This window comes from Tachyglossus aculeatus, chromosome X4 (assembly GCF_015852505.1).
Source record: "Tachyglossus aculeatus isolate mTacAcu1 chromosome X4, mTacAcu1.pri, whole genome shotgun sequence".
Lineage (NCBI taxonomy): Eukaryota > Metazoa > Chordata > Mammalia > Monotremata > Tachyglossidae > Tachyglossus > Tachyglossus aculeatus.
This window is the reverse complement of record NC_052098.1, coordinates 37330801-37616234: the sequence shown is the minus strand read 5'-3', so window position 1 is coordinate 37616234 and position 285434 is coordinate 37330801. Positions and strand designations below refer to the sequence as shown.

Genomic DNA, 285434 nt, shown 5'->3' with positions numbered 1-285434 from the left:
GGCTCACAGTCTTAATCCCCATTTTTACAGATGAGGGAACTGAGGCTCAGAGAAGTTAAGTGACTTGCCCAAGGTCACACAGCAGACTTGTGGTGGAGCCGGGATTCGAACCCTGACCTCTGACTCCAAAGCCCGTGCTCTTTCCACTGAGCCACGCTGCTTCTCTACCAGGAAATGAAGAGCGAAGTTGGGCATCATTTATCTTGGCGTCCCCAGTCTGGCACTAAGCTTCCTGTGCTTTGTTGGTTCCTTTATTTTTCCTACAGTGAAACACACTGTGGTCCGTGGATGTGATCCAGCCCCCTCACTGCAAAATGTCATTCTGGTCCAGAATTGAGTTGATATTTAGCTTACAGCTCAGACTGAAGTGAGTGAGAGTCACCAGCTCCCTGGAAAGGATGGCCTTAGCTCCCAACAAAATGAGGGAGCTCTTGGTTTCACCCCCTGATCCCAGGGGAAGCTTACTTTCAAGTACTGAGCAAATTGAAACCTGCTTTCTCAAGGAGAGGGTAGGCCATACCATAACTAACCAGTGAAGGAATGCACAAAACTCCTCTCCTCAGTCCCTTTCTTTTCGCCCAGGTAATGGATCGCCCTGGAAACTATGTTGAGCCAACAATTGTGACTGGTCTTGCTCATGATGCTGCCATTGTGCACACGGAGACTTTTGCACCAGTTCTGTATATCCTTAAATTCAAGGTAAAACCACACTGTTTCTCTTCTTATAATCAGTTGATCAATAGCATTTGTTGAGTGCCCTCTGTATGCAGAGCACTCTCCTTAAGCGTTTGGAAAACTATAATAGAAATGAGTATGCATAATTTGTGGCAGGAGAGATAATAATAATAATGATGGTATTTGTTAAGCGCTTACTATGTGCCAAGCACTCTTTTAAGCACGGGGGTAGATGCAAGGTAATCGGGTTGTCCCACATGGGGCTTACAGTCTTAATCCCCATTTTACAGATTTACAGATGAGGTAACTGAGGCACAGAGAAGTTAAGTGACTTGCCCAAAGTCACACAGCTAAGTGGCGGAGCCAGGATTAGAACCCATGACTTCTGACTCCCAAGCCTGTTCTCTTTCCACTGTCACACTGAGAAATAAGGAGGAGGATCAATGAGGCAGTGATCTTAAGAAATCAGAGTGCGAGTTTGCAGTGTAGTGGGAAAAGAGTGGATAAATAGCAGAAAGAGAAATGATTGAGTATCTTAAAGCCAACGGTCAGGGATTTTTGCTCAATGTGGATAGGAATAGGTAGCCACTGGAAATTTTTGGGTAGTGGGGAGGCTTGCAGAATGATGTTTTAGAGCAATAAACTCAGGCAAAAACTCTTCACCCTCGGCTTCAAGGCTGTCCATCACCTCGCCCCCTCCTACCTCACCTCCCTTCTCTCCTTCTGCAGCCTAGCCCGCACCCTCCGCTCCTCTGCCGCTAATCTCCTCACCGTGCCTCATTCTCGCCTGTCCCGCCGTCGACCCCCGGCCCACGTCATCCCCCTGGTCTGGAATGCCCTCCCTCCACACATCCACCAAGCTAGCTGTCTTCCTCCCTTCAAAGCCCTACTGAGAGCTCACCTCCTCCAAGAGGCCTTCCCAGACTGAGCCCCCTTTTTCCTCTCCTCCTCCCCATCCCCCTGGCCCTACCTCCTTCCCCTCCCCACAGGGAGGGAGGGAGGACATTCCAGGCTAGGGGGAGGACGTGGGCTGGGGGTCGACTGCGGGACAGGCGAGAACGAGGTATAGTGAGGAGGTTAGCGGCAGAGGAGCGGAGGGTGCGGGCTGCACTGTAGAAGGAGAGAAGGGAGGTGAGGTAGGGGGGGGCAAGGCGATGGAGAGCCTTGAAGCCGAGAGTGAGGAGTTTTTGCTTGATTCGTATGTTGACAGGCAGCCACTGGAGATTTTTGAGGAGGGGAGTAACATGCCCAGAGCGTGTTGTAGTGGGTTAAGAAGGGAAGTGGAAGCAGTGGATGTAGATAGCCTGTTTGAAGGGTTTGTACAGGAAAAGTAGGGAGAAGGGGTGATAGCCAGAGGGTGCAGTGGAGTCCAGAGAAGACTTTTGGATAGGGGTGGCATGGATGTATTTGAAGCCAGAGGGGAAGGAGCCATCAGAGGGAGCAGTTGATGTTAGTGGTCAGGAAGGGAAGAAGAGGGAGCCACAAGTGTTTTTAGGTGAGAAGAGGTGAAATTGGAGGGTCAGTGGGCATGGGAATTGATGAGATAGGAGAAGTAGCTTTGCTTAGTGGAAGAGCGGGCAGAATTACATAGCAGGAGAGGATGCCTTTTTGAAGGAACTTTCTGGTCGGAGGGTCCTTAAGTGACCTGGCTGAAACCTAAGACTTCAGGGTGAAATAGATGGTGGCACAAGGGGCTTCAGCTCTTTTTGGGTTACCATCAACCAATAATATGCATTTAGCATCCACTGGGTGCGGAGCATTATACTAAGCTTTTGGAAGAGTACGATAAAGGTAGGTGACATTTAGGTAGGCTGTCTTCAAGGTCCATTTTTTTTTTTTTTTTTTTTTTTTGTAGAGCAACCTGTATGCCCATTGGTGTGGTGGTACACTTTTAACTCTCCAGTTTGCTCTCTGCTTGTCCTGAGGTCACCAGTATGTGGAGAGACTGGTCTAACAATTTCCTATGTCTCTTCTTACAGGAAGAAGATGAGGTCTTTGCCTGGAATAATGGAGTAAAACAGGGCCTCTCTAGTAGTCTCTTTACCAAGGATTTGGGCAGAATCTTCCGCTGGCTTGGGTATGTTTTGTCTCTTACCAAAACGGTAGATACCAAACCATTTTTAAAGTAAGCTAACATAGTTGAGGAAGTTTCAGTAGGGAGAAGCTTTTCTTTGTAGCTCTTAGTTCTTTGGAGCATGAAGCTTTTGTCTCTTTCTATTCCTAGGCCTAAAGGATCAGACTGCGGTATTGTCAATGTCAACATTCCTACCAGCGGGGCAGAGATTGGAGGAGCTTTTGGTGAGGGGGTGATTGGTTTCTATTTCCCACCTTGAGAGGAGGGGGAAGTGATGTTGGAGTTGTTTTATCCCCTTTCTTCCTTGGCTGAAGACCCTCACATTTAAGGTTCAGTTCTCCAACTGAGCCTCCTTGCCTGACTTAAACCAGGCATGGCTTTAAGTTAACCCATCAGCAGGGGTCCAGGGCTCTAGGTCTTGCTGAGATTGGGCCTACCCCTCAGGGGTATAAAACTGATTTGGTTGTTTTTAGGAGGTGAGAAGCACACTGGTGGGGGAAGAGAATCTGGCAGTGATGCATGGAAACAATATATGAGACGATCCACTTGGTGAGCATACAGTTTGGGACGAAAAGGCTGGGAAGCCCTTTCATTCATTTGTATTGAGCGCTTACTGTGTGCGGAGCACTGTACTAAGCGCTTGCAAAGTACAAGTCGGCAACATATAGAGATGGTCCCTACCCAACAATGGGCTGACAGTCTAGAAGAGGGAGACAGACAACAAAACAAGTAGACAGGTTTACGTATTGAGAACGCTGAAATCTCTGCCCTTTGTGTTCGTGTTGTCATTCTTGTCTCTGCTCCTCTTCTGAAACCCTCCCCCTTTTTTTATCCTTACTCCTGTGAGTATGCTTCCACAGTCCAACTGCTATTGCTGCTAGTGGCAGAAGGGAAGCCCACGTTCAGGCCTGTGGGGAGGGTGGATTTGGGCTCCTGGAAATGTGTGGATTTGTGGGCTAGCCGGCTCAGTTACCTCGAAGGGAGTGGGAGAGGGAAGGGAGAGTGACTTGTCTCTGCCAGAGAAGACATTTACTGGAATGTGGCTGGAAGGGGCTTGAGGGGAGCTTTGTGAAATCATGTTTGCTTTTTTCCCCAGCACCATCAACTACAGCAAGGATCTGCCTCTAGCCCAAGGAATCAAGTTTCAGTAACTGGGTGTCTAATTGCACGCACTCAAGCTCTTTTACCCCTATTCTCTTGAGAGCTAAAAGAGAGGGGAGAGTTTGTGCTGCTTTTGCTCTGGAAGGGTAACATTTCTAGAGTGGCAGCAGAACTCAAACCCCAGAAATGAAACATCTTGTCCTTGACTTTGTAAGTGAAAATAAAATTTCCAGAAAGTACTGGGTTTTCTTTATTAATGTTAACCAAGTGTGCAGTGTGCACAGCATTATAGTAAGTACTGAGAGAGTATACAAGTAAACAGAATTAGGTTGGATTGGGGCACAGGCTAACTTCAACCTGGTTATTAAACTGAGTTCCAGCAAACTTTGAGTGGAAAGGGTGGGGCAACTATTAGGTGTAGATGGAAAGATGTAGTTGTGTAGTTGATATTTTACATCAAGCAGCTGGTGGCGGGGGGGGGGTGTTTGGGGGAGAGAGTGTGTGTGTTCCTCCATCCAGCTGGGAGCTGAGAGAAGGGGGGGGGGGGGGGTTGAGTTTGTGTGTGTGTGTGTGTGTGTGTGTGTGTGTGTGAGAGAGAGAGAGAGAGAGAGAGAGAAACTTGGCAGGGTGGGTTAGCAACAGCAAACTGAACATAGTTCTTCACTACACTGGAACTACGCTACACTACAGGCCTGGCCCCATGCCCTCTGACCGTGCGGCTGTGGGAGAGACAGGCAGGGTGGGCAGAGGAGCCGGGCAGGGAACAGAGTCACCTGCTGTGGGACAAGGTGTGATAGAAAACAAGCCACAAAGAGAAGGTTTGGTTTCTGGAGGCGGCTCTAGAGCCACAAAAATGAGAGATTGCTGGAGTCTATCAACTCTGTTGTAGTGTACTTTCACAAGCGCTTAGTATAGGGCCCTGCACACAGTAAGTGTTCAATGAATACCATTGATTAAGTGCTTAAAGGAGGGGAGGGAGAGCAGAGAGAAGCCTAGTGTGTAAAGAAAAGGCAATAGGCTGAGCCAGGGGCATCACCTGGATGAATTCCACCAGCCTTCCCTGTGGACAGCATGTGAAGGATGCCCAACTATCATGGAACTGGCACAGCTCCTCCCCTCCTGAAGTAATTGATGATTGAACAGCCTGGGCTGACTGCCTGGAGAGAACTACGGAAAGTCAGGATTGCACATGGTAGCCTCAGCAGAACCAGATTCTTGTGGTGAACCAGGCCCGGAACACCAGCACCCTCTCCAGGGAATGGGTTAGGAGTGAGAAAGTAAATCTCTGTCTGGAAGGAGGAAGAGGTGGCTCCAGGAGTAACACTTGGCCCTACACTTGCCCAGTCCTGACCCGTTGGGTGAATACAGCTGCCTGGGCCCAGGACAATCAAGTACCCAGAGGTGGGGTTCCACCCTAGATTGCCCCTGTCCTGTGGGAGAGGACTGGGTGAACCAGCAGGGTGGGGGCTCCCCCTCTCCTTCCCTGTTGCTTCCTACACCTGTTGGCCCTCGTTCCTGCGGATGGTCCAAACCTCTGCCTCCCCCTACCCACCCACCCTCCCTGCACTCCTCTACCTCCTTGAGGGCAGCCATCACACCTCCCTACTCTATTGTCCTCTCCCAAGCAGTCTGCCGGCACTGAGCACTCAATAAATGCCGTTGTTACTACTGTCACTACTATGTGCTGGCACCCCCTGGTTGGAGGAACTTGGAGAAGAGCAGGAGGGGTGAAACATTATACATTAAACATCGTACCTTACAGGATGGTTGTCACTCAAGTGAATAGGATCTTTAGGCTCCTTCCAGTCCACCCTCGGAGGCCCAGGCTGCCGGAGTTGATTGGGTTGAAGTTCTGATGCTGTGGCTCAGTAGTGCAATGGAAAAGGCAGCCCGAAGAAACACTGAAGAATGCCCTCAAATACACACATACAAATCTCAAGCCATTTCCAACAGAAAACTCCCTCTGGTGTTTCTGTTGATAGGACCAGTTTTAGAGTTTATTTTGGAAAAAAGGAAAAAGGGCCAGCTGGAAATTGTTTGCACTAAACATTTCTCATCCTATCCCGTCTGGACTACTGCACTAGCCTTCTCTCTGATCTCCCATCCTCGTGTCTCTCTCCACTTCAATCCATACTTCATGCTGCTGCCCGGATTATCTTTGTCCAGAAACGCTCTGGACATATTACTCCCCTCCTCAAAAACCTCCAATGGCTACCGATCAATCTGCGCATCAGGCAGAAACTCCTCACCCTGGGCTTCAAGGCTCTCCATCACCTCGCCCCCTCCTACCTCACCTCCCTTCTCTCCTTCTACTGCCCAGCCCGCACCCTCCGCTCCTCCACCACTAATCTCCTCACTGTACCTCGCTCTCGCCTGTCCCGCCATCGACCCCCGACCCATGTCATCCCCCGGGCCTGGAATGCCCTCCCTCTGCCCATCCGCCAAGCTAGCTCTCTTCCTCCCTTCAAGGCCCTGCTGAGAGCTCACCTCCTCCAGGAGGCCTTCCCAGACTGAGCCCCTTCTTTCCTCTCCCCCTCGTCCCCCTCTCCATCCCCCCGTCTTACCTCCTTCCCTTCCCCACAGCACCTGTATATATGTATATATGGTTGTACATATTTATTACTCTATTTATTTATTTATTTATTTATTTATTTTACTTGTACATTTCTATCCTACTTATTTTATTTTGTTGGTATGTTTGGTTCTGTTCTCTGTCTCCCCCTTTTAGACTGTGAGCCCGCTGTTGGGTAGGGACTGTCTCTATGTGATGCCAATTTGTACTTCCCAAGCGCTTAGTACAGTGTTCTGCACATAGTAAGTGCTCAATAAATACAATTGATTGATTGATTGATTGATTTCTTGAAAGCCATGGATGGAGCAGAAACTGCCTAGTGCACTTAAATAATGTAACCAATTTATGTACTTCACTAGCTTATTGGATTAAATGTAAGTGCGTGACAAAAATGATTCTAAAATGCACTAACAGAAATTGAATATATTTAAAGGTGCTGAAGAATCCTAATTAAAGTACCAACCAAAAAACTTGAATGGTGAATGAAAATCACAAAACACTATTAACCTGAGGCTGCAAGGAGAAAAATGTCAGTTGAGTGTTGACATGAACTTGTGTGTTCATAGACTTCTATATGAAAAGGCTTCAAACTATAAATTTCAACATCTCATTTTTAATTTGCCAACAAGTTGCCTACGAAGATTGTGGGAGAATTTGGAAGGATGGGAACTGCCAAACCCAGCAGGTTATAATCTGATCCTTCTTCCTGATGCCTTACTCAGCCCATGTCTCTCCCTGCTCCTCAAAACCCTTCACTGGCTTCCTGCGTGACTGCATCAAACAAAAACTCCTCACAGTTGACTTCAAGACTCTCCATCTGGCCCCACCTTACCCTTCTGTTCTTTTTACCTGCTAGTCCCCAATTTGCTGTACTTCTGAGCCAACCTCCTTGCTGTACCTCGTTCTTGACTTTCTCACCTCCATCCCCTTGCTCATGCTGCTATCCTAGATGGAAACTCCCCCCTCTCCCCACATTTAAATCCTGCTTAATAGCCCACCAACAACAAGCCTTTTCCAATTATTTTCCAGTCCCTGAGCTACATAATCCCTTCCAACCACTCTAGCACTTGTGAACATACATCCTCCTTAGCACCCCTTCAATTTATTCATGATTTTTCTAATTGTAAACGTTTATATGTTTGTCTTCCCCATCGAATTGTAAGCAGTGTGGCCTAGTGGAAAGAGCCCAGGCCTGGGAGTCAGAGGACCTGGGTTCTTATTTCAGTTCTACCGTCTGTCTGCTGTGTGACCTTGGGCAAGTCACTTAACTTCTCTGCATCTTGGTTATCTCATTTGGAAAATGGGGATTAAGACTGTGAGCCCCACATGGGACATGGACTATGTGTCCAACCTGACTAGTTTTTATCTGCCCCAGTGCTTGGTACAGTGCCCGGCACATAGTAAGCGCTTAATAAATACCATCAGAGATAGGTGCTTAATGGGTTCTAATCCTGGCTCCGCCACTTATCAGCTGTGTGACTTTGGGCATGTCACTTCACTTCTCTGTGCCTCAGTTACCTCATCTGCCAAATGGGGATTAATCAATCAATCAATCAATCGTATTTATTAAGCACTTACTGTGTGCAGAGCAGTGTACTAAGCACTTGGGAAGTCCAAGTTGGCAACATCTAGAGACGGTCCCCACCCAACAGCGGGCTCACACTCTAGAAGGGGGAGACAGAGAACAAAACAAAACATATTAACAAAATAAAATAAATAGGATATGTACAAGTAAAATAAATAGAGTAAACAGAGTAATAAATACGAACAAATATATACATATATATATATGGAGGAGGTGAGCTCTCAGGAGGGCTTTGAAGGGAGGAAGAGAGCTGGCTTGGTGAGGGTGAGGAGGGAGGGCATCCAGCACTTAGAACAGTGCTTTGCACATAGTAATAATAGTAATGATAATAATTGGCATTTGTTAAGCGCTTACTATGTGCAAAGCACTGTTCTAAGCGATGGGGAGGATACAGGGTGATCAGGTTGTCCCATATGGGGCTCACAGTCTTCATCCCCATTTTTTACAGATGAGGTAACTGAGGCCCAGAGAAGTTAAGTGACTTGCCCAAGATCACACAGCAGACATGTGGTGGAGCGGGATTCAAACCCATGACCTCTGACTCCAAAGGCTCTTTCCACTGAGCCATGCTGCTTGGCGCTTAAGAAATGCCATCCTTTTTATTAAGACTCTGAGCCCCACGTGGGACAACCCGATTACCTTAGAACAGTGCTTGGCACATAGTAAGAGCTTAACAAATACCATCATTAATGAATTCATTAATATCAATCAATATTTATTATGTGCTTACTCTGTACAGAGCGCTGTACTAAGTGCTTGAGAGAGGGCAATAGAGATCATTGCTGCTACTACAAGTGCAATCCTGTGAGTTACCTCAGTATTCACACATTTATCTGCAAATTAGTTATTCACTAATGTCATTTGTGTTTATTTCCTCACGATTAACTAGGGAACATTTATCAATTTGTGCTCGTTTTTCCTCTTATTAGATTTGAAGCTTTTCAGGAGCAGGCGCTGCACCTTTTACATCTATTTCATGTTCCTCAAGCACCCAGGACATTTCTCTGAACACTTAAGCACTCAGTACAGTGCCCTGTACACAGGAGGAGCTCAAATGCCAGTGATGATTATAATAATCAATCAATCATATTTATTGAGTGCTTACTGTGTGCAGAGTACTATACTAAGCACTGGGGAAGTACAAGTTGGCAACATATAGAGACGGTCCCTACCCAACAGTGGACTCACAGTCTAGAAGGGGGAGACAAAGAACAAAAGAAAACATATTAACAAAATAAAATAAATAGAATAGATATGTACAAGTAAAATAAATGAATAAATAGAGTAATAAGCCAACAAGGAACAGGAATCCCTCCTTCTTGAAAGATGTTTTCTGTCCATTTAGCAAGAAGTGGCTTAATTTCCCTCGGCTTGGCTGGAGCCTCCCGTATAACTCTGCTTTCTTCTCCCACTACACCCAAACTAAGGCTAAACGTATCTTGTCACACCTTTCCCATTGCGTCCACCTTCCCTCCATCCAGAAACACTCCCCTCCTTCAGCTTCACAATGCAATATCTCACTTGGATTTACCTTTGGCCTCTATTCTCTCAGTCCTTTACCTATTTCATTTTAACTGATTTTGGTCTACTGTTTCTCCCTTTAGCCTGAAAAGGTGTGACTCCCGTGCTTCTCTTCTTCTGGGGGTCCCCCACATACCTGCTTAATTTGTAGCACCATGCCAGAGCATCTCGGCGAGTTTACAAGAAAAAGTGCTCACACAAAATGGTTTTGAGCCAAAAGAAACACTTTGGAATACAGACAAATTTACACATACAAATCTCAAACTGTTTCTAGTAGAAAACACTCTCCCTTCTGTGTCTCCTGGAAAGGGCCAATTTGGGGGCTTATTTTGAAACAAAAGAAAGAGCTGACTGAAAATTATTTGCACTAAACATTTATTAAAAGCCATGGATGGAACAGGAACTGCCTAGTGCACTTAAAAAAACAAATAATATAACCAGTTTACCTACTTCACTAGCTTACTGGATTAAACATAAGCACATGACAAAACTAATGATAAAACACTATAACAGAAATTGAATATATTTAAAGCTGCTAAAGAATCCTAAACAATTAAGGGAACCAGCCCCAAAATCCCAAATGGTAAATGAAATTAGCAAATGACTAAGTATTTCTAAATCTGAGGCAGCAAGGAGAAAAACATCAGATAGTTGAGTGTTGACATGGACTTGTGTGCTCCCTACATAGACTCCTCTTTGGAAAGGTTTTGAACACAGCCAAACTGTAAATTTCAACATCTAATTTTTAATTCGCCACCACACTGCCTGTGAAGGTTGTGGGGGGATTTGGAAGGATGGGAATCACCAAATCCGATCCTTCTGCCTCATGTCTCCAAACTCCTGTAACTAGAACATTGTCTACAAACACCTACCGACCTTAGCCAAAAACAAAACTCAAACTAAAGAGGTTTAGCCTACATTGTTTCCTACGATTTTCAAGCCCACTCTGAGCACAGTAAAGCCTGCAGGTTACTTCACGGGGAGACGAACAGTAGTACAAAGCCACCACACAGGAGACCCGCTTGTCGGAACGGATCCACCATGTGGTTTGGTAGGGCTGTGATGCCTGCCTTTTTCGGGGACCAGGCCACAGACTTGGCAGAGCCTGGATTTTTGAGTTGGGAGCCGGGGCACTAAAGGCCAAAGACAGGGGAAGGAAACAGGAGATTGAGGGGGTGCCGTTCTGCAGGAACAGAAGACATCCAGTTCCAGGGCGGTCCTGCAGAATCCTTCCTTCTCCAGAGACAGGATCAGCTCTCTTCAGGAGAGGCGTTGAAACACACTCCTCAGAGCATCACGTTTAACTCGGGTTGCCCGAGAACCCTCTTTCTTGCACTTTGGATTCGGTGCTGATGGTGTCTCCGTCGGCTGGGTTCCTTCCTGGGGCTCAGAGTGGGCTTGCTAAAGTGGGAATTGTAGGCATCAGGTTGACCCGGAAGGGCCGGGTCAGTCAGTTGTCATTCTTGAGCAGCTTCTGCAGGTTGTCTTGTACCTTGAAACGACAGCAGAGAAGCCCCGTTACCAACCATCCCTGTACAACTGAGACACTCCCCAAGTCCAGAAGCTTGGAAAGGTTTTTCAGGGCTCTTCAAAGCCCGAACTGACAGGTCAGAATCATTGCCAACCTGGGTCAATGGCCAAGAGGTCGGAGTCACGGACAAGCGGGAAGTGCCCACCGCTCGGCCCCCTGCGGGTCCCAAACGAGGCTGTGGTGGGAATGAACTCCCCCTCGAGTTAACAAGCCTCTGTCTTCGGGGTCAAACTGTTTGCCGGAGTGCCCATGGGCAACGAGAGGCTTCGCTGGGCAACAAAAGGCAGGCGGGGGCCCAGCACATCAGGCAGCGGAAGTGGTCGGTGAGGATGCTCAGCCGGACGGTTTAGGGCTAAGGTGACAGGGCAGAGTGGTCCCCCTTCACGTTTTCAGCGCGGCTGCTTGGATACTGAGCTGGGGTGCAGACTGATTTGCCGACCAACACCACCCCCACCACGACCACTTCGTTCTGAACCTGGGGACATGATCGTGGCTGCCAGATACCACCCATCTTGGGGCCCGGCCCCTCGAAGGGCTGACCCGGTCGGCAAAGTCAGGGTTCTCCTGATGGACAGCTTTGACCGTCATTTGGTTTTCCAAAGAACGCAAAAAGAGACAGAAAAAGACAAAATGCCCAAAGAATATCATGGGGCAAACCCAAATGGGCTTTCCCCTCTTGTTTCTCCTTCTTCACCCGTCCTCTTTCAGCCAGGACTCTGGCTGAACTAAACCGGCCTTCCGGTCTAAATTTGCACCCCCTCCCACAGCGAGCGTTGTCCTGAGAGGAATCGTGCAATGCCATTCTGCCCTATTTTGCAGGGTTTTACAGGAAGGGGAAAAGGAAAGGAAGGGACGAATATGAGGAAGAGGGAGGGAGAAGGCTAGAAGAAGAAGTTATTTGGGCCGAGTGGTTATAAAGTCACTATGCTACACATAAGCAATGAAGTACTTTTTAAATAACTTCCAAACACTCGCCAGCTCACATGAGGTTTCAGTTTATAATTTCAAAACCAAACTTGTCACTCTCCCCGGGAAGTGGGGATGGGCGGGGAGGGGGGGTGGTCCTGTGTTACAGAAAGCCGAGTACTGTTAATGATCATCATAATAATTTGAGGGTATTTATCCAAGAACCTAGCATGCGCCGAGCACCGTGCTAAGCGGTGGGGTAGATACCAGATAATCGTTCCAACCGGAAGCTTCATGTGGGACACGGGGTGTGTCCCAGGTGGGGAGAGAACACATATTCCCTCTCCATCTCACCGATTAAGAAACGGCGGCACAAAGAGGTTTGCCTGACAGACCCCGGTCGACCCAGCCAGCGAGTGTCCGAACCGGGATTAGAACCCGGGTCTCCAGACGCCTCGTCCCATGCTTCCCATTAGGCCATGCTGCTGCCTTATGGAAATACATAAGCGCTTCTCAAAATACAAAGAAACCCCCTCAGCCCAGAAGAAGTGGACGTGGGTAATTTAGACAGTTTCGACTACGTGAGCCGGAGGTCTGTTTCCTCTTGCCTCTCCCAGAACTGATGGGAGCCCTAGCCCAAGGTGAGCACTAAGGTATTTGCCCGGTGACCCATGGGGCGGGGGAGAGCTCCGACCCCTTCTGTCTGGCTGTGACCACCATAACGACGATCCCCAGAAGTTGTTGCATTCAGAGGCCTGGCATCCAGGGCATTTCCACAGACAGACGGCTGGGTGGCGGCCACCTGCCTACGGTGAACCCTGCTGGCGCAGCTGACTTTCCTGAAGGGATGAACTCGTGAAGAGAGCAAAAGCCAGAGAACAATTCAGGGGTCCGGGGACCTGCCAACATTCAGCTCGGCCCAAGTCTGCTGTCGCTGCGGGGGTGGGGCTGAACTCAGGGTGGATGGAAGCCACTCCTCCCTCCCCCCTCCTTCAACCTCTCCCGCCTCCAGTCACGGGAGCAAATGGAGAAAAGAAAAGGTACCTTTTCCAATTTCAGGACGTTAGCCGTCAGCTTCTCGCAGACGACGCTCATGTTGGCAAGCATCCAGGATCCCATTTCTGACATCTTCCTTCTGTAGGGAGAAAATAGAGCAAGGAGGTGGGTGACCCAGGCCCGGAAGAAGACAGGGACACGGGCATCGCCCGACCCCCCGGGACCCTTTCCCGGCATTGTCTCTGGGGGAAAGGTCAGCAAACAGAGGGGCTTGATTCTGTTCCCCTTCACTGCCGGCTATTTTCTTGCAGCCCAAGAGGTGCAAGGGCTTGGCTTTATTCTAACGCCCCGTCCTTCCCCCCTTCCACTCCCCATTGGGCAGCCAAGAGACCAGTCTAGTGATGGTATTTATCGAGCACTTATTCTGCTGCAACACAGCTTTTTCATGTACCGGACTGGATTCCTTTCTCCTTCCGCCTTCACACGGTTTCAGGCGTAATGCTCGTGTGTCTTACTTTAAGACTACAAAAAGGTTGCCCCTTTGGCCTTTGGGGTGGCCAAGAGGCTTCCAAAAGAGCAACGGCACTTGGCCCTGAGAAAGAGGAAGCGTGCTCTTTTGCCTCATCGGTGGCCTATCAGTGTAGCCACTCAAGAACGCGAGCCCGGACCCGCCGGTGCCCAGACAGAAGCTGAAAATCTTACTCGGCATCGTAGGATTCAAGGAAGGAGGCCAGGGACTCAATTCTCTTCTCCAGAACATAAGTTTTGCATCTCAGGTAGAAGATACAGACGATAACTGCCCAGAAACTAGGGGGAAAGAAAACACCACCACGTATGTTCTCTCGCTATGGTTCGCACCCCACGAGAGACAGTCCATCCAATTAGAGAAAGGATTCAGCTGGGGTAAGGACAGAGTGACCGACTCACTGGGGGGCCGCCGAGGACGGGCTCTTTCGGCCCGGCTCCGCCAGGGGTTCCGGCTCAGCTCCCCAGCTGCTTTGGCGGCTCCCTCGGGGCTCGGGCCACTGAGGGGACGTGGCTTTGCCAGCACCCAGAGGGCTGCCCCCGGCCCCCTCATCCACCCCGCGCCCCCCCACCGGCTGAAAGCGGTCACGGAGCGGGACGAAACGCCCGCTCCGTGTCCCGAGGAAGAGGGCGGTACGGCCTAGTGGGAGGGGACTGGGAATCAGGAGCCCCAGCTTCGGGTCCCCACTCTGATACTGATCTACTGTGTGACCGGCGGCAAGTCACTTAAGCAGCATGCGTGGCTCAATGAAAAGAGCACGGGCTTTGGAGTCGGAGGTCATGGGTTCAAATCCCAGCTCTACCAACTGTCAGCTGTGTGACTTTGGGCAAGTCACTTAACTTCTCTGGGCCTCAGTTACCTCAACTGTAAAATGGGGATGAAGACCGCGAGCCCCACGTGGGACAACCTGATCGCCTTGTAACCTCCCCAGCGCTTAGAACAGTGCTTTGCACATAGTAAGCGCTTAATTAATGCCATTATTATTATTATTATTGTTAGGCCCCGGGGGCCTCAAGTCTCCTCTTGGTGTCACTCACAGAACTGCGTAGAAAATGAGAAGGCGGTGAAAATTCAGAGATTTCCGAGACTCGCGGAAGTGCTCACGGGTTCCAGAGGATGCATCTTGGGGCAAGAGGATAAACAACTCTCTGAACACGGCTACAACATGGTGGTTCTCCCACCCCCACCCCGCCCCCCACCCACTGCCCTCTGCCCTGCTCTCCTCCCTCCCCGCTCCCCACCCCCCCTTCAGGTCGAAGATACAGTCACTCTGTCCCCTGAGGTGTGGTTTTGCCAGGAGAGCTGCACAGAGAACAGCGGGAGGCCGGAAGAAACGGCGGTGAGATCACCTGCACCGTCATCGAGGCGGCTGTACTATAGCGCGAGGTCCATCCAGAACGTAGCCCCGGGGTCAGACGGGGACTGACTCTTTGAGAAATATCATATTGTCTTCTCCCAAGCACTTAGTACATTCCTTTGCACACAGTCAGTGATGGAATGAAATAAGCAACAGAGGGACAGGACAGGATGCAGAAATGAAGCCTGGGGCGGGGGTTGGGGGTGGGGGTGGTGGTAATCTAAAAACCCTATTTCGGCCGGTGGTTTCGGCCCGGCCTAGGGGACCGAGCGCACCCTCAGCGGTCAGAAGGACCTTCGTCTCGATCCCTCCGCTGCGCCTCAGTCACTTCACCCGTCAAATAGGGATTCGAGAAAACCGCACTTTTCGTTACCCTGTCTGAAGAAAGTCTTGGGTCTCCCCTCGGGCCCCTGGCTCTGATCCATCCGTACTGGCTTTACCTCCCTTTTGATGACTTTCAAAGTCGCGTGAGACTCCGTCACGTGGAAATCTGTCAACAGAAGAGGACCAGATGTGGCGTCTCCCCGGGGCTTTTAAAAGATGGGCCCAACTAGAAGCCAAGCTAAAGCCAGGATGAGCAAGGCAGGGACAGCTATCCCGTGGCCCGAGTAGAGTCCCGGAGCTCACGGACCTGGAAAATTTTCGAATTCCGGGGCTCTGGACTCGGAATTGCTGAATTCTTCCATCTCCGGCCTTTTCCGCGGCGCTGCACCGCTCCGATCCGAGAACCCTTCGCTGAACTCCTGAAGGAAAGAATGAAGCGAGTCAATCGATCCACCAATAGATCGATCGTCAGTATTCATTGGGCACCTACTGCGAGCGGTGCACCGTCCTACGTCGACCGACGGGATCCCTACCCCCGAGGAGCTAACGATTTCTCCTCCTCAGACCGCGAGCCCCACGTGGGACGGGGTGGGGACTGCATCCGACCTGATTACCTTGGCTCTCCCCCAGTGTGGAGCGTGGTGCCGGGCACAGAGCAACTTCCTAACAGATACCCCGATTATCACCATCTAGCAGGCACCACGAACTGGTCTGAAATCTAAAGGCCATTTCTCCTTTATCAGATTGGACCGACCACAGCTACTTTTCTCGTTCCCGCTTGCATCTATGGTTTCCCACCATACGTGCCCTGATGGGACCTGCCTTTCCTCCCAAACCAGGTTCGGTCTGATGGGCTCGACCAGTCCCGTGAGGCTGGCGTCCACGAGCCAGGCCCGTCAGCTCCGTGTGCGGCGCCGGCAACAACCGCCATCTCTTTCCCACCACCCTCGGCAGTGGCCCAGGTGACGTTCATGCGAGATAAGATCCTGGGTGTCAGTGGCTCCAAGGGGGTCAAGGCGGACAGGGCAAGAGGAGGAGGAGGAAGAGGAGGAGGAGGGGAAGGAGAGGAGGAGGATACAAGGGCAATGGGGCTCCACAAGACTCGGGGTCTTGGGATCTCTGTGCCCGACTCACTGTACACCAGGATGAATCATCCCACGTCATCCCGGGGTTCACGTCGCAATAAGGTATTTGAGGCCCATTGATGACTTCTTGTAAAGTTCATTCAATCGTATTCATTTAATGCTTACTGTGTGCAGAGCACTGTACTAAGCACTTGGAAAGTACAATTCAGCGTTAAAGAGAGACAATCCTTGATTCAGCCATTCATTCATTTGATCGGGTTTATCGAGCGTTTACTGTGTGCAGAGCACTGTACTAAGTGCTTGGAAAGTACAATTTGGCAACAGATAGAGACAATCCCTGCACAACAACGGGCTCACAGTCTAGAAGAGGGAAGACAGACAACAAGAGAAGCAACGTGGCTCAGTGGAAAGAGCACGGGTTCTGGAGTCAGAGGTCAGGGGTTCTAATCCCGGCTCTGCCAATTTTCGGCTGTGTGACCTTGGGCAAGTCACTTAACTTCTCTATGCGTCAGTTACCTCATCTGTAATATGGGGATTAAGACTGTGAGCCCCCCTCCCCCTCCCCGTGGGACAATCTGATCACCATGTAACCTCCCTAGTGCTTAGAACAGTGCTTTGCACATAGTGAGCACTTAATAAATGCCATCATTATTAGTATTATCATTATTAACAAAACAAAGCAAAACAAGTAGATGGGCATCAATACCACCAATATGAATAAACACAATTATAGATACATATCATTAATGAAATAAATAGAATAATAAACATGCACATATATGTATATATACACAAGTACTGTGGGGTGGGGGGGGGGCTGTAGGGCAGAGGGAGGGAGTTGGGGCGATGGCGAGGGGAGGAGGAGGACAGGAAAAGGGGGGCTCAGTCTGGGATCCCTGATCACGCTGGGCTTACAGTCTAGAGGGGAAGACGACGGGCATCAAAACAGGCATTGATATAAATAAATGGAATTCCGTACACCTACATACATAAGTGCTGCGGGGCAGGGAGTGGGGGAAGAGCAAAGGGAGAGAGTCGAGGTGACGCAGAAGGGAGGGGGAGCTGAGGAAAAGGGGGGCTTAGTCTGGGAAGGCCCCTTGGAGGAGGTGCGCCTTCAGGAGGGCCCTGAAGGTGGGCGGGAGGGAAGAGTGATGGTTTGGCGGATTTTGAGGAGGGAGGGCGTTCCGGGCCAGAGGCAGGACGGGGGCCAGGGGCCGACGGCGGGACAGGCGAGATCGAGGCCCAGTGAGGTTAGCACCAGAGGAGCGGCGTGTGCGGACTGGGATGTACAAGGAGAGAAGGGGGGTCAGGTAAGAAGGTGCAAGGTGATGGACAGCTCTCAAGCCAAGAGTGAGGGGTTTCTGTTCGATACGGAGGTCACTAGGCAACCACCGGTGATTTTTGAGAAGCGGCTGACGTGCCCCGAACGTTTCTGTAGAAAGATAATCCGGGCAACAGAGTGAAGTACGGACTGAAGTGGCGAGAGGCAGGAGGTTGGGAGGTCAGAAAGGAGGCTGACGCAGTCATCCAGTCGGGATAGGAACAGCGAGCGTACTGAGGTGGTAGCGGTCTGGATGGAGGGGAAAGGATGGATCTTGTCGACATGGTGAAGGTGAGACGTGGTGGGATTTGGTGACGGATCGGATACGTGGGGTGAATGAGAGGGCGGAGTCAAGGATGTCCTTTAGGCCACTGACAAAGGAAGAGTGGAAAGAGGGACCTGCGGTCAGGGAAGGTGTCTTGGGGAGGGACTGCTTGGGAGGTGGGAAGAAGAAGAAGGAAGAACGGGGACGTGGTGGAAGGAAGGAAAGGGAAGGAAGGAGAAGACAGGGCCAGACCTTCAGCTGGAGGATCTTCCTCCCGCACGACGCGCTGCTCGGCCACCGCTATCAGCTGTAGGATCTTCCTTCCGCACAACGCGCGGCTCAGCCACCAACCGTCACCGTGGCCTCACTGACTTTCTAACAGCTCTCGCCAGAGCACTGCGATAGAGTCCAACAGAGGGCGAGTAAGGCACGGTGCCTGGCTCACGTTCCAAAAGTGGTCCAGGGAGACTGGTGACAGGCTGCTCAGAAAAGATTTAAACGAGAGAGGCAAGATGACATTGGAGTTCAGGGGCGACTATCGCGTAGGCACACCTAGTCGATCGCACGGGGACTCGGGCTCATTTCCGGATCCTCATCATCGCGATCGGCACCGTTGTCGTCGTTACAGTTGTTTAGCACCGACTACGTGGCGATCGCTCTTCCCAGCGCAGGGACGGGTTCCCGGTAAATCGGGTAGGACCCAGTGCCCGTCCCGCGGTCTAAGGAGGAGGTCCGGTAGCCTCGTCCCCCTTTTATCCCCATTTTACAGTTGAGGAAACTGAGGCAGAGAGAAGTTAGGGGACTTGCCCAAGGTCACACACAGCAAGCGATCGGCAGAGGTGGGATTAGAACCCAGATCCTCTGCCTCCCAGGCCCGGGCTCCTTCCGCCGGACCATGCCGCTCATTAATCCTTTGACATCCGTTCCCCCAATAGAGTGTAAGCTCCTTGTGGCTAGGGAAGTTGTCCTGGGGTTCCGCTGACTTTCCCCAGCTCTGAAAATCACTGCTTGAGTCAACCGATCCATCCATCTGTGTCCGACCTGACTGCCCAGTGTCCACCCCAGGGCTTGGAAGAGTGTCGGCCACATAGTGAGCGCATCACAAACGGCATGGTAATAACAACAACAATAACGGTTATAGTAATAATAATAATACCGGAATGAAAATAAGTTCATTCACTCGATCATTCACTCAGTTGAATTTATTGAGCACTTACCTGCATATATATTGAGCGCTTACCGTGCGCAGGGCACTGTACTAAGCGCACGAACGTACAACAGTAAAGAGAGATGGTGAGTCACCATGCGATTGAACATGCGTGCCTACCGAACGGTCACCCTGGACCTCTCATGTTATTTCGTCTTTATTACCGTTTCAGTCTTTCTGCGTGAGCCTGAGTGATCGATCGATCGATCGATTGACAAGGCTAACTGCGGCACTTTGTGGAATGCAGACCATGTGCCAGCCACCGGATCAAGCGCCGGGAGAGCTACGGGAAAATCCGATCCCACAGAGTCCCTGGCCCACCCGGGACAAGTGGCCAAGTGACTCGGCCGGTATAGGGTGGCCGTCTGGAGGCAGGAGAAGGGGCGTGACCTTTCTGTCTGTGATCGGTGGTCGCCCTGGGTACCAGAGGGCCCGAGGGGGGGTGGGCGGGGCCCCACGGTGCGAGAGAGGCCCATCTCAGGTACAGGAGCCTCTCAGGCAACGGTGCCCAGGCCCAGAGGCATTTGCACGGGAGGCAGCAGGTGCCCGGCAAAGGTATGGGGCGGAGGCATGACTGCCGCCCCTACCCGCGATGGGATGGATGAGGCCATCAAGAGGCGGGGGAGCGGAGAGAAGCCGAGGGAGCGGACGAGGCGAGGGCGGCGGGAAGCCGAAGGAGTGGACGAGGCGAAGGCGGTGGGACCGAGCTGCGGGAAAGGACTAGGTGAGAGCGGAGGGAAGGAGCTGAGGAGAGCAGACGAGGTGAGGGTGGCGGGAAAGAGCCGAGGAGAGCAGACGAGGAGCGGGTGGCGGGAAAGATCTGAGGTGAGCAGACACGGTGAGGGTGGCGGGAAGCCGAGGGAGCGGACGAGGTGAGGGCGGCGGGAAGCCGAGGGAGTGGACGAGGTGAGGGCGGCGGGAAGCCGAGGGAGCGGACGAGGTGAGGGCGGCGGGAAGCCGAGGGAGCGGACGAGGCGAAGGCGGCGGGACCGAGCTGCGGGAAAGGACTAGGTGAGGGCGGAGGGAAGGAGCTGAGGAGAGCAGACGAGGTGAGGGTGGCGGGAAAGAGCTGAGGAGAGCAGACGAGGAGAGGGTGGTGGGAAAGATCTGAGGTGAGCAGACGCGGTGAGGGTGGCGGGAAGCCGAGGGAGCGGACGAGGACAAGGCAGCGGGAAGGAGCCGAGGGAGCGGATGAGGAGAAGGCAACTGGAAGGAGCTGAGGGAGCGGACGAGGAGAAGGCAGCGGGAAGGAGCCGAGGGAGCGGACGAGGAGAAGGCAGCGGGAAGGAGCCGAGGGAGCGGACGAAGTAAGGGCTGCGAGGTCTCGGGTCCTAGCGACTGGATTATCACCAACAGAGTGGATCTCGTGCCAGACTGAAGAATATGGGAGTTGAAACAGAGGGTGGGGTCAAGGATGCCCCGTTCCTGGGCTTCAGGGAGAGAAGGGAGGAGGTTTCACCAAGCGGGATAGGAGAGCTCGGTGTTGGCCAGGATTTAAGAGGAAAGACGGGGAGGTGCCGTAAGGGAGGCGCTTTCACAGCGGGCCAAGGCGGGTCCCGCGGCCTCGGTAACAGGTCAGCCGAGCACCGGGCATCGGCCGTCAGCCGGACGCGCTCCCGGCTCAAAAGGCTTCACGATGAATTGGCTTTCTGGTTCACAAAACCCAACTGTGCCTCCTCCCTCCCTTCCCCGACCCGCTCCCCGCCCCCCATAAGAAACCCCACTTCTGACCCCTGGAAAGAGTACAATCCCGGGAGTCAGAAGACCAGAGTTCTAATCCTGCCTCCGCCACCTCGGAACTTGTCTGGCCACTCCGGTGAAGTGTACTCTCCCGAGTGCTTAGTTAGTGCTCCACACTCAGTAAGCGCTCGCGAAACACCATCGATTGACTGATCAACCGACAGCTGGATGGTTTCGTGACCTTGGGTGAGTCACTGAACTTGTCTGCGCCCGAGTTCCCTAAATCTGTAAAACGGGGATTCGCTCCGCGTCCTCCCTCCTGCTCGGCCCGCGAGCCCCAGGCGGGGCAGGGAGCGCGCCCGACCCGACCGTCTCGGGTCGGCCCCCGCCTCGAATACCGTGCTGGGCGATCGGCGCTTCACCATAATACTCCTACTTTTCTGTTCAGGGCCCCTGTCGTGGGTTCAGATCCCGGCTCCGCCCCTTGTCGGCCGTGTGACGTCACTTCCCTTCTCTGGGCCTCAGTGACCTCCTCTGTGGTAATGGGGACTAGGCCCGTGAGCCCCACGTGGGACCCCCTGATCACCTCGTGTCCTCCTCAGTGCTTAGAACGGTGCTTTGCACATAGTAAGCGCTTATCAAATGCCGTCATTAATTATGATGATGATGATGATTTCTTATTAAGCGCTTACTAGGCAGCGAGCACCCTTCTAAGCGCTTAAGAGAGGCCATCGGCCCTGAGGGGAGCTTTGCGGCCGCTGGGCCGGCAGCCCTTTGCGGGCAGGGGGCGCGCCTACCTGGCCGGTCCCAGCGTCCCCCGCTTGGCGCTCAGCACGGCGCTCAGCACGGCGCTCAGCACGGCGCCCGTCCCGGCGCCATTGGCCCCGAGGCCCTCAGTGACGGGGGGGCGCGGGGGGGGGGGCGCGCGCAGGGCGGGGCCCGGTGGCGCCACAGAGGGCCGGCGCGGGGCCGGAAGTGGCGGGCGGGAGCGCCCAGACCCACAAGCCTCTGCGCCGGAGGCAGCAGGCGCGCGCCGGCCTCGACGCCGCCCACCGCCCTCACCACGACGACGGCGACGACGACGACGACGAGGATGAGGGCGGCGGCCTGTCAGGGCGTGGCCATGGGCGCCACCGCCCCCAACTGCGATGGGCCGGGCGGGCCCGGCCCGGGGAGGCGCGGCCGACCGGGCAAGTGGGAGAGGTGAGGCGGCGGGCGGAGAGGCCCACGCCGCGGCCGGGAAGGAGGCGGCGGAGCGGCCGGGGCGAGGGCGGCGGGAGCCGCTGAGGGAAAGAACCCGCGGAGGGCGGACGGGAGGAACTGAGGGAACGAGAGAGGGCCGGGGCAAAGAGTCGAGACGGGCGGGAAGGAGCCGAGGGAAGAGGGAAACTGCTGAGGGAAGAGGGCGGCCGGAAAGAGCCGAGGGAGGAGGGAAAGAGCCGAGGGAGGAGGGAAAGAGCTGAGGGAGGAGGGAAAGAGCCGAGGGAGGAGGGCGGCGGGAAAGAGCCGAGGGAGGAGGGAAAGAGCTGAGGGAAGAGGGCGGCGGGAAAGAGCCGAGGGAGGAGGGAAAGAGCTGAGGGAGGAGGGAAAGAGCCGAGGGAAGAGGGCGGCGGGAAAGAGCCGAGGAAGGAGGGAAAGAGCTGAGGGAAGAGGGCGACGGGAAAGAGCCGAGGGAGGAGGGAAAGAGCCGAGGGAGGAGGGAAAGAGCCGAGGGAGGAGGGTGGCGGGAAAGAGCCGAGGGAGGAGGGAAAGAGCTGAGGGAGGAGGATGGCGGGAAAGAGCTGAGCGAAAGGGGAAGGTTGAGCGCGGCGGCGGGGCGGCCGCCTTAGACGACGGAGCAGCCGAGGGAGCGGCCCGGGCGCGGGCGGAGGCCCAAGAAGACGGGGCGGCCGAGACGAGGGCGGCGCCGAGGGAAACGTTGCCGGCGACGGAGGGAGGGGAGAAGGGGGCGCCCCCCCCCCCGCCGTGTCCCCGCCCGGGCCCGACGCCGCCGTGTCCCCCTTCTGCCCCTTAGGACCCCCAGGAGCCAGTCGTGCTTCACTCGGAGGCAGGCGGGTCTGGTCCCGCGCTGCTACGTGCGGCCCTGGAAGGAGGAGGTGTTTTCCGGCCGGCAGGCAAGCAAGGTAAGTTAGCGCGCCGACCTTCGGCCCACCAACCGAGGGGGAGAAGAACCCGGGGGACTCGGCGGAGCCGGCCCTTCGCTTACAGTCGCCTCTCCGGAGACCGGAGGTCCGTGGGGACGTGACGGCGCGTGGAGCAGGAGGGAAATACCCCGAGCCAAGCGGGCCCAGAGCCCTGGGCCGGAAAGCAAGAGGGAGCGAGGGAGGGACGGAGGGAGACAGACAGACGCGGAGGTTTATTCGGGGAGCAAGCGGAAGGTGAAGGCCATGCGGGAAAGAGGGCCAGGTCCCTCCCGGGTATTTTACCTCGAGCGCCCTTAGGTTCCGCAGCCCCGCGCCGTTGGGAGGGAGGGCGGGTTGGGGGAGTGTCTGAGAATGGAGAAGAAGTAAAAGGTGACAGAGGGACGTCAGTCGGCGGCGAGCGAGAGAAGAGGAGAGAACGCTTGAGGCAGGTGAGGAGAGAGGGGCTGGTACCCCAGGCGCGGACACGTTCCCGGCGATGGTCACCCGCGTATCTTCGGCCCGGGGAAGCAGGTTACGGACACGGCGGCAGTCGGTCGTAGAAAACCGAACAACCGCCGCCACGTGTTCCACCCTGCCGCCATGATCATCGCTACTGCCTCTGATGCTGGTTGTCCAAACGGACGAAAGGCCCTCTGGCGGATTCGCTTCCCACCGCCGTCCCTCCCCTCCCCTCCCCTCCGCGCCACCGTTCCCGGGAGCGACCGTACCCGCTGGGGCCAGGTCCTCCGGGGACCCTGCGGGCCGCGAGGCAGGCTAGGGGACCGGAGGTCGGGAATTCCACCGCGGTCGGGGGCCGGGGAAGGGAGGGGACGCTGGCCAGGCAGTCCGAACCCTCCACCCCCTTCCCGACGCTCCTCGCGGTGCCCAGAGAGAAACAAGCCAGGGATCGGGCCGGGGTAGCGAAGAGCACTCTGCGTCTCCCACGGGCCGCTCGGATGCAGCCCTCTGCTGGGGCATGTGAAGAAACCTGTCCCCCTCCGCCCCGCAAGATCCACCTCCTCATTCATTCATTCATTCCGCCGTATTTACTGAGCGCTTACTGTGTGGGGGGCACTGTAACTGAGCGCTTTGGAAGTACAAGTTGGTGACATATAGAGGCGGTCCCTACCCAACAACGGGCTTGCAGTCTAGAAGGGGGAGACAGACAACAAGACAAAACACGTGGACAGGTGTCAAGTCATCAGAATAAATAGAAATAAAACTTGGTGCGCATCGTTAACAAAATAAAGAGAATAGTAAATAGGTACAGGTAAAATAAATAGAGTAAGAAATCTGTACAAACATATATCCAGGTGCTGTGGGGAGGGGAAGGAGGTAGGGCGGGGGGCAGGAGGGGGGATGGGGAGGAGGAGAGGGTAAAGAGGGTTCAGTTTGGGAAGGCCTCCTGGAGGAGGTGAGCCCTCAGGTTCTCATCCGACCTCCCCATGGTTGGGGAACGGCGCAGTCTGGGGGCCGGCGTGCTGCGGGGCGGGGCAGGGCGGAGGGGGAGACGGAAGGCTGAGGCATCTGGGCCCTCCTTCCCTCTTCGGAGACGGGAGAAGCCGGTGGCAGCTGCGAGGTCGTGGCGCCCGTATCTCCTGGGTTAACTTGAGTCCGTAGATCGCCCAGCTTAAGGACGGACCATTCCTGATTAATCGAAACCTGGACAGGTTTCCCCTCTTTTTTTTTTTTGGGTATGCGTTAAACCCCTACTATGTGCCAAGCACTGTACCAGATACTAGAATAGACCCAAGATAATCAGGTCCCACGTGGGGCTCACGGGCTAAGTAGGAGGGAAGGTAGGCATCGCTTCTCAATAAGGCCCCTCGATGGGTTTCGCTTTTCTGTACCTCGGGAGCTCATGTTGGCAGATCACCAGGGCGGGCGGGCTGGATGGGAGGGACGGAGGGAGGGAGGGAGGGCCAGGCCGGCGGCATCTGACCCGGCTCGGCCCCGGGGCAGCACCCGTCCAGAGAACGTCTAGAAGGGCCGCCTTAAAGGCTCAGACCTGCCCCAGAAGGGGTCTGGTTTGGAAGGCGGCGTGGCCTAGCGGAAAGAGCACGGGCCCGGGAGTCAGACCTGAGTTCCGGCCCCAGCTCCGCCGCCTGTCTCCTGGGTGACCCCGGGCCACTCACTTCATTTTCCCGTACCTCGGGTCCCTCGTCGGTGAGACGGGGATGCATCCCGGGAGTTAGGGTTTGACAGACACCGCGAGAAGAAATAACATAGGCCCGGCCTCCCCCTCCCCCCACCCCCCACCCCCCACCCCCCAATCGTTCTGTTTTAATCTCTTCAACGGGATTCGAAAGGTTTTCTTCTGGAAACGTTGTTCTCTTTTGTTCCCGTACAGCTGTCGTATGGGAAAATCTCATCTGGGACCCGGTCCGGTAGCACCGCGGCCCATCCCTCGACGGTGAAAGAAGAGGCCTCCTCCGAAGGCAGCTCTTCCGAATCGGATGAGTTCAGCTCGGTACCGAAACGAAAGCGGAAGAGTCGTTTCGACGCCGCAGCCGGCCACGGCCACTGGGCCGTCCCGTCCTCTCGGAGCCTACCCTTCCGGGGAGGGAAGAGAGTCAATAACATCTGGGCCAGAGTGATTGAGGAGCAGAACCACGACGCTTTAGCCGCTAAGCTCTTCCTGATGGACATCCAGGATAATATCGATCACAGCAGAGAATCGGAAACCTACAACTATCTGCAAGCCAGAAGGCTCAGGCGGCTCCGGGAGAAGCAGAAGTTAGACGAAGAGCTGGACGAATACATGCGGGGCGTCAACCGGATGGAAGTAGAAGAGGAGGGCGATGGACAGAGCCATCAGCTACCCAGGCTGCCCGTCCGAGAGAGGCTGGGGCCCGGGGAAGAACACGGTAGACGCCGTGCAGTGGCCGGAGAGAAATCGGAGGAGGAGGCTGCGGAAGACATATTCTCCAGGTGAGAACTAGATTTCACCGACCACCGTTTTCAACCGGCGCGGCAGATCAGCGGGAAACCCCGACGGCCGGGAATCCAAGAGAAGCCCAGAAGGGAACCTCAAATGGGCGGGACAGGACGGGGCCCCGACCCACAGCCGGTGGCCTTCACCGGGGGTAGGATTCAAGGGCCCTCGGGCATCCGTGGCTCCTCTGGCAGCAGGCGGCGGCCCGGGCCCGCGAGGTCTCCCTGCTTCTAGGGTGGCCCCCGCCCTCCCCCGGCCAACCCGGCATTGAAAGTGAGTAGCGCTCCCGCGGGAGGGCACCGAGAGGTGGGCAACGTCCCGGGAGGGGGCCGTACCCCGTTTGCCACCATCCGCCGTGCCTGTCTCTCGTACTCTGCGCTGGACTCCCAAGGGCCTAGCTCACTGCCCCGCGCACCGTGGGTGCTCGGGAGAGACCCGTGAACGACGCGCGAGTCTGCCCTCTGATGTGGTTAGGATCGTCACGACGACCGTAATCGTCATCGTGGGATCTGCTAAGCGCTCACTGCGGGCCAGGCACCTCACTGAGCCCGGGATCGATGCAGGCGAATCGGGTTGGACGTGGTCCCGGTCCCCCGCGGGGCTCACGGTCCCAATCCCCGTTTTACCGACGTGGTAACCGAGGCCCGGAGAAGTGCAGAGACTCGCCAGGGTCACCCGGCTGACAAGCAGCAGAGCCGGGATTAGAACCCACCCCCTTCCGACTCGCGGGCCCGTGTCCCGATGGGATTTTGATGGTTTTCCGCTGGTCTGGCGCCGTGGCCGCTTAACGCCTGCGTTTTATCTATGCAGGCTGGGAGCAGATGAAGACGACTTGGAGGAGTTTATCTGAAAAGCACTCCTAGCACGTGTGACGAATGAATGGAGGTAAAAGTTCGTTGCGAAGCTACGACGAAAAGGTCGTGACACGTTTGCTTTCCTCTCGTAGCAGGTCAAGTCCTCCCCTCCGCTCCCCTTCACCTCTCCCGTTCTCCTCCGTACCCCCTCTCCCCCCCCCCCCCCGTCTTCCTTCCACCCGCTCTGGGGAGGTGTTGGTCAGACATCAGTGAAGAGCGTGTCGGTCTCCTTCGCTCACGTAGAACACGTAAGGGCAGTCTTGGGACCCAACGCCACCATCAGTATCTGAAAACCGCACGTCAGAGTCAGAGCGTTGGCAGCCGGGACCAGTTTTCTCCCAGGAACCGTGTTGTAGGTGGGGGGGTAGGTTCCTGAACCGAGGTCCTGTGCCCCAGTGTTGCCCAGATTGCCCTGTTTTAAAATTATTTTCCTATTTCCCTATAGTTCCCACGTGCATACCCCACCTTCCCACTGCCCACACCCCTGGATCGGTGCCATCGAGGAGGCTCCCGCGGTCAAGGCATGAGATGGATGTGTTGCCGAGATGAGAGGGGGTTGCGAAATAAATAGAGGACTTCCTCCACGTATGTGGTGTCCTTCTCTTTCTGGATTTGACACCGAAGGTGAGATCCCAGTGGGGCACGTGGGCCTGGCCGAGAAGACCCGACGGGTGACCGACACTCCCGTCCGCCCCACGTGCCCAGATAGATCGTTCCTCGCCGTCCCGACATGATCGGTCCCTTAAGGGAGATCTCTCTGATCTCACTACCAACCTAAAATCCTCTCTGCTCCAGGAGGCCACCCCTGACCAACGTCTCATCTCCCCACCCTATTTATCCTATCTCGCCCCTATTCGTTTCCGCCCTCTCCCGCCCCCGGCCACTCCACCCCCTCCTCCGGCATCACTTGCTCGCTCGTGTCCAGACCGCCTCGGCACCTCGATGCGCACCCCGCCCCGAGCCCCCAGCCCCCGCAAGCACTTACGTACAGATCCTACTACACTGTCGCTACCTGTAATTTACGTTAATGTCTGTCACCCCCAACTAAATGGTAAGCTCCTCCAGGGCAGGGATGGTATCGCCCCAATCTATTACACCGTAAGCCCTCGAGATACCGATTGATTATCCGATTAAGGGCCAGTCTGTGTTTTCCAGTCTGCCTCTCGGTATCCCGACTTTCACAGGGGCCTTGCTCAAAGACAGCAGCCTCTCTCCCGATTCTTTTTCTCTTCCTCCCTTTCTGTCAAATCTGTGACATGGCACTCTCTCCAGATGCTCAGTACCCATGCTCTGCACCCAGGAAGTACTCAATTCTATTGGTTGAGTCTCTCTCTCTCTCTCTCTCTCTCTCTCTCTCTCTCTCTCTCTCTCTTTCTCTCTCCCTCCCTCTGCCCCCCACCCCCACCAGCTTCTCGCTGTCTCCCAGTGTTCGGTAAGATAGTATCCCCGCCATGGGCAGAACTGGAATTTCTGACTAAACTTAACACATCTGTCTCTTTAGAATATTTATTAAGAAGGGCTCGTTATTTCAGTTGATGCCCTTTTATAAGGAAGTTGTCCGTGTTGACCCCACACCGAGTCTAGAAGCGAAATGAGAGATTAAGAACAGAAAGCTCCAAGTAGGCAGGGAACGGAGGAAGCAGGCTTGAAAATTCACCTCTTCTTCCAAAAGATGGTGTTCTTTCTGGGGGAACTCTGACTTGCAACACAAAAGTGAGGCTTTGACCTCTCCGGGAGATTCCAAGGCAGGAAGAGGCAAAACAAATGAGACGCCTTGAAAGCGATCGAGGCCGATCCTTCTCAAGATTTGGAGATGGTTTTAAAGGTAGCCTGAGTATTAAAAAACCCCAACCCTCCGAAAAAACCTGCGATTCAATCCCTCACGGGGAGTCGCTTGGTCATTCGGTTTAGGCTAGGTCGACTCCTTCTGTCGGCAACGTGGTAAAGAAAAGTTCCGGGCCGGGAAAGGCAACGCTCTACCTCATATTTGCGGACTTCAATAAACTTGTGTTTTGTTCATTCACACTGTCGGGCGTATGTCTTTGCATCAGTTTCTGCGACCTCCCGGAGACCCTTCTTCAAATGTACGGACTCTCTGTCCGATTGAAAGGGAAACCAGGGCACGTCTAGTTAGGAAAGGCCACAACTATGTTGGGGTTCAGTCGAATCCGAATTCAATAGTCACCGAGTCACACGATCAATGGTATTTATTCGAGCGCTTATTGCGTGTGGGAGACTTTGAAGAGCGCCCGGGACAGTAGGCAACGACGGAGTTTGTAGGCAGGGCTTACAGCGGGCGTCTCTGGGAACGGCGCTGGGTGGGGCTGAGCTGGCCTTGGGCATTGCGCTAGGCCCGAGCATTGCTGGGGGTTGGGCGGGGCCAGGGGGCGCTGCGCATTGGTTGGGGCCAAAGTGACGTTGGGCGGGGCCAGAGGGGCGCTGTGCATTGGGCGGGGCCTAAGTGTCGTTGGGCGGGGCCAGAGGGGGAGTGCACATTGGGCGGGGCCAAAGTGACGTTGGGCGGGGCCAGAGGGGCGCTGCGCATTGGGCGGGGCCTAAGTGACGTTGGGCGGGGCCAGAGGGGGGCTGCGCATTGGGCGGGGCCAAAGTGACGTTGGGCGGGGCCAGAGGGGCGCTGCGCATTGGGCGGGGCCTAAGTGACGTTGGGCGGGGCCAGAGGGGGGCTGCGCATTGGGCGGGGCCTAAGTGACGTTGGGCGGGGCCGGGGGGGGGGCTGGGAATTGGGCGAGGCCAAGGTGACGCGAGGGGGGGGGTTGTCGGGCGGGACCAAGGTATCCCTGGGGGAGGGGGGGCCGTAGGCGTGCGGCTCCGGCCCAGGTGTCTGCGGCGACCGGCCCGAGGCCCAGAAGCCTTTGCGCGAGCAGCGGAAGGTGCCTCGCTGAGGTGTCAGGGCGGAGACATGGCTACCGCTCCTGCCCGCGATGGACCGGACCAGGACGTCCAGGCCAAAGGGGCTGGACGGGAGACGATGGAACAGATGGGGTAAGGGCCGCGGGAAAATGCTGAGGGAAAGGATGAGGCGAGGGCCGAGGGAAGAAGATGAAGGAGCAGACGAGTTGAGGGAGGCGGGCAAATGCTGAGGGAAAGGACGAGGCGAGGGCCGACGGAAGATGACGAAGGAGCGGATGAGGTGAGGGCGACGGGAAAACGCTGAGGTAAAGGACGAGGCGAGGGCCGACGGAAGAAGATGAAGAAGCAGACGAGGCAAGGGAGGAGGGAAAAAGCTGAGGGAAAGGACGAGGCGAGGGCCGAGGGAAGAAGATGAAGGAGCGGACCAGGTGAGGGAGGCGGGCAAATGCTGAGGGAAAGGACGAGGCGAGGGCCGACGAAAGGTGACGAAGGAGCGGGTGTGGTGAGGGCGGCGGGAAAACGCTGAGGTAAACGATGAGGCGAGGGTCCGACGGAAGAAGATGAAGGAGCGGACGAGGTGAGGGAGGCGGGAAAATACTGAGGTAAAGAACGAGGCGAGGGCCGACGGAAGAAGATGACGGAGCGGATGAGGTGAAGGAGGCGGGAAAAAGGTGAGGGAAAGACGAGGCGGGGGCCAACGGAAGGAGATGAAGGAGCGGACGACGTGAGGGAGGCGGGAAGGTGCTGAGGTAAACGACGGGGCGAGGGCCGAGGAAAGCCCGTTGTTGGGTAGGGACTGCTTCTATATGTTGACGATTTGGACTTCCCAAGCGCTCAGTACAGTGCTGTGCGCACAGCAAGCGCTCAATAAATACGATTGGATGAATGAATGAATGAATGAATGAATGAATGGAACGGAAGAGGTGAGGGAGGTGGGAAAAAGCTGACGTAAAGGACGAGGTGGGGGGCCGAGGGAAGGAGCTGAGGGAAAGGATGAAGTGAGGGCAGCGGGAGGAGCTGAGGCAAAGGACGAGGCGAGGGCCGAGGGAAGAAGATGAAGGAACAGACGAGGGGAGGGAGGCGGGAGGATGCTGAGGTAAAGGACGGGGCGAGGGCCGACGGAAGAAGATGAAGGGGCGGACGAGGTGAGGGAGGCGGGAAAATGCTGAGGTAAAGGACGAGGCGAGGGCGGAGGGAAGAAGACTGAAGAAGCGGACGGGGTGAGAGAGGCGGGAAAATGCTGAGGGAAAGGACGAGCTGAGGGCGGCGGGAAAGAGCTGAGGGAAAGGACGAGGTGAGGGCACAGGGAAGGAAGGATCTGACGTGAAGGATGAGGTGAGGGCGGCGGGAAGGAGCTGAGGGAGCGGCCGAGGACGGGGCGGCGGGAAGGAGCCCAGGGAAAGGACTTGGTGAGGGAGTTGGGAAAAAGCGGAGGAAAAGGACGAAGTGAGAGCGGCCGGAAGAAGTCGAGGGGGCGGGCGAGGTGAGGGGGGGCCGCCAAGAAGCTGACAAAAACCACCAAGTGAGGGCGGCGGGAAGAAGACGATGGAGAGGATGAGGCGAGGGCGGCGGGAGGGAACCGAGGGGGCGATGGAGGGGGCGGGGCGGGCGGCGGGAGGAGCCGAGGGAGACGGTGCCCAAGATGGAGGGCGGGGGGGGCGGGGGCGGCGGGCGGGAGGAGCCGAGGGAGACGGTGGCCGCCATGGGGGGCGTGGGGGGGGCGTGGGGGGGCCGGGGCGGGGGGGGCGGGAGGAGCCGAGGGAGACGGTGCCCGCCATGGAGGGCGTGGGGGGCCGGGGCGGGCGGGAGGAGCCGAGGAAGACGGTGCCCGCCATGGAGGGCGTGGGGGGGTGTGGGCGGCCGGGCGGAGCCGAGGGAGACGGTGCCCGCCATGGGGGGCGTGGGGGGGTGTGGGCGGCCGGGCGGAGCCGAGGGAGACGGTGCCCGCCATGGGGGGCGTGGGGGGGGCGTGGGCGGCCGGGCGGAGCCGAGGGAGACGGTGCCCGCCATGGGGGGCGTGGGGGCGCCGGGGCGGGCGGGCGGAGGAGAGTGGGATGGACGGTCTGGAGGGGCGGGCGGGATTAGGGGGAGCCCCGGGGCCCGGGCCCGACGGCTTCGGCCTCCCCCCGCCCCCAGGACCCCAAAGCTCCCGCCGGCCCCGGGCCCTCACGGAGCCGCGCGGACCACCAAGGAGAAGACCCCGCCCAGGGCGGCGCCCAAGGTAAGCGCCCCGTGGGCTCGCCGCGCCCGATGCGCCGCAGCGCAAATGACCGGCAATGGGCGGGAAGGAAAAGGCGGCAGGGGGGTGGCAAGCGGCGAGAGAGGTGGGGGAGGCTCTGTAGGGCGTGGGGGGGTCGGGAGCGGGAGGCTTCAGAAGGACGGACAGAGAGGAGGGACGCGCCCCCACACCCAAACACCTACCGGGAAACCTTCACCTACGTCTGTGCAGCCCTCGGGGGAGCAGGCGAATTAGCCGCGTGTGCATCACCCGGGGGAGCAGGCCTCACAGCCGCGTGTGCAGCCCCGGGGGAGCAGGCCTCACAGCCGCGTGTGCAGCCCCGGGGGAGCAGGCTTCACAGCCGCGTGTGCATCACCCGGGGAGCAGGCCTCACAGCCGCGTGTGCAGCCCCGGGGGAGCAGGCTTCACAGCCGCGTGTGCATCACCCGGGGGAGCAGGCCTCACAGCCGCGTGTGCAGCCCCGGGGGAGCAGGCTTCACAGCCGCGTGTGCAGCCCCGGGGGAGCAGGCTTCACAGCCGCGTGTGCATCACCCGGGGAGCAGGCTTCACAGCCGCGTGTGCAGCCCCGGGGGAGCAGGCTTCACAGCCGCGTGTGCATCACCCGGGGAGCAGGCTTCACAGCCGTGTGTGCAGCCCCGGGGGAGCAGGCTTCACAGCCGTGGGTGCAGCCCCGGGGGAGCAGGCTTCACAGCCGTGGGTGCCGCCCCCGGGGAGCAAGCTTCACAGCCGTGTGTGCATCACCGGAAGGGCAGGCTTCGTAGCCCCGTGTGCCGCCCCGGGGAGCAGGCTTCACGGCCGTGTGTGCAGCCCGGAGGAGCAGGCTTCATAGCAGCAGCAGCCTAAGCCCCCCCGCCACCCTTGCCCACGCTTCTGGGCCTGGCCGGGAGGTGCCACCAAAGACGGCCCTGGGTGTGAGTTTGGGGCCGTGCCCCCTTCCCCGCCCTGGTCTGCTCGCCGTTTGGGATGAAGGCTTTCCGTGTGGACCATCGGCTCCCGGGAAAGACTCCCCGCCCCGCGACTGGCCCCGGCTCCCTTTCCCGCGGGCCTCCGCCGCCCCCGCCCGAGGTCCGGCCCGGGATGCGGGGCTCGCCCCGGGCGGGGGGCGGGGGGGGAGGCGGCGGCGGGCTCAGGCTGATGGGGAAGGCCACGGCGGACCCCCAGCCCGGGGGCGCCCCCCGGCCGCTCGGCAGGCGGCGGAGCCCGGGGGGAGGCGGTCACCGCCGTCGCCGCGCAGACCCATGGCGTCGAGGTCGGGCCCGCGGAGCGGCACCGGCCGGCTTCACTGCCCGACCCTCTCCCCCTCTGCGCGCCGTCGGGGCGGGGAACCCGTCCGCCGACTCGGGCGTAGGGTAATCTCCCGAGGCCCGACTGCGGTGCTCCGCGCAGAGTAAATGCTCAATAAGTACCACCGATCGATCGATTGGCCGATCCAGCGTAGAGCCGAGCAGCCGCGTACCGGTGAGCAGGCGGACGCAGGAGGTGAGCCGGGCGGAGATTCGACGAGTGCCCGGACCGGGGCCGTGGACGTTTGGAGGGAGAGGAAAGGGAAGAACCCTCTCCTACCCCGGCCCGATTCCCCCCCCCCCTTTTTTTTTAAAGCGGGCAGCCGTCGGGGGAAGGTCGGGCACAAGCCCCCGCCCACCCCTGCCGCTTTGGCCCCACAGTAGTAAACCCTAATGCTCTTGATGAGAAGATGATGATGTTGCCGACTTGTACTTCCCCAGCGCCTAGTGCAGTGCTCTGCACACAGTAAGCGCTCAATAAACACGATTGATTGAATGGATGGATGGATGGATGGATGAATGAATGAAGGAAGGAAGGAAGGAAGGAAGGAAGAAGTCCACTGACGACGATTGCGGTCTTCTTGAGGCGCTTACTAGGTGCCGAGCACCGTATCGAGCACTGGGGCGGTTCCAAAGCTTTTTCCCGTGCCATTCATTGTGTGTCGTTCCTTCATAGAGGGCGTCGGCTGGAGGCGGCCCCTCCAGGCCGAGTCGCACCGCTGCCCTTAAACGTAAATGGGCGATGAAACACGAGAAAGCTAGAGATGACGGTTCCTCCGGTTTGGATGCCGACGACCTCCCGTGGAAAGTCAAGCGGGAGAAACGTTGCGGCCCTTCACCCATCCCGTTTGTCCCGCGCAGTCAGAAGGTGCCAGCCCGGGGCTGGGGGGAGGCCGGCGACGACGGGGCCAGCGGAGTGCTCCTGGACTGGAGTCTGGATGAGTTAGTCGCCCAGTTCAAGAAGCTGAAAATCACGGGTAGTGCTACTGAGAGCAGAAAGGCAGGGGCCAAGAATCACTTGGTGGCCGGCAAGCTCCCGAGAGTTTGGGAGGAAGACGAAGGACAGCAAGAGCCAGCCGAACGCGGGCAGGGTGCCTCCCTCATCGGAACGAGAGAAGAGAATGTAGGAATGCGCCGTCCCAAACGCAAACGGCCCTTCGAAGGAAATCCGGAGGAGGGACGAGAAGCGAATTGCAAAAGATACTATGATATTCCTGAGGCGGGTTCGGAGGAAATAGTGGCAAGGGAAATTTCCCACAGGTGAGAACTCGAATTTTTTTATTTACGTCTCTATTTTCTTTGCACGGTCTGGGTTAAAACACACGGGAAGCAGCATGGTGGAGCGGATAATAGGGCACGGGCCTGGGAATCAGAAAGGCGTGGGGTCCGATCCCCACTCCGCCACTTGTCTGCTGCGTGGCTTTGGGCAAGTCACTTCGCTTCTTTGGGCCTCAGTCACTCCCCCATCTGTAAAATGGGGATTGAGGCTGGGAGCTCCGCGTGGGACGGTGACCACGTCCAACCCGATTTGCCTGTACGTTCACCCCAACGCTTAGTATGTTGCCTGAGGGAGAGTGAGCGCTTAACAAATACCACAGCCATTATCGTTGTCTTTATGACTATCGCTGCGTGCCAGGCGCTGTGCTGAGCGCTGGGGTAGACACAAGCCAATCCAGGTGGACGCGGTCCGTGGTCCTCATGAGGCTCATGGTCTTAATCCCCATTTTACAGATGGGAGTAAGTGGGGCACAGCGAAGGGAAGTGACTCGCCCAGGGTCACACAGCAGGCAGGTGGGCGAGTCAGGATTCGAACCCAGGTCCTCCCGGACTCCCAGGCCAGTGTCCTGTCCGCGAGGCTTCGCTCCTTCTCGCCATTTAAACCAGCCTCATGGTTTAGCGGGAAACCCCGTGCCCAGGCACGCGGGAGAAACCGAGGAGTCGACCTGAAAGAAATTCACTAAGCCGCTTCTCTCTTTGCTGTCGTCTTCGCTTCTGCCGGTAGACGATTCGATTCTGAGGTGTGAAGGCCGTGAGCAATACTTGCGCTCTCTTGTCTCAGTCACCAGGGTGCCAAGTTCCAGGACGTAGGAGTGGCTAGGAGAGGGGAGGGCAGCCTTGACACAGACACGAATTGGTCTCCTGGAAGATGTTTGCAGCGCTTTAGTATTTTTGCCCTCAGAAAGATTAATAGGCTCATCCCGTTCCTGAGGAAGAGATGATTCGAAATTGTCTGGATGGATCAGAGATGCCAGTTCCTGTACGGCGTATCGTTTTCGATTTTATTATTTTCAGTTGGCCAGGGCTCGAAGGTGAGGTAGAATTTCTGGTTGTTGTTTTTTGGGGGGGAAATTCGGCCAGAACCAGACCCGCCTGGAGAATCCAGCCAAATCCAGTGGTTGTTCTGCGATTTGCTGCTTTCCTTTTGAGGTGTTTCTGGCTGGAGGCAGGTGACCCGGGGTCTTGGCTTTTGTGGTTGTTGGTTCTTTCGCTTTCTCAAACAACAACAGCAAATAAATACGATTGATAAACAACAGCGGAGCAGAGTCGGCCTCGGCGTTTTAGTTTTCCATAATTTTCTAATGTATCTTGGACTCCCGCTTGGGTCGTCTTGTCTTGTCTTATGTCGTCGAGTCATTTCCGACCCACAGCGACACCACTGACGCATCTCTCCCAGAACACCCCGCTCTCCATCTGCAGTTGTTTCGGTAGTGTATCCATAGAGTTTTCTTGGTTTACCATTGCCGCCTTCCACACAGTAAACTTTAGCCTCCGCCCTCGACTCTCTCCCTTGCCGCGGCTGCCCGGCATGGGTGAGTGTCGACTTGTAGCAGAATGCCTTCCGCTCGCTAGCCACTGCCCAAGCTAGGAATGGAATGGATAGGCCTCTGCTTGACTCTCCGACCCGTAGCCGAGACTGGTGGAGTCCTGGAAACTCTTGGGGTGTGACCCTGAGAGGGGATGGGTCTTCTTAGAAGTCACAGAGCACCTTGTCTTTGGGACCCGCTCGTTCATCTGAGCACCAGCCAAAACAGGTCAGCGGTCCGTCAGGGAGACTTCCTGGGCAGCATGAAGTGTGAATCCTGTCGTGAGGATTCCCAGTCAGGTAGGAGGGGAAATATCACTTGAGGTTTGTCTGGCCGGGTTGTTTCTTGGAGCAGAGAAGGACCTCGAGTGGAGAGTGAATAGCTACTTCAGTGGTGTCTTGTTTCTGGACTAATGTGATAACTTTTCCGCGGGTATAGAAAATCCGTCTTAGTACGTGGAGACTTGGAAAACGTAATCTTCCGCTAAAAACTTTGTGTGTTTGGTTTGAAACGAGGACAGTTCCCCAGTTCGTAGGTGGCTGGACAGATTCCAGGTAATTCATACTACCGGCAAAATGATTTCCAAGGTGTCTCTCATCACTGCAAATGATAACAACCGAGAGTGAGTGCAGAATTTACTTTTCGTGACTTTCCGTGTAGGCTACGGGTACCGCAGAAAGAGCTGATAGCCCGAGCAGTGAGAATAATTGGGACCAAAAAAGCAATTGAACTGCTGATAGAAACTGCCGAAGTGGAACAAAGTGGTGGAATCCTTAAACCGGTGAGGAAGAACTGCCCTCCTTTATGCTTTTCCATAGCAAGGCATGCCTATTGGATAGCTTCCAGACGATCAATTTTTTTTTTATGCCTCGTGGTTGGGACTTTCTTTTTTTCCTTTTTTTTCACGAATCATTCTGCGTGGCCTAGTGGATAAAGCCCGGGCCTGGGAGTCACTTGCTGTCTGTGTGACCTTGGGAGAGTCAATTAACTTCTCTGGCCCTCAGTTTCCTGCCCTGTAAAGTGGGGATTTAATTCCTGTTCCCCCTCCTACTTGATTAGGTCCCATCTGATCAGCTTGTATCTACTCCAGCTAAACCCCGGTTCTTTTCACCGACAACTCTAGTAAGTTGTCCAAAATTGGAATTCCCAGGAAGCGGAATTTTTCCTTCTCTCTCATGCGGCCCAGGCAGCTGAAAGAGCAATAAGGCTCAGGGTCGGCTTCAGACGGTAAGGAAGGGAAGCCATTGCTTCAGGGTACAGGCCAGGGGGTAGAGGAATAGCCCTGGCACCCGGCAGCAGCAGTGGCCCTATCAGGTCTCCCCACCCTGGGGCACCCTGGCAGGGAGAAAGCGAAGATACGATTGATTGAATAGATCCCCGCTCTCTCCAGCCAACCTGCCCTGGGGCAGAGGTGGTGCTGAGAAGCTTCCCAGTCAGTTGATCAGTCATATTTATTTAGTGCTTCCTGCGTGCACAACACTGTATTAAGCTCTTGGGAGAGTACAACAGAACAGTATAACAGAAACAGTCCCTGCCCATAGTGAGCTTAGACTTAGACTGGTGCATTCCTGGTCATATCGAGTGTATCTCTGTTCCCAGCAGGCTGCTACTGTCCTGCACTACTGGAGATTGGCCTTGAAATCATGGTGTAATGTATTGTATCCACTCGAGGGGTCGCTTCAGTGCAGGGGGTTAACTTGTATCCACTCTGGAACTTAGTGTTTGACGCATAGTAATCGTGTAACAGATACCATAAAAAAAACACACAGCAGCTGGTCAGGGCCCATGTCTGTCACTCTCACTACGTCCTTCCAAGTGCCTGGTGCAGTGCTCTGTGCACCGGGGGACCTCAGTAAATACAGATGAGTCTGACGTCTAATTGATGTAGTGGGCTTTTAAGAGTCTGGCTGATGGTCTGTCAGGTGGGTGAATATAAATGATGCTTGTATTCATTTACGTAGGATGGAAGTGGAAGAGAAACACCCGGAGAAGTCTATCTGAATGTCTTGAGAAACACTAAAAGCCTAACCGCCGAGCAAATTGAGGTAAAAATCGTGTTGGCGCCGTGCCGCTCAGGGAACAGGAGGTTTGGTAGCTATTACTCAGGGAACCACGCACAAGGCTGAGACGGCCAACGATCAATCAAGGGCATCTATTGAGCGCTGCCTGTGTGCCGAGCACTGTACTAGGAGCTTGGGAGAGAGCAAGACAGTCTCTGGGTACTTTCACGTGTGGGCTTCCTTTCAGGTAATGGGTGTGGTTCAGCGAGGCTGACCAAGTTGTCCTTGGCCCCTTCGATTTGGGCCTTGTGCCCTATCAGGCTGCTCGTCCATCTTCTGAGAGGTCCTTCTTTATTCCGCAGCTGGCCCAGCATGGGCCCAGTGGACCCCTGGACCACTGCTGAGATGTGGGAAAGCTTTGATAAAATCATATCATGAAATCATTGCCTTCATAGGAAGTCCAGTCCTGCCTCCCCTTTGCCTTCACATTTCCCATCCTCTGTAGACCCCATTCTCCCCTCCCTCCATCCCTGCTCCGTTCTTCCATCCATCTTTGGGAGATTTGGGTGAAACCCTGGTGGCAACATTATGAGAGATAGTGACATGCATATATGCATGCTGGAAGTCCCGGGACGTATGGCGCAATTGGGTCAAGAAGTCTGCACATCAAGTCAAAAGGATGTAACCTCAAACCAGTTTTGTCACAGGAACAATGCTGAACCTTCCTGAACCAAGGTCAGATCCTCTAATGCTACCAAAAATTGCCCAGAATTGGGTACTCAGCCAACTCTCGATGAATGTTACGGCTACAATAATGTATTTATAGCCAAATCAGGGAGGTTCTGAGATAGGGTAGGCAACTTTTACTTAGTGAGATCCTGTTGGGTTTTGTGGGAGTGGCCGCTCCCTTCTGCACTGTGTACACCTAAGGAGAATTCCTGGCTGCGTGGATGGGATCAGTCCACTGAGAGTCAATCTCTTTTTGCAAAGCTGTTTTGTGATTTTTGCTAAGCCCTTGCTTGAGGAAAGCAATCTCTCCCCTGATATTTTTTCTCTGTCTTGCTTTCTCTCTCTCTCTCTCTCTCTCTCTCTCTCTCTCTCTCTCCCTCCCTCCCTCCCTCCCTCCCCCCTCTCCCTGTCTCCCCCCCATCCCTTCCAATAGTCAGTTGAATAAAATTCCCAGCCTGGGCAGAACTGAAATTTCTATCTAATCACATAAATCTTTCTGTATAGAATATTTATTAGCAAGGTCTCATTACTTGGTAGTTAATTAAGTTGATGTCTTTTTTAAGGAAATTTTCTGTGAGGAACAAAAATGCAAAAATATACATCAAGAGGATGCTGAGAAGAGAAGCCTTCATATCTGGAGGGGAAAATTGAAATATCGCAATTTTAAAGAAGATTGTGACCCTTCAAGCAAAGCATTGCCCCCCCCAGAAGATTCAAAGGAAGAAGGCAGTGAAACAAAGTTAGGTTCAGAGGAAGCAGTCAAGGTTGTTCCTCCTCATGATTGAGAGGTCTCTTAATGGTACCCTGAATCTGTTTTTTTACACAAAAATTGTTTAAAAACCTTAAAGTTAGTCATTATGTTGTTTAATTAGGACCATGTTGGTGGTTTTTGTGTGCAACATGGTCAAGAAAAGTTCTGGGCTGGGGAAGGAATCGGTTCCTTTCATATTTGGGGAATTAATCTAATATGGGTTTACGGTTTTCTTTCTATTTCCTCTAATTTCAATTTTAAATTTAATATCTATGTGAAACATATGAGGCCTTTCTTAATATCCTCTGAATAAAACAGTTGTTGAAGGGCAGTAGGGGCATTTCTGGTTTCAATTTTAGCTGGATCAGTTCTTTCTCTTTAGAAGAATATGTAGTCAAGGCTCTTCACAAGATGGGACATGACTTGGGCTATTCACTTGCTCACTAGTATCTCTTGACCTGTATGAGCTCTTTTAAAGAACAGTCCCATCCAACTGATTGTACTCTGTACATGATTCTTTGGGGGCTATTCCTGGAAAAGAGACCCAATTTTGCAGTTGAAAAATTAACTGTTCATTTTTTCAATTCTGGTACTGCAGAGAACTGTGATGTCTAGTTGTTACCTCTCCATGTACAATAATTTTCACCAGCCCGATCATCTTCTTCTTAGTCTTAACCATGAGGAGTAAGGGACACATAATTTCCAAAGAGGTTTCAACCTAAAACCTTAATTTGGTCAGAACTGATGGCCTTTCAAGCACAAAATCTGATCTGTTTGATGTGTGAAAATAAAAATAAACTTTGGCAGTTTACTTGGCTTCCTACCTTCTTTGACTATCTTTACAAAAAAATCCAACTCACTTTTCCCTAAAATCTCAAAATACATCTTTTCTTCAAGAATAGCAACATGGGTGGTTCGTGTAGCAGAAATGCTTCCAGAATTAACAGGAGATATTATGAAGAATCATTTTGATAATGGAATCCAAAAACCTAAATTATGGAAAGGTATTTCTCCAGTACAAAGAGAATTGAATTCCATATATGCACCCCAAAATTTTATCAAGTAAAAATTGCTCATCCTCTCAATATCAGTCGGACAGTTTTCTTTACACTGGACACGTGAGCTATAGTAGGGGTGGGGTGGGGGCAACCTTTTGATGGTGAGTGTGGGAGTGGTGACCTTAGGGCCAAGAGCTGAAGTGGTGTGAGGAAGTATGGGGCTCTGAGGAGGCGGGAGGAGAAAAAGAGAAAGAAAGAGAGGAAAAGTAGGGGAGGAAGGGAAGGGTTGTCACAATCTCAGTTGCGCTGACCCCTGCAGTGGCTGTTTGAACCTCCCGGGTATGTGCGGTGACAGTGCTCATACCCGGCCCCAGGGAGCCGGAGCTGCAGTGGCTACCAGTCCCAGGGGCTGCCCGGCAGTAAGTCACCGGTGCTTGTGTGGCAGGCCGGTGGCTCTGGGGCAGGAAGCTGTGTGGCTACTGGCCCTGCTGTAGCTCTGGTGCCCCGGCCGCACCTGGTGCCCACAGCCGTGCTCCATGGATGAGGGTTTTCCTCGGCTAAGTTTCCCCTCTGCAGATCACACCCTCCACCTTCCACCTTGGCATTTATGCACTCAACAGCCACCAGCAGCATATCAGTACATAGTTGTGCATTGATAGATATCACTCTTTAAGCACTTATTCATACACCCGTCCACCTTTTCCTTCTCTTTTTCCTCCTAGCGATGATTTCTTCTTTATCTGTAGAACCCATTAGAGAAGCAGCGTGGCTCAGTGGAAAGAGCACGGGCTTTGGAGTCAGAGGTCATGGGTTCAAATCCCGGCTCTGCCAATTGTCAGCTGTGTGACTTTGGGCAAGTCACTGAACTTCTCTGTGCCTCAGTTACCTCATCTGTAAAATGGGGATTAAAACTGTGAGCCCTACGTGGGACAACCTGATCACCTTGTAACCTCTCTAGCGCTTAGAACAGTGCATTGCACATAGTAAGCACTTAATAAATGCCATCATTATGATTATTATTACTTTAGTTGTGGGCAGGGATTAGGTTTTTTCCCCTTAGTGTATTCTCCCAAGTTCTTAGTATTGGGCCATGAATTCAACTGGTGCTCAAAAATACTATAGATTGATTGGCTGATTTTCCCCTCCAAGGGGTGGGGAGGGCCAGTTATCCTGCCCCAAAATGTGTGCGGGGTGGGGGGTAAGCTACCGGTTTCTCTCAGCCTCATGGAAATCTTAGGGGGCCAATATCTCTCCACCCCCTCCACCCTGGAGTTGGCAAGTCTGTCGAATATGAATTATAGCTGTCCAACCTGTACTTCCACTCTAGTGTGAATCCAGGGAAAAGAGCCCTGGTCTGTCCTACAGGAGACTTGGATTTTAGTTCTGCTTGTGCCTGCTGGGGCTATGTCACCCAAGTGGTGAAGGATTCTGACTGAATCACTACCTACGGCATTCCACAAGGTAATAATAATAATAGTAATGATGGTATTTGGTAAGCACCTACTATGTGCCAAGCACTGTTCTAAGCACTGGGGTAGATACAAGGTAATCAGGTTGTCCCATGTGGGGCTCACAGTCTTAATCCCCATTTTACAGATGAGGGAACCGAGGCACAGAGAAGTGAAGTGACTTGCCCAAGGTCACACAGCAGACATGTGGCAGAGCCTGGATTAGAACCCATGACCTTCTGACTGCCAGGCCCGTGCTCTATCCACTAAGCCACGCTGCTTCACAAGGTGGACTGGCCCAGGAAGAATCCTGAAAATCAGCCAGCGAACACAGGTAGGGAAGATGGCATTGGCTATCTAATGGAGCCGTCTGCCGGGTCACGGTGCTGTGCCGCAGCATCAGCACTCCGCGGTGGTCATCTCGACCAAACCTGGGTCCTGCTTGCAATTAACCTCTGCGATCGCTTTGTCCAAGTTCCTGTACCCCCACCTGTGCACTCGTTCATTGCATTCCAGGCCTCAGTGGGAACCGTGCTGGCTGGGACAAGACAGTGAGAGTGGGGCTGTGCAAAGAATACAGTATCACCGTAATCAAATCCTCCGTGCGGGATGTCAATCCTGAAATCTCAGATGAGAGGGAAGAGGTCAGGGCTGGAGAGGTAGATTTGGGAATCAACCACGGAGAAGTGGATTTGAAGCTGTGGGGGCAAATGAGGAAGAGGAAGGGGTGGATCTTGGAAATGTGCAGGTAAAACAGAGGATTTAGTGCCAGACTGGAGAATATGGAAGTTGAAATAGAGGGTGGAGTCAACAATGACAAGTTTCTGGGCTTCAGGCATAAGAAGAGAAGTGGTTTTGTCAACTGGGATAGAAAAGCTCGGTGTTGGAAAGGATTTAAGGGGAGAGATGGGGACTAGCAATAAAGGAGGCATTCTCACACTGGGCCAAAGCTTAGGTAGCAGGGCAGCATGGCACTGGGCATCAACTGTCAACTGTATGCACTCCTGGCACAAAATGCTTTACTTTGAATTGGCTGTTTGGTTTCGAGAATCCCAACTTCACTTTGCAGTTAGCTAAGCCCAATTGCCACCTCCCCAATCCCTGGCCTAGTGGAAAGAGTGCAGTCCCGGAAGTGCCTCTTGTGTGGTAATAATAATATTATAATGATAATAATAATAATAATAATAATAATAATAATAATAATAATTGTGGTGTTTGTTAAGTGCTTACTATGTGCCAGGCACTGTACTAAGCACTGGGGTGGATACAAGCAAATTGGGTTGGACACAGTCCCTGTTCCACATGGGGCTCATCTCCATTTGATAGATGAGGGAACTGAGGCACAGAGAAGTGAAGTGACTTGCCCTGTGACACATAGCAGACCAATGGCAGGGCCAGGATTAGAACCCATGACCTTCTGACTCCCAGGCCCGAGCTCTATCCACTGCACCAGGTCTTGGGCAACGCACTTAACTTCTCTGTTTCAGTTTCCTAATCAGTAAAATGGGGATTCAATATCTGTTCTCCCTCCCACTTAGACTGTGAGCCTCATGTTGGACAAGGGCTATGCCTGATCTGATATCTTGTTTCGATCCCAGAGTTTAGTACAGTGCTGGGCACTTAACGCTTAACAGAGGTCATCATCAGTAGGCTGCGATCAGTGGTTGCCCTGGCTACCAAAGTGCCAAAGGGCGGTGGGCAGGGCCGGTTGCACAATAAAGGTCTGTCTTTGTCATAGAAGCCACAGGCAACAGCGGCAAGGCCCAGAAGCCTTTGAGTGTGGGGCAGCAGGCACACAGCGAAGCTGTCAAGGCAGAAGCATGGCTGCTGCTCCCACCTCCGATGGGCCAGGCAAGGATGTCCAGAGGTGAGGGGGCGGACAGGAGCTGAAGGCGATGGAGTCGGCAATGGAGGGGGAGTCGATGAGGGCGGCGGTTGGGAACCGAGGGAGCCAGCGATGGAGAGGAAGTCGAGGCGGGAGGAGGGTGGGAGCTGAGGTGATGGAAATTGGACAGATAAGCATTTAAGAGGGCAAAGCAGTCTCCTGTGTCAGGGGCAGAGGGGGTGATGTGGGAGGGGTTGGTGGGGCGGGGCGGGGGAAGAGGGTGCGCCAGACTAGGCCCGACACCTCTGTTGTCCCCACAGCACCACTGGGCACCAGCCACGCTTTGCTGTACGGCAGGCAGGGCTGCTCCCGCACCGCTACGTGATGCCCTGGAAGTATGACATGGTAAACCGCAGTGTGGTGAAGAAGGTAAGTGCCCACTGGAGTGGGCGTGCCAGTATGCACATGTGTACCCCCATGAGTGTAGCCTGCAGAACAATAATAACGCTAATAATGGCGATTTTTAAGCGCTTACTATGTGTCAAGCACTGTTCTAAGCGCTGGAGTAGATAATATTAATTATGGTATTTGTTAAGTGCTTACTGTGTGCCAAGCACTGTTCTAAGCGCTGGGGGAGATACAAGGTGATCAGGTTGTCCCACGTGGGGCTCACAGTCGTCATCCCCATTTTCCAGATAAGGTAACCGAGGCACAGAGAAGTTAAGTGACTTGCCCAAAGTCACACAGCTGACAGGATTAGAACCCCTTGACCTCTGACTCCCAAGCCCATGCTCTTGCCACTAAGCCGTGCAGCTTCTCCTAAACTAATCAGGTTGGACATAGTCCCTGTCCCCCATGAGGCTCACAGTCTTAATCCCCATTTTACAGATGAGGGAACTGAGAAGTGAAGTGACTTCCCCAGGGTCACACAGCAGACAAGTGGCAGAGCCGGGTTTACAACCCAGTTCCTTCTGATTCCCAGGCCCGTGCTGTGTCGGTACCCGTGTGTTTACTCCTGTGAGCGTAGTCTGTGGAAGGCCCCATGGGCACGAGCGGGGCGAGGGCCATTTTCCTGTACAGCTGCACACAGGCAGAGGGAGGCATGGCTCCGTCAGCCTCTGTTTATGTGCTCCAGGAATGACTCGGGCGGAGTCTCAGTGGCAGCGAGATCGTCTTCCTCCAGGTCTCCCCCAGAGCCAGGTGATAGGCCCCTTTCTTTCTGACTTCCCCTTTCCCTTCTTACCCTCACTGCATCCCTTTTTCCTGCTCCTTTCCTCCACATTACTGGTAACTTTGGTCTCCTAAACCCAGAAGCGTGGTTTGCCAGAGACACCCCCAACCCCAAGCGCTCACAACTGCCACATACATACACATGCAGACCTGCACACATGAGTCCATAACCCCTGAAGACTCGTGCATTCAACTTGCACCCACAAGGCACAGACACGCCCAGTGAGAAACATAGGTATTCTTACATAGACATGCTGTCGGATACATACGCTTTGGTAGTGGCCAACTTTTACTCTTCAGCTTTAGGTGAATTTGGGTTGGGGCATCTCTTCCCCTGTTGGCGTATGGTGTTGCTTAATTCCCTTTCCACTGCCTGTCCCCCATCATTCAATCAGTCAATCAATCAATCAATTGTATTTATTGAGCACTTACTGTTTGGAGAGCACTGTACTAAGTGCTTGGGAGGGTACAATCTAATAATATAACAGAGTTGTTAGACACATTCCCATTGTGACCATCGTTCCTTGACTGGAAGTCAAAGTACCCTGATGGGGAAAGGGCTGACGTTTCACATACTAGTTGCTCCCAGGTAGGACTGTTGCAACACAAGTGTCACAGATCCAGAAAGAGAGACCACATGAATGTCTATACACCTACTCTCTAGCGAAGCTCCACGTTTTCAGCTTTTGTCCATCTGGGTACCTCCTTGATGAGCTGCCTTGATGGACATTCTCTCCTATTTCAGCAGATGTCTGCAAGCTGGCTTTGCTTCCTGATATTGTTTAAGGCCCAGATATCCAATGGTGGGGTTTGGGAGAAGGGCAGGACCACCTTTTACTTTCCTGGCCCCCTTGCAGGGATAGCCATGGCCAGAGCAATGGGTCCCCTGGAAGCTGGGGAAATATAGATATCCATGTACCTAAGGAGTCCAAGGTCAAGAAACTAGTAGTATTTATTGAGTGCTCTGTGTGTAGAGTACTGTATAAGCACTAGGTAGAGCACAATAGAATTAGTTGACATGATCCCTACTCTCAATGATCTTTTACAGTTTAGCAGCCCTCTGTGTCACCTGTCTCTCCACCCCTCAAGCTGATCAGGCAATTGACAATTCCAGGAATTTTTTAGTAGGAATAATGACCTGCTGTACATAAAAATGTCCAACAACTGCTCTTTCTTCCTCTAGCATGCACAGATGGCCGGGATCTATGCTGGTCCCCTAGAAGACCCTCTGTTTCTGGGGCAGTGTGAAAGACTTTGCCATGGGGAAAATCGAAGAACGGTACTGCAGAAAATTCCAGAGGAAAGGAAAATTGCAGACATTCCTTTATACTCTCCTCTCGCCAAATACCAAAGTACCATAATTTCTCATGGATGCAGGAGGAAATTGATCTGACCTGAAGGAAAACACAATGAAAAACGCATTTCCCTTAGTGTTCTGGAATTTTTCATCCTTGTGCGTTGGCATTGCCCTGGCCTAATCTAATTTGTCTTTGTTTTTGTAAAAGCTGGACTAGACTGGAAAATACCCAATACCTTAAACCACTTCCAGATTGCTATCCCAATTTGCATAGAAGACCAGGTTCTTGGTTAACTCTCGGCACCATTTAGATCTTCCCCGAGGAACCACCTGAGCAGAGAGCTAGCCAAAGGACAATTCACGCTTCTTCACGTCATTTTCCTCTCCTTGGACGCCTCCGCTCTACCTTGTTGCCTTCGGAGACCTCTTTCTGACCAGAAGGTGTCTCTGTTGCCTAGATTTAGAAAGAAAAAGGGTTTTACTGCTGAAAGGGAAAAACCGGAGACAATAAAAATGATGGTATTTGTTAAGTGCTTACTATGTGCCAAGCACTGTTCTAAGCGCTGGAGACAAGCACCCTTTAAGGGTGCTAAAGAGTGTGAAAACACAGAGAGTGCCTCTGTGATGGTTAAATGCTGTTGGCAGAGGAGTACTGTGGAAAAGATTGCCATAAAACGTTAAGATTTTGCTTTAAGACATTCAGCCCCATATATTGTAGAGCTGACAGTTCCCTTGATCGTGAACACCAAAGAAGACTTTTGGAGAACCCACCCACTGTAGCCTTGGCAGAGCACTGACCGCAATGGGAGAAGAGGGTTTGTCAAACAAGGATGACAGGGCCCAGACAGGGAAGAGGGAGGGAGGCGTGGAGGTTTAGTCGGGGAAGAAGTGGAAGGTGAAGGCAGTGAGAGAAGGAGGGCCAGGTCCCTTCCCCCTATTTTTATCTCCAGTGTCCTGATGTTCCGGAGCTCCACGCAATTGGAGGGAAGGGGGTGGGGGGCATGAGAAAGATGGACAGAGAGAGGGGCTGGGATTTCAGACACAAACACGTACCGGGAAACATTCACCTACAGGCCTGCAGCCCAGAGGAGCAGGCTACAACGACAGCAGCAGTAAAGTGTAGAACCGACAATCGCTGCCATGTACCAGTGAGAAGGCGGTTACAGTAGGCGAGTGGGGTGGGGATATGATGAGTGCCTGGACCAGGGTGGTGGCCGTTTGGAGGGAGAGGAAGGAGCGGATCCGGGCAATGGACTGGATGCCAGAGTTGAAAGGAATCAAGGACATCAAGGACAATGTCAAGTTGTGGCCTTTAGAAAAGGAGGAGAGTGGTGGTGTCAACCATGACCAGAAAGCTACATGGGCAGGAGGGAAATCAGTGATCCTGCAACACCTATAAAATCCTGCTGAAGTTGGTTTATTTCTCTTTTTTTTTTTAGTGGACAGAGGGAGAGATGATAGGGGAAAGACATGTACAAGCCCCTGTTTGTCACTGCCGCTTTAGCCCACTACCACCCAGAAAGCTGCCTGCTATCCCCAGGAACAATAGATAAGCAGGTGGTGTTGTCCTCTAGACATCCTCTAGAAGTCTCTAAGCTCCTAGAGGGAGAGAAAAAGATGGGAAAGAGAGAGAGTGTGCTTGAGAAAGATGGAGAGCAAGAGCAGATCTGGTATTCCAAACAAAAACATGTATAAAGAAACATTCACATGTCTTCAGCCCCGGGGAGCAGGCTACAACAGCAGCAGTTCTCAAGTATAGAACTGAACAACTGCTCCCGTGTATTCAACCCTTCCACCACAGCCATCTCTATGGAATCTGATGCTTGTTCTTCAAACAGGAGAAAGGTCCTCTCACAGATTTGCTTCCCACCACCACCTCTCCCCTCAAACCATCCCCAGGAGTAACTGCTGCTGGGGTCAGGTCCCCCATGGACCAAGCAATACATGAGGCAGTTAGGGGACCAGAAGTCCAGAATTTGACCGGGGGGGTGGTTGGGGGGGATGCCAACCAGGCACTCTGAACCCTCCACTACATTTCTAAAGCCATGATAAAAACCAGACAGTGGCAATTGTCTTGCCAGGCAGTGGTGGTTGCCTCAGGGAGTGAATAGCACTTTCCATAGAGATGGTAACAGTAATGGTACCTATTAAGTACTTAGTATGTGCTAAATCTTGGGTAATTACAAGGAAAACAGAAACATCCCTGTCCAACAATCTAAATGGGGGCAGACAGATTCAGAAAACAATATGAATGAAATAAAAAATAAAAAGGTACAAAATCCACAATCCAAGAAAAAGTGTAAAATGAAGTAGCTAAGCAGTTCTCAGACCTAGACATCTTCACACTCCCTCGGTCCGGACCTAGTTTTTGATTACATATCTCTGCAACCTCTCCAGCTTTTGATAGTTTTGAAAGCTCCTGGAAGGCAATTGGCCTCTTTTCCCTAGGACTGACTTCAGATAAGTGATCACCTGACCCGTCCAAGATGGTGGTGAAACCAGACCTTCCTAAGATGGCTGTGGCATACAACATCAGAGGGGTCAGGGCGTCACTGGATCTGACATGCAGAGTCCCTTTTGATTCCCCCCCCCCACCCTCCCCCGTCCCCACTCACTCCCCGTGACATTGCACAGTGTGTGTGGCAATCATCTTGGGAAGGTATCGGTTCTCTGGCAATTCTCCACTTCCACATCCCTCTCCTAACACTTCCCCCTCAAAAGAAAAACGTCTTTGAAATGGTGTGTTCAGCTGTTCACTTATTTAAGTGTGGCCGAATCGCCAGTTTCCCTCCCTTCATCCTCCCCTCCCACTTCCCCAGGCCCCAGAAGCCTTCAGAAGCCTGGCAAGGGAGTATAATGCCAGGGAACGCAAGGATCTGAGGGACAGCAGCGAGGGATGAAGGGGAGTGCAGAGTACAGTCAGTAAGACCAGGAGCTGAAGGGCCCTTGGGTCTACCAGATGCAGGTGGGTGACTCTGGACAGCTCCAGGAGGACGACCGTGGTTGTCGCTTTTCAGCCTGAGCTACATGTCTGGGCTGAGGAGACCAGCAGTTGGGATGACTCAGTCGTGCTGAGGAGGAAAATGGGAGGATTGGGCAGTGTCTTTTCCCTGCGGCTGAATGGCATTTCCTGGGGGAGGTCACAGTAGGGTTCCCTGCCTAGGTGGGGGTTTTTATGGAGCCTGATGGCTAGGGTCTCCTTCCTCAAGCCAACAGCTTGGCATCTGGTGGGTGCAGACATAGTGGGTTAGCTGGTTGGCACTGTGTTTGGGCGGGGAGGAGGGGCTCCAACCTGGCTCCCTGGACACTGACACCTCTGTATCCTGGAAGTACTCACCATTCCTGGTACCTACGCTGTCTTCTCAGGATCTAGCGGGCTGCTAGGTGCTGCCAAAGATCAAAGTGAGTAGCCTGTGTGCACTATTCATTCATTCCTTCAATCATATTTATTGAGCGCTTGCTGTGTGCAGAGCACTGTACTAAGTGCTTGGGCTTGGACTACCACTAGCAGGGATATCACTGCTCTCCTGGACCGTGTGGGGTTGTGGGCAGTTCTGTGGCTCAGGACGGCTGGTGGAGGTGGGGGGGACGGAGGGGATGGGTCTCTGGGGGCCAGGGGTCACCGACTTTAGAAATCCCTGCTTCACTGGGCAGGCAGCACAAATGTGATCACACATGGCATGCGAGGCATGGCATTGTCACATTGCACTCTGCCTCCAGGTAGAAATGCTTGCATCATGTATCACTTCAGGGGCAACACTTTGAATTGTCTCCCTACAGGGAGCCAGAATGCCCAAGTCTGGCTCTGCCTCTCTCATGTTGGTATGTCTGTCTCCCCTATGGGAGTCTTCCCCAGTGCCACCCCACTCCAAGTGGCAATGGGGAGTCTGTCTTTTGTTAGGCTGGCAGGAGGCAGAGAGGCCAGACCAGTACGGACCAATTGCTGAGATGTGTACAGACTGATAAATAGAAGTGGATGCTGTAACTTACATAGTCTCACAAGCTCATCCAATAATGCTAAAATAAACATAGGAAGACCTCATTTTATAGGAACCACCAGAATAAATTAAAGATAGAAAAAGTTACATAAGGAGCTTACCACCTAACAGGGAAAACAGACATCTACATTTTCATGAGTGGAATCGCCATACATTGAATGTTTAATCTAGTATACATAGATACATAAATGCCTAGGATGGTTTTAAATACGTGTATCTGGGTACATGCAGAAGCGAAAGAGGTGGTTTGGGTAGTTGTTAAAATTCAAGGTAGTGATAATTGGGAAAAAAACTTATTGGAGGAGGTGGGATTTTAGGAGGGCTTTGAAGGTGGGAAGGGTTGAGAAGACAGGCAAATTTGGGAGGTGGAGGGAAGGAGTTCCAGATTGCAGGGGACAGAAAGAACAAATGGAAGAAAGTGGGTGAAATGAAAATAAAATACCATAAGGAGGTAATCTTGGGAGTATCAAAGAATGCAATATGGGGAGTAGTGAGCAAAGAGAGCCAATCTGTGAAATGGAGAGAGAGCTGGTGGAGAACCTTGAAGCCAAAGGTAAGGAGTTTTTGTTTGATGCAGAGGGAGATGGAGAATCATTGGAAGGTTCTAAGGAGCGGGGAAGACATGTGCTGAGCAGTATTTCAGGAAGATGCTCCAGGCAGCAGCTTTGACTATGCAGTGAAGTGGCGAGATTGGAGATGGGGAAACCAGAAAGCAAGCTGATGATCTTATGACATCTTAAGTTTTCAACAGAAAATAATCAAGTTTATCCGTCTTGTCCCAAAGGAAAATCTTTGCCACAGGTGACATATACCAATCAATCAAAAGTATTTACTGAGCACTTACTCTGTGCAAGGCACTATACTAAGAGCTTGGGAGAGTACTAAAGAGTAGACCCAAAACCTCCCCTCACAGAGTTTATTGTTGCATACTATCAAAATGATTGATGGACAATTAATGGGATGTTTAGATTGCCTGGCAGGTGTACAGGTGTCCGGGAAGTCCCACCTTTGATCTACCCTCATTCCTTATCTCTTCTAGATTGTAAGCTTCTTGTGGGCAGGGAATGTATCTACCAATTCTGTTGTACTCTCCCAAGTGCTTAGCACAGTGCTCTGCAAACAGTAAGTGTTTAAATACCATCAATTGATTGATTCTAGAAGTTCTTTCCCTCCTTCTACCTGCCTGTCCTCTTGGAAGACCCCCACCCTGCTTGACCAGTCACCCCTCCTCAATCGTATTTATTGAGCATTTACTGTGTGCAGAACACTGTACTAAGCACTTGGGAAAGTACACTACAGCAATAGATTTTAGAGAGCCCTGTTCTCTTCCCTTCACCACCCCTTGCTCTCCAAGCAAAGTCTCTACACATCTCTTCAGGAAACTCATGTCCCCCTCCCCTCTCTCCATAAAACCCACTCTCAACTCTTCTGGGAAAGTGCCAGGGGGGTGGCACCTTTCACAGGTGAGGAGGGAGGGTTGTGCTGGCATAAAAGGAACACGAGGGACCCCAGAGAGGATTGTATCCAGGTCAGGTGCACGTTCTGACTCCAGAGGAAAGAGGCTTCTGCCCTGAAGCAGGGAAACACCACCCTATGATCATTCGACCTGGAGAAAGTGAGACTGGAACCCGGAACCGAGAGAAGAGGGGAAAGATCCAAAGGAATGTTAGCCCTGGGATGTCTACAGGGAAATACAGGGGGGCCTTGGGAGAAAAATGCTCTTTTCCAGGGAAGACCGTGTGAACTGGATGTGTTTTCATTGTTACCTGGTTAAGAACTGATTAGAGATTATTGAACTCTGAAACCTTGGTGTCTGCCTGCGGCAAAGGGCTGGAGGGCTGCGGCAAAGGGCTGCGCCAGTGGCTCCTCCAGTCCCGGCACCTCCCTGGCTCCCATAGCTTCTCCTCCAGCCCTTTGCCGCAGGCAGACACCAAGGTTTCAGAGCTCAATAATCTCTTTAGGAGGCATAGGGAGCACTTTGTCTGTGGGCTTCCTGCAGCCAGCTCCAGGAGGGAGATGTTAGGCTGGTACCTAACGACCCCTATGCCTTCGGAGAGATGTCTGGGCATCAGGCATTGGGTGGTGGCACTAATAGGGATGCAGGGACTTGGGGAGCACAGAGTGGATGCCCCCAAACCTGCATTCTTCTAAGAATGGTGGAACTGGAGGGCTCTAGGATCCAGTGGGGGCTAACCGGGTTTTGTTCCCTCCTAAAGTGACTCCAGCTCTCTTTTGGCTGGGATTTTTTTTAAGTGGTATTTGTCAAGCCGTTACAATGTGCACTGAGCGCTGGGGTAGATACAAGCTAGTCAGGTTAGACACAGTCCATGTCCCACATGGGGCTCACAGTTTTCATCCCCATTGTACAGAGGAGGTAACTGAGACACAGAGAAGTGAAGTGACTTGCCCGAGGTCACACAGCAGACAAGTGGCGGAGCCAGGATTAGAGTCAATCAATCAATCAATCAATCGTATTTATTGAGCGCTTACTGTGTGCAGAGCACTGTACTAAGCACTTGGGAAGTACAAGTTGGCAACATATAGAGACAGTCCCTACCCAACAGTGGGCTCACAGTCTAGAAGGGGGAGACAGAGAACAAAACCAAACATAGTAACAAAATAAAATAAATAGAATAGATATGTACAAGTAAAATAAATAAATAAATAATAGAACCCAGCTCCTTCCAAGTCCAAGGCCCATGTTCTATCCACTAGGGCACACTGCTGAGTGCCTCTGTAACATCACAGTGGGGGATAATGAGGGAGGGATATTTTGTTTTCTCTCTCTGCTCTCAGCCCCTCCATAACTACCAGCCATCGGTGTCTTTAATGGTCTCTGTAGAAAATGCTCTTCGATTTAATGTTCTTTGATTCTCTAATAATAATAATTTTGGTATTTGTTAAGTGCTTACTATGTGCAAAGCACTGTTCTAAGCGCTAGGGGGGATACAAGGTGATCAGGTTGTCCCACGTGGGGCTCACAGTCTTAATCCCCATTTTACAGATGAGGGAACTAAGGCACAGAGAAGTTGTGACTTGCCCAAAGTCACACAGCTGACAGTTGGAAGAGCTGGGATTTAAACCCATGACCTCTGACTCCAAAGCCCGGGCTCTTTCCACTGAGCCACGCTGCTTCTCTGATGCCAACTGTACTTCAATCTCATCTCTCTCACCACTGACCCCTCGCTCACATCCTCCCTTTGGCCTGGAACTCCCTCCTCCTTCATGTCCGACAGACCATTACTCTCCCCACCTTTAAGGCCTTATTACAATCACATCTTTTACAAAAGGCCATCCCTGACTAACTTCCCATTTCCCCATCCTATTTGACCATCCTTCTGCATTGCCAGTGCACTTGGGCGTGTACCCCTTAAGCAGTCTTATACCCACCCCACCCCCAGCCCCACAATCAATCAATCAATCAATCGTATTTATTGAGCGCTTACTATGTGCAGAGCACTGTACTAAGCGCTTGGGAAGTACAAATTGGCAACACATAGAGACAGTCCCTACCCAACAGTGGGCTCACAGTCTAAAAGGGGGAGACAGAGAACAGAACCAAACATACCAACAAAATAAAATAGGATAGAAATGTACAAGTAAAATAAATAAATAAATAAATAAATAGAGTAATAAATATGTACAACCATATGTACATATATACAGGTGCTATGGGGAAGGGAAGGAGGTAAGATGGGGGGATGGAGAGGGGGACGAGGGGGAGAGGAAAGAAGGGGCTCAGTCTGGGAAGGCCTCCTGGAGGAGGTGAGCTCTCAGCAGGGCCTTGAAGGGAGGAAGAGAGCTAGCTTGGCGGAGGGGCAGAGGGAGGGCATTCCAGGCCCGGGGGATGACGTGGGCCGGGGGTCGACGGCGGGACAGGCGAGAACGAGGTACAGTGAGGAGATTAGCGGTGGAGGAGCGGAGGTTGCGGGCTGGGCAATAGAAGGAGAGAAGGGAGGTGAGGTAGGAGGGGGCGAGGTGATGGAGAGCCTTGAAGCCCAGGGTGAGGAGTTTCTGCCTGATGCGCAGATTGATTGGTAGCCACTGGAGATTTTTGAGGAGGGGAGTAATATGCCCAGAGCGTTTCTGGACAAAGATAATCCGGGCAGCAGCATGAAGTATGGATTGAAGTAGAGAGAGACACGAGGATGGGAGATCAGAGAGAAGGCTGGTGCAGTAGTCCAGACGGGATAGGATGAGAGCTTGAATGAGCAGGGTAGCAGTTTGGATGGAGAGGAAAGGGCGGATCTTGGCAATGTTGCGGAGCTGAGACCGGCAGGTTTTGGTGACGGCTTGGATGTGAGGGGTGAATGAGAGAGCGGAGTCGAGGATGACACCAAGGTTGCGGGCTTGTGAGACAGGAAGGATGGTAGTGCCGTCAACAGAGATGGGAAAGTCAGGGAGAGGACAAGGTTTGGGAGGGAAGACAAGGAGTTCAGTCTTCGACATGTTGAGCTTTAGGTGGCGGGCGGACATCCAGATGGAGATGTCCTGAAGGCAGGAGGAGATGCGAGCCTGGAGCGAGGGGGAGAGAGCAGGGGCAGAGATGTAGATCTGGGTGTCATCAGCGTAGAGATGATAGTTGAAGCCGTGGGAGCGAATGAGGTCACCAAGGGAGTGAGTGTAGATTGAGAACAGAAGGGGACCAAGCACTGAACCTTGGGGAACCCCCACAGTAAGGGGATGGAAGGGGGAGGAGGAGCCTGCAAAAGAGACTGAGAAAGAACGACCGGAGAGATAAGAGGAGAACCAGGAGAGGACGGAGTCTGTGAAGCCAAGGTCAGATAGCGTGTTGAGGAGAAGGGGGTGGTCCACAGTGTCAAAGGCAGCTGAGAGGTCGAGGAGGATTAGGACAGAATATGAGCCGTTGGATTTGGCAAGCAGGAGGTCATTGGTGACCTTTGAGAGGGCAGTTTCCATGGAATGAAGGGGACGGAAGCCAGACTGGAGGGGGTCGAGGAGAGAGTTGTCGTTGAGGAATTCTAGGCAGCGCGTGTAGACAACTCGTTCAAGGAGTTTGGAAAGGAATGGTAGGAGGGATATGGGATGATAACTAGAAGGTGAGGTGGGGTCAAGAGAGGGTTTTTTTAGGATGGGAGAGACATGGGCATGTTTGAAGGCAGAGGGGAAGGAACCAGTAGAGAGTGAGCGGTTGAAGATGGAAGTTAAGGAGGGGAGAAGGGATGGAGCGAGAGATTTCATAAGATGAGAGGGAATGGGGTCAGAAGCACAGGTGGCCGGAGTAGCACTTGAGAGGAGGGAGGAGAGTTCCTCTGAGGATACCGCTGGGAAGGATGGGAGAGTAGCGGAGAGTGTTGAGAGCCGGGGGGATGGAGAAAGGGGGGAAGAGACTTTGGGGAGGTCGGACCTGATGGATTTAATTTTATTAATGAAGTAGGAGGCCAGATCGTTGGGGGTGAGGGAAGGAGGAGGGGGAGGAACCGGGGGCCTGAGAAGGGAGTTGAATGTACGGAAGAGCTGGCGGGGGTGATGGGCATGGGTGTCAATAAGGGAGGAGAAATAGTTTTGTCTGGCAGAAGAGAGGGCTGAGTTAAGACAGGAAAGGATAAACTTGAAGTGAACGAGGTTGGCATGGTGTTTAGACTTTTGCCAGCAGCGTTCGGCAGCTCGAGCATAAGAGCGAAGGAGGCGGACAGTGGCAGTGATCCAGGGTTGTGGGTTAGTGGTGCGAGAGCGGCGAAGGGAAAGGGGAGCGAGTGAGTCTAGCTGAGTAGAAAGGGTAGAGTTGAGAGCAGTAATCTGATCATCAAGACTGGGTAGAGAGGAGAGGGCGGCGAGGTGGGGTGTGAGGTGCTCCGAAAGATGGGTGGGGTCCAGAGAGCGGAGATCTCTGTGAGGGAGTAATACGGATTTACAGGGGAAAGGAGTGTGAGTGAGGAGGCAGGTGAGAAGCACTTATGTACATACTGTCTGGCTTCTCCTATTTGTAATTTGTTTTAATGTCTTCTGTAATTTATTTTAACATCTGTCTACCCCCACTAGATTGTAAGCTCCTCAAGGGCAGGAATAGTATCTACCAACTCTATTATATTACACTTTCCTAAGCATTCAGTATGGTGCTCTGCACACAGTAAGACCTCAGTGAATACCTTTGATCAGTTAATGATAGGAGTCACACCCTCCCCTAGACCTCTCTCTTTCCAGTAAGCCCCTTTTCCCTCCCACTATAGAGTTCTATGGACAGGGTCTTACCTCGCTTGGTTCTTTCAGTGAAGTTCTTTGACCCAACTGTGTTACCCAGAGGCCTCAGCAGAGGAGGCTGATACACAAATCAGTGGGTGTCTTTGAAAGCCAAGTTAAATATACAAACCCAGTGAGGATTCAGTCTAGTTACCAGTTGACAAAACCCACCTTGCAAGCCCCCTGTTATAAATTCACAGGGATTGTCCACCTCCCACTGCACACCTACCTCTACCCAATGAGATCTCTTAGTGTCTGGTCAGAGACGAGTAAGTAGTAAAACTCTGATGCAAAAAAAATCAGTACAGATGGAGGAGATAATTCTTTGTCATAATGTCTAGAGGGAAAACAAATGGTATGTCGAGGAGAAGAAATGTGGCCTAATGGATAGAGTATGGGCTGGGGGAGTCAGAAGGACCTGGGTTCTAATACTGACTCTGCCACTTGTCTGCTATGTGATCATGGGCAAGTCACATCGCTTCTCTGGGCCTCAGTTACCTCATCTGTAAAATGGAGATTAAGATTTTGAGTCCCATGTGAGACATGGACTGTGTCCAACCCGATTAATTTATATCTACCCCAGCACTTAGTGCAGTGCCTAGCACATAGTAAGTGCTTAACAAATGCCATTTTTTAAAAAAGACACAGATTACAGGTAATTCATGCTGATTGCTTGCCTGAGGCCACTGATTATTTTCTTATCTTTCATTTCTGCTGACTGCTGCTACTTGGTATCTGGGGCACCCATCTGTGAATCAGATAGTGCCTAGTCATGTACCATCCCCACCTTGTTTCCCCTGGGAAGGCCAAATTTTCCCCAGGCAATACTACACTCAGCAGTTGCATCTTCAAAGTGTTTTGCTAATACTATCTGTTTAATTTCCTAAAACACCTTATGAGATAAAAATTATCCCCAATTTTACAGGTGGAGAAATGTAACCCATATTGTAAACCAGACTTGCCCCAGGACCAAGAATGAGTCAGTGCTAGAGCCATGATTAGAACTGAAAAGTTCTGGTAACTATCAGAATTTAGTTGTAATCAGCTTTCATTAAGACACACGATCAGATCGCCTAGCAAGTCCAGTCTTGAACTTGAATCTCTTCCTGTATCATTGACGGAACTATCCATAGACAGAATTGAAAACAAAACAAATTCATCACTCCGAGGTGACTCAACTAATTAATCTCTTAGTCTTTCAATATAGAAAAATAACCTCTCCCCTTTCACCCACTTACTAAAAATCCAGGAAGAACCCCAAGATCCAATTAAACTTGAAATGGTAGTTTTATTTAACCTGAAAAGAGATTCTATTTAGTTTGAGAATATTTTAGTGTTTGACAATTCAGGACAGTCCACACTTCACCCTGCTGCCTGGATCATTTTTCTAACAAATGTTCAGTCCGTGTTTCCCCGCTCCTCAAGAGCCTCCAGTGGTTGTCCATCCACCTATCCATTAAACAGAAATGCCTCACCATCAACTTTAAAGCATTCAGTCAGCTCGCCTCGTCCTATCTTACCTCGCTGATTTCTTACTATATCCCAGCACATTCACTCTACTCCTCTAATGCCAACCTACTCATTGTACCTCGATCTCATCTGTCTTACCCTTGACCGCTTGCCCACGTCCTGCCTCTGTCCTAGAACTCCCTCCCACTTTGTATCCTACAGACCACCACGCTCCCCATTTTCAGAGTCTTATTTCCTCCAAGAGGCCTTTTCCAACTAAACCCTCACTTCCCCTACACCTTCTCCCTTCTGTGATGCCCTTGGACTTGGCTCTGTACCCTTTTTGTCCTGTCTTATGCCATAGAGTAGTATCTGACCCATAGCGACACCACGAACACATCTCTCCCAGAATGCCCCACTTCTATCTGCAATCATTCTGGTAGTGTATCCACAGAGTTTTCTTGATAAAAATACAGGAGTGGTTTGCCATTGCCTCCTTCCACACAGTAAACTTGAGTCTCCGCCCTCGACTCTCTCCCATGCCGCTGCTGCTCAGCACAGATGAGTTTGTAGCAGATTGCCTTCCACTTGCTAGCCACTGCCCATGCTAGGAATGGAATGGATATGCCTCTGCTTGCCTCTCCCTCCCATAGTTGAGACTGGTAGAGAACTGGAAACTCTCTAGGTGTGACCCCGAGAGGGGATTGTACCCCTTAAACACTCAAAATTCACCTCACCCTCAGCCCCACAGTACTTATGCACATATCCATAATTAATTTTAATGTCTGTTGCCGTCCCCTTCCTTCCCCTCCACCTATCAGACTGTAGGCTCCTTGTGGGCAGGGAACATGTCTACCAACTCAGTTATATTGTACTCTCCCAAGTGCTTAGTACAGTGCTCTGCACACATAAATATAATTGACTGATTGGAAGATTCTGTTCCCCGGTGGCCACTGGGATATTCCATAGATGACTTCAGATCTTCTTTAACGATTTTGACCCCTTCTTCACCTTCCTTCTCTCCTTTTCCATGCCCACTCTGATTCTCGGAGACTTCAACATCCACATGGATATCCCTGATGACTCCTCTGCCGCCCACCTTCTATCTCTCCTTGACGCTACCAATCTCTTACTCCACCCCACCTCACCCACTCACCAACTTGGTCATAGCCTCGACCTCACCATCTCCTACCACTGCACTGTGTCCACCCTCACCAACTCTGAAATCCCTCTCTCTGATCATAATCTTCTCACCTGCCTCCTCAGTCACACTCCTCTCCCCTGTAAATCCATATTACTCCCTCACAGAGATCTCCGCTCTCTTGACCCCATCCATCTTTCTGAGTGCCTCACACCCCACCTTGCCTCCCTCTCCTCTCTACCCAATCTTGATGATCAGATTACTGCGCTAAACTCTACCCTTTCTACTCAGCTAGACTCACTCGCTCCCCTTTCCCTTCGCCGCTCTCGTACCACTAACCCACAGCCCTGGACCACTGCCACTGTCCACCTCCTTCGCTCTTATGCTCGAGCTGCCGAACGCTGGTGGCAAAAGTCTAAACACCATGCCAACCTCGTTCACTTCAAATTTATCCTTTCCTGCCTTAACTCAGCCCTCTCCTCTTCCAGACAAAACTATTTCTCCTCCCTTATTGACACCCATGCCCATCATCCCCGTCAGCTCTTCCATACATTCAACTCCATTCTCAGGCCCCCGGTTCCTCCCCCTCCTCCTTCCCTCACCCACAACGATCTGGCCTCCTACTTCATTAATAAAATTAAATCCATCAGGTCCGACCTCCCCAAAGTCACTCCCCCACCTTCTCCAACCCCCCGGCTCTCAACACTCTCTGCTACTCTCCCATCCTTCCCAGCAGTATCCTCAGAGGAGCTCTCCTCCCTCCTCTCAAGTGCTACTACGGCCACCTGCGCTTCTGACCCCATTCCCTCTCATCTCATGAAATCTCTCGCTCCGTCCCTTCTCCCCTCCTTAACTTCCATCTTCAACCTCTCACTCTCCACTGGTTCCTTCCCCTCTGCCTTCAAACATGCCCATGTCTCTCCCATCTTAAAAAAACCCTCTCTTGACCCCACCTCACCTTCTAGTTATCGCCCCATCTCCCTCCTACCATTCCTTTCCAAACTCCTTGAACGAGTTGTCTACACGCGCTGCCTCGAATTCCTCAACACCAACTCTCTCCTCGACCCCCTCCAGTCTGGCTTCCGTCCCCTGCATTCCACGGAAACTGCCCTCTCAAAGGTCACCAATGACCTCCTGCTTGCCAAATCCAACAGCTCATACTCTATCCTAATCCTCTTCGACCTCTCAGCTGCCTTCGACACTGTGGACCACCCCCTTCTCTGCAACACGCTATCCAACCTTGGCTTCACAGACTCTGTCCTCTCCTGGTTCTCCTCTTATCTCTCCGGTCATTCATTCTCAGTCTCTTTTGTAGGCTCCTCCTCCCCTTCCCATCCCCTTACTGTGGAGGTTCCCCAAGGTTCAGTTCTTGGTCCCCTTCTGTTCTCTATCTACACTCACTCCCTTGGTGACCTCATTCGCTCCCACAGCTTCAACTATCATCTCTACGCTGATGACACCCAAATCTACATCTCTGCCCCTGCTCTCTCCCCCTCCCTCCAGGCTCGCATCTCCTCCTGCCTTCAGGACATCTCCATCTGGATGTCTGCCTGCCACCTAAAACTCAACATGTCCAAGACTGAACTCCTTGTCTTCCCTCCCAAACCCTGCCCCCTCCCTGACTTTCCCATCACTGTTGATGGCACTACCATCCTTCCCGTCTCACAAGCCCACAACCTTGGTGTCGTCCTCGACTCCGCTGCCTCATTCACCCCTCACATCCAAGCCATCACCAAAACCAGCCAGTCTCAGCTCCGCAAAATTGCCAAGATCCACCCTTTCCTCTCCATCCAAACCACCACCCTGCTCGTTCAAGCTCTCATCCTATCCCGTCTGGACTACTGCATCAGCCTCCTCTCTGATCTCCCATCCTCGTGCCTCTCCCCACTTCAATCCATACTTCATGCCGCTGCCCAGATTGTCTTTGTCCAGAAACGCTCTGGGCATGTTACTCTCCTCCTCAAAAATCTCCAGTGACTACCAATCAATCTGCGCATCAGGCAGAAACTCCTCACCCTGGGCTTCAAGGCTCTCCATCACCTCGCCCCCTCCTACCTCACCTCCCTTCTCTCCTTCTACAGCCCAGCCCACACCCTCCACTCCTCTGCTGCTAATCTCCTCACCGTGCCTCGTTCTCGCCTGTCCCGCTGTCAACCTCCAGCCCACATCCTCCCCCTGGCCTGGAATGCCTTCCCTCTGCACATCCTCCAAGCTAGCTCTCTTCCTCCCTTCAAGGCCCTATTGAGAGCTCACCTCCTCCAGGAGGCCTTCCCAGACTGAGCCCCCTCCTTCCTCTCCCCCTTGTTCCCCTCTCCATCCCCCTCGTTTTACCTCCTTCCTTTCCCCACAGCACCTGTATATATGTATATATGTTTGTACATATTTATTACTCTATTTATTTATTTTATTTATACATATCCTACTTATTTTATTTTGTTAATATGTTTGGTTTTGTTCTCTGTCTCCCCCTTCTAGACTGTGAGCCCACTGTTGGGTAGGGACTGTCTCTATATGTTGCCAACTTGTACTTCCCAAGCGCTTTGTACAGTGCTCTGCACACAGTAAGTGCTCAATAAATATGATTGACTGATTGATTCAGATCTCTGCCTCAATTTCTTCTATTGTGAAACAGAGAAAGATTGAAATGCAGATCTAATGATAGTTTCAAATGTGTACGAACGGTCTAGGAAACCACATAAAACTCTTGGGTTCTGCTCCCCTCACTTTCCTCTCTAGACTGTAAGCTCATTATGAGCAGGGAATGTGTCTACTAGTTCTCTTGTATTGTACTCTTCCAAGACCTTAGTACAGTGCTCTGCACACAGTAGACACTCAGTAAATACCATTGACTGATCGATTGATGGATTGATTTCCCTGTATCTGATGTGATGCAAAGATCGTGTCTACTGTGCCAAGTTGCAATCTGAATTCACACTCTAAGTCTGGGCATTCTCAATCAATGACATTCTTCAGTAGGATTTTGCCAGCAATGGAGAGCAGTGAGATGCCTTGATAATTACTACAGTCTGATCTTTCGCCTTTCAATGTTTTTTTAATGGTATTTATTAGGCACTTACTATGTTCCAAGCACTGTTCTAAGCACTGAGGTAGGTACAAGATAATCAGCTTGGACACAATCCCTATCCCACATGGGGCTCACGATCTAAGTTAGGAGGGAGTAAGATTTAATCCACATTTTTTACAGATGATGAAAATCGTCTTGAAGATGGTGATGAGGGTGGTATCTCCTCGGTGTTCCACATGTTGAGGAAGAGCTTGTGAAGGTTTTTAAGCAGGTGCTCCCTCCATTCTTGTAGATCTCAACAGCTATGCCATCAGGTTCAGTTGGTTTGGCATTTTCATGGCTTTGACTAACTGAATTAAGGAGCATGTATATTAGGATCCTATGCTCTTACTCCCTGGGTTTATATAATTGATCTTTTCCTTTGGAGTTGCTTTTTCCATATCAAGAGGAGAGTGGTGGAGAATAGATTTCTGGATTTCCACTCCAGGCTCTCTGAGCTGAAGGAGAGCATGGATAATCAATCAATCAATCAATCATATTTTCTGAGCACTTACTGTGTGCAAAGCACTGAACTAAGTGCTTGGGAGAGTACAGTGTAACAATATAGTAGAGTTGATAGACATGTTCCCTGCCCACAGTGAGCTTACAGTCTGGAGGAGGAGACAGACATTAAAATAAATAAATTACAGCCATGTACATAAGTGCTATGGAGCTGAGGAAAGGGTGAATAAAGGGTGCAAATCCAAGTGCAAGGGCAACACAGACGAGAGTGGGAGAAGAGGAAATGAGGGCTTAGATGGGGTTGGCCTCTTGGAGGAGATGTGCTTTTAATATGGCTTTGAAGGTGGGGAGGGCGATCGTCTGTCAGATATGAAGAGGGAAGGAATTCCAGGCCAGAGGCAGGATGGGGGCGAGAGGTCGGCGGCGAGATAGATGAGATCAAGGTACAGTGTGTAGGTTGGCATTAGAGGAAGCAAACCGTGAGGGCTGAGTTGTAGCGGGTAAGCAATGAGGTAAGGTAGGAGGTGATAAGATGATTGAGAGCTTTAAAGTACTTGCGAAAGTACTCAAGTGCAGAGAGGGAGCTCTTTAAAAACAGCAGGGAGTTGGGAAGACTGCGGTTAGAGGAGGGTAGCCTGCAGCTGAGCACTGTAGGAGAGATGATTGAGAATCAAATGCAGCTGCAGCCATTATAAAACCCATCACTTCAGATAGTCAGTACCCAGAACTCTGTATTGAGGACCTCTATAAGAGAAGCAGCGTGAGTTAGTGGATAGAGCATGGGCCTGGGAATCAGAAGGAGTAGGGTTCTAATTCTGGCTCTGCCATGTGTCTGCTGTGTGACCTTGGGCAAGTTGTTTCACTTCTCTGGGCTTCAGTTACCTCACTTGTAAAATGGGGATTAAGACTGTGAGCCCTAAGTGGGACAGGGACTGCGTCCAACCTGATTAACTTGTATCTACCCCAGTGCTTAGAACAGTACTTGGCACATAGGAAGTAATAATAATAATGAGGGTATTTGGAGAAGCAGCATGGCTCAGTGGAAAGAGCCCAGGCTTTAGAGTCAGAGGTCATGGGTTCTAATCCCACTCTGCCACTTGTCAGCTGTGTGACTTTGGGCAAGTCACTTAACTTCTCTGTGCCTCAGTTCCCCCATCTGTAAAATGGGGATTAAGACTGTGAGCCCCACCTCTGACACCTTGTAACCTCCCCAGCACTTAGAACAGTGCTTTGCACATAGTAAGTGCTTAATAAATGCCATCATTATTATTATCATTATTAAGCACTTACTATGTGCAAAGCACTGTTCTAAGCACTGGGGGGATACAAGATGATCAGGTTGTCCCATGTGGGGCTCACAGTCTTCAACCCCATTTTACAGATGCGGTAACTGAGGCCCAGAGAAGTGTGACTTGTCACACAGCTGACAAGTGGCGTACCTGGGATTAGAACCTGTGACCTCTGACTCCCAAGCCAGTGCCCTTTCCACTGAGCCACGCTGTTTCTTTGTACAGGTACCATAATTATTATTATTATTACTCTTCCCTAGAAAAAACCTAAAGTTGGAGGCAACAGGAGGGAAAGGAAGAAATGGGGAAATAATCGGCATGCAAGCCATGAAAGAGTTTCATTTCATCTTAAACTTAGTATAGGTACATGCCTTCCTGTGGAAAAAGTTGCAGGAGAAGATGAGTGAATGAGGAAAAGGACTTCATAATTATTATCTTTGAGCAAATCAAGGGTAAAAGACTGTGTATGTGCTTTGTTGAAGTGAGGAGTACCAACAAAATACATGCACTGATCGCTGGTTAAAGAGACGGTGCAATGTATTCTTGCAGCCTAGAGAGGTCCTGGAGAAATTTTGAAGGTGGACTGGGGAAGAGAAATAAGAGATGAAATGGAGGTTTGGGGAAAAAAGGGTGAAACCTCTCCTGGAAATGTTTTGTTTGATAGCTGAAATGGGTTTTGGGAAATACCAAAGGCAACCTGTATTAGGTTTGTAGTGTGGAACTAAACACCACCTTAGCTCTGGAATGTTACGCTGCTACTTACTGTAGGTGTGGAGAGAAAGAACAGGGAAGCAGAACATGAGGAAGCAGTATGGTCTAGTGGAAAGAGCATGGTCCTGGATGTCAGAGGATGTGGGTTCTAAGCCCAGCTTTGCCACTTGTCTGCTGTGTAACCTTGGGCCAGTCACTTCACTTCTCTGTGCCTGTTATCTCATCTGTAAAATGGGGATTGACTGTGAGCCTTACATGGGACATGGATGGTGTCTGATCTGATTTACTTGTATTTACCCCAGTGCTTAGTGCAGTGCCTGGCACCCAGTAAGCACTTATTTAACAGATACCATTAAAAAAGCACCAAATGAGACTGTTGGTCTCTGAGCTACAAGGAACCTGAAACTCTGTTTCTCTAGCCACAGTTCCCTATTTTTGTATTTTTTGTATTTTTGTCTTTATGTTTCTGTGTTTTTTGTGGTTTCATCCTTTCCTATGCATGTTATCAGCCCTCTCTCTTCCCCTCTGCCTCCCACACACTTTGTCTTAGATTGTGAACCCCCTGGGGGTCAGAGACTAATTCAAACCAGTGAATTTTTCCCAGCACTTAATTCAGGGCTTTGCACACAAGTACTTTTACACCTAGGGGCAAGCTCATGTAGAGGGGTGGGTAGGAGGTGGAAGGCCAGAGAATAACAGAAGAAGCAGAAGAGGGAGTGGAAGAACAGAAGGAAGAGCTCCAAGAACCCAGCAAATAGAAGGTAAGGAAGAGGGGAGGGAGTGTTGGGGTGGGGGAGGGCTCCTCAAAATCAGTGCAAGAGAGAACAGAAGAGCAGGGACAAGAGACCAAGAGTATCTGAACAGAAAAAAGTAGAGCAAAATTGCACAGAAATGGGCAAAGAAATCACACAAAGAGCCAACCGCGGAAACACAAGTGGTGCTGGGGCCTGCAGAAATGGGGAGAGACATTGCTCCTCCCATCTGCTTCTGCAGAAGTTCAAACACATTGACAGGCAGTCTTATCAAATGGGGAGATTGACAAGCAGGATGATAAATGTGTAAGCAGGAGAAAGTGAAGGTCTCAAGATATGGTGAGCTTCTCTAACCGTTCAATGACTAATGTAACTTTCAACCCTGGGAAGGCATCCCAATTTGGAAGAAGGACATGAAGGATGAGCACAGACTCTATGAAAGGTAAAAGAACCCAAGATGCTAAACAAGAATTAATGAAAGGGTGAGAGGTCTTATTAAAACATCAGAAGGCCGCAGAGTGGTGGGAAATCTAAAGAGACATTTGGAAGGTGATCAGAGGGAGGGATAAGGTTAAGAGCCTTAAAGAAAGAAGCAAGTATGCTTTAAGGAAAGATATTATAAAAGTAATAGACTAGAACATCAAAGAAGATCAGGAAGAAATGAAATGACCAGGAAACAAATGAGGGAGGTGGGATGAGGAGAAAACAAGATGCCTAAGAACGGAAAGGGGAGGGCAGCCAAAGTATGCATGTTTGTCACTAGACATTTTAGAATGTGGGAGGGTTCATCTTGCCTAGGTGGGGGTGTCAGTTCCTTTCATCCTGGGTTGGGGGGGTGGGGGGAGAGGGGTTGGGGGAGGAGACTCCGGGTGGTGGGGTGGTGGTGCTGAAACAGCAGGAAATGAATAAGAAATTAGAGCCAGAACGGGATAGAGGGTGACACAGGAAGAATAAGTGGGCAGCAGTGACAGGCATAGACATCCTAGGGGATGGCTCTGTCAGGACAGAGGCCTGGCTCCTCTCAGCTAGTGGCAGATCAGCTCCACGCAGCATCAAATCATTCCAGGAATGAAGGACTCCAAGGGCCTGGTCTGCAAGGGAAGCTGCTGAAGGGCGGGACTGCTGCATTGGCAAGTAACACCTCTCTCTTTAAATCGCCTCAACTCTCCTCCCCTCCTATTCATTCACTAGTATTTCTTGAGAACATACTGAGTTCAGAACATTTTTAGACACTTGAGAGTATGCAACTCAGACCGGTCCCACGATACATCCGGGTTAAGCTTTTTGAAAATGCGGTTGTATCGTGGGGGTACATTTTCCCATAAACTTACTGTACTGTACTCTTTGCTTTCTTTTAGGCCTCCCAGGGCTCATGTTCCTCTGGTGCTTCTGCTTCTTCTCTAGGGGCATCCCATAAACTAGAAGCCATTCCAGGACCTCTGAAAACGTAATATGAAAGTCTTTTTTTAAAAAATGGTATTTGTTAAGCGCTTACTATGTGGCAGGCATTGTTCTAAGTGCTGGGGTAGATACAAACTAATCAGGTTGGACACAGTCCCTGTCCACAGGGAGCTCACAGTCTTAAAGCCCTTTATGTACTAAATAGTGTAATGATAAATGAGCTCCTTGAGAGTAGGGATTGTGTCTACTAATTTATTGTGCTCTCCGAAGCGCTTAGTACAGTGCTCTGCACAGAGTAAGCACTCAGTAGTCTTTGAACTATTATTTAATCTTTATGTTGTATTGTAATAATTGTAGTATTTGTTAAGCACTTACTATGTGCCAAGCACTGTACTAAATGCTGGGGTATATACAAAATAATCAGTCAGGTCCCGCATGGGGCTCACAGTCCCAAAAGGAGGGAGAACCTCCCCACCCCAGCGTGCTATAAGATGTGACAAGATGGGTACAGTCAATTGGAAGGAAGGAAGCAGATTGTGGAGGTGATTCAGGGCTGTGGGTTAATGGTAAGAGATGGGCAAAGGGGTAGGGGAGTGAGTGAGTTGAGTTCAGTTAGAGAGGGTAGTAATGTAGGTGTCAAGAAGTGTGTCAAGGGAAGGTAGTTTGGACATGGAGACTAAATGGGGCATCATGACTTGAGAAGATTGAAGATCTCTGTGAGGGAACAGGATGGATTTGCAGGGAGGGTGTGTGGGAGAGAATACAGGTGAGGAAGTTGTGGTCAGATAGAGGGATTTCAGAGTTGGGGTGAGGGTAGAGATGGTACAGTGACTAGACATGATAAGATTGAGTGTATGTCCAAGTTGGTGAGTGGGTGAGGTGGAGTGGAGCAGGTCAGCAGAATTTAGGAGTGATAGGAGGAAGTGGGCAGTGGAAGTGTTGTCGGGTAATTCTCATGGAAATTAAAGTCCCCAAGGATCAATGTAGGGATGGGGAAAGAGAGAAGGAATGTGAGAAAGGGATCAAAATGGTTCATAAAGTTGGAAGTGGGGCCTGGGGGGTAGTAGCTGACCGTGATTAGAAACTGAATTGAGTGGTAGAGATGGATGATATAGATTTCAAAGAAAAGGAAAGAGAGAGATGGGGAAAGTGGAATGGTGTGAAAGTGGCATTGGGGAGCAGGAAGGAATCCCATTCCCCCCACCCCTTTCCCAGTGAATCTTGGGGAGTGGGAGAAAATGATACCTCCTTTAGAGAGAGTGGCAGAGGAGACAGTGTCATCTGGGGTGGGCCAGGTTTCAGTGATGGTGAGGGGGAGCAGTGATTGGGTCAGGAAAAGGTCAAGGATGAAGGAAAGCTTTCCCATGGTGGAGTGGGGATTCCACAGGCCACGCTTGGCTGAGGATGTGTGGGGGTGTGGGTGGTAAGGATGATGGGTGGGGAGGGGTTGGATGAGACTGAGCTGATGGGGATCAGTGTGGAGGGAAGGGTATGAGGAACTGTGCTGGGAAAGGAGGATGGGGTAGAGTGGGTGAAGGGGGAGGGGATTCCAAGAGGGTTGGGGAGGAGTTGGCTAAAAGGGGAATGAGGGGGGTTGCTAGGAAGGAAAGACAGGGATGGGCCAATTAAAGGGAAGGGATTGAGGGGACATGGACCCCTCCCCTGCCCTAGCTGTTGTATTGAGAGCACAGCTCTGAGGAGAGGATTCTCTCAAGACAGGGAAAGGCAGGTGGTGGGAGTGGACAAATCATTAGACAAGTGACTGAGTTTGTAATATCTGAGATCACCCCATGGTAACTTGTCTGCTGGGTAGAAAGGCATAAGAAGTTCAAAACCAAACAAAAAGACACCCATCCGTCTTGGGTGGTTTAGTTATTCTCCTGCCTGGAAGCAGGGAGCTAGACCAAATGACCTTTTGTGGTTCCTTTTAGCCCTGTGATTCTTCTTCACCAAGATGATGCATTAGCTTATTGACAATTGTAACATATTTTGAAAATTAAATTGTGTTTTTAAATGATAAATATATATGTGTATATATATAAATAAAACAGATGCCATAAATGTTTAAAAAAAGTTAAAATAACAAAGTTCCATATGCTTGTACATCATCAGACCATCTGGCAATGACAGGATTGTAATTTGTTGGTGTGCCTAATTCTCCTCCACCTTCTTACCAACTTCCATAAGGAAGTGAGCAGGTTTGCGTAAATGCGGGACAGCCTGGCTAAAGTTTACCCAAGGTGAGGAGAATGTCCTTCCTCTATGCTGCTCACTTACAGACATTTAAATTGCTTGACAACTGCAGAAGGTTAAAAGGCACCAAAGGACACCTAACTCCCCGGCTTTATCTCTTTCACCCAACCAGTGGCTGAATTTCCTCCGCACACTGTATTAACCTCCTGTCCCTCAGCCTCTTTCACCCCTCTCCGCTCACCTGTTTGATCTCCTCCTGGGCGCTTCACCATTCTTCACCATGACCAAACTTGTAACAACCAAAGCTGCTACTGCTGTTGCTTGAACGATGGATGCTGGTTTGCTTTATGGCCAATCACAATGGCTGCTCCTGGACAACAAGTTTGGTGAGGGCATAACCATTGGCCATGAAGCAAATCAACCCCTACATTTAAAGCAGTGGCCACATTTGGGACCAGCTTATGAGGTACTTGCCTTCTGTGGACCATCTGTGAGTGAAGTGATGCATCCAACTCTACCATATGTGAAACCTGCCCCAAACATGTAGTCAGAGAGGGCCATGACTAGAGGCAGTGGTGCAGCTGGAGAATAGATTTGTAGTCCCTTATTTTCTCAAACGTACATCTGATTCCCCTTCCACTCATGCATATGGCTGGCTGTCCCTGCAAAGACATCATGCTGCCAGCTGTTGTATCTACCCAGGAGCACAGTTCCTGGGGGCAGCTGGCTCAACTTTCACTTGTGTCAGGCATAAACCAAGCCAATGGGAGAGAAGAATTTGGATAGGGGAATAGAAGATGCTCTTCTCCATTTTGAACTCAGGGACTTCATGTTCCCTAGGCCCCAGGAAAAATCAAGCCGTTTTTTCTTTCTTTCATTCTCAATATGTGTCTGCGCCATGGAAGCAAAGCACACCGCACAATTTTGTCTCCCTGTGGTTACAGAGATTTCCAGTCAGTAGCCACTGAAAAGTTGAGTAGATGTTCTGAAGAAGGTTTTAGGTGGAAGAGGTATTACATTAGATCAGGATATGTATAAAGTTACTTGAAATTAAGTGGGACAGACAGATAGGTTGTCTTTTTACCATATTGGCTAAGCGCTTACTATGTGACAGGTACTGTACAAAGGGCTGGGGTAGATACAAAGTAATCAGATTGGACACAGTCCATGTCCAGCCTCACAGTCTTAATCTCCATTTTACAGATGGAGGTAACTGAGTCACAGAGAAGTGAAGTGACTTGCCCAAGATCACACAACAGACAAGTGACAGAGCCAGAATTAGAACCCAGGTCCTTCCGACTCCCAGGCTCATGCTGTCTTCCTTATTGAAGACTGAAAGGAGCAAAATGTGCCCTCTGGGAGTGGGGGTCAGGGAAGGGGGGAGAGGAAGGTAGGAAGGGGAAGGAGGAGGGATGGGGGAAAAGGGGATTGAGAGGGGGAGAGGAGGGGGCTTGGGGGAGGAGGGTAGTTGGATGAAGGAGGGAGGGGAGGTTGGGGGGAAAGAAGGGGGTTGGGGGGAGGAGAGTGGATGAAGGAGGGAGGGGAAGTTGGGGGGAAAAGAGGGGGAGAAAGGGGAATGGAGGGTGGGTAGGGGCTGTTTAGGTGTCATATAAGGACACCCTGCCCAGAGCTGCGACCCCCAACGCTCTGACTCAGTGAGCAGTTTGTCACGGAGTCAAGTTTATTTGGCAGCTTAGTGAACCTCGTGGTTCAAGAAATAGGTTTACCTTGTGAATTGCTCCCTCGGATGGACAACCTGTAGCAGGTAGGAGGCATGAGGGAGAAGGAAGAGAGCCAAGCCCTCGTGGCTGGTTCAGGATCCCTCCCACCTTTATGCACCAGCTACCTGCCTTTGTTAAACATACACACTTCACATTCACACCTAATGACTTTCCCGAACCATGGTCTCAGGTTTTCTTTCTGCAGGTAGGAGCTCAATGGGTTCAGCCTTTATCGCCTCATTCCCCACCCCCTGCTGCCCCGTTGACTCCTTAGGTCCTCTGAGGCCACTCTTACAGACCTAGTATCTCTACTCCTGGCGATGAATAGTCTTGGGGCTTTCCTCAAGGCAGAGTTGGTGGAGAGGAGCTTTAAACTCCCCAGAAGAGTTGATGGAGTAATCTATTCCCTGATGACTCTCAGCTCTGGGCTGGGAGGAACTCCTCCCAACACTCCGGACTGGCCTGTTGACGGGCTTCTCCAGACCTTAGGGGCTTTTCTGGGAGTTCGTGTTCGGTTTCCCAGCCTTCACAGGGTCTGTCTTCAGTCCATCTTCCATTTCCCCAGCAAGATCATGGGCAGTACACGTATGTACAGCTACTCATCCACGCATCGTCCATGGGGAGAGTTTCTTTTCTTTTTAAAAAAAAATTTACTTTACTAATTTGATTTACACTATTTCTCTTTTTCTGTATTTTTAAATGTTATTCATTCAATCATATTTATTGAGCGCTTACTGTGTGCAGAGCACTGTACTAAGCACTTGTTATGACTCACTATGTTTAGCAAACGTTGTCTATGCTTTTTTTTCTGGGCTCCCAGCTGTCTTCATGGAGTGACCACAAACTGCCCAAGCCTTCCAGGCCAGCCAGGGTGGTATAAGCATATTAAAAGCAAGGCAAGTACTGGCCAGAAAGGTGGCTTTATGTAAAATACTGGGATAGACTGCTTTTTGTACTTTTCTACATACAGGGGCCCTCATAAATGCCGGCAGTGTTTAAACTGCATAGTTACTTTACTGTCTTCTCTTAGTCAACATAGCATAGGTGCCCATTCTGTGGGTTTGATTGCCCCCCCACCCCCCACCCCAGCTCTTTGAGCTGAATTCCCCACTTTGCTCATCCCAGGTCTCTGACAAGATCTGAGCGTTTTCAGTCAGGGTCAGAAAAACCCAGAATAGGGCTTTCTGATCTATCAGCTCTTTAAAGCCTGTCCATCCCCTCCTTGTATCCATACCCCCAGAAATCTGGGCCCTCTTTTTTGCCCCCATATTCAAGATGGAAAGTTAGCACTTTTGCAATGCACAGATTCAGTTTTGCAGATTTAGCCTTGTTTTCAGGCAGAAGAAAAAATGGGATCATCCCAGATGGGGCTCTTATTGGAGTATGCTACTGTAAATGAAGGCCAGGGCCAAGCTAAATAGACACAAGCAAAGAATTCAGTCAAATGATGAAAGGTGAAACAAAGTAGCAGGCATTTTTGAAGCTGAATTAATGAGTAGGCAAAAGCAAACCCCAGAAAGTAAGTGCTTAATAAATACCATTGATTGAGTACCTGTGCCCATCCACAAAAAGGTGAAAAGAAATAAATTAAGCTGTAATTTGGGGGGGGGGTGGGGGGGGTGGCAGAGTTCCCCTCAAGAGGTATTGGATGAATCCTTTCCAGTGACTTTCCCTCACCTCATCCCTCACCTTGAGAGAGTATTTCTCAGCAACTTCCCATGAGATCCACTCTGAGTTCGAGGAGGTGTTGTAAGAGAAAGTGATTGAGAAACAGTTTCCTTACTTGGAAACTTCCCTAACTAACGCTCTACTACTCTAGCCATACTATGCATCATAGCTTCCCAATTATTAGATGCATATCTGTATCATCATCAATGGTATTTATCAAACACTTTTTAAATGGTATTTGTTAACTGCTTACTATGTGCCAGGCACTGTACTAAGATCTGGGGTAGACACAAGCTAATCAGGTTGGACACAGTCCATGTTCCACATGGGGGCTCAGAGTCTTAATCCCAATTTTATAGATGAGGTGACTGAGGCACAGAGAAGTGAAGTGACTTGCCCAGGGTCTCGCGGCTGACAAGTGATGGAGTTGGGATAAGAATCCAGGTCCTTCTGATTCCTAGGCCCATGCTCCATCCACTAGGCCACACTGCTTCTCAGTGCAGTGTGCTGTACTAAGTCTTGGGAAAGTACACTTCAACAGTGCTGGTAGACATGTTCCCTGCCCACAACAAACTTATGTTTATATATAGCTTCATGCTGTAACTTTGTGGTTTCTCTTCCCCTCCTCCCCCCAGTTGCATCCCAATTAGATTATCAACTCTTCTAAAATGGAGACTTTGCCTTATTCTTCTCTGGTATTACTCAGGACAGTTCACTGCACTAAGCAAATGCAACTGGAGTACTACTAATTACAAATGACAGAACTGAAACTACGTACGCATTGAGTAAGAGGCCTGAGATACAAAGGAAGGGGGCAGTTTATTGGGTTGCCGCAGCAAAATTTAAAAAATGGAAATACTGGTGACAGTTGGACTGTTTGGAAATTACTCACAAGTGTGTTCATTTAGAAGTTTCCTGAATTCTGAATGCCAGGGAAACAGTGTTGCACTGACTGCATCTTTTTAAACATGTTTCCACAATGGGGAGACAGAATTTCTTAGAGGATGTGTGCTAAGATTTTACAATTTTGAAGGTCTCAGCTAATGCTTTGGAATCCATGTCAACTGCCATTTTCGTACTGCCTACCACTTGGACTCCACCACCACCACATCCTCTTTTCTCACATCAGGTTTCCTGTGATGGTGCATCTTTAGCTTGATAAGAGCTGCATGTACAAAGGGTGAATCTAGGCACTTTTCTAGCATGATTATAACATGGAGTAAGGGACTGGGAGCTATTCTCCAGGCACAGAAGGCAGTACCCAGAAAGGACCTACCTGACTTCCTTCACCTCAGAAAAGTTGCAGAACTCTTAAAAGTATTTGCCAAGAATTCTATTTTAATTTAACAGTCAAGATGGATGAATAAAGGCACATCTCAGAGACCCAGCTTTAATCTCGGCTTTTCAAATGTCAGGGTGGAAGCAGAACAAAATGCCAATACTTCCCAAGTGCTTAGTACAGTGCTCTGCACACATTAAGCGCTCAATAAATACGATTGAATGAATGACCTCAAAATCCCTCCCAGGTATTTAGGTTGTCCCCAGACTGCCTTGAGGAATCCAACTCACAGGGACGCTGGAGGTTCTTCGCTCACACCCCTCAAGGCACCTGTAGCCCAGAGTAGATCTGTGGGATGTAAGGTTTCACAGCTAGGAACTCATCTTCTGTTGCTTGGACAGGATTTATCATCAAAAAATGGTTGAAGCCCTCTGTGCCTTTCCTCTTATTTCATGTTACAGTGTTTCAGTTTTCTAGGCATTTTGCCAGCATTACACTGACAACAGGCCAGAAACAATGAAACATTGCAATCTCACCCAGCTGATGTGCTTTCCTTCTTGAAAGCCAGGCTGAGCTCCCTGCCCAGTCCAAGTTTCATCTGGTTCCCAAGCCCCTGGAGTGTAGACCCATAGCTCAAGGAGATTCTATACATTTGGCAATCCCAAGCAGTTTACTCAGGCTTCTGAAGCCTCAGTCCTCCCTGGACTCCGCGGTCACTTATGAGTCTGGGAATAGACCTTATGGGCTTTCAAGCTTGAAAGCGTCTCACCTTTTTACAAGCTAGTCCCATGCAGGGTTCTACCTCCAACCTGAATCCCTGCCAATTCCGTCTATGTCGCCCTTGCACTTAGATTGGCTCCCTTTATTCTTCCTCCCTCAGCTCCATGGCACTTATGTACATGTCTGTCATTTATTTATATGAAGGTCTGTCTCCCATTCTAGACTGTAAGCTTGTTGTGGGCTGAGAACATGCCTTACCAACTCTGTTGTATTGTACCCACCCAAGTGCTTAGTAAAGTGCTCTGCACACAGTAAGCGTGGCTTAGTGGATAGAGCACGGGTCACGGAGTCAGAAGGACCTGGGTTCTAATCCCGGCTCTGCCGCATTCCTACTGTGTGACCTTGGGCAAGTCACTTCACTTCTCTGGACCTCAGTTTCCTCATCTGAAAAAGGGGGATTAAAAGTGTGAGCCCAATGTGGGACCGGGACTGTGTCCAACCTGATTAACTTGTATCTGTACTTGGCACATAGTAAATATTTAACAAGTACCATAATCATCATCATCAATAAATACAATTTATTGATGGATAAAATCCTCCTAAGGCACCAAGGGATTCCCTAATGGTGGCAAATGTTTTGTAGATGGTTTAGCCTTTTGTAGTGTTGCAATCTTATTTAAATTCATAACTTTTATGCTTTTCACAACCCTAAAATCATCCATGATGTCCTACTCTATTGGAACCCAGGTAGTCTAATCTGTCCATTGGTGATTGATGGATTGATTAACCCTTGGAAGTCCATCAAATGTGAAAGATGAAGACCCTGTGGGCCGGTCTTGATCACCATTGGAGGGATGATGGAATTGTGTGTTTGGGGGGGGGGGGGTAGGAGGCGGGAGTTGGTTGATAGCAGGGAGCTGAGGCCTCAAATTCACCCCCTTGGGGCCCAGTTCCAGTACCCACAGGCCAGAACGAAGCGCCAGCTAGCCTCCACTCCCTATTCCAGTTGGGGCCAGAGTGGGCGGCAGAGTGGAGGAGGAGAGGAAGAGGGATCAAAGACTAAAACTTCCCACCACTTGCCCTGGTGACTTTGAAGTACTGTACCCCACCGAAGTGGGGAATAGAGGGTGGCCAGATCCTGGTCCTCATCTCCTGATACTGAAGTTGGGTTACACAAGCAGTGTCTGAAGACTCAGATCTTCTCCCTGTAACATGCTGAAGCTCTCATCTCTCTCTGAATCTTGGAGCTGAGCTGCCAGGAGGTACATAGGATCTGAGATCTGAAACCCTTTTCCCTGCCAATCTCCTCCTAAGTCACCAAGGGATTCAAAGATTCCCCAGAGGAGACATTTTCTGCCAGAAATCTGACTTGGCACATGTAGAGACACTTACACACAGGGGGACACATCACTGCAGGGATGCCCCCCTTCCCCTTCCAAACATAAACACACACACAGACACATACACACACAGTCACACAGTCAAGGACTCATACATGGACAAACAGAAATTAGCTGCATTAGAAATGTGTCTATGCAAAGACACGCAGATCGAAGAGCTGGGGCACAAACACATATATTCAGCAGAATAGTTTGACATGAAAGTAATCCATAAAGAGATTAATTATTCCATTTGGGATTTCCCTTTAATCCTCCCCGGAGGGTACATTTTACTCCTTTTCAGTCTTCAATAAGGAAGACAGTGTGGCTTAGTGGATAGAGCATGAGCTTGGGAGTCAGAAAGACATATTTACACAAACCTGCTCACATCCTTATGGAGACTTGGCTGAAAGGAGGAGAATTAGGCACTCCAACTAATGGAATCTTATCATTACCAGATGGGCTGATGATGAACAAGCATATGGAAATTTGTACTTTAACTTTTTTTAAACATTTATGGCATCCATTTTAAGTACATATATGTGTATATATATATATATATATATATATATATATATACACAACATATATAATTTTATTTTCAGAGCATGTTACAATTGTCAATAAGCTAATGCATCGTCTTGGTGAAGAAGGGCTGAAAGGAACCTAAAGAGGTTATTTGGTCTGACTTCCTACTTCCAGGCAGGTGAACAACTAAACCACCCAGGACAGATAGGTGTCTATTTTTTTTTTCCTTAAAGATCTCCAAATCCCAGCTCTGCCAATTGTCAGCTGTGTGGCTTTGGGCAAGTCACTTCACTTCTCTGTGCCTCAATTACCTCATCTGTAAAATGGGGATTAAGACTGTGAGCCCCCCGTGGGACAACCTGATCACCTTGTAACCTCCCCAGTGCTTAAAACAGTGCTTTGCACATAGTAAGCGCTTAATAAATGCTATTATTATTATTATTATCATCTCCAAAGATAGAGATTTCACAACTTTCCTTAAAAAGCCCGTTTTAGTGTTTTGACAGTCTGGAAGTTCTTCCTTGAGCCCAACTACAATCTTTCCTGCTTTAAATAGGCCCCCTTTCCTCTAGTTCTGTCTTTAGGGCCATCATCCTCCCCTTATTCTCCCATTATTACTTAGATTGTGAGCCCCTTGTGGGACAGGGACTGCGTCCTACCTGATTAAGTTGTATAACCCCTAGTGCTTAGTACAGGGCTTGAAACATACTGAACCTTTACAAAATATATTGATAACAATAATAATAATATTCATAAACTAGAAGACAGTGATTTAAGGCCCCATTCAGTTTTCTCTTTTCCAGACTAAACACCTCCAATTTCTTCCCTGATTCTCATATAATCAATTTTCCACATCTTGAATCTCTTTTGTCACTTCTTTTGGGCCCCTGTGGAGTTTTCTAATTCTGCTAAATTCTGATAGTATTTATTAAGGGCTTGTTATGTGTTAAGCCCTGTGCTAAGTGCCAGGGTAGGCACAACAAGATAATCAAATCAAACACAGTCCCTGTCCCGCACCAGAGTCACAAATTAGCCGGTAGGCTTAAAGTACAGTGACCAAAACTGGATTCAGGTCTGTCACAAAAGTCTGACCAGTGCAGAATACAATGTAAAGTTATTTCCCAAGTTTTGCATGTCATATATCCCAGTACCACTTTGTTTTTTTAAAAAACATTTCTGAGGAATCAGGAGACCTGGGTTGTAGTCCCAGCTCTACAAGTAGGAGATTGCTTCTTGGGGCTAGGCCATCAGTAGTGCAGGTTTCTAATCAAAGAACTACTTAGAACATTCTGTGAGGTCAACAGAACGAGCAGGAATCCTGAAAAAGAGCTAATGTGGGCGATGAAGACTGCAGCAACTTCTAAGGCAACACTGCAGCATGGCCTGGTGGAAAGAGCACCAGGACTGGGAGTCAGAAGACCTGGATTTTAATCCCAGCTCCACCACTGGCCTGCTGCGTGACCTTGGGCAAGTCACTTATCAATCAATCAATCAATTGTATTTACTGAGCACCTACTAAGGGCTTGGAAGAGTACAATGTAACAGTTTGTAGACACGTTCCCTGCCCACGATGAGTTTACAATCTACAGTCTTAACCTCTCTAGGCCTCAATTTCCTCATCTGCAAAATGGGGGAAAGAGATAATATAATAATAATAATTATGGTATTTGTTAAGCGCTTACTCTGTGCCAGGTACTGTTCTAAGTGCTGGGGTGGACACAAGAAAATCGGGCTGGATACAGTCCCTGTCCCACGTGGGGCTCACAATCTTAATCCCCATTTTAAGGCCGAGGTAACTGAGGCACAGAAAAATGGAGTGACTTGCCCAAGGTCACACAGCAGGCACGTGGCGGAACCAGGATTAGAACCCATGACCTTCTGACTCCCAGGCCCGGGCTCCATCCACTAGACCACGCTGCTACTTTGTATTTTTCCCAGTGCTTAGTGCCTAATAAGGACTTAATAAATACTATTTTACAAAAACCTTGCTTACTGATTTATGGCACGGTGTCATCACTATGCTGTGTCACTTCTGCTGTAAATGGGTCCTGCATCTAGAATACCTTGCACACACATCACAGTGTGCTGCACTCCCGTTCATCTGTTTGATCGTTGCACTCCATACCCCGGCAGAAACATGACAGGCAGGGATGAGAGAGTGTGAGTGGTGATATGTAAATCATTAGCACTTTAATCAATTCCTTCTGGTTGCAATCAATGAGTGTTACTTATTGAGCACATACTGTGTACAGAGAACTGTGCTAAGCACTTGAGAGAGTACAACTGAGTTACTAGACACGTTCCCTGCCCACAATGAGCTTAGTGTCTGTCTAGAGGAGACAGACACTAAAATGAATTACAGATTGGGTGACAGATTGACTATGTGGATTGAATTCATTCAATTGTATTTATTGAGCACTTACTGTGTGCAGAGCACTGTACTAAGCACTTGGGAAGTACAAGTTGGCATGAGAGATGAGTTGAAGATAATGAGGTTACAAGCTTTGTGAGAGAAGGGATAGCGGTATTGTCTACAGTGATGGGAAAATCGTGAGGAGGAGTGGGTTTGTGGGGGGAAGATGAGGAGTTCTGTTTTGGACATGTTAGTTTTGTGCTGTCAGCAGGACATCCAAGTAGAGATGTAATGACATCATAGAGGAACCCATCTGAGGCAGCTTGAACCCCCAAATCTAGAGTGTTGTTCCAGGGGGACTCTTGACTTCCTCAGTCCTTGGTCTGGTGCTACTGCAATCCCCTATTCCACTCTATAAAACCATAATATTCCCAGAACTGGAATACCATTGCAACTCTGCTTGCCACAAATTAGAGGACATAAGAGAGATGGAGAAGGTACAGAGGACAACCAAGTTAGTCGGATAAATGGGGACACTAGGACGGACCTGATAAGGACAGGCTAAGAGAAGCAACGTGGCTCAGTGGCAAGAGCCTGGGCTTGGGAGTCAGAAGTCATGGGTTCTAATTCCGCCTGCCACTTGTCAGCTGTATAACTTTGGGCAAGTCACTTAGCTTCTCTGTGCTTGTTATCTAATCTGTAAAATGAGGATTAAAATTGTGAGCCCCACATGGGACAACCTGATCACCTTGTATTCCCCAAGCGCTTAGAACAGTGCTTTGCACATCGTAAGCGCTTAACAAATACCATCATTATTATTATTAAGAGGAGACATTACATGAATGAAGTTTACCCCGCAGGTACCCACTTGGCCTGGCACCTCTATTACAAGGTCAGGATCTCAGGGTCCAAGTCCAGCTGTCCCTTGCACAGACCAGCCATCTTACTACCGAGACCGCCAACCCCCACCATGATGGAAAAGCAGTGGCCTAGTGGAAAGAGCACAGGCCTGGGAGTCAGAGGACCTGGGTTCTAATCCCGGGTCCTTCAATCAACCAATCAATCATATTTATTGAGCGCTTACTGTGTGCAGAGCACTGTACTAAGCTCTTGGGAAGTACAAGTTGGCAACATATAGAGACAGTCCCTACCCAACAGTGGGCTCACAGTCTAAAAGGGGGAGACAGAGAACAAAACCAAACATACTAACAAAATAAATAGAATAGATATGTACAAGTAAAATAAATAGAGTAATAAATATGTACAAACATATATACATATATACAGGTGCTGTGGGGAAGGGAAGGAGGTAAGATGAGGGGGATAGAGAGGGGGACGAGGGGGAGAGGAAGGAAGGGGCTCAGTCTGGGAAGGCCTCCTGGAGGAGGTGAGCTCTCAGTTGGGCCTTGAAGGGAGGAAGAGAGCTAGCTTGGCGGATGGGCAGAGGGAGGGCATTCCAGACCCGGGGGATGACGTGGGCCGGGGGTCGATGGCGGGACAGGCGAGAACGAGGCACGGTGAGGAGATTAGCGGCAGAGGAGCGGAGGGTGCGGGCTGGGCTGTAGAAGGAGAGAAGGGAGGTGAGGTCGGAGGGGGCGAGGTGATGGACAGCCTTGAAGCCGAGGGTGAGGAGTTTCTGCCTGATGCACAGATTGATTGGTAGCCACTGGAGATTTTTGAGGAGGGGAGTAACATGCCCAGAGCATTTCTGGACAAAGACAATCCGGGCAGCAGCATGGAGTATGGATTGAAGTGGGGAGAGACACGAGGATGGGAGATCAGAGAGAAGGCTGATACAGTAGTCCAGACAGGATAGGATGAGAGCTTGAACGAGCAGGGTAGCGGTTTGGATGGAGAGGAAAGGGCGGATCTTGGCAATGTTGCGGGGCTGAGACCGGCAGGTTTTGGTGACGGCTTGGATGTGAGGGGTGAATGAGAGAGCAGAGTCGAGGATGACACCAAGGTTGCGGGCTTGTGAGACGGGAAGGATGGTAGTGCCGTCAACAGAGATGGGAAAGTCAGGGAGAGGGCAGGGTTTGGGAGGGAAGACAAGGAGTTCAGTCTTGGACATGTTGAGTTTTAGGTGGCAGGCAGACATCCAGATGGAGATGTCCTGAAGGCAGGAGGAGATGCGAGCCTGGAGAGAGGGAGAGAGAGCAGGGGCCGAGATGTAGATCTGGGTGTTATCAGCGTAGAGATGATAGTTGAAGCCATGGGAGCGAATGAGGTCACCAAGGGAGTGAGTGTAGACCATTCATTCATTCAATCATATTTATTGTTTACTGTGTGCAGAGCACTGTACTAAGTGCTTGGGAAGTACAAGTTGGCAACACATAGAGACGGTCCCTACCCAACAACGGACTCACTGTCTAGAAGGGGGAGACAGAGAACAAAACAAAACAGCCTACTATGTGACCTTGGGCAAGCCGCTTAACTTCTCCATGCCTTAATTTCTTCCTTGTGGGCAGGGAATGTATCTGTTTATTGTTGTATTGTACTCTCCCAAGCGCTTAGTATAGTGCTTTGCACATGGTAAGTGCTCAATAAATACGGTTGAACGAATGAATGGTAAAATCTCAATAAATAGGATTGACTGACTGAATTAAAATGGGGATTCAATATCCGTTCTTCCTCCTACTTAGACTGTGAGCCCCATGTGGGATGGGGACTGTGCTGGACCTGATCGATTTGCATTTATCCCAGCATTTAAGGTGCTTGACGTGTGGTAAGAGCTTAACAAATACCATAAGAAAAAGACATAAGTCTGCCTTTGGATTTTTCATAATCTTGTCAGATGTTTATTTTCTCACGATAACCGTTGGCAGTTTGTTTTTATTGTCCCTTGCTATGTTGGTTTAATTTATAATGCCTTGTCGGTCTTAACTTCACTCTTGATTGTTCCCGCTCTATCTTTCGAGAAGCAGAATCTATCAGAGAAGCAGCGTGGCTCAGTGGAAAGAGGCCGGGCTTGGGAGTCAGAGGTCGTGGGTTCTAATCTGGACTCTGCAACATGTCTGCTGTGTGACCTTGGGCAAGTCACTTAACATCTCTGAGACTCAGTTACCTCAATCTGTAAAACGGGGATGGAGCCTATGAGCCCCATGCGGGCCAACCTGATTACCTTGTATCCCCCTAGCGCTTCGAACAGTGCTTTGCACATAGTAAGCGCTTCACAAATGCCATCATCATTATTATTATCTTTCCCCATTTACAGGGAGATTGCAAATCCCTCAATCAATCAGTCAATCAATCGTATTTATTGAGCGCTTACTGTGTGCAGAGCACTGTACTAAGCGCTTGGGAAGTCCAAGTTGGCAACATATAGAGACAGTCCCTACCCAACAGTGGGCTCACAGTCTAAAAGGGGGAGACAGAGAACAAAACCAAACATACTAACAAAATAAAATAAACAGAATAGATGTAAAATAAATAGAATAGGTCGTAGGACCTGGAGGGTGTTTGATTTCATCAGCTGGTATGTATCCCCCCCGTTTAGCACAGCGTTCTGCACGTAGTCCATCCTTAACAAATACCATTACTCCCAGCTCCACCAATTTGTCAGCTGTGTGACTTTGGGCAAGTCACTTCACTTTTCTGTGCCCCAGTTACCTCATCTGTAAAATGGGGATTGACTGTGAACCCCCCATGGGGCAACCTGATTACCTTGTTACCTCCCCAGCGCTTAGAACAGTGCTTTGCACATAGTAAGCGCTTAACAAATACCATTATTATTACTCCTATCTCCATTTGAACTCCGCCCGGGCAGAGACGGACGTTTGCATTTGAATTTTTCCGGACTAAGTGGGTGGGAGCAGAAGGGGACAAAGGGCCCCTGCTGCATCACGAGTAGAGGGGCCGGGGGTGGGGTGAGGGGCTGAGAGACAGTGGGATAGGCGGAGGCATGCGTTTCACCCCAAACCGCCGATCACCCCGCCCTCTTCCTTTTTTTTTTTTTTCTTTTCTTTTCTGCTCTCGCTCTCCTTTTGCCGCCCGCGCCCCGCCTCCCTCGCAGAAAATACGGTTGCAGCGAGCTCGATTTGAATTTAGTCTCTTGGCCCAAGGGGCAGCCGGATTCCGGCCTATCGCTCTCCCCATTGGCTCAGGGCTCGGTCACGTGGTGGCCTTTCCTGCTCGCCCGCCGCCATGTTACGGAGCTTTAACGCTTCATCCCATTCTCCGCCCCATCTCCTTGTGTTACGACCTGGCGGGGAACAAAGTGCGGCGGCGGCGGCGGCGGCTGTAGCAGCGCGCGCGCGCGCGCCAAACCCGGTCCTTGAAGTTCCCGATCATCTTTTTTTTTTCTTTTAGTTCGTCTTTTTAAGATCGAGGTGTCTTTATCTGCCAGCGACAAACAGCCCGGCTTCGCTTTTAGTGGGGGAGCGCGTGTTTGTGTTGCCCTCTGAAACAGGGTTTCCCCGTGCCGTGGTGCGGGCTGCCCCTCCGTGTTTCCGCGGGAGCCGCGCGGCCCCGGTCGGCCGGCCGTCTTTGTTCTCTCGCCGGCAACCATGGCGACCTCGACCCCCGTCCGATCGAGGCCGGGCAGCCGGGCCAGCGCGTCCAGCACCCCGCTCAGTCCCACCCGGCTGTCCCGCCTGCAGGAGAAGGAAGAGCTGCGCGAGCTCAACGACCGGCTGGCGGTGTACATCGACCGCGTGCGCTCGCTGGAGACGGAGAACAGTGCCCTGCAGCTGCAGGCCAGCGAGCGAGAGGAGGGGCGCGGCCGCGAGCTCTCCGGCATCAAGGCGCTCTACGAGACCGAGCTCGCCGACGCCCGCCGGGCCCTGGACGACACGGCCCGAGAGCGCGCCAAGCTGCAGATCGAGCTGGGCAAGTGCAAGGCCGAGCAAGAGCAGCAGCTGGGCCAGTGAGTTGGCTGGCGGGGCTGGCGGGATGGAGGGGAAGGGGGGGGCGGAAAAGGCCCCCCACCTCGGCAGGACATTGGGAAGGGGGGCTACAGCCGTGCCTGCCCATCCTCCGCTGTGTGGGGGGGCTGGAGGTGAGAGCAGCGCCTCGGCTTCTGGGCTGCGGGGGCAGCTAGGTAGGGCGATCTGGTTTCCTCGTCGTTGAGGACGCGAGGCGGTCCCGATCTCAACAGTACCGCCTTTAGTAGGGGCTGGGGGCCTGCTTCGGCCCGGAGGCTAACGGTCGATCAGTCCAATTATCGAGCGCTTACTGCGTGCAGAGCCCTGTACTAAGCGCAGGGAAGAGCCCAGTTGGCGGGCACGTTCCCTGCTCTCAACGGTCGAGGCATCGTCCTCGTATCGGCTTGAGAGATGGAGGGGTCGGGGAACTGGGGAGGCAGAGGGAGCCCCCAAAGCGGAGATGTGCACAGTTTCCCCGAGCCGTTGCCGAATTCGCAGTAGAGCAGGGATAACTGGACCGGGCCGAGTCCGAGGAGGGAGATGCATCCCCTTGCCCGGTGGCTTGCCCCGCAGGGCAGGCGCTTTGAGCCCCTCGATCTTTCTGCCTTGGGAGACGCGAGCTCTGCTGCTGCTGCTGCTGCCGCCCCCTTGGCAAGGGCCGAGGGTAAGAGGCAGACGGGACAAAGGGAGGGATGAAGGATATCGTCAACGGTCTAATGCGGGCTCCGGTAACGCTCGGCCATTTCACCACTAGAGTTCAAAATGACTGAGACAGACCGCTTGGATCACTGCACCCGGAAAGAGGCGTCACCGTAGCCCTTCCTCTCGAAGGGCCGAGGACCGGATTCAAATCCGAGTTTTGAAAAAAGCCATTTCACAGTGCGGTGCGCCCCGGCTCCCCTTTCCCGGAGGCGGACCGAAGTTGCTGCAGCCCAGGTCCCCCTCCGTGGCGCGGATGGTTTAGAGGAGAAGCATCCTCTACCCAGCGTGTACCGAGAATCACCTCCTTTCCCATCCCCAGTTCCTCGGGCGTACTCGGTAACAATGCAGAGAGGCAGCGTAGTGTAGCGGAAAGAGCACGGCCCTGGGTTCCAATCCCGGATCCGCCACTTGGTGTGACCTTGGGCAAGTCACCTAACTTCTCTGTGCCTCACTTTCCTCACTGTAGAAAGGGGTTTCAATACCTGTCATTCATTCAGTTCAGTCAGTCGTGTTTATTAAGCACTTACTGTGCCCTCCCTCCTACGTAGACTGTGAGGTCCTGTGGGGGCAGGGACTGGGTCTGAGCTGAGTATTTTGTACCTGCCCCGGCGCTTGTACGGTGCCCTGATGCATTTACTAGAATATCTCCATTACTATTATTATGCACCAAGATGAGGGGACTTGCAGCGCTGCTTCTCCGGTTTCATCTCTATGCAACCACCTAGTCTTACATTTTATTGTGCTGTGTGCCTTATGTAAAACAACCCCCCCCTTCCCTATCTCCGCCTCTTCCTCCCCCCCACCCCCCAGGGTACTTGGAGGCTTACGTTGCTCCGGCGGCTCTGGCTCAGGCCCCAGTCTAACAGTGATAACCAACATAAGCTCCGCTGAGTAAAGAGGATTGGACTCGCCTTGGTGTGGACCCCGCCGTCCCCTCCTCCTTTGTGCTCCCCTAACAGCCTTGAGAGCTGTCTTTATCCCTACGTCCTCCTCCCTTCTCATACGCCACATTGCTGGTATGTCTAGGCCATGCGTTTCCAGGACAGGCCTTTGGGTTTGAGGTCGGGAACCTATAAATGCAGCTCCAGGTTGCAACAACCTAATGCTTCCTGGACCCGTGTGGATACGTGAAGGACAGTGCCTGGACAAGAGATTTAGACTGAGGTCCCACGGTTGAGGGAGAGAAAAGTGTAAAGGGCTGGGATTATTCAGCTTGGACAGTATTTTTCAAGATCCATCAGTGGTTCTTATTGCGCAGCTATTCAGTGTAAAGCACCAGAAGCAAAGCAGTCATTTAGGCAGTGGTATTTATTGAGAAGCAGTGTGGTCTACTGGAAAGAGCTAGGACTGAGAGTCAGAGGACCAGGGTTCTAAATCCTGCTCTGCCACTTACCTGCTGTGTGACCTTGGGCAAGTCACTTCTCTGTGCTTCAATTGCCTCATCTACAATTTGGGAATTCATTGTTCTCCTTCCCCTGTAGACAGTGAGCTCCATATGGCTACAGGGACTGTTTGACCTGATTATCTAGTATCTACCCCAGTGCTTAGTACAGCGCTTATGTGCAAAGCACTGTTCTAAGTGCTGGAGAAGTTACAAGGTGATCAGGTTGTCCCACAGGGAGCTCACAGTCTTAATCCCCATTTTACAGATGAGGTAGCTGAGGCATAGAGAAGTTAAGTGACTTGCCCAAAGTCACACAGCTGTCAATTGGCAGAGCAGGGATTTGAACCCATGACCTCTGACTCCAAAGCCCGTGCTCTTTTCCCCTGAACCACGCTGCTTCCCCTGCCTACAAGGAACTTACGGTCTACAAGAAGGGAAGTTAAAACAAATGACAGTGGAAATAGATACATAAGTGCTGGGGTAACAAAGTGCTTAAGGAGCACCCAGCCAAGTAGATAGGTACTGCTGAGAGGAGCATGGGTTAGGAAAATGTGGGCTTAGTCAGGGAAGGCCCCTTAAAAAAGTTATTTTTTTAGGAAAGCTTTGAAGGTGCGGAGGGAGGACATGAGCGAGGGATCGGCAGCGGGAAAGGCGAGTTAAATGTATAGAGGGTATGTTGGCATTGGAGGAGTGAGATCTGCAGGTTGGATTATAGTAGATCAAGGAAGTAGGTAGGAGACGGAGAGCTGGTTGAGTTGATGGTAAGTTTCTATTTCATGTGGAGATGGGTGGGCACCCCCACTGAAGGTTTGTGGGGAGATATGGCTTGAGCATTCATTTCTCAGATAAATGATCCAGGCAGCAGAGAGAGGAGAGACAGAAAGCAGGGAGGCTAATGCAGAAGTCTAGGAAGGATAGGATAAGTGCTTGGATCAATGCGGTAGCAGTTTGGATGGAGAGGAAAGGGTGGATTTTAGTGATGTTGTGAAGGTAAAACTGACAGGATTTGATGACAGGTTGAATGAGAGAGATGCATAAGGCCAAAGTTACGGGCTCGAGACAGAGAGGTGTGGTGGTGTTATCTACAGTGATAGGAAATAGGGAGAGGAGAGGGAGAGGATTTGGGTGGGAAGATGAGTTCTGTTTTGGACACGTTAAGCTGGAGTTAATGGGAGGACATCCAAGTAAAGATGTTCTGAAGGCAGGAGGAAATGTGAGGCTGTAGAGGAGAGAGAGGTCAGGGCTATAGAGGTAGGTTTGGGAATCATTTAAATAAAGATGGTAGTCGAAGCCATGGGAGCAAATGACTTTTCCAAGGAAGTGGATGTAGATGGAGAATAGAAGGGGACCCAGATCAGAAACTTCAGGGACTTCCACAGGTAGAGGGTGGGAGGCAGAGGGTGAGCCTGTGGAAGATTGAGAATGAGCCTAGCCAGAGAGGTAGGAGGAGAACCAGGAAAGGTCACTATCAGTGAAGCCTAGGTTAGATATTTGCAGGAGAAGGAGGTCCACAGTGTTTGAAGGCAACAGAGAGGTCAAGAAGATGAGGATGGAGTAGAGGTCGTTGGATTTGGCAAAAGGGAGGTCATTGGTGACCTTGGAGAGGGGCGTTTATGTGGCATGGAGAGGGCAGAAGCCAGGTTGCAGGGTACACAACTTGTTTAAGGAGTTTGGAGAGGAAGGGTAGGAGGCAAGGGAAGGCTGTTTTTGGTTTTGTTTTTTTAGGATAGGGGAGCCATGGACATGTTTGAATGCACTGGGGAAAGAGCCATTGGAAAGTGAGTGGTTGGAGATGGTGGTCAGGGAGGGAAGAAAGGAGGGGACAGTTGTTTTGATAAGGTGAGATGGGATGGGTTTGGAGGTACAGGTGGAGGGGGTAGAATTGGAGAGGAAGCAGGAAATCTCTTGAGATACTGCTGGGAAGGATGGGAGAGTTGAGGAGGAAGGGCCTGGAGAGGAGCAGGTGAGATTTTAGGGAAATCGGACCTCATAGTTTCAATTTTATGTGTCCAGGTCATTAGGGGAAAGAGGTGGGGGTGGGAATAGAAGGTTTGAAGAGAGTTAAAAGTCTGAAACAGCTGTTGTGGGCAATGGGAAATATGGTTGCCAGGTAGAGGAGTTAAAGTAGGTGAGATTCAATTTGAGGATGGATGAGGTCTGCTTGTGTCTGTATTTCTGCCAACAGCAGTGTGGCTCATGCACAAGAGCACAGAAAGTGTTTTGTGGAAGTGATCCAGGGTTGCATGTTGGTGGTATGAAATCAACGGAGGAATATGGGAATGAGGAAATTTAGTTCAGTGGAAAAGGTAGTATCGAGGGCATGGAAATGTGTGTCAAATTCAACATGTTCTTTGCCCCTAGTTTACAATATAATGGGGTAGGCAGACATATCACATTATTTACAAATAGTGAGAGCAAAATGAAGTGAGCCCGTTGTTGGGTAGGGACTGTCTCTGTGTGTTGCCAACTTGTACTTCCCAAGTGCTTAGTTCAGTGCTCTGCACACAGTAAGCGCTCAATAAATACGATTGAATGAATGAAGAACCAAGTAAGTTAGGTAGTAGGATGAAGTTGCCAGGATGAAATAGCAGTATAAATCAGAATTACTGAAAGTACAATTGACTAAATTGTGGTGGCATTTAAGCACTTACTATGTGTCAAGCCCTAGGCACGATACTAGTTAATCAGGTCAGAGAGCCCCTGGGCCACAATCAATCAATCAATCGTATTTATTGAGCACTTACTGTGTGCAGAGCACTGTACTAAGTGCTTGGGAAGTACAAGTTGGCAACAATCTAAGTAGAAGAGAGAACAGGTATTGAATCCTCCTTTTACAGGTGAGGTAACTGAGCACAGAGAAGTGAAGTGACTTTCCCAAAGCAGGTACACGCAGGGCTTCAAACCTACGTCTAACTCCCTCTTTTTTTTTTTAAGGTATTTGTTAAGCACTTAGCATGTGCTGGGCACTGTACTAAGCATGAAGTAGGTAGGGGCTAATCAGTTTGGACAAAGTCCATGTTCCCCGTGGAACTCAGTCTTAAACCCATTCTACAGATGACATAATTGAGGCGCAGAGAAGTGAATTGATTTGCCCAAGGTCACACAGCAGACGTGCCAGAGTTGGGATTAGAACCCAGGTTGCCTGATTTAGAGGCCCATGTTCTTTCCACTAGGCCATGCTGCTGCACATTATATATACACTAAAGTGGGTGGCTCCTGGGTTGATAAGATTTGGGGTTTGGGGAGTTAATTGGGGAAGGCTCCTGGAGGAGGTGGTTATCAGCTGTTTGACTTCACTGAAGTCAGAACAAGGGAAAATGGGCTTAAGCTACAGCATGAGGAATTAGGTCAGATGTAAGAGAATTTTCTGATATTTTATATTGCTAGATATTGGACTTGATGAGCAATGACTGGATTTTTGGTAATTTGTGAAGAACCAGCTGATCGGGGGCTGTTTCGGTTGTTATTACTTAAAATGAACCCATTGTCCAAGGGGTTTAGTGGGACTAGAACATTGAATAGTGACTGACAGGTTAAAATGAAAAATATAGCTTCCTTGGAGATCAATATAAGACTGTAGCGGTAAGTGAGGCTTTAAGTTCTGGTTTTAGGATAGGATTGGTGAAGATCTGAGACTAGGTTGTTGGAGTTTGGGGTTTTGTTGCTGCATTCGTTGCAATTATTGCTGAAGAATTTGGACACTGACTATGTAAATATGTATAGAAGTGCAAGCTGAAGACTAAATATTGAGCAAATCACAGCTATTTTATAAGCTAGTGAAAATATGTATAGAAGTGCAAGCTGAAGACTAAATATTGAGCAAATCACAGCTATTTTATAAGCTAGTGATTAGAGTTATGTTCTAATTACGTGGGTTCCTTAAAGCTCACTTGTTCCTTTTCTTTTTCATGCCAGTTTTCCCATGCTTAGCTCTTATTTCTGTCCCTTTTCAAGTAGATGTTATATATTCTTGATAAGCTTGCAGTATGATAGGACAATATCCAAAATGCTCTATAACTTTATAACATTTTCTTTCTTGGGCCCACTGATATTTAATTTATTGGACATGGGTTTAATTGGCAGGTATTTTTATATGATCCTGTGGGTGTTTCTAATTAATCATATTTATTGAGTGCTTACTTTGTGCAGAGCATTGTACTAAGTACTTGGGAGAGTATGATATGATAGAGTTAGTATACATGAGCTTACAGTCTAGAGGGGGATACAGACATTAATGTAAATAAATTATGGAAATATACATAAGCACTGTGGGGCTGAGGGAGGGGTGAATAAAGGTGCAAATCCAAGTGAAAGGGCGACACAGAAGGGAGAGGGAGAAGGAGATGCGCCCCGACTCCACCACTTGTCAGCTGTGTGACTTTGGGCAAGTCACTGAACTTCTCTGGGTCTCAGTTACCTCATCTATAAAATGGGGATGAAGACTGTGAGCCCCACGTGGGACAACTTGATCACCTTGTAACCTCCCCAGCACTTAGAACAGTGCTTTGCACATAGTAAGTGCTTAATAAATGCCATCATTATTATAAGGAGATGAGGGCCTGGTCAGGGAAGGCCTCTTGGAGGAGATGTGCTTTTAATAAGGCCAATCATGAAGCTACTACCTCCACCCACCTAACTGGATCCGTAGATGAATAACTATATTTTTTTGTATGGTTTTCCCTTGGCTTATTCTGTACCCGTGTCAGAATTGCTTAAAATGTCGGATTCCAAAGGAGATTTGCATATCTTTGCAAACAATCGGCCAAAAATACATATGAGAGACTGCCTTGCTCCTAGTTTTATTGGTGGTCCTCTGCATGCGTATGAAGAGAGCCCTTCACTAAGCTGATGCATTTTCCATCTGTGCTGCTTATCACGATTTTCAAATCTGGCAACCTCTCTCCTAATTCAAATCTGGCAACCTCTCTCCTAATCGTCACATACCAGGTTGGTCTGTTTGCTGCCATTGTTCCCCCAACAGCTTGCTGTTGTAGCCCATGTTTTGTCTGAGAGACTGTGGCCATTTGTGTCTCAGATGTTTGTACTGTCCTCCCCTCCCTGCTTGCGAATGCCCCTGTTGAGTTCACCATTCAGCAGCCCGGCCCCTTGGGTAGTCTGCTATCATCCATTCACCTTATACGTCCTGCCTGGCAAAGCTGTCTTGTGATGCACATTGCAGCGTTGTTGGATCGCCTATCGCGTCCCAGGTAATCTTGTCCTGGCACTTGGTTTGTCTTGTGACCCACAGATGGTGCTGATGAAACTGCTCAGGAAGCAGGATGTGACTTCTTTGCTAGGTCCTGGTTTCCCAGGGATATAGAAGGTGGACACTACCATATTCTTCATACACCTTTCACTTCGTATGGACTTTGATGCCCAGTGACTGCCAAAGTCTGCCTGTCGGTCGCCCAAAAGTCATGCTGGCCTCTTTGATTCTCTTGTCTACTTCATTGTCTAGTTGGGCATTATTGGATAGGTGCTGGTGATAGCAGGAGGCCTATCTAGGCCTTCAGTCCTGGGGTAGAAACCTCAGGACCCCTCGTCATCTTGCCGTCCCTTCAGAACTGCCTGCCCATCCCCCCCCACACACACACACACCGGAACTGCAACAGCTAAAACGGGCTGGGGATGGGGAATACGTAAGATTTGGATTTTTTCAGAAACATTCTCCATCTTTTGGAGGAGGTTTTAATGAAGTTTCAGAACCCTTTGGCAGGAGCTGATCATAGGATGCAATTCATGCAGGCAAGAACCGGTCACGTGTTGTAAATTAACCCCTTCACCTGAAGGAAGATCAGATAGAGGCACCCAGGGAGAGCAGTAGTCCAGTCAGATGTAGCTTTGGCAGTTCCTACCCAAGGAAACCCTAGGGGCCTGAGAAGAACAGTGCTTTGCACATAGTAAGCGCTTAATAAATGCCATCATTATTATAAGGAAGAGTCTTGTGGTAGGCATTGGGAAGGAATGGGTCAGAGAAGTTGGTATTTGCCAGGAAAGCTGGGGATCAGCTGGGTGAAATATCGGAGAAGGATCGGTGGACCTTGTATCCACAGAAGAGCTACCTAATGGAAATATCCCAGTGGGTTCAGGGTGACACCTGGGTTTGTTAGGAACGGTCCATCAGTCAGTGACATTTATTGAGCCCTTACTGTGTGCAGAGCACTGAGCTAAGCCCTTTGGGGGAGAACAATACAGCAGAATCAGAAGACATGCTCCCTACCCATAACAAGCTTACAGTCTAGAGGGGAATTCATTCATTCAGTCATATTTATTGAGCACTTACTGTATGCAGAGCACTGTACTAAGCGTTTGGGAAGTACAAGTTGGCAACATATAGAGACGGTCCCTACCCAACAGCGGGCTCACAGTCTGGAAGAATCTTTCTGACTTTCACATACAAGGGTAGGACAAAATGTCCACATTTAATTCATACCAACATAATGTATATTGGTATATCTACATTCATGCCAAACAAATTATTTACATATGTAGTAATTAACTATAAGGTTAACTTCATGGTTGTCATTCATAATTTGTGAAATTTAGCCATATGCAGTAGTATTGTAAAGGTCACATGATCCCATAAGACACACCTCTCACATTTACAGAGCTACACAACTGATTCGACCTCAAGCTTAGATAGTCTAAACTGCTTAATTTATATAATTTGTTCAAATGCAGCAGTATTATTTTTTTCATTATCATCCGTAGGTATTCGGTGCTACATAACTTTAGCAATTGATTCATTGGCCATAGGGTTAAATAGCACCTAGAACCCACCCAACCTGCTTTTGGTACAACAGTATAAGATATACTAGAACTCAGGTCCTCTGGTGCTTAGACCTGCACCATGCTCCTACTATATCATCAATTGTATTTATTGAGTGCTTACTATGTGCAGAGCACTGTACTAAGCGCTTGGGAAGTACAAGTTGGCAACATATAGAGACAGTCCCTACCCAACAGTGGGTTCACAGTCTAAAAGGATACAGAAGGGAGAGAAGCATTTTGCTCATGGGCTGTGTAATTTGCTTGGTTGGTCAATTATAAGGCCAAATATTGCATAACTCAGGTATTTGTAATTCTGCTCATACTATAATAATATTGAATTGTCTTAATTTTTCTGTGGGCCCATATTAAATGCGTTCAGATCTGGCACTCTAACATATGCAAACGTCTGCTTGCATAAGCACACCAGTTATTTTCAGTTTAATTTATATAGTATCAGTTGGCTTAATTTTTCTAGAGGCATGGTCTGCAGTGACCATCTGCTTAATCTGCAATTTTATTTGAATTAATCAATCGTATTTATTGAGCGCTTACTGTGTGCAGAGCACTGTACTAAGCACTTAGGAAGTACAAGTTGGCAACATATAGAGATGGTCCCTACCCAACAGTGGGCTATTTGGATGCTTTTTAAATACAGTGAGCAAACTTTTTTCATTTCAGCACATAATTTCACCTCCACCAATGTAAGGTTAACTACCCTGTGGTTGCATTTTTGCAGTTTATTCATATATAGCAACAGAAAGTAGGATGACAATCCTAAAGAGCCCGTGTACAAGCACTTACCTGCTTGCTCAAATCAATCAATGGTGTGTATTGAGTGCTTATTGTGTGCAGAGCGCTGTACTGAGTGCTTGGGCGAGTACATTAGAGTCTGGTAGACATGTTCCCTGGCCACAACGAGATTACAGTCTAGAGGGGGAGATGGACATTAATGTAAATATAAATATTGTTATAATAATATAAATTACAGATATATACATCAATACCATGGGACTGAGGGAAGGGTGAATACCAAGTTCCCAAAGGGCTCAGATCCAAATGCATAGACAACACAGAAGGGAGCAGGAGTTGGGGATATGAGGGCTTAATTAGGGAAGGCCTCTTGGAGGAGTTGTGACCTTAATAAGGCTTTAAAGGTGGGGAGAGTTTTCCTCTGGTGGATATGAAGGGGGAGGGAGTTCCAGGCCAGTAGCAGGACATGGACAGGGGTCAGCGATGAGATAGACGATATCAAGGTACTTTGAGTAGGTTGACAATGGAGGAGTGAAGTGAGCATGCTGGATTGTAGTAGGAAGTCAGCGAGATGAGGTAGGAGGGGGCAAAGTGATTTGAGTGCTTTAAAGCCGTTGGTAAGGCATTTCTGTCTGATGTGAAAGCAGATGGGCAACCACCAGAGGTTCTTGACAAGTGGTGAAACGTAGACTGAACTTTTTTTTTTTTTTTAGAAAAATGATCAGAGCTGCCCTGTTGTCATGGAAAACTGATTCAGTGGACCGCACGTGCTTACCAAGGGCCCTTTCACTTGGTCTGGGAGTGGCCGCTGGGTGCCCACAAATCACTTCAGTCCCCAGACACACCTCCAGAACTAGCGGTACCATTTCAAACTCCCAAACAGCAAGATCTGGAGGACCAGTGCTGCTCATCCTCCTTGATATGAGTCTGAACTGACCCTAGAGAAATCCCAAGTAACTCCATGCAGGCTGTGGACCTAATAGAGACCTACTGTCCAGGCAGAGCAGAAGCTTCAGTCGGGGTCAGCCAGCCAGTCAGACACCCTCGGTTAAGGGTTGCTCTACCGCCCAGGACCGATGGTAAGTGTAGGGCAAAAAGTTCTGCATGAACCTGCGTGGTCAGGAGACCATGGATGCAGTCTGCCAGCCCATCGTAGAACCAAGTGCCCATGAGTCCTCAAAGCGAAGAGCTGTTTTCTCACACACATTGCTCATAAGACAGGGCAACCTACATAGAGAAACTCTTAGCTCTGTATGCTGTAATTTTCTAGGGAGGAAAATCCAGCCAGTAGAGAGGTTGGAAATGATCTAGGGACTAGGACTGAGGTGATGCTCACACTATGGTTGATGTGGTCCTTTACTATTTTTCGTGACTTTCTCAAAAGTTGGAGGGAAATCCATGTCCTTGTGCTTTAGGCTAGTTCTTGATGCTTCTTAGAGCCTCAGCCTCAGAGGTGGAAGGTGTATTCAGAAGACTAGTGAAGGGTTACCATCTATCTGCACAGGATTTCTTCCTTATCTGTGATGAGAGTGGAGCCACCTGTGTACCTGCTAACCAAGGATTTTCATTCAACGCTAAGGACACAGGCTGGCCTTTATACCTTAGCGTTGAATGAAAATCCTTGGTTAGTGGCAGTCAGCCTATCCCTGGCTGTCTTTAGCCTTGCCACCCCACCACTAGTCACTCATGTTGCCTTGAAATAGGGCTCGTAAGACCCTGCATTACTTGGGTTCCTGAAGTACTGTAAGTGTGACATGGAGACGCAAAGATCATAATACACACAATACGGTTAAGTGAGCATTTGACTTTATCAGACTGCTGTACAAGGGTGCAAGAAGGACTCGCTAGGGTAATTGCAGTCAATCTGTCTACAAGGAGTTAGGAGAATAGGTCAGAGAGAGGTAGGTAAAAAGGAGGGATAATACCACAGCAGCATTCCTCTGGCTTTAGGGAGCCCCGGGTTCTCAAGCAGATTGTCTGCTCTCACACTGTTTTGGGTTCCCTGGCATTAGCTGCAGCATTTCTACATCCAAAACTGAGGCTCAACTTCCTAGATCTTTCCGTGGTCGGTCGGTCTTACATACCATTTGACTATCCAGCATACAGTGGGCACCTGGACCTCCAAGGCTTATTGATTGTGAAACATCTCTTTCTGCTCTGGGCCCACTGACTGTCTGCAGGACTGAGAAGTGCTTTTGTATAAGGCCACAAATCGAAGTGCTGTGTAAACTGCGTGTTGGGGGCCCCCCTAGGTTGTGCGGTCAGCCCTCAGGCACGACACCCCATACCCCTCTGGTTAATCAATCAATCAATCAATCGTATTTATTGAGCGCTTACTATGTGCAGAGCACTGTACTAAGCGCTTGGGAAGTACAGATTGGCAACACATAGAGACAGTCCCTACCCAACAGTGGGCTCACAGTCTAAAAGGGGGAGACAGAGAACAGAACCAAACATACCAACAAAATAAAATAAATAGGATAGAAATGTACAAGCAAAATAAATAAATAAATAAATAGAGTAATAAATATGTACAACCATATATACATATATACAGGTGCTGTGGGGAAGGGAAGGAGGTAAGATGGGGGGATGGAGAGGGGGACAAGGGGGAGAGGAAGGAAGGGGCTCAGTCTGGGAAGGCCTCCTGGAGGAGGTGAGCTCTCAGCAGGGCCTTGAAGGGAGGAAGAGAGCTAGCTTGGCGGAGGGGCAGAGGGAGGGCATTCCAGGCCCGGGGGATGACGTGGGCCGGGGGTCGACGGCGGGACAGGCGAGAACGAGGTACAGTGAGGAGATTAGCGGTGGAGGAGCGGAGGTTGCGGGCTGGGCAGTAGAAGGAGAGAAGGGAGGTGAGGTAGGAGGGGGCGAGGTGATGGACAGCCTTGAAGCCCAGGGTGAGGAGTTTCTGCCTGATGCGCAGATTGATTGGTAGCCACTGGAGATTTTTGAGGAGGGGAGTAATATGCTCAGAGCGTTTCTGGACAAAGATAATCCGGGCAGCAGCATGAAGTATGGATTGGAGTGGAGAGAGACACGAGGATGGGAGATCAGAGAGAAGGCTGGTGCAGTAGTCCAGACGGGATAGGATGAGAGCTTGAATGAGCAGGGTAGCAGTTTGGATGGAGAGGAAAGGGCGGATCTTGGCAATGTTGCGGAGCTGAGACCGGCAGGTTTTGGTGACGGCTTGGATGTGAGGGGTGACATCCCCTCATCGTAGACTGCACCACCATCCTCCCTGTCTCACAAGTCCATAACCTTGGCATTGTCCTCAGATCATCTCTCTCATTCAATCTGTCACCAAGGCCTGTCAGTTCAATCTGTCAACTCCTTCACAACATTGCTAAAATCCACCCTTTCCTTTCCATAATAATAATAATAATGATGGTATTTGTTAAGTTCTTACTATGTGCCAAGCACATAGTACTTTAGACTGTGAGCCCCATGCTGGACAGGTACTGTGTTTGACCTAATTAACTTGTGTCTACTCCAGAGCTTAGAACAGTGTTTGAGACATTGTGAGTGCTTAATATCATTAAAAAACAAAACACAAGAGCTGGGGGAGGTTGGGCCAAGCAGTAATAATTATGGTATTTGTTAAGCGCTTACTATGTGCTAAGCACTGTTCTAAGTGCTGGGGTAGATACAAGGTAGGTTGTTCCACATGGGGCTCACAGTCTTAATCCCCATTTTACAGATGAGGTAACTGAAGCACAGAGAAGTTAAGTGGCTTGCCCAAGGTCACACAGCAGGCACGTGGCAGAACCGGAATTAGAACCCAGATCCTCTGACTCCCAAACCCGTGCATTTTCCACTAAGCCATGCTGCTCCCTGCTTCCATCCCAACTGCTACCATGCTGGTCCATTTGTACTTTGTACTTCCCAAGCGCTTAGTACAGTGCTCTGCACATAGTAAGCGCTCAATAAATACGATTGATGATGATGATGGTCCAAGGACTTATCCCATCCCATCTTGGTTACTGCCTCAGTCTCTTCACTGACCTTCCTGCTTCCTGCCTCTCTCTCCTCACTCTGCTGCCCAGATCTCTTTTCTAAAAAAAGGATCAGTCCATATGGCGTGACTTGGTTTCCCTCTGTTGCTAGAGATGGTAAGGCCTGGCTCTGGTCAAGTCTTGGGCCTGACTTGGTCCAAGCTGATCCCTGGGACCACAAAGTAGGGTTGAGTTGGGATATTTCATTCATTCAGTTGTATTTATTGAGCGCTTACTGTGTGCAGAACACTGTATTAAGCACTGGTTATGGGTTTCTGTGGATGCTACTATATGGGCACTAAGGCCCCAGCAGCCCAAGAAAACCACTACACCTGTGTCCAACATGACTAACTTGTATCTACCTCAACACATAGACCAGTGCTTTGCACATAGCGCTTAATGAAGCAGCGTGGTCTAGTGGATAGTGCATGGTCCTGGGCATCAGAAGGACCTGGGTTCTGATCCTAGCTCTGCCACTCTTCTGCCTTGTGATCTTGGGCAAGACACTTCACTTGGGGATTAAGACTGTGAGCCCCTTGTGGGACATAGACTGTGTCAAACCTGATTATCTTGTGTCTACCCCAGCGCTTAGAACAGGGCCTGGCACATAGTAATCACTTAACAAATTAAAAAAAACAAACAAACCAGGCCCCAGCAGTTGTGCCGTGACCTGCTTGACTCTCAGAAACTCTAAACACAAGGGACAGAGGATTGTGTTCTGAGCCTAGCCTAAACTTGGCCAGGTTTTGTTTTGTTTGTTTTTGGTGTCACCCACCCCTGTGTATATCATACAGGGTTCATTAAGTGTTGATTTAGTTTGCCAAACAAAAATACCAATGTCACATGCTCTCTGTATCTCCAGATCTGTGAGGATAAGCTTGGTAGGGATCTCTTTGGCTGTCTGTCTTTTTAATGCCCCTCTCTCTGTTCCATATAGAGGGGGAGGAACATTGCTGAAATTTGCGTGTTCCTTTCCATCCGAACTACTACTTTGCTTATCTAAGCACTTATAGCCCACCTTGACTACTGCATCAGCATCCTCGCTGACCTCCTTGTCTCCTGTCTCTTCCCACTCAAGTCCACACTTTACTCTGCTGCCCAGGTTATTTTTACTGGAAAAAAAAAAGAAAAAAGAAAAAAATTCAGTCCACATCTTCCTTCACAAGAATCTCCAAAGGCTGACCATTCACCACCGCTGCATCTAACAAACTCCTTAGCAGCAGCTTTAAAGAACTCAATCATCTCTCCCCCTCATACCCTACCTCGCTGATCTCTTACTATAACCCAGGCTGCACTTCGATCCTGTAATGCCCACTTACTGTCCCTTCTTGCTCCCAACCCCTTGCTCATGTCCTACCTCTGTCCTGGAACTCTCTCCCTCTTCTTATATGACAAACCACCACTTAAGCCTCATTAAAATGCTCAGTGTTCTGCACACAGTAAGTGCTCAATAAATACGATTGAATGAATGAATGAAAATCACATCTCATCCAAGATGTCTTCCCCAACTAAGTCCTCATCTCCTACTCCCTGTCCCTTCTGCATTGCATATGCACTTGGATCAGCCCTTTAAGTACATGATATTCACCCCACTGTCAGCCCCACAGCACTTATGTACCAATTCATAATTTATTTTAATGTCTGTCTCTAGACAGTAAGTGCCCTGTGAGCAGGGAATTTGTCTACCAACTCCATTGTATTGTACCCTTTCAAGTGCTTTAGTACAGTGCTCTGCAATGCCATTAATTCATTAGAGCAATGTGTGGAAAGAGCCACAGGCCTGTCAGTCAGAGGACCAGGGTTCATTCATTCATTCAATCATATTAATTCATTCATTCAATCGTATTTATTGAGCGCTTACTGTATGCAGAGCACTGTACTAAGCGCTTGGGAAGTACAAGTTGGCAACGTACAGAGACGGTCCCTACCCAGCAGTGGGCTCACAGTCTAGAAGGGGGAGATAGAGAACAAAACAGAACATATTAACAAAATAAAATAAATAGAATAAATATGTACAAATAAAATAGAGTAATAAATATGTACAAACATATATACATATATACAGGTGCGGGGAGGAGGGGGAGAGGAAGGAGGAGGCTCAGTCTGGGAAGGCCTCCTGGAGGAGGTGATCTCTCAGTAGGGCTTTGAAGGGAGGAAGAGAGCTAGCTTGGCGGAAGTGCGGAGGGAGGGCATTCCAGGCCAGGGGGACGACGTGGGCCGGGGGTCGACGGCGGGACAGGTGAGAACGAGGCACAGTGAGTGCTTTATTTGTTTGTTTGTTTATTTATTTATTTATTTATTTATTTATTTATTTAACGCTTACTGTGTGCGGAGCACTGTATTAAGCACATGGGAAGTACAAATCGGCAACATATAGAGACGGTCCCTACCCAACAACGGGCTCACAGTCTAGAAGGGGGAGACAGTTGGGTAAGTTGATTAACCTCTCTCAACCTGTTTCCTCCCTCACCTGTAAAATGGGAATCATAAAACCTGTCTTTCCTTGCCTCACAGGGATCAATCAGGCAAACGATAGTACTTATTGAGTGCTTACTTTATGCAGAGCACTCTGTAAAGCACTTGGGCAAGTACGATACAACAGAGTACGTAGGCATGATCCCTGCCCACAAGGAACTTACAAACTAGAGTAATATGTGAAGCTTTTATTGCCCAGACTGTCTTATGGTTCTTTATGTAACAGTTCACAGTGCCCAAGTATTAGGAATCAATCCATGTGGCATTAATTACCGTGATCCCTATTCTCCCACTTAGCTAGAATTACAGGAAGCAGGGAAAACCGAGAAGCAGCGTGGCCAAGTGGAAAGAGCACGGGCATGGGAGTCAGAGGGCCTCAGTAGCAATCCCGGGTCTTTCAATTGCTTGCTTCGTGATCTGGGGCAAAGTCACTTCACTTCTCTGGGCCTCAGTTACCTCATCTGTAAAATGGGGGGTTCAAATCCTCCATCTTAGACTGTGAGCCCCGTGTGGGATGGGGACTGTGTCCAACCTGATAACCTGTTTCTGTCCTAGCACTTAGAACAGTGCTTGACACATAGTAAGCACTTAATAAATACCATTAATAACCAAACTGGCCCTCCCACCCTCTGCCCTACACTAGTTGGGGCAGGGCTGAGGCAGCCGCTGAACGCAGGATGCCAGTGGTGGAGCAGCTAGTACAAGCCCCATTGAGTCCACTCTTCGGTATCTACCAAGGTGAGCCATGTCTAGAGTCCTTAGGCTTCATGTCCATGTGGAGTACTACCTTGGGCCCACCAGGAAGTAAAGGCTAGTCTCAGGTAGGAAGTGGAGATGGGGGGAGGAGGGGACCAAACTGGGTCAGTTCCTGTTTGCTTTAGTTACACAGGACTACTATTATCTTAAGCACTGACTCAACACGGGAAGAGGGGGCCATCCCAGTCACGGATTTGAGACTCTTGGGGCTTTTGGTAGCCTTCCCTACCTCTTGGAGCCAGAAAGGGACGGAGCCAAGGTGGCAGCCCCACTCCTTGCCCTGTGCCGGCAGGAGAAAGTTACCATCACTGCTCTCTCTTGAGCCTCACCAGTCATCGGAGCTGGATCTGAGTGGCTCGCCTCTCCTCCAGCCCTGAAGCCTTAGGAGGAGGAGCTGTCCATCCTCCTCAGCCCCACTCGATCGAAGCAGGCATCCCAAGGGATCCACCGGGGACAGGATGAAGCTTGAAATTTTGGAGTTGCTGCGGCATCAGTCACCTTGGGGGACCGCACACTCACCGCCCCACTTTTGGGCGAGGATTCTCTGACCTTGGCCCTAGCAGTGGAGCTGGGTGGCTTGCGGGTTGCTAGCAGCTGCAGCCGTTGCCAGCGAGTCCTGGCAGAAAATTGGCAGGGCGGTTTTGTGGCCCTGTGGGTTTCCTTTTGCCGCTACAGTTCCAGATCACCGACCTCCATCCCGTTCCCGGTGAATCCCCCAGGGTGCCTGGGTGCTCAAGACGAAGAGCTGACACCCCTGTTACCTTTTAAATTCCTATTGCTGTCTTATTAAGCAATGGATTTTAGAGTATGCAGTGAAAATGGTCATCCCCAGTTATCCCTTTGCTCTCAGCTGGAGTCTCCACATGCCATGCACGTTGCCATTCAAGTATGCCCCTTCAAGAGTAGGCTGGCCTTTCCGTTGCGTAGGCTACAGGCTGTTTCTGGATAGGATGTCTTGAGTACCTGTCAAAGGGGAAAACACGGGTATGATTCCACCAAACCCTTGTGACATTTTCCCAGATTTCCACTTAACTTTGCATTTATATGCCTGTCTATAGCAAAGTTGTTCTTCCACCCGCAGATATATATGCTTGTGAACACTTGCCTGTAATTGACCATTTTAAAATTTACAACTTCAATATGAAGTTCTTTAAAAAAAAAAATGGAATCATCAAATTAGGTTTATCAGACAAGAAAACAAGTCACCTGATATTTGCAACCAAATGATTGTCCCGTAGGCTTTTTATAAGGCCCTTTCCCTCTCTTCCCACTCCCCACTTCTATTTGGAATATAGCCAGTCAGAGGCGGTATTTAGCTAAAGTAAAATATGCTCATGGTAATGGATATTTGCCCAGCTGCCGGCCTCTTTGTCCCATCAGAGTGAGGATGGTGGTTAAGCTGGTGTCCTGACAGCGTTGTCAAGAGGGAGGAGTTGGAAAGCAGCGTGGCCTAGTGGATAGGGCATGAGCCTGGCAGTCAGAAGCTCTCAAATTCTGGCTTTGCCACTTTTCTGCTTGTGTGACCTTGGACAAGTCATATAACTTCTCTGTGCCTTACTTACCTCATCTGTAAAAATGGGGTTTAATACTGTGAGCCCCATGTAGGACATGGACTGTGTCCAACCTGATTAATTGGTATCTGCCCCAGCACTTAGTACAGTGCCAGGCACATAGTAAGCACTTAGCAAACACCATAAAAACAAGCAACAGCTAACCACCATATTTTATCATTGAGGCAGCAAGCATTAATATGCTAAAAATAATGAACATGCCCATTTTGTAACAGCAAATTTTAGAATTTAGATGCTTTCATCATGCACTTGGGTCAGTGTGAGCACTCGTAGCTCCAGTGTGGTTGTTTTTGGTACTTCACTGTGAGCCCACTGTTGGGTAGGGACTGGCTCTATATGTTGCCAACTTGTACTTCCCAAGTGCTTAGTACAGTGCTCTGCACACAGTAAGCGCTCAATAAATATGATTGATTGATTACTAAACTTGATTTTTCATGTAATTTCAAATTAAAGCCTGCCCTCTTGTGGTTGTTATAATACAAGACCTGAAGTATTTTGAACACATTCTGGTTTTGCTTTTGGTGGTATTGTGTCTATTGTTTCAGTGGTATTATTGAGCATTTACTGTGTGCTAGGCACTGTGCTGAGTGCTGGGGAAAGGTACAAGGGTGATCATTCAGACCACCTGGAATGGCCCAGAGCCTGCAGCTGAGCCCTCTTCCTGCCCCCCAAAAGTGGTGTTAGGCCACAGTGCCCAGGTGGAACAGGAGCTGTATTGAATGAGTGATAAGATGTCATTAAGTGTTTCTTTACAGTTCATTTTGAAAATTCCCTTTTCAGATTTAAGGCTACTTCAGTTCTGAGCTTCTGTGTGCTGTGCTAAGAAATCAAGTTGCTTACTCTGTAAAGTAATCTCTTTTATTAGCAGCAGCTTTTAGGCTCAATTTTCGATTTCTGTGGTTTAGTTTGGCTCATGGATTTCACTGATTTGTTGCAGCTATGCCAAGAAGGAATCCGATCTTACCGAAGCCCAGAACAAGTTGCGAGAGTACGAAGCGGCCCTGAATTCCAAAGATGCTGCTCTGGCCACGGCACTTAGTGATAAGAAAAGCCTGGAGGGAGATTTGGAGGTCTTGCGAGATCAGTTTACACAGGTGGGGAAAAAGGATGCTTATGCCTCGGATGTGGCAGTAGGTAAATGGTTCAATCCTGGGAGCAGTAAAATCCACCGTAAAGTTTGTGGTTTGGGGAAGTGGAGAGGGTGATGGTAGAAGGAAAGGGCCAATCAATCAATAGTCAATCAATCATATTGAGCACTTGCTATGTGCAGAGCACTCTACTAAGCACTTGGGAGAGCACAATATAACAGACACATTCTCTGCCCACAATGAGGACTGTCTGGAAGTTGATGAGAAAGATGTACAGATGACTGAGCTATTCCAGAGGTGACTCTCAGAAGTAATTCAGGAGAAGATTATCCTAATTTTTTGGCCATTTTGCTACTTGTGGGGTGCAAAGAAGGGGCAGGGGAAAGGGAGAGAAGGCAGTAAAGGGTGGGAAAAATTAATTGAAACTCATACTAGTCAGCCTAATTATCTCTTCCAACTAAGTTGAAACCATCATCTAAGATGAGGTTTTGTGATGATCTGTGACTTCATTTATCTGCACTCTTCTCCACTCCCATCAGCATCTTTTATTCAAGTTCAGTTATAGTGAAAGAGCACAGGATTGAGAGTCAGGTGATCTGGGTTCTAATGCTGACTCCACCACTTGCCTGTTGTGTGACCTTAGGCATGTCGTTTAACTTCTTTGTGCCAGTTTCCTCCATCTGTAAAATGGGGATTCACTGACTGTTTCTCCTCCCCCTCCCACCCACACACAGTGAGCCTTGTGCAGGACAGGCACTGTGTCTGATCTGATTACATTATCTCCTCCCCAGTGCTTAGTATAGTGCTTGGCACGTAGTAGGGGTGGTTTTAATTTTCATTGTGGGCTGCGAGTAATAAAGATAAAACAAAGGTAACGCTTGATATGGAAACCTTAAGTTTGTAGTGATTGGTATGCACTTATGTAGAAATGGGTTTACTTTCCATACGTCTTATTGCAACAATTTTTATGTTTTTAGTTGGAAACTTCCTATGCTGCAGCCAAGAAACAGCTAATGGATGAGACCTTACTCAAAGTGGATCTCGAAAACCGTTGTCAGAGCCTCATTGAAGACTTGGAGTTCCGTAAAAATATGTATGAGGAGGTAACTGTTCAATGCTGATAGCTATACATTTTTAATGAAAGGGAAAATCAAAGGAAGGAAACAATTTCTACCCGTTAGCTACCAGGTGTTTTCTGCATTTTTTAGAAAGTAATGGTCAAGTGCAACTGTAAAAGCATAGAACCTGACTGTTGGATTGTAGTAAGGTAATGGAAAATGTCATCCCCCTGTGCCATAGCACAAGTGCTAGTGGATTCCAGCAGTACACACTGTTTGGGATTAAGGAGTGGGACACAGAGACCCAGTGATTATTTCGCGGGGATACAACAGCGGCCAATCTGCTGCTCTTTTGACGGTTTTCTCCCATTTTTGTTCACAACACATGAGGGGAGACTCTGCCGCTGGTGACGTGGCTTCTGGTCCCCAGCAAGCAATTTTCTCTGCAACTAACCACGAGTCCCAACAAGGAGAAGGTGGAGGGTGGAGGAAAGGTGGTGTTACTGTAATTCTAGAGGGGTTCATTGTCCCACTGTCCATTACTGGAGGGTTCCAGCATCAAGGAGTTGCTGCCATTTTCATCACAAATCCTTTTTTTTTATTTTTATTTTTATGTGATCCGGTGGAGCTGGGGTCAAGGGAGCCTGAGAGCCTCATAGCCGTCACCACCACCAAAGCATCTAAGGTTTTTGTGCTGTGGTTGTGCTCTCTAGGGATTCTGTACCTGTAAGTGTGAGAATACCCCTGTTGCCCTCACTGAGAGAACTACAACACATTATGGTGTGCAGCAGTTAGGGAATGGTTTGTCGAGCACAGAATACAGTGGAAATGGCCCCAGCTTCACTTTCCGGTGGACCTGTTGCACACACGTGATCGTGCCACACATTTATAGTAATTCCTGGGCTGCTGGAGCCACAACTGCCCACTGGGTCAACTGCATACATAGTTGCAGTTGGCTTAGTGGATAGAGCATGGGCCTAGGAATTGGAAGGACCTGGGTTCTAATCCTGCCCCACCTCTTGTCTGCAATGTGACTTTGGGCAAATCACTTCTCTGTGCCTCAGTTACCTCCTCTGTAAAATGGGGATTAAAAACTTGGGTACTGAATTGAGGAGAAAGTTAAACGTTTGGAATAGTTGGTGGAGGCAATAGCCATAGGAGTCAATGAGGGCAGAGTAGTGGTTTTGCTGAAAGGAAGAGAGGCCAGAATTATAGCAGTAAGTGGCCAAAGTTGGTCTAGTGCCTGGTTTTCTGCCAGCAGCGCTCTGCGACAAACATAAGAACAGAGGAAGTGGACCGCGGAGGTGATCCAGGGCTGGAAGTTGGTGGTTTGAGATAGGTGCATGGGGGAGTGAGAGAGTTGAATTCAGTGGAGAGGAAAGAGTTGAAGGTGTGGATTTGTGCACCGAGAGAGGGAAGGCTGGGTAGGTAGGCCAAATGGGGCATGTTGGCTTGAAACAAGTGTGGAAGGTCAGACATTTTGCAGGTGGGAGAGGAGTGTGAGAAAAGGCACATTAGGAGGTTGTAGTCAGAGAGTGGGATTTCAGAGTTGGTGAGGTTAGAAATGGTACATTGATAGTGATGATGGTCTCAAGTTTGTCCAAGTTGGTGAGAGGGTGAGGTGGGGTGGAACAGATCAGTGGAGATGAGTGAGAGGAAGCGGGCAGCTGGGAGGTCATCACGAGCACCTGCATGGATATTGAAGTCCCTGAGGGTCAGTGTTGGGCAATCCATTCTCTAAAAATCTGTGGATCCATTATTCCTATGTTAATGCTGGCCCCCTTTTTGCACTTTAGACCTACCACACTTTGCAAGGGTAATGGAGAGGGGAGCCCTCTTCAAAGCACACTAGATAAGGGCAACTCCCCTTTTTCTTCTGTAATTCCCTGGGGTTCTGGCCAGGTTCCCTCCACCAACACTGGTAACCTTGAAGGGAGTCTTTGTCTCTTTTTAAATAAAATGAGATTATCTGAAAGCCCCCTTATGATGAGGACTCTTACCATTTACCTGAAAGTGCTTCTGTAGGATTAGATTCTCAGGCCCCACTGTATGAGACCTCAGTTTCCCTCATGGGCCCCAGCACATCCAATGGATGTCCTGCCATTAACTTGATTGTGAATGCGCCCCCACAGATAGCCCTCAGATTGCAATGGTGCTGATGAAATGCCTCAACAACTGCATTTATTTCTGTTACAAAAGGGCAGACCTCGCTCTCCAAAGGTCAGTGTAGTCTCCATCATAGGATAGAGCATTATCTTAGCATCCTGAGGACCATCCCAATCAAAGCTAGATGGTCTGTTCCACCTACTTTCATCATCCACTAATGCCTAGACAAGACCTTTTAGGAGGGAGGCCTTTTTTGTTCTGGAAGATCCAGTCTATGGCTCCAGTTCCGATAGCCTCGATCTTACTGCCTTCTTGGCACCAGCCACGGAGACTATCACTGGCCCTCCCTTGTCTCTTCAAGGTTGTGCTTTCTGTTTTTTTTAGAAACTGGAAGGGAGAGAACTGGTTTTCCTGAGTGTCACTCCTCACAGCCCCCTTGTTAGCCTAAGGAACCCACCCTCCCGCCCCCACATATTGGTTAGTTACCTCACTTTGGTATCAAGGAATGATCATTTGGTAGCATCTTCCATGGCATTCTTTACAGTGTACTGCCTCCTCTTCATTAGTAATACAGGAATGTAATTCAAAATTTTGAACAATCATTAGGTTCATTGGTGAGACAACAAAACAGAAGCTTGAGCAACCACAGTACTCTTCCATGTATAAACAGGAAAATGAGCCCAACTTTAAGGCTTCTCTCATATTAGGGAAACAACTTTTGTGAAAGTAATGTTGCAGTAGCTTTACATGGTAGATGCCAAGAGTTAAAAGAAAAATGGCTAGTGTGACTTCCAGTGGTAATCTTCTGACCTAACTTGAAAGTTTGTACTGCTATTATTATCAGTCATTATCAGTCAGTTGTATTGGGCACTTACTGTGTGCAGAGTACTATACTAAGCACTTGGGAGAGTATAGTATAACAGTACACAGACACATTCCCTATTATGTCAAGTTTGTATCAGTATTATTAGCATTAGATCATGTTGTCTGTTCTGGCTTTCTCATTTTCTAGGAGATCAACGAAACAAGAAGAAAACACGAGACTCGCTTGGTGGAAGTGGATTCTGGGCGCCAGGTGGAATATGAGTACAAACTGGCCCAAGCACTACATGAAATGAGAGAGCAACATGATGCGCAAGTGAAGATGTACAAGGAAGAGCTTGAGCAGACATATCATGCTAAAGTGAGACTTACCATGTCAAATTTTACTTGGTCGAGATACTTGTCATTTGTAATTACAGTTCATAGCTTTAACGCACTCGGTTGACAAGAAACAAAGCACTAAAGGAAAAGAACAGATTTGGAAATTTGCAATCTCTAAATGTAATAGTGACTTCAGATGTAACACATTTTTGGTATTTGGGATCACCCCTGAGAAATAGTAGCAATGTTGACCTCTTGGATATTTTTTAACCATAGCATCGGTAAGCCTGTCCTGTTGACCTGAACTGAGCAGAGGACAAAGCCAAGCCTTTTTTTTTTAAAACAAAACCAAAAAAAAAATACATAGTATTTTTATACAGGGGTGAGTTTATATAATGTACAGATATACTTGAAATGTAGGGATTAAAATTATAACCACATGCTTTATGTGGTGATGTGGTGATACTGTCAAATCTAATGGTTATGCAAAGGCACCCAAGTGAAAACAGCCGTATTACAATGATTCTTCTTTCTACCACAATGATTTAGCATTTATGATTATGAGAAACGCCTCTTCCCCATTTGTCAGGAGTCCTACCACACTTTTGCAGATGAATTTCTTTGATCTCTTTAATGCAATGTGTTAAGGGAGTAAATGCTGAGTACCCTGATAGGCGGTTCAGTTGCTTTATTTATCCTTGCGTTCCAAATGTAGAAATTTAAGATCATCTGCTTGTCGCTACAGAAAGATTATTTTATTGTGTGTTCTTAAATTCTTAAGTGTGACCTTAACCCAGTCTTACACAACAACTGTAATCTGATGGAGTCCCTCTGGGTCACTTTAAACCTGATGCTTATTCAAATTGCCAAGAATCAGTTGATGGTTTTAAGTAACCCAGAGTTAAATAGGTTGGGGATCTGAGATGTTTCCTCATGTTCTCAGGTTAAAGTGTGAATGAAGTGAAAAGTCCCTTATGGCCTAGACTAGGCATATTAACAGGGTAACTTGAACCTGAAGCTCTCCAGCCTGTATCAAGTGAAAATAAAGCCCAGGAACAGGACAGACAGATAAGATATCTGTTCTGGGATACGTGGACCTCATGATACTTTTCCTGTATTGCGCAGCATTTTACTAGCAGAGTTGCATATGAAGTTTTTTCTAGTTGGCTCTTGGTTCCTCATTTGCTTGAAATACCTCATACGATGAGAGTCTTAAACTGGATTTTATTTATTTCAGCTTGAAAATGCCAAGCTATCTTCTGAAATGAATACTTCCACGGTCAACAGTGCTAGGGAAGAACTGATGGAGAGTCATATGAGGATCGAGACTCTCTCCTCCCAGCTTTCTAACCTGCAGAAAGAGGTAAGACAACACCAGCCACTTGGAAAACAGAGGTCTTTGAAATGTTCACGATGGCCGTCTTGGAACCCAACCCACTAATTGCTGTTGGGTTCTGTCCCTGTGACTCTCCCTCTCTGTCTCCTCCTGTACCTCCTACCTGCCACTCACTTTATAGTTTTTCAATAATTCTCACGCTTACCCTCTGTTCATTCTCTCTCCTTAGCCTTTCACTCACTTTTTAAAAGTTCTCAACATCCTGTCAGGAAACAGTAATGAGTTGGAGAGGAAGAACTACAAACTAGCAAAAACTTGGGACAGTTAATTTAAGATGCCTCATCTTCCTCAGCCAGGTTCTCCCAGTGCTTAAATTACTTCTTGGGGGTAAATTAAATGGTTTGGGAAATTATATAAGCCGTTTCTAGTTACTAGGGAAGCCTAGAAGGCATTGATATAATAGTTTGCTAGATAATGAGCACATAAGCACCTATCGATGATGTATAAGGCATGCTAAGCAAAAATGGTCCCCGCCCTAGAGGATCTTACAATATGAGACAACATGGAAATATGTGATCAAAGATAAAAAGGGCATGAAGTTGCCCTTTTTAGTTCAGTTCAGCCAGGCAACTGAACAAATATACAGTGTAAGTTAAATCTATTAAATGGTGTCCTGATGGTCTGAAGGAATGAATAAGTGTCTGTTCCTAAAGTGCCTTACTCTCAGGGAGTATTTTAAGTACTTGGAGAATTGAGCCCCATGGATATTTGGACCTGTTGTTACTTTTTTTTTTAAGAAAAAAAAAATCCTGAAGGTGGAGAACTTGTTTATTAATTAGTTCAGTAGATTACTTCAGCATACCTATCTGCCAATAAGTAGCTGTTTCATGACTGATTCATTTAAAGGACCATTTTCTGAATTACAAATTGGCCTTGAAAAATTATCTTTCTGAACTTAACACAATAAACAAATTCTCACTGTACTGCCAAAACTTAAGTGAGGCCCTTAAGAGTAGTAGTAGTAATAGGCCCAGGGTCACACAGCAGACAAGGTGGAGCTGGAAGAAGAACCCAGATCCCTCTGACTCTCAGGCCTGTGCTCTATCCACTAGACCACGCTGCTTCTTGTCTTAGTTACTCAAGAGTAAAGGTCAGGATGTGCTGGGTTTCTATAGTCTGATTGTCCCAGGTTTTCCAGGGTTTGAAAAATTCAGGCTCCAGCTTCTTTGAACTTTGAAAATGTTATAGGAGTCCAGGGCTTATATTTTGGAGACTGGTCCCTTTAAATGGCTGTGGTGGCTCTGACAACACCTACAGCATGGTTCAGGCTTCCTGGGAGTGGTAGCAGTAGAAAGCAAGAGCAAACTCTTTGGTAAATGCAGATTAAAATATTTTTTTCTTTATTTCTGAACTCAACTCAGAAAAATGCAACCAAAGAGGAATATTAAGTAATGCATTTAGCCCCTCCTGCTTGGGTGGCAGTGGAATACTGTTGGGGAGGCTGTCATCCAAATCTAACCGGAGTTGGCTTTAGGCTGGTTGGATCTTGCTCGCAAAGGGGACTGGGTCCCAGGGGACCTGAAGGTCAAATCCCACCCTTGCAGGGCTCTCCTGGGAGATTCGAGCCCAGGAAGAGGTAGACTTGCCCAGAAGGAGATTAGGAGACTCAAATTAAAGAAGGAATTTAGGTATTTTCAATCAATAGCTGATGGCATTTGAACCTTCTGGTCCAAAACGAGTAAAGAGTCAAAACAGTACAAACTTATGCAGAGGTCTGATTTGCTTATTATTGTCTGTTTCATCTGTTAGTGCAAGTGCAGAATTCTCAGCTTATAGGGTTAAACAAAATGTGCTTTAGGGAAGGGCAGAGTGGCAAAAAATGCAGCAGGAATCCAGCAACCTGTTCCTAGGCTGGGCCATAGCTTGACCTCACCTTTTGTCACTTCCCTGCCTGGTAGCGTTTTTCTTTCGGCATGTTTGGGAACTGTCAGAAATAGGCAAAGAGAGTTGCGTGAGCACTGAGGAGGGTTAGTCTAGGGAAGAGCTTATGGAAAATTATGAGGTTCGAGAGCCTTTCCTCCTAGAATTCCAACTTTGCAGAAAGGTAAGGTGGCACCACCCACTGGGAGGGAACTTTGGTACCCTCTTTGGATTGCTACCTCAGAGACCAACTCTGGAGGGCTAATCTCTGTTATTAGTTTTGCACTCCCAAGGCCCCTCTTTCCTCCCTTCTGCCCTTCCTTCCCCTGGAAGGGGGGTGCTGTGCCTGATGGGGTCTAATTTATCTACTGGGAGCCAAATGTATAGTGTTACCACTCTTGCACAGCTGTCCCTATGAACTGATGGGATTTTTCTCCTCACTGGCCCCAGAGGGTGATCCATGCAACATGACTGTACAGCAGGGCCTTGGCTGCTCTGCATGTTGGGGGCCAGATTCATTCCAGGCCTTGTGGTGGGGAGGGGGGTCACCCAGCCAGCCCTGAGCCTTTACATGACTGGTCACATTTGACTTGGCCACTTCTGTAAAGGTACTTTGAGGTCATGGCTTTCTAGTTGCCTAATTCTTTTCAAACATTTATCTGGTAGATAAAAACAAAAACTTTAAAAAAACTTACTATTGCTAATTCTTGTGCCATAGATGTGGAATGCCATGTGAATTTTATTTTATTTGCTATTGTGGTATAAAACTATAGTATTACTTTTATCCTGTGATCATTTGGGTAATGATAATTTCCTGGTGGATATCTGATGTATTAACCACTTCCTTTTTTAATTTTTGAAATTTCATTTTTGATTTGGTAAAGTAAAAGTTTGGTCTTTAAGGGAATCTGGATTTGGCATTTGATATAAACACTTGCTATAGTAGTATTAGCAAAATAGGTTGTTTGGGTTTTAGAGATGAAGTATTCCTTTTGTTTGCTCTTGCTGCCAGTTTTCCCTTCCTCTTTTCCTGAATTTCTTGTAGGATTGCTTCCTTCTGTGTCCCTTAGGCTTGTCCCTCTCTTCCCCTCCCTTGAGATTGTCCCTTTTCTCTTCTCTTGGTTTCTCTCTGGCTCGTTCTCTGTCCTCCTCCACCCCCCTCCCCCCCACCCCTTCCTGTCTATTGCCTTCTTTTTTTACTATGCCTATTTTCCTCTGTCCCTCTTCCAGTCTCACTTTTCTTCTTTCTGTTGTATTATACAGAGAAGCAGTGTGGCTCAGTGGAAAAAGCATGGGCTTTGAGTCAGGTCAAGGGTTCAAATTCTGACTCCGCCAATTGCCAGCTGTGTGACTTTGGGCAAGTCACTTAACTTCTCTGTGCCTCAGTTACCTCAGCTGAAAAATGGGGATTAAGACTGTGAGCCCACCGTGGGACCACCTGATCACCTTGGAACCTCCCCAGTGCTTAGAACAGTGCTTTGCACGTAGTAAGCGCTTAATAAATGCCATTATTATTATTATTGTAACCTTCCCTGTGCTTAGAACAGTGCTTTGCACATAGTAAGCGCTTAATAAATGCTATCATTATTATACTCTCCTGAGTGCTTAGTACAGTGCTGTGCACATAGTAAGTGCTCAATAAATACCATTGATTGCCCTTTTTTACTCATCACTTTCACCTCTCCTCTTCCTGTTCTTGTTTTTCCCTCCTGGTTTTTCTGTTTCCCTTTCTTTGATCTCTTTGTTCCCAGACACCACCCCATGATTGGAAATCAGTCAATCAGTGGTATTTATTGAGCGCTTACTATGTGCATAGCACTGTACTAAGCATTTGGGAAAGTACAATACAACAGAATTAGCAGACATGTTTCCTGCCGATAATGAGCATCCAGTCTAGAGGTGTGCTACAAGGATTGAGAAGTATGGGTCTGGCATGCTTGATTCCTAAATCTTTAAAATATTTTTTTAAATTTTGCATGGCCTGCTTTTCGTTTCTAAACATAAGATGTTTTATGTGGGGACAGACCAGTGATCAGGGCAACCCAGTGTTCCATCTCCAATAGTTTCTCCATGGAGGAATTGTGGGTGGTCACCCTCTAGATTATGGATATGCCGTGTAAGATTTTTTGATTCTTCCCTTAAAGGCCTAGATAGCTTATGTATCTATCGAACCCTCTAGGATCTTTCTAACAGTCCTAGATTTTTTCCCCTCTAAAAATCCAGTATTGACCACTTACCTATGAATTTATCTAAACCTTTCTTAAACCCTCTGGTATTTTTTGCCTGTACAACTTTTTCTAGTAATGAATATTTTACACTTATCTCTTTTTGTGTGGCCCCTTTTAAATAACCTGCTTGTTGACTCTTGGGCAAACTAGAGACCTGGATTTGGTTCTGTCAGCCAACGTGTTTTCAAAAGGTGGCTTGTGTTGGGCCCTGTCACTTTAGTCATCAAGTGAGAGTGGGCTTTCCCCAATGCCCCACCTCGAGTTGATCTAGGAGACGCCTTTGTCAAGTTTCAGACCGCAGTGGGGAGAGAGCTGTTAAAGGAATTTCCTTTGTATCTCCAGGACTGAAATGACTCAGGTATTCCCTTGCTTCCTCACAGTTTCCAGGTGGAAGAGGGACTATTTTAAATCTGTCTCACTCCAGAAGCATCAGGGCCACAGGGACCCCAGGGGGACATATTGATCCTATTTCAGATCCCTCAAGTTCCCATTAGGATCAAAAGTTAGGGGAAGCAGGCTTGCCTAATGGAAAGAACATGGGACTGGGAGCTAGGAGATCTGGATTCAAATTCCGGCTCCCCCACTGGCCTGCTATGTGACCTTGGGCAAATAACCTAATCTTGCTGAGCCTGTTTCGTCATCTGTAAAGTGGGGATAGTCAGTCAGTCATATTTATTGGGCACTTACTGTGTGCAGAGCACTGTAGTATGCGCTTGGGAGAGTACAGTACAACATGTTCCCTGCCCACAAGGAGTTTACACATACTCTCTGACCCTCTTAGACGGTTAGCCCCATTTGGGTCAGGGAGTGGCCAATCTTAATGCTTGACCCATAGTAAGTGCCTAATAAATATCGTCTTTTTGGAACACCCTCCGAATGATTAAAAAGTAGCTGTTAAACTCACTGGTGAAGCTTTCCAAATATTCCTGCTTGTGTAAATCCACATGGTGCAAGATATTTTTCTAGGGTCACCATTAGGTTCCCAGATGGAAATGTGGTTCAGCTGTAGGGAAACACTACCAATCCCTAGAGAGTTCTTCCTATTTGTGGGTATTTCAAGGCAATACCTACAGAGGAACCAGCTCTCAATCAATCAGTGATATTTGAGTGCTTACTGTGTGCAGACTGCTGTACTAAGTCATTGGGAAAGTACAATGTGATAGAATTGGTAGACGTGATCCGTACCCGAAAGAAGCAGCGTGGCTCAGTGGAAAGAGCCCGGGCTTTGGAGTCAGAGGTCATGGGTTCAAATTCCGACTCTGCCACTTGTCAGCTGTATGACAAGTCACTTAACTTCTCTGTGCCTCAGTTACCTCATCTGTAAAATGGGGATTAAAACTGTGAGCCCCCCGTGGGGCAATCTGATCACCTTGTAACCTCCCCAGCGCTTAGAACAGTGCTTTGCACATAGTAAACGCTTAACAAATACCATTATTATTATTATAAGGAGCTTAGAGTTTACAGTGTGAGCCATTGAAAAGGATAGTTTTTTTTTTTAAGGGGTGGGGGTGGCAAGGGGACCAGGAGTAAGGGATCCTTGATCCCTTTAGGGTTCCTGCTCTGCTGTGTAGGTCAGAGCCTCAGTTTCCCAGATTAAAGGGAGTGGCTTCTCAGGAACCAGGTAAAAATTGGAGGCCTAGGCCAAATCAAATCAGGGAGGCAGTGCTTCTCTTTCAGAGATTGGGGACAGGTTGAACTGGGCTAAATGAACGTGCGCCATTGAGAAAATGTGGCTACTCAAAGACTCCTGGGTTCTTTCCTACAGTCTCGTTTCCTTAATTCACACATACTACAAGCTCACTCATGACATTCAAACTCATACAGGATTATGTAATTAACACTGTACTTTCTAAATTGCAAAGATCCTAATGGTTTTTCTCCAAAGGTGGGTAAGGACACGCCAGATGATCACTCTTGTAGCCGCTCCTGGAAACTCCTGGACTCGTCCTTGTAAAGCTTGAGGGGCTGCATCACTGGATAGTAGGCAGCTTGACCAGAAAGAGGTCAGGCTCCGCCCCTCCCATGATCTAGGGAGGTGGATACCTCTCCCCTCCAGTTTCCCTCCTGGCGCCTTGCTGTGAAGACGTCAGAAGACTCACCTCAGGTAAGCTAATAGCAGGTGGAGGGGGTTTACCCTCCCCCCACCCACCCACTCACCCACCCGTTGGACTGATAGGGTTCCTGTTCTCTAGTAGCCTTCAGGAGTCCAGCACTTCTACTTTTGTGCTGTTGCTTTTCATTCACCCCCCACTCTCTAGAGGAGTTTCCACCCTAAAGCCCATTGGCCTTGGGGAGTCTGTCAAGGCTGGGTCAGTTTTCCCACCTCTTTCACCTTATAGTGGCTCTGAAGCCCTCCTGAACTTTATGAATGGTGGGGACCCCTTAAATAAGCATACAGAAAAGAACAGAGAGAGCCAGATGAGAATGCTTTGCTTCCACACCGTGGCAGCTTAGCCTTTTGGAAAGAGCAAGGGATTGGAAGTTGGAGATCCTGGATTCCAGTCTCGCCTTTGGCACTATCCTGCTGTGTGCCCTTGGGCAAGTCACTCATCTTAGTGCCTCTGTTTCCTCCTTTGTAAAATGGGGAAGAGGTGCCTGCTCTCCCTACCTCTTGAGATTGTGAGCCTGTTTGGGACAGGGACTGTGTCCAGTCTGATTATATTGTATCAGTGTGTGTGGTACATAATAAGCACTTAACCTCTATTGGATATGGTATTCAGGTCCCCTTATAGTGTCTCGCTCCCAAATATGCAGCTGCGGGCTCACTCAGGCTTTCAGGTCCTGTTGACAGCGAGGGGCCTCCTTTCCCATGGGGCTAAGAGAGGGTGTCAGGGCCCTCACAGGACTCCCTTCCCAAATGTGACCCCTTAGTTCCTCCTTTCCTGGGGAGTAAAGAGCACAGCAAGTGAATGTAGCTGCAGGCCTCTCTGTGTGAGTCCACTGTGTGGTAGGCAAAAACATATGCCCCTGGAAACAGCAGCCCCTTCTGACCCCTCTCCACTTTTCTGGGGGAAAGGATAGAGAGAGACTAGGAAAGAGTTCAAAGGCTAGTATGGTGGCTGCTTTCTTGACTCTTAGACCAGCTGCCACTCACACTGGCCTGAACTCAGGCACCTTAAAAGAAAAAAATAAGAATAAAGAAAGAAGCAGGCTTATTAACCAGGCTTTTGGCTTTCGTTTTTAAGCAGCCTATGCATCCTAAACCAGGTCATTGAATTTGGCCAGGCTTCAGCTTGATGCTGCCTGAAAGAAATGGGCTATAGTCATGGAGTATGTCCCTCTGTTAGCCATTTCTTCCCCATCCTACCTGGGGACCCTAGGTAAGTTTGTCAGGGTTGACTGGGCTTACCTTTGGATGGTATTCTCACTGCCTTGTCCGAATCCAAATCAGTCCTCTGCCCCTTTCCCTAGAGAGCCAAGTTTTTCCAGATTTCTACCACCTTTTTCAGGGGATGTGAAACCTCTCATTCAGATAATATAGGATTTCATGAGCAGTGTAGTCACTTTCCATCCAAGCTAAGCTTCTGACATCACTGCCACTGGACATTGATCCTGAAGAGTCCTGTGGGCCTTTTCCCTCGTCCCATAAGCTAGAATGCCTTTCCTGAGAGAGGGTGAATTTCTTTGGGGTGGTCTCTCAAGGGGGAGGAGTTGTCTCCCGTTTTGCAATCTCCCAAGCTTATGGACAGTTTGCTGAAGATGGAGCAGACCAGAGTAGTTAAGCCACTGCCTGAAGGCCCAGAGGAGGAGTCTCAGGCCTCTGTACCTGGAGCCTGTCTTTCACCAGCTTGTGCACAATACCACTGGCCCTATCACCCGTTCCTTAGTATAGCAGCCATGTTTATCTTCAGGAATTCAATAGTTTGCCACCCATCTCCAGTGCAGTGGGTAGATTGCATCCCATACCCTGGCCCCCCTCAATTCTACAGCTAAGGGTTTCATTCCCACTTGAGTTAGCCAATCATTGAGGGGATGTGTGTGCTGTAGCTAACCCTATCTCGAAGCACATTGACACAAGACCTGGGATAGAGTTTTGTGTTCAGGATTCTGCATCCAGAGCTGCCACCGTCTGGCCTACGTGGTTAAATATCAGCAGAAAATCCTGGATGTTGTCAGAGACCATTTGTTCCTCCCACAGGAGGCGACCATTCAAGTTATCCATGATACTGCCGGGAACTCAGCTGAAGCCTGACAGGACTACCTTGGGGCATTCAAGTACATAGTTACTGTCACTTCCTTGTTTATGGCCATTTATGCCTGACTCTCAACGCTTTTTGCCTGACTGAGGTTAACCAATCAATCAATCAATCAATCAATCAGCCAATCAATCCAGTTTGCCTCGTATCCCATGAGCCAAGGTGGAAGAATCCTAACTGTAGTGGGTGAGCGATTTCTCCAAAGGTGGGTAAGGGACATACCAGATGATCACTCTGGTAGCCGCTCCCAGATACCCCTGGGCTCCTCCTTGTAAAATTTGAGGGCTACTTCCTTGGATAGCAGGCAGCCGGACCACAAAGAGGTTGGGTTCCACTCCTCTCATTACCCTAAGGAGGCAGATCCCTCTCCCCTCCAATTTTCTTCCCGATGCCTTGCTGTGAAGACCTTTGAGACTAACCTCAGGTAAGCAAACAGCTGGTGAAAGGTGTAGCAGCCCTAAGCAAAGGAAGCATAGAAAAGCCTCTTGCGGGCTATTGTAGTAGTGGCTCCTCTCCCCTCGGAAGCTACTGCTTGATGCTCAGGCTATCTACTTAGGCTGGGAGGTGATTTATTGCCCCTGCCCCATCTGGAAAAAAAAAAAAAGGAACATGTTTAGTAGTTTGGGGTTTTCCTTTTTTCTTTCTCATGTTATGAGGTGAGGAAAAGCAGTGCCTTGCTGCTTTCAGGCAGCCACTACATTTTAAGTTGTCAGAAATGTGTTTGGATTTGGCTACAGTCTAGCATGATGCTGCCTGTTAGTCATGGAGTATGCCTCTCATAGCCATACCTTCCTCATCCTATCTGGGAACCCCAAGGAAGTTTGGCTGGGCTTATACATGCTTACCACTTCAGCAGCTGCCCAGCCTGTCCCTATTCTCTTCTGGATAGCAAAGTTCTTCCGGATCCATCTACCCTTTTTAGGAGGAGATAGTGGCCCCCCTCTGACACCTTTCAACATATGCTGGATTTCCTAGGCAGAGTTTATGCAATTGTTTCCTTCCCAAGTCAAATTCCTGACATCACTGCCATCAGAGGTTGACCCAGAAGAGTGATGTGGGGCTCCCCTTCATAATGAATAATACTTATTGAGTCCTGTGTGTGCAGGGCACTGAACTAAGCACTTACGAGAAGACAGTGGATGTAAATGCCATGATTCCTGTTTTCAGGAAGCTTGCAATCTAATGGGAAGACAAAGTAAAAACAAAATTATAAATAAAGGGAAAGGGAAGGAACAGATTCAGCTGATCTTTTCCAGAGAATGAAAATATGAATAAGTAAATGATTAAAATCAGAGTAAACGAGTTGCTATGTACATATGAGTGATTTTGCTATATTTAAAAGTGTCAAGGGTGGCAGTTGGGAAGATCTGCCCTGGAGTGGAGGGAAAATTAAGCATGGGATGCTTACTGGCTGAAGTAGGACCTCAGAATGGCATTGAACTGTTTGGTGGGTTTGAAGTGGGGAGGAAGTTCTAAGCAAAGGGAAGGGCGTGAGGAGTGGGCTGAAGAAGGGTCAGTCTAGAATGAGCCATGGTGAGAAGGTTACTTGTAGGGTGCAAAGAATATGGGCTGGGGAAGAGTGGGTGAAGAGAGCAAATCATGTAGAAATTATGTTGAGTTAAATCAGTGAGGCAAAAATGAGCAGGGGGGTGCATGTCAGTCAGTGGGGAATTTGAATACTTACTGTGTGCAGAGCCTTGTACTAAGCTGCTCCTTGGGGAGCAACGTGGCTCAGTAGAAAGAGCCCAGACTTGGGAGCCAGAGGTCATGGGTTCTAATCCCAGCTCTGCCACATGTCTGCTGTGTGACCTTGGGCAAGTCACTTAACTTCTCTGAGCCTCAGTTACCTCATCTGTAAAATGGGGATGAAGACTGTGAGCCCCACATGGGGCAACCTGATCACCTTGTATTCCCCCAGTGCTTAGAACAGTGCTTTGCACATAGTAAGCGCTTAACAAATGCCATCATTATTATTACTAAGTGCTTGGGAGAGTACAGTAAAGTAAATAGACACACTCCCTGCTTATAATCTGGTGGTGGTGGTGGTGTTGTAAATGTGGCTAGAGAGTGCAGAAGAGGAATGGGATGAGTTCTGTTTTGGTCATGAAAGGTTGGAGATGGTGCTGGGACACCATGTGGAGATGTCCAGAGAAGCAGATGAGGGATTGTAAACATGGTGAGCAGTTGGGGCTGGAAAAGATGATTTGGGAGTCCTCTGCATGAAACTTGTAACTAAAACCATGTGTAAGTATAGTGAGCAGAGTAGGAGACCCATGACAGAACCCTAACTGGGTAGGGGATGAAGGCAAAATACAAGCCAGCTTATGAGACAGAAAAGGAATGGTCACAGAGGTAGGAGAATCAGGCAAGTACCATGTCAGCGAAGCCAAGTTTGAATAACATTTCTAGGAGTATTCAGCAGTGTTGAAACTAGGCAAGAAGAATGACAGAATAAAGGCCATTACACCTGGCTAAAATGTCACTGGAGTGCAGATATCGAGATGTCATTGAGTGCAATGAAGGGGCGAAAATTAGGTGGTGGTGTGCTGAGGAGAAGGAGTTGAGGGAGAGGAAGCTAGAAGGGCTCTAAACTCTCTTCCCCATTTTGGCATTGTGTAATTTTAGGGATTTGTGTCCTGAAGGTGGAGTCAGCAGGAATAGTTAAGCCACTTCTCGAGAGCCCAGAGGAGGAGTCGCAGGCCTCTGTTCCTGGAGCCTGTCTATCACCAGTAGGTGCTCAAAAACCCCTATCATCCTTTCCTTAGTGTAGCAGCCACTTGCTCTTTCAGGAATTCTGCAGCCAGCAGCCCGTCTTCCAACTTAGTGGGCAAGACTGTAATCGTGGCACTGGGACTCCTATCCTTTCCACCTCAATCCAACTGTATCGTCATCCTGGTTAGAGCCAACCCCTAGGCCTTGGCAACTGATCTTCCATTTACAAGGATCTTCAACGGTAAATTAGTATTGTGAACCCTCTCGGGCTTTCTTCCTAAGGTGGTCTCCAGCTTTCGCATCAACCAGGAGAAGATTTGTTGTCATCTTCTTGAATCTGAAATCTTTAAGAGATCACCCATCAAAACCTGGATGTCAGGAAGACAGTCCTTTCCTATCTGTGTCACTCCCAAAACATTTAGGATCGATGATCAGCTCATTGTCTCCTGGTATTCAGCCTTCATAAGGGTAGACCATTTTGAGGAGGATCCTGGTGAAGTGCCTCATCATCTGTTGCAAAGGGGTAGCCTCCCAGGGTCAGTTCCCATCGAAGTAGTTTGCAGGGCAGCAATGTGACCTACACTACTTACATTCACCAGCCACTGTTGTTTGGCTAGAGCCTGAAATACCTGTACCATTAGTCTCAATCTTACTATCCCCTTGGGATCAGCTACAGAGTCCATTGTAGAGGTCATGTGGTGTGTCCCCTACCCACCTTTTGGAGATCCACAGGTTACTTACCATAACCTGAGTTCTCCAAAGGTGTATAGGCACACCAGTTGATCATACCCACCCTCCTCTCCTCCCTCAAAGGTGGTACCTTTCCTTTTTCTCTCTGTGCTGTCTTCAGCAGGCTTCCCACTCTGGGAAACTGGAGGGAAGTGGGACTCAGCTCCCTAGGATCATGGGTGTGACGAGGAACCTGACTTCTTTCTAGTCAAGCTGCTTACCACCAGAAAGGCAGCCTCTCAAACTTTGTAAGGATAGGTCCAGGGGGGTATCTGAGAGTGGCTGCCAGAGTGGTCATTTGGCATGTCTACACATCTTTGGAGAACTCAGGTTACGGTAAGTAATCCTTACTTACGGTGGTAGTAAGTGTCACCTTGAACAATGTAAAAAGTCGGTGAGTTCATAGTGTATTGCTGAGAAGGGTGAACAGTGATATTCTGTTCCATAATCATAGATTGAGCCTGTAATCCCGGCCAACTGTCTTGCAATGCGAGCGGTCATAGAGGGACCAGGTGAGCATGTATGGATGCCATTGCCCAACCCAATATTTCTTTTGGTAAAAGAAGTAAAAGTGCATGGTCTGCCTATTGTAGAAAAACCTTAAAAAAAAATCTGCAAATAGGAGATCTCAGGTTCAGCTAGGTTACCCGGTTGCTGAAGAGGCTGCAGCATCATTTGATTTCACGTTAGGTGAGCAGCCTTATTAAAAATAAGCATTTATTGAACACCTACTGTGTCTGGAGTGCTCTACTAAGTGCTTGGGAGAGTTCAGTAGATGAATAGACATGACCCCTGCCCTCAGGGAGCTTGAAATTTATCAGGGAAGGCAGTAATAGAGTATAAAGCCAGATACAACTAATCAATTGTTTCAAGCTTTCTGGATTTAGCCAGAGGCATTAGTGAGTGTGCAGTGACCTCATGTCTACCTCTAAATGTCCGTGCATATCTCCTCCCTGCTGGTTACTGACACCAATGAGAGAGATTCTGTAGGGATCTGGTCAGATTCATCCCATCAGTACCAATATTTCAACTCACTTGTGGCAGTTGCCTCCAAAATGTAGAGAACAGTCATCTCTACAATGCGGACAATGCGGGATTGGTAAACCAAACAGTAATGGCTGCCTCCTGCTCAGAAAATGTGCTAGACATCAGCTTGTAATCACCAACACAGGTTTTTATTTACTGGATAAGAGAGAGAAATCAAGGATGCACCCAATATCAGTGTTCCCTTATTGGATATTGCTGTCTGAAAATAAGCCCTGAAGAATGTTTATATTGCCACTGTGTGGGACGGTGTACTGACCATTATTTGCTGTATTGGCTTTTTATCATCAGTGACAATCTGGAACATATCACAAAGTGGCTCGCAAAACCTCCAGGTGGTTACTGTCAAGGCCACAGTGAAAACGTCAAGGCAGGAAACCCCATCTGCCTCTATCAGTCTGACCAGCAATTGGCTATAACTATGAGATGCTGCCAACCAGATCTCCTTGAAGGTGGGGTGGGGACAAAAGAAAACACCAGGAAACTTCAGGTCAAGGAGTTCTTTGCAACAAAACGAACAGTGCATAATCAGTGGCTTGCAGCTCATCCCCAACCTGGCAGGGAGGGAAAAAAAAACGCTTAGGGAAATCATGGAATAAGAATGTCACCTAGGTGGGAGAAGTGGTGGGATGCTAAAACTGAAGATAATCAGGACTTATGTGGAAGACCCATACACGGTGCCGAAGTACCATTTAATAGTACAAATGGTTCCAGCTTCTGAACAAAGAGGAATCTTAGAGATGACAACAACACTTAAGTGATTTGAGGATTATCGTCTCTGAAGAGATTACCGACTAACATGAAGATGTGGTTTCTGTTCCAACACCTTATTGCAGCCCAAGTTATGAAGAATGACATATTTCCTGAATCTTATGGTAGAACTGCAGGGATAGGATGCTCTGCTCAGTTTCTTCCTCAGCATATGGAAAACCAAGAATATGCTGTTGGATTTCAAAGCTGCCAGGGAAGAGAGCTGACTGGAAACTATCATAGAATCTCATTGATCTTGATTTTTTCCATTTCTAACTAGAGTCCACCTGAGTACACTACTGAAAAACAGTTAATCTCTGACTTGTAACTGCTATTTTTACTAACATTTACTAAAATCTTCCTTGTATGTAAGACACTGTGAGACCTGAACATACTCCATATACCAAATCTGATTTCTGGAGCAGTTCCACCAGCAGTTTATTTCCTTATATATAAATACATATCCACAAACATTTAGTTCCCTTTTATAGTATAGAGGTTTCATTCTTGAAGAACCCTGTGATAAGGAGAACTCGTGTTTTACTACTCACCCTGTGTCCAATGCCAGTGCCTCTACACTGAGTTGTATTCTTTCCAGTTGTGCATTGTCAGAACATTCCCTAATTTTGTTGTTGGGCTGTATCCATAATGTGTAGTGGAAATGTGTTATGGTAGATCTGATTATACCTATACAATCTCCACCCACCCACCTGGAAGAAGAATGCGAAGATGCATGCATAAGGTTCTTTTCTAGAGTGGGTTTTGAGTAACTTATGGTAGACGTTTTGCTCTTCACCTTTGTTTTACAGAATATTTCTTGTAATTTGTCAACTAATGTTCCCTCTCTGGGTCAAACATATGAAAGCTTTTCATTCATGATTGATGCTTCATAAACATTTGTCTGAATACATAATTTTTTTTGTTTTTTTTTTTAGACGTCAGGACACTCATCTAGAAAATAGTAAAACACCTGGGCTCTCACTTTCACTTTTCCCTAATGTATTTCACCAGTCTCTTACACCCTCTGATCTGTACACCGTGCATTTTAGGAATTTCATAGATTTCTGTAAAACAAAGGTTTTTTTTGAAGTTCAGTTGAATGGCTTGTTTTGAAATCCAGAATCAAACTTAAAAAAAAACCAACTGCAGTTGCTTATTCAGTAGATGCCCCTTGATTCCTTGCTATTTTCTCTTGAAAATAGGCATTATGATAATAATATTACTATTACTAATAATAATCTGGTTGAAGTGTTGAGAGACCTTTTGTTCCAGTCCCAGCTCAGCAATTGGTCTGTTTGGTGACTTTTAGCAAATCACTGAATCTCTCTGTACCTCAATTTCCCAGTCTTTGAAATAGGGCAACTGATCCCTGCCTCTCCCCACCTCCCATTGATGACATGAGGATAAAGTGAAAATACTATACCCTTTTCGAGCATTATTGTTGTTAATCTTAGCTGAAATGTTTGCATTTGTAGTCCCGAGCTTGCATGGATAGAATACAGGAGCTGGAGGACCTCCTGGCTAAAGAAAGGGACAATTCTCGCCTGATGTTGTTTGAGAAAGAGAGGGAAATGGCAGAGATAAGAGATCAAATGCAGCAACAGTTAAATGACTACGAGCAACTTCTGGATGTCAAGTTGGCCCTAGACATGGAAATCAGCGCATACAGAAAACTGTTGGAGGGTGAAGAAGAGAGGTAAGAAAGTTCCCTAGGAAACTGTTGGGAATGTGTGCGTGTACCTAGAATAGTTTAGAACAGTGCTCCAGCACTTAGAACAGTGCCTGGCACATAGAGCTTAACAAATAGTCATTATTACTACTGTTCAAGTTGTACTTCCCATCTTAAAAAGTATACCTAACATACCCTTCCAGAAAAGATTCCCACATTTAGTTAGGATCCAAAAGACTAAGAAGACATTAAACTAGGTTGGTATTTTGAAAACTTTAGAAATGTACTTGCTAAATTGTCCTATATATAGGGCAGTCTTTATTAAACTTGAAGTTCCTTCTACTTCCAGACATGGATGACCAGTTGTCACTGAATATGGCAGAAAGAACTGTTCTAAGCACTGGGGTGGGTGTAAGGTAATCAAGTTGTCCCATGTGGGCCTCACAGTCTTAATCTCCATTTTACAGATGAGGTAACTGATGCACAGAGAAGTGAAGTGACTTGCCCAAGGTCACACAGCAGACAAGTGGTGAAGCCGGGATTAGTACCCATGTCCTCTGACTCCCAAGCCTGTGTTCTTTCCACTGGGCCACGATAATAATAATAATAACAATGATGGCATTTGTTAAGCGCTTACTATGTGCAAAGCACTGTTCTGAGCGCTGGGGGGGATTCAAGGTGATCAAGTTGTCCCACGTGGGGCTCACAGTCTTAATCCCCCTTTTACAGATGAGGTAACTGAGGCCCAGAGAAGTTAAGTGACTTGCCCAAGGTCACACAGCAGACGTGGTGGAGTCGGGATTCCAACCCATGACCTCTGACTCCAAAGCCCGAGCTCTTTCCACTGAGCCACGCTGCTTCTCATGATGAATTCCTCATCTTCCCTTTTAAAAGTATCCCACCCCCTACCTTCCCCATTGTGGTCAGCAATACTGTCATCCTCTTAGAAGCTCACAACCTTGGTGTCATCTTTGACTTCTATGTCTTTCACTATCCGCATTCAGTGAGTTTCTCAATTCAGCTAGTTTTTAGTTAACAGCATGCTCAGAATTTCCATGACATTAGATTAGGGGAGGCAGCATGGCCTAGTGGAAAGAGCATGGTTTCTAATCCTGACTCTGCTGCATGCCTGCTGTGTGACTTTGGGCAAGTGACAACCTTTCTGTGTCTTAATTTCCTCATCTGTAGAATTGGGATTAAATACCTCTTTCTCATTCATTCATTGTTGTATTTATTGAGTGCTTACTGTGTGCAGAGCACTGTACTAAGCACCTCGAAAGTACAATAAAGAGACAAACCCTGCCCACAACGGGCTCACAGTCTATATAGACTGAGTCCCATGTGGGATGGGACTCTAACCTGCTTATCTTGTAATATAGTGCTCAGCACATGATGAACACTTAAATATCATATCATTATTATTGACTCAGGGATGTATGTTTTCTAGACCATATTTCTTAAAAATCTATGCACCATAATGACCATGTAATAATTATGGTATTTGTTAAAGCGCTTACTATGTGTCAAGCACTGTTCTAAGCTGGAGTAGATACAAATTAATCAGGTTGGACACAATCCCTATCCGGTAGGAGGGTGAACAGGTATTTACTACAGATTTGGAGTGGTTCTAAACTTTGAAGTCTGAAGCTAGTAAACTTTAATGTTTGAATGTACTTATGCCTCTTGGAATAGGTTTTAGTGATGTGTGTTATGTTTTGTTAAAATATTGTACACAAGTGAATAACTTACCCAAAGAAAATACAGTATTCATACAGTCTCATCAGTGAAAGCATAAATATGACATAGTATACACTTTACTTGGTTTCTACAATTAATCCTATTAGGATTAATCGATCAGTTGAATTTGTTTACTGTGTGCAGGGCACTGTACTTAGCTCTTGGTAGAGTACAGTACAACAATATAACAGACACATTCGCTGCCCATAAATCTTATTTAGGATTTTAGTATAAAATCCTCTTTTATGTTTTTCAATATATGCAATATTAAAAAGCATACTGAAAGGTTTATAACTTTTTACATATTGTAGTGTTTACTTTTATAACTTTGTTAGTGAAACATTTGAGAAATACCAGGAATTCAAGAAATTCAGATTGTGCTGGTGTCTCAAATACAAACTTACTTTCTTTAACTCATTATTCTCTATAATTGAAAAGTCAAATATTTGTCCTGTTCTTTTTGTGTGCCTGCAATCAGTCCAGGTCCACAGTTGCCCCCAAGTTTTCCCTTTAGGCTATAGTTGAGATACTACAGCAAATGATGCTAGGAAATTTCTGTATATCATTGTCATTATCAGTAATACCTTATGAAGTTTGTACTGTAACTCCTACTGTATGCACAGTAGTGTGTTAGCCACATGGAGAACATAAAATTAGAAGGAAAAGATGATGTGGCAGGACATGGACAAAGGGTCAATTGGCTAGATAAAAGAAAGATTATCTGTAAGATTGTATTTCCTTTGATGTTCCAGTCAGCTCAAATTTCACCCAATTGACAGCCATTCCCATGGGGTGATGATGGTTTTATGCTTTCCCTTCCCTCCCAACACCTAACCTTTCTTTGTCTAAGTGGTTTGTGGTTCAAGAATGTAAGATGTGAATCTCTTATTCCATGCAGACTGAAACTCTCTCCAAGTCCTTCTTCTCGGGTGACAGTGTCCCGCGCATCATCAAGTCGCAGCGTACGTACAACTAGAGGAAAGAGAAAGAGAGTTGATGTTGAAGAATCTGAGGCTAGCAGTAGTGTTAGCATCTCCCACTCAGCCTCAGCCACTGGAAATGTTAGCATTGAAGAAATAGATGTTGATGGGAAATTTATCCGCCTGAAGAACTCTTCTGAGCAGGTAAAGTAAAATTATTCAGGAAACCCACCCAGGCGAGCATATGGGTGGGGATGAGGGGTGATACCTTAGGTCTCACTTGTACATGTGTGATTACTTCAGGGGCTTTAAAAAGCACACATGGGGAGACTCATGTCCTCGCTGGGGCAGGGCCCAAATCTAAGGAAGCAGTGATGTGCTGTTTTCCCTGCTGCTGCTGTTTGTGGATCCTGGGTTTTGCAGGGAATCACGGGGGTTTTAAATGTCTCCCCAGAATGAAATTGTTTAAACTGGAAATATCCTTGGTGTGAGATTGCTAAATTGGAAGGGGCTCAGCACTCTGGCTTGATGCAGGGAGCTATTTAAAAGCTCCCCAAGCCCCCTGTAAACATGGCAGAGCTGCAGTAGGTGTATCCCTCATTTTGAAGTTGCATAGAGTCCTGCACCCCCAGGACGGGGACCCCTTGAAGTGGGTTTGTTTCAGAAGGTTTTTCCCTTCTCTCCTAAAACCCGAATGTAATTCTTTCAAAGTTTAAATGAATAGATAGAAGATTTTTGTGTTGGGGTTGCCTCACCTAGTTTAATTGTAGAGGATCTGGCTAAAGTCAATTTGTGGGTGGGGGGAACCCAACTAATTTCACCTAACTTAAGAATATCCTAAATTGATAATTATGGTGTGTGTTCCAAAGGAGAACATGTTTTTTGTCAAATGATGGAAGAATTTTCATTCATTCTGCAAACTAGTAAAAATGAAAAGGCAATACTTTGTCCCCTTCACTAGAACAGTCCGTTAACCATGTCAACCTGCCTGGTTTGGAAGAGTGTAGGAATGGATTCCAGTTGTTGCAGGATTTGAACTGACCTTGTTTCATTTTATATCTTTTGGTGCCTAGGATCAGCCAATGGGAGGCTGGGAGATGATCCAAAAAATAGGAGACACTTCGGTCAGCTATAAATATACCTCAAGATACTTGTTGAAGGCAGGCCAAACTGTTACAGTAAGTGGAATTCACTCTCGTTGTCTGTTATTACGTAGTCTATTCTTAAAGACGATTAAAATATTTTTAAACAAGGTTAATTCTTGTTCTAACTCCTCAGTCTTAAAAAAAGGCCAAATGATTGAAAATGCTCCAGAGAAGTAAGGTGGAAAGTCCTAAAACAGCATGGCGTACTGGATAGAGTACGCCTGGGAGTCAGAAGGTCATGGGTTCTAATCCCGGCTCCACCACTTGTCTGCTGTGTGACCTTGGGCAAGTCACTTAACTTCCCTGTGCCTTGGTTACCTCATCTGTAAAATGGGGATTGAGACTGTGAGCCCCATGTGGGACAAGGGACTGTGTCCAACCCAGTTTGCTTGTATCCACCCCAGTGCTTAGTACTGTGCCTGGCACATAGTAAGTGCTTAACAAATACCATAATTATTAATATTATTAAATTGATTAACAAAATGTGTTGTGCAATTAAAGAACGTAAAGATGAACTTAAAACTTATTTGAGAAACAGTTTTGGTTTTAGCCATTTGGTCTTGGCAACTCAAGAAAAATACTATAAAAGATTCAGGCCCCTGCCCCAATTCTGTCAGTGATATTTAGTTTATAAAAAATGGAGCCCTTTAAACTTTGATACTGGAATACCAGTTCAAAATGAATGATTCCCCTCAAAATTAAAGCCTGCTTGAGCTGGTGTGGGGTCATACCCAGGGCTGAGACCTCCTTAGACTGTCAGATAGGCATGAGCACCTGCAGAGGCCCATGGGGAGCACAGTAGCAGTGGCCATACCAATAAAGCCTTCTCGAGCACCACTTCTGAGCACAATTCTCTTTCTCTTTAGATAGACTGTCTGTTTATGATTTGTGCGTTGTGTTTTGTAGAGCCCTGAGGGACCTTATCCATGCAGATCCCACTGTGAAGGCTAATTACAGACTGCAGTCATTGGGTTTTCTCCTAAGAAAGATGACATTTCCCAGTTTTATAATTATGATAATTGTGGTATTTGTTAAGCATTTACTATGTGCTAAGCATTGGGGTAGATAGAAGATAATCAGGTCGGACACAGTCCCTGTCCCCCAGGGTGCTCAAAGGATGTCAGTTTTTAAGACTGTCAGACTCACTGTGACACTAGACTTTGAAGTCATTATTAACTATTGTCACAGCGTTTCCAAAGGGAAGTGGCAAAACTGTAAACAGTCTTAAATACTGGCCTTCATCTTCAACTTGCTCAATCGTAGACATACCTGTAAAATAACACACCTGGGGAGGAGCCCCTACGTAATTTCTATAAGGGAGGTACAGAAATGTTACTTAAATTTTATAGTTGAGGACATTGGAGAGATGAATGTCTTTCCCCCAAGATAACCCAGCACAACACTACCGGAGCTCAGAATGGAACTTTGGAGCACATTGTCCTTTTGGCTGTCTGGTCCACACTAGCTTTGGGTTTGAGTTACAAGAAGCTAAAGAGAGTTATTACAAAGTATGGGTCAGAGATCCAAAAATATGGGATCACTTATAGAGGAAGACATGAGTCACCAGCTCATCTAACCTAAGAAGTAGCAAACATGGTCAGACAATCAATAGCATTGAGTGCCTGCTGTATGCAGAGCACTGCACCAAACCCTGGGGAGAATATAGTATGTGCAGAACACTGTACAAAATGCTGGAGAGAATGCAATAGAAATTAGCCTACATGATGTCTGCCCTCAAGGAGTTTACACTCTAGTGGGAGAGAGACGGACACTCAAATTAGAAGTAGGAGGAAGTAATAAGAATCTATAGGGTGGTCATGTAAGTGCTGCTGGGGATAGTGAGTACTTAAGTGGCTTGAAAGGACTGAAGAAGCATATGAGTGGGGAAATTAGAGATTAATTGAGGAAGCCCTTCTGGAGATGCGATTTTTAAGAAGGGCTCTGAAGTAGAGGAGAGTTTTTGTCTATTGGTTATGAAGAGAGGAGTGAGTACTAGGCCTTGGGGAGGGCTTGAACAAGAGGTAGGTGGTGGGAGAGATGAGGAGGCACAGTGATCTTGACAGGAATGAAGAGTGTGAGCTGCGAAGAGTACCTAAGAGGGAGAGAGCCAGTTAAATGTCCTAACCTAGTGAACAAGGATTCCTACTTGGTGCAAAGAAGAATAGGCAACCATCGAAGTTTAAAAAAAAAATTAAGTTACCAGAGTGAAGTATGGCCTGGAAGAGGGGAGAGAGTGGAAGGAGGGAGATCAGCTGTAGAAGCATATGGTCTAGTGGAAAGAGCACAGGCCGGGGACTCAAAGGATCTGGGTCCTAATTCCGGCTCTGCTACTTCCCTGCTGTGTGACCTTGGGCAAGTCATTTATTCTCTATACCTCAGTTTCCTTAACTGTAAAATGGAGATTCATTACCAGTTCTCCCTCCTCAGATTGAGTCCCATTTGGGACAGGGATCGTGTCCAACCTGATTAACTTGTATCAACCCCAGTGCTTAGAACAGTGTTTGACCTATAGTAAACACTTAACAAATACCATAATTATAATGATTTTTATTAGCACTGAGAAGGCCGATGCCATAGTTTAAACCGGAATATGACAGGTACCTCGATCAGAGAGGTGGTCATTTGGGTGGGCAGGAAAGAACGGATCTTGGAAATGTTGTGTAGGATGAACCAACAGGATTTGGTGACAGATTGGCAGGCATTAAGGATAATGCTGGGGTTTGGGGTTTGAGAGTCAGAGAGGTGGTGGTGTCAGCGATGTTTGGGGAAAGTTAAGCAGAGGAGAGGATTTGGACGGGGACGGGTTTTGGACACAGTCTGAGGGGTCAGTGGGACATCCATGTAGAGATGTCCCCGGGGGGGTCAGAAAAGATGGCTGGTCAAGGCTAGTGACGTAGATTTGGGAGTTATGTGGTAGTTGAAGCCACGGGAGAGAGTGTGAGACGGCTTCTGATCTTTTCCTGGATTAATTCCTGAATCTAGAAGCTAGCCTAAGAAGTTGGAATGCAATAGAATTTAGATTTCCCTTATTTCTTCCTATGTTACTTAAAATTCCTTCTCTCATCCCTGGTACCAGCAGATGCTTTGGAGACTGCTAATGTTTGAGACACGAATTGTTTTGCCTCAGGTAGGAGGTAGGTAGGATCAGCATTGATGAAAGGAGCTGGACAGGCTAACCTCCAGATGTTTTTCTAGCTTTTGAAAGAAACCTTCAGAGCAACAACTCATTTTCAAATTCTCCTAGGGGCTTTTCACCAGTTTCCTCTGCTAAAGGAAGCAAAAACCCCATTTGTACTGTAAGTTGTGATAACTGAGGCCTTGCTCCACCCTAATCAGCACTGAAGGTTGTTTTGTTTCATTGACTGAGATAAATAGGATCTTCCTGTTCTCTTCCTGACTATAATCACATGCATTTTTTTTTCCCTGCAGCATATTTAAGAATTTAGGGCTAGGTGAGAAACTGTATTATTTCCTTTTCCTTCCCAGATTTGGGCTGCAAATGCTGGAGTCATTGCCAATCCTCCCACAGACCTCATCTGGAAGAATCAGAACTCTTGGGGCACTGGTGAAGATGTGAAGGTTGTATTAAAAAATTCTCAGGGAGAGGTAAGACCTTTCATTAATGCCTCCAGGGCATCCACAACACCTGAAAACATTAGGGCAAGCACCATTTCATTTTCCATTTAAGAATAGAAAGTGATCAGTTTTACTTAGGCATGATCCAGAGGCTGGGAGATTTGAATTAAGCAAGTTGTAAAACCCTGGTTTACTGTTTTAACAAGGAAAAAAAATCTAAATTTAATGATCTATAATGATATATATATATATATATATATATATATATATATATATATATATATATATGTATACATGGGTAACGCAGAGCCAGTTCTATAGAATTTCTCATTGTCAACAGGTCTCAGAGATCCACCCCTAAATGCCGATGGTTGGGAAATACTTGTCTGCCCTGACATGAATAAAGTTAGCCAGTTTGTCAGTGTCATGCCTTAGTCCCTGCCCTTGGCAATAATACATTTTAGTTGCTATTGGCATTAACCTCTTGCACACATGTCTGGAGCAGGCCTTCCCACCACATATGTCCTCTTCTCAGCCTTTGTCTTTCCAAAATAGTGGGGAGCGTGGATAAGGCAAACCCAGAATTATCGTTCACCAAATTCTGAACCACCAGGATAATGGAAAACCTTTTGAAGCTTGAAGAGTGTAGGTTCAAAAAGACTAAAGGAAGCACTTCTTCGTCACATAGATAATAGACATATGAAATTGATTCCCACAGACAGCTGTGTCAGCTGAAATGGCAGGTCTAAAAGGATTTTTGGATACATCCATGGGTGAGCAGTTTGAAATAGGTTACTAGAGGGGAAAGGTAGGGTTAGGGATATTAGGCCCATCCATAACCATAAGGATGGATGTCCAGAAGGTGCCCATCACACGATTCATCCGAGAGTCTTGGTGCCACTGTTGAAGATAAAAAATTGGGCAAGGTGAACCATTGGTCTGATCTAATAAAGATGGCTCTGTTCATGGCCCTAGGCCCTTGTGTTGAAGGAGCAACAGACATATTTTTCTTGGTTCACTGCAAAGCATACCCTTCAGAAGAATTCAAGGTTTGGAACAATTTGAAGACTGCTCTAGAAACTGGAGAAGAGACTAAAATGGAGCAGAAAGTGCCCAGCCAGAATTCTGAATTGAGCCCTAGTGGATCCTGTAGAAAGGATCCCTTAAAGTTTTGAGGATCTTCTATTCTGCTAGTAATTATGATAAATCATTATTTAGGAACCTGAAAACCTCTAGGGAACAGTAGCTGAAGACTCTCCTCTCTTTCCTTGAAGGGGAAATAGGGTTTCTAAATGAACAGTTGAGTTTTTTCTCGCTTTATGAAATGCCAAAATGGAGCTCAAACTTATAGGAATGAAACGTCTGCTCTTTTTGCAGGAGGTTGCGCAACGAAGCACAGTCTTTAAAACAACTTTGCAAGCGGAGGTGGAAGAGGAAGAGGAGGAAGGTGTCGAAGCAACTGAAGAAGAGACCTTTTTCCACCAGGAGGTATTGTACAATTCACTTTGGATTTAATTTTATTGTATGATAGGACTTTGAGGCTTTTGAAAACATTTTTTCTAGTAGTTTCATTAAATTGAAGAACAAGCTATGTTTAAACGTTGATGGAAGGTAATGCAGTTAGAGTAATTTAAGTTGCTAATATATAGTAAAGGATTTTTGAAATAAACACAAATTATCGTTCCAGTTAACAGTTTTGGAACATCATTATTGCTGTAAAGTGCTTGAGTCAAATCAGTGGTATTTATTGAGCACCATCTGTGTGCAAAGCACTGTACTGAGGACTTGGGAGAGTATAGTAAATGTAGAAGATCTTGTAGAAGACCAAGGAGTTTGTAAACTAATGGGGGAGACTAACAAAAAGGGAAGCAGGAGGAAGAAAAATGTGGTAACTATTGGTAATAGGAATGTGGTAGGATAAATAGAAAAAGAAAGAACATTTAACATGTTAAGCTATTCATTAGTTCTGTATACAGCAAGGTATACATAAATGCCATTAGCAACTGTTACAGGTGCCGTTGGATAGACAGGACCTGGGAGGGTGGGGTTTAATTTGAGGAAGTTTCTTGGAGAACGGGGGATTTCGGGGGGGCTTGAAGATGGAGAGAACTCTGGCCTGGTGGATTTGCAAGGGCAGGGTTCAGAGTAGGGACATGTCTGTAAGCTAGGGGTTCGAGATGGGAAGGTCGAACGTTATACACTGAGGTTAGCTTGGGAGGAGCGAAGAGAGCGGACTGGGGTGTCATGAGTGAAGATAGCTGATATGTAGGAGGGTGGACATTCTTGGAGCCTGGAATTTCCACTTAATGCATAGATAATTAATCTCCACAGTACCCCTGAAGCAGGACATTATTTTTCCCATTTTACAATCGAGGCAAGGTGGAGAGTATTATTTTCCCAAAATATGACTAACTTCCATAGTTCCTAAATTGCCTGGCACTATCCCATGGAGAAGATCAAACTACGTTTTCCATCGCAGGCAAAGTGGTGGGGAATACGATTTGAGGTGGGAATTTTGGCAGAACTTGAAGTGAAACAGTCGATCCTAGCCCACGATTGGTTGGTGGGTGGTCCTGAAGTGGTGACTAAATGCTTAACTTTTATTTGGAATTGGACTCCAGATTTACTCTGTGGCTTGTGTTGGAGTGTTGTGAATTAATAATCTCGAAGACTCCTTAGTCTTAACTTGATTGTTTCCTGTCTCTTTCCGACCAGGGGGATCCACGGGCATCCCACAGAACCTGTGCAGTTATGTAACAGATTCCTCAACTGAAAAATCTTCAGTTAAAAAAAAAATATGGTAATCCTCATCTACAAACAGCACAGAGCCTTCTCAGAAGCACAAAATATTTTTGTATTTCTTTAATGTGAATTTTTAAGCTGTGAGTCTGATAGCCTTCCATGACACTTGGAAAGAAAGTTTTTATTAGAAAAAAAGTGATCATTGCTCTCTTGCAAGGGGTGAATTATGAAGACTGAACTATAATGGTTGGATATGTACTCTTGACAATGCTATCACACATTTCTGCCTTTTATGTTGCTGATGTTTTGTGTCCTTGCACGAAGGGAAACCAACCACTGTCTGGAGGCTATTCAAAGGCTGCTCCATCTGTACTAGCCAACTACTGTTGATTTTTCTCTTATCTGGTCATGGTGCTGAGGGTGGACGGTGGAAACACTTTCAATATTTTGGACATTTTTGTACTGAAGTTTTTGTAATTGAGGTAATTTTTTTTATAGAAAAGATAAATTTGCCCAATCTTCATGTAAACCCACAGGATGATTGGCTACAGTGAAACTTGTCTTTATTGGTACTTTTTCTTAGATTTTTAACATGGGGGGGAGGGGGGTTGGGGTTTCATATTAAAACGCATTAGTTGTGATTGCAAAGGTAGTGTGACTTGCTTACCGTTTCTTACATGACATTAACAAATAAAAAGCTGTTTAATAGCATGGTCCTGACTTGTTTTTTATCTCGTGTTTAACAGAAATGACTGTAGGGGTGCTGATGCAGTCGGTACTTAATGTAGTCTTGCTTTGGAGGAGCAGAGATATTTAACCTAGAAACTGAAAGTGGGATTGAGAATTTAGGGCTTCCTAGTAAAAGCGTGTGCCCTCTGGTGTTCAAATTCCAATTGGAGGCAGTTTTGTCAGTTGAAAAACAATACTTGACTGGCATGAAGTTTTTCAGTCAATTGTTTTTATTCAGTGCTTACTGTGTGCAGAGCACTATACTAAGCACTTGGGAGAGTACAACATGACATAAGAGACACATTCTCTGCCGACAAGCTTCCTGTCTAGAGAGGGACACAGATATTGATAAATTACGGATATGTATGTAAGTGCTGGGGTGGAGGAGTGAATAAAGGGAGCAAGTCAGGGTGACACAGAAGGGAGTGGGAGAAAAGGAAACAATGGCTTAGTTAGGAATGGCCTCTTGGAGATGTGCCTTCAATAAGGTATTGAAGGTGGGAAGAGTAATTGTCTGTTGGATATGAAGAGGGAGAGCATTCCAGGCCGGAGGCAGGATGTAGGCAAGAGGTTGGCGGTGAGATAGATGAGATTGAGGTCCAGTGAGTAGGTTGGCACTAAAGGAACGCAGTGTGTGGGGTGTGTTGTAGTAGGAGAGTAGTGAGATGAGGTAGGAAGGGGCAAGGTGATAAAGGTGATTGCTTGAAAGCCAATGGTAAGGAGTTTCTGATTGATGTAGAGGTGGATGGACAATCACTGGAAGTTTTAGCAATTCTGTTCTCTCCTTTCCCAGTAACTTATGGAATTTATTTCCTGACACGCAAAGGAATTTCCCTTGGAGTTGAGACCTCCTTTTTTCTGTCTGTTTTCTGTAATTTAAATATATCATTGTAGAGAGTTGAGAGCTCATTGTGGGCAAGAAACGTGTCTACCAGTTTGTATGCTACCAAGCGCTTAGTACAGTGCTCTGGACAAACTAAGCACTCAAATATTGTTCATTAATTGAAAGATTCGTGTTTATTTTTCTTTTTCTTTGTTAGAAATTCTAACCTAAACAGGGCTTTTTCCCCCCTTCTTTGGCTATTCAGGCTGTGTATCTTGTCTTTTCTTATGCCTTCGAGTCATCTCCGACCCATAGCTACTCGGTGGACACATCTCTCCCAGAACACCCCACCTCCATCTGCAGTCATTCTGGTAGTGTATCCATAGAGTTTTCTGGTAAAAATACATAAGTAATTTACCATTGCCTTCTGCCAGATTATGTACAGGGAACGGTAAAGTAGCTCTGGGAAGTAGAACTAATTGTCACCAATAAAGCACTGAAATTTAGATTAAAATAAGTAATCAAAGTGTCAAGGTAGGAACCCACCTGCTCACTATTCACAGCTTTCTCAATTGCCATGTCCAGGGACCATCTTTATTCCTGATGTCTTTTTCCACCTCTGCCTGTTCCCACTGTCTGCCAACTCCCCTTTCTTTTCCTTTGCCTTGGGCCCCAAGACCAATCGGAGAGCAATTGCTCATCCTGGTAGGAATGTGTTTTCATGCATTTTTCCAGTGCTTTTTTATACCATCCTTAGCACTTGTGCTCGATTTATTTTGACCACTCGAGTTGTAAATATTTCGTCTGTATATGCTCTTAGGGTGTGAGCTCCATATTGGCCGGGTACATGCCACTTTTTATTCTGTACTTCGCACACACTTAGTACAGTGCACTGAATCAAGTGGGCACTCAGTTAATGCTGCTACTACCACACTACTCCTCCCTCCTCCTTTCTCCCTCCTCCCCCCCTCCTCCTCTCTCGGCAAGAATCTTGAAAATAACTGACTAAAGTGAGTAGCATAAACCACAGTGCCTACTGAGGCAGTTATCCTGACAACCTCTGATCTGGTCTAAGGCGTACCATCAGTAAAAGCTGCAATGTCTTCTCAGTGTGCTGCACCTCTACCTGCCTATGAGCTCATTGTACCCTGTTGTCCCAGTGAGAAAATGGCTGGGATAAAAGAGTGTGAACGGTGATGTGCAAACCTAACTCAATTATCAGTTCCTTTGCATGGAGTCTTGGTCTTGAAGACTTCAGCAATAATGGAGAAAAACAAAAGGAATTAGGTAAAACTGAACATGTACCACTGAGTATTGTTCAAGTGGAACAATCACTTTTTAAATGCTTCATATATATTAAAAATATCCTTTCATTCTGTGACTCCCGGATGCCACTTTCAGAGACCCATCAAGAGGTCCCCGGTTTAAATGGTATAAATATCGGCAGCACACTCAGATACAGGTATAGTGTTTTATTCAGTGACTCTGTGACAAGTTTGGGGAGTATTTGGACTCAGGTTGGGAAGCAGGAAGGTTTACTGGAAAGAGCATAAGCCTGGGATTCAGAGGACCTGGGTTCTAATGCCGGCTGTGCCACTTGTCTGCTGTATACTCTTCGGCAAGTCACTCAACTTCTCTGTGCCTTGGTTCCCTTATCCGTAAAACTAGGGATTAAACCCTACTTCCTACCTAAGACTGAGCTCCATGGGGGTCAGGGACTGTGTCCAAACTGATAACCTTGTATCTACCCCAGTGCTTTGGACATAGTAAGTGCTTATCAAATACCATAATAATTTTTCTCCTGTGTCCTTTCCCTGCTCATTTTTACCAGAGCAAGGAAAGAAGGAAGATTTGGTTGAGTTGTGGCTGGGGTGGCTTGGGGTGACCTAATTCCCAATTCCTGTATTTTGATGCAAGTTGTAGTAGTAGTAGTAATGCTATTTAGTGTCTGAGTGCAATGCATTGTACTAGGTATTTGGGAAAAGTACAATAGTTTTTGGGAGCCTAAATGAGTCACTAATCGTGGGTGAGAAGTGGGCAGAGATTTCAGTTTGGAATGTTCACAGAGCTCTCTTCACAGTCTGTTCTGATGTGATCTTTCATAGAGGCCCAAGGTGGAGGAAAGAGTGAGGGAGGAGAGGAGGATTTTAATGGAGGGATAAAATGCATTTGAGTAAAGGGTGAAATGAATGGATTTGTGCAGGGGCTGGCCACCTGTTCCACACACATGGTGGATAGATGCAGCCCATGAAAATTTCTTTGTAGGACAGGGAGACACGAATCCTACTTGGAGCAGATGTCGGGTGCAGACCCATTCAAATTAAGCCCAGTCATTTTTCTCTGCAGCTGACGGAGAAATTCCCACATGCCCGCTTGGAGTTTTCTGTACTTTGCAGTTTGACCATCTTTACTGCAGAAATGTCTGATTGGTAAGTGCTGGGGTTAGGAATTTTGTCTGGTGAAGCAGATGAAATTGTTGCTATGTGGACTACTGAAAGGAAGAAGGCAAAGGCAGATCATCTTTTGGTCAAAATGGAAGCCAAACTGAGTTGGGAAAAGTCCCACAAGATGGGACAGTAAAATATTCTGTTGTCTTGATGGAAAATGTTGAATTAAAAAAGCTAAAAACTTAGAATTCCTCCCGTTTGCTGTTGGGAGGACCTAAAAAGCTGGCTTGCCAACTTTTGGCCAAGCAGCCTGACCTAGTGGAAAGATCATGGGCCTGAGAGTCAAGAGGCCTGGGTTCTAATCTTGGCTCTGCCACTTACCTGCTATATGTCCTTGGGCAAGTGACTTGACTTTTGTGGCTCAATTTTCTCATCTGTAAAATGGGGGTGAAATTTCTGTTATCCCTTTCCCTTAGACTGTGAGCCTCATGTGGGACAAGGACTGTGTCTGAACTAATTATTTGGTATCTACCCCAGCTCTTAGGTATTCACTTAAGCAATATCATAATTATCATTTCTGAAACCTAAGTGGCTAAGCCAGGGTAGCCTCTGTGGCACAGCTATTTTCAGGTTCTTGGGGAGGGAAGACACAAAGATTCTGGTCTCCCAGGACAGATCCAGGAACAATAAAGAATTGAATGCTTAGGTTTGGTAATTCAATTCAAACTCCTAGCTGCCTGAAGATAGAAGGTAGAAGAACAGAGGAGCAAAGGACTATGCAGTTGCCAGCTGGAGGCTCAGCCCTTGGAAGAGTCCTGTTCCTCATTTGCTTGGGTCCCTCCCACAAAGTAGTAACAACTCTGGTAGTCAGAAGGACCTGGGTTCTAATCCTAGTTCCACCACTTGTCTGCTATGTGACCTTGGGTAACTCAGCTTCTCTGTGCCTCAGTTACCTCATCTGTAAAATGGGGATTAAGACTGTGAGCCCCATGGACCATGTCCAACCTGATTAGCTTGTACCTACTCCAGCACTTAGTACAGTGCCTAGCACATGGTAAGCACTTAACAAACACCATTAAAAAAACAAACAAAAAAAATACAGGTCCAAAGGGGCAAACTCCAGCTGTGTTTTCAACACTAATTTCTGTCACCCCAAGTTGTTTTTGCAAAGGTTCTAGGAGTTTGTTTCATTACAACACACTTGTGGGTTTGTTTGGAAGTTGAATGCACCTTCAATCAATTTTCTACACCCCAAACCACAAGGACCTCATGGATTTATTCTAAAAATTGTTCAGAACTGCTCAATAGACTAGTGCGGCTCAATCTGGGAGAAGTGTGATTTAAGTAGCTGAGCTACCACAGTAGGTAGCATGCCTCCTTCACTCCTCCCTACTCAAAGCCCAGAAGTAGCGGTCCCAAACATGACAATTCTGGCTCTACTCTTTTTGAGGAAACAGTACTGTATAAGAAACATGGCTATTTGAGTGCCCTCCAAGAATGGAGGGCTTTTTATGCCCTCCCAGCATTTTGAGGACATGGCGAAACAATCTCAGTGTGATATGGCAGAGGACTGTTGTGAGATGACAGAAGCAGACAGACCAGCTCCGTGAGTGGCAATCAGGAGAGAGGTTACAAAGCATAGGCTTTGGGAAAATTGTGTGGCCAGAGACCAGATTCAAAAACAGTGATCAATACTGCACTGCTAAGTGCAACTCAGTGCAGCAGAGGGCATTTGCAACCACTGTTAGGGGTGGACTGGCTCTGAAATTAACAACAGGAAATCATACTATGTTCCTCTTCAGGATAGGGTGGAGTTAGTTTGATAGGAGAAGTTCCTCTATTTCCATCTGCCATGCCTTGCAACTGGCTACAAATAATTCCTGGCTTTTGAACAAGTAAGAAGCTGCTTAGAGATGAGGCCAATATGAGCCACAGGGGTACTAACCCACCTGGATTTTCTCTGCTATCTGAGGCAAATTTAGCCCTACAGCATGGAATATAGCATTAGTTGCACATGGGGTTTTTATTGATCAATCAATAGTATTTATTGTTTTGTGGAATTTAAGTGCTTACTATGTATCAAACACTGTTGTAAGTGCTGGGGTAGGTACAAGTTAATTAGGTTGGACAAAGTCCCTGTTCCACACAGGGCTCACATTTTAAGTATGCAGGAGAACAGGTATTTAATCCCCATTTTACAGTTGAGGAAACTGAGGCACTGAGCATTTAAGTTACTTGCCCAAGGCCCCACAGCAAGCAATTGGCAGAGCCAGGATTAATGATAGCATTTATTAAGCGCTTACTATGTGCAAAGCACTGTTCTAAGCGCTGGGGAGGTTACAAGGTGATCAGGTTATCCCACTGGGGGCTCACAGTCTTAATCCCCATTTTACAGATGAGGGAACTGAGGCGCAGAGAAGTGACGTGACTTGCCCGAAGTCACACAGCTGACAGTTGGTGGAGCCAGTTGGTGGAGCCAGGATTTGAACCCATGACCTCTGACTCCAAAGCCCGGGCTCTTTCCACTGAGCCATGCTGCTTCTCAGGATTAGAGTCCAGGTCCTCCATGTACTATGTGCAGAGCACTGTACTAAGTGCTTAGATGAGTATAATAGAGTAAATAAACATGATCTCTGCCCCAAGGCATTTACAATCTAGCTGGGGAGGCAGATACTAAAATAATTTGCAGACGGAAGAAGGAAAAATGGATACGGTACATGAAGTGCAATAGAGCTATGGGTGGTTATGAGTATGTAAATGCTTAGGTGGTGCTAAAGTGGCAGCTCAGGGGCTATAACTTGGGTAGAGTAGATTAGACTGTGAGCCCACTGTTGGGTAGGGACTGTCTCTATATGTTGCCAACTTGTACTTCCCAAGCGCTTAGTACAGTGCTCTGCACACAGTAAGCACTCAATAAATACGATTGATTGATTAAATCTGAGAAGACCTCCTAGAGATGTGATCTCAGGCTATGAAGATATGGAGAGCTGTGATCTGTTGGATTTGATGTGCCTTATTGAAGGCACATCTCCAAGAAGCCTTCCCTGACCTAGCCCTCATTTCCACTTCTCCCACTTTCTTATGTGCCACCCTTGTACTTGGATTTGCTCCCCTTTTCACCTGTTCCTCAGCCCCATAGCGTATCCATAATTTACTTACATTACTGTCTACCTCCCCCTCTAGACTGTAAACTTGTGGACAGGGAATGTGCCTACCAATTCTGTTAATTGTACTCTCCCAGGCGTTTAGTACAGTGCTCGGCCCACAGTAAGCACTCAATAAATATGATTGATTCATTTGAGGTAATAATTATATTTAAGCACTTACTCTGTGCCAAGCACTGTACTAACATTGAGGTAGATAGAAGATAATCAGGTCAGATACAGCCCCTGGCCCTGCCCCCCATGGAGCTCACAGTCTAAGTAGGAGGGAGAACAGGTATTTTCATCCCCATTTTACAGCTGAGGAAACTGAAGCACAGAGAAGTTGTGACTTGTCCATGGTCATGCAGCAGGAGGCCCGTAGCAGAGCCGAAATTAGGACCCAGGCCCTCTGGCTCTCAGGCCCTTTCTCTTTCCACTAGGCTGGGGAGGGGAAAGGCAAGAGACAGAGTTTGATAGTGGGAGAAATGAGAATGAGGCACAGTGAGTGGGTTCATTTGAGGGAAACAGAGCAACCTGGGATGGGAAGAGTGGATAGGTCCGAGGGAAAGCGCTAATTGCCTTAAAGCTAATAGGGGTTTCTCCTCGATGTCAAGAGGAATAGGTAACTATTGGAGGTTTATGAGGAGAAATATGAGCAGAATGACCTAGGAAAATGATCTGGGTAGCAGAGTGACCTAGAGGCTGAACCGAACTGGAGGCAGAGAGATCAGCGAGGAAACTGATGCTAGGAGTCAAGGCGGGATATGCCAAATGCCTGGGTCAGTGTGGTAGCTGTACGGATAGAGTGGAAGGGGTGGATTGTAGAATCAATCACTCAGTGGTATTTTTTGCATGCTTACTATGGGCACAGCACTGTACTAAGCATTTGGGAAGGTATAATATGACAGAATTATTCAATCATATTTATTGAGTGTTTACTGTGTGCAACGCACTGAATTAGCAGACGTGTTCCCTGCCCATAACGAAGGTTTGTAGAGGACCACACTTGCCTGTACAGGATGTACACATAGGATTGTGTTGCCAAGAGTGTGATCTTGGAATACCTACAACACTATTCTCTTACATAAAGATAATAAATGAATAAATCCCCTCAGGACTGCAGCAGGGATGCCAAGGAATAGCACCCATTTCTTTAAATGACATTTTCTAGTGAATATGGAGTTTTGTTGTATGCTGTTGTATCGTCTCTGACCCATAGTGACGCCATGGATACATCTCTCCTGGAACGCCCCACCTCCATCTGCAATCGTTCTGGTAGTGTATCCAGAGTTTTCTTGGTAAAAATATGGAAGTGGTTTACCATTGCCTCCTTCCGCACAGTAATTTTGAGTCTCCGCCCTCAACTCTCTCCCATGCTGCTGCTGCCCAGCACAGGTGAGTTTTGACTTGTAGCAGACTGCCTTCTACTTGCTAGCCACTGCCCAAGCTAGGAATGGAATGGATATATCCCTGCTTAACAATAATGATGATAATTATGGTATTTGTTAAGTGCTTACAGTGTGCCAGGCACTGTACTAAGTGCTGGGGTGGATACAAGCAAATTGGGTTGAACACAGTTCCTGTTCCGCATAGGGCTCACAGTCTTATTACCCATTTTACTGATGAGGTAACTGAGGCACAGATAAGCCAAGTGATTTGCCTAAGGTCACACAGCAGACAGGTGGTGGAGCCAGGATTAGAATCCAGGACGTTCTGATTCCCAGGCCTGGGTTCTATCCACTACACCATGCTGCTTCCTTGCTTGACTCCCCAGGTGTGACCCTGAGAGGTGGAATATGGAGTACTTCACTGTTAATCCAGTTGGAAAATAAATAGAAAAATCAAAAGCTTTTATTCTATCAAATTAACATGGTCAAACAAGCCATTCAGCTCCCATTCCAGAATACCTTCAGCCACCCCAAGCTCTGTGTAAACCAGAGAGGCATTTATTGCTACCATTTCAGAAGCTGTTTCTCAAGTTTGGGGATGTCCACTCGATGCATCATCAGGAACTGGCCATTAAAATGGAAGACGGGAATGTCAGATTTGTATCTTTCATACCAGGCAGAGTTCTCTGGGAGTGTGATGTCCACCTCCTGTAAAATAAACTGAAAACAACAGACACTGAATGTTTTCCATTCTTTATCAGTCATATTTATTGAGTGCTTCCTGTGTGCTTCCCTGGCCTGGAATGCCCTCCCTCCACACATCCGCCAAGCTAGCTCTCTTCCTCCCTTCAAAGCCCTACTGAGAGCTCACCTCCTCCAGGAGGCCTTCCCAGACTGAGCCCCTTCCTTCCTCAACCCGTCCTCCCCATCTCCCCGCCTTACCTCCTTCCCCTCCCCACAGCATCTGTATATATGTATATATGTTTGTACGTATTTATTACTCTATTTTATTTGTACATATTTATTCTATTTACTTTATCTTGTTAATATGTTTTGTTCTCTGTCTCCCCCTTCTAGACTGTGAGCCCGCTGTTGGGTAGGGACCGTCTCTATATGTTGCCAACTTGTACTTCCCAAGCGCTTAGTACAGTGCTCTGCACACAGTAAGCGCTCAATAAATACGATTGAATGAATGCACAGCACTGTACTAAGCACTTGGGAGAGGACAATAGAATAGAGTTGGTAGACATGTTCCTTTATGATTGCAACTACATCTGGTGATGCTATATTTTTTCAGGGTGGGTTTCAGTTGATGTTGGCTTTTTGGTTCAGGCTTTCAGCCTTCAGAGTGGGGAGACCGAGGTTCTCCATGGCTCTTTGGGAAAAGGAAAGGCTGCCTTCCATAATTTTAGGGAGCTTCATGGAAGCATATCCTTGTAGAACATTAGGGGAAAGAAATGACCATTTGAAGCACTGGGAAGGCAATTTGCAATTTTCTAAACTTCCTTAATTTATGACAGTGGTGTGTTCTTTCCATAATTTAGGGCAGGGACAGTAACTACTAATTTTTACTCCATTTTCCCCATCCCCTAGGACCATGGCTTGACACTCACAGTTGTGAGAGTGATGGAGAATAGAAAGTTTTATCCACAAACACAACTCCTCACCTACCCACCCAAATCCTGTCAGCCCTCTGACTTTCCTATCTCTGTAGACAACACCATCCTTCATTCATTCATTCAATCATTTATTGAGCGCTTACTGTGTGCACAGCACTGTACTAAGTGCTTGGGAAGTACAAGTCAGCAATATATAGAGATGGTCCCTACCCAACAACAGGCTCACAGTCTAGAAGGGGGGGGGACAGACAACAAAACAAAACATGTAGACAGGTGTCAAAATCGTCAGAATCGTCCTTCCTGTCTCACAAGCCTGTAACATTGGCATTATCCTTGACTCATCTCTCTCAATCAAGACACACATTCAATCTGTCACACAATCCCGCCAGTTCTACCTTCAAAACATCTCTAGAATCCTCCCCTTCCTCTCCATCCAAACTGCTTCCATGCTTATCGGAGCACTTACTAGCCCACTTTGACCACTGCATCAGTTTCCTAGCTGACCTCCCTGCCTTCAGTCTCTCCCCACCGCAATCCATCCCTTACTCTGCTGCCTGGATCATTTTCTAAAAAACACTCGGATCACATCTCCCCACTCCTCAAAAACCTCCAATGGTTGCCCATCCACCTCTGCATCAAACATAATCTCACTGTCGACTTTAAGGCTTTAAAACTTTTATTGTCTGTCTCCCCCTTCTAGACTGTTAGCCCATTGTTGGGTAGGGACTGTCTCTATATGTTGCCAACTTGTACTTCCCAAGCGCTTAGTACACTGCTCTGCACACAGCGCTCAATAAATATGATTGAATGCATGGCACTCAATCACCTCTCCTCCTACCTTACCTCGCTGATCTCCTTTTAAAACCCAAACTAAAACCCAACCTGCACTCTTCACTCCTTTAACGCCAACCTACTCAGTGTTCCTCAATCTCGTCTTTCTCTCCGACGACCCACATCTTCCCTCTAGCCTGGAACTTTCTAGACTGTGAGCCCACTGTTGGGAAGGGACTGTCTCTATATGTTGCCAACTTGTACTTCCCAAGTGCTTAGTACAGTGCTCTGCACACAGTAAGCGCTCAGTAAATACGATTGATTGGAACTCCCTCCCCCTTCAGATCCTACAGACCACCACATTTCCCACCTTCAAAGCCTTATTAAAATCACATCTCCTCCAAGAGGCCTTCCCTATCTAAGCCCTCATTTCCCCTACCCATCCTCTTTTCATTGCCTATGCATAAGGATCTGCACTCCTTAAGCATTTGATATTCACCCCATCCCCGGCCTCACAGCACTCATATATGTACCTTACACTGTCATTTCCTCTATCTGTAAATTACTTTAACATCTCCCCATCTAGACTGTAAGCTCTTTGAGGGCAGGGATTATATCTAAAGCAGCGTGGCTCAGTGGAAAGAGCCTGGGATTTGGAGTCAGAGGTCATGGGTTCAAATCCAGGCTCTGCCAACTGTCAGCTGTGTGACTTTGGGCAGGTCACTTAACTTCTCTGTGCCTCAGGTACCTCATCTGTAAAATGGGGATTAAAACTGTGAGCCCCCCGTGGGACAACCTGATCACCTTGTAACCTCCCCAGCGCTTAGAATAGGCTTTGCAAATGGTAAGCGCTTAACAAATACCATCATTATTATTATCATTATTGTATTGCATTTTCCCAAGCACTTAGTACAGTGCTCTGCACATAGTAAGCATTCAATAAATACCATTGATTGATTGACTTGGGGAATTCTGATTCCTAAGGCCCAACTCAGTAGCCTGGTAGATCTCTCCTGCCCCTTTGGAGACTGCCACGCAGCAGCGCCTTCAGACTCTACTGACCCAAAGCATCTTCTCCCATCATCCAGGCAGTCCTTTGGCTGTCTCCTCCTGTTGTCCATTCAGGATCAAGCCACTACCTTGTTTTTCATTGTCCATCTTTTGTATTCCCTGTGCAATGTTTCCCCTCCATAAGTACAGATCATTCAAGAACAGGCATTCTACCAACTGTGGCACTCTAGTTCAGCATACCGCCTCAACCCACTCTGAGAAAATGCACTCAATCTCCAAATGTGGGGGAAGTCTATCATGCACCTTTCCCAGCATGCACATATTTATCCCCTGGCTTTGCCTTCAGCTGCCGAGGAATCAAGCAATCAATCAATAGCATTTATTGAGCACCTCCTATGGGGAGAACACTATACTAAGCACTTGAAAGATTACAATAGGGTAAGTAGATAATGATTCCTGCTCTCGAGGAGCTTACAATAGAGTTGGGGAGATAGCCACTAAAAAAAGGTAGAGGTAGGGGGACGCAATAGAGTATATAAATATGTATATAAGTGCTACAGTGGTTGGGGTGGGGAGACGGGGGATGAGTGTCCAAGTGTGCTTATATATTCAGTTTCCCAAGGGACCAAAATATGCCCTCAGTCTGGCGCCTCGTACGAATCATCTTGAAAACATTGGCTGTGACAGTCTACCACCAAAAATCTGTTTTGGGAAAGTACACAGCCAGATCCAGGGAATAGGAATGCTCAAGGGGAAATATTTAAAGAAAACACCTACATTACACTTGCTGTTTAAGTTAGTTTTTATGTATAATCATGCTTTGAGTCAGAGAGAAGTAAATGTACTTTGAGGTGAGTTTAATGGAAATCAGGACCAAAATATATCCCTTTGAATAATAGATGCCAGGTGAGAAAATATTCCCCAGAGATTTCAGATGAAAAACATCTTTTGTACAATCAATGGTATTTATTGAATGCTTACTGTGTGTACAGCATTGTACTAAGGGTTTGGGAGAGTACAATCCAACAGAGTTGGTAGACATGTTTCCTGCCTACAACGACTTTACAGTCTAGAGGGGGACACAGACACTAATAATAATAATGGTAGTTGTTGAGACTACCATGTGCCAAGTACTGTGCCAAGTGCTGGGGTAGACACAAGACAATAAGATGGAATATGATCCCTGTCCCATAAAGGGCCCCCAGCCTAAGAGGGGAGGGGAGTGTGGAACAGTTATTTAATCCACACTGTACAGATGAGGAGGTGCTGAGAGATGAAGTGACTTGCCCAAGGCCACACAGAGCCAAGTGACAGAGCCAAAATTAGAACCCGGGCCTCAACCCTCAGTCCTGTGCTCTTTCTGCTGGCTTCACGTATCAGAATCCCTTCACTTAACTTCTCTATGCCTCTGTTTCCTCATCTGTAAATGGGGATTAAATGCCTGCTTTCGCTCCCCCTTAGACTGTAAATTCCTTGTGGATAGGGATCGGGTCTACCAACTTTGTTGTAGAGCATTCTCTCAAGCACTTAGTACAATGTTCTGCACAGAATGAGCACTCAAAAAATACCATTATAATTGTGGTAATTTTTAAGTGCTTACTATATGCCAGGCACTGTAGTAAATGGTGGGGTGGATACAAGCAAATTGGGTTGGACACAGTCCCTGTCCCACAAGGGGTTCACAGTCTTAATCTTCATTTTACAGATGAGGTAACTGAGGCCCAGAGAAGTGAAGTGACTTGCCTAAGATCTCACAGCAGACAAGCGGCAGACCTGGGATTAGAACCCAGGTCCTTCTGACTTCCAGGCCCATGTTCTATCCACTAGATTAATCTACCCCAGTACTCAGTACAGAGCTTGGCATGGTAAGCACTTAACTAATGCCACAATTATTATTACACCCCAAAACATAAAAATTAATAAAAGAAAACACCATAACTTACTCTGTTTTTATATGGCTCAAGCATTTCCTTTGCTTCAATGCAAAGTGGACATGGATCCTATAGAAAGAAAAAAAAGAAATTATCTGTTTAAAAAAAGGCATTAAAGCGTAGAATGCAATTCTTTGTGAAAATAAGCCCAATTGATTTTAAAATCTGTTTTATCCTAGTTCAAAGTTACAGTGATTTTCAACGTAAGCAAAAAGTTGGATCAATTTAGAATTGCATCAAATATGCTTTACTGATACTTTAAATATCTTAGCAGAGAGGCCGAGAGTGTATTTATAACATATCAATTTATTAAGCTTCCCAACACCCTAGTGAATAGAATCCTATTTTATACGAGAAACTGGTGATGGATAAACTGGGGAACTGAGACATTAATAATAATAATAATAATAATAATAATAATCATTGTATTTGTTACACACTATGTGCCAAGTACTGCACTGAGGGCTGGGGTAGATACAAGATAATAAGTTTGAACACAATCCCCTGTACCACAAGGGGCTCAATCTAAATAGGAGGGAGTAGTATTTAGTACCCGTTTCACAGATGAGAAAACTGAGGTACAGAGAAGTTAAACAACTTACTCAAGGTCACATAGCAGGCGAGTGGTGGAACTGGGATTAGAACACAGGTTCTCTGACTCCCAGGTCCGTGCTGTTTTTCACTAGGCCAAGCTGCTTTTATAAGGCAGCTCTTGGCTTTAACCAAGGCCAGGTAAAATGTCCTGAGTTTTGATTAGAAAGGGAGAAGGTTTCCATAATTCTACATTGTTGTTTTTAAGCATTCATTCATTCAATCGTATTTATTGAGCACTTACTGTGTGCAGAACACTGTACTAAGCACTTGGGAAGTACAAGTTGGCAACATATAGAGATGGTCCCTACCCAACAGTGGGCTCACAGTCTAGAAGGGGGAGATAGAGAACAAAACAAAACATATTAAGCATGCGAGAGGAGATAGACTCGGGGATATGCTTTGTAGGCATAAGTTATGGTTGAGATCTAGGGAAAAAATTAGGAAGGCAGAGAAAGTCAATGCAAGATCTAACTTTTTTTAAAGACAAAAACAGAATTATACTGCTCTCACTCAACAGAAGCATAACAAACAAGCAATTCTCTTTTAAATGAGAATCCGGCATGAGGCTAGCCTCTAAAAGGTCTTAGCAAACAATTGGTTTGATTTTCTAAGAATAAATTATGCTTTTAGTATAATAATAATATTGATGATAATAATAATAATTGTGGTATTTGTTAAGCCCTTACTATGTGCCAAGCTCCATACTAAGCACTGGGGTAGAAACAAGATCATCAGGTCCCACATGGGGCTCATAGTCGAAGTAGGACTCTGCCCATCATCCCCATCAGCTCTTCCGTACATTTAACTTCCTTCTCAGGTCCCCGGTTCCTCCCCCTCCTCCTTCCCTCACCCCCAACGATCTGGCCTCCTACTTCATTAATAAAATTAAATCCATCAGGTCTGACCTCCCCAAAGTCACTCCCCCCACTTCTCCAACCCCCTGGCTCTCAACCCTCTCTGCTACTTTCCCATCTTTCCCAGCAGGATCCTCAGAGGAGATCTCCTCCCTCCTCTCAAGTGCTACTCCGGCCACCTGTGCTTCTGTTTCCATTCCCTCTCATTTTATGAAATCTCTTGCTCCGTCCCTTCTCCCCTCCTTAACTTCCATCTTCAACTGCTCACTCTCCACTGGTTCCTTCCCCTCTGCCTTCAAACATGCCCATGTCTCTCCCATCCTAAAAAACCCCTCTCTTGACCCCACCTCACCTTCTAGTTATCGCCCTATCTCCCTCCTACCATTCCTTTCCAAACTCCTTGAACGAGTCATCTACATGCGCTGCCTCGAATTCCTCAATGCCAACTCTCTCCTCGACCCCCTCCAATCTGGCTTCCATCCCCTAAATTCCACAGAAACTGCCCTCTCAAAGGTCACCAATGACCTCCTGCTTGCCAAATCCAACGGCTCCTACTCTATCCTAATCCTCCCTCGACCTCTCAGCTGCCTTCGACACCATGGACCACTCCCTTCTCCTCAACACACTATCCAACCTTGGCTTCACAGACTCTGTCCTCTCCTGGTTCTCCTCTTATCTCCCCGGCCATTCTCCTTTGCGGGCTCCCCCCCCCACCCATCCCCTTACTATAGGGGTTCCTCAAGGGTCAGTTCTTGGTCCCCTTCTGTTCTCTATCTCCACTCACTCCCTTGGTGAACTCATTCGCTCCCACGGCTTCAACTATCATCTCTACGCTGATGACACCCACATCTACATCTCTGCCCCTGCTCTCTCTCCCTCCCTCCAGGCTTGCATCTCCTCCTGCCTTCATGACACCTCCGTCTGGATGTCTGCCCGCCATCTAAAACTCAACATGTCCAAGACTGAACTCCTTATCTTCCCTCCCAAACCCTGCCCTCTCCCTGACTTTCCCATGACTGTTGACAGCACTACCATCCTTCCCGTCTCACAAGCCCGCAAACTTGGTGTCATCCTCGACTCCGCTCTCTCGTTCACCCCTCACTTCCAATCCGTCACCAAAACCTGTTGGTCTCATCTCCACAACATTTCCAAGATCCGCCCTTTCCTCTCCATCCAAACCGCTACCCTTCTCGTTCAATCTCTCATCCTATCCCGACTGGATTACTGCATCAGCCTCCTCTCCGATCTCCCATCTTCCTGTCTCTCCCCACTTCAATCCATACTTCACGCCGCTGCCCGGATCATCTTTGTCCAGAAACACTCTGGGCATGTTACTCCCCTCCTCAAAAATCTCCAGTGGCTACCAATCAACCTACGCATCAGGCAAAAACTCCTCACCCTCGGCTTCAAGGCTCTCCATCATCTCGCCCCCTCCTACCTCACCTCCCTTCTCTCCTTCTACAGCCCAGCCTGCACCCTCTGCTCCTCTGCCGCTAATCTCCTCACTGTGCCTCGTTCTCCCCTGTCCCACCATCGACCCCTGGCCCACGTCACCCCCCTGGCCCAGAACACCCTCGCTCTGCACATCCACCAAGCTAGCTCTCTTCCTCCCTTCAATGCCCTACTGAGAGCTCACCTCCTCCAGGAGGCCTTCCCAGACTGAGCCCCCTCCTTCCTCTCTCTCTCCTCCCCCTCCCCATCCCACCCGCCTTACCTCCTTCCCCTCCCCACAGTACCTGTATATATGTATATATGTTTGTACGTATTTATTACTCTATTTATTTATTTTATTTGTACATATTTATTCTATTTATTTTATCTTGTTAATATGTTTTGTTTTGTTGTCTGTCCCCACCCTTCTAGACTGTGAGCCCGCTGTTGGGTAGGGACCATCTCTATATGTTGCCAACTTGTACTTTCCAAGCGCTTAGTACAGTGCTCTGCACACAGTAAGCGCTCAATAAATACAATTGAATGAATGAATGAATGAATAGGAAGGAGAACAGGTATTGAATCCCCATTTTGCAGATCACGGAACTGTGTCACAGAGAAGTGAAGTGACTTGCCCAAAGTCACACAGCAGATGTATGGCAGGTTCTCTGACTCCCAGGCCCCGGCTCTTTTCCACTAGGTCACACTGCTTCTCTAATTTGAAAACATTAATTCCTTCTGAAATCTAAAACCTAAATCAGAGTATAAAAGAGTATGGCAACCTTTTGAAGGAAGCCAGTATGGTATGTCCAGTTTGCTGAAGAATGGGATTGTTTTGCACAATATTTGGCAGGGTGGCCAAATGGAAGGAGCATAAGACCAAAAGTCAGGAGATCTGGGTTCTAGTCCCAGATCTGCCCCTGGCCTACTGTATTACTTTGGTCAAGTCATGTAACTTCTCTGGACCTCAATTTCCTCATCTATAAAATGAGAATAAGATCCTTGCTCTCCATGCCTCTTAGATTGTGAGCCTCATGTGGGGCAGGGGCTGTGTCCTATCTGATCATTTTGTGTGTATCTTAGCACATAGTGCTTAATAAATGCCATAATTAATTTATGATATGAGGAAGAAAATAATTGGTTATTGTTTTGTAAGCCATAAAAGATCATTTGTTTTCTATTTACATCTAGATTCCAGGTCCCTAAGTAAGTTTTAATCATGTGAAAATCTTTCTGGTCTTAGAAGAAATGCTAACAAAGTTTTGGGCTATTCCAGTTACATAATGAGCTAAGTCAAAAAGCTCAGGAAATGGACAATTTGGCTATCATGACCAGGTGTTCTGTATTGGGTTGGTTAATAATAATAATGATGATAATAATAACAACAGTATTTAAGTGCTTACAATGTGCCAAGTGTTGGGGTAGATATAATACAATCAAATCAGACACAGTTTCTTCCCACATGGGGCTCATGGCTGAAGTACGAGGGAGGGCAGGTATCTTATCCCCATTTTACAGATGAGGAAACTGAGGCACAGAGACATGAAATGACATGAAATGACTTGCCCAAGGTCACACAGCAGGCAAGTAAGTAGAGTTGGGATTACAACTCAGGTTTCCTGAATCTCAGTCCTATGCTCTTTCTACTAGGCCATGCTGCTTGTCCCCTGGTTCCAACATCTGAAAGAATTCTGGAATGAAGTGGTAGGATAAGGTAAGAGCAACTTCAGCTGAGTATTTCACCCACCACAAGCTGTCTAAAGCTCAGCCAGCTCCTCTGGACTCCAAGCTAGGCTGTAGTCTCTCCATTTACTTTTTCAAGCCTCTGCTGCTCAGCTCCAGATTACACTGAGGACATCAGCCCCAGTATATATATATATATCCCCTCCATCCCCCCATCTCCCACTAAATCTCTGTTTTCTTGGACCATTGGCCTCATCACCTGGAGCTCCAGAAAATTGGTCACTTTATATCTGGCCCTCTGAGAGAAGTTCATTTCCCATACCCTCTCTGCCACTTGCTTGAAAAATCTACCCTAGAAGGTTGTTAGGGTAGATGATCCGACAGTTTATTCTCGGCACTGTGCTCCTGAATGAAATCATTTTGCTTTGCAATTGCCAACTGTATGACACCTGCTAAGAGTTATGAAAGCCCTTTAGACTAGGCAAATATTCCACAAAAGAGGTTCACTTTATAAGCTATGCTAGGAAAAATGTGACTGTACTCAGAATATCCTATTAAAAAGGCACATTTCCCCTTCCATTATTGTACTCATTACCAACTACCCCTGGCCCCTCTGTCCCCTAACACTTCATTTAGGACAACAAACCATCCAAAAGAATATTCTCGGGAGATGATTAAACAACAGAAAGTACCCATTCTCATATAACAGACATTCCAGTAGAGAAGAAATAACAATTGATAAAGAAAAAATGAGACAGTTTTAGCATAACCTAAAACGATCTATCTAGAATGGTAGAATGTGGATTTTTAAATCAACTTCTTTCTTCTCTTCATCTTTTACTTATCCAAGAATCTGACACTCCTTAAGAACCCAAACTCTTGCCCATACAGCCACAGCAGAATGAAGTTTGTGAAAGAGCATATCCCCAGATGGAAAAACTGAGCAGCAAAGAGGTACATTGCACTTTCATTTTCATTCCTTCCCACACTGCAGCTTTTCAACTGTGGCTATATCCTGTTTTTGACTTTTCAAAAGACAATTTTAATAGCTAATCATTTCTAATCCTTTTTACCTTTGTGAATAAGGTTAACACTGGCAGATTTCTCTTGGAAGCACAGAGATTTCTAAACAATAGTCCAAGGGGATATCTTATTCGCTGTACTGTGTTGTTCTGAAACCAAAGCATCTTTGTCCTGTTTAAAAAAAAAAATCGAGTTATGTACACTGCTCTTTAAAAATTTTAAACAATTTATACCTCAAAAAATCAATCAACCAACCAATGGCATTTATTGAGTGCTTACTGTGTGCAGAGCACTATACTAAGCACTTGGGAGAGTACAGTACCATAGAGCGTTTTTTTTGGTTTGTTTTTTATGGTTCTTGTTAAATGCTTACTATGTGTCAAGCACTGTACTGCCAAGCACTGGGGTAGATACAAGCTAATGGAATTGGATAAAGTCCCTGTTCCACATGGGGCTCACAGTTTAAGTAAGAGGTAGACATGATCCTTGCCTTCAAGGAACTTATAACCGTGATCATAAGAAAAGAAATCAAGTTTAGAAACTGCTTCTCAGATTCCAGCAACATCTCAAAAGCCCAGGTATATGTCAGGCTTTCATGATACTTCCAAACCCCAGAAAAAGGAAGATGCTTCCAACACTAACACCTTAGCCATGTCGATTTATGGTAGAAAAACCAGAGCGTGCCTGTCACCTGCTTTCTGGGAGCAACACTAAGAGGATTCATTCTAAATTCACAGCTAAATCTACTGAAGATATTGTGCTACCCTTGGGTCAACTAAGGATCTGAAGAACTATGGGCACTGTCCGTTGTTTCCTCAAATCAATCAATCAACTGCATTTATTGAGTGCTTACTGTTTGCAAATGAGAGGGTGAAGTTCCTGGAATGATCTCTGGACAGCCCTGGCAGCCACCTTTCCTACTGCTGTCACCCAGCGCTTAGAACAGTGCTTTGCATATAGTAAGTTCCTAACGAATACCATCATTATTACCACAGTTAGTAATTGGGCTTTTTTGCGTGACCACTTCAGCAAACTCAGCCTTTGAGATGTTGTTGCTGCTTCCGAGAAGGAAGAGGAGGGCGGGAGGAAAAGGAGAGAAGTGGGGTGGAGGCCTCGCCGCTTCACTCAGAAGCGTTTCTCAGTTGGAACACTCTGGGATTATCCCGGTAAATCACTGTCTTCATGCAAGGATTTCCAGCAATAGCACATGCTGGGCTGATAGGGGAATCAGCCAGGGTTCCAGTCTCTGGCCCTGCTCTAAGCTGGAACTGATATCCGTGCTTGGAGAGGTTTTTTTGAATTCTAACCCCTCTTGCCCTCTGAGTCAGTAAATACAAAAGGCTCACGCCATTGCTTACTGGGACCTAGGCAGCCGGTTAAGACAAAGATTTCCTCACTAAGAGGTAAAAACGACATCTAGTGTTACTCCCCGGTGTGGCAGGCCTTTCATTAGCTATGTGCTTTCCTTTCATCATGACCCCCTGTCTCTTCAGCTCTCCACTTAGGTATCTCATTCCATTCCTGCCTCATGGAAAAAAAAATCCTGATTTCCTTGGTATTGGTGGTTGTAGTAGTAGTAGTAGTAATAAGAGTGTTTACTGAGCACCCACTGGATGCAATGCACTGTACTAAGCACTTGGGAAAGCACAACAAAAGCATGAGACATTCCCTTCCAACAAGGAGCTTATATTTTTAGAGTTGGAGACAGATATAAAATATTAACAAATAGGGTCATCTGAATAAATAAATAAATCCGCTGTATAATCAATCATATAGTCCCACATAGGTGCTTAAGGAGGGTATAAACACATAAACATACAAGTGCTAGAGGTGGTTGGTAGGTTTGAAGTGACTTGGGTTGTAGGGAGTTAACCAGAAAAGGCTTGTTGGAGGTTGGTAGGATTTTGAAGGTGAGGAGATCTGTGGTCTGTCAGATTTCAGGGGGCTGGAAGGGAGCTCTAGACTGGTGGAAGAGCGACAGTGAAGAGGAGGAGGCAGGAGAGCTGAAAGCGAGATTCAGCTAGAAGGTTGACTTAGGAGGAACGAAGACAGCGAGCTGGAGAAGAGTGGGTAAAAAGCATTGTTAAGTACAACGGGGTAAGTTGGCAGAGAGCCTTGAAGTCAGTCAAGAGAATTTTGACTTGATGTGGAGGAAAATGGGAAGCCACTGGAGAGATTGGAGGAGAGGGATATGGGGAAGGAGTGATGCCTCAAGAAGCAGCATGGCACAGTGGATAGCACATGGGCCTGGGAGTCAGAAAGTCATGGGTTCTAATCCTGGCTCTGCCACTTGTCTTCTGTGTGACTTTAGACAAGTCACTTCACTTCTCTGTGCCTCAGTTGCCTCATCTGTAAAATGGGGATTGAGACTGTGAGCTCCATGTGGGACAGGGACTGTGTCCAACCTGATTTGCTTGTATCCACCCCAGCACTTAGTACAGTGCCTGGCACACAGTAAGCACTTAACAAATACCACAATTATTACTGTTAAGATGATCCATGCGGCTGCTCGGTCTGTCAAGCACTTCTGCGTCCAATCTTCTGAATGAATTTCTGAACTCCTACTGACATGATTAGATTTCCAGGATCTCCAGTCTTTATTTTTATGGTATTTGTTAAGCACTAACTATGTGCCAGGCACTACACTAAGTGCTGGAGTAGATACAAGATGATCAGGTGGGACAAAGTCCCTGTCCCACATGGGGCTCTCAGTCTTAATTCCCCATTTTAACGATGAGGTAAATGAGGCACAAAGAAGTTAATCAATAAATCAATCAATCAATGGTATTTATTGAACACTTACTGTGTGCGGAGCACTGTACTAAGCACTTGGGAGAGTGCAATAGACACATTCCCTGCCCACAAGCTTACGGTCTAGAGGGAGAGATAGACACTAGTATAAATGGTGGGATACTGTTATTTTCATAGCCATTATCTTTCAGTGATGCTCCGTTAGATGGTGTGCCAAAATGGTGTGCTTTAAAAATCTTCAAGACAGATCTGGTCGAAAGTTAGCTATCCCCATTATACAGATGAGAAAACTGATTCCCAGGGAAGTTGAGTAAGTTGCCCAGGTCACATGGCAAGCCAGTGACAAAGATGGCATTAGATCCCGGGTCTCCTGAATCCTGGCTGGTCCCATGGTTTTTCCATTGCTATGAGCGAGGTAGATAGCTGTGGAGATGGCAGTAGCTCATATGGGATTTTAGCTACTGTGATTTATTGAATCAAACTATCAAGTGATTGATCAGGAATATTTATTGAGCACCTACTGAGGGCAAAGCACTGGACCAAGTGCTTAGGAGAATTAGAAGACATGATCCTTGCACTCAAGAAGCTGATAATCTAGAGGAGACATATTTCAGATAAATTCAGGGTATATAAGATACTGGAACTTGGTGTGGGAGAGTGAACCCCTTTCCTCCCACAAAGATGGCCTCAGTTGCTGCAGCTGGTATAAGTATAGGGATAGGGCTGAAGTTGTAGTTTGGGGGATATAAAGAGTTGAGGTTTGTCAGTTATGAATGGGGAGGGAATTTCAGACTTGGAGGGGTGGGGGGAAACGCATCAGCAAGGGGTTGGGAGGGAGAGGGAGAGAGAGTCAGAGGATGAGGGTTCTAATGGCAGCTTTGCCACTTGTCTGCTGGGTGAGCTTGGACAAATCGCTTCACTTCTCTGTGCCTCAGTTCCCTCATCTACAAAATGAAGATTCAATACCTATCCTCCCTCCCACTTGGACTAAGCCCCAAGTGGGACCTGATTAGCTTGTATCTACCCCAGTGCTTAGTACAGTGCTTGACACATAGAAAGCACTTATTATTATTATTATGGCACAGTTGAGTAGCTGGAGAGGTGGAGAAGGAGGAAGGAGAGAAGTAGCCAATTACAGAATTGCATTGGGTCCAAATTAATCACAGTTTAACAAATCATAAAATTTCTATTTTGAATGCAAGTATTGGTGGTCCAAGTAATTTTGTCACGTTCTCCAAGGCATGAGGTTTTTGTTATGCCTAGGCCCCAAACCTAAACAATAAGCAACGGTTGGTAGCCTTGTCTGCTCAGACGAGATAAGAATGGCCGATCCGGCTCTTAGTCATCTGTTTTTTGGGTGTTTTTTTTAAGCGTTGGGGATTTTTTCTGGAGTTATTTCACCGTGCCTGTTGCTCAGAAAATCCATTTTCCTGTTTAAAATACGAAAAATAAAGGCTTTCGGGGGGGGAGGGGGGGGGGAGATGAGGGTGTATCCCAAAGATCCAATTTTCTCTAGGATTCTCATCCATTTAGCCGGTGGTCGTACGGCTCGACTCGACTGGCCTGGGTTGAAGAGGACGCTGCGGGGGGTGGAACTGAAACCAAGTTCAAAACCAAGATCAAGTAACGGGGCGGGGCAAGACATCGGGAGGAAGAGGAGGGGCTAGGTATTCTTTTCCCTCCCCCCTTCCCCTTGCCCCTCCCGTCCCTCCCCCCCCCGCGGGCGCTCGAGAGTTGCGCATTGCCCTTTCCCGCGCGGCGGCAGCAGCTCCAGGCCTCCCCGGCGGGTGCGGAGCTCGGTGCGGGCGAGTGAACCCCTTTCCTCCCGCAAAGATGGCCTCAGCCGCAGCAGCTGGACCCCCGGCGGTCAAGGTAAGAGCGGCCTCAGCTGCAGCCCCCGCGTTGCAGCTGCTGCTGCCGCCTCCTCCTCCTCCTCCTCCTCCTCCTCCGGAGCCCCCGAGAAGCGGAGCGAAGGGCAACTGCCCATACAGCGCCCGCAGTTTACTTTAGGTGCCCCGCTGGAGTGATCGGAGAAGGACGAGGCTCCTTGGGCCCCTTCCAGGCCGGATTCTTTGGTCCCCGGGGCGGCCACCTTTTGCTAGCCGCTTCCGGGCTCGCCTGCAGCTCCACATGCCAGAACATGTGGCCTGAGCCCCAGGGGACGGAGTACCCGGCCCGGCCCGTTTTCCCCCGTGCCCGGTACCCAACGGTACCTTTCCGTCCTGATTAGCCTGGGCTCGGATTCCTGGGTTCCCCCCGGATCAAAGGAAGTTGCGCACTGAGATTTGCGGCCCTGGCTGGCGCGCACTTCCAGTCCTGCACTTTCCAAGCCCCGGCGGCGCTTCCTCCCTTTCTTGTCCACCGTCCCTTCCTCTCCCCCTCTTACGCTCTGCAAAATCCAACGTGCGCGCAGCGGGAAACAACCAACCAAAATCCTTTACACGTCGTCGTCTTTTTTTTTTTTTTGCTGGTACTTGTTAAGCGCTTATTAGGTGCCAGCCACCGTACTAAGCCCTGGGGTAGATCCAGACTAATCGGGTTGGCCACCTGGGGCTCCCAGTCTTAATTGCCATTTTACTGAGAAGTTCAGTGACTCGGCCAAGGTCACACAGGAGAACGAATGGCGGAACCGGGATTAGAACCCAGGTCCTCCGACTCCCAGGCCTGGGTCCTTCCCACTAGGCCACGCAGTTCCTGCAGTTAACCGGCAGTTCTCCGAGCTTAGTACAGTGCTCTGCACACAGTAAGCAGTCAATAAAAACGATTGATTGAAGATTGACTTTTGGCCGGAAGTTTTTCAAAGTTGTGCTTGTGTCGTATGGCTCCTGCTGGGTAGAGGGGAGGACGATCGAATCACCCCGAGGTTCAGCCGTAGTCTACACAAAAACCCCTTCTTGATGATCAGATACATGGAAAGATTGAGCGCCGCTGGCATAACTTTTGAATGCTACAGAGTCTTTGTCACGGGGAGGGGCTGAGCTCCTAATCGTATGGTTCTGCACGCTGGCCTGCTGTAGTCGGAACGTCAGGGTTTTCAGCCACAAGAAAAACTGCACGTGGTTTGGATGAAATGCAGATAGTCTCCCTAGGTAACATGTTCCACGAGCCTCCAGTCATTTCTCCCATTGGCGTGGCATTGAAAAAGAGTGTACAGTTGGATGATGCATTACTTGAAAAGGAAAATTATGGGTTTGTGAGATGCTATATGTAGATTCCATCGAAAGCATGGTCTTACCGGTGCACAGCTACAAAAAATTGCTTTTATGAGACTTGATCTAATCATTTTTTTTTCCGGGAAAGCGGAGCCCCACCCATTGTGTTGCAGGAATAAACATATTTCTTCATCCTTGACATTGTGTCTTGCTATGCCTCTTCGTCGTTAACAAGTGTTTAATTAACAGTGTATGTTGAGAGTTTGATTGAATAATATTCTAATTCCAACCAGCCCAAAGGCACAGATCAAAGATGATCATTCTTCCCCCAAGTGGTTTACAATATAAATAATAATAATTATGGTATTAAGCGCTTACTATGTGCCAGGCACTGTACTAAGCGCTGGGGTAGATACCAGTTAATCGGGTTGTACACAGTCCTGTCCGACATGGGGCTCATAGTCTCAATCTCCATTTTTACAGATGAGGTAACTGGGGTACAGAGAAGTGAAGTGACTTGCCCAAGGTCACACAACAGATAAGTAGTGGAACTGGGATTAGAACCCATGACCTCATGACTTCCAAGCCTGCTCTTGATCCACTACGCCATGCTTAATAAAGGAATGTAGAATGAGGTCTGGCCCCAGGCTCTCATAGATGCCCCTTGTAGACTGTAAGCTTTTTGTGGGCAGGGATCATGTTTCCCAACTCTGTTGTAGTATACTTTTCTAAATGCTTAGTACAGTGCTCTGCTCACAGTACCTGGTCAATAAATAACATTAACTGAAGAAAAAGTGTGGCCTAGTGGATAGAACACTGGCCTGGGAATCAGAAAGACCTGGGGTCTAATCCCAGCTCTGCCACTTGTCTGTTATGTGTGCATTGGCAAGTCACTTCACTTCTCTGTGCCCCAGTTTCCTCATCTGTAAAATAGGGATTAAGGCTGGTAGCCCCACATGGAACAGGGACTGCATCCGACCTGATAGGCTTGTATCTACCCCAGCTCTTGGTGCAGTGCCTGGCTCATAATAAAGTGCTTAACAAATGCCATTAAAAAAAGGCAATGTGAACTCTGAGAATGGAGGCTATCAATCAATCAATCGTATTTATTGAGCGCTTACTGTGTGCAGAACACTGTACTAAGCGCTTGGGAAGTACAAGTTGGCAACATATAGAGACAGTCCCTACCCAACAGTGGGCTCACAGTCTAAAAGGGGGAGACAGAGAACAAAACAAAACATATTAACAAAATAAATAGAATAGATATGTACAAGTCAATAAATAAATAGAGTAATAAGTATGTACAAACACATGTACATATATACAGGTGCTGTGGGGAAGGGAAGGAGGTGAGATGGGGAGGGGGAGGAGGGGGAGAGGAAGGAGGGGGCTCAGTCTGGGAAGGCCTCCTGGAGGAGGTGAGCTCTCAGTAGGGCCTTGAAGGGAGGAAGAGAGCTAGCTTGGCGGATGGGCAGAGGGAGGGCATTCCAGGCCAGGGGGATGACGTGGGCCGGGGGTCAACGGCGGGACAGGCGAGAACGAGGCACGGTGAGGAGATTAGCCGCAGAGGAGCGGAGGGTGCAGGCTGGGCTGTAGAAGGAGAGAAGGGAGGTGAGGTAGGAGGGGGCGAGGTGATGGAGAGCCTTGAAGCCGAGAGTGAGGAGTTTCTGCCTGATGCGCAGATTGATTGGTAGCCACTGGAGATTTTTGAGGAGGGGAGTAACATGCCCAGAGCGTTTCTGGACAAAGACAATCTGGGCAGCACGTGAAGTATGGATTGAAGTGGGGAGAGACACGAGGATGGGAGATCAGAGAGGAGGCTGATGCAGTAGTCCAGACAGGATAGGATGAGAGCTTGAACGAGCAGGGTAGCAGTTTGGATGGAGAGGAAAGGGCGGATCTTGACAATGTTGCAGAGCTGAGACCGGCAGGTTTTGGTGATGGCTTTCCTGTTTACTTCAGAGAGGAAATTATCTCCCTGGATATTTTCCAGGCACAGTGGCCTCAGTCAAAGCTTGGAGCCCAGTGCCCTAAGACCCAGATTTTCTGGGACCTCTGGGAGATAGCAGAGATTTTTTTCTGCCTTGGCAGTGCACCTCAGCACTGGGATATCTCCTTTTACTGGCTCTTCGAAGCAACTAGGTCTTGGAAGATTTCAAACAATGGTCCTTATTACGTGTGCTTTTGTTGAAGTCTGGGAGATACAGGAAATGGCCACAGGCCTTAGGGAGTTACATAATACTGCCCCTTAAAAGGATCACACTACAGTAGGACACGCAGAAAAAAAGGATTTATTATAATACAATTCAAAATTCAGGCCTGCAGAATAATGAACTAGTTGAACAATTCAAAGATTGAACCGAAAACTGGCAGTTGGTTACTGTTTTAGATGGTGGTAGGTGGGGTAGGGGAATGCTGTCCATGGGCTCACTGCCTATTATACGCAGAACTGCCATTTTCTTCTCAACACTCAGTTGTGGGGGAACAGGTTTTCTGCCCATACTCGGGGGCAGAACTGTGCCTCATATTTTTGTTGCTGCCTGGAGATTGGAGGTATCTTCTTATAGCAAAGTTCTTTGCCAGCATTCACTTGACTCCAAGTGGTAGAGCATAATGCAGCCCATCTGCCTGGTCTCATTTCTGAGGAATCGTACTGAGTTTTGGGAACGCTTCCAGGTTGTGGTCCAAAAGGCACTACGTGCTGAAGAGTTGTTATATTCCAAGCCCCATTTACTGCTTCATTTGCAAGCTGACACATTAGCCATGTCTTAACTGGCCCAGTGCATTTTTGAAAGAACGTTTTCCATTTGAAAAAAATAATTGGGGCCTTAAATGTCCATTGAGCAAGCTTAACATTGAGAGCCATGCTAACATTAGTGAGGAATGCATTGGGCAGAAGGCAAAACCAATTTTCTTGAAATGCATGTATACTGTGACACCTTTGCCCAAATGACAGGTTGCTTTTTTGGGCATTTCTACCCCTCGGTCGTGTTTTCCAGCCTGGAATTCAGGGTGATATGTTGTGAGGGGGAGCAGGGCAGAGTTGCTGGCCCCCTTGAATTGCAGCTCTCAATTGAACGTATTCCTGGGGCAATTAGGAAGTGTGCATAAGGATGCAACCTTGTTGAAAATTTGTCCTGTTTGCTTAAATGCTCCATAAAGTTTTCAGCTATTTCATGCTGAATTGTGACCCAAAGTACCAGTGTCAAAATCTTCTGACTTTTAGTTGGCTACAGAGATGTATTAGTACTGTGAAGATGCAGGCAGATGCCATAATTTTTTTTTTAAACCTGTCATTGTGCCTGTCCCAGGCAGGCACTGTAGACCCTGCATGGTCTGAGCTAAGTCCATGATTCCCAAAGTCGATGGAACCACATTGCTTGGCCCAACCTCCCCGAGCTCTTGTGGTTTTTTTTTTTTCTAGAATGTATTAAGTGCTTACTATGTCTCAAACACTGTTCTAGGCCCTGGGATAGATACAAGGTAATTAGGTCAGACACAGTTCCTGTCCAGCATGGGGCTCACAGTCTTAAGTATTCATTCATTGTTGTATTTTTTGAGCACTTACTGTGTGCAGAGGACTGTACTAACCTCTTGGGAGAGTGCAGTACAACAGTAAACAGACACATTCCCTGCCCACAGTGAGTTTACAGTCTGGAGAACAGAGGCATGGAGAAGTGAAGTGACTTGCCCAAGGTCACCCAGTAGGCAATTGGCAGAGCCAGGTCCTCTGACTCCCAGGCCTGTGCTCTTTCCACTAGGCCACACTGCTTCTTTGTCCCAACCATTGCCTCATTTCAAGGGTTTCGCACTGGAATACTGCTGTGCACATGCTATAATCTGGTGATCTGTGGTTGTCTGGCTCACTTGGCAACTGTGTACAGGTGTTAGCATCCTCTGGAAGTGTGTTCTAAGCTACTTGTGGTCCATCCCGGTCCATGGAAACTGGGATCCACTGCTGGTTCTGGGATGGGTACAGACAGGCTGGTTTGGGACCCAGATTTCTAGCTAATCTTGTAGGGCCCTACAATGTGGTAACTGATCTATTTTAACTTCCAAATAGCCGGCATGTATTTTTTAATACGACTAGTACTGGAGTGGTTGACAGTTCATGGAATAATTAAAACTAATCAAGCAGTGTGGCCTAGCAGAAAGAGCATGGGCCTGGGAGTCAGGTGTCATGGATTCTAATTCTGGATCTGTCAGACTTGTGACTTTGGGCAAGTCACTCCACTGCTGTAAAATGGGGATTAAGACTGCGAGCCCATGTGGGACAACCTTGTATCTACCTTGTATCTACCCCAGCTCTTAGAACAGTGCTTGACACACTGTGAGAGCTTATCAAATACCATAATTATTATAATTATTATTATTCTTTGTGACAGTTTCCTCTTGGTGATGTTTTTCCTTCTCCTTTCCACTGTGAGTCCCATGTGGAACAGATAAGCACTATGACTGATCTGCTTATATTATGTATATCCTGGCGATTAGTGCAGTGTTTGGCACACACTAAGCGCTTAACAAGTACCACAAGTATTGTTAAATTTATTGAACACCTACCAAGTGCTAAACACTGTCTTTCTTGATGGAGTCTCTCATTGAAAATGACTGGTAAGCATTAGTCCTGTCACTTGAACTGTGTCACCTGAGGGACACGGTCAGCTGCATGAGAAGGTTAGCCCTGGGTGTTTTGCATCACCTAAAACCTTCCTTCACTTTGGCAGTTCTCCTTTTCTGCAGCAGTGTATTTGCCCTCAAAAGACTGAATAGCTGAATGGCAGTTTTGGTTCCAAGAAGATCTGCCTTGTGCCCTGAGTTCCTAAGCACTAGTGTTAATGGAGCACGTTTTGAAGTTCGCTCTGGTTATGTCTTTGGTTCCTTTTCCCTTTGGCCACCTCTAGAGTGTATGCCCCAGTGCCAAGCTCTCCATATAAGATTGTTTTGAGAATTCCATCCTGGATGACTGCACCATTGCGGCTGAGTTCTGATTATCGTTGCTTTGGTGCCTGTGGCCCCGTAATGTTGCAGTAGATACGATTGATGGATTACAGGACCAGCCATCCTCATTAGACAACACAAGTAGAACTGATCGAGATGTTCTATATGCCCTTGGTATGGTATCCGTGCCTCACAGTTCATTCATTCAGTTGTATTTATTGAGTACTTACTGTGTGCAGAGCACTGTAATAAGCGCTGGGAAAGTACAGTTCAGCAATAGAGACACAATCTGTGACGCCTTCTTTCTCTTGCCAGAATGTGTACAGCAGATGGATAAGCTCGTACCTACCATACTGGTATACTTCCACAGGTATGCTGTCTGGACCAGCAGCTTTTTCTTCTGAAGCTTAACCTAGAACCTTCAGTGTATCTGTGGTTAGTGGAAATGTGAGCTGGGTAACTGTAGGAAAATGTTCCAGATCATCATCATCATCACAATTGCGGTATTTGTAAAGCACTTCCTATGTGCCAAGAACTTTACTAAGTGCTGAAGTGGATACAAGATAATCAGGTCAGACACAGTCTCTGTACCCACATGGTGCTCATGGTCTTAGGGGAAGGGAGAACAGGTATTGAATCCCCAATTTTCAGTTGAGGAAACTAAGGCATAGAGAAGTTGTGACTTTCCCAAAGTCACGCAGCAGGCAAGTGGTGGAGCTGGGATTAGAACCCAGTACCTCCACCTCCCAAGCTCATGCTCATTTCACTAGGCCATGTTTATAGCTGAATCCAAGACAGTTGATGAGCACTTGAGAACTTTATTGAAGTGTTCACACCTCTTGCCCAGGACTGCAGTGTGATCAACCAGCAGTTTTGTCTGTCTTCCCCCTCGAGCCTATAATATCCTTATGGACATGGAACATGTCTACCAACTTGGTGATATTGTATTCTCCCAAGCACTTAGTACAGTGCCGTGCACACAGTCAGTGCTCAATAAATGTGATTGATTGATAAATACTATTGATTAACATTTAAGAAGGGATTGGGGCCACTTTGGTCCAGTGACTGGGCAAAGCCCCTAGAAAAATTTCCTGTTCTTGTGGTCATGTGTTCCCTGCTTCAGCTTTTGCCGTCCACAATTTCTCCTTCACCTGGCATAGCTGAGCTTGTGCCAACTGTGTGGTGTGCTGATAGGTCATAGTCTGGGCAAGCGCACTGACCATATGACTGATCCAGGTGTAGAGAACCATCAAGTGGTCATTGATTCCTCCTTCCAGAATGAAACTGAAATGTTTTAACAGGAGACATTTTGATCTCAAGCCCAACACCAGCCTGCTGCTGTTCTTGAAACAGATCGACAAACCAGTATAAAACATACAGCTATACCCCAGGTTACAGTCATTCTCTGATACATGTATATACAGCCCGAGAATACATCTAGTATTGTTTGATACTTTATCCCAGCTTAAACCACCCAATAATGTAACCATCAGCTCAAGTTGCTAAAGCAGGTGAAGAAGTTATGGTTTCTCCATCATTAGGATTTGGGGATTAAGAAGTCTTGTATCAATTCTTTTAAAAGTGAATGAATTTATAAAAATAATTGAAGGAGACCCTGATGGTGAGCTCCTTGTGTGCAGGAAGTGTGTCTACCAACTCTGTTGTGTTGAATTCTCCAGAGTGCTTAGTACAGTGCTCTGCACACGGTAAATGCTTAGTAAATACCATTGAATGAATGAATGGAGTTTAAAGTTGTGCAGAGGTGTTCAGAAGGAGTTATCCCACTTCAGTGTACTTTAACTTAAATTGGACTAATTATTCCCTAAACGTGAATAAACACAAGAAGCTACTTTTGTAGCCTTCTGTACAGGCTCATAATCATAGTCTAACTCATTTGTCTTTTTTTAATTGCATGGAGGGGTGTGTTTAGTTAATGCTGGATAACTTTTCACCTTGTTTAAAACTGCAAAGCATCATTCTTAAGTGATCTGAGTAACCTTTCATTATACCTGTCAGCTATGTATTTAAAACGGTCATTTGTGATGTTATGTTTTAATTGATGTTAATCACTAAACAATAGTTTAATGATTAATGTTACAGTATATATCTTAGAAAGGAATCTCATATTCCAATATTCCAGAAGTTCTGAAACTGATCTCAAGGTATAACATGTCTGTAGGAAAATATGTCTCATTTTCAAGGAACATAACCTTGCCGTTTTGTGGGGTATTCCTGTATCCAGGACCAATTTTTTTTTTAAATGGTATTTGTTGAGCACTTACTTTGTGCCAGGCACTGTACTTCGTGCTGGGTAGATGCAAGACAATCAGGTTGGACACAATCTGTGTCCCACATGGAGCTCACAATCCCCATTTCACAGATGAGGTAACTGAGGCACAGAAAAATTAACTGATTTACCTAAGGTCACACAGCAGACAAATGGTGGAGCAGGACTAGAATCTAGTTCTAGAAGGCTTAACTTCCTTTAAACTAGGTACTCGAGGCTTTCTGTCTCATGTGGGGCTATTATGCCTGGCTAGCTAATGACGATGGCATTTATTAAGCACTTACTATATGCCAAACACTGCTAAGCTCTGGGATAGGTACAAGATAATCAGGTTGAAACTCACAGTCTAAGAGGGAAGGAGAAAAGTTATTTTATACCCATTTTGCAGAAGTGGAAACTAATGCACAGATAAAATGAATTGACCTACCCATGATCACACTGCAGGCAAGTTGCAGGACCGAGACTAGAATTCAGCTCTCCTGACTCCCAGTTCCATGCTCTTTCTGATGATCACCATTGCTGCTTAATGTAGTTGTCATGTCTGACAGTGAGTGGACATTTTGAGAGGAATCCGATTTTTTGTCCATTTTTTTTCCTCCCACTGAGCTGGATGACCAGTTGGCTGCAAGCGACCAACAAGGTACTGCTGAAGCGAGTGATTTTTAAGATTATTTTTGTTCCCTTTTCTGGATTGGTGAGAGCAGCCTTGTCTCTGTATAGGGCTGCTTTGGCATGCGAGAAGGATATGGGTGCCACCATTACTTCTGCTCAACGACGAACGACCTTTACTTTCGCATCACCTGCCTGCCAGTTCGTGACTAAGAGTCTCCAACAGCATCCTCGGTCGGCCCCCATCCCCCCTTACCCATCACCACACTACTTCCGACAGGAGGACCTTAGCTCCCTCCCACACTATTGTTTAGGGATTGTTAACATAAATTAAAGCATAACATCACAAATGAGGAATTAGAGTATGATTATGAGCCTGTTCAGAAGGCTACAGAAGTAGAGCCTTCTTGTGTTTTTTTCAGGTTTCATGCTTTGTGGCTTGCACAGAACCATCTACATAATAATACTTGTGCTGTTCATGAGCCAAGCATTAGTGGAGATATGATTCAGTCAAATGACTCCACTTCCCCTTTTGCCTGTTGTGTTCCAGACATAGAGTGCAGCAAGTTAAGAGGAGGGCAGAGTGTTGGGGTTTTTTTAATGGTATTTAAGTGCTTAGTATGTGCCAGGCACTGTGCTAAGCATTGGGCACAGTCCATGTCCCACATGGGGCTCACAGTCTTAATCCCCATTTTCCAAATGAGGCAACTGAGTCACAGAGAAGTGAAGTGACTTGCCTAAGGTCAAACAGCAGGCAAGTGGCGGAGTCAGGATTAGAACCCATGTCCTTTTGACTCCCAGGCCTGTGCTTTATCCACTAGGCCCCACTGTTTCTCTGCAGAGTTGCAGCCCACTGTGAAATGCACGTAAGACTTTTACATGCAAAACCCATTTACTGCCCAGGTGACCACAGTGTAGTGCTGGCATTCTACTCTGTGAGCCAGCTGCCATTGCAGTTTTTGCTATCCATTGTACAAAGTGTTTGGGGCAATACAATGGAAGCACAACATATTTCCTACCCTTGTAGTTTAATTGGGGGGGGGGGGGGGCGCAAATGGTGGGAGCAGGAGGAAGAACAAGGATATAACAAGTAACACAAACATATCCAGATGAAATAACTGAAAAAAATTATTCATCGTATGCATAAAAATGTACACAGGCACCCAAGTATTGAGGATAGGAATAAAATGCATAAATACTGAATGGGGATGTTGGGTATTGATGCAACTGGTGAATCAATCGGAGCAGGCTTTTAGGGGCTAGGGTTGGGATTTTAACAGGGCTTTGAAGGTGAGGAGAATGGTGGCCCATTGGATTTGGGAGAGAAAGGGGAGTTTCAAGCTGACAGGACTGAGCGAGGGGTCAAAGACAGGAGAGTCAAGTGAAGTATAGATAGGTAGGCTTGGGAGGAACGAAGAGTATGAGCTGGAAGGGGTAGTGGGCGAAGAGATATCTACAATAGAAAGCTGGAGGAGAGACTGTTGTGGGCAGGGAACATGTCTACCAACTCTGTTCTCCTCAGAACACTGCTCAGCACACAGTAAGCACTCGATAAATACCACTGATTGATTGATTGAGCATCATGAAGCCAATAGTAAGGTTTTTTTGCTTGATGTGGAAGAAGATGGGAACCTTTAAAAGATGTTGAAGAATGGAGAGGTGCCAAGCAGCGTGGCCTGGTGGAAAGAACATGGGGCCTGGGAGTCAGAGGACCTGGGTTCCAATACTGCCATGCCACGTGTCTGCTGTGTGACCTTAGGCAAGTCACCTAACTTCTCTGTGCCTCAGTTACCTCATCTGTAAAATGGGGACAAGTGGCAGATTTGGGATTAGACACCATGTCATCTTGACTTCCAGGCCTGTGCTGTTTCTTATTGTAAGGAATATAGTAGCTAGGTAGCTGTAGCACTTTAAGAATATGTAACTTTTTAAAAAACAGTAAAATTTAAGAAAGCCAAATAACTGAGGTAATGTGAATGATAAGATCCTTATGGGCGGGAAGTGTGTTTTGCCTTTTTTAAAAAGTATTTTTAGTAACATGGACAATCCAGCTATTTTCTTGTACTATCAAGGACTCACCACAAGATGGCAGCAATATACAACTAATATTTCTTTGAGCCAGTGCTTGCTTAGCCTGAGGGGTTGAGGAAGTGTATCAGAGCAGTGAATATTGGGGCATGTGACCGCCAAAGGATTTGTGCAGTTACAAGGAGGCAATATGAGAAGTTAATTGTATTTAAGTAGTCTTTGAGGGCTGAGAGTGAGGAGTTTTTGCCTGATTGGTTGATTGGTAGCCACTGTAGATTTTTGAGGAGGGGAGTAACATGCCCAGAGTGTTTCTGCACAAAGATGATCCGGGCAGCAGCGTGAAGTATAGATTGAAGGGAGAGACATGAGGATGGGAGATCAGAGAGGAGGCTGATGCAGTAATCCAGTCGGGATAGGATGAGAGATTGAATGAACAAGGTAGCAGTTTGGATGGAGAGGAAAGGGCGGAAGATAATAATGAAGATAATGATGTTTTTCAGCAGTTCCTGCTCCAGCTCTCTTGTCATCCTTCTCTCTTGGGGTGGCAAACACATTAATCTGTGCTGGTTACCCAGGATATCCAAATTGACTCTTCTTTATGAGGTTTATTTCATTACAGTTAGCTGAGCTAGAGTTTATTTTTTTATTGGTATTTTTTAAGTGCTTACTAAGCTCCAGGCACTGTACTAAGCACTGGGGTAGATACAAGCTAATCAGGTTGGACACAGTTCATGTCTCAATGGGATTCACAGCCTTAAATCAATTAGAGAAATAGTGTTCCTTAGTGGATAGAACACAGGCTTGGGAGTCAGAAGAACTTGGCTTCTAATCCTGGCTCCACCATTTGACCGCTGTGTGACCTTGGGCAAGTCATTTAGCTTCTCTGAGCCCTGGTTAACACATTGTGAAAAAGGGATTAAGACTGTGAGCCCCATGTGGGACAGATTAAGACTGTGAGCCCCATGTGAGACAGGGACTGTGTCTAACCTGATTAGCTTGTATAATAATAATAATTGCAGTATTTAAGTGCTTATTATGTGCTAAGCACTGGGGTGGATACAAGCAAAACAAGTTGGACACAGTCCCTGCCCCAAGTGGGCCTCATAGTCTCAGTCTCCATTTTACAGATGAAGTAACTGAGGCACAGAGAAGTGAAGTGACTTGCCCACGGTCACACAGCAGACATGTGGCAGAGCTGGGATTAGAAGCCTAGGGCATAGTAAGCACTTAACAAATACCAATAAAAAAAGAAACTTTCTCAAGTAACTGTAATGAAATAAACCTATCCACTATGTCATGCTGCTTTTGCCTGGTACATAGTAAGTGCTTACCAAATACTATGTAAAAAAATGGTAGTTTGTTCGTTCATTGATTCATTCAATCATATTTATTGAGTGCTTACTGTGTGCGGAGCACTGTACTAAGCACTTGGAAAGTACAATTCGGCAACAGAGACAATCCCTACCCAATAACGGGCTCACAGTCTAGAAATTGAGTAGTTATTGAGTTTTTACTATGTGCAGAGCACTGTACTAAATACTTGGGAGAGTACATTACAACAGAAGTAGCAGCCACATTCCCTGCCCATAACAGGCAAAAAATCTAGAGGACGAGTTTACATGAGGTCAGTGAGGCACAGAGAAGCTAAACGACTTGCCCAAGATCACACAGCAGACAAGTGGCAGAGTCAGGATTAGAACCTAGGTTATCTGACTCACAGGCCTATGCTTTTCCACTATCATCATCATCAATCATATTTATTGAGTGCTTACTGTGTGCAGAGCTTGGGAAGTACAAGTTGGCAACATATAGAGACAGTCCCTACCCAACAGTGGGCTCACAGTCTAATCCACAGTCTAGTCCACTAGGCCACACTGCTTCCCTTTCTTTACTTTATTTTTAATTCTAGTATTCAGTACAAATATAAATTGAAAAAGCCATCAGCTGGTTCCCTCTTACCTACCCATTCTCTTCTTCTAATCCCACAACAGAAAGAGATCTTTGCTCCTCTTAAGGTAACCTACCTCGTTCTTAAGTCTCTTATGGCCTATCCATTACCTTTGCTCATGCCTGGAATTCCCCCCTCTAGTTCTGCCAAACCATGTGTCTCTTCCTTCCTAAAAAGTCACCTCCAAGGAGCATTTCACTGTCATTGACAGTCGTCACTGTCATCAGTGGTATTTCTTGAATGCCCATTGAGTATTGAAGCACTTGGGAGAGTAGAATACAAGCAAGACACATGATCACTGTCCTCTAGGAGTTTGCAGTCTAATGGGGTGAACTGACAAAAATCATTTATTTGTAGTGGGAGCAGGAGGAAGAAAAAGAACAGGAAGTGGTATAAATGCATCAGGATTAAAAAATTGAGTAAATAATTGAGTATTCAAGCAAAAATATAGGCAGGTATATAAATGCTGAGGATATGAAATCATATCCTTCGCTGGAGAAGCAGCATCATGACCTAGTGGAAAGAGCATGGGCCTGGGAGACAGAGGACCTGGATTCTAATCCAACTCTGCCATGTGTGTGCTGTTAAATCTTAGGCAAGTCACTTAACTTCTCTGTACCTCAGTTACTTCATCTGTAAAATGGGGATTAAGATTGTGAGCCCCCATGTGGGACATGGACTGTGCCCATCCTGATTAGCTTGTGTCTACCCCAGTGCTTAGTACAGTGCCTGGAACAAAGTGAGCACTTAAGTACCTTGAAAAAAATTGTATTATTTATTGAGTGCCTACTGTGTGCAGAACAGGTCAAGGATGAAGGGAAGCTTTCTCAGTGGAGTGGGGGTTCCATAGGCTTCACTTGGCTGAGGGATGGGGAGGAAAGAAGGGATGGCATGAGGGGTGGGAAGGGTTTGGATGGGAGAGTACTAAACTCTTGGGAGAGTACAGAGAGGAGCAGCGTGGTCTATTGGAATGAGCATGGGCCTGAGAGTCAGAGGACCTGGGTTCTAATCCCAGCTCTTAACACTTGTCTGCTTTGTGACCTTGGACAATTCACTTAACTTCTCTGTGCTTCAATTTCCTCATCTATAGAGTGGGGATTAAATACCTTTTCTCCCTCCTGCTTAGACTGTAAGCCCTGAATGGGACAAGGACAGTGTCTGACCTAATCCTGGCTCCGCCACTTGTTTGCTGTGTGACTTGGGCAAGTCACTTTACTGTGCCTCAGTTACCTCATCTGTACATTGGGGATTGAGACTGGGAGCCCCATGTGGGACATGGACTGTGTCCAACATGATTTGCTTGTGTCCACCCCATAGCTTAGTACAGGGCCTGGTACATACTAAGTGCTTGACAAATACCACAGTAGTCATTATTAATACCATAGCAATGGTGGATATAATCCCTTCCCACAAGGAGTTTACTGTCTAGAGGGGGAGAAATGAAATGTGTAAGTGCTTAGGTTAGAATTGGGTTGATTTGAATTGGATGTTATTAATCAGGAAGGTTCCCTGGAGGAAGTGGGGAAAGTTAGGAGGGAAAATGAGAAGTTCAGTTTTAGACACTGAGTTTGAGGTCCAATGCTGCAACCTTGGTATTATCCTTGATTCATCTCTCTCTTTCAACTCACACATGCATTCAGTGAGTTACTAAATCTTGTCAATTATATCTCCACATCTTCAGAATTTGGTCCTCCCTCTCATTCACTCAGTCATATTTATTGAGCGCTTACTATGTGCAAAGCACTGTACTACGCATTTGGGAGAGTATAATATAACAGTAAACAGACACATTCCCTGCCCACGAGCTCTCCATCCCCAGTAGTTGAAGCGCTCGTCATATCCTTTCTCATCTACCTCCTTGACCACCTAACTGCAGCTTCTCCCCTTTCCAGTCCATGCTTCGCTCTACTGTTGGATCATCTCTCAAAAAAAACCATTTCTGCGCACGTGTCCTCACTCCTTAAAAACCTTCAATTGTCCATTCATCTCCACATTAAGCAGAAACCTCACCATCAGATGCAAGGCACTCAAACGTCTCTCTCCCCCCTACTTATCCTTGTTTCTCGTCCATTATTATTATTAGTAGTAGTAATTTATTATTAGTAATTTTTTTAGTATTTGTTCAGCACTTACTATGTGCCAGGCACTGTACTAAATCCTAGGGTAGATACAAGATAATCAGTTTGGATGCAGTCCCTCTCCCCGTTTTACAGATGAGGTAACTGAGGCACAGAAAAGCGAAATGACTTGCCCAAGGTCACACAGTAGACAAGTGGCAGAGCCAGGATTAGAGCCCAGATCCTCTGACTCCCAAACCTGAGCTCTATCCATTAGGTGATGCTATAGATTATCTTTTATCTGCTCTGGCTCTTAGTACAGCGTATGGCACATGGTACACGCTTAACAAATACCATAAAAATAAAAAAAAGTAGCGGAGCTGGAATTAGAACCCAGTTCTTCTGACTCCCAGGCCCACTAAGACATGCTGCTTCTCAGTGCTCTGAACCCAGTAGGTGCTCAAGGATGCAGCTGCTGATGACAACAGTTCACATTGTACAATCTTCCTTGTGTTTTAGTGAAATTTTCACATCTTGTTTAGCAATGCTTATGGGTTAGAAGATGGCAAATATAGTCAGTGGTTTAAGGGGAATTCTGGATCAGTTTTGAATTTACAATATGAATTTATCATCATTTACAACTTTTTTTTCTAGATTGGAATTATTGGTGGAACAGGCCTGGATGATCCTGAAGTCTTAGAAGGAAGAACTGAAAAATATGTTGAGACCCCATATGGCAAGGTTGATATAACTCTGTGTGTTAAATGTTGCATTTATTCCTGCCATCTGCACTGTAGTATTTTAAAAGAGATGGCATTGTTAACTGTTTAAACCTTAAAAACTACTTGTCCCTGAAATTTGTTTTTATCTTATATCATTTTTGAAATATTTGAGATGTCACCTAGGCTGGAATATCACCTCAGTAAGTGCCATGCACATACTGATGCTTTAACAAATGCTTTTTGGTGAGTGTGAGACTTGACTGCCCGACTCTTGAGAGAGAAGTGAAAGCAGATGAGATTCAGGTTCTCAAAAGCAGAAATTTTGTAACACTGGCACTGAATAGAATGGGGGAAAAAAACCCAAACAGCACTTTATAAAGTTGTTTTCACTTATTTGTCTGCTACAAAGCACATTACAGTACATCAATTCTGAATCTCCAAGAACTTAAGGAAAAGTGGAAATACCAGGCAAAGAAGTGGCACCACTAAAGAATATTAGTGTTGGACCTAAGAATCGAAATAAATGATTATTTAGTCCCCTTATATCTTTGTCAGACCCAAAAGTTAACACTCTTGGGGTAAAATTATTGTATTTTGTTGCTTAAATTTTTATTTAGTTTGTAGTGATGGGTTAAATTAAAATGCAAGAGGATAATTACGTTGTTGCATGCTGAAGTAGAACCTGACATTGGTTGTCCAAATCAAGTAAAATGGAGGTTTAAAGCATGTGCTCAAAAGAGTTATTCCCCCACTCCGTTCACAGAGCATTGAGTCATAAGCAAAATATATAGGCTGAAACCACATCCTGTTGATATATCATATATTTTGATTAAAATGGTTGTGTGATGATTTAGGAATGCAAACAGTAAAAGAAGTTTGTTCTTTGTTTTCTTCTTTTCTTTGCTCTGCTCTGCCAGCCATTACCCACAACCATTCTTCCCAGTATGCAAGTGCAACTCTTGGCACAAAAGGCTTAACAGGTGTCGACCAGTAAAGCCAATTTTGTAATGTGATCTGCAACAGCCTGTTTTTCACTAGGTCACCTGAGATATTTCCTTTGCTTCAGTTGATTTATCTTAAATTATCCAACAGTCCAATGTAGTCCACCCTTTTAGGGTTGGGGACCACCCAGAACTGGGTGTGGGGCTGAGAACCAACTCGAGGGGTGGATGAAGGATTCCATTGAGGAATTTCAGCTTCTGAAGCTGCCAAGCCTTCCACCCACCTCACCTCCCTCTGAAGAACTTTGTCCTCCGAGGCCACATCTACCGGGTGGAAAGTTCCTTGTTATCTGGTTCCTATCAATAAATAATCAATAAAACAGAAGCCGGAGGAGTTGATCTTGAGGAGATTAGGCTGGCAGCAAGCAAGCAGAATAGAATTCCACAATGGAGGGCAACGCATTGGTATTCCCATGTGATGGGGATGAGGGAGGCCCTTTTTAACCAAACACCATGAATGGGACTGCTCTAGGAAAATGAACCCTCTGGAGTTTTGGGAAAGTGTGATGCAGGCTGAAATTAGGATTGGGGCTTGTTAAATCAAATTTTCCACAAAGCATTTGTTCCCGGGAAATTGGAATTTTGGAAACAATAAAAATGTCTTCCATGCTCAATGTGCGGTGACAGTCTCTCTCTAAATTGTTTGCAGCCATCAGATGCATTGATTTTGGGGAAAATAAAAAATGTCGACTGTGTCCTTCTTGCAAGGTAAAATGACCTTAACTTTGATTTTGTATGCATTTTGGAAAGTAGCATTTGCCATTTTTTTCCAGCTTGTTTGATGAAGGAGGTGATTGTTTTGACCTTCATATTGAGTAGAAAAGAACACTATTCAAATAGCACTAGATGGAGCCATCTAACCCTTTCATTTTCAGCAAATACCACATAAATGGTCACACAGGTGAAAACTTTTTTGCAAAGTAACAAATGCAGACTATGATGAAACTTTTAGTTGTAATTGTCAACAACTTAAAAGAAAAAATCATCTTTCTGTAAGGGTAAAATTCTCTCAAGGTTGAAGTATGTCACTGTAGGAATTGTAGGATTCTGTACTAGATTCCCAAGCTGAATGTGCTCAGTTCTGCCATTAACAGGTGATTTCAGGAGAACTAAGTGTAATGAATTGTCTTCTGCTCTGAATTTTTCATTCTGGCTTCCCTTCATTAGAACGTTTGCCTTATTGTAGGTTTGAAATGCCTTCGTTATATAAAGTAGGAGCCATGGAAAGATCTAAGGACGTGGTTGCCATTTTGTGGATTAGAGAATATTTTTTGGAATTTGACACATACACCTTGTTTCCCTACAACATGGAGATTGCTTTCTTGCAGAACTCAGTGCTAAGGAAAACTCCCTAGTTGTACTCACCATCTGGTATCCCATACAGGCACACGAACTGTTTCTTCCCAATCCAGACAGTGCTTTTGGTAGAAGTTCTCTAATTTTCCCATCTCATTCAAGCCAAAATGAAGAGCTAAAAGCACACATTGTCACAATACTGAGTGTGTTTGAAAATTGTTAGCTTTTATTCATTTTGTGCCCTGACAATCATCAAGATCAGGTCAGAAACTGAATCTCACCATGATCATTCCAGCAACAATCAGTTGGACTCTTTTGACCAAATAAATATGGCTGACAGTGCACAGTAGGCACAGTGCTTTTTTGCATTATTGTGGATGTCTGTTTGTATTTGTGTATTGATTTGGGGGGGGTTGTGGTTTTCTTTTTCCTTTAACAGGTTTTAAACCAGAATTCCCAACCCTGTGTTAGTTTTTCTTTTTTGTAAGGAGGGAAAAAACTTTCTCATGATTATCATTGTCACATGGCCTTTTTACAAAAATAGCTGAATTAAAAAAAATATGAGTATTGTTTTCAGTGGGTCGCACAGACCTTTTCCTACCTTTCATAAAGCACTTGTTAGGAAAATAAGATGTTTGTGCATTCTGGGAAATCACAAGTCTAGGTAACTTACATTATTTTTCCTAGTCCTTCCCAATCAATCAATCAATCGTATTTATTGAGCACTTACTGTGCTTCCCAGGCTTTACTCAAAAGCTCATTTCAAGGGGGATGGACTTGACTATCCGTGAGTGTGTGAAATGATTGAGCCGCTAGTTGCGTGCAGATATGTTTTTCTTTTTTAATTATAAATGCAAAATCCTGTTGTAAGACAGCGTTACCCAGTAGTGGTTGTAACTAGCAATCAATTTAGAAATCTAAATTCCACCATGTGGTACATGAACATTAATTGTGCAAGTGTACATCAATAAATGGCATGAAAACAATCACCTTGTGCTTTGCCTCTTTGCATGGTATTACAAACAACCAGCAGATGAAAGGGATGAAAAATTAAGGGTCCCAAACTTGAAATGCATGATAGACCCAGTATTTAATGTATTCATATTTCATTAAAGTTCTGAAGTTTAGCAACTATTTACCTGTTGCTATTTTACTGAAATTTATCTAAAGTTTTTGAATTCTCTTTAATGTAGGAAGCCAGTTTTTTGTTCCCAGCAATTACCAGCACACTAGGTTTATAATGTTGGTAGTTTATTCTAACTACAAAATTATTGATTTGCTGACTTTCAAAGGCTAAATACAGGGCCCTCAGAAGCAATCTTTAAATAATTTTCAGTATGTAACCAATTTCAGTCATCCTTTAGAAGGAGATGTTAACTTTAGCAAGCCTAGCTTCAGAGCAGCCAAATTAGCAAGTAATATTTGCATTTTCCTTTATTCTTCATAGAAAATTCAACTTAATAATTAAGTGTGTTTGGGATTGTTATACCAATTGTATGATCAGTAAAGTTTATAAATGGATCATACAACACAATAATTGGTGCTTTCATTTTACAGTAAGCAAGTTAAGTGCTTATGTGTTTCTTTTTTTTTTCTTCTGTCCTAGACATGGGAGGCAGCACACTATTATGCCATCACAAGTCAATTTCCGAGCCAACATCTGGGCCTTAAAGGAGGAGGGCTGCACTCATATCGTAGTGACTACTGCATGTGGCTCGTTAAGAGAGGAAATTCAACCTGGAGACATTGTCGTGATTGACCAGTTTATTGATAGGTAAGGGAACCATTTTATGGATTGCACCGTCCAGTCAATTTATTGCAGTTAATATTACTCTGTGTGTGTGTGTGTGTGTGTGTGTGTGTTTGATTAAACTAGTCACCTGAAAGAGTTAATGCACATCAAAAGAATGAGGGATTTGCTCCTTTTTCCCCCTTATGTGGTTATTCCTGCTATGAAAGAAAGCTGTCTTAGATGAGCTTGACATGAAGGTCACGCCGTTCCCAGGTAGTCAATCCGACTAAGCATTTGTACAGAGATACCTCAAACTCTAGGGAATTTTAGTTTTATTTAGGGAAATTTAAGTACCGAAGTTTCCTAAGAAGAAGAGGGGGAATTTGTTGCCTTCTAGTTAATAACTGCTGAGAATATTTTACTAACATTTAGTGAGCATTCATCTTATGGGCGGTGCTAGGTACTTTTGGAATGGGACGCAAAGGATGATTAGGAAAGCTGTAACCCCTTGCAAGGAGCCTAGGATGTAAGCGAGAAGCATTGACACAGATACACAGGGTAGAGCAGGCAAAAGGATGGAAGATTTGTTTTATCTGCCTTTCTGAATATTTGTGAGATAGGAAAGTTGTGCTGGATGTCATTGAATGCTTAGTTCTGGGGAGAGTTCCACCCTTTCCTCTCCATCCAAACTGCTTTTACACTGATCCAAACACTTGTTCTATACCACCTTGACTATTACATCTGCCTCTTCGCAGACTCCCTTCTCTCCCCACAACAGTCCATATTTCACTCTGCTGCCTTGATCGCTTTTCCCAAAAAAACGTTGTCCATGTCTCCCCACTCGTCATTCATTCATTCAGTCATATTTATTGAGTGCTTACTGTGTGCAGAGCACTTTACTAAGCGCTTGGAAAGTACAGTTCGGCAACAGAGACAATCCCTACCCAACAAGGGGCTCACAGTCTAGAAGGGGGGAGACACACAAAACAAAACCAGGAACTTCCAGTGGTTTTCCATCCACCTCTGCATCAAACAGAAACTCCTTACCATTGGCTTTAAAGCACTCAATCAGCTCACCCCCTTCTACCTTACCCCTCTGACCTACTACAGCCCGCCCGCACACTCCACTCCTCTAGTGCCATCATGCTTACTGTACTCCAAGCTCATCTGTCTCACCGCCACCTCCTTTCCCTTGTTCTCCCTCAGGCCTGGAACTCCCTCTTCCTCCATATTCACCAGACCACCATGCTCCTCACCTTCAAAGCCTTATTATGGTCACATTTCCTCCAAGAGGGCTTCCCTGATTAAACCCTCTCTTCCCCAACTCCTTCGCTCTTCTCCATCGTCTATGCACTTGGATCTGTACCCTTTGGGCACAGCTGTTATGTACATATCTTTAATTTTTTGGGGGAAGCAGCATGGCCTAGTGGAAAGAACACGGGCCTGGGAGTCAAAGGACCTCAGTTCTAATCCTGGCTCCTCCACGTGCCTGCTGTGTGATGTTGGGCAAGTCACTTGGGTGCCTCAGTTCCCTCATCTGCAGAACGGGGATTCAATACTTGTTCTCCCTCCTACTTAGATTGTGAGCCCCATGTGGGATATGATTTTCTTGTATCTACCCAAGCAGCGTGGCTCAGTGGAAAGAGCACGGGCTTGGGAGTCAGAGGTCATTGGTTCAAATCCCGGACCCACCGCTTGTCAGCTGTGTGACTTTGGGCAAATCACTAGACTTCTCTGCCTCAATTACCTCATCTGGAAAGTGGGGATTAAGACTGTGAGCCCCATGTGGACAACATGATCACCTTGTATCTCCCCCAGTGCTTAGAATGGTGCTTTGCACATAGTAAGCGCTCAACAAATGCTATTATTATTATTATTATTATTATTATTATTATTACAGTTCTTGGCACATAGTAAGCACTTAAGAAACACCATTATTATTTATTTATATTGATGTCTGTCTCCCCCTCTAAACTGTAAGCTTGTTGTGGGCAGGGAATGTGTCTACCAACTCCATAGTATTGGGCCCTTCCAAGTGCTTAGTACAGTATTCTGCACTCAGTAAGTGCTCAAGAAATACCATTTATTGAAAACAAAGGATAAAGAGGCAAAGTGATTGTCCATGGTTGTTCACGAGTCCAGTGTCATGAAACCCATGTGATACGGAAGGAGGTGTTTGGCGCTACAAGTGAATTTTATTTTAATGCAGTGAATTTCAAAATAAGTTTGTGGTAACCAAGAGGTCATGTTAAGTTTGTATGACTCAGAGTACTTTGGAGTTGTATGACAAAGCCTTAGTGAGAGTTTTTCAAGAAAATCTATTCATCTTCTCTTCCAAACAAGAACCCTCCTCCTTGTTCTACATTCCAGCCTATGAAATTTAGAAAGATTCTACACTTAATGAAAATCAGTGAAGCATATTGACTTGGCATAATTGTCGAAAAGACAATAGGGCACGGGAAAAAAGGGGAAAGGAGAGGCCTGTTGTTTATGGGTCTTTTGGGTGTGTCCAGTCCAGCTTTGTCCCAACTATTTCATGAATGTATGGGGGAAATAACTGACATTTTAACACCAGGCTAGGAATTGCCTAGTGTAATTAGAACAGTGGTGTAAATCATAATCTCCAAGTCAACAACTGCAATATTGAAAGAATGTGTTGACCATAGTAAGATTTTTTTGGGGGGGAGAGGATTCTCAAGTTTCTGTTTAGCCATGACAGATTTTCTTAGGCTCCTTCTTGTTTTGGGGCTTGTGGAAGCCCAAGAGCCTTGATTAACTAATCCTCTGGGTCTGAAGCTCCTTTAAATGGTTGACTGTATTTTGTTTGCATTATAATTATTTAAAAACCACCCTTCAGAAACCATATGAAATCAATGCCTGACCCTGAATGCTAATGGAGTTTGTTTACAGTTTTAGAAGCCAATCAGTACAGGGTTTCAAGTGCCTCCCTCACCTTTCCCAACAAAAAAGGAACTCCATTCATCTTCCCTCCCTTTCACACTGCTTAAGCTCCTCATAATTTAAAATTTATTGTACTTTGGCAGTGTTAAAGTAGTTTTGCTATCCCTATTATCAGCCAAATGGTCCTCAAATGCTGGTGGTCTTTCTGGACAAAAAGTGCAGCACAAATCTATTTAGAAATGACAGTGGAGATCAGAAAAAGGGAGAGAGGAAAAGCAAGTGGCTCATTCTGTAGGGTTAGCACAGCCGGCCTCAGAGATCTTGTTAAATCAAGCAGTCCAAGTGAAGCCTTTAGTGCAGTGTCTGGTGATCTTTCTCCTGTCGAGTAATACACAGAGGAAGCAGCATTAAGGAGAACAAGAAAACTTAGTCACATGTCCCTCAGCCAGGCGATGGAAAAAGCCAAAGATACTGAGGCCCTTTGGTCATCTGGAAGCTTAGGTGGATCGGGAGTCTACCGAAATATCTGTGGTATCTTATAGTTGATTTAAAAAGTTCACGGATAGAACCAAAATCCACGGTGTTTTTATGTCACGGGTAAAACTGCCAATGCCAACATTAAGGCAGTACCGACAGCATTCCCTGCGGTGTTTGAAGGCCATGACTGAGGATGTGGTTTACCTTCTGAATTTAATGTGATGAAACAAGGAGTGGTTGTCTTCCAGAACTTTTATCACCCAAGAAGAGAAACAAGCTTTCAGTTTGAAGGCTGTTTAACCCTTCTGCTGGGTGGCAAGGCCTCAGAGAACATTAAACTGAAGCCTCAGCTCATCTGCCATTCGTAGACTCCTTGACTCATGCTGAGATTCGGCCAACCTAATCCAGAAATCAAGCAACAAGGCCTGCACAACAGTGAACCTGTTTACTGACTAGTTCATTAATTATCTGTCAGTAGTGTAGTGTTATTGTGCAGAAACCGGTTTTGAAACTTGTGTTGATGCTCCAAGACAGCACTCTGGACCTTCCTGTGAACCTCAGCTTGCTTTAGACAAGCAGCTGTATTTTTATTTTTTTCTTCAGATAAATGTAGTTTTGTTTCTACAGTCCAGGGATTCCCCATTGTGTCAATTAAAGCCTATGCTCAAGGTACAGATTTAGCCATCTTATTGAGACCAGTGAAGTTTTGAAGGGATTACATTATGAAGACCATTAATAATATCAGAAAGGCCTGGACAGACATGAATGAAGTTGTATTCATTCAATTGTATTTATTGAGCGCTTACTGTGTGCAGAGCACTGTACTAAGTGCTTAGGAGAGTACAATATAACAATAAACAGGCACATTCCCTGCCCACAACATGCTTATAGTTTAGAGGCGGGAAGGCAGACATTATTTTATGGTGTTTGACAGAAGGTGAGGCCTGATGTAGCGAATGCTTGGTTGGGATAGTCAGAGATTCCAGCCAATACAAGTTAATGCCGCACAGATGGCAGATCGAGTAGGCTTTGAGGAAGTCAACCTCAGTGATGTGCAGGGAAGCCACTGGGAGACCCTAACTAGTGAGGAGTTGCAAGAGTTGACTGAGCGTTGAGAAGATGAGCAGCGCAGGCAACAGGAAAAAGACACATCCAGAGAAGTTTTTGACAACAAAAGTTTTGTCTGACTCCCTGAGTGAAGCCTCACATGTGATAGCCACCCCTCTCCTTAAGCACTTTAATACTCACCCCACCCCCAGCACCCCAGCCCTTACATTCATAGCCTTCAACTCTGCTGTCTCATCTATCTGTAATTTAGTTTTAAGTCTGTCTTCCCTTCTAGATTATAAGCTCCTTGTGGGCAGGGATCATATCTATGAGCTCTACTGTATCGTCCTCTCCCAAGCGCTTAATAACAGTGCATTGCACACAGTAAGCATTCAGTAAATACTGTTGATTGAGATTTTGCCAGACTGATTCTGACCTTAAATGAGTCTGTGCAGTGAAGAGATTGCTAAGAATGGCTACTCTAAAATGGAAGGGAAGAAGGCAAGCCAGTCCAGATTTGATAACTTTCTTCAAGAGCGCCACAGACAGGTCCAGCCCCAGCAGGAACCCTGTCAGGTAGGTGTTGCTCCATCAATTACCAACACTGCCAATTAAGAAGAGCAAGCCTGCCGTAAAGGTTAGAGCAGATTATTTGCTATGTTGTTGTAGTTTAAAATTGTTCCGTAAAATTTCATGTTTTTTGCACATATTTTATGTGTTTAAGCATATTTTGTCGGAAGAACTTTTCTTGATTCCTCCACAGTATTCTAGCCAAAACGTGTAGTGAAAAACATGGCTTTTGGCAGACCTGACTGTACTTAGTGATGCTTTTTTATACTGTGCCCTCCCTTCCCCTTTTCTGAAGCCCTGGAATGCATTCTCATGGCTCCTGTGTTACTACCACCTCTGGTAACATTTACCTAGTGCTCATTTTGAGTCATCCTGGTGGAATAATTTTCAGACTAAAACTGAAACTCTGACCCAAACTTCTCTTTAATACTCTCTGCAAGTTGAAGGTTCTGGTACTTTTGCCACTGGTTATTGAAATTCCAGTGATGTCAGCCAAACCTAAAAATCCGTCTAAAGGGATTGCGATTAAAGAGAAATTAGAGAGCTCATAAATGCTTTTGCTTCTTCATAACAAACTTCCCAAGTATCTTAAATCTGTATTCCCATGACGGACAGGAAATTCTCATTTTAAAAGTAATTTGGTCTTTTGGTAATTTGCACTAGTGGATGAGTCTGTAGGTAGAGTGGTGGGGGGAGTGATTCTCAGTTGAAAACAAAAGTGCTGGTTCCTTGGTTAGAGACATTGCTTCTCAAAATCCTCTGACCCCCTTATTTCCTACAAGAATTACACTTTTCCACATGTGCTGAGTGGTTTGCCTGAAATGGCAAAGGAGGTCTGCATCAGAAAGGGCAGAGGAAGTTCTTAACTCCATCAGTCATGCCATGTGCCTTATGAATGGTGATTATTGGAAATGTTGGCATCTTTTTAGAACTTCTCAGAGGTGAATTCAAATGGACTTTCCCCTTCATTGCAGACATCCATACATAAGAAAAGTCACAGTTCGAGAAGTAGTGTGGCTTAATGGAAAGAGCATGGTTCTTGGGAGTCAGAGGACCTGGGTTCTAATTCTGGCTCTGCCACTTGCCTGCTGTATGACCTTGGGCAAATCATTTAATTTCTCTGTGCCTCAGTTATCTCATCTGTAAAATGGGGATTCGTTACCTGTTCTCCCACCTACTTAGATTGTGAGCCTCATGTGGGACAGGGACTGTGTCTGACCTGATTATCTTATATCTACCCCAGCACTTAGTTCAGTGCTTGGCACTAGTAAATGGTAAACAAATACCACAATTCTTGTTCTTTTTTTTCCTTCTTTTTCGTCGTCTTCTCCTTCTTCTCTTTCTCCTCTTCTCCTCCTCCTCCAGTTTAATATTAATGAAATGAATCCTTGACATTATGAGGGGTTTTGATCCAGACAACTTCCTTATGAGTGCTCTTTTTATCCAAAGCTAATCATGGCCATGTATATAACAGTACCTTTGTTGTAGTCCCTGAAGCTTCACCTGCCCTTGAATCTGATGGGTTCCTTTCCATAGAAGATTTCATTTGACTATTCCTTATGTGTGGGCAGTGAATGAGATATTTTTCTCTTTATCAGCCACATTATTACCGACAGTAGTTTTCTGTAGACTTATTGTAAGTTCATTGTGCCTGGCTGACTCTGCAAAGTGGTTCACAATCATTACCACCTGTTCAGTCAGTAGCATTTATTGAGCACTGTAGTAAGCACTTGGGAGAGTACAAAGAGTTAGAATACATGATGATCTCTGCTTTCCAAGAGCTTACAATCCAATGGGAGAGACACACAAATGAATGACAAGGGAGAATAATAGAGTATGTATAAAAATGCTATGAGGAATGTGGTAACAAGTGCTTAGGTGGCACAGAAGGGCTGAAGTGGCAGTTGGATAAGAAAAGGGGAGATGAGAGATTACTCAGGGAAGGCCTTCCAGAGGACATGCAATCCCAGAAGGGCTTTGAAGATGGGAAGAGCTGTGATCTGTCAGATATGAAGGGATAAGGCCTGAGGAAGGGGTTGGCAGTGGCTGAGATGAGAATGAGGCACAGCGAGTAGGTTAACTTGAAAGGAACAAAGATTGCGAACTGGGATTTAGTGCATTAAAGCCAGTGGTGAGTAGTTTCTGTGCTTTTTATAGAGTGAAGTGGCAATCATTGGAGATTTTGGAGGAGTGTGGAGTCATGCACAGTATGATGTTCTTGAAAATGATCTGGGCAGCAGAGTGAAGTACAGACTGGTGAGGGGAAAGACAAAAGGCAGGAAGGCTGGTGAGGAAGCTGAGTTAGTCAAGCTAAATATGACTGGACCCGGACCAGGTAGGGGCTATTTTTATGGAGAGAAAGGGTTAGGTTCTGGAAATGCAGAGGATGAATTGATAGGATTTGGGTGAGGTTGAATGTGGGGATTGAAGGAGATGGAGGACCCAAGGATGGGTGAGCAAAGCGTGCGTGACATGTGAGGAGAATGAGCAGTATCCAAACAGCAATGCTATGTAAACAGCTGCTGAATGGAAAGCTTAAATTGAGTAACCACAAGCAAGGAGGACTGAGGAAATATTTTAAGGACACGATAAACAAAGCCTCAGACAATGCTGCTTCTCAGCTGAAGACATTTGAGTCAGTTGCCCATCCTGCAATCGAGAGGCTCTGTTTGAGTAGACGATTCTTAAGGAATGAGAGACAAGAAGGCAAAAGGGAAAACTGCACCAGGCGTTGCAAACATGACCACACAACAAGGGATAGCACACTGTGACACACCAAACACAATACATCAGTCTTTTCCTATTTATGTAGAAAGGGAGATACTAATAATAATTATGGTATTTGTTAAGCACTTACTGTGTGCTAGGCACTGTACTAAGGGCTAAGCGCTGGGGTGGATACAAGCAAATCAAGTTGGACACTGTCCCTGTCCCAAATGGGGATTAAGACTGTGACCCCCATGTGGGACTTGGATTGGGTTCAATCTGATTAACTTGTATGTACCCCAGTGCTTAGTGCAGTGCCTGGCGCATAGTAAGTAGTTAACAAACACCATTAAAAATCATAATAATAATTGTTGTATTTGTTAAATGCTTACTATGTACTAAGCCCTGGGATGTGTACAGTGGATACAGATCAGATTCAGTCCCTGTCCCACAAGGGTCTCACAGTCTTAGTAGGACTGTGAACAAGTATTTAATCCCTATTTTATAGATGAGGAAACTGAGGCACGGGTAAATTAAGGGGTTTGCCCAAGGTCACAGCAGGCAAGTTACAGAGCTGGGATTAGAACCCAGGTTCTCTGACTCATTGCCCTGTGATCTTTCCACTAGGCCTATGTCAAGGTTGTGGATTTGAAAGATGGGGCAGATGGTGATATTGGCAACTGCGATGGGAAAGTTAGGTGAAGGAGAAAATTTGTAGGGGCACATGAGGAGTTCAGTTTTGGGAGAGAGTGTATGTTTAGTGCTAGCTAGGAAGAAATGGGTGTCATCCCTATAACTGGGAGTGAATGAGCTCCCCGGTGGAATAAGTGTAGATTGAGAAGAGAAGGGGGCCCAGAACAGAGTTTTGAGGGACACCTACAGTTATGGGGTGGGAAGCAGAAGAAAATCTGGCAAAAGAGACCACAAAGATCAGCCAGAGAGGAAAGAGGAGAACCTGGAAATAATTGTGTCCAAAAAAACAAGGTTAGATGACGCTTCCAGATGAAGGGAATGGTCCATCGCAAGAAAACCTGGTGAGAAGTTGAGGAGGTTTAGGATGGAGTAGAGTCTCTTAGACCTGGCAAGAAGGAAATCACTGACGATGTTGGAGAGAGTGGTCTCAGTAGATTGAAGGGAGCAGAAACTGGATTGTAGTGGGTGAAAAATGGATTTGGAAGAGAGAAGGTGGAGGCAGCCGGTGTATACAGCCAGTTCTAGGACCTTGGGTAGAATGGGGAAGAGGGAGGTGGGGTGATAGCTTGATGGTGCAGCAGGGTCCAGAGAAGAGTTTAATTAGGATAATTAATAGGGAAGACATGGGACCTGGGCATTAAAATCTCCCAGTATGAACAGTGTGTCAAAAGTTGGTGCTCCTGTGATGAGTATCCAATCCAAATCTTTGTGGAAGCGTTCTTTTTTTTTTTTTCCTTTTGCCAGGGTTTGTCATGATTGTGTCAAAGTGCTTTTGCTTCAGGGGCAGGCATAACTTCATCAGTCATTTATATCTCTGGGCAGATTTGGAAGACCTAGTAGTAGTGATTTTTGATTGCAAAACCAATCTCTGATAGCCGCCATTCTGAAGAAAGAAGGTCTCTCCAAAAGAAGCTGCCCAAGATCTGAGAGCTGTCCTTCGGGGAGTTTAGCTTCAGTTAGCACTGTGGTATTGATTCTGTATTGGGCCAGTCCATGTACCACAAGCCTTGTTAGCCTTTTTGGGTTATGACTGTTGATCATCGACTAGCATCCTGATGTTCCATGAGGTAATGGTTATTGTCTTAGCTATTTCCAGTTTTGGCACCGTAAGCGTACAGCTCACCAGCAGCGGTCCACTGATAGTCCCGTTGGGCTTGGATGAAGCAGGCGTGTTTAAGGGCACTCTTTCAAGTCCTCTGCTCCATTCAGGATGAACAATGCATTCCTAACTGGTGCTGCTGCCCCCCTCTCCAGCAACCAGGCCGCTAATATCTTGGATTGCCTTTGTTAGGGTGATCCAGCAAGCAGTTGAGTGAATGGACAACACTTAGTCTACAAATATTTGTAGCAGAATTAAGTTAGTTAGTCCATCGGGCATAATTAGATTAGCCAATCAGTTCAGCCTCTTCCCTTTAAAAAAAAAATAGATTATAAAATTTGAGATGTGGATGAGTAGTTTTGGTCGAAGGCTTTCTTATTCTTAGCTTGATTACTCATCAGGAAAGTCCCATTTTCTAAAGTGCTTGGCCAGTGTAGGGGGTGGTGTCTTTCCCCCGCCCTCCCCCCCCCCCCCCACAGACCTTACACTCCCCTGCCTTGAATATCCCCAGTTATGTCATCAGCTTTTGAAATCTGATCTCAGTAGCACCCTCCACCCAACAGCACAAGATGGGAGGGGATTAAAAACTGTGTAAAGAATTGAATTTGACTTCTTTCTTGCTTCCTATCTGTTCCCTCTTTCTTTTCCACTTTAGCGCTTACCCGCTCAATTAGGTTTACTATTTAATTTATAATTAGGACCACCAGTGACTTAGAGAAGGGACCGCAAGAGGCAAGTACTGGGTAGTCGACAGGAAGCTCTGATTCTAGTTCCATTTCTTTGACAATAAGGAATTACAGAAGTCCCTCTTTAATGCAACCCACAGTTGCATTATTTAGGGGTTATTAGCACAGTTAGCATTTGTGAATTATCATTTTTTTAAATGGTACTTAAGTGCTTACTATGTGCCAGGCACTGTACTGAGTGCTGGGGTAGATGCAAGACAACAATAATAATTATTATTATGGTATTTGTTAAGCACTTACTATGTACTAAGCACTGTTCTAAACTCTGGGGTAGATACACGGTAATCAGGTTGGACACATGGTCTTAATCCCCATTTTACAGATGAGGTAACTGAGGCACAGAGAAGTAAAGTGACTTGCCCAAGGTCATACAGCAGACAAGTGGTGGAGCAGGGATTAGAACCCTTGACCTTCTGACTCCCAGGCCCCTGCTGTATCCACAATGCCGTGTTTATTATAGTGCTTGGCTCATAGTAAATACTTAACAAATACCATTATTATTATTTCTGTCCTATTAAAATGATCACAACATAAGCTGACAAAACTTAAGGAACAGATGTTTATTGATTCATGTTTTACAGATTTCTCACATTTTGTAGCAGAATTATACAGCCACAGTACCACATTTCTTTGTGGGTTTTCTTTTAACCTTGATTCTTTTTTTTTTCCTTATGCCACTCATGTAGTGAATCCTCCAGTACTTGGTTCTCCAAGAATGCAGGGGTTATGTTCTTGTGGTAGTCATACATGCATACCATTGATTGATTAAAGAAAACCCATGTTGGGACATCCAGCCATTCTGCAGAGCACATGCATATTCATTCATTCATTTATTCAGTCGAATTTATTGAGTGCATACACTGTGCAGAGCACTGTACTAAGCACTTGGGAAGGTAGGGTACAGCAATAAAGAGTGACAATCCCTGCCCATAACGAGCTCACAGTCTGCGGGGGGGTGGGGGGGAGACAGACATCAATATAAACAAACAGACATCAATATAAATAAATAAAATTACAGATATATACGTAAGTGCTGTGGGATGGTGGAGTGGGAAGAGCAAAGGGAGCAAGTCAGGGTGATGCAGAAGGAGTGGGAGAAGAGGAAAAGTGGGGCTTAGTCTGGAAAGGCCTCTTGGAAGAGATGTGCTTTCTGTAAGGCTTTGAAGCCGGGGAGAGTAATTGTCTGGCATATTTGAGGAGGGAGGGCGTTCCAGGCCAGAAATAGGACATGGGCCAGGGGTCGGTGGTGAGAGAGGCGAGATTGAGGCACAGTGAGAAGGTTAGCACCAGAGGAGTGAAGTGTGTGGGCTGGGTTGTAGAAGGAGAGAGGCGAGGTGAGGTAGGAGGGATGAGGTGATAGTGCTTTAAAGCCAATGCATACAATCTGTTTCTCCTTACACCATGGTGTGCTGCATCTAAACAGGCCAGCATTGTCAGAGGAGTCTGTCCGATGCCTTAACAGCTTAGTTCTGGCTGAAATGCACAGTGAGAAATGTGTTCTGACATTTGGGAAACTCTAGCAATAGGAACCAGCCTCCTGAATGGCAACTGGGGATGGGATTGTTCTTGGGCAGAGGCATTAGGAACATTGAGAGACCAAGAAACAAGTCAAAGAAGCAGCGGGTGTGGTGGATGGAGCACAGGCTTGGGAGTCAGAAGGTCCTGGCTTCTAATCCCAGCTCCACCGCTTGTCTGCTGTGTGACCTCAAGCAAGTCACTTCTCTGTGCCTTAGTTACCTCATCTATAAAATGGGGATTAGGACTGTGAGCCCATGTAGGACATCTACTATGTCCAACCCGGTTATCTTGTATCTACTGCATTGCTTAGAGCAGTGCTTGACACACAGTAAATGCTTAACAAATACTACTATTATTATTGTTAGAAAAAAGTGAGACACTGCACATCCAGTTAGTAAATGATAATTTTATGTGCTCACGAATCTGTTATAGAGTCGAGTGTCAGTTGTGGAATGGAGTGTCAATTTTTTTAGCCTCACCCCCACAAATGGGTAAGATTTCATCAGTGAGTTACCACCTATTAAGCACCTCCAGTGTTTAGAACTTTATACTAAGCACTTGGGTGGGTACAGTATCAGTACCATTATACTTTAAGGGATAGCTCTACTTCAGTTGTGAGTTTTATGCTACCCATATTGCAGCCACTAGAGGGGATATAGTCACTTTCAGAAAGACACAGCTGATGCCTCTTCTTTGCAGAGTGAACTGTGCTTCACACAGTCCTTGATAGAGGAAGAATGTAGGAAGTTCAAACTCTCCCCAGAGTAAGAATGTCCTGTGTGGATGAGTAAATGGATGTGTTAAAGGTGAATTTTCTCAGTTTATCATTTCCCTTCTTCCCTCACTGGGGCTGAAATTCTGCTTTGCTAATATGTAGTTATTTTAACAACTCTGTTAAATAAGACTTTGAATGGCCAGTTTCCTAAATCTCATTTTCCTTCCACTTTTTTTTTTAATGTTGATATGGGATTAACATTCTTGCTTATTCAGGAGTCTAGTATATCTGTGTTTTGTATTTTAAGTGATACTACTGAGAGTGAGATCCTACCCATGTGTGCTAATAGGCCAAGGAGACTGAGTAACCAACACTCCATTCCCTCTGTTTGCACATGAAAATAGATTCTTCCTTCACTATATACACTTGTATCCTGCAGGACTTTTCTCCTTTTGAGCCTGCTTCTTCATACTCTTCAGATGCAGAGCGGCCTAGTGGAAAGAGCAAGGGCCTAGGAGTCAGATGACCTGGGTTCTAATCCTGGCTCCACCACTTATCTGCCGGGCAAAGTTGCTTAACTTTTCTGCCTCAGTTGCCTCTGCAAAATTGGGATTCAATGACTGTTCATTCATTCATTTGATCATATTTATTAAGCGCTTACTGTGTGCAGAGCACTGTACTAAGTGCTTGGAAGATACAGTACAGCAATAAACAGTGGCAATCCCTGACCACAACGAGCTTGTCCCTCCTATTTAGTTTGTGGGACCTGATTATCTCGTATCTACCCCAGCGCTTAGTACAGTGCCTGGCACATACTAAGCACTTAACAAATATCATTATTATTATTATTAGTATATCCTGGTTTTTGCTTAGCCAGTGCACAGGGAGAGCGATCTCTCACCTGACAGCTGCTTGCCAGGCTGTCTGTTTGCTGTAGTCCAACACTTTGTCACCTTGTTTGAGATTGTGCTTTACCCGATCTTTAAATCATGTATTTTGCCTTCCCTACATATGTGTACCCACACTTTCAGTTCAACATACAACCCTTGCTTGGGTAGCCTCCCATCAACCATTTTAGACTGTGAGCCCACTGTTGGGTAGGGACCGTCTCTATGTGTTGCCAACTTGTACTTCAATCAGTCAATTGTATTTATTGAGCGCTTACCGTGTGCAGAGCACTGTACTAAGTGCTTGGGAAGTACAAGTTGGCAACATATAGAGACAGTCCCTACCCAACAGTGGGCTCACAGTCTAGAAGGAAGCGCTTAGTGCAGTGCTCTGCACACAGGAAGCGCTCAATAAATACGATTGAATGAATGAATGGATAACCCACCCAGTGGAGCTGGGCTGATCTGAGCATTGCTTCAATGCTGATGAGCTGACTGCAGTTGTAGTAGTAGTAATTTGAGTGCCCACTGGCACAATGCACTGAACTATATGCTTGTGAAGTACAAAACGAAGAAGTGACAAGTTTCCCTATTCTATAGTACAAGCAGAATAATAATAAAAATAGTAATAGCAATGTGTGGTATTTGTTGCACACTTACTGTGTGCTAAGCACTGTACTAAGCGTTGGGGTAGATACAAGGTAATCAGGTCCCATGTTGGGCTCATGGTCTAAGAAGGGAGAACGGGTGTTGAATCCCCATTTGGCAGGTGAGGGAACTGAGGTACAGAGAAGTCATGAATTGCCGTAGGTCACACAGCAGGTAAGTGGCAGAGCTGGGATTAGAACCCAGTTCCTCTGATTCCCAGGCCGAGGGCTGTTTCTGCAAATACAAAGTGCTGAGGAGGGGTATGAATCCATAAGTGCTAGATATCGCTCCTGGAGTGCTGGGAACTAATCAGAGAAGGCTTGTTGGAGGAGGTAGGATTTTAGGAGGACTTGGAATATGGGGAGGGCTGTGGTTTATAGGCTCGAGGAGCAGCATGAGCAAGGGGATGGAAGGGGAGGTACAGTTAGTTTAGCTTGGGAGGAATGAAGAGAGTGAGCTGGGAACTAGTGTATGTAGAGAGCTGGAATGTAAAATGAAGAAAATTGATGGAGAATCTTGAAGCCAGTAGTGAAAAATGTTTGCTTGATGCCTAGGGACACAGAAAACCAGTGGAGGTTTTGAGGAATGATGATGATGATGGCATTTATTAAGCGCTTACTATGTGCAAAGCACTGTTCTAAGCGCTGGGGAGGTTACAGGGTGATCAGGTTGTCCCACAGGGGGCTCACAGTCTTCATCCCCATTTTACAGATGAGGGAACTGAGGCACAGAGAAGTTAAGTGACTTGCCCAAAGTCACACAGCTGACAATTGACGGAGCCGGGATTTGAACTCATGACCTCTGACTCCAAAGCCCGGGCTCTTTCCACTGAGCCACGCTGCTTCTCTAAGGCTTCTCTAAGGAGAGATGTGTGTTGAGGGATGCTTCAGAAGATGATCTGACCCCAGCTTCCAGATCCCTCATTGCATGCTCAAGCATGGCCGCACCACGTAGATTAGGTTGAACAAGACAGCCCTGTCTTACTCTGATTGTGCTATGGAAAGGATGAGACTGGGCAACTTCAAATCCAGCTCAACCAATGACACCCTTGTGAAGTAACCTAAAGATCCTGTTTAATTTCTCAGAATGAGAGAATTTACTTAGTGGTTTCCAGAGCCCTGGTCGTTTGATGATATCAGCTGTTTTTGTGAGGGCTATGAAAACAAGTCTCTAGTGGTCTTGGTATTGCTCCCTGCACTTTCCTGGATCTGCTGCCCAGCAAAGATCTTATCTGCTGCTCTGCATTTTGGTCTGAAGCCACAGTGTTTGGCAGGTGCTGCACTGTTGGCTGTGTCAGTACTCTTGTAGCCTCAGTTGCTAGAGAGGAGTGCTTGAAATTGCTAGGAGTGAGAATAGGAATTGTGGAATTCATGGTTGTGTGCACTAATATGCATACCGGTGAGGCCAGCAGCCCCATCTTTTAATACACCTTTGGTTTTAAAGATGATGACCTGCATGGACCAGAGTGGCATTTGAAAGTGCTCTGATTCTTAGGGAGAAGGGTTTGGGCAGAGCAAGAAACGGATTTGGGTTAGAAGCAGATTGGCCTGTCTCTACACTACCCATTCTCCATCCCTCTTAAACTGTGGGCTCCATGTAGGACAGAGACTTTCTCATCCAACTGTATCGTATCTACCTCAGTAGATATAGTAGTACATAGTAAGCATTTAGTAATAATAATGATAAAGTATTTTTTAAATTTTTGTTTATTGTGCTTTTAAATTTCCTGCAAACCCCTGGGACCAGCCTGTTACAAAGGTACTAGCAGGCTCAAATGGTGGAGGAGAAAGCCATTTGCACATATATCCAGTTCCCGTGGCTAAAAACCATGCAAGGGGAAGACATCTAATGACATCACCAGAGCCGATTTGGTATTGATAGAGACACCCTCAGATGCGAATCTTTCCATCTGAGGAGTTAAGCTTGTCCTCTAGACAGTAAGCTTGTTGTGGGTGAGCGGCGTGTCTACCAACTCTGATATATTGTACTCTCCCAAGCATTTAGTACAGTGGTCTGCACACAGAAAACACTCAGTAAAAATGATTGATTTACTCCCTCAGCATTCTCCTCCCATGTCCACATTCTTTTCCTTCCCAGCAGTCGCCCAGAGAGGTCGTCTGCCTGACCTTAAAATCTAACCCCTCTACCTGTGTGATGGGCTCCATACCTCTTTCGTTGTATTAATGTCTGCACCCACTCTCCTTAGTGCTATCTTTGGCTTTCTACCATCCTCTGTCTCCTTCCCCTCTGCTTAGCTTCCCTGCTGCAGATTGATGTATCACTTCTGTTTTCTTTAAACTTATCAGCCCTTAATGCCTTATTGGTTTGGCAGAGTGGTTTACAATCATTTGCATGTCTTCTTGGATCTAGGCCTCTAGGGTGCAGTCATCTGCACGCAGTAATTCTTGAATAACTGTTTCTAGGACTGATTGAGGTACGAAGTCTGTTGAGTTGGAAGAGCTTTCCAGAGGTGCGGAAGTGTGTCTCCAGCGCCTGCAGCATCTCCTATCACCACGGCCTAGAATGAATTGAATGGAACCAGGCCCACGATGCACCCCTGCTTTATTATTCCATTGGCAATGGGGAATGGATCAGACAGGGCACCCTTGGGTCTGACCCAGCCAGCCATGTCATCACGAAGTAGTCTCAGGACCTCGATGAACTTTTCAGGGCAGTTAAATTTGCTAAGTCATTTCCAGAGCTAGGACACAGGTTCCCTGCTCACATCGAATTTACGGTGTAGAGGGGGAGATAGACATTGGTGTAGATAAATTACGGATCTGTGTGAGTGTGCTGTGGGCTTAGGTGGGATGAAAACAAGTGGCTGGAAGGTAGGGATCCAAGTGCATTGACGAAGTAGGGAGAGGGAGTCGGGGAAAACGGCTTAATTTGGGAAGGCCTCTTGGAGGAGATGTGACCTTAATTAGGCTTTGAAGGTGGAGACTGTGGTGTTCTGGTGTATATGGAGGGGCAGGGAATTTGAGGATGTGGGAAAGGGGTTGATGGTGTGATAGAAGAGATCAGGGCTTAGCGAGTAAGCTGGTGCTAGAGGAGCGAAGTGTGTGGACTGGGCTGTAATGAAATATTTTGAGGATGGGTATAAATCTATAAATACTGGGTGGCTATAGGGTTGTTTTGCGGGGAGAAGGGAAAGTTGAGAGAGGAAATCTCACCCAATTCAACTCATCCATGAGCCCATTTTTTGCAAAAAAAAAAGTTTTACATTTTTTTTGCCCTTTGTAGTTAGGGGAATGCACACTGCAGTATTAAACTGTGTTTTTTATCTTTTTATGATTTTTATCGATTGTGATTTACACTAAGTGCATTTATAAATACATTTATATTTTATATAGATTTTATCACTAAAGGTTATTAAATGTTTTATGAATGAATATTGTGTTACTGTATAACTGACCCGTATATTATTTTATGGTATTTAAGCACTTAGTGTCACGCACTGTTCTAAGTGCTGGGGGAGATACAAGTTTATCAGGTGGGGCCTAGTCTCTGTCCCCCATGGGGCTCACAGTCTAAGTTAGAGGGAGAAGTATTTAATCTCCATTTTACAGATGAGGTTACTGAGGCACAGCGAAGTTAAGTGATTTGCCCAAGGTCACACAGCAAGCAATTGGCAAAACTGGGAATAGTAAGAACCCAGATCCTCTGATTCCCTGGCCCGTGCTCTTTCCACTAGGCCACCCTGCTTCTTTGTATAATTTTGGTAGAAGTAAGGTATTGGACCTTGGTTCAGGAACCAATCCCCAGTACCTAGCATTCTTCCTATGAGAAAATTAGTTCTGATTTAAACATTTCGACTTGATGCAATTTTCAGGAACCAATTATGCCTTAAGTCTGAGGACTCTGTTCAAAATATAAGCATTGAAATATTTGAACGTTTTTGTAAAATCAAGTTTAATATCTCTGTGCATTATGTTAATTACTAATAGAATAGTGAATTTCCACATGCCATCTTTCTGGCCTGTCAGCATTGCAATGCCCCTTGGAAACCAATTTTACATTGCTGGCTGAATTTGAATCTTTGTGTGTTTTGACTTGTTCATGACCTATGAAGTGTTCTGAGACTGACAGTTTAAAGCCATTCTGCCAGTGTCTTGTATGCTTTCAAATATAGAACCCAGCTAAGTTTGGCTGTGTAGTCCTAAGAGAACAGCTATTTCCTTTAGCCTTCTATGTCATATCCTTAATATTCACTTCCTTTGTAGCTGCTGTCTATCAGATCCAGGCAGCCTAGTAACAGCTTGAGCCTGACCTTGGGAGCTCAGAAAAGGGTCTCTGTGTGGTCTGAATCCATTCTGCAGTGGAATAATCAGGTGCCTGTTCATAGACATGCCTTTTAAAATGGTTATATTTGGTTGTTGTTGGATTTTTTTTTTTAAGGGGGATGGGCCTGGTTTATCAGCCAGCAAATCCAAACTTGCTCCAACACTTCCTATAAATCAAACAGCTCAAGCAGCAGGCAGGTTAAAGGAGTTGTTGTTTCTTTTTAAAAAATCAGTTGGTTTATTTCACATTTGGCACTGTTGAACTAGGTTTGAGTCACTCTTCTTGTGCATGATGAATTGAAAAAAAGGCCCTTAAGATTTATTTCTGGAAGAAAATTCTACATTGTGACAAGCTGTACATTCTTTTTTATTATTCTTTGTCCAGGAAAACTTACTTCTCTTAAAAACAAACCAAAAAAACCCCACTTTCTTTTCCCCTGGAGAGCAGGAGACCAATTGGCATGATATATCTTGCAGTATTCTAACTGCTTTTTTCCTTTTTAAAATAAAAGTCAAAAATTTCAATTTCCTGGTTTGCTGACAAATTTAACAATAACAAGATGTAATAGATTTGAATAAAACAGATTTTTAGTAAGGCTTATCAGAGCAAAGTTAGTTAACTGAAGTGAGCTAACACTGGTAACTGAAAAATGGAATGATATGTCTGAGTAAATCTTTACTACAACAGTGCCTGTGAAACTGGAGATTGTTTATTTTTGAGTGCTTACTGTTCAGCTTTGAAAATTGCCAGTCAACTCTTTGTAACACAAAAACGTAAATGCCTTTACTGGGTCAAACAGTGGTCTAGCCAACTCAGCATTCCACCTTCAGCAGTGGCAACAAAATGCAGAGTAACTATTGTAATGGTTGCCCTCCTTGACATTGTTCCTATTGGAGAAGGATGTGCCATCTAACATTCTTAACTTTTCACCTCTACAACCCTAACTTTTTTTTTTTTTTATAGATAGTAGAGTTGTCCTTTGGCTCAGAGATGACATTGCCAATAATAGTGAGACTGAATCCAAGGGTATGAGTGTCACTGAGAGAGAATCTCTTGCACACCATGACCATGAAAATGCAGCAGTACACCCTAGGTGTCCTCTCGCCATTCTGGGGGGATCATTGGTCAGGCACTCACTGCCTTAATTTCCTCTCCACCAACTCTCATATCAACCCTCTGCAGTCTGGCTTTTGACCCGTCACTCCAACAAAACTACTCTCTCTCCAAGGTCTCCAATGATCTTGCTGAGTCCAAAAAGCTGTCTGCACTCCATCCTGACCCTCAGTCTCTTTGCTGCTTTTGTAATGGTGAACAACTCCCTTGAAACACCATCAGGCCTCAGTTTTGCTGACACAGTACTGTCCTGGTTCGCCTCCTCTTCCTGTGGGCATCCTCCATACTCTGTCCTGGGTCCTCTACTCTTTAAGTTTTACACCCACTCTGTCAGGAAGTTCATCTGCTCACGTGGCTTCATCTACTTCTTCTGGGCACGTGATTCCCATAACTATCTTTCTAGTCCTGACCTCTCATCTGACCTGCAGTGCCGCATCTCCTCTTGCCTCTAGGACATCTCCATTTCCTCCTGGCTCCTCAGACTTTTCTTCTAAACCCACACTCCTAATTTACCCATCTTAGATGATTACACCACCGTCTTTCCACCCCAGAGACTCACAACGTTGATGTCATTGTTATCATTCAACTCTTACGTTTGGTCAACTGCCAAATTCAGTTTTTCCAGTCGATTTTTCCTTCACATCTCCCTTCCTCTTCACTCAAACTGCTACCCTCCAGGCATAGGCTCTGCTCTTGTCCCAGCTAGGGTATTGCATTAGCCCCCTTGCTTGTCTTCTAGTTTCCGTCCTCTTCTCCTCTTCTATCTATGCAACACACTGCTGCATGGATCAGCTTCCTGAAGCTTTGTTCAGCCTATGTCTCTCCCCTCCTCAAAACCCTCCACTATCTTCCAGTTTCTTTTTGCCTCAAACCATAACTCCACATTTGGCTTCAAGGCTTTCCACAATCTGACCCCATCTTACCTGTCTGCTCTCTTCCCCTGCTATTCCCCAACTCACTGTCCTTTACTGTCGATTCTCCTGCCTCTGTCTCTTCACTCACTCTTCACTCAGCCCGTCTCTTTGGCTTAGCACTCCCCTCCCCACACGTCCCTCCCCCCCACACACACATCAGATAGAACACAGTTCTCCCCACAATTCCCTCCTCAAACACATCCTCCAAAAAATTAATTTCCCACCACCCTGAGACATATCATCCCCTCAAACCAACTGCACTCAATTTATTTTGATAGTGTGGTAAACATTTTTATGTTTGTCTCCCAGTTAGAGTGTTAACTCCTCATAGGCAGGGAACATGTTATTCTGTTCTTCCCAAGTGCTCAATAAATGCTGCTGCTACTAATACCTACTTTTACTGACTGCTTGTCCATGGATTTATCCAACCCTGATTTTGAACCTACTGATATTATCTGACTGCACAACATTTCATATGCACATCTGGTAATACGGAGGGAGACAGTAGGAAATAAAATCAGTTCATAGAAATTTCAGAAACTTCACTTTTCCTGTAATTTCTGACTCTTCTCCACTGAACATTTACCAGCGCTCCTCTTAACGAGAAAAACAGATTTAAATTTTTCTCTTCCCTCTCCCTAGTGGAGTAGCTATCCGAGGGTTAGCATTAAGGAAGAGATACAGGCTGCCTGGCTAATCCACAAATTGGTCAGTCAGCCGTGGGGTAGACTGAAAGCTCATTGTGGGCAGGGAACACGTGTGTTTATTGTTCTGCTGAACTCTCCCAGGCGCTTAGTGCAGTGCACAGAGTAAAGTCTCAGTAAATATGATTGGATTAGTACTACTGAATGAAAGAAAAGGCTGCATTTTTCCCTCTCACTTTATTTTTGCAGGACTACTAAGAGGGATCAAACTTTCTACGATGGGTGCCATTCCTGTTCTGGAGGAGTGTGCCATATTCCAATGGCAGAACCATTTTGCCCCAAAACTAGAGAGGTAAGTACATCTTCTCTGAAGTAAACCGTAATCAATCGTATTTATTGAGCGCTTACTGTGTGCAGAGCACTGTACTAAGCGCTTGGGAAGTACAAGTTGACAACATATAGAGACAGTCCCTACCCAACAGTGGGCTCACAGTCTAAAAGGGGGAGACAGAGAACAAAACCAAACATACTAACAAAATAAAATAAATAGAATAGATATGTACAAGTTAAATAGAGTAATAAATATGTACAAACATATATACATATATACAGGTGCTGTGGGGAAGGGAAGGAGGTAAGATGGGGGGGATGGAGAGGGGGACGAGGGGGAGAGGAAGAAAGGGGCTCAGTCTGGGAAGGCCTCCTGGAGGAGGTGAGCTCTCAGTAGGGCCTTGAAGGGAGGAAGAGAGCTAGCTTGGCGGATGGGCAGAGGGAGGGCATTCCAGGCCCGGGGGATGACGTGGGCCGGGGGTCGATGGCGGGACAGGCGAGAACGAGGCACGGTGAGGAGATTAGCGGTAGAGGAGTGGAGGGTGCGGGGTGGGCTGTAGAAGGAGAGAAGGGAGGTGAGGTAGAAGGGGGCGAGGTGATGGAGAGCCTTGAAGCCGAGGGTGAGGAGTTTCTGCCTGATGCACAGATTGATTGGTAGCCACTGGAGATTTTTGAGGAGCCACTGGAGATTTTTGAGGAGTACCAAGTAGTATTGGATTTAACTTCCAACATCAATCTTGCTGCTATTCAGCCCTTAAGCCCTGCTTTAGTATTTAAAATATAGTTTTGAAAGCTGATTTATCCACTCTTTATCCAAAACCAATTTTCTTGTGTGAGTGAAGACCTAATTAAGTCTGAAAGAACATGTACTGCTAGAGAGCCCAAAATGCAGCATAATATAGCAAAGTGTTTACTGAATAAGTTTTCATGAAAGAAAACAAAGTCAAAAGAGTAATCGTAAAACAAACTTGATTCAGAGTAGCCTAACCCTTGGAGCTCAGTGTGCCACACTACTACCAGGAGCTAGAATAAAGATAGGAGGAAACAGAATGCACTTACTGATTTCCAGGTCCATATAGGAGGAAAACCTTCCGGTCTTGAGCAGAGTGGCTTCTAGCCCTAGATCAGTTCAGCAGCATGTGCCCCTCTCCCTCTCCTGACATGGAACTTGAATTGGTATGGGGAAATTTGAGGCTTTGTATACTGCAAGCAACCATGGTTGTTGCTGATATAATTCAGGAAGCCATGAAAGCTCCATAAAAGGTCTGCAAATTAGATCTGGTAAAACTCAACGGCACATGAACTACTCTAACTCCCAGTGACTAAAATGGCAGCCAGAACCAGAAGAAGGAAGTAATTACAGAAAAGGAAAATGATCAGAAGTTGTCAACCACCTTTCTCTACATCTTAGGGGTAGTGTTATGAAACCCAAATTCTGGCAGAACTATTCACGGACCTCAAACCATCCACGGGTAAATTGTCTAGCTTATAAAGTAATGCTAATTTGGAAATAAGGTAGTTAAATGACATTCTAAATTTTGCCCTTTGGCAGAATCTTTGTGTTTTAATGGTTACCCAGGAGGCAGTAGCCTTATCAGCCATACATATTCATTTGGGCCAGAGTCTAAAGGAAAATCAGGCGTGGATCTAATGAACTGTGATTCTTTTACCTCTTGGGAATGAGTCCATGCAATTGGCTTTGGAAGAGAATCTCCAATATACTTCTTCAGGCAGGCCCTAATACCACCTTAATATACCAATGATGAATGTGATTGGAGCCATTGCAAGTTTTTCAGGTTTCTGTTTTTGTTTTGCTGTCCACCAATCTGCAAGGCTGAGTTACTCTGGCATGCCGTGGTTGTAGATGTCATGTCAATTACTGTTAGAAGCTACCTCCCATGTGACCAAAATAAGCTGAACATTTGTCTGCCAGAATGTTCTTTCCCTTTAGACACCAAAGAGAATTCCAGGAGATATTAGATCAAAAGTTTCAAACAGCACGTGGTGTTTATTTTGTGTGTTTGTGGCTACAACTTGGAAAGCCAGCCTCTTCTACTTATTTTCACCTTCAGGCCTTTATAAATAAACTTAGGCGGAGGTGTGTTGGAGAAAAGACAAGATCCATCTCCCTTTGCCAAGCTAACAACACATTTGTTTATTTAGCACGGAGATCGAAGCTTGTGGAGATTTGGTGTAAGTGCTTCGTGACAGGGATGCCGTCATGTGACGTTTTGGAGCTGAATACTTAAGTCTGATGGAAACCACTGCACATTGCTCTTAGATCTCTGTAGGATACTAATGTGTGTCTCCATGTAATTCCAGGTGCCCTACACGGATTTGGGCCCTATACTTTCACCATGGCCCCAAAGTTTGTTGTAAGATTACTCTTTTGACTTTGTTTTCTTTCATGAAAACTTATTCAGTAAACACTTTTCTTTGCTATATTATGCTGCATTTTGGGCTCTCTAGCAGTACATGTTCTTTCAGACTTAATTAGGTCTTCACTCACACAAGAAAATTGGTTTTGGATAAAGAGTGGATAAATCAGCTTTCAAAACTATATTTTAAATACTAAAGCAGGGCTTAAGGGCTGTATAGCAGCAAGATTGATGTTGGAAGTTGAATCCAATACTACTTGGTACTTCAGATTTTAGTGGGAAGTTTGCAGAATTCAATAAATTCTTAAATTCTGTGGCCCATGGCTTCCCCAACCTTCCGTGATTACTAACTACCGTGGTTTAAAGGAAGGAGAAGAGTGGGAAATGGTCCATTTTATTGCTTTCTGTTAATTACAAAATGCATTTTAGGAAAGGGAAAGTTCTATTTTTACAGGTAATAGCTATACTTTCCATGTTGCACCTTGATGTTTCAATCACATGACTGCTAGCACTGAATTTCGGCTACCTTCATCCCTGAGAGCAGAGTGAGGAGGTGTGTGTGGTTACATGATGTAACAGTGACTAGCCAAACTAAGCTGCTTTCCAGCCATTACTTCCTGTGCTCATTGTTCACTCGCCCCGTTGGGTTGATGATGTATCTTGGCTTACATATATCATTAAGAAACATCTGTCTTATGTGCTTTTTTTTTTTAAAGGTTCTCATAGAGATTGCCAAGAAACTTGGGCTCAGGTGCCACCCGAAAGGAACAATGGTGACCATTGAGGGGCCACGTTTCAGTTCTCGGGCAGAAAGTTTGATGTTCCGCAACTGGGGGGCAGATGTTATCAACATGACCACGGTTCCTGAGGTTGTTCTAGCAAAAGAAGCTGGCATTTGCTATGCGAGTATTGCTATGGCAACAGACTATGACTGCTGGAAGGAGCATGAGGAGGCGGTGGGTGGAACCTCTTTTCCCTTTCAAGATTCCATTGCTATTTTAAGTGTTATAAATTATTTATTCACCTAGAAGCATTGAGAAAGATTAGCCTGCCTCCTCTTGAGAGTAATGTTGTGTGAGCTAAATAAAAGTGGGGATTCACGCCAACTAAAAGATAGGCCAGTATTAGGTCTTTGTGACATTTGTGTTATCTTCATTTAGCAGAGAAAATCTGTTTCTTGGAAATTCTGGCCTGATCAGGGATGCAAAGGAGAGGCCAATTTCTAGATATTCACTTTGAATGCTTTTCAGTATTTTCAGTGACAAGTATTCAGAATCTTAAGAGACATTTTGGATCCAAAGAACTTCAGTTTAGTGAAGGGGCCAAGTCTCTTTAATAAAAAATAGACAGTCTATCTGTAACTTGCTTGGCTACTTTTCGTTTTTACAAAAGGAAAGCTACCCTTGCGTAAAAAAACCCTCAGCGAACCCACATCTGCTCCGCATCTCCTATGCCGCCCCAGAGGTTAGGTCAGAAAAGCCGTTTAACTGTTTTAAAGCAAAACAGCCTTTTTCTGTTGTTTTTGGAATTTGATCTTGGATCAGGATTTGGAATTTGAATAGTATTTATGGGGAAGCCATTCATGCCAGATTGTAGGACCAGGATTTCCTCAGTGTTCTACTCTGATGTCAGTACTTCTCACTAGTGAAGAGGCTCTGTCCAGAGCTCCAAAGAATGGTAAAGGTGTTTTGGTAACAGGATCTCTGTAAACACTGAGGGAGAGGGAGAGCTGTCCTTCATTTTGGTTGTGTTGCAACAAATAGTAGCATCCTATCCATGTAGCAAGATATGGGTCATCGGGCATGTCCTTTGAGCTAGATTTGAGTTGGGTAGCAGTCAATCTCTAGGAAGTCCTTTTCTAGTGAGAACATACCATCCACATCTGAACAAATTGCAGAGGAAATTACAACACAGATTTTTTGTGGGGAGGGTGGGGGGGTGGTATTTGTTAGCACTATGGGCCAGGCACTGTACTAAGCGCTGGGATAGATACACGTTAATTGGTATGGACACAGTCCATGTTCGACATGTAAGCTCGTTACGGGCAGGGATTATATCTGCTAATTCTGTTATATTGTGCTCTCCCAAGCACTTAGAACAGTGCTCCTCACATAGTAAGTGCTCAATAAATACCATTGATTTTTGATTGATGGGGCTCACAGTCTTAATCCCCATTTGACAGATGAGGTAACTGAGGCACAGACAAGTGACTTGCCCAAGGTCATACAGCAGACGAGTGGCAGAACTGATTAGAACCCAGGTTCTTCTGACTCCCAGGCCCGGGCTCTACCCACTAGGCCACGCTGCTTCTCGGAGTTGTCCTTTCTATTCCAAGACGGTATCTCCCCCCCGCATTGGTTAATGATAATAGTAATAATAATCATTGTGGTGGTGTTTAAGCACTTTGTGCCAAGCACTGTACTAAGCTCTGGGGTAGATACAAGGTAATGAGGGAGGACAGGTATTTAAGCCCCATTTTACAGAAGAGGAAGTAGACTCATAGGTTGTGACTTGCCCATGGTCACACAGCAGTCAGGTGGCAGAGCTGTGGTGAGAACACAGGTCTCCTGATTCCCAATCCTGTGTGCTTTCTACTTGGCCAAGCGGCTTCTCAGAACAGCTGTTCTCTCAAGAGTTCTTGATTGACAGGGCACCAAGCGGGCCTATCTGCTACAGTTGTCTCCCAACTTTTGGCCATGATACAGCACTGCCCAAGACTGCACTTTACTGTATTCTTAAAGCCTTTTTGTCCCTTTTGGTTTCCCCTGCTGCCGTATTTCAGCTCACCACACAGCATATGAGCATCCCACTGTCACCCATTCTCGTCTCATGTTTCACTCAGCTAAATTGTGTTGAGCTGCTGTTTGCCTGGATACTAATGGAAGACTTTGTTCCAGTTCTTCATTGTCTGAGGACCTGTCTAACCCCTTGATATTGAATATGGCTTGCAAAGTGTCAGTCAGTCATTCATATTTATTGAGTGCTTACTGTGTAAAGAGCACTGTACTAAGTGCTTGGGAGAGTACAATCTAACAATGAACAGACACATTCCCTGCCCACAGCGAGCTTACAGTCTAGAGGGGGAGGCAGACATTAATATAGTGAAACTATTCAATGGCTTGGATGAGACTTGTGATGGGTCCAGATCTTGCAATTATGGGGAAGGTTGGACAGTGCTATAGCTCTAAAATGTGGTGCCTTATAGCTCACACATTCTGAAAGACTGCCTAAAGAAAGATCCTAGTCTTCCTGATTTTGATTTCCTATTTCCTTGTCTACCACTGCTTTGTTTGACAGTGTGCTGCCTAGATGACAGAATTGTGTGTTGGTATTTAATTCCATGTTGCTGAAAGAGGCCTTTAGGTTGTGTGTCGAGTTTCCCTAGTGCAGACTGACGCATCACCTCAATTCTCTTAAAACTCATCATCAGTCCTTAGCACCGGACCGACTTCTTAGGGTTTGAAAATATTCTTTATATTTTCTTGGGTGTGGGCCTCCAGCACAGTTATCTGATTATGCAAACTTCTAAAAGGCAGTCTCTGGGCCTTTCAGTGATGTTCATAGCCTGTTGTGTTGAAGTACTTTCCTGGAGAGTCAGGAGTCTATATCCGGGTACCTCATTGTGTCTGACACAGAGGTGTAGAGTAAATTGAACAATACTAAGCCTAGTGCGCAATCCTGTTTAACCTCTTTGTGGATGGAGAATGAATTGGACAAGGTACCGCAAGCCCTGACATGGCCAACTATACCTTCTTAGGGCAGTCAAGATTGCCTGAACTGTATTTTTCAAGCTATAAATTGATTTATAGCTCACCTCCTCCAGGAGGCCTTCCCAGACTGAGCCCCTTCTTTCCTCTCCCCCTCGTTCCCCTCTCCATCCCCCCGTCTTACCTCCTTCCCTTCCCCACAGCACCTGTATATATGTATATATGGTTGTACATATTTATTACTCTATTTATTTATTTATTTATTTTACTTGTACATTTCTATCCTACTTATTTTATTTTGTTGGTATGTTTGGTTCTGTTCTCTGTCTCCCCCTTTTAGACTGTGAGCCCACTGTTGGGTAGGGACTGTCTCTATGTGATGCCAATTTGTACTTCCCAAGCGCTTAGTACAGTGCTCTGCGCATAGTAAGCGCTCAATAAATATGATTGATTGATTGATTGATTGATTGATTTATGGAATGAGTGGAATTGTCCATTTGAGCCTATTCATTGATAGGGCAACTTTGAGTGTGTAGTCACTGTTAACTCTTAGATAACCTGATTCTCATTGTAAACACTACTCCTTTCAGGCCTTTCTGAGACTTCTAGAGGGACTCTGTTGATCATTTTAACTTAGCAGCAAACTCAAGAAAAGAATCCAAGCATTTTACTCTGTGTGGTCAGCATAGATCCTATGGAAACTCTAGGAGCTGTACTCACACTGAAGACTCTGTGAGGGAAGCAGCGTGGCCTAGTGAATTGAGCTCGAGCCTGGAACTCGGGAGGACCTGGGTTCTAATCCCGGCTCTGTTGTTTGTCTACTGCGTGACCTTGGGCAAGTCAGTTCACTTTTCTGTGCCTCAGCTGTAAAATGGGGATTAAGACAGTGAGCCCTATGTGGGACAGGGACTGTGTCCAACATGATTAAGGTGAATCTACCCCAGTGCTTAGAGTGCCTGACGCATAGTAATTTTGCTTAACAAAAACCAACAATTCTATCCAAACGTTCTTTTTTTAAAGCTTAAAGTAGACAGATGACACAGTATGCCACCTTAAAATTCTCTATCCTTGTTTAAAAAAACCAATTGCTTAAAGAAAGAATCTTAGTGGCACCATAATGCTCTGAACAAAAAAAGCCCATTTTTCTGGATGAGCTTCAATTTTTGCTTGCTGTACAGTCAACTGGGGCCAGCAAATATAGTGAAAAAAATCACATACTCTAACCTCACAAATTGTATTTTATATGCAGTCACTTAAATTGGTTTCAAAACCAGCTTCTGAAGGCATCTATTACACGATCCCTTATTTGGATTTTTCCTCAACATTTTATTGGTTCAACATTTATAGCATTTCTCCACTTTCCTGCCTTTTCCTCTCAACTCTGCCAAAATTTACATTGCTTATTGTTGTTTTTCCCATTCCTGTTCATACCCATTGTAATGAAGAAAATCAAAGCAATTGTATATGCAAATGTAAACAAACACGTTAAAATAATCTAATGCCATTAAAGAACATTTTTATCCCTTTATCTTGATAAAGGCAAAAATCTGAACAGTTGGTTCTTTAACTTGTAGGAGGCCCTGTAAGGGCATCTTCCTGTTTCAGTTGTTGGTGACCATTTGTTTAAAGTGCTTCTTCATGCATCAGGAGAAAACTGCAACTTGAAAGGGTTGAGGATTAGAGTTGCTAATGTTTTTATTTGTGACCACATTTTTAGGTTTCAGTTGATAAAGTCATGAAAATTTTGAAAGAAAACGCAAATAAAGCCACCAGCCTGCTTCTTACGGCAGTTCCACATATAGGAAGCCTAGAATGGACAGAAACCGTACAGAACATGAAGGTAAGCCTCCAAAACCAGCTTTGGTTGCATGGGCCCTGCGTCCAAAGAGAAGAGTTGGAAAAGGGAAGAACACTGAAATGTTTTGAAGCATTTCATGTTAACCAACTTAAAACTCATTCATTCAGTCATATTTATTGAGCACTTACTGTGTGCAGAGCACTGTACTAAGCACCAGGGAGAGTACAGTACAACAATAAGTAGACACATTCCCTTCCCACAATGAGCTTGCACTCTAGATGTAACATGAAAGAAAAATTAAGTTATTGGGGAATATATTTGCAGAGTTAAATAGGCTAGTAGTAAAAGTTGCTAGCCACTTTGCATGAGTGTAGTTGAGTACAGGGAGACCAAGGCCAGAGAGTGTGACTGGTTCTGGGCAAACCCTCACCACTACTGAAAAAAACAACTCAAACTCTTGTCTTGCTGGGGGTGAGGTGTACTATAATCTCCCAGTTAGAGAAGCGTCCAGCCAATAGACAACTCTGCTGCTTGTGCATTACGTTCAAACTCCAAAAGGAGCCTAGTCACTAAGGAGAGTTTGTGTAGCTATTATGGACCCAACTTCACTTCCCGTAAAGTGTCATTAGGAAGACCGGTCAGAAAACCGCAAGTCCTTCAACAAAGGAACAAGCTGTGAAACATAAATGTGTCATTGTAAAAAATAACGTTTGCCTGTCCAATCAATCAGTCAATCCTATTGTCCATCCAGACTCCAGCTGAGCCAGCCCCTCCCTTCCCTAAAAAGGGGAAGAAGACCCTAAGGGAGAACACGTCATTGCAGTCGGTCCTTGGCAGCACTGCCCCTCCTGGCCACCCAGACCCCAAATGAACCAGTCCCTCCCTACCCTAACAGAGCAGGAGGAGAAGAAGCCACTCTAATAATATTTAGAATGTTGTGACGAATGTGGCAGTTAATAATAATTAAAAAATAGTATTTGTTAAGCACTTACTATGTGCCAAGCACTGTTCTAAGTGCCAAGGTAGATACAAGTTAATCAAGTTGGCCCCAGTCCCTGTCCCACATGGGACTCACACTCTTCATCCCCATTTTACAAATGAGGCAACTGAGACCCAGTGAAGTGACTTGCCCAAGGTCATACAGCAGACATGTGGCAGAGTTGGGATTAGAACCCATGTCCTTCTGACTTCCAGGCCCATGCTGTATCCACTAAGCCACACTGCTTCTCAGTTGACAGAGCTTCTCCATAGTCCAGCGCTTAGAACAGTGCTCCAGCGCTTAGAACAGTGCTTTGCACACAGTAAGCACTTAACAAGGCCCTCCTGAGAGCTCACCTCCTCCAGGAGGCCTTCCCAGATTGAGCCCCTTCTTTCCTCTCCCCCTCGTCCCCCTCTCCATCCCCCCGCCTTACCGCCTTCCCCTCCCCACAGCACCTGTATATATGTATATATGGTTGTACATATTTATTACTCTGTTTATTTATTTATTTATTTATTTTACTTGTACATTTCCATCCTACTTATTTTATTTTGTTGGTATGTTTGGTTCTGTTCTCTGTCTCCCCCTTTTAGACTGTGAGCCCACTATCGGGTAGGGACTGTCTCTATGTGATGCCAATTTGTACTTCCCAAGCGCTTAGTACAGTGCTCTGCACATAGTAAGCGCTCAATAAATACGATTGATTGATTGATTGATTGATTAACAAATGCCATCATTATTATTACTAAGGGAACACCCTGGAACTGACGGTTTTCCTTCTTCCCTTTGCTCCATGCACTCTTCCTCCCTCCCTTCACTATGTGCCAGTACTCCACTCCCATTGCCCCCCTCAAACCTCCCATCCCCAAGACATAGTCCTCCTCCTATCCCATACCTCCCCACCACACAACTACAGTTCTTTTGTAGCCTATGCAACCCCTACTCCATCTTGAGCAAATCCCCCTTTATCCTCAACCTTTCTGGCCTGCTCCTTCCCTTTCCTCAATGTCACCAACAAGATATGTTTCCCCTGCTGCTTTCCCTCAAGAGGGCCAACCTCCCAATCCTCCAGACTTCTGGACGAAAGGACCAATATATTGTTCCTTCCACTCCCTCAGTGCAGTTTTCACTCCATCTTGTGTGTTCTCCCCGCCACCCCCAATGTACTTTTTCTGCATTCAAATCCCATATTGTCCACCATATGGGGCTCAGCCAGTGTCTCTCTTCCTGTTTACTCCCCTCCAGAAAAAGCAAGGGTCCTGGGTGTTAGAGGACCTGGGTCCTAATTCCAATCCTGGCCCCCTTGCCTGTTGTGTGACCTTGGGCAAGGTCTCTATGCTTGTTTCCTCATCTGCAAAATGGGAATTCAATGCCTGTCCTCCCCCTTAGACTGTGAGCCCCATGTGGGACAGGGTTTGAGTCTGACCTGATTATCTTGTATCTATGCCGGCACTTAGCACAGTGTTTGGCACAGAGTAAGTGCTAACAAATGACTACAATTATTAAGTCTTTTCCACCCCTCAAGCCACCAGCAACCTCTGAGGGAATCAGTCAATCAATGACATTTATTGATAGCCTATGTGCAGAGCCCTGTGCTAAGTGCTTGGGAGAGTACAATAGACTAAGTAGACATGATCCCTGCCCTCAAGGAACTTGCAGTCTACAGGAATTTGGAAAGAGAAAGGGGCTAAAGGGAGGAAAATTGATAATTCTACAACTCCTCATTGTTTAGGAGAATCCATTTGTAAAAAAAAGACCTTTTTCCACAAACCTTTTCTTTTTGGTGAGCAGCTAAGTGGGAGGGGTGATGTTAGGGGAGAAGGGAGAACGAAGAATCATGAGAAATGAATGAATTTTAATGATGATGGTGGCCACCTGTATGTACAGTGTCAGAGAGGGAGGGAAAGGTAACTGATGTCTGCTTCAATTCTGCCCCACCCTCTCAGACGTTGCGCATTTGAGGTGGCCATCTTGAGAAACTCCATTTTAGAAACCTGCACTTAGCTAGCACTTCCAGGTTAGATACCCTCTTCCTTCCAGCTGCCCACCAGGCGACCAGTGCCAGTCTCAATCTTGCCTCCTGCAGGAGCTTTCAGACTCAGCAACAATTTTGAAGATGGCAGAGATCCCAGTGAACCTAACAGAGCAGTAATTTTATCTCTCTCCCAGAGTGTCTTGGTCTCCCCTCTATGTATCTGGGCTTCTGTTGTGTATGTACAAAGCAAGCGGTGGGTTTGCTTATCTTTATTTGTGTACTACTGTATGTGTTGTTCTGGTTATACTTCCGCATGGTGACATGACAATATTAAAACCTTGGTCAAATGCTCCAACTGTCAAACTCAATAAGACCAGTACCCAGGAGGGTTTTAGGACCCATCTATCAGATTAGGTTGTTTTAGCAACAAGAATTACTCCAATATCCAAAATGATCAAATGGTCATTTGTTATAACAAATAATATTTCTTGCCAAATTGTACTTTCCAAGCACTTAGTACAGTGCTCTGCACACAGTAAGCGCTCAATAAATGCAATTAATGAATGAATCACAGAAAAATTCCTAACAATAATTCACACTGTCAGTTGATCAGTCAGTGGTATCTGCATGCCTACTTTGTGCAGAATTCTTTATTGAGTGGTTCAGAGAGTAAATTAGAAATAAGATGTGGTATGTACAGTAGTCACTTTATTGGAAGCAGCGTGGCCTAGTGGAAAGAACGTGGACTTAGGAATCAGAGGACCTGGGTTCTAATGCCGGCCCCATCATATACTTGCTGTGTGACCTTGGACTAGTCACTTAACTTCTGTGCCTCAGTTCCCTCATCCGCAAAATGGGAGATTCAATACCTGTTCTTTCTCCTTCTCTGATAGACTGTGAGCCCCATGTGGGACCTGATTATCTTGCATCTACCCCAACGCTTAGTACAATGCTTGGCACATAGTGAGTACTTAACGGTGCCACAATTGTTGTTGTAATTATTATTACTATTGTTATGTAACCTTCAAACAATAATTCACATTGTATTAGCAACAATAAAACAGTAATTTTCCATAAAAGTTATGTAGACAAAATCTTAGCACAATATAGAAGACAGTGGAGACCGTCAGTTCTCTTTCCACCTCAGGTTCTCCTGAAGAGGTTGGTAATGTTTTTTGATCATTGTCCTTAATACTCATGGGGAGTAGTCTGAGTTTTCTTCTCTGTTTCTACCTCTACCTGTAATTATGACCACATTCCCTCGCATTTTATAGGGAACACTTACTCCCATCCTTCTTTTCTCCTAACTGCCATAATGATAGTGATAGTAGTCTGGTATTTGGGTGCTTATTGTGTGTCAAGCACTGTACTGAGTGCTGGGATAGATACAAGATAGGTCCCATGTGGGGCGTACAGTCTAAATAAGAGGGAGTACAGATAATGAATCCCGATTTTGCACGAGGAAACTGAGGCGCAGAGAAGTTAAATAACTTGGCCAAGGTCACACAGCTGACAAGTGGTGGAGCCTGGATTAGGACTCAGGCCCACACTCTTTCCACTGGACCACGCCAGCTTCAGTCACTCACTCATTGATGGTTTCTTTCCCTTTGCCTTCAAGCTTGTTTATGTCTTCCCATACTGAAAAAGGCTTCTGGATTCCACTGTACGCTCCTGCTGTCGCCCCATCTGCATGCTCACATTCCTAACAAAACTCCTGGAACGGGTTATATATGATCATCTACTTAGAGTGTGGACCCCGTGTGGGATGGGGATTGGGTCTGGCCTGATTATTTTGTATCTATCATAGGGTTTAGTACAGTGATTGGCACAAATACCCCAATTAATATCATTATTATTACTATTATTATTATCTCACTAGCTCTGACCTCACCCAACCTGAAATATCTCATTTCATCTTGCCTTCAGGACATCTCCTAATGGCTAGCCCTCTGATGCCTTTAACTCACTTAGACATGTTGAAATCTGAACTCCTTCATCCACCCTCCCAAATTCTAACTTTCCCATCACAGTTGACCCTACCACCATTCACCCTGAAGGCACAATCCTAGCATTATCGTTGATTCCATGCTCTCTTTTCAATTCTCACTGTCAGTCTGCTTCTAAATCCTGTCATTTTTTCCTTCACATTTCCTGGATCAGTCCTTTCCTCCAACCAAATGGCCACCGCCCAGGTCAAGGTGCTTGGCAAATCCCAGCTGGCTATTGCATTAGCCTCCTGGCTAGTCTCTCTTCCCTCTCCAGCCTGGGCTTCACTCTGCTGCTTGGGTCATATGTCTAAGACTTTGTCCTGCTCATGTCTCTCAGCTCTACGAAAGCTTCCAATGGTTACTTATTTGTCTCCGCATCAAACAGAAATTCCTGGCCATTAGCTTTAAAGAACTCTATTAAGTTCTCTCTGTGCTCTCTTCTATTACACTCCACCTTATGCTCTTTTGTGCTCCCAAAGCTCACCTTCCCAGAGTACCTCATTTTTGACTCTCCCACCTCTGCACCTTGCCTCACACCCTTTCTCCTGCCTGTTACTCCCTCCCCCTTCAAATCTGCCAGATAGGACACTTTTCATCTTCAAAACCCTTCTGAAATTTCTCCTCATCCTCCTCCAAGAGCCTTCTGCCAGTTAATTTTTCTTCTCCCCAGGTGATATCCTCCCTACTGTCACTTTTGCACCACTCAGCACTTTGTCACTCACAACCTCAACTCCCCATTTCACTGTTGTGCATACTCTATTTGAGCACCTCTTTATCCTGTTTGTAAACTATTGTCCCTGCCCAATTGTAAGCTCCTTGAGGACAGGAATCGTATCTAGGCAGAGATCCAGTCTAACGCTCTTGTACTCTCCCTAGCACTTAGAACAGTGCTCTGCACAGAGGCACTCAATAAACACCATTGATTAATTGATTGATCTGTTTCAATCTGTCTCCAGCTTCATCTACATGGGTTTGTAGCAGTGGCCCTTTCTTCTGTTTTCCAGATTTGCAAATCATTTATGTGATATCTGGTGTGCTTATAAATGTTTATGCTTGTGTGTAATAACGTAATTGGAATTGTGTTACTTGATGTAACTACAGTAATAGTCATTTGCATAAAATTGTAAAGGCAATATGGCTTTCTCCTGAAAAAGTACATTTTGCCTAATGAGGGGATTAGTTTCTAAAGGCAACTCTTGTTTTTTCTAGTTACTGGAACACAATTTCTTTGCTCGCATAGTAGGTCTCCTAATGATCTTCCTGTGTTGAGTTCATGAAATAAACATGAAATTTGAGCTCTGCTGCTTCAACCCCGTGATTGATTCTTAGCCTAATAACCAGTAGGCATTGTGCTCTCACACGTTAATTCTCACATCTGCATTTCCTTCATCAATCTCCTGCTTTTGCTTTTAACTAATAATCTTCAATGTAGAAACAAGCAGGACTTTACAATCTGAACAGTGCTAGTTCCCTTCTCGTCCTCTACACTCAGATATGAGGCAAATGTTAGCGAGCAGGAGCTTTAAACAAATTACCATGGGTTTTCATATTTCACTCAAGTTCCCCACCTTCTTCGGTGCTTCCCCACTCATGCACCCTCCCTCACATCCAGGCCCCCCTCATATACCCAGAAATACTCATCTGTTGCTGTGGATTGGGAGCAGACACCAGAATGCATGTTTTGCCAAAGAGGTGGCTCTGAATAATCAGCCAGAAAGATGTTCGTTTGTTTAGCTTACAATCGTGACAGCTCATTAATGGTTTTTCTTCTTTATTTCAGAATGTGGTCCAGTTCTCGGTTTTGGCTCCAAAACATTGAAATGGCCTGGGTGTCCAGATGAGATTCAGAATCTTGAATCAGAGTCTAGATTACTCGAATGAGAGAATACCACAGTTTTCTGGAAACAATTATTTGCTGGGGGCTACTTTTATCAGGGGTGGGTTGTTACAGTTAAGTTTCTTGGGCGGGGACTTGCCACATTGAAGATCTTGGTATTTCTGCTAATATTTTCAGAAATGGTAAGTTCAGAGAAAGGAAAGAGGTGAAGAACCTGTTTCTTCCACGGCTGAGTTGTAACTGGCCATTTTAACTCTTTAAGGGGGAGTAGCTAATTTTATGATTACTTCTTGGAAAGTTTTGCTGTTGGAAACTTGAGATTGTCTTTGCATATTCTGTAGCATTACAGAAGAACAAAGTAACGTAGTTGGAAAGAATTATACAATGGATGTGTTTAGAAATTAGGAAATGAATGCACATTGCAGTAGCATAGGCCATTTCAGTCTTTGAATATTTCACTTTTTTTAAAGTTGCTAGTGCTCATCTGTAAAGATTCATTACTGATATTTTGGATTGGTTGTCTTACTTATTTTTGTAAAATAAAATCAATTTTCTGTCATTCACAAAGTGTGGACTCATGTTGAATTTGGAAATGGAGTACTGAATGTGCCTTGGTTGTTTTAACTCAGACATCCATAGTAAGCCCATTTTGACTTGATATACTGCCCTAAGTTTTCTGTCACCAGAGACACATTTGCCTGTTTGAGATTGATGAGGTTATTTTAAGTGGAACTTTTGGATGGTTGTCTCAGTGTTGTCATGTGTATGTGGTACAATAAAAACCTAAAATCCGATGCCACCATATGTTACTAGTAAAAATCAGAAGACTTTAACAGTAATTGAGGAAACTAGTTGTTCTCTAGGAAGGCCTAGTAATCATAGCAACTCTTGACAAAAGAGTAGCAGCATGGTGTAGTGGAAAGAGCATGGGCCTGGGAATTAGTGGATTGAGGTTCTAATTGCAGCTCTGATATTTGCCTGCTATGTGACCTTTGGTACGTCATTTCTGTGCCTCAGTTGCTGCATCTGTAAAATGGGGATTAGATACCTGATCTCTCTGATCTGACTGAATTTTTTCTACCTCAGCACTGAGAACAGTGGTTGACACATAGTAGGCACTTAACAAGTACCAGATTTATTGTTATTATTTTTAATTTAATAAACACAAATTTAAGGCATGATACCTAATATTTACTGCTTTGTTAGCAACAGCTACATATTCCTTAGTAAAAACTTTAAAAAACATAAAAATTAAGTGAACCCAAAGAAGATTACAATTAAACATTTTTATGAATAATTATTTTGTAAAATAAAGTAAGAATTGATAGAGAAGCAGCATGGCCTAATGGAGAGGGCATGGGCTTGGGGGTCAGAAATACCTGGGTTCTGATCCTGACTCTGCCAGTTGCTTGCTCTATGACCTTGGACAAGTCACTTAACTTTTGTGCCTCAGTTTCCTCAACTGTAAATTGGGGATACTTGTTCTGCCTTCTACACAACCTGTGAGCCCCATGCAGGACAGATTGTGTCCAACCTGATTGATTTGTACCTACCCCAGTGTGTCAGGCAGTGCTTGATGCACAGTAAGCGCTTAACAACTGCCATTAAAAAATACATTGACAAAATGTATGTTATGTTTAATTTGCTAAAACTTAACTGAATATTTTCACAAAGTGATTTTTTAAATAGTTGCTGAAAGGACTATGCATAATACAAAAATACAAAATAGATGCATAATACAAAATACGAAAATGTTCATATTTGTTTTTGTATAAAGTGCTGCTTTGATTCTTTGAATTACGCAGGATTTTCTATGCTACAAAAGAAATAATACCTATAGAATAATAGGTATTGTTCTATGGATCAACAGATTGTAAAAGAAGTTCTAAACTAGGGCCCACGTATCACTGGACTGAATAAAATGGACAGAACTAGATAGAATTGGCAATAATCAGTTTTAACTAGTAGCAATTCTTGTTAAGGGGTTTGTGGTAAAACCTAATTGTTACTTTAAAAAAAAGCAGCAAATACTAGGTGTCCTGCCATAAATTCATGTCTTTACTGAAAGTCGATGCGATTTGTAGCTTTTCTCTGAGAATACTATCTATGATGGTTGAAGTTTCTAGTTTTTACCAGTAACAACCAGTATTAAGGAATTTCTGGCTTTTCTGTAGCCAGCCCCTAATCAGATTCACTGTTGGTAGAATGTGTACAAATTTTTCTTCCAGGTAATAATCTGGTGCTAGTCTCTGCTTAATAAACCGAATAACCTCCTGCTTTATTTTAGCTCTGTAAACAACATTTTGTGCTTCTTCTGGGACTTCTGAAATTTAAAAATATCACAATTGTTTTCACCTGAAGGGCAAACCAAAACTACCTAGAAATCAGTTAAAGATTCTGTCAAGTAAAAGATTTCAGGTCAAAGTGTTTTAAAAATAGAAACTGGAGGTTGTATTTGCTAGGCGAGAAATCTAAGTAGTTCAGACAGTAAGTGATTGAGTTCAGGACCAAAAAAACCCCCAAATCCCTTTATAATAAAATAGGGCTATCCCCAGGATCAGACCCGAGGGATCAATCAAAAATGATTCGAAGTAGAAATGGACTGAATAAAAGTCAGTCAATCAATCAATCAATGATATTTATTGAGTGCTATGTACAGAGCACATAAGTTCTGAAGAAATAATGGAAATGATAGGATTTTAACAATGTGGGAAATGTCATTCTTCCTTCCCCAGGAAGCTGGTTCTCTGTCTTCAATTCCACATTATTTCTGTGGCCTAGTGGAATGAGCGTAGAACTGAAGAGTAGAACTGAGAGTCAGGAGACCACAAATTCCAATCTTGGCTCTTCCACTTATCTGCTGTGTGACCTTGGTTAAGTCACCTAACTTCTGCATCAGTTTCCTTTCCCGTAAATGGGGATGAAATACCTGTTCTTCCCCCTTGGACTGTAAGCCCCATTTGGGACAGGGACTCTGTTTAGTATAATTATCTTGTATCTAGCCTAGCACTTTGGACTGTGCCCATGGTTCAAAATACAATCACTATTGTTACTGTATTATTACTATTATTTCTCTTGGTAAAGACATTAAATTTGACTTGCAAATCAGTTAAAAACAAATGAACACCCTCCTCTCCCCTCCCTCCCCATTTCCTCCCTCTTCTACCATTCCTGTCCCTTGATTTTTGGGTCCCTGGCAGGATTTCCTAGTGACTAGAGCACAGTCCTGGAAGTCAGAAGGACCTGGGTTCTAATTCCAGCTCTGCCACTTGTCTGCTGTGTAACCTTGGGCAAGTCACTTAACTTCTGTGTCTTAGTTACCTCATATGAATTGGGGGTTACAACATAGGAGATATGGACTGTGTCCAACCTGATTAAGTTGTACTACCTCATTGCTTAGTATAGTGCCTGGCACATAGTAAGCATATAACAACTACCTTTTTAAATTTTTTTTTAAAAGTTGCAGTCCCAAACAATTTAAAAGCAGTGTGCATATTCAACTGCTCCTCCCCACCACCACCACCATTCATTCGTTTAATCGTATTTATTGAGTGCTTACCGTGTGCAGAGCACTGTACTAAGCGCTTGGGAAGTACAAGTTAGCAACATATAGAGACGGTCCCTACCCAACAGCGGGCTCACAGTCTAGAAGGGGGAGACAGACAACAAAGCAAAACATATTAACAAAATAAAATAAATAGAATAAATATGTACAAATAGAGTAATAAATATGTACAAACATATACATATATACAGGTGCTGTGGGGAGGGGAAGGAGGTAAGATGGGGGGATGGGGAGAAGGAGGTGGGGGAGAGGAAGGAGGAGGCTCAGTCTGGGAAGGCCTCCTGGAGGAGGTGAGCTCTCAGTAGGGCTTTGAAGGGAGGAAGAGAGCTAGCTTGGTGGATGTGCGGAGGGAGGGCATTCCAGGCCAGGGGGAGGGTGTGGGCCGGGGGTCGAAGGTGGGACAGGCGAGAACAAGGCACAGTGAGGAGGTTAGCGGCAGAGGAGCGGAGGGTGCAGGCTGGGCTGTAGGAGAGAAGGGAGGTGAGGTAGGAGGGGGCGAGGTGATGGAGAGCCTTGAAGCCGAGGGTGAGGAGTTTTTGCCTGATGCGTAGGTTGATTGGTAGCCACTGGAGATTTTTGAGGAGGGTAGTAACATGCCCAGAGCGTTTCTGCACAAAGACGATCCGGGCAGCGGCATGAAGTATAGATTGAAGTGGGGAGAGACAGGAGGATGGGAGATTGGCGAGGAGGCTGATGCAGTAATCCAGTCGGGATAGGATGAGAGATTGAACAAGCAGGGTAGTGGTTTGGATGGAGAGGAAAGGGCGGATCTTGGCAATGTTGCGGAGGTGAGACCGGCAGGTTTTGGTGACGGATTGGATGTGAGGGGTGAACGAGAGAGTGGAGTCGAGGATGACACCAAGGTTGCGGACTTGTGAGACGGAAAGGATGGTAGTGCCGTCAACAGTGATGGGAAAGTCAAGGAGAGGGCAGGGTTTGGGAGGGAAGATAAGTTCAGTCTTGGACACGTTGAGTTTTAGATGGTGGGCAGACATCCAGATGGAGATGTCCTGAAGGCAGGAGGAGATGCGAGCCTGGAGGGAGGGAGAGGGAGCAGGGGCAGAGATGTAGATTTGGGTGTCTTCAGTGTAGAGATGATAGTTGAAGCCGTGGGAGCGAATGAGTTCACCAAGGGAGTGAGTGTAGATAGAGAACAGAAGGGGACCAAGAACTGACCCTTGAGGAACCCTACAGTAAGGGGATGGGAGGAGGAGGAGCCCGCAAAAGAGACTGAGAATTTATGGCGGAAGAGATAAGAGGAGAACCAGGAGAGGACAGAGTCTGTGAAGCCAAGGTTGGATAGCATGTTGAGGAGAAGGGGGTGGTCCACAGTGTCGAAGGCAGCTGAGAGGTCGAAGAGAATTAGGATAGAGTAGGAGCCATTGGCAGGCCATGGGTTAGCCACACTGACTGTCCCAGTGGAATCCTGCCCCTAAAATGCAAAAATGGAATCTGGTGGCGTTGAACTTCAGTGGCTGAAGATATATATTATCATATAGAGAAGCAGCATGGCTCAATGGAAAGAGCATGGGCTTGGGAGTCAGAGGTCATGGGTTCAAATCCAGACTCCACCAATTGTCAGCTGTGTGCTTTTGGGCAAGTCACTTCACTTCTCTGTGCCTTAGTTCCCTCATCTGTAAAACGGGGATTAAGACTGTGAGCCCCACGTGGGACAACCTGATCACCTTGCATCCTCCCCAGTGCTTAGAACAGTGCTTTGCACATAGTAAACGCTTAACAAATGCCATCATTATTATTATTATTATGTAGAAGGCTATTTTTTTATTTTAATAAGCCTTCTTTTGTGAACCTGTGAATCTGACCTCATGTGGTGGTTCTTCAAGGATGGGATATTAGCCACTCAGCAAACACTTTCATGTTCTCCACTCTATTTTATACCTGTTTTGTTATGTTCAGAGAACATAATTCACCCGAGCTGTCAATCTAGCCTTTTTCAAAAGCACTAAATTAACTTTTATAAGGATAGAGAAAAGTCTGACTGATGACAATAAGAGGTAAATTTAAGGTATTGTTTCTATGACATGTCACTGGTCCATGAAATATGAGAACTTCATCAAACAGAATTCAAAACTTTTAGGTAAAATAAATATTTTTTTTTCAGAGGCACGGAATATACCTTTTCAGATGCCTGTGAAAAAGATAATTGAAGAGTTCAGATTATCCTTTGAGAAGATGTCTTAGAGCATTTTGGATCCAATCAGGCTTTGTTTTAAGTAAGAGAAGGTGAACTCTCACTGGATCTAGGCAAAACTACCAATTTCCAAAGCAAAAATAGCTCTGCAGTCAAAAATTCCACTTCTCCACCTGGAAAAAAATATTCTTTCTGAAATGGAGGCCTTCCCAGACTGAGCCCCCTCCTTCCTCTTCCCCTCCTCCCCCTCCCCATCCCCCCCGCCTTACCTCCTTCCCCTCCCCACAGCACCTGTATATATGTATATATATTTGTACATATTTATTACTTCATTTATTTATTTATTTTACTTGTACATATATATTCTATTTATTTAATTTTGTTAATATGTTTTGTTGTCTGTCTCCCCCTTCTAGACTGTGAGCCCACTGTTGGGTAGGGACCGTCTCTATATGTTGCCAACTTGTTCTTCCCAAGCGCTTAGTACAGTGCTCTGCACACAGTAGGCACTCAATAAATACGATTGAATGAATGAATGCAAAGCTGTTTTTGTTATAAGCCAGCAATTTATTTAATGGTTGGTTAATGAGTTAATGGTGTGTGTCTGAGTTGTCTCTTCCTAAATTCAGATGAGTCACAGGCAGTTGTGCTACTGTGCAGATAAAGCTTGTAGGTAGTACTAATGCTAATAATGGCAATTATCAAGCGATTACTATGTGCCAGCACTGGGGTTGACATATTTAGTTTAGACATAGTCCCTGCCCGACACTGGGCTCAGCATTTAAGAGGGCGCACCTCCATTTCCCTTCCACCCCCACCCCTTCTCCTTTCCCCGTTTCCCCTCAGGTCATCTTTTATACCACTTAAAAATCTCCAAGAGAGTTAAACTCATCACTGTATTAACCACGGCCATGGGCCGGTGCTTCCTGTCCACATCATTGGCAGAGCCAGCAGCGAATCTGACAAAAGCCAAGGGGAAAATTGGCAAGAACCGGACCCCAACCTCACTTCCCAAACTGAGGTCTCCCCAGTTCCTGCCGAGCATCGGAGCATGCTGCAGTTACTGGGCCAAACAGGGCTTGGTATACAGAATGTTTGCGGGCATAAGAAGCAGCATAGCCTCGTGGAAAGAGCATGGACTTGGGAGTCAGAAGACCTGGATTCTAATGCTGGATCTGCCAATTGCTTGCTGTGTGGCCATGGGTAAGTCACTTAAATTCTGTACCTCAATTCTGTTCTCCCTCCTGCTTAGACTGTGAGCGCCCCATGTGGGACAGGGACTGTGTCCAACCAAATTGACTTGTCTCTACCCCAGGGCTTAGAACAGTGTTTGACACACAGTAAGCGCTTAACAAATGCCATAAAACAAAGTTTGTTCCCACCTTAATAATAATAATAATCATGGTACTTGTTAAGCACTTACTATGTGCCACACACTGTTCTAAACACCGAGGTAGATACAAATTAATCAGGATGGACATTTCCTGTCTCACATGGGGCTCACAATCTTAATCCCCATTTTACAGATGAGGTAACTGAGGCTCAGAGAAGTGATGTAACTTGCCCAAGGTCACACAGCAGACATGTGGTAGAGCCAGGATTAGAACACAGGACCTTATGACTCCCAGGCCCATGCTCTACCCAGTTAGCCAGGCTGCTTCTTACAGATGAGACTTGCCCAAAGTCACACAAGTAGTGGAGGAAGAGCCCACTGTTGGGTAGGGACTGTCTCTATATGTTGCCAACTTGTACTTCCCAAGCGCTTAGTACAGTGCTCTGCACACAGTAAGCGCTCAATAAATACGATTGATGGATTGATTGAACTGGGACTAGAACCAGGATCTCCTGACCCAAGCCCCGTGCTCTTTCCACTAGGTCCACTGTGCTTTTCCCCAGAACGGGTTTGTGCAGCTTTGGACAGGAGGTGAACAGAAGTATGGTTTAGCTCCTGTACATCTGTGTGCGTGACCCATGTTCATGCAGTCATAATGAAAAACTAAGCCGATTTGAGTGAAAGCCAGAAAACTTTACTTTCATCAGTCATTCAGATGAATCACATACCTCAATTTTGTTCAGCATTAGGATTTTACAGTCATCACTAATTTTTCTTGATTTATGGAAATAATCAGAGCATCAAATCTCACTAAATCATGCATGATCACTCCTTACAAAGTTCAGAAAGAAAACCCCACAGCTACTGCTTATAGGTGATAGTTGAAAATATAGCAACAAATGAGGAAAGCAGCATAGCCTAGTGGATTAAAGCAGGGGCCTGGGGGGAGTCAGAGGACCTGGGTTCTAATCCTAACTCTTCCATTTTCCTGCTGAGTGATCTTGGGCAAGTCACTTAACTTCTCTGTGCCTCAGTTTCCTCAACTGCAAAATGGGGATTCAGAACCTGTTCTCCCTCCTACTTAGCCTGATTCACTTGTATCTACCCCAGTGCTTTACACATAGCACTTAAATGCCATTAAAAAAAGTGCAAATTAAGAAAAGAAGGAAACTTAGAACAGAACTTTGACGGAAAATACTCGCAGTTAAGGAAGAGCTGGTGAAAGAGGCTGGGAAGGATCTGCCAAAAAGGTAAGAGAAAAACCAGGAGAAAGCTGCCATAAAAACACAAGGTTAGACAGTATTTCCAGGAGACTGGAGCAGAAAGGATCAAGGAGGATTAGTACAGAGTAGAATCTGTTAGATTTAGTAAGAGGAAGTGATCGCTCCCCTAAGAGAGAGCGATCTCACTGAAGTGAAGAGGGCAAAAACCAGGTTGTAGAGGGCCAAGAAGAGTTGGAGGAGAGGAAGTGGTGGCAGTAGGTGAATACAATCCATTTGAGGAATTTAGACTGGAATGAGAGGAGGGTTATGAGGCCATAGCCAGAGGGTGCGGAGGGATCCAGAGGTGATTCTTATGGGATAGGGGAGGTGGGAGCATTGTTTGAAAGCAGAAGGAAAGGAACCATCAGAGAGGACACAGATATTTTTAAGTTACGTAGCATCAGATGGGGTTGGAGACACACAGGTAGAGGGACTTGATTTTGAAAGCAGGCAGGAGTTACCTCCTGAGGTGGCTGTAAAGAATGAGCAGCTGTGGGCTCTAGTGGAAAGAGCAGAGGCCTGGGAGTCAGAGGACCTGGGTTCCAATCCTGCCTCGGCCACTTGTGTAACTTTATTGATTGTCTCTCTTTATTGCTGTATTGTACTTTCCCAAGCTAATAGTACAATGCTCTGCACACACATAAGTACTCAATAAATACGATTGAATGAATGAACACTGGGCAAGTCACTTAACTTCTCTGTGCCTGTTACCTTAATCTGTAAAATGGGAATAAAGACTGTGAGCCCTATGTGGGAAAGGGACTCTGTCCAACTCAATTATCTTGTAACTACCCCAGCATTTAGTACCATAGCTGGCACATAGTAAGCTCTTAAATACCACAATTATTAACTATTATGAGAGTAGATGGGAGGAAATTGGGCGGGTTGAAGGGGATACTGGAGAGCTCAAGCTTGATAGTTTCAATTTTGTCAACAAAACAGTTGGCTGGATTGTCAAGAATCAATCAACTATATCTATTGAACGCTTACTGTGTGCAGAGCACTATAGCATGGCGAAGTGGACAGAGCACAGGCGTCAGAGGTCGTGGGCTCTAATCCCATCCCCGCCACTTGTCTGCTGTGTGGCCTTGGGCAAGTCACTTTACTTCTCTGTGCCTTAGTTACCTCATCTGTAAAATGGGGATTGCAACTATGAGCCCCTCATGGGACAGGGACTGTCCCCAACCCAATTGGGTTGTATCCACCCCAGTGCTTAGTACAGTGCCTGGCACATAGTAAGTGCTTAACAAATACCATAATTATTATTGAAGAGAGTACAATGTAACAGAGTTGATAGACGTGTTCCCTGCCCACAAGGATCTTACTGCTTACAGGACAAAGGATTTGGGGGAGGGGGCAGGGAGGGATGGAGACACTGCGATCATCGGGAGGGAATTAAAGCTCTGTGGTAATTGGTAATTGGTGGGGGTCAATGGGCATTAGAGGAAAAGTGATGATGCTGAGAGGAAGTGGGGGCAGATTTAAAGCAAATGAGGATGAATTTGAAGTGGAGCCAGGATTTCTGCCAACACGAATGCAGAAGTGGAGGGATCATACTCTGGAGGTGCTTCAAGGCTGGGGGTTGGTGGTGCAAGATGGACAGAGGGGCATGGGCAAAGGAGAGAATCTTTATTAAAGCTGTGGCCAAAACTGGTTTTAGGCAATGGTTATTTAGATTTCAGAAGCATCACTTCTTAGGATTACACTTTGCGATTGTTATAAGTTATTGATCCATTGTCTTTACTTTCTTACTACTTTGATTCTGGTTTCATACTGTTGTGAATCATATCAATATACTTATCACATTGTTGATCTGACTTCACTTAGTACTGTTTACTTCATTTACTATTCCAATCCAGTCAATACCGATGAAAATTGTGCAGTTGTAAATTCTCCCAAGATTTTTTGGCCTTTGCATATGTTAATTATTTTTCCTTAACAAATGTGGTCAGTGGGCAGTATGGTCGAAAACATGGATTGGATATAGCCATCCAAATAGCTCAGTAGGAGAAAAGCTATTGAATCATAGGATTTCTTCTTTCCCTGTCCAAATTCACTTATGATGTACAAACATCATAATCTGTAAAAATAATTATGGATTTAACCTAAACTCTCTAAAATTCACAATGGAATCCAAAGTTAATGAAAGATGATTAGACATCGATATTTTTAGCTGGAGAGGGTAGGAAATCCAGAGTTAATCTGAAAGAAGCAGTAATTTGTGTTTATGCCTATTATACAAATATATGCCCAGATAATTCTAACTTCCTGCATGACTCCAGCATTTGTACATGAATGAAACCACGAGTGCTGCCCCTTCTTGAACTGCTTCCCTTGGCTACAGGCTTGACTTCCTTACTCTCAGTTCTGCAATTCAACTGTAGGACCCCAGAAGGAGATAGGCCCAAACTAACAAACATCCGCCTGGTTAGAGCTTTTTCCCTGCCTGTGGACATCATTGTTCAGAAGAGGTCTAATTCCGAAACATGGCCTCTGATCACCTGACAGAATTAATGAAGCTTCCAAAGGAACTTTCAGAAGCACATTGTGCACTAGAAGAATCTGGCTCAATATTTGCCAAGAGGTTCAGCCAGGAGCATGAGGCTGTTTATGACAATTTGCTGACTTTAGCCTTGCCTGTTCCTTTTTGCTCTTATTCCTAGCTAAAAGGCTTGCTCCAGCCAGAACCCCCATGCCAAAATCTAACTTCTTGAACAGGAAGCTGAGAAATAGAAGGTCAAGTAGAGGGCATGTTCCCAGGATATGACTCTTTGAGAGGTAGTGCTTCCTGCCAGTGAGTCAAAACTTTGACCTCTGTTGACTTCAGTAGAGGGCACTTCTCCTAATTTTGAGAATCTGAGGGCAGCAGGTGTTTATTAGAGAAGAAGGAAGACAGTGCCTAAATAAAAAATACATTAAAAAATTACTACTATGCTTCCAAGTTGCAACAAAGCAAGTTGAAAGAATGCTAATAATGGCTGGTGTTTCTCCAACTCCCCTTTTTTTTCCTCAAGAGCTCAATATGCTTTGACAAATTCACTCATTTGGGTCTTTTAGAATGTCTCAAGATGTAGGGAGGAGAAGGGGGACAAGGAGTTCATCATTATCCCCATTTTACAGAGGGGGAAACTGAGATATAAAGCACTTATATAATGTGCCCAAGGTTGCCCCACTAATTCCAACTTTTCCGCTTTTCTTTACTCTGTCCACACAACAGAATTGCCCCAGACCAGGTCCCTTCCAGAAAGAGATTTTGAATATGCCATGTATAGCTATTTTTTGGAGGGGGGACATAAGAATCAGTATTTTATATCAACTCTGAAGATTTTTATTTGCCCAAAGAACTAGATCATTGTCTCTTATTAAACAGTTATTGTTGATTTTGATAATGGTGAGACATCAATGCTGTGATCTGCATTATGCTAAATAGGCCGTAAGGCTGATTTACTATTAAAATGCATGTAGACATGAGCTAAGGTGGGAAACTGGATTGTTCTCAAGGGGAGATAACAGTCTTCTAGACTGTGAGCCCGTTGTTGGTTAGGGACCTTCTCTATATGTTGCCAACTTGTACTTCCCAAGCACTTAGTACAGTGCTCTGCACACAGTAAGCGCTCAATAAATACGATTGAATGAATGAATGAATGAACAATGAATGAGTAGTTTAGTCTACAAGATATTCTAGAAAGAGGCACTCAGTGGTAAGGTAGAGCCCCTTGTAGCAGAGAGTTTATCACAGACCTTCAAATAACAGACTTTATGAAAAAAATGCCAAAGATTCCTTTCAAGCGTGGAGTTCTTTACTTAAAGAAAAACGCAAGTCCGATTACGGATTTTGAAGCAGAGCAAAACAAGTTGTTGCAATATGTGCACAGGGACACGTGTCATGATGCAAAAACAGATTGCCTTCAAAGTGAAACAAAAGCATTAAACACATCTCCTCTATTTACCCAAGACAGGAAATAAGTAGGAAGAAGAGGGGATAGATTTGGAGTGAATATCTGCGGTGGATGAAGAAGCACTATCTCTAACACAGTGGTGTCCTGGAAAAGTGCACTTTATTTGATACTCTATTGGCTTCCTGCTTAAGAGGAGCTAGACTTGGGCTGGGGGTATGCTGAGGTGTTCCTCAAGGGATTGAGATTGAGCCTTCAGTAGAAAATAGCATATTCATGTAGATTAATTTAGATGTGGCTAATGCCAGACCTTGAAATAGTGAGCAGTTTACTCCTTTTCTACTTGGAAAGCAAGGGTCATTTTTTTTCGACAGAAGACTGATTCTTCTGATAAATCTAAGAGATTGTTCCCAAGGTTGTCCAAGAAAGAAAATCCTATCCTGAGTTCTTTTCAAACAATACAGTAGCCCTGAAAGTATTCAGTTTCTTGCAAGATTCTAAAGGAAAAAAATGCCCCTTTTCCTTTCAGATAATATTGAATCTCAGAAATGCATATTTTGTTCTCTAAAGATTACAGTTCCAAGTTCTCCTTCCTTCTCCACTCCCCCCACCTTTCCCTTCCTCCTTTGTCCCTTTCCCTCCCCCCTTTCCCTTCTGTTTTCCTCCCTCCCCTTTCTTTCTGGCTCCAAACCCTTTTTTAAGCCTCATCCCCTAGAGCAGAAGTTGGAAACCCGTGACTTGCAAGCTATATGTGACTCTTTTTGGAATCAAATGTGGCTCTTGAGCATAGAAGCCCGCTTGCGGACTTGGCACTGTGTGAACGACGCCAGTAGATGTGACTACAGTGAAAAGTTATACAGGAAGCTGAGCAGGAAGTAGCTGGGCTGCCCAACTCCTTTAAGGCAGAAAGGGACTGAGGAGGAGCCAAGATGGCGGCTCCATGCCTCACTGGACCACTGGGTGAGCTCAAGCTGCTTTTGTCTCTTCCCACACTCCGCTTATACTATCCACCCTCCCACAGCAAGCAGAGCTAAGGCAGACCAGCCAAGTCATACACGGCGGAGACCCTTACCCCTGACACAGACAGGGGCTAAGAGCAGCATCTTCCCATGGGAATTTGGAGCAAGAATGAGAGGAAGGACAGAATTTTAGCCTCTATGTCCCGCAGCCCCAAAGTGTAGTCCTCAGCTCCTCCTCCAATCCATCTGAGCCCAGCTTAGACACCTGGCAAGGACCCAAAAGCAGCAGTGGAGGAAAAGGAGAAGCACCCAGGCAGTGATTGGCCAGATAAAGTAGGCCTCCCTCCCTCGTTCTTCCAGAAGTAGTGTTTTCTGCCTTTGCCCTGAAAACCGTAGTCACCCCATGTGTCCTGGGGAATCTGAGCTCTGCATAGGGAAGCCAGTGGGTGGCCCAAGAGGTCCAGCAACTGGGTCACAGTGCAGACCAAATGGAACTCCTGATGCAGTGGCCGCCTGTATTTCCAGACTGGAAATCCATTTTGGTTTGTTTTTGTGGGCTGTTGGTAAATTTATGGATGGTTGGTAGCCTTAGTGGGAGGGGTCCGTGGAAGCTTTCAATTTTGGAGAGCAATCAGGAGGCCCCCCACACTTGAGAGACACCATGTCTTAAAAGGTGTGTTTAAATGCTGGAAAGACTCCAGAGAAAAATTGTTAGAGATGGTAAGCAGGTGCTCGGAAGAACAGTTAATGGAATTAAGGTTGCTTGGCTTATCAGTGGTATTTATTGAGTGCCTAATGTGTGCAGAGCACTACACTAAGTGCTTGAGAGAGTACAATACAGCAGAGTTGTTAGACGCGATCCCTGCCCACAGGAGTTTACAGTCTAGAACTTAACAAAGAGAAGCTTAAGGGATGGTTTGATTGGCTTCAAGTTATGCATAGGATTATTATTAAGAAGATGCTGATCAGATGTTCATCATCTCCACGAGGGACCAGACAAGAGGAAATAGGATGAAATTGCAGGAAGAGATTGTTCAGTTAAGCATAACAAATCACCTTTGAACTGGAAGGTTGATTTACCATCCAAAGAAGTAAAACAGAGCGGTTGTGAAATTTCCCTCCCTGGAGATATCTGAAAATACCATGAATGACCACCTGTCTTGGTTTGTTTAGGCATCTCCCTGGATGGAGACAGGGGAACTGGGTAGATGAACTTTTGAGGACTTCCAGATCACCCTTTCTATGACCCCAAAAGTCAGTTAAACAATCAGTCGATCGATTGTATTGAGTGCTTACTGTGTGCAGACCACTGTACCAAGTGCTTGGGAGAGTACAAATAACAGGCACATGAAGGTCTTGGGCTAGTAAAAGATAAGCACTCTTCTAAAGACATCTATATAGGTCAGTGGACATATTTAGGATTAGGGGAAATGGAAGCTGCCAATGACACTTTGAAACAATACTTTGCCAAATCGAATCAGGAAAAGGATTCTTAATTAAAAATAGGCATTGTCAAACTTACCTGCACAATTGTCTGCCAAATGTTGTAGTTGGAGTAAAAATGAAGAAGGATCACAGATTTCATTTGTGGGCCGGAAGTAACTGCAACTTTATTAGCTGACTAATGCGATGAATATACCAAAACCAACAGAAGGAGAAGGCTGATAACGCTAACAATTGTATCACTAAGGTTCTGACTCTGGCACCATCTAAAGGCCTGGCTCTTTTTCTAACGGGCGGAAGCTATGATGACAACGGAAACTATGAACTGGAGGGAAGAAGGTTCATATCATTGAAGTGCAAGGCAATGACTTTCCAGCGAGTAGACTTTGTATCTGTGATCTGCCAATTTGTGCAGAATATGACCAGCTTAGGATGGAAGATAAGAACCTTGCCTGTGGAGCTGCTTGGAGCTTGCAGCCAGCAGAATTCCAGGGTTTGTTCTTTGGCTTTAAAAAGATGTGGGCTCCATTTATTCCAAAGTAATGGGAAGAGGGCATAGAGCTGATTTTAGCCCACTGTTCCAAAAGCCAAAGCTCACTGATTACCAGGTAAGCTTGAAGAGAAGCAGCATGGCATAGTGGATAGAGCAAGAGCCTGGGAGTCAGAAGGTCATGGTTTCTAATCCCTGCTGCACCACTGTCTGCTGTGTGACCTTGGGCAAGTCACTTCACTTCTCTGGGCTTCAGTTACCTCATCTGTAAAATGGGGATTGAGGCTGTGAGCCCAACATGGGACAGGGACTGTGTCCAACACAATTTGCTTGTATCCACCCCAGCTCTTAGCACAGTGCTTGGCACATAGTAAGCACTTAACAAATGCCACAGTTCTTATAGGTCACAATTTTAGGCAGCAGAGCAACAAGCAGTATAAACCCCTCTCTGTTATTTTTCTTTTGCTCTCTATATCATTCAATCAATAGTATTTAGTGAGCAGCTACTGTGTAGAGCACTGTACTAATCTTTTGAGAGAGTGCAATAGATTTAGAGAAGCAGCATAGCCTAGTCGATGGAGCATAGGCCTGGAAGTCAGAAGGACCTGAGTTCTAATCCTGGCTCCACCATTTGTCTGCTGTGTGACCTTGGGCAAGTCACTTAACTTCTCTGTGCCTCAGTTACCTCATCTGTAAAAATGGGGATTAAGACTGAAAGCCCCATGGACTGTGTTCATTTGGATTAGTTCTTTTCTACCTCAGCGCTTAGTACAGTGCCTGGCACATAGTTAGCACCTAACAAATACCATAAAATAATTAATTGACATGATCCCTGCCTTCAAGGAGCTCACAATCTAGCTGAGAAGATAAATACTAAAATTAATTACAGGTAGGAGGAAACAATTCTTACACTGGATTAGCCCAGGGAGGGGGGGGTGGGGAGGTGGGGGGTGGGTGGGGGGTGGTGGTGCTTCTAGGGAAGCCTCGCTCTCTTGCACCATGCTTCCCAAAGAGTGTAAAGTTCATTTTTTGCATTTCTTCTCTTTCGTGATCTACAACGAGAACATCTGTTACCAAACCCCTTGTGGTTGCTTATATTTTGTACATTAAAAGTGAAAGTCTTACTCGACAGTAATGTACAAACTGGACCAAGCAACAGGAAGGCAGTAAACTGTCAAAGGGAGCTTCTGGGGAAATCATGCTTTCTCCATTCTTGGTTTCCTGGATGATGTGGTGCAGTGTGTGAGTTTTTCATTTTTTCCACCCTATGCCTTTTTCATTCATTCATTCAATGGTATTTATTGAGTGCTTACTGTGTGCAGAGCATTGTACTAAATGCTTGGGAAGTACAAATCAGCAACATATAGAGATGGTCCCTACCCAACAACAGTCTCGTGGTCTAGAAGGGAGAGACAGACAACAAAACAAGTAGACAGGTGTCAATACCATCAGAATAAATAGAATTATAGCTATGTACACATAATAAAATAGAGTAATAAATATGTACAAATAAAATAGAATAATAAATATGTACAAATATATACAAGTGCTGTGGGGAAGGGGAGGGGGGTAGGACAGAGGGTGGGAGGGGGGCAATGGGGAGAGGAGGAGGAGGAGGAGAGGAAAAAGGGGAGCTCAGTCTGGGAAGGCCTCCTGGAGGAGGTGAGCTCTCAGTAGGACTTTGAAGGGAGGATGAGAGCTAGTTTGGTGGATGTGTGGAGGGAGGCATTCCAGGCCAGAGTTAGGACGTGGGTCAGGGGTCGACAGCGGGACAGATGAGAACGAGGAACAGTGAGGAGGTTAGTGGCAGAGGAGCGGAGTGTGTGGGCTGGGCTGTGGAAGGAGAGAAGGGAGGTGAGGTAGGAGGGGTGAGGTGATGGAAAGCCTTGAAGCCAAGAGTGAGGAATTTTTGCTTGATTCACTTTTCTATCTACAGAGGTTATTTCCATATTGTTTTGCCTCTCTGCCCCGTGTTACACAGGCCACCAGGTAACAGTGAGAATTCATCTTCCAGAAAGTATGGTTTCACTTGTAACAGTACATGGGACCATCCAAGCGTGGAGTCGATATAATAATAATAATAATAATAATAATAATAATAATAATGGCATTTATTAAGCGCTTACTATGTGCAAAGCACTGTTCTAAGTGCTGGGGAGGTTACAAGGTGATCAGGTTGTCCCACGTGGGGCTCACAGTCTTAATCCCCATTTTACAGATGAGGTAACTGAGGCACAGAGAAGTTGTGACTTGCCCAAAGTCACACAGCTGACAATTGGAGTCGGAATTTGAACCCATGACCTCTGACCCCAAAGCCCATGCTCTTTCCACTGAGCCACACTATCACCTCTGTGGGTGAGACTCAACACCTCGAAAAAGAATAGCTAATGGAGATAGGTATGCCTCCATGTACGGTCCCATGTACTGTTACAAGTGAAACCATGCTTTCTGGAAGATGAATTCTCACTGTTACCCGGTGGCCTGTGTAACACGGGGCAGAGAGGCAAAACAATATGGAAATAACCTCTGTAGATAGAAAAGTAAAGATAGAAAGTGTAGATAGAAAAGTGAATCAAGCAAAAACTCCTCACTCTCGGCTTCAATTGCAATTGCAGAGAGGAGAGGGGGCTTCATGGTCAGACAGTTTTTGGGATCAGGGCTGCAAATACTCCTTGAGGTAGGAGTCTAATGACACTGCATTGCCTCCTGAAACAACCTTTTTTGCTCTCACGTGCGTGCCCTCCTCTGACTCCTGCTGTTTTCCAGCTCTGGCCCGTGTATTTGTGTCAAGGATAATATAGGTTTTTGTTATTATTCTTGTTCTTTGGGTTTTTTGTTTTGTTTCTAGGTTTTTGGGTTTTGTTAGCCAGTAGAAAAGACCTTCCCCACCATCCACCCCCAACTCTTACCAAGTCACTCTGAATACCGTACTCAGTTATGACTCACCAAATGGTTGGAGGTACAGGGGTGTCTGCTCTGGCTGAAGACTCAGAGATATTCTTATTCTTTGCCCTCGAACTGCACCTCTAGACTGTAAGCTCATTATGGGCAGGGAATGTGTTTATCAACTTTGTTAGATTGTACTCTCCCAAGCGCTTAGTACAGTGCTCTGCACACAGTAAGCACTCAATAGATATGATTGATTGATTGCACCTGTTATCACTACCAGCCATCTTGTAATTTGTGCTGCTGGACATGGGGAACCCGGCAAAAGAGTATGACTGACTCAGTGCAAGCTATCACTACTACTGGAAAAACAACTCAAGGGCATTCCCTGCTGGTGGTCAGTCATACATTTTGCCTCTTAACCATATGTGTCTGAGCAGTGCTCACTCGGAATGGCAAGGGGTCAGAAAAGGTGCATGACTATATTTTCATGAGCACGACATGCAAGAGGTTCTCTCAGAGATACTCATACTCCTTCAAAGATTGGAGAAGGCATTAGTTGATTGAACAGAATTCCTTCCAGTCCTAGGATTAGAAAGCTTAGAAAGTTTAATTGAGGTTCTTCTCCCCACCTCACAACCCTCCCAACCATGTCCCCCAAGCTCACATTTTCTTTAGTTTTTGATTTTTTTTTTTGAGATCGAGCTACACCTAATCAACAAAAGTTTATAAATTTTGTTCATGCATGCCAAGAGGCAATATGGCTTCTAGGGCAAAGAGCCCAAACCTGGGAGTCAGAGGACCTGGGTTCTCAGCCTAGCTCTGCCATTTACTTGCCTGCTGTGTGATCCTGGTCAGGCCACTTAATTTATCTGTGCCTCAGTTCCCTCTTCTGTGAAATGGCAATAGAATATCTGTTCCACCTCCCTCTTAGACTGTGAGTCCCATGTGAGACAGGGCTTGTATCTGATCTGATTACCTTGACCTAACCCAGTTGTTTAGCACAGCACTGGGTTCATAGTAAGCACTTAATAAAAATCATCATCATCTTCATTATTTAATTGGGGATCAATTCAATGAGTTGTTTTCCCACTTTCAGTCTTCACCTCCTAATAACAGTAATAATTATGGTATTTGTTAAGTGCTTACTATGTGCCAGGCACTGTTCTAAGAGCTTGGGTAGACACAAGATAATCAGGTTGGACACAGTCCCTGTTCCACACAAGGCACAGTCTTAATCCCCATTTTACAGATGAGGGAACTGAGACACATAGAAATGAAGCGACTTGCCCAAGGTCACACAGCAGACAAGTGGCAGAGCCTGAATTAGAACCCAGGTCCTTCTGACTCCCAGGCCCATGCTGTATCCAATAAGCCTCACTGAGTGATTGAGTTAAGCTCGCCTCATTTGTTCCCCAGTAGGTCTGTGAGTAACATTACTTCACCATAAAAATATCCTAATAGTACCAGACCCCTTTCAGGGTCACACCTGGAGAGTTTCCGGTACTCTACCAGTCTCGGCTATGGGAGGGAGAGTCAAGCAGAGGCCTACCCATTCCATTCCTAGCTTGGGCAGTGGCTAGTGAGTGGAAGGCAATCTGCTATAAGTCAAAACTCACCCATGCTGGGCAGCAGCAACATGGGAGAGAGTTGAGGGCGGAGATTCGAGTTTACTGTGTGGAAGGCAACAACGGTAAACCACTTCCATATTTTTACCAAGAAAACTCTACGGATATACTACCAGAACACAAGCAGATGGAGAGCGGGGCATTCTGGGAGAGATGTATCTGTGGTGTCGCTATGGGTCAGAAACGACTTGATGGCATAAGACAAGACAATAGTACCAGAACTTTTTTTTAAAATGGTATTTCTGAAGTGCTTAGTATGTAGAGAAGCAGCATGGCATAGTGGCAAGAGCATAGGCTTGGGAGTCAGGGGTCGTGGGTTCTAATCCTGACTCCGCCACTTGTCTGCTGTGTGACCTTGGGCAAGTCACTTAACATCTCTATGCCTCAGTTATCTCATCTGTAAAATGGAGATTGAGACTGTGAGCCCCACGTGGGATGACCTGATCATTTTTCGTGAAAGCCCTGGCTGTGTCTAATGCTGTATTCCAAAATAGCAAAAATTGGCAATTGTATCCATTCAGGAGACACAGTAGTGTAGTCAACGAAATTCTCAACTTGATGGATGAGCTGCAGTCAATCAATCGTATTTATGGAGTGCTTACTGTGTGCAGAGCACTGTATTTACCCCAGTGCTTAGAACAGTGCTTGGCACATAGTAAGTGCTTAACAAATACAATGATTATTATTATGTGCCTGGCACTGGAGCAGATACAAGCTAATCAGGTTGGACCCAGTCCATGTCCCACATGGAGCTCAGAGTCCTAATCCCCATTGTACAAATGAGATAACTGAGGCACAGAGATGTTAAGTGACTTGCTTGAAGTCACGCAGAAGATAAGTGGTGGCATGGGGATTAGAACTCAGGTCCTTCTGACTCCCAGGTTCATGGTTTATGCATTAGGTCATGCTGCTCCTACTTGCACCCAGCACCTTATCATTTTTTGTGAAAGCCCTAGCTGTGTCTAATGCTGTAGTCCAAAATAGCAAAAAGAAAATTGGCAATTTTATCCATTCAGGAGACACAGTAGTGTAGTCAACGAAATTCTCAACTTGATGGATGAGCTGCAGTCAATCAATTGTATTTATCGAGTGCTTACTGTGTACAGAGCACTGTACTAAGCCTTTGGGAAAGTACAATAAAACCGAGATGATAGATGTGATCCCTGCCCACAAGGAGGTTTAAAGGAGACAGACATTAAAATAAATTACAGACACAGGAAATACTAAAGTAATAGTAGAGTAGCTTCAAGGCCACACTGCTCTCTGCAAAGGCAAAAGCTGGTAACGAAAATTCAGCAGCCCTCACGTGTTAGTTAAAGGTATTGTGGGTCGAGGTAATAAGCAGTTGAGAAAGAACAGTAGATCTGGAACTTTCTGCCAAGAGAGGATGATGGCTGCCTGAAAAACAAGCTCTTTTTGAGTTCCAAAAAAAAGATGAATGTACAAGTTGAGGACTGAAGAAACATTTCTTCCTTCAGAATTTTTCAAGATATTTGTCACAACATGAAAGAAGCAGAATTTTAAAAAGTTTTTTTTTAAAGTATGAGAAAATCTGACTATATACCTAGCACTATCTCCTAGAGTTCAGAAGAGTGAAAGCACAGTATCCGGAGGCCAGGCCTTCTCTCGGATGATCCAGAGTTACCAATAAGATCATCTTTCAAGATTTGCAGAGCCTATGCAAAGCTCACGAGGTTGCCAGCCCAGAATGAGCAGTGGTAAATGCAAGCCAAAAACAACAATGTACTGAAATGACTCACTGAGCCTGGAATCATGTGAGTTAGGCTACCAAGCTTCGTTTGTTGATAGTCCACCAGTCTGAACTTGCGGCAGTGCTTCCAGCAGCCTGGGACTCCTCCAAAAAAGATGGTAAGCATTCTACCTTGCTTGTTTTGAGCTGATGTACCAACCTGCTATATGGGTGTGAGAACTGCACCTGTTGTTGATGTCACCTCCAGCTCCTAAGTTTCACAAGGGTGCCTACGTGCAATGTAATACATGTCCATGCCTCTCTACTAAAGAATTTCCCTTGCTGTTTGACGTTGAGTCACTCCACTCTCCTGACGGTGAGTTCCTTTTCCTGCCTGAAAAGTGTGCCTGAAAAGACCAAGATACAAATGACTGGAAACATAGTTCCTTACTGTGCTAATGAATTTGTCCCACATGGGACCTGTCTCTGTTTTTGAGTCCGGTCTTTTGAAATCCTAATCTTTACGAAGGCTCTGCTCGAGAAGTGTAACCCTCTCCTGACACTTCAATCAATTGTATTTATTGAGTGCTTACTATGTGTGTGCAGGGCACTGTACTAAGCACTTGAAAAGTACAGTCTAACAGAGTTGGTAGATACATTCCCTGTCCACAGTTAGCTTACAATCTAGAGGGAGAGACAGATATTAATATAAATGAATTACAGGTATGTAAATAAGTGCTGTGGAGCTGAGGGAGGAGTGAATAAAGGGAACAAATAGGGGCAATACAGAAGGGAGTTGGAAAAGAGGAAATGAGGGCTTAGGGAAGGCCTCTTGGAGGAGATGTGCCTTCAGTACGGCTTTGAAGGTCAGAAGAGCAATAGTCTATCTGATAGGAAGAGGGAGGGCATTCCAGGCCAGAGACAGGATGTGGGTGAGAGGTCAGTGGCAGATAGATGAGGTTGAGCTACACTGAGTAGGTTGGGATTAGAGGAGCTAAGTGTGTGAGCAGGGTTGTAATAGGTTTGAGCTGGCACACAACCAGAGAAACAGCATGGTGTAGTGAATAGAGCAAGGGCCTGGGATTCAAAAGGTAATGGGTTCTAATCCTGCCTCAATCATTTGTCTGCTGCGTGACCTTGGGAAAGTCACCTCACTTCTGTGGGCCTCAGTTACCTCATCTGGAAAATGGGGATTGAGACTGTGAGCCCCACATGGGACAGGGACTGTGATCAACTCGATTTGCTTGTATCCAACCCAATGCTTAGTACTGTGCCTGGCACATAGTAAGTGCTTAACAAAACCATCATCATCATCAAGAGGACTGGATCTACCACACAGTCCTACTTTATTCCACCGGTGATGGAGAAAGGGTTTAAAAGAACACCTTCAACTCTGACCCAAATGACTGTACCATGTTGGGAATAGCCTAAGAATGGGAAGATGCCTTTTGTATTTCTGGGGGTACACTTGGTTGAACCCCTCATTACCAGCAGAAATGTCTTATTTGTTTAGAGAAATTACAACCCCCTTCCTACCTTGGTATTGCCATGCATTTTGAATGAAGAAGTCACGGTTTGGTCCTGGTATTTAGAAAACGGTAAAAATACTCCTCGTGTTTTTTGGGGTCCAGTTGGTTGAATCTTTGAGAGGTTCCTGACAGAAATGACTTGAAATAATGTACCATTAAGGCAGTCATAAATAAAACAATCAGATGAATAAATAAAGCTCAGTCAGATGTATGAGAGCCTGGATGGGTGGATGGGCATGGTAGGTCCCACAATATCAGGATTCCCAATTCTGAACCCAAAGATAGAGTGTAGGTTCAATCTTTGTGACCCTGGAAATAATCCTTAATGGCTTTTCTGATTTATAGGTGCACCCAACCTACTCTTCTTTCCTGCTTTGCTGCTTTTTTCTGGTTTTTTTTTTTCCTGTTCTGCTACAGCTCTGGACTGAAAAACTGAAGTGGAACATGAATGTATTATTTTTATATGCAGCCCTGATAAACAGCTAAGGTTCACTATGTGCAAGAGCTAACTGGCAAGAAGTGGTAGTTTTCTGTTATTCTGTTTCCACAGAGAGGTTACTGGTCTCAGACTTTGCCCCGTTTGTTGTATTGAAAACAAGGCAGGGACAATAGTGGCCTCTAGCACTAGGTGGGATCCAAGTGGGACTTTCAGTTGTTTTCAAACTGTTGGCAGAGAAGCCGCGTGGCCTAGGGGAAAGAGATGGGCCTGGGAGTCAGAGGACCTGGGTTCTATTCCTGGGTCGGCCACTTACCTGCTGTGTGACCTTGGGCAAGTCACTTCTCTGTGCCTCAGTTCTCTCATCTGCAAAATTGGGATTCGATACCTGGTCTCCCTCCTACTTAGACTGTTAGCCCCATGTGGGACCCGATTATCTTGTATCAACTCCAGCATTTAGTATAGGGCTTGGCACACAGTAAGTGCTTAACAAAAACCACTATTATTATTATTATTGTAATGATTATTATTTCTTCTGTAGACACAACTACAGTGTTCTTATATTCTTAAAGTAAAAAACAAAACTTCTCTCCCATGCAACTAGAGTACAAGACAATAAGAGCTCCTTTCAGAAGTCGTCAGAAACCTTGTCAAATCAAATACCTTGTCAAATCCTCTGAAGCTTGCAGTGTTTTTAAGCATTAGAGTCACAGAGTGAACTATTACAGCAAACCAACAGTTTTGTTTTCTATTTGTGGCTTTTCAGTACACTCTTTTTTTTTTTCTCCTGACATCCTCTGTTGTTAGAGGTTACTTAAACCTGTTACATTTCATAGAAAAATCTCTTATCTCATCTTAAAGGACCTGCGTTTGCCCTTTGGTTTGGGCACCTGGCAACAGCATGCATCACAGCCACAGATGCACCGGCATATATGCATGAGCATGGATGTACATCCTGTATACTTCAAATTGACTGGAATTCAATGAGAAAATGCAAGTATTTGTTCCACTCTTTCTCAGATGCAGGATTTTTTCACTGTTTTCTAATATGTTCCCTGAATCTGCTTGATAACTTCAACCTTGTGCATAGCTCACAAACTATTCAAAAAAGAGAAGCAGCATGGCCTAGTGGAAAGAGCACGGGCCTGAGAGTCAGAGGACATGAGTTCTAATTCCGGCTTTGCCAAATGTTTGCTGTAAGACCTTGGGCAAATCACTTAACTTCTCTGTGCCTCAGTTTTCCTGTTCTCCCTTCAGCTTAGCCTGTGAGCCCCAAGCAGGACAGGGACTGTGTCCAACCTAATTCACTTGTGTCTACCCCAGTGTTTGGAACAGTATTTGACTCATAGTAAATGCTAAACAAATACTAAAAAAAAAGAATCTGAAATGGGCACAGTTGCTTATGGAGGTTGGCTGCTACTACAATATCTTGGAAATTACACTTATGAAGTTGAACTAAGATATCTTTTTGGTCTGCATAATTTAAAATACAGGTAGACATATTAACGTAGTCCAAATTTAAAAATCCATTTGTTCAACATCATTTTGGATGCATTTATAAATGTTGGTTAATTATCATTTATATATTAATAATTATTCCTAATTGGGCATAAACATGTATTACAAAATATTTATCAACAAATCTGAAAAATAATAACCTATTATTAATGTTGAGGCATCTATTAAAAACAACAAAAGTCAATGAACAATCTGTGGACATGGATAGGATGAATAATTAAAATCTATAAACTACAAAATGTCATTCAATTAATGCAATTTTTATTAATAAACTTAGAGATGTAGAATTTGTGCCATAAAACTTGATTTTTTTGAGGACTATGTCCTTATATTTTTCTTTCACATTTTTTAATGGTTCTTTGTTAAGTGTTTACTATGTGCCAAGCACTGTTCTAAGTGCTTAGATACAAGTTAATCAGGTTGGACATGGTCCATGTCTCACATGGGATTCACATAGGGAGTAGGATTTTACAGATGAGGTAACTGAGGCACTGAGCAGTTAAGGCCTTGCCCAAGGTCACACAGCAGACACGTGGCAGAGTTGGGATTAGAACCTAGATGCTCTGACTCCCAGTCCCATGCTGTTTCCACTAGGCCACAAGGCTTCCCTTGCTTTACTTTCTTACATTTAGTTTGAGGAATGGTGCTACTACATAATATTATGGATCAATTATTAAAATGGCTGTGAGATTTTTTTCAGAGTAAAACAGAAGAAATCTAGAGGGTTCAAGATAAGAGTGGGAAGCTAGCCAAGCTCATAGTGGGCTGGGAATGTGTCTGTTAATTGTTATATTGTACTCTGCCAAGCACTTAGTACAGGGCTCTGCACAAAGTAAGCACTCAAGAAATACAATTCACTGACTAAAGTTAGTTTATCTTGTGATGACTCTTCTATTTTTCTTTTAATAATAATGATAATTAATATAATAATTAATATAATTATTATTAATAACATATAATAATAATCTATTATTATTATTATATTTGTTAAGGGCTTACTATGTGCCAGGAAGGCCTTTTGAAGGAAACGTGCCTTCAATAAGGCTTTGAAGTCGGGGAGAGTAATTGTCTGTCTGTATTTGAGGAGGGAGGGCAATCCAGGCCAGAGGCAGAACGTGGGCGGGAGGTCAACAGCAAGATACTCACATTAATTTCAGTGCTCGGACACTGTGGCCTTTTTGAAATGTTTATTCAGAATAGTCTTTCTAGTCCAAATTTCTTCCTAAGTTTTGAAATGACAGGCCAACTTTGGAGCATTTAGTATGTGGCAAACAAGAAATGCCTCACCATTGAATTTTGAGCACTCAATCAGCTTGCCTCATCCTACCTCACCTCACTGATCTACTACAGACCAGCCCACACACTCTGCTCCTCTAACCCCAGTTTACTCAATGTGCCCTGATCTCGTCTACCTCACCGCTGATACCTTTTCTACATCCTTCCCCTAACCTCCCTCCCCCTCCATATATGCCAGACCACTACCTTTTCCACCTTCAAAGCATTATTGCAGTTACATCTCCTCCAAGAAGGCTTCCCCAATTAAGCTGTCTTCTCCCCAGTTCACTCTCCCTTCTGCATGGTCTGTGCACTCTTGGATCTGTGACTTATGTACATATCCTTAAATTATGTATTATAAGTTATTTATTTAGCTCACCTCCTCCAGGAGGCCTTCCCAGACTGAACTCCCATTTTTCCTCTGCTCCTCCTCCCCTCCCCATTGCCCCTATTCCCTCCCTCTGCTCTACCCCTCTCCCCACCCCACAGCGCTTGCGTATGTATATATATGTATATAATATATGTATATATTAGACATTATTTTCTACTGTATATACTGTCCCCCAAAGGGGTAGTGATTTTGACACTGAAAATGAATGGTCATTGCATATATTTTGGGACTTCCTGTGTGTATAATGTTTGTATGCTATATAAAGGCGGGGTTTCAGAGAAGGCGGACAGAGGAAAGAAGAAAGATTATTTTATGTTGTATCCTCAGCTGGGTGTTGGGTTGGTGCTGACCTTGTCTCTCTTCATATCTAAATGTCCATTCATTCATTGAATAATATTTATTAAATGCTTACCATGTGCAGAGCATTGTACTAAGCATTTGGGAAAGTACAATATAACAATAAATAGTGACAATCCCTGCCCACAATGAGCTCGCAGTCTAGAGGGGTGGAGAGAGACATCAATACAAATAATCAGACATCAATATAACCTCAGTTCCCTCATCTGTAAAATGGGGATTAAAACTGTGAACCTGATTTGCTTGTGTCCACCCCAGCACTTAGTACAGTGCCTGGCCCACCGTCGACCCCTGGCCCACGTCCTCCCGCTGGACTGGAATGCCCTCCCTCCACACATCCACCAAGCTAGCTCTCTTTCTCCCTTCAAAGCCCTACTGAGAGCTCACCTCCTCCAGGAGGCCTTCCAAGACTGAGCCCCCTCCTTCCTCTCCCCCTCCTCCCCCTCCCCATCCCCCCCGCTTTACCTCCTTCCCCTCCCCACAGTACCTGTATATATGTTTGTACATATTTATTACTCTATTTTACTTGTACATATTTACTATTCTATTTATTTTATTTTGTTAATATGTTTTGTTGTCTGTCTCCCCCTTCTAGACTGTGAGCCCGCTGTTGGGTAGGGACCATTTCTATATGTTGCCAACTTGTACTTCCCAAGCGCTTAGTACAGTGCTCTGCACACAGTAAGCACTTAATAAATACGATTGAATGAATGAATGAATATAAATAAATAAAATTACAGATGTATACATAAGTGCTGTGGGGCAGGGAGAGGGGGGAGAGCAAAGGGAGTGGGAGATGAGGAAAAGTGGGGCTTAGTCTGGGAAGGCCTCTTGGAGGAGATGTGCCTTCAGTAAGGCTTTGAAGGGCGGGAGAGTAATTGTCTGGTGGATTTGAGGAGGGAGGGTGTTCCAGGCCAGAGGTAGGATGTGGGCCAAGGATCGGCGGCGAGGCAGGTGAGATCGAGGCACAGTGAGAAGGTTTAGTAGCAGAGGAGCGAAGTGTGCGGGTTGGGTTGTAGTAGGAGGGTAATGCCAATTTTATTATTGCCATAGCATGCTAATCGTTAACTACCCCCTGTGATGTCATCGCCTATTTATATCATTGCTACTGTTTTATCGCTTCTGCATCTCAATTGTTAACCTCCCGCTGTACTGTCACTCGCCTTGCTGACCTCACCATGAACGTTCAATTCCCTTGCTCCCAACTGCCATTCCCATTCCTCACCCTCCCCTTCCCCTCTCCCACCCAGCTTTTTCCCTCCCTCTCCCCCACCAAGACCACTCCCCCACACCCCCTACCAAGGATCCCTCTGTACCAGCGCCAATGCTCCACTCCTCCCTCCCAGCCCCCTCCCTCCCCTCCTCCCCGCCCCACCCCATCCCAGTTCTCCTTTCCCATCGCCACCCCTCTTCCCACTCTCCCCGCCTAGGCCCCCTCCAACTCATCCCAATCCAAACCCTCCCCACCCCTCGCACCCTTCCCACTCCCTCCGCTCCCTCGACAGCTACTGCCAAGTGTGGCCTCTGGAACCCCCGCTCCGTTATAAGTAAGATCCCTTTCATCCTGGACCTATTCCTTTCCTGCTCTCTATTCCTCCTCGCCCTAACTGAAACATGGTTGTCTCCGGACGACACGGTCTCTTCTGCTGCTCTCTCCAGTGGAGGCCTCTTGTTCTCCCACTCCCCCGGACTCACCGGAAAGGGAGGAGGTATCGGTTTCCTTCTCGCCCCCCAATGTCGCTTTCGCACTATCCCTCCTCCCCCTACCCTTTCCTTCCCTTCATTTGAAGCCCACATTATTCGCCTCTACCACCCCCTCCAGATTCTTGTAGCCGTCATCTACCGCCCCCCCCCGTCCCCACCTCCAAGTTCTTTAACGATTTTGACCCCTTCCTCACCTTCCTTCTCTCCTTTCCCATGCCCACTCTGATCCTCGGAGACTTCAATCAGTCAATCAATCGTATTTATTGAGCGCTTACTGTGTGCAGAACACTGTACTAAGCGCTTGGGAAGTACAAGTTAGCAACACATAGAGACAGTCCCTACCCAACAGTGGGCTCACGGTCTAAAAGGGGGAGACAGAGAACAAAACCAAACATACTAACAAAATAAAATAAATAGAATAGATATGTACAGGTAAAATAAATAAATAAATAAATAGAATAATAAATATGTACAAACATATATACATATATACAGGTGCTGTGGGGAAGGGAAGGAGGTAAGATGGGGGGATGGAGAGGGGGGCGAGGGGGAGAGGAAGGAGGGGGCTCAGTCTGGGAAGGCCCCTAGAGGAGGTGAGCTCTCAGTAGGGCCTTGAAGGGAGGAAGAGAGCTAACTTGGCGGATGGGCAGAGGGAGGGCATTCCAGGCCCGGGGGATGACGTGGGCTGGGGGTCGATGGCGGGACAGGCGAGAACGAGGCACGGTGAGGAGATTAGCGGCAGAGGAGCGGAGGGTGCAGGCTGGGCTGTAGAAGGAGAGAAGGGAGGTGAGGTAGGAGGGGGCGAGGTGATGGAGAGCCTTGAAGCCCAGGGTGAGGAGTTTCTGCCTGATGCGCAGATTGATTGGTAGCCACCGGAGGTTTTTGAGGAGGGGATATCCCTGTTGACTCCTCTGCCACTTGCCTTCTATCTCTCCTCGACGCTGCCAACCTCTTGCTCCACCCCACCTCACCAACTCACCAACTTGTTCATACCCTCGACCTCATCATCTCCTACCGCTGCACTGTGTCCACCCTCACCAACTCTGAAATCCCTCTCTCTGATCATAATCTTCTCACCTGCCTCCTCACTCACACTCCTTTCCCCTGTAAATCCATATTACTCCCTCACAGAGATCTCCGCTCTCTTGACCCCATCCATCTTTCTGAGCGCCTCACACCCCACTTTGCCTCCCTCTCCTCTCTACCCAATCTTGATGATCTGATTACTGCGCTCAACTCTACCCTTTCTACTCAGCTAGACTAACTCGCTCCCCTTTCCCTTCGCCGCTCTCGTACCACTAACCCACAGCCCTGGATCACTGCCACTGTCCGCCTCCTTCGCTCTTATGCTCGAGCTGCCGAACGCTGCTGGCGAAAGTCTAAACACCATGCCAACCTCATTCACTTCAAGTTTATCCTTTCCTGCCTTAACTCAGCCCTCTCCTCTGCCAGACAAAACTATTTCTCCTCCCTTATTGACACCCATGCCCATCATCCCCGTCAGCTCTTCCATACATTCAACTCCCTTTTCAGGCCCCCGGTTCCTCCCCCTCCTCCTTCCCTCACCCCCAACGATCTGGCCTCCTACTTCATTAATAAAATTAAATCCATCAAGTCTGACCTCCCCAAAGTCACTTCCCCACCTTCTCCATCCCCCCGGCTCTCAACACTCTCTGCTACTCTCCCATCCTTCCCAGCAGTATCCTCAGAGGAGCTCTCCTCCCTCCTCTCAAGTGCTACTCCGGCCACCTGTGCTTCTGGCCCCATTCCCTCTCATCTCATGAAATCTCTCGCTCCGTCCCTTCTCCCCTCCTTAACTTCCATCTTCAACCGCTCACTCTCCACTGGTTCCTTCCCCTCTGCCTTCAAACATGCCCATGTCTCTCCCATCCTAAAAAAACCCTCTCTTGACCCCACCTCACCTTCTAGTTATCGCCCCATCTCCCTCCTACCATTCCTTTCCAAACTCCTTGAACGAGTTGTCTACACTCGCTGCCTCGAATTCCTCAACACCAACTCTCTCCTCGACCCCCTCCAGTCTGGCTTCCATCCCCTACATTCCATGGAAACTGCCCTCTCTAAGGTCACCAAGGACCTCCTGCTTGCCAAATCCCACGGCTCATACTCTATCCTAATCCTCCTTGACCTCTCACCTGCCTTTGACACTGTGGACCACCCCCTTCTCCTCAACATGCTATCCAACCTTGGCTTCACAGACTCTGTCCTCTCCTGGTTCTCCTCTTATCTCTCCAGTCGTTCATTCTCAGTCTCTTTTGCAGGCTCCTCCTCCCCCTCCCATCCCCTTACTGTGGGGGTTCCCCAAGGTTCAGTTCTCGGTCCCCTTCTGTTCTCGATCTACACTCACTCCCTTGGTGACCTCATTCGCTCCCACGGCTTCAACTATCATCTCTACGCTGATGACACCCAAATCTACATCTCTGCCCCTGCTCTCTCCCCCTCTCTCCAGGCTCGCATCTCCTCCTGCCTTCAGGACATCTCCTTCTGGATGTCTGCCCGCCACCTAAAACTCAACATGTCCAAGACTGAACTCCTTGTCTTCCCTCCCAAACCCTGCCCTCTCCCTGACTTTCCCATCACTGTTGATGGCACTATCATCCTTCCCTTCTCACAAGCCCGCAACCTTGGTGTCATCCTCGACTCCACTCTCTCATTCATCCCTCACATCCAAGCCATCACCAAAACCTGCCAGTCGCAGCTCTGCAACATTGCCAAGATCTGCCCTTTCCTCTCCATCCAAACTGCTACCCTGCTCGTTCAAGCTCTCATCCTATCCTGTCTGGACTACTGCATCAGCCTCCTCTCTGATCTCCCATCCTCGTGTCTCTCCCCACTTCAGTCCATACTTCACACCACTGCCCGGGTTGTCTTTGTCCAGAAACGCTCTGGGCATGTTACTCCCCTCCTCAAAAATCTCCAGTGGCTACCAATCAATCTGTGCATCAGGCAGAAACTCCTCACCCTCGGCTTCAAGGCTCTCCATCACCTCGCCCCCTCCTACCTCACCTCCCTTCTCTCCTTCTACAGCCCAGCCCGCACCCTCTGCTCCTCTGCCGCTAATCTCCGTGATCACCGTGCCTCGTTCTTGCCTGTCCCGCCGTCGACCCCCGGCCCACGTCCTCCCCCTGGCCTGGAATGCCCTCCCTCCGCACATCCACCAAGCTAGCTCTCTTCCTCCCTTCAAGGCCCTACTGAGAGCTCACCTCCTCCAGGAGGCCTTCCCAGACTGAGCCCCCTCCTTCCTCTCCCCCTTGTCCCCATCTCCATCCCCCCATCTTACCTCCTTCCCTTCCCCAGAGCACCTGTATATATGTATATATGTTTTTACATATTTATTGCTCTATTTATTTATTTATTTATTTTACTTGTACATATCTATTCTATTTATTTTATTTTGTTAATATGTTTGGTTTTGTTCTCTGTCTCCCCCTTCTAGACTGTGAGCCCACTGTTGGGTAGGGGCTGTCTCTATATGTTGCCAACTTGTACTTCCCAAGTGCTTAGTACAGTGCTCTGCACACAATAAGTGCTCAATAAATATGATAGATTGATTGATAGTGAGGTGAGGTAAGAGGGGGTAAGGTGATTGAGTGCTTTAAAGCCAATAGTGAGGAATTCCTGTTTAATGAGGAAGTGGATGGGCAACCACTGGAGATTCTTGAGGAGTGGGGAAACATGGTATGAACGTTTTTGTAGAAGAATGATCCAAGCAACAGAGTGAAGTATGGACTGGATTGGGGAGAGGCAGAGGTTAGAAGGTCGGCAAGGAGGCTGTTGCAGCAATCTAGGTGGGATAGGATGAGTGCTTGTATTAACTTGGTAGCAGTTTGGATGGAGAGGGAAGGGAGAATTTTAGCGATGTTGTGAAGGGACAGACAAGATTTGGTGATGGATTGAATATATGGGTTAAATGAGAGAGAGAGGAGTCAAGGATAACGCCAAGGTTACAGGTTACTAGGTTAAATAATATCTAGGTCAAGGAGACAGGGTGCCATCTACAGTGATGGAAAAGTCAGGGAGAGGACAGGGTTTGGGTGGGAAGATAAGGAGCTCTGTTTTGGACATGTTAAGTTTGAGATAATGAGGGGACATCCAAATAGAGATGTCTTGAAGGCAGGAGAGGATGTGAGCCTGGAAAGAGGGAGAGAGATCAGGGGAGGAGATGTAGATTTGGGTGTCATCTGCATAGAGATGGTAGTCGAAGCCGTGGGAGTGAATGAGTTCTCCAACGGAATGAGTGTAGATGGAGAATAGAAGGGGAATGAGAACTGAACCTTGAGGGATCCCCACAGTTAGGGGGTGGGAGGCAGAGGAGGAGCCCATGAAGGAGGCTGAGAATGAATGGCCAGAGAGATAAGAGGAGAACCAGGAGAGAACAGAGTCAGTGAAGCCAATGTTGGATAATGTTTCCAGGAGAAAGGGGTGGTCCACAGTGTCAAAGCAGCTGAGAGGTTGAGGAGGATTAGGATGGAGTAGAAGCCATTGGATTTGGCAAGAAGGTCATCATTGGTGACCTTTGAGAGGGTGGTTTCTGTGGAGTGAAGATTGTAGGGGGTCCAGGAGAGAATTGGAGGAGAGGAATTTGAGACAGTGGCTACAGACGACTTGCTCAAGGAGTTTGGAGAGGAATGGTAGGAGGGTGATGGGGTGATAACTGGAGGGAGCCGTGGGGTCAAGGAAGGGTTTTTTTTAGGATGGGGGAGACATGGGCATGTTTGAAGGCAGTGGAGAAGAAGCCATTGGAGAGTGAATGGTTGAAGATGGCTGTTGGGGAGGGAAAGAGGGAGAGAGCAAGAGTTTTTATAAGGTGTGAAGGAATGGGGTCCAATGCACACGTGGAGGGGGTGGCATTTGAGAGGAGGCAACTGCTTCTCCTTCCCCACATCAGACTAGTTCATTACTTTTGGAGCAAAGCTTCAGTGACCATCCCCAAGTCTCCTCCTTCTTTCCAAGCCCATTTCTGGAGGTGTGTTCTCCAATACATCCTTTTCCTCCCCGACCTCCTCCTCGAATCTTTCAGGGTTGATAATTAGTTTTCCAGTTTGTTTTTTTTAACTCAGGATCAAAACAAAGATCTAATCAATTATGTACTCATGGCCCACAACCCAGCTTCCCTTGGAGTGGCTGGTGAGTCATGAACGATGTATGGTGCCGGGGTTTCACGATTGGTTGACGCAATTTGCTCTGTGAAAAGTTATTCAGGTGAAATCCTTCAAGATGATGCAGCAAATGGGTGGGTTTCAATGTCCACTGATGGATCAGTTCATAGTTTAAATTACTAGGTCTCCTGATCTGAACATAGGGTGTCGTCAAGGGCAGAGGGAAGCAGGGCTTTCCATGAAGCTCCATAGGAGGAAAGAACTCGTGTACATGTACAGGGAGCTGATTGGAGAAAAACTGAAGCGTGTGAGGGTGAACCTGGAGCTGGCACCCACAACAGGTCAGGGGGGAAACCAGTCTGAGTCACTGCAGCCAGGGCTCTCCAAGCCTCTGCTACCACTGCCAGGCTGTGTGTGGATGAAGGGAGACACGAGTGCATGCTGTTTCCAGTGCTGGTCCAGGGGACAGAGAGAGACCCAACAGGGACAGAGGGGGTGTCCATCTCCCTACTCATCAGCCCGTGCTTCCTCACCAGACCCAAAACCCTTTGACCCCGGCTGCAGATGGACAAAGGAAGTGAAATGAGAAATCTCGTGTTTGTTTTCTTTTTATTTAAAAAACTGACAAAAACTAAATCCCCCGGGGTCAGCAGCACTCCGAGGCAGAGGCGATACCGGGCTGGGGAGCTCTATGGTGCCTGCCTGGCCCAGCGAGGCAGCGCATGGGGGGCGGGCACCAGGCCAGCATTGGATTAGATCATATGACTGGTGGGGGAGGCACTGCCATGTTGGATTGTAGTTCAACCTCTTCGCCTTGGGGTTGGTAAAACTGATAGGATGCCCAGATAAATTGATAAGCCAACCAAACACCTCTTATGCAAATAGCACCCCATCACAGACCCTACTGCAAGATCCGAGAGGCCATCTGAACAGTATTTCCCTCAACAAAGTGAACAGGAGTTCTTAGAACTGGAGTTGCAGCCCAGTCAGGCTGCAGAGGAATTTGAGGAGAGCAGTTAGTTGGAGACTGCCCCCTCAATCCCTTTGTAATACCCCTCCACTGAGAGTGCAGGGTAGGGGTAAAGCATAGTTGAGGAGTCAATTTGATGGTAATAGCTCTCTTCTCCTCTCTGGTCAGTGAAGCGAGATGGTTACTGCTATTTTCTGCCTAGTCCCTAATACCAACATAAGAACAGGATCTTGACTAATGCTGTTTCCAGCTGACTCAATCTCATTCTGATTTGTCATTTCTGTATCTTACTCCTCCTAAATCAAGGCTACAGTGATCAAGCGCAAGAAGCCAAAGTCATATATATGAGTGAACGCCCACACGTGGATGCGAAGCTCAATGTTTTGTGTGTGTGTGTGTGTACATTTCTATAATTACCCTTTAAGCATGTCAGAACACGTTTGTGTGGGTCACTGTGTTATAGATTGGATTACGTGTTCCTACAGTGTAAGAACCAGGTCCTGAAGAGGTGCCAACTTTTCATTCTGAGTGTGTGGGAAGAAAGGCATCAGGGATTTGGGGGTGGAATGGTCTTGGGAAGGAGGAGGGGCTTAAAGTGCTAACAGGCCAGAAAGCCACTATTTTGGGAATTTTCAGCCCTGATTGAAAGCTCCTTACTTTGTATCACAGACCTGAGATGAGCAAGGCTGGGAGTTCAGCTTAAAAAACTGTGTGTGTGTGGCAGGCGGGGTGCAGGGGGTGGCGGTGAACACCCTCATTGCCCCAGTTGTCTTGGCACAAATAAAGCCCAGTGTGCATTCATAACAGCTCCTAGCACCTTAGGAGTACTCAACACATAATAACCAAGAACAAACACACACTCCAGGAATGATTTCTCACCCAGGCAAAGGCAGCAGTGCCGTGTTTTCCATGAGGAACCGACACAGGTCATTTCCATAGGTGAGCAGGAGCAATCCGGGAAAGAAAGAGAAATAGTGGGATCATCAATCAATCAATGGTATTTGTTGAGTGCTTACTATGTGCAGAGCACTGTACTGTTTAGGAGAGTACAATACAACAGAATTAACAGATATGGTAGCCTGCCCATAATGAGCTTACAGCCTAGAAGATAAAGAAATTCACCCTCAGGAAAATCACTTCTGAGCAACTACCCCAACATCCTCCTGTCTCTCCCCACTCCAGTCCATACTTCATTCTGTTGCTTGGGTCATTTTTCTACAGAAATGTTCAGACCATATTTCCCCACTCCTCAAGAACCTCCAGTGGTTGCCCATCCATTTCCTCATCAAACAGGAACTCCTTACCATTGGCTTTAAAGCATTCAATCACCTTGCCCCTTCCTACCGCACCTCACTACTCTCCTACTACAACCCAGCCCACACACGTCGCTCCTCCGATGCTAACCTTCTCACTGTGCCTCGATCTCATCTATCTCGCCGCCAACCTCTCACCTGCGTCCTTCCTCTGGGCTGGAAGGCCCTCCCTCCTCATAGCCAACAGACAATTACTCTCCCCTGCTTCAAAGCCTTATTGAAGGCGCATCTACTCCAAAAGGCCTTCCCTGACTAAGCCCTCCTTTCCTCTTCTCCCTCTCCCTTCTGCATTGCCCTGACCTCCTCCCTTTATTAGTCCCCCTTCCCAGCCTCACAGCACTTCTGTGCATATCTGTCATTTATTCATTTATATTTATGTCTGTCTCCCCCTCTAAGCTGTAAGCTTGCTGTGGGCAGGGAATGTCTGTTATATTGTCCTCTCCCCAGCGCTTAGTACAGTGCTCTGCACAGAGTAAGCACTCAATAAATATGATTCACTGACTGATGGAATGACAACCTGATTAGCTTATACCTTCCCCTCAGTACGGAGCCTGGCACATGGTAAAGTGCTTAACAAATGCCATAAAAGGGGGTATTCCCGATTCTTTCTTTTTTATCTTTAAAGCATATATTCCAGCTTCTTTGTCCTAAACTCACCCAAAAGAGGACTCTACTTTGCCACTACAGACACCTGGATCCTTGGAAAGAAGAGGGAAGATTCTTTTTGTGCCTTACCTAATAGAATCTTATGTTGGCCAAAGATCTGAGGTTCTGTCAGGCTTAACCCGGACTGAGACCCAGGACATGTATCTCTTTCACAGCCCAACATTTGCCCAAGCCAACAGCATCTAACCTGACCGCCAATTTGGGAGGGGAAGGTATGGGGGCTGGGATTGCAAGTGGAGTTTCATGGAGCCCATAGGGGCTTCTGCAGGTGCCCAGCTCATTATGATGCATGTGCAGAAGCACTGGAGTTGCCTAGCTTAACAGGGCCCAATATTCCCTCAAGGGGCAGTGTGAGGGGTGGAGGGAAGGATGGCTACTTCACCCTGGTCAGAGACTGGCCTGCCTTGCCATCACCTGACCTGGTCCAGCCCAAGGCTAACATATATGTAAATATGTATGGGTGTGTGCATTATCCTTCAGGTTTGAAAACTATTTTACCTACTAGGGGATTTTTATTATGCTCAGGTGAGGTTGATAAGACCAATGCATGACCAACAGTCCTTTCCGCATCAGAAACAAACACACACATACACACACACACACACCCTTTGCTGCACTTTTGCAACTGTTTCCTATAGGGCTTGACACTGATTCATTTGATTCTGGTATCATAATCTTCATAAAATCTCATTCTTTCTCAGTGACTAATACAGTGCCTTGCACATGATAAGCACTGTTACTATTACAAAAATCTCTCTATTTCTGATTGCTGCATACCAGACTGATCTGTCTTCTGCTGCTGCCTCCCACATCATTTGAGATTTTGTTTTATCACATGATGATTATGATGATATTTGTTAAGTGCTTACTATGTGACAAGCACTGTTCTAAGCGCTGGGGTAGATACAAGGTTGTCAGGTTGTCCCAGATGGGGCTCACAGTCTTAATCCCCATTTTCCAGATGAGGTAACTGAGGCCCAGAGAAGTTGTGACTTGCCCAAAGTCACACAGCTGATAAATGGAGGAGCTGGGAATAGAACCCATTACCTCTGACTCCCAAGCCCATGCTCTTTCCACTAAGCCATGCTGCTTCTTGTAAGCCATGCTGCTTCTCGTAAGCCACGGTGCTTCTTTAAAGAGATTTGTGTATGTGTGTGTTTGTGTGCGCTTATGGTTTCCCCATGTCAACCCCTTCTAGTTTTGCTATCAATCAATCAATGGTATTTATTGAGCACTTACTGTGTGCACAGCACTGTACTAAATGCTTGGGAGAGTGAAAGGTAACAGAGTTGGTAAACACGTTCCTTGCCCACAGTGAGTTTACAGTTACACTGCTGTCATCCATTCTCATGATGTGCCCTACTTAAGGGAGTTGTGATGAAGTTGTGTCTTTGAATTTTATGACAAATATTGGCAGGTATTGAGAAGCAGCATAGCCTAGTGGAAAGAGCATGGGCCTTGGAGTTAGAGGACCTGGTTATAATCCCTGCTCTGCCAACTGCTTGCTGTGTGACCTTCCGCAAGTCACTTAACTTCTCTGTGCCTCAATTTCCTCAACTGTAAAATGGGGATTAATCAATCAATCATATTTATTGAGCGCTTACTGTGTTCAGAGCACTGTGCTAAGCGCTTGGGAAGTACAAGTTGGCAACATATAGAGACAGTCTCTACCCAACAGTGGGCTCACCTGTTCTCCCTCCTATTTAGACTGTGATCCCCATGTGGGACAGGGACTGTGTCTGACCTTATTAATGCTAAGGACAGCGTCGAAACATAGTAAGTGCTTAACAAATGCCATAAAAATAAAACTATTGCTTTCATGCTGGTGGACTGTGCTTGTGATCCTGCCTTGTCATTTGATATTGCATGAAGGTGGCATTGATGGAACTGCTTTAGAAGTCAGATGTGGCACATGTGGCAGGTCTCCCAGGTTTACAGAAGATTTAACACTATATTGACCTCTAGACCTTCAGCTTCTTTGCCTAAGCATAGTTAGTTTTGGGTAGGTAGCCTAAGTCAGAGCTGACTGAATATAGTGGGGTGCTCACATTTCATCTGGTTGTTCCTGTTAGATACAGAACACTGAGCTGGTTGGATCATTGATCTGACTCTCAATAATGGCATTTCTTCCTGTCTTAGGTACGTACAAATATCACCTTCTTTCAGGAAAATCCACATGCTTTACCAGCTCCACATAAGAGAAGCAGCGTGGCTTAGTGGAAAGAACATGGGCTTGGGAGTCAGAGGTCGTGGGTTCTAATTCCAGCTCCGCCACTTATCAGCTGTGTGACTTTGGGCAAGTCACTTCACTTCTCTGGGCCTCAGTTACCTTATCTGTAAAATGGGGATTAAGACTGTGAGCTTCACGTGGGACAACCTGATTACCTTGTATCTACCCCAGTGCTTAGAACAGTGCTTGGCACATAGTAAGTGCTTAACAAATTCCATCATTATTATTATAAGTCATAGCTGTGAATCCTGGGGATTGCACCTACTTAAAAGAGAAGTATTCTCCTTTTACCCAAGTGGATTTTATGACCAAAAAAATTAAATTAAATTTAAAAAATCAGAGAATCTGTCCCAGCCCTGTGAAAGCACTCATTTCTGCCATATTTTACACCAGGCCTCTTAGCTAGAACATTTTTAGTAAATCAGGAAACCTTTTTCTGGCCACCTAAGCTGATTTGCATAGAAAATGCTGTGGGGGCAGAAGAAGCAGTTTACACAGATGCACTTGTGCAGGTGTTGAATCCAGTGAGTCCACCACCAGGAGTTTTCCTTTATGCAAAGTTTTGCAAGAATGTAAACCTAGTGCTCTAGGAGAACTGGATGCTCTAGGAGTAATTGGTATGACCAAAGCCGTATGAAGCTGGTCGATTAGCATAGTTTAGTGAATAGAGCACTGGAGATCCAGGTTTTAGTCCCAGCTCTGCCACTGGCCTACTGTGTGATCTGGGGCAAGTCACTTAATCTCTCTGGGCCTCAGAATATGAGCCCCGAGAGGAGTAAGGACTGTGTTTGATCTGATAACCTTGTATTTACCCCATCGCTTAACACAGAAATGCTTAATAAATGCCATTGTTACTGTCAGCATAACTGGCCCAGACCTGATTCAGAATGAATCTGCCTTGGAACAGTCAGCCAAGTTTGAATGTTGAATTGTTCTTCCTGGCAATGAGACCTATTCAAAGAGAAATTACTGGTGGTTCTGAAGAAGAGTTGCCGCTTGATTCCCGGGGACACCGAATGTTTGCATGATCAGGTCACTTCCTGGAGCCCACAGTTACACCCTTCTTAATTCTTGACCATGGAGTGGAAACTCTCCAGAAGAACTAGACTCTGCCTCTGTAGATCCTTTTCCTCAAGAGCCCCGTTTTTGCTGAATTTCTTTTGAGGAAGCTTCTTTTCTAGATTTGGTGACTGTTGATGAATGACTCCTACCACCTGCAGAAAATCAAGCTCTTCTCTTTCTTTCTCCTCCACTTTCCTTTCCCCCTCTAAAGCCTCAGTAGAGAAGACAAACAGGTAGGAAATTGTGTTTGAACCATTTCTTCCTCATTCAAATTTTGTGTGCTGCTTGTCCTCCTCCCTGCTCACAGGACAATTATTATTATTATAATAATATAATAATTGGCATGTATAATAATAATAATTAAGTGCTAGCCACGTGTCCTGCTCAAAGGACAATTATTATTATTAATAAAGTGCTAGCCACGTGCCAAGCATTGTGATAATCAGGTTGGACACAGTCCCTGTCCCACAAGGGGCTCACAATCTAAGGGGAGGGAGAACAGGTATTGAATCCCCATTTTACAGATGGGGAAACTGAGAAGTTCAGTGACTTGTCCCAGGTCACACAGCAGACAAGCGGCAGAGCCGGGATTAGAATTAGGCTCCCAGGCCTGTGCTCTTTCAATTAGGTCAGACTGCTTCTCTGTGAGTGAGGTAATTGGGAGTGAGGATTCACAGTGACCCCCACCTAGCTATGCTCAGTATTTATTTAGCCTCCATGTTCTTCCACTGGCCTGATCAAGAAAAAGGAAGAGTTTGAAGAAGTGTCATTCCCCTCTCACTAGCCTCCCTGCTAACATGGTGCAGAATAGGGATTTGTTTTTGGATTCACACTGGGGAGAAGAGTGTGAGAATGAGAGTAGGTCTAGACCCAAGATACTCTGTTTTCCTTCTCTCTCCTTCACTTTCTACAACTGTAACTTCCATAGCATACCCTTTCTGACTACAAATGTTTGGTACAAGTGTCTCACTCAACATCATAGCATAAACCAGATGAGGGCACAGAGGTCTGCCTCAGCATAGAGCTTGTAGACAAATTTTGTTCTACAACCACAAAAAATCAGTGATATTTTTGAGCACTTACTGTATGTAGAGCACTATATTGTGTTTGGGAGAGTACAATGCAACAGAGTTGGTAGACATGTTCCCTACCCACAAGGAGCTTACAGTCTGGAGGGGGAGACATTTAAGGAACTGGGTTCTAATTCTGACTCCCCAACTCATTTGCTGTGTGACTTTCAGCAAGTCACTTAACTTCTCTGTGCCTCAGTTACCTCATCTGTAAAGTGGGGATTAAGAATGTGAACCCCATGTGGGACAGAGCCTGTGTCCAACCTGATTTGCTTGTGACCACCCCAGCACTTAGTACAATGCCTGGCATGTAGTAAGCACTTAACGAATACCACAATTATTATTATTATTATTATTATTATATAAATAAGTAAACTAAGGATAAGTACATAAATACTGTAGGGCTGAGGATGGGGTGAATATCAAGTGCTTAAAGGGTATGGATACAAGTGCAAGGGTGACACAGAAAGGAGAGGAGGAGGGGAAATGAGTGTTTGGTCGGGAAAGGGCTCTTGGAGGAGATGTGATTTTAGGATGGCTTTGAAGGTGGGGAGAGTAGTGGACTGCCATATGTGGAGGGAGACAGAGTTCCAGGACAGAGGGAGGATGAGGGTGAGGGTACAGTAGCAAGAGAGACGAGACTGAGGTACGATATATGAGATTGCAGTACAGTGAGTAGGTTAGCATGGTCTGGGTTGTAGTAGGAAATAAGTGAGGTAATATAGAAGGGGGCAAGGTGATTGAGTGCTTTAAAGTTAATGGTAAGGAGTTTCTGTTTGATGTGTAGGCGGACAGGCAACCACTGGATATGAGGTTCTTGAGGAGTGGAGAAACACGGACTAAATGTTTTTGTAGAAAAATGGACTGGGCAGCAGAGTGAAGTACGGGCTGCAATGAGGTGATAGAGGGCAGAGTGGTCAGCAAGGAGGCTGATACAGTAATCAAGGTGGGTTAGGATGGGTGCTTGGTTCAACATAGTAGCAGTTGGGCTGGAGAGGAAAGGGTTTATTTTAGTGATGTTATGAAGTTTGAACTGACAAGATCTGATGACAGATTGAATATGTGGATTGAATGAGAGATGAGTCGAGGATAATGCCGACATCTCTTTTCCCCAGTGAGGAACTTACTGCAAGTGTCTCACTCAACAACCACATATAAATGGAATGAAAGCACAGCAGGGTCTGCTGCTGAAGAAAGTGCACAGAGACATTTTTTTCCACAGACTGCATCCTTACCCCATATAGACCTCTCATAATATGTGCTGTTAGTTATAGGGGGTCTGGTCAGGAGAATGAATATGGCTCATCATTGTTCCTGATAAAATAACTCAAATGCATGTCCTCCTGACAATAGAATATACCTTTCCTTTCCCTTCTCCCAACTCTGCCTCCTCTTTGCCCTCCCTGTCTCCTGTCTCTTCCCACTCCAATCCCTACTTCACTCTTCTGCAAGGATCATTTTTCCCCACTCCTCAAGAACTTCCAGTGACTGTCCATCCTCCCCCACACCAAATAGAAACTCCTTACCATTCATGTCATCTTTAAATGAGACAAATTTTGACCGATAATCATAGTAATAATAACGTGACTAATAAGGAGACTGGAAATGTATCTCACACTGAAAGGAAAATGGCAGTCATCGCAAGGTAAACTATAGTCAGTCAATTGTATTTCTTGAGTGCTTACTGTGTGCAAAGCACTGTACTTGCCCATCTTTGAATACGTTTCTTGACTTCTCTGTGCTTCAGTTCCTTTGTAAAAGGAGGATTCAATACCTCTTTTCCCTCCTTCTTAGACTTTGAGCCCTTGTGGGACTAAGGGACTGTGTCAGACCTGATCAACTTGAATTTACCTCAGCTCTTAGAACAGTGCTTGACCCACAGTAAATTCTTAACAATAGGCACTCAATAAATGTAAGAGGTTGGGGAACAGGAAAAAGAACATTTTGAAAGTTGGTGGAACCAGAAGGTAGGAAAGGAGGAGATGGGGGAAGTCAGAGGAAGAATGGAGGGGGTAAGAGGAAGGAGTGATAGGGAGAAAGCGAGACATCTTAGCTGCCCAGCTTTTCTCCCCTACCCTCTTTCACTTCTCTGCGATAGTCTGCCCCACCTAGGATAGAATGACATCTTCTGGTTATGGCCTGTCCCTTCGGACTCAATGATTTGTTTCTGGGATCTTGTCACCCTTCTGAGGAAAGAGGAGGAGAAGAGAAAAAGAGAAATCTAATCTCCCCAATTGTCATTTAAATGGTATAGCAACTCATTCTCCCCAATCCAAAGGACAGAATCAGTCTCGATATTAATAAAGCATGTAATTGGAGATTCTGCTACATTGGTGGTTGTGGATAAAAACAACATTCATTAATTGTGCTAGTAGAAAGAGTGTAGGTCTGGGAGCCAGGAGACTGGAGTCCTAGTCACAGTTCTGCCATTTGCCTGGGCAGATCACTTTAATTTTCTGTTCCTTAGTTTTCTCATCTGCAAAATGGGGTAGCATGTCTGTTGTTCCTGTCTCTTTAAACGTGAACCCCATATAAGACAGAAACTGTATCTGATCTGATTATCTTGAATGCTTAACATGGCGCTTGGCACATAGTAAGCACTCAATAAATACTATTATCATTAACTAGCAAATGGAGTAACACCATAAACATGCATAAATCCAAGAATATGTTCAGAAATAGCTTCCACAATATGCATGTGCACAGGTATGTTATCTAGCCAACAAACTAGCCAGTAACTCCAGTTGTGAATGTGTATACAATTCATCCGAATCTCTTGAGAAGTTTGACTACTTATCATTAACTTACATTCATGTCTGTCTCCCCCTCTAGACGGTGAGTTTGTCGTGGGCAGGAATGTGTCTGTTTGTTGTTATATTGTACTCTCCCAAGCGCTAGGTACAGTGCTTGGCACACAGTAAGTACTCAATAAATACAACTGAATGAATGAATGAATAAATGAACTATGCCTACACAGGCCCAGTGGGCATTTTAAGGAACCGAGAATTCATTGTTCACGAGCATCCCAGTAGAAGATGGCGTCACCATGCTTGTCACACAACTAGGATTTTTTTTTTAATCTCAACAAGAGACAATCGGTTATGTTTTGTTGTGGTCAGAGTGGTCCTAGAATTAGAAGCCTAATGATAATAATACTGTGATCATAAGCACTGTTGGGTAGGGACTGTCTCTATATGTTGCCAATTTGTACTTCCCAAGCGCTTAGTACAGTGCTGTGCACACAGTAAGCTCTCAATAAATACGATTGATGATGATGATGATGATAAGCAGAAGACCAATACCCATTGTCTTTTACATGAAAACTCAGCGCAGCTATTGAAATAAAGGGGCACGGGAGTCCTTTTCATTTTATTGGATTATATAGCATCTTAAATTGAGCCGAAGCAGTAGCGTAACGTCTTGTCTTTGGGGAATGATTTATGTACAATTCGAGCAAAAGTAATGACTGCCACATGGAATCATAGCTTATGCCCCGGAAATCAAAATTCAATCTAAACAATTTAGATGGGCAAGCTGCTCAAAGCACGCCAATTGCAGCGGGGTTCCAACCAGCAAAGTGAGGCCGTGGGCTATTCAGTGCGCGGCTTGGAGCTGGTGGTAGCACGCAGTTCTTGCTGTTCTTGCTGAAGCATCGCTTCCGGAATCTTTCATTTTCTCTGAAAGACTCGGGTTTCCAAGAAGGATAGCGCTCCCTGGGGCGAATAGCAGAGAGTAGAGAAGAGGAGAGAGTTAAATGACAAAAGGATTAGGGAGGCCAAAAAAGTTAAACGCCCTCGATCTCAACTGGAAAGATTTCCCCATCTCGAGTCACCCGATTTCATTTTCGGGAGTGGGAGGGGAAGAAAGGCCCGAGATGGAAGAGCTGAGGAGGGAGAAGGGACCGTACCACATTGCATTCATTCTTAACCATGGTCTAGTGGCACGGGCTTGGGAGTCAGAGGTCGTGGGTTCTAATCCCGACTCTGCCACTTATCTGCTGTATGGCCTTGGGCAAGTCACTTCACTTCTCTGTGCCTCAATTACCTCATCTGTAAAATGGGGATTGAGACTTTGAGCCCGATGTGGGACAGGGACTGTGTCCAATCTGATTACCTTGTATCTGCCCCAACGCTTAGAATAGTGCTTGGCACATAGTAAGCGCTTAACAAACACCCTTATTATTATTATAACCAATGTGGTGTTGAAGAAAATCGCTTACTGACACCCTAGGAGGGGAATTCCGAACCAAGTTACAATTTCCAGTCGTTTCGAGTCTGAAAGTAGCGTATCTGGCCATCAGTTTCATCAACGGTGGCTTCGGACTGGACTGCACCCATTGATGGCTTATCTTGAATTTATCTCAGTGCTTCGTACAGTGCTCAGCACAAAGCAAACGCTCAGTACAGTAGTGATGTGATGTAACAAGTGCTTTGGAAAACTAAATGCTCCGATCATGGAGGGGTTCCCAATTCTAAAGTTTGTGATCCTCGCGAGGGACTGAGACCCTGTCTAACTTCCATCTGTGTATGCTCTCTCAGCGCTTACACAGTAAACTCTTAATCAATACCACTTCTACTACTACCACCCCGCCTCCTGCTCTGCTAGGACTCTCGTTGTCCGTTGGCAGGCCCACGGTGGGAAATATAGCCATCTGCGCAGAAACAAAAAAGAAAAAAAAAAAAGGAATCCAGAGAATTGCAAATACCAGTCACTATGCATATCCGTGATGGAAATCTTTAAAAAAACCTTTAAAAAATCTTTAAAAAATAGATATTCGATAGCTTTTTAAGATATTCAAAAATCCCCTTTAATTAAAATATCCACTTTCACTTCATCTAAAAGCATCATCTAAAAGGTGGCACCACAGATGTTTCCTAAATCCCTTTCAGTGACTTCCTAGAGTCCTGGATGAAAAAGAATGCTGAAAAGAAAAAAAAAAACAAAAAACAAAAGACACCACCACAATATAAAATAATAAAAAACCCTCTTTTAACATTGCCAGAAGGTCTCCTCTCCTACCCGAAACACAACACTGAAAAAAACAAAACTGTGTGAAGTTCTGTATAGGCCTTAAATCAGACAATGAAACTAGGCATTTAGAGTATACGTATATATATTATATACATATAATTATTGAGCACCATCTTCTCATATTTGGAAGGAAATGTTAATTCAGGGAGAAAACATGGTAAATGGACAGAATCAGCCACTACGTTTTCTTTCCAAACACTTCTATCCCTCACATCTCCAATTATCTGAATTTATACACGTTCTGAGTCTTGGGAACCCTAGGTTTATTGTTATGTTTTGCCTCAGCAGAAAATCATCTCAGTATTTAGTCTTCCCTGACTAATCCGTCATAAGCAGCGTGGTTTAGTGGAAAGAGCACGGGCTGGGGAGTCAGAGGCCATGGGTGAGAACCCTTGCTCCGCCACTTTGGGCAAGTCACTTAGCTTCTCTGTGCCTCAGTTACTTCATCTGTAAAGTGGGGATTAAGACTGTGAGCCCCACGTGGGACAATTTGATTGCCATGTAGCTACCTCAGCGCTTATAATAGTGCTTGGCACATAGTAAGCGCTTAACAAATACCATTATTATTATTATTACATGCCCACCCTATTCTCCCTCCCTTCTGCCTCGCCTCTGCATTTGCGTTGACACTCTCTAAACGCTTTGATACTCACCCCCTCCCCAACCCCTCCCCACCCCCTGGTACTTATGCAAATATCCTTATATTCTGTTGTCTCCCCTATCTATGATTTATTTTATTGTCTATCCCATTAGATTCTAAGATCCCTTGTGGGCAGGGATCGGGTCTACCCACTGTATAGTACGCTCCCAAGCGCCTAGTAGAGTGCTCCGCATACAGGAAGAGCTCAATAAATACCATTGATTGAGTGATTGCTGCTTTTTTAAAAAGCGCCTGACGCTCTATGAAATGTTTTATATTTAGGTATCGATGATATCATGATCTCCTAACGCCTCTGCGGGAAGGGGAGAGAAAGGTAGGGTTAACTAACCCCTTCTTGCATGGACCAAACTAAGACGATCAATATCCATCCAAATCCCTCTGCGGACCACAAAATCAGCTGGAGGAAGGACGGACCGCCAGCTCGTAGAAATATCTGGGGTAACGTTCTGGAATCTTTAGGGACAGAAGACTATTCTGTCCCAGAACCACCCAGATTCTGGACTCTGGACAGCGATTCCCAACTAGTTTCGACTTTCCCTGAGCTCTGGGGCTAGGGGCCGACGCCCAGTGACCCAGAAACCGGCCGCGTGGATTTAGAGAGAATTTGGCTTTTGGTCGGGGGCCTGAGCTGACACGGAAACGCCAGGTTAGTTTATACTGGTTTGTATTTCTCATTCCAATTTTCAGACTGTGATTCCAGTTTGCTCTCCTTCCAAATTCCTTGAAGATGGTAGCTCTGACCACACCTTTTCTTCCTGCTTCCTCCATCAATATTGAGCGCTTACTGTGGGCAGAGCACTGTACTGAGCACTTAAGTCTGTACCCCCTAGGAGTTTTTAACTACTCACTAGCCCGACCAGGAAGTACTCCCTTATGCTCTGTTGTTCCCCCTACCGGTAATGCCTGTCTCCCCTACTAGACTAAGCTCCTTGAGGACAGGGGTCATATCTACCTATTCTATTGTATCGTACCGTCCCAAGGGTTTAGTAATAATAAGGAATACGAAGAAGAATTATGGTTCTCGTTAAGCGCTTCCTATGTGCCAGACACTGTACTAAGCGCTGGGGTAGATACAAGCAAATCAGGTTGGACACAGTCCCTGTCCCACATGTGGCTCAGAGTCTCAAGCCCTATTTTACAGATGAGGTAACTGAGGCCCAGAGAAGTAAAGTGATTTGCCCAAGGTCCCACAGCGGATAAGTGGTGGAGTTACAGCCCGTGACCCTCTGACTCCCAGGCCCATGCTCCCAATGCTCTGCACACAGTGCGCATTCAATAACCACCACCGATTGATTAATAAGCGCTGGGGAGAGGCCAAGAGACTCAATAGACAAGATCCTTTGCCCTCGAGGAGTTCTCCTTGGTAGCCTCTATCCTTGCCCCCAGTTTGCACGCCTCCTCACCTCCGGCTCTTTGCCACTACCGAGAGCAGGGCCCTTGTTGAGGACGGGGTCGGCAGTGCCCCCGGCCGCGGCGCGCAGGTATCTGGCGACGTGGTGGTGCCCTTGTTCGAGAGCCAGGTCGACAGGGAGGCGGCCCCAGGCGTCCGGGACGTCCAGCCGCGCCCCGGCCCCGTGCAGCAGCACCAGGGTGTCCAGGAAGCCCTCGCGGGCGGCGTCGTGAGCGGGCTGGGTGAGCGTGGTGGGGTCCGGGCTGTTGGGCTCCGCGCCGTGCTGCAGCAGCAGCTCCGCCACCTCCGTGTTGCCCATCTGCATCACCTGCGGGACACGCACAGGGGGGCCGTCAGTGCTCGCCGCGACCACCGGGGACCCAATTTGGCCCGGGAGGCCGATGGGAGGGCGGGGGGCGGGAGGTGGGGGGAGATGGGAAACAGTACAACTCTCTTCTTTCCCCACCCCTCACTTCTTGCTCCTCTGATCCCGAGTCCCCTGGACACAAACCCATCATCTGTCCTAGCCAATTAGTCCCAGAGAAGAGCGCAGCCCCTGCCTTGGAGGAGGGAGGCGGCAGCGGAGAAGCGATGGAGCGTAGTTGGTGCTTCAGTGTTCAGATGGGAAAAGCGGCGTCCGAGCGGAGTGGCTCTGGAGAGAGGGCGGTGTCCCCCCACCCCAGCGACCACTGTTCTCTCGGCGGGCGCCCGCCACTCTCACTATTTGAAGAGTGGGAGACAGGGAGGGATAAACTGAGGTGGAAAGGCTGCTCTAAAAGGTGGAGGGTGTCCAGTAAAGCCGAACATTTTCTTCAGCCCGAATATTCCTCTCAGTTCCTGGCGTTACTTATCATTCAGACTGATGAGACTTGTGAGCCCACTCTTTTAGACTGTGAGCCCACTGTTGGGTAGGGACTGTCTCTATATGTTGCCAACTTGTACTTCCCAAGCGCTTAGTACAGTGCTCTGCACACAGTAAGCGCTCAATAAATACGACTGATGATGATGATTCAGGCCAAGGGCATCTGTTCGTAGTTTCTGTACTGAATGCTCCAGATCCAATTGCGGGGGACCCGCTGGGGACCCCGAATTGACAGGTCGAAGAGAGACAGAACCAGAGGACCCTAGAGCTGGCGAGGACCTCGAAAGGCCATCCTGTCCATTGCTCTGCCTCCAGCCAGGACAGCAGGGAGTTCAACCCAGAGGACAGGCAGGGAGGTGTGGCGCTCTAAGAAGCCCCTACCTGAGGCCAAGAGAGGAAGGTGAGTTAGAGCTGACAGGGGGCGTCCATAACCTCAGGGAGGTTCTCAATCGTGTGGGAATCTAAACCGCCCCGGGAATCCAACGGGACGAAAAAGCTAAAGGGGTCTTAGGCTGGAGGTGCGGTAGCTAGAGCGGTAGCGCCGTGTTACTGGGAAGCGTAGATGACGTGACCTTCCAGCGTGTGAAAACGAAAGCTGATCCCTTCGAATCAGTGTTGATCGGTTTTAAAGTGAAATTAAAATACCACGGATTTTAAGACGGACGGGGGACCAGGGAAAGGATGGGGTGCTCAAATCACTCCTCGTGAGGAGTGGGATTGCAAGCGAAGCGATGTCCCGGTCAATCAATCAATCAATCTTCCTCTCCTGCCGTACATGTATTTAGGCGTCGTTTCTGACGGGAGACTTCCTCATCGGACGGTAAAGTTCTAACAGTGACACACCAAATTTTGAAAATAAGGCAGCTAAACTGAATTAAAAGATTGCGATAATAAAACGTGATTAAGATATAAATAGTATGTCCTCTGGACTGCGCTTAATTTGTAAGAAAGACCCCTGCAAGAAGATGAATGGCCGTGTAGGCGAGTGGTGGATGTTTTCTTGCGTCCTTGGACCTATTGTTTCGAGGTTTGAGGCAAGCCTTTAATGTCAGCAGAGGGCTTGCGTATGTACAAGGGTAGCTTCTGCACACGACGCATAAGCTTAATGCACAAATTAAGGATAAACACTACCCAAACCTAAATTTTACAGCCCAGTATTTTCAGTTCCCTAATAAAAACCGAAAATATTTTAATTCGTTTAAATATCTGCCAAAGACTAAATATCAACAACAAAATGATAATAATAATAACGACATACATTTTTATTTAAAAAGTTCAAACAGTAGGGTTGAACGCAAGGGAAAAATCCAAATAAGCCAATGACGAAATCCAATAGAGGAAGGAAAATACGTATGGCATTTAGGCTTATCCAAAAAAATTAAAACCTAAATCCAATTCTACAACAAAAATTTCATTATGTGTTCGGTTTTCCTCCTCGAACTGGGCTCACAGAAAATGCTTTATATACAGTATTAAAATAAATTGATTAAAAAATAAAGAGTTTTACCCCCCAAAAAACCCACTCAGTACGATCGTTGCCTAAAAAGGAATAGTTAATTAAACGCACTGTATACAATAAATACAATTGAATGAAGGAATGAATAATACTTATTTCCATCGAACCTGCATGAGTTCAAACCGAAACCATTTTTTACAGTTCTCTCGAACGCCTTCTTTATTTTCGTCTTTAAATTTATCACAAAGTACCTTTCCCCCAGTACGTTAAAAAGGAAAGCAACACGCAGCTAAATTATGTACATATATACAAATGTTTGCAATTGGGCAGAAGGGCAGGAACAGACACATCTCAACGGGGCATATACTTGCATGGCAATGCGGGTAGTAACATTCATTAAACTTCGGCACTTAGTCTTTTCTAGCTTCTTAATCCTCGTTTTCGATTGCCCCCCCCCCCCCCCCCGCCAAATATCCATTCCTCCTCCGAGATCCAACTGGACTAAGGCCAGCTAGGATTTCAAAGTCCTTTTCCTCCTTCTCCTTAGAGGAGCAAACGTTGAGCCTTTTTTATTACATTTTTTCCACCGTTTCTCTCATACTAACGTAATTATCCTTTTCTTTAAGCAGCGTCATTCTTAAGTTTGACATCTTTCACATTTTAGTCTTTGGACCCAGGAAAGGACGCTGCATATATGGATTGGGTCATCACCCCCCGAACAATTATACATTTTCTTGGTTAGAGTCCGAATGATTTAATGGTGGCGTTGGCTACCCGTAAATAGGTTTCAGGGTTGTAATGAATACTAAGGGGGAGGCAGAATGAGACAGAGTTAGGCAGAGGGGCCGGGAGCAAGAGTTAATGGTTTTCAATCAATCAATCAATGGTATTTATTGAGCTCTTACTGTGTGCAGAAGCACTGAACTAAGAGCTTGGGAGAGTACAACAGAATTAGCTGTCATGTTTCCAGCCTACAAAGAGCCTTTGGTACCAAAATGGTATGTTATCTGCTAGAGGTCTTACTAGTTACTTCAGTTAGCACCTATGGCCTACCCGCCCCTGCAGGCTGCCCAGCCGTGCTCACGGGTCTGGTCGGGAAAATTACGGGTGTGCACGTCTCTATTTCTGACTGATCTTTCGCCTTCTTTCATTCTCGCATCTCCTTCTGCCTTCGAGAAATCTCTACTTGGATATCCTCCCACCACCTCAAAATTAACATATCCAAAACAGAGCTTCTATTCGTCCCACCTAAACCCTGTCTTTCCCCCGACTTTCCCATCACTGTAGACGGCACCACCATTCTTCCTGTTTCACAAGCCCGTAACCCTGGCGTTACCCTTGACTCCTTTCTCTCATTCAACCAACATAACTAGTCTGTCACCAAATCCTGTCAATCCCACCTTCATAACATCGCTAAAATCCGCCCTTTCCTCTCCATCCATATTGTCACCACGTTAATACTCATCCCATCCCGCCTGGATTACTGCTTCAGCCTCCTTGCAGACCTCCCGGCCTCCTGTCTCTCCCTGCTCCAGTCCATTCTTCACTCTGCTACCCGGATCATTTCCTTACAAAAACGTTCCGGACAAGTCACCTCGCTCCTCAGAAAACTCCAGTGGTTATCCATCCACCTTCGTATCAAACAAAAACACTTCGCCATTGGCTTTAAAGCACTCTATCGCCTTGCCCCCTTCTACCTCACGTCGCTTCGCTCCTTCTACATTCCAGCCCGCACACTTCGCTCCTCTGGTGCTAACCTTCTTACTCTGCCTCCATCTCGCCTAGTCTCACCGCCGACCCCTAGCCCATGTTCTGCCTCTAGCCTGGAACGCCCTCCCTCCTCAAATCCGACAGACAACCACTCTCCCTCTTTTCAGAGCCTTATTGAAGGCACATCTCCTCCAAGAAGCCTTCCCAGACTAGGACCCACGTTCCCTCATCTTCCACTCCCTCTGTGTCACCTTGACTTGCTCCCTTTGCCCTTCCCCCCTCCCAGCCTCACAGCACCTATGTACATATCTGTAATTTTATTTATTTGTATTGTTTGTCCCTCCCCCCCCTCCAAACTGTATGCTCGTTGCAGGCAGGGAATGTCACAGTGCTCTGCACACAGTAAGCGCTCAATAAATACGACTGAATGAATGAATGATAACAGGAACTCGATCTGTCTAGCGCTAGAGAAAAAGGGGACCCTCCCCTCTATCTCCCACCATTTTGGGCAGCTGCGGAATTCCCCAGTGTTTACACATTGATTCATCCTCTATACCACTCAAGGTGAGCATTTTTTTGTCTGTTCCACATATGATTTTCTGCACATGCTGGAATAACAATAGAATAAAAATCAATTCCACTTTCCCCTTCAAAGCCAGAAGGGGAAAGGAACCCAGCTCTCTAGGAGCCGCTGAAAATGGATTCTCTGCGCTGTCCTTCCACTCCGTCCCTTTCTCTCCGCCTCCGCCCTCTTCCCCGTCTCCCAGCCACCTGAATTGGGCTCCGGCCGAACCGGCTCCTCACGTTGGGGTCCGCCCCCGCTTCCAGGAGTTCCCGCACTTCCTTTGCTCGGCCCCTGGCTGCGGCCGCTGCCAGCTTCTCTGCTGTTACATTCAGATTTTTCGTCGACTGCATCGTAGCCTGCCCAGTTCTCCGGTTCCGTAAGTAGACCGAAGGTTCGGGGATAGGGATAGCTTGGCAGCACGCGGCGCAGCTGCTCCAGCGGATATAGGACAAGTTTTCTCTCACCAGCTCTCTCTCTCTTCGCTCTCTCTCTCTCTCCCTCCCCCTCACCCCCCCCCCCCCCCCGCAATCTCTCTTCCTTTCCTGCCCCTAGCCTCCTCTGAGCTCCTACTCCGCCTCTTTAACGGTCTTTTACCAGATGTCTGCCCCCGGCCTTTCCTTCTTCTCCCCCGCCCCACCCCCCTTCACCCCACACCGTCCCCATTTTGGGCCGCCCTTCCCAGCAATGCTTTCTTCCCCGGGTCCTGCGTATGCGCAGACAACAAGGAGCTTCATTTCCCCTGCTCCTCTTCAATGGTTAAAGCGCCCCTCCCCTCTCCATTCTTCTCCCCACCCATAAAGCGATCCCTGAATCGTAATGGACAGAGGCGCGGAGAAGTCGGGGCAGAGGGAGCGAGGCGCCCAGGGCCACTCCTACATTTTGCACGACAGTTAATGTGAAAACTCTGGGCAGATCGTGACAGTGGAAATAATGATGATAATAATAATGGCATTTGTTAAGCGCTTACTATGTGCCAAGCACTGTTCTAAGCGCTGGAGGGGGGGGGGGAATAAATAGCCTTCATTGACCAGAGGGACCTCAATCCACAGGACTAAATCGGAGATAGCTTCCCCACCCCAGTCTCCCTGTTCTGATCATTCAAGAGCTCGCTCTATTCTCTTTAAATTATGGCCATAGTGGCGGGGCTATGAGATAGTAACAAATCACCTCTATGCAATCATTCTTCCCAGGCCATAACCTCCCCACTACCCCTTTTGCACTTTTGCGCCACCTCCACATTTATACGTTCGTAAGTACCTCGGAGCACCTCTTTACTATTTAAGCACATGCTCATACACATATCCTTCTTTCCATTTTTTCCTCTCCTATTTGCAATGTACTGTGTGTTTGTATCCGCTTCTTCCCCCCACTCCCATTAGATTGGAAACTTCTTGATAATACATATGATAATGATGAAATGTATTAAGCGCTAACTATGTGTCAAGCATTGTGCTAAGCGCTATCGTAGATCCAAGATAATCAACTGGACACCATCCTTGTCCCACACGGGGCTCACATCTAAGAGCAGGGCATAAATCTTGTCTTTGTTTCTATTGTACTGTCCTAAATGCATAGTACAGCGTTCTGCACATAGTGAGCATTCCTACCTAACCTTGCTGCTCTCCTAGTAAAACCCTCTTCATATCTGACAATTACTCGCTCCACCTTCAAAGCCTTATTGAAGACGGGACTCCTTCAAGAGGCCTTCCCTAAGTCCTCATTTCCTCTTCTCCCACTTCCTTCTGCATTGCCCTACTTTGCTCCTCTTAGTCATTGCCCGCCCCCCACCAACCACACAGCTCTTATATTGATGTCTGCCTCTCCCTCTAAACTCTAAGCTCGTTGTGGGCAGGGAATGTGTCGACCAACTTTCTTATATTGTTATATTGTACTCTCCCAAGCGCTTAGTACAGTGCTCTGCACACACTAAGTGCTCAATAAATATGACTGTTCAATAAATATTATTAATTTATTGATTGAGATGCACAGTGTCATTGTACTGACGTGCATAAGAGAAGTAGCATGGTCTAATGGAAAGAGCACGGGCCTGGGAGTCAGAAGGACCTGAGTTCTAATCCCGACTCTGCCACTTGTCTGCTGTGTGAATTTAGGCAGGGTACTTAACTTCTCTGTGCCTCAGTTACATCATCTGTAAAATGAAGATTAAGACTATGAGCCCCAAGTGGTACAGGGACTGTGTCCAACCTGATTACCTTGCATCTACCCCAGCGCTTAGAACAGTGCCTGACACAAGTAAGTGCTTAACAAATACCATAAAAATGCGTATTTCCTTTCACTCCATGCAGAATCAATGAGTTGGAGGGTGGCTCTAGGTCATACATTCTGTATTCATGCTTTGTGGCCATGTAGTAGAATTTGGTCCACTCTTAGGAGGTGTAAAAAGCTGGTCGATCAGTCAATCAATCGTATTTATTGAGCACTTACTGTGTATAGAATATTAGTCAATCTTTAAAAGTATTCATAGCCAGTCAAGCATCCATTAGATTGCAGCTCGATGCAGATTTAATATCATGCTGGTTTAGGTCCTATATCACTTGCATCGGTGAGACATTTGACTCTACAACTCCCCCTGCTCTCCTCCCTGCAACCCCATAGGACGCATTTAGGAATTGTTTTTCTCCCTTTCCTTTCAGAATGGCCCTGCACATGGGAGAACTGAAAATAATCTTGCAAGCATTTTCATGGATACCCTCCATAATAAAAAAACTAAATGTGAGTTGATCTTGTTCCTAGAATTCACCTGGGAAATGGATCAAATTCAGTAGGATGGCCCTTTTCTAAATTACTTAACCATTTAGTTTAAAGCACGCTGAAAAAATAGCAACAATAACAATAACCACAAAATAACAATCTCCATGCTTCTGCCCATCCCAAAATGCACTCGCCTCTCTCGACTCAGTTCCTACCTGATAGTTTTATTTGCTGCCAGGATCTCCTGTATATTCTTAGCATTTCTTGGAAACCTTTCCCATTAAAGTCGATCAGCCTGACCACATTCTGAGGTCGGTTGTTTCAGATTGCAAGTGTTATCTGCACTGCTTTTTTTCTCTGTTCCAAGACAGCGAAAGCCTTACAAAGTTACCAGAGAAAGTGATGGGGAATATAAATACAAGTATACTAGCAGCAGCTCATTGAAATCCAATGAAGCACCAGGAAGAGAGGCAGAAGAGTGTTTGAACGGGCAGTCCAGCAAGTAGGGTTTCTAAGGGTGTGTGTGTCCTGGTTGTGATGTTGGGCAGGGAATGTGTCTCTTTATTGTACTTGCCCGAACACTTAGTACAATGCTTTGCACACAGTAAGCGCTCAATAAATATGATTGACTGATTTATCCACTCTGTTTTAGTCCAGGAAGGTATTGTAGGGATGTATTAACTGAGGAGCAGTGTGGTTTAGCGGCAAGAGCCCGGGTTTGGGAGTCAGAGGTCGTGAGTTCTAATCCCAGCTCTGCCACTTATCAACTGTGTGACTGTGGGCAAGTCACTTGACTTCTCTGGGCCTCAATTATCTCATCTGTAAAATGGGGATGAAGACTATGAGCCCCACCTGGAACAGCCTGATTACCTTGTATCCCCCCAGCGTTTAGAACAGTGTTTTGCGCATAGTAAGTGCTTAACAAATACCATTATTATTATTATTAACTGTTCTAAAATGAAGGGGAGGCATTCTTACGGCAGGAGTGTGTCCTGAGATCAGAATTCACTGATTGGAGGAAGGTATTTTGGAGGTTGCCTCAAGGAGGGGCACAAAGAGGGGCCCTAGAGAAAGAGTTTGTTCTGGGACATATTGAGGGGGGTTTTCTGGAATGAAGAGGTATCTGGGTCTTAAATTGGCAAGTGTCTTAAGGAGTGCCTGTACTCAGCAAGGTGGGAGTTGGTATGAGAGCTGTCTGGCAAGTGGATTTCAAGAGGGTGTCCAAGAACTAGGAAGGATTTTTTTTTCCCCCAAAACAAAATTTCCTGAGTGGGATCCGGTGTATGTGACTTACATTTAGGGTTCCAGGAATAGGCAACCCGAGTGTGTGCATGTGCATATGTGCACAGGTTGGCCAGGCATTGGAAAGCAGAGAAGCAGCATGGCTTTGTGGAAAGCACACAGGCCTGGGTGTCAGAAGGACCTGGGTTCTAATCCCTGCTCTGCTGCTTGTCTGCTGTGTGACCTTGGGCAAGTCGCTTCACTTCTCTGGGCCTCAGTTACCTCATCTGTAAAAGGAGGATTAAGACTGTAAGCCCCGTGTGGGACAGGGATTGGGTCTGACCCAATTACCTTGTGTCTGCCGCAGTGCTTGGCACATTTACTATGCACTACCATGCTAACTGCACTAACCACGTACCACAATTATTATTAAAGCAGAGGTCGATCTGGAAGAGTAGCAAGAATATTCATTCAGAAGATTTGCTGTGCATGTGTTTGTATAATTGTCTTTTGCACTCGAAGGATGTGCCACTGATGGTTAAATTCTCCTATGGGTGAAAGTGTAACTGAAAAGGCCAATGCGGGACCCACAGTCCTGGATGCACTGTGCACACATAAAAGCTGTCCCTTATTGTGCTGTCATGTTTGTGTTTGCAGTGCCCAGAGATGTTTTTGCTTTCACCTCCATGTCTCTCAATCCCCATAAAGATTTTGCTCAAAAAGAACTGCTCCATTTTTTATTGCAGTATGAAATTTTGGTCTCTCCGCAACAATTGTCTCCCAGTTTTCAAGTAGGGTGCAGTGTCCTTTGAAGCTTTGTTTTACTGTAGCCTTTAACTGTTTCCTCTGTCCTCCTTGCTTTCCTTTCCCCAGTTTCAGGTCACCACAAAGCAGCTGTTTCAGCATCATTCATTTTCCTCCTGGGTCTTACCCGATGTAGTACCCGAGATCTCTCTGATCTCCCATCCTCGTGTCTCTCCCCACTTCAATCCATACTTCATTCTGCTGCCCGGATTGTCTTTGTCCAGAAACGCTCTGGGCATGTTACTCCCCTCCTCAAAAATCTCCAGTGACTACCAATCAATCTGCACATCAGGCAGAAACTCCTCACCCTGGGCTTCAAGACTCTCCATCACCTCGCCCCCTCCTATCACACCTCCCTTCTCTCCTTCTACAGCCCATCCCGCACCCTCCGCTCCTCTGCCGCTAATCTCCTCACCGTGCCTCGTTCTCGCCTGTCCCGCCATCGACCCCCGGCCCACGTCATCCCCCGGGCCTGGAATGCCCTCCCTCTGCCCATCTGCCAAGCTAGCTCTCTTCCTCCCTTCAAGGCCCTACTGAGAGCTCACCTACTCCAGGAGGCCTTCCCAGACTGAGCCCCTTCCTTCCTCTCCCCCTCGTCCCCCTCTCCATCCCCCCATCTTACCTCCTTCCCTTCCCCACAGCACCTGTATATATGTATATATGTTTGTACATATTTGTTACTCTATTTATTTATTTATTTTACTTGTACATATCTATTCTATTTATTTTATTTTGTTAGTATGCTTGGTTTTGTTCTCTGTCTCCCACTTTTAGACTCTGAGCCCACTGTCGGGTAGGGACTGTCTCTATATGTTGCCAACATGTACTTCCCAAGAGCTTAGTACAGTGCTCTGCACACAGTAAGCGCTCAATAAATATCAATATGATGATGATGATGATGATGATAGTTGTGTTGTGGGGAGCAAAGCTTCTGTTCTATAGAGACTGACTTTATTCCAGAACTTCATGGTTTGGAACAACAACTTTAGGATGGACTAGAATGCCTGAAGTGAAAAGGGGACAGCAACTTCCATTAAGCTAGGGCCCCAGGATGAAAGATGTATTATGGGGTGGAAGGAAAATTAAAGGTTACTCTTTAAATTAATTAATTAAAGGGCAGTTCTGTGATGTGGGGGTTCATCTAGGGGAGGGTAAAATGCATCCAGGGTTATTTTTTTAAGGGCATTTATTAAGCGCTTACTATGTGCAAAGCACTGTTCTCAAGTGCTGGGGAGGTTACAAGGTGATCAGGTTGTCCCATGGGGGGGCTCACTATCTTCATCCCCATTTTACAGATGAGGTAACTGAGGCACAGAGAAGTTAAGTGACTTGCCCAAAGTCACACAGCTGACAATTGGCAGAGCCGGAATTTGAACCCATGAACTCTGACTTCAAAGCCCGTGCTCTTTCCACTGAGCCATGCTGCTTCTCTCTTTTTCTAGGAATTGTGTATTCTGAAGTCACCTCCCTGCTTTCTCCTCTTCTCCTTTTCTTTTCTTGCCCTCTCATACAACCAGGCCCATTCCTCCAAACTTTCCTCATTTACACATGCTTAGTTCTTTGGAAGAGTGCAGGCTTTTTTTCTCCCTCAGAATGGGAAGAGGAATGTGCATAGAGAATAGACCCGTAAAGACAGGAAGAAGGGACGTAACATAGATAGAGGCTAGCATTGGTTTGACCTCTTGCAGAAACATCCAATACTGGATTGGGAATTAGAGACCTCAGTTCTAACCTTGGCTGTGCCAATAACTCATTGGATGTTTCTGCAAGAGGTCAAACCAATGCTAGTCCTGAAAAAAAAAGTAAAAAAAAAAAATCCAGCACACAGATGGATATCCTTTCTCAGTCCCATTTTTGAGCGGGAGTTAGTATTTGCTGTAATAATTTAGCATTGACTGGAGGTCATTCTGAGACAGTCATGTTTGCTCTGGGCAGATCAATTAAGCAATCAATCAATGGTATTTATTGAACAATTACTATGTACAGAGCACAGTACTAAATGCTTGAGAGAGTACAATATAACAGAGTTGGTAGACACGTTCCCTGGCTACAACAAGCTTACAGTTTAGAGGGATATGGATATGGTAGACATGATTTGACCCTGTGATTGAATTCTTCTACGTGTCTCCTGATTATCTAGGAGGTTACCTGATTGACATCATGCATCTGTCCATTCCTTTTGAAGTCAGTCAGTCAATCATATTTATTGAGCACTTACTGTGTACAGAGCACTGTACTAAGCACTTGGGAGAGTACACTATAACAGTATAAGATATACATTAGAAAAGAAAATATATGAATGTGTCTGTATTACTTTTCTTTGGAGAAGCAGCGTGGCTCAGTGGAAAGAGCCCGGGCTTTGGAGTCAGAGGTCATGGGTTCAAATCCCGGCTCTGCCAATTGTCAGCTGTGTGACTTTGGGCAAGTCACTTAACTTCTCTGTGCCTCAGTTACCTCATCTGTAAAATGGGGATTAAGACTGTGAGCCCCCTGTGGGACAACCTGATCTCCTTGCAACCTCCCCAGCGCTTCGAACAGTGCTTTGCACATAGTACGTGCTTAATAAATGCCATTATAATTGAAACCCACTGTTTTCTTTCTGTATCCAAAAATTTTTTACACTCTACCAGTGATACTCAAAGAATAAGTTGCTATGGCTGCTGTTCAGGCACCCATGACAATTTTTTTCTACACCTTTCCTACACCTTTCAAGTGAATCTAATTAGCAAAGTAGAACTTAGACTTGCTGCTATTCCCATACCTCTTAGTAGGCTGTTAACTTTAAGACCCCTTTTGCCCTCAACTTATAAACTTCTGGTGCTATTACTTAACATCTCCAATTTTATCAGTCTGCTCCCCTGCTCACCATATCACACCAACTCTTGCATCTTTTTTCTTCTCGAGCTATGTATGGTCACAGTAGAGAGAGAGATGAACAGAAGATTTAAGATCAGTGAATCTCTCCAATCAAATCGACATAACTAAACCATAGATATGAGACCCAAAGATGGCAAGGAAGCCACTTTGAGTACAATGTGTTCCTGCCAATATGGTGAGCATGCTGATGATATGATCCCCAAAGCACTTATGTACATATCAATTTTATTTATCCCTTTGCTCTTCCCCCCTCCCAGCCCCATAGCACTTATGTACATATCTGTAATTTTATTTACCTGTACTGATATCTGTCTCCACTACTCTAATAATTATGGTATTTGTTAAGTGCTTACTATGTGCCAGGCACTGTACTAGCTCATTGTGGGTGGGGAATGTCACTGTTTATTGTTGTATTGTACTTTCCCAAGCGTTTAGTACAGTGCTTTGCACACAGTAAGGACTTAATAAATACGTTTGAATGAATGAATGAATAATCCCCAGGGCAGAATTAGTTGTATGAATCTGCAGAAACATTCACCTTGCCTGCAAAGGGCTCCCCCAGTTGTGGGATTGGCACCAACCCAGTTGTTGGATTGGCACCAAGCATGGCATTTCCCCCATTATCAATGTTGCTAATTTTCTCATTGTTACCTATTCGCCTTGCAGTACAGAAGAGTGAAGAATCTGGATCACTGGGGCTTCATTCTGGTGAATAGAATGGGAAGCAGGACTTGGAGACAGAAGAGAGCCAAGGAAGATGGAAGGAAGAAGGTTCACCTTAGAGGTAAGCTTCCTTTGCGAAAAAGCATGCATGACATAAAAGCGATGTTTTTGGGTTTGTTTTTTTTTTTTTTTTGCCTTTTCCACCCTTGCAGTTCACATAACTTTGGACAGAAATTTGGCTGGTATAAGTGCTGCCAAGTTCCTTCAGTAGTATTCAGGAACACCTTTCTGACTTGGACCGGAAGGGATAACGTCCCCAATTTCATGCTGCCTAGAAGCAGTGTGGCCTAATGGATAGAGCACGGACCTGGGAGTCAGAGGGACCTGGGTTCTAATCCCAGCTCTGTCACTTGGCTTCTGTGTGACCTTGGGCAAGTCATTCAACCTCTCTGTGCCTCATTTTCCGCCTCTGCAAAATGGGGATTAAGACTGCGAGCCCCATGTGGGACATTTACTGTGTCCGACCTGATTAGCTTGTATCTAACCCAGCACTCAGTACAGTGGCACATAGTAAGTGCTTAACAAGGACCACTAAAAAAAAGCTGCCCCATTTTAGGAATGATACTTAGGCTCACTGGACAATAACTGCCCTATGCCAGCAAAATGGAGGATCATGCATTCCCAGTCCCTTAGCGTTATGATCAGGGGATCAGCATTGAAAGTCACTAAATGAAAATAATTACATGTTGCACCAGAGTTTCTCAGTGGTTGTCTGAATAAGTGGTTGTCTTTTTTTCTTTTAGGTCACTGGTTACTATTTTCAGTGAAAAGCCACTGCACAATTATATGAACCGACTAGATGGTCATTTTATAGCCTGAAATAATGATTTTTCCCCCTAAGTTCAAAAGGGAAATTTAAGGTCTTGAAGAGATTCTGACTCATCAATCTGTAATTTCAGTAAAAATACATATTAATCTTATTAAAATGGAATTACCCACTGAACCTTCTGCATAATCTTCTGATTATCATCTAAAAATACACACCCACAAAGTGTATGGCACTACACTAAAAATAATGACAACAATAATAATAACTGTGGTATTTCTGAAGCTCTTACTATGTGCCAAACACTCTATTAAGCACTGGGAGGGATACAAGACGATTAAGTTGGGCACAGTCCCTGTCCTACATGTGGCTCACAATATAAGAAGGAGGGAGAACAGGTATTTAATTCTTATTTTACAGAGGAACAAGATGAGGAACAGAGAAGTTAAGTGACTTTCCCAAGGTCACACAGCAGGCAAGTGGCAGAGCTGTGATTAAGGGTTACCTTTCTAGTGGTGGGGGTCGGGAGAGGAAGGGAAGTAAGAGAGACACAGTCTTCTTAGCCTCTAGGAGTTTACAATATAAAATAAATCAGCATTCAAATGTAAAACACAAGGTATAGGAGTGATACACATTTATAGGTAAGGATACTAAACAAAGGGCAACAGATTTTTTTCACTTCAACTAATCCCACGAGTAAATCTAATAAGGATTACAAAATTACTATGATTTCAACCCAAATCTATATGTATTTTATGTACTATGATGGAGAAAACTTTAAAAATGTGTTCAAGGTCATGAGCCCCTTTACAGATATAATTAGATCTTTGGAACTAGTTAACATTCCAAACATCAGTTCTTTGGAATTGAATGGCACACGTAGAAGAAACAATTCTTTTCATATTTCAAGACAATTTTCTAGGTACAGTTTAGTTCTCAGGCAAATCATTTACAGTTTTCTAATTAACTGCGAAAACTCTTGATTTCACATTTTATGTATCGTGTTTGTTAAACGAGTCAAAACAGAATCCAGGAAACAGTAAAGAGAAAGACCTAAGAAATTTATATTACATTATCTTTTTACATGTTTTCTTTAGGAAGTTTCTCTGAATGTACAAATGACGAATAACAACCAAATAAACAATCAGCATGCACAATGTATAGATGTCACCTTGTGCATACTCAACTTTTTAATGTAGGGGGATCTTTTTCTGGGTGCAGTCTGGTGATTTATTTTATTCTTATACATGGGGTAAGAGCATTTGGAGTAAGCATTGAGCCAAATCATCTGACATTGAGGAGAATAGTAAGGCAGGAAATTGGTGACTCTGGAAAAAGAGAACAAGACTGTATTCTTGAAAGGTTGGTGAGTAAAATGGATAGATTAATTGTGGTATCATGAAGTGGATTTACAGATTATAGTTTAGAAGATTTACATCTTGGTTTTACTTGTGTCAGTTGTAAACAAACTATCTTTCTAGCTATCACATTATAGACTTTTTCTCCTCCCTTTCTCCTCTTCTCTCCCCCATCTCCCTTTCCACTCTATCTCCACCAATGCTGCTGTATGGAAACATGACAGCTTGATTCTCTTCCTGTAAACACTGCAATCTGGTATTGAATAATTTCATTTTACTCTCCAGTACATGATTTATACCCCACATTCTATACTGGATTTTCCAATCCCCAACCACCTTTAGGAATGCTTAGGCAACTTGTATTTCAATCATATAACTTGAACCCACACTTGATTCATGCCCGGTCTCCTGTATAAATAGAAATTAAGAGTATTCAATCAACTGATAAATATAAATATTCTATTTGCCAACTCCCCACCTGCCAATTCAGGGCAGAAAAATAATATAAAGGACATCAAAGCTACCTTGCCTTTCTTTCCATTTTTCAGGTTTAGTGACCAAAACGTTGCACTCACCAATCCAGATCTGCTTCTTCCTTTCTTTTTCCTTCCCTCTTTTCCTCCTCCCCCTTTCTCTCTTTCTCTTGCTCTCTCTCGACTGCTTTTCAGCTGTCACCTTTACCTTATTTGATAATGATTACATTTAGCTCAACATATACGTTATTTGCTTTAACATCCAAAATAATATTAATGGTAATATTAATCACGAATATTCTAAAAATTGTGTCGATGACTTATGGACAACAAGAATGCCTATTTTCAAAGACATCTGACTGCTCAGAGAGAAAATTTGGTACTCTTCTGTCAGCGTGGCTCAATGGAAAGAGCCTGGATTTGGGAGTCAGAGGTCATGGGTTCTAATTCCGGCTCCGCCACATAGATCTGCTGTGTGACCTTGGGCAAGTCATTTAACTTCTCTGAGCCTCAGTTACCTCATCTGTAAAATGGGGATTAAGACTGTGAGCCCCACGTGGGACAACCTGATCATCTTGTATCCCCCAGCGCTTAGAACAGTGCTTTGCACATAGTAAGCGCTTAACAAATGCCATCACTATTATTATTATCATTATTATATTTATATATAATATATATATATATAATAAAATATATATTTAAAAATAGCAGTTAATATAAACGCACTCCAAAAAGAAAGGAGAATTGGCTGTGAGTGCAATTACATCAGGCGAACGTCCACGTTCACCTCATCTCAAGTGGCTAGCTTATCCGGTAAGGGTAACTCTGGTTCTCCCTTGGTCCAGCAGAAGCCAATTTTTGAGCTTCAGGGCCCAGCGAGAGTGCAAGATTTCTTCTTCCTTCACTCCCAGCTTCTAGCTTGCTGCTATTTGGCAGTATCTGCGGCTGGTTTCTGTTGGTGTGTTTATTTGGATTCAGTTTCTGTTCGCTGAAATATTTTTGGAATTTTGAAAATTGCAGAAACGGATAGGATAAAGAATTGTGACTTGCAAGATAGCTCAAGGGAGACGGGCTCGAAGTGAAGGGGCTAAGATTTAAACAGGAAGCACACTGAGCACTGTCTCTGAATTCAAAGTCGCGTTCTTCATGTACTTCCACTCCCGATCTAGCGCGCTTCCCCTCACCCATCCCGTTTTCTGAGCACCCTTCCCTCCTTCTAATATGCCGTGCCCTCCCCCCTCTTAAATTGGGGTTCCCCTCCTCGTTCACCTCTCTTCCTGGGGAGGAGGAGAGCGAGCGAGAGCGAGCGAGGGGCGCTGTGAGTAAGGCAGGCACGCAGCATCCTGCGCGGCACATCCGGGACCAGCTTGAGTTACAGTTATGGGAGGTCCCCGACGGCTTGCTATCTCTCCTGCCCCCTCACACCGTCCCCGTCCCCCCCCCCCGGGGGCTAGGGCCACAACCAAGGGGCGCTGGACTCCAATCCAGGGGGCAGGAGATCTCTCCGCTCCCGTCCACCCCACAAAGCTTCTTCCTTTTGAGCAGCTCTTTGTTCACTCTCCCCCCTCCCCCCCTTTTATTCCCCATACCCCTTCTCATTCCTTCCTAGCTCCTCTTCTCACACCTCGGCCACCCTCGGCCCCCTCCGCAAGGGCCAGTCCGGGCCGGCCTGACTGGGTCTACGCTACCAAATTTAGCGGGTTGTCGACGATAGGGTGTGTGTGGGGGTGAGGGGGCAGGGCTCTTGTCGGTGTGATGGCCCGGGAGCCCCTGCTTCAGCTCCGGCAAAGCGGAGAAGCCCGGGCTCCCGAGAAGTTCGCAGAATGAAGTGGCAGACGTAGGGACATTTTGCCCCTGTTCGGATATTTCTTCCCCGAGGGGAAGGAGAAGGGAGCGGAGGAGACCCCGGCTCGGATTAGCCTCTTTTGAACTTTGACAAGTGGTGCGGAGGTGGCTGACCTGGTTCAGAATACCCTCCATTTGGCTGGCCGGCCGCTCCCCCCCGCCGCCCCCCAAGTTGGCTGGCCGACCTGAGCCACTCCACCAGTCGAGAGGTCGACCCTTACCACCCTCCCAGTCGTCCGGCCGACAGGAACCTCCCCCCCCCGCCCCGAGCCGGCCGGCCGACTCGAGCCCCCCCTCCCCCACAAGCTGGCTGGCTGCCCTGAGACACCCCCCCATCAATCAATCAATCAATCAATCAATCGTATTTATTGAGCGCTTACTGTGTGCAGAGCACTGTACTAAGCGCTTGAGAAGTACAAGTTGGCAACAAGTTGGCACCAGCCGGCCGACCTGAGCCACTCCACCAGTCGAGAGGTCGACCCCTACCACCCTCCCAGTCGACCGGCCGACAGGAACCCGCCCCCAGTCGGCTGCCCCCTCCCCCACCAGCCGGCCGGCCGACTCGAGCCCCCCCCCCCCCAAAGCTGGCTGGCCGCCCTGAGCCAGCCCCCCAGCCGGCCGGCCGACCCGAGCCACACGACCAGTCGGCCGGCTGGCCGGCCGGCGCGGGCCTCAGCCAGCCAGGCAGTGCTGGGCCAGGTGAATGCCAATGTCGTCGTTTCTGCAAAATTCCCAAGCTTGGGGCCAGGTGGTCCTGCCAGCGGGACTGTGGAGACTAGGGAGGGGAGGGCTTTCTGCGATCCGGCCGGAGCAGCGTGAAACGGGACTGCTGGAAAACGGGAATGACACAGGTCTCTAAGGGGAAAGGGCCCGAGAAAAGAGTCTCCCCAGGAAGCGGGGCCCAGGCCGCTGGCGGAGACAGGGGATTCCGATCGCGGCCACAGCATCCAAGGGCTCTTGGAGACGGAATTCTTGTGGATCGAACCAGAAGGGGCCCGACTGGTTACCAGAGGCCTACCTCTTTCTATTTCAGAGGACATCGTTTAGGCCTTCGACCTTCATTTAACCAGCCAGAGGGCTAAACAGTAGTTCATTTACGAGTGGATAAGGATGTCTTCCTTGCGCCCTCTCTCCTTTTCTTTCTTTGGCCTCGCATACTTACACTACCGTATTTATGTACATGCATAATTATATATTAAAGTTCATTGCATTGTTATATAGATCTGAGGCCTCTCTATAACATATTTTCAGATGTCAGTCAATCAACATCAACATGCAAAGTAATTAATCTCATTTATAGACTGAGTTACTTCTGGGGACCAAGTGAACCAGATTTCCCTCTTTCCCTCATCGGTGCTCAAATCTCTAAAGGCTGGGAAATGAGGTAAGTGTGGAGGCCGAATATCGGGGCATTCAGGGCGGAACCTTGTCTTGGTATTTTGTTATGAGTGAGTGATTTTGTAACTGGGGAGAGCACAGGCTATTTTTTTTGGGGGGGGGTCCGTGAAGTTAAAGATTTTAATGATTTTAAATTTGCACAATTATAGGGGACAATTTTATAGGAGGATCAAACTACTGCCAGCACATATTTCTGTCACCAGACGGTATTTGCTTTTGGCTTGTAACTAGACATCATACAAACATTTTCTGTATTGTGATCTTTAGAAGTCACCATTCTGTATTTAACTCCAAGATCTTACCAATATTAGTCTATAGTTGTATTTTGATAAAAATAAAACATAAGACAAGTAAGCACTGCACACACCATGTTCCTGGCTATAAAATTCAACTCTCATATCAAGATAATAACCACCGATTAAAATGTGTAAATTACACACACATTTTAAACAGGCCTCATTGGCAATGTGGTACCTTGTTAAATATTTCTATATTTAAAAATCTCAATCATAATGAATAATAATGTATTTGTACAAAGTAACAATATCTAGCCTGTGCTAACACATAGTCATTCACTCATTCATTCAATCGTATTTATTGAGTGCTTACTGTGTTGGGCATATTAGTAAATATATGCATATGCGCACATACATACCTTATATAATCAGGTACTCATATGAAGCTCTGTAATTATTTATTAATATTAAATGAAAATACTGTACAGTGTATGTAAATTTATACAAAATCTATAATTGAGGAAAATATATTTTCAGGGCCTTTAACTGGACGCCTACCTAAATGCTCTGCTTCACTTTTATAATATGGTATTATATTATTTTGGTACATTGTACCAAACGTGTACACCCTTGAATTTTCACACATCACAATACTACACATTATATACATACTACACGCTATATATACATACGCATAAAGTCTGAAATAATTTATATACATATGTACCCCACTTGCAATGTGGCATCTTGAATAAATACTTATATAAACATTAAAATGATTAGTTCTCTATATTTATAAATATATATACATATAATATTAAATATATATACATATAATATTAAATATATATGAGGAAATCCTGTTGAAATAAACTATTATATTCACAGAAGCAGTTCCATATCTTAAATGGGATTAATTAGTTTGTACACTTCTAATGTTATAACCATTCACCATAAAGTACGTGTAATAATATACTGTAGATACATATACATTGCCTGACTGCACATATATATTTATTATACTTTTATTTTTTTTAAAGTACCAGATCCAACATTATAACATACAACCGAGGTATATTTACCCAGATCTTTTTACACCCTGAAAAATTATGAGGTGTCCACAGAGATTGTATATCTAGAATCATTTCTAATGAGAGCTGAAGGCCTAAACAGTCTGCAAATATTGTAAAAGGCATCATTTTTCCATGTCAAAGGCTAAGCGGAGTTATCAGCAAAAGTAAATTTGTCCCCAAGTGCCACTTTGCTCCTGGCTCTTGTGGAGGCATTTGTCTTGTAGAATTTGCAAACAGGCCTAGCCTGCCGGAAAGGCTATGGTCTGCTGAACGTTTATTCCTGTAGTCTGATGCAAATAATCGTATCTCCTACCCTTATACGATTCTGTTCTAAATAGAGTCCTGTTTTGGAATAACGTTCAGTATTTGATCCGTGGTCCGATGCGATGGCCAAAAAACGATCGGTGGCCTTTTCTATCAGGACCACGAAACCTGGTTTACACATCGCGCACATTTCGGTGCTACCGGCCACAAGGGTTTTTAATTCGACCTCATCTCCGCCCTACCCTCCCGGGTAAAGTTTCCCGTATCCGCCCCTGGGGTTTGCTAATGAGGAGTGGGGTTCCGAATTTCACAAATATGCCTTCGAAGACCGGAGATTTTCTAAGAGGTCAGCCACTGCCAAAAAAGAACCAGCCACATGGCCCGTTGAATTTCGGGGGTTAAACAAGTTGGGTGGCCACTGAAGGAAAGGGGAAGAGTTGAGAAGAAAAAAGGCGCCCCCTCCAAGAAGAAGTTGGAACGAAAGGGCCTAAAGCAGAGACAAGAAAAATAAACACCACCACTCCGTCCATTCACATACACTTCGTCACCCCTCAAAGTGGTTGTTCGAGTGCCCGCAGTTCGGCCCGAGCTCTAGGCTCCGGAATTCTAGCCGGGAGTCTGGAGATCCGGTCCAGAGCTCTGAAACAGATGGAGGCAAACTTTTGCCTCGGGTAAGGGGACCTGTATTTCCAGTTGGGGACAGTACCGGGATAATGTTTTATAAAGCAAAACTAACCCTAGGGGGCCGGGGGGAAGGACCTGTAATATAAAACACTTTTCCCCATAGCGCAAAAAAGAAAAGCCGCGGAAATATCTGTATTCAAAGCCATACGAAAACGCACGCATGCAATCTTTCTCCCCTCTCCCGCCCCTCCCCCCCAACGCCCCACCTTTCTTTCACTTGTCGTGCTCTCTGTATTTACCTGGAGTTAGGGCTGGAGATCCCTGCCGCTCTACCTCCTCCGCACTATCAACAGCACATGGTGGGGTCTTCTCTGGGCTCTGAAGGACCATGCCTGGAGTAGCGCTCGGACGATCTTGACCACTAAAGATCTGACACTGTGGGTTCTGGCGGACCTCCCGACGCGGACCGTCACTCGCAGCCTCCGGATCATCCTCTAGATCCCTCGCCGGGGTCCGCTCGCCCACCCCCGTCTCCGTCCGCGGCACCACTTGAAGGAGAGATACGGAGAGGAGGGGGAGCGGATGGTTGGAGGTTCTTACGACTCGAGACTCGCTTTGAGCACACGGTACTGTAGTTTGGATATATGCCCTTAATGGGGGGGTGGGGGGTGGGGAGATGGGTTAGGGGAAGTGCCAGCCCTCAAGGGACATTTGTCATTCATTAAGTTGCTCTCCTCCCGCCTTCCTACTCCCGCCACCTCCCCTCCTACCCCTCACCCCCGTTTCGCCCGCTCCACACGTGTTAGATTTCAGTTCCGCCCACTGTTTTCGTCTATCTCTGGGCTGTACATCCTCGCCCTTCGGAGACCCGCCCCCGGTGTGCACATCTCCGATCCCTGGCCCTCCCCTTCCTGCTCCCGGGGCCCGCATCTGGTTCTTGCTCGAACCGCCGTCCCCCCGCCGCCCTCCAGCCCCGCCTCTCTATGTTTCTCCTCAGGGAGGGTCGTCCGTTTCTCAATCCCGGTGAAAAAAAAAAAAAGAAAAAAGAAAAAAAGTTCCCCCAAATTGCGAGAATTGACCAATCACGAGACAGAATGGGTTTTTTTGAAAGAAACGGCCGCTCAACTCCATTGATATTTCCTTTAGAGAAAGAGAAAAAAAAGATGAAAAGCAATGCCACCACCAAGAACATCAACCACCGCAGTCCCAACCTCTGGCCACATCTGGCAGCGCCTGATTCCGTCTCCGGCTCGCTGGTGGCGTGAGTGGCTGCAGAAGGAGGTCCCGGGATGGAACGGAACAAGGTAGGCAAAACAGAAAGCGGCTTGTTTTGCCCTTTCCACAGAATCGAGCTGCTACTGCATTCGCTCAGATGGGTATGAGCAGATGTCCCTAGACCTATTTATTTTCGGTTTTAAACCGAATGTGTTCGCGTCGCCAGCGGAATTGGGATTTTTATATTACTGTCTTCCTTCATATGTCTCATTCTGTCTCTCTCTTTCCCTCCCTCCCTCCCTCCCTCCTTCCCTTTCTTTCGGTTTTTTTCTCTCGCTCGCTCGCTCCCCCCTCGTTCTCCCTCTGTCTCTCTCTCTCCTCTCTCTCTTCCTCTCCCTCCTCTCCCCTCCCTCGTGCTCCCCCAAACCAATCACATCAGGGGAGGTGTGACAGGCCCCCTCTCCGAGATGCTGGGATCTGGGCTCTCTACCATGGTTGTGGGGTGGGGGGGCAGAGCACATGGCTGCTCCCTCGGATCCGGGTGCGGGTCGTAACACCCCTTCCCCCGCCTTCTTACCTTTTCTCCCTTAGGAAGCAGGTTTACGGGGCTCCGGTTCCGCAGAGTCGGTCCCCGCCCCTTCAGGTCCTCGCCCTCCCGTCACTGACAGCGGATCGGAGAGAAACGGGAACTGCTGGCCTTAGGCAGCGCCATTTCAAGCAGAGAAGGCGCTCTGTGTCCCGCGTCCCTTCCCCACCCCCTCCGGCAGCGATCCCGGGTTCGGACGAGGACAGAGCGGTCCCTGCCGCCAGGCCTCTGGGGGGGAAAGGAAGGGTTGGCGTAGCAGGAGTTTCGCGGTTATTCTGAGATCACTACAAACCCAGGGGACTCTGGAAATGAGAGACACGCTTCGGCTATCTCTGCCCTTGGCCACTTCAATGGGCATTTTGGTGAATTTGAGGTCAATTCAAAGATGGGGATATACTCATCTATCTTTCCATGTTAACCTTTATAGACTGATATTTTCAAATATTGATATGTGTAGACTGTACATGTGTTTGTTCGGTAGATTGATTATGCAGATGGGTAGAGATGGAAACCGGGCCCTGACATTTAAGTGACAGTTGGAAAGACTTCTTTTAATCCAAAGAGGCCTTATTTAAGGACCACTTGAAACGTGTCTCTCAAAATATTTGTGGACACCTCAAAACGCAACCCTAAAACCCAATTATAATTATTTATGTCATACATATTCATTCAGGAATGAAAGTGCTGTTTGCTACATCCATGATTTTACGTGGGAGGACAGAGTCTTCTTTTGGATTCACAGTTGTCATGGTTTTTTGAGATATGCTTGTTGTTGTTGTTGTGATCATCCCCTCTATTGCAGTACATTCAGAAGAATTCTTCTTCTTCAAATTTCCCAGGTAATTGAAAACGAACAAGACAATGCCAAAAGATACTGGAGTGCGCTCACTGAAATTTTGGGTGCTGGTGATGGTTCTTCAGGTAATAATGGGATTCTTGGTACATGGGGTGTGAGACTGTATTTTAGATTTCCAGTGAGCATGACAGCTAAGAGGCAGT

General features: G+C 46.3%; 9 protein-coding genes and 1 non-coding gene across 11 annotated transcripts in view; 7 read left to right on the top strand and 3 right to left on the bottom strand.

Moving 5' to 3' along the window:
* The window catches only part of ALDH7A1 (aldehyde dehydrogenase 7 family member A1), a 20827-nt gene extending 16738 nt beyond the window's left edge, over positions 1–4089 (top strand). The window contains exons 14-18 of the mRNA XM_038769682.1: positions 583–699; positions 2655–2752; positions 2900–2973; positions 3223–3298; positions 3846–4089. Of these exons, the coding sequence (XP_038625610.1) occupies positions 583–699; positions 2655–2752; positions 2900–2973; positions 3223–3298; positions 3846–3900 (420 nt within the window). The 3' untranslated portion in view covers positions 3901–4089. The remainder of the gene's footprint in view (positions 1–582; positions 700–2654; positions 2753–2899; positions 2974–3222; positions 3299–3845) is intronic.
* A 5946-nt stretch (positions 4090–10035) lies between these two features.
* Positions 10036–21627, bottom strand: LOC119948117 (GRAM domain-containing protein 2B-like). 2 transcript variants are annotated; one of them, XM_038770010.1, is made up of 8 exons: positions 21524–21627; positions 18092–18235; positions 15476–15587; positions 15218–15334; positions 14525–14609; positions 13664–13768; positions 13010–13100; positions 10935–11020 (listed from the first exon to the last, which is right to left on the bottom strand). In XM_038770010.1, exons 3-8 carry the CDS (start codon positions 15528–15530, stop codon positions 10979–10981), a joined length of 495 nt encoding a protein of 164 aa, XP_038625938.1. In that variant the 5' UTR covers positions 15531–15587; positions 18092–18235; positions 21524–21627; the 3' UTR covers positions 10935–10978. The 2 variants fall into 2 exon arrangements, with proteins under 2 accessions (XP_038625939.1, XP_038625938.1); XM_038770011.1 differs by lacking the exon at positions 18092–18235 and having other exon boundaries at positions 10036–11020.
* On the top strand, positions 19617–27240 carry LOC119947875. The gene is made up of 6 exons (XM_038769529.1): positions 19617–19808; positions 21559–21929; positions 22741–22849; positions 25200–25780; positions 26595–26669; positions 27084–27240. The coding sequence occupies exons 1-5, from the start codon at positions 19617–19619 to the stop codon at positions 26632–26634; spliced, it is 1293 nt and encodes a 430-aa protein (XP_038625457.1). The 3' UTR covers positions 26635–26669; positions 27084–27240.
* A 4045-nt stretch (positions 27241–31285) lies between these two features.
* LOC119947874 (phosphorylated adapter RNA export protein-like) lies at positions 31286–40114 on the top strand. The gene is made up of 6 exons (XM_038769528.1): positions 31286–31359; positions 31646–31730; positions 33708–34291; positions 36496–36616; positions 37797–37880; positions 39128–40114. Exons 1-6 carry the CDS (start codon positions 31286–31288, stop codon positions 39347–39349), a joined length of 1170 nt encoding a protein of 389 aa, XP_038625456.1. The 3' UTR covers positions 39350–40114.
* TEX43 (testis expressed 43) lies at positions 39441–46271 on the top strand. The gene is made up of 6 exons (XM_038769527.1): positions 39441–39477; positions 40688–40830; positions 42159–42241; positions 43500–43628; positions 43907–44015; positions 46000–46271. Exons 1-6 carry the CDS (start codon positions 39441–39443, stop codon positions 46207–46209), a joined length of 711 nt encoding a protein of 236 aa, XP_038625455.1. The 3' UTR covers positions 46210–46271.
* Positions 46272–82611: 36340 nt separating this feature from the next.
* LMNB1 (lamin B1) lies at positions 82612–134373 on the top strand. The gene is made up of 11 exons (XM_038769923.1): positions 82612–83286; positions 102620–102776; positions 103748–103873; positions 106947–107117; positions 108315–108440; positions 123468–123688; positions 126297–126522; positions 127392–127496; positions 130950–131069; positions 132417–132527; positions 133755–134373. Exons 1-11 carry the CDS (start codon positions 82928–82930, stop codon positions 133794–133796), a joined length of 1764 nt encoding a protein of 587 aa, XP_038625851.1. The 5' UTR covers positions 82612–82927; the 3' UTR covers positions 133797–134373.
* Positions 134374–142696: 8323 nt separating this feature from the next.
* Positions 142697–158279, bottom strand: CX4H5orf63 (chromosome X4 C5orf63 homolog). Its single transcript, XM_038769691.1, has 4 exons — positions 158133–158279; positions 153219–153339; positions 147596–147652; positions 142697–142971 (listed from the first exon to the last, which is right to left on the bottom strand). The coding sequence occupies exons 2-4, from the start codon at positions 153330–153332 to the stop codon at positions 142816–142818; spliced, it is 327 nt and encodes a 108-aa protein (XP_038625619.1). The 5' UTR covers positions 153333–153339; positions 158133–158279; the 3' UTR covers positions 142697–142815.
* LOC119947969 (methylthioadenosine phosphorylase) lies at positions 157654–214210 on the top strand. Its single transcript, XM_038769690.1, has 8 exons — positions 157654–157791; positions 173593–173679; positions 175311–175369; positions 177564–177731; positions 198901–199003; positions 202076–202315; positions 206784–206906; positions 213587–214210. The coding sequence occupies exons 1-8, from the start codon at positions 157753–157755 to the stop codon at positions 213623–213625; spliced, it is 858 nt and encodes a 285-aa protein (XP_038625618.1). The 5' UTR covers positions 157654–157752; the 3' UTR covers positions 213626–214210.
* An 18890-nt stretch (positions 214211–233100) lies between these two features.
* LOC119948230 lies at positions 233101–233238 on the top strand. Its single transcript, XR_005456641.1, has one exon. It is a non-coding gene; the product is annotated as a small nucleolar RNA SNORA7 (small nucleolar RNA).
* Positions 233239–257942: 24704 nt separating this feature from the next.
* Positions 257943–266623, bottom strand: LOC119948077 (cyclin-dependent kinase 4 inhibitor B-like). Its single transcript, XM_038769936.1, has 3 exons — positions 266467–266623; positions 261681–261995; positions 257943–258298 (listed from the first exon to the last, which is right to left on the bottom strand). Exons 1-3 carry the CDS (start codon positions 266608–266610, stop codon positions 258254–258256), a joined length of 504 nt encoding a protein of 167 aa, XP_038625864.1. The 5' UTR covers positions 266611–266623; the 3' UTR covers positions 257943–258253.
* Between the last annotated feature and the right edge of the window lie 18811 nt (positions 266624–285434).

Excerpts from the sequence above, each read along its gene's own strand:
- LOC119948117 (XM_038770011.1), bottom strand. The coding sequence starts at position 15,530 with ATGGAAGAATTCAGCAATTCCGAGTCCAGAGCCCCGGAATTCGAAAAT. Across the intron at positions 15,335-15,475 it reads GGAATTCGAAAATTTTCCAG|ATTTCCACGTGACGGAGTCT; the intron begins GTCCGTGAGCTC and ends TTCTGTTGACAG. Across the intron at positions 13,769-14,524 it reads CTCATTTTCTACGCAGTTCT|TTTCTGGGCAGTTATCGTCT; the intron begins GTGAGTGACACC and ends CTTTCCCCCTAG.
- LOC119947875 (XM_038769529.1), top strand. The coding sequence starts at position 19,617 with ATGACTGCCGCCCCTACCCGCGATGGGATGGATGAGGCCATCAAGAGG. Across the intron at positions 19,809-21,558 it reads AGCTGAGGAGAGCAGACGAG|CACGGCGCTCAGCACGGCGC; the intron begins GTGAGGGTGGCG and ends CTTGGCGCTCAG. Across the intron at positions 22,850-25,199 it reads CCGGCCGGCAGGCAAGCAAG|CTGTCGTATGGGAAAATCTC; the intron begins GTAAGTTAGCGC and ends GTTCCCGTACAG.
- LOC119947874 (XM_038769528.1), top strand. The coding sequence starts at position 31,286 with ATGGAGGGCGTGGGGGGCCGGGGCGGGCGGGAGGAGCCGAGGAAGACG. Across the intron at positions 31,360-31,645 it reads GCCATGGAGGGCGTGGGGGG|GACCCCAAAGCTCCCGCCGG; the intron begins GTGTGGGCGGCC and ends CCCCGCCCCCAG. Across the intron at positions 31,731-33,707 it reads CGCCCAGGGCGGCGCCCAAG|AGGGCGTCGGCTGGAGGCGG; the intron begins GTAAGCGCCCCG and ends GTTCCTTCATAG.
- TEX43 (XM_038769527.1), top strand. The coding sequence starts at position 39,441 with ATGTTGGTGGTTTTTGTGTGCAACATGGTCAAGAAAA. Across the intron at positions 40,831-42,158 it reads TGGTGCCCCGGCCGCACCTG|CATCAGCACTCCGCGGTGGT; the intron begins GTGCCCACAGCC and ends GCTGTGCCGCAG. Across the intron at positions 42,242-43,499 it reads ATCGCTTTGTCCAAGTTCCT|AAGCCACAGGCAACAGCGGC; the intron begins GTACCCCCACCT and ends TCTTTGTCATAG.
- LMNB1 (XM_038769923.1), top strand. The coding sequence starts at position 82,928 with ATGGCGACCTCGACCCCCGTCCGATCGAGGCCGGGCAGCCGGGCCAGC. Across the intron at positions 107,118-108,314 it reads AGCAGACATATCATGCTAAA|CTTGAAAATGCCAAGCTATC; the intron begins GTGAGACTTACC and ends TATTTATTTCAG. Across the intron at positions 108,441-123,467 it reads TTTCTAACCTGCAGAAAGAG|TCCCGAGCTTGCATGGATAG; the intron begins GTAAGACAACAC and ends TTGCATTTGTAG.
- CX4H5orf63 (XM_038769691.1), bottom strand. The coding sequence starts at position 153,332 with ATGCTTTGGTTTCAGAACAACACAGTACAGCGAATAAGATATCCCCTT. Across the intron at positions 147,653-153,218 it reads TGTTAACCTTATTCACAAAG|GATCCATGTCCACTTTGCAT; the intron begins GTAAAAAGGATT and ends TTCTTTCTATAG. Across the intron at positions 142,972-147,595 it reads TTGAGCCATATAAAAACAGA|TTTATTTTACAGGAGGTGGA; the intron begins GTAAGTTATGGT and ends TGTTGTTTTCAG.
- LOC119947969 (XM_038769690.1), top strand. The coding sequence starts at position 157,753 with ATGGCCTCAGCCGCAGCAGCTGGACCCCCGGCGGTCAAG. Across the intron at positions 175,370-177,563 it reads GACTGTGTCCTTCTTGCAAG|ACATGGGAGGCAGCACACTA; the intron begins GTAAAATGACCT and ends CTTCTGTCCTAG. Across the intron at positions 177,732-198,900 it reads ATTGACCAGTTTATTGATAG|GACTACTAAGAGGGATCAAA; the intron begins GTAAGGGAACCA and ends TTATTTTTGCAG.
- LOC119948077 (XM_038769936.1), bottom strand. The coding sequence starts at position 266,610 with ATGCAGTCGACGAAAAATCTGAATGTAACAGCAGAGAAGCTGGCAGCG. Across the intron at positions 261,996-266,466 it reads TCGGCCGGAGCCCAATTCAG|GTGATGCAGATGGGCAACAC; the intron begins GTGGCTGGGAGA and ends CGTGTCCCGCAG. Across the intron at positions 258,299-261,680 it reads GTAGTGGCAAAGAGCCGGAG|GGAGCGCTATCCTTCTTGGA; the intron begins GTGAGGAGGCGT and ends TATTCGCCCCAG.